This window comes from Rousettus aegyptiacus, unplaced genomic scaffold (genome assembly GCF_014176215.1).
Source record: "Rousettus aegyptiacus isolate mRouAeg1 unplaced genomic scaffold, mRouAeg1.p scaffold_m13_p_8, whole genome shotgun sequence".
NCBI lineage: Eukaryota > Metazoa > Chordata > Mammalia > Chiroptera > Pteropodidae > Rousettus > Rousettus aegyptiacus.
The window spans coordinates 28,489,921-28,777,775 of record NW_023416311.1 but is presented as its reverse complement, the minus strand read 5'-3'; the positions used below and the strand labels follow the sequence as shown (position 1 = coordinate 28,777,775).

Here is a 287,855-nt window from a genome sequence, read left to right as displayed (position 1 = left end):
TGCATGCTTTGGCTGCATGACCCTCAGTCCTAGTCTGCTGTCCCTGAAAAACTCAGCACCCTGTCAAACAGGACCATTTTGAGCTGGCTCTGCAGTTATATTGCCAGTTTTCCAGAAGCACCCCTCCCGTAATTAGGACCCACCACCAATATTACACCCTTCTCTCTCTCCAATAGTGAGCACTATTCTGATTTTTATGTCCACAATTTCTTTTTCTTTCTTTTCTTTCTTTCTTCTTTCTTTCTTTCTTTCTTTCTTTCTTTCTTTCTTTCTTTCTTTCTTCTTTCTTTCTTTCTCTTTCTTTCTTTCTTTCTTTCTTTCTTTCTTTCTTTCTTTCTTTCTTTCTTTCTTTCTTTCTTTCTTTCTTTCTCTTTCTTTCTTTCTTTCTTTCTTTCTTTTTTCCTTCTCTTTATAGTTTTATCACAGCATGCACCCCTAAATACTATAGTTTAGTCTGTTTTTTTTTTTTAATTTTTATTAGTTTCAAGTATACGGTACATTGGTTAGACATCTATGTAGTTAGTAAAATGACCCTCCAATTGCTCCCTCCCTCCCCTGACCTTCCTCGGACCTAGCCAAGGTATTAATGCTAACTATATTCCCTATGCCATGCTTCCCATCCCTGTGACCATCCGTCGGCTACTAATTTGTACTTCTTTAACACTTCACCCCATTCTCCCAGTCCCTCAAACCCCGCTTCCCTCTGTCCATCACCAAATTGTCTACTATATTTGTGAGTCTGTTTTTGACTAGTTTGTTCTTTTTATTCCTTAAAATTGCATATAAGTGGAATCATATAGTGTTTATCTTTCTCTCTCTAACTTAAATACCTTCCAGGTTCATCACAGCAATATCTTTTTCCATTCCCTTCCTTTTCATATGTTGGTCTTGTTTTCTTATCCTTTTAGCCACTCCATCCCTTGGTTGGAGCCCTTAATTCTTTTTCCTTTAAGGTACTTCTTGATAGGAATGTAGTTGTTACCAGTCTTTATTTCTGTTTTTGATACATGCTTTTCTTCTTAAAGAAGTCCCTCCAGCATTTCCTGTAATTCTGGCTTGGTGGTGATAAATTCCTTTAGTTTATTTTTGTCTGGGAAGCTCTTTATCTGTCCTTCTACTCTAAATGATAGCTTTGCTGGATAAATTATTCCTGGTTATAGATGCTGGGTCTTCATTCTTTTGAATACTTTTTGCCAAGCCTTTCTGTCCTGCACAGTCTCTCTTGAGAAATCAGCTTCCAGTTGTATGGGTGCTCCTTTATATGTAATTGTTTGTTTTTCTCTTGCTGCTTTTAAATTTTTCTCTTTATATTAAACCTTTGGCATTTTAATTATGATGTGTCTTGGTGTGGGCTTCTTTGGATCCCTGATTTTTGGAATTCTCTGAGCTTCCTGGGTTTTTATGTCTATTTCCTTCACCAGGTTAGGAACGTTTTTCATTATTATTTCTTCAAACAGCTTTTCAACATCTTGATTTTCTTCACTTACGCTGATCAGATTAATATTTGGAGCCTTAATAGTGTCCCATATGCTCCTTAAATCCTTTATAGTCTTGGCCTCTTTTTTCTTGCCATTCTGTTTGAGTGTCCTGATTTGCTTTCCTGTCCTCTAGATAGGGCATGTGATCCTCTTCTTTATTCACTTTATTTATTCCTTTATTCCATTTAATATACTTCTCATTTCAGATAATGTGTTCTCCATTCCAGATTGGTTCCCTCTTATAATCTCCATTTCCATTTTTATCTCTTTGTTGGAGTTCTCTACTTTTCCCAAAAATTCATTGAGCACCTTTATAACCAGTGTTTTGTACTCTGCATCTGTTAAATTGCTTGACTCAATTATATCTGGATCCCTGTTCTGTTCTGTCATATGGTTTCTGCTTTTTTGTCTTTCCATTTTGGCTGCCTTTCTGTGTGTTTCTATGTACTAAGCAAAGCTCCTAAGTCTCTTGGTCTTATTAGTGTGGATTTGTGATATAAGTGTCCAGTGGCACGGTCCTGAGAGGAGTTCAGCTGCAGGCCAAAGTTAGCCCAAGCCTCTACTCCTCCGGGCCACCTGTCAAGATTCAGCAAGCAATCCACAAATGCTGAACTTATAGTTGCCTCAAAAGGCCACACCAGAGACCAAGGCCAACTGCCTACAGTGCGAGTCTGGGTGCTGCTCAGCAAGGTGCATCTGACTTGCTGAGGATATACCTGGAGGTTGTTTGGGTGGGCCCTGGTTTGGGGTAGCCGGGTTTCAGGGAATCCTCTGGGAAGAGCGACCTCTGTTATCCAGTTTGATGACATCATAGCTACAGCGACTCTGTGTCCCCGCACTGGGAGTGGGGAGAGCTCAACAGAGAATAATGTACCAAGTGAGCCTCACCTCTGGCCCTCACTCCAATAACTCAGTGTCCCCCTATAAGTCCCTGGTCCTCCTGGAGCAGCCAACCCAGTGCTAGTGCTCGGAGCAAGCATGTCCGTCCCTGCGAAAATTCGCTGGCAGATGCGGCCCCTTTAAGGGGCGTCTGCAGCTGCTGCTGCCTCCGCTGTCTCACTCAGCCGCTGAGGACCTACCTGGTCACGGCATCCTGCCTCCTCGCCCCGTCCTACCTTCTGCCGTTGCAGGGAGCTTTCTTGGATTTCTCCCTAGTCATATGGCTTGTTCATCTAGATCCCAGGCAAATTTTCTTTGCTGCTGCTCCTTGTTTCTGTCACAACTTTGATTTGGTCTCTAGAGGGATGAACAGAGCCTCTATCATCTATGCCATTTTGAAGCACCTTCCTGTGTGTGTGTGTGTGTGTGTTTTAAACTTACTTGCACTTTTTAGTGTCTGACTTCTCTCACTGAATGTCATGTTTGTGAGATCCATCCATGTTGGATGTAACTCCATCTTATTTATTTTTCATTGCGGAATCATATTCCATAGTATGGATGGATGTACCAAAACAACTGTACTTTGCATTTTTACATTTAAACAGAGTGCGAAACCAGACAAAAGTCTATATTTTATAAATTTTGGTCATTATTTGAGGGGGCTTCTAGGGTGCTGTTCTATTTTTTTAGTCTGAGTGCCTATGTTCACACTGTAAGAATGAACTGAGCTGTAAATTTATGAAATTTACATCTTTCAATATATATAATTTACTTTGACATTATGTTAAAATACAAAAAACAAAAAAACAAAAATACGTTGATTGGCCTCCTAGCCCAGAAAAAGGCAGCCTTGGAGGCCAGGCTCACGTGCCAGAGCCTCATCCTTTCCTGGACTCTGAGTTGTTAATTCTTCACTCTTTTGTTGGCTATCTGATGCCTTCAAGTGAATGTTTTCCATATTCCGACTGAGCATTTTGGGTGTTTTAGTTTCTTCAGTAGTACAGATGGGCTGAATTACCTAGTCTTCTATTACCAAAAGCAGAAGTTATCACGTAGTTTTTTTCAGAGTTCCAAATTAAATTGAAATCATAGATAAAGGTAGAATCATGGTGGCATTGGTTAACGAATCCAATAAGTTTCAACTGTACACTTTAACAGTAAGGCATATATATTTACACCGTGTGTTCACCTCCCATAGATTCCTTTCTGACACCACATATTTGACCCCCTTTACCCCGTCTACCTCCCCCCACTCCCTACCCTCTGGTAACCACTAGTCTATTGTCCATGTCCATGAGTCTCTGTTTGTCCTGTTCATTTGTTACTTTTAGATTTATATCCAACATATAAGTGATATCATGTGATTTTCAACTTTTTCGGTCTGGTTTATTTCGCTTAGTATGATTATTTCAAGATCTATCCATGTTGTTGCAAATGACAATATTTTATCTCTTCTAATGGCTGAGTAATATTCCATTGTATATACGTATTACAGCTTCTTTAGCCAATCATCTATCATAGGACACTTTACTTGCTTCCATGTCCTAGCCACTATGAATAATGCTGCTATGAACATCGGTGTGCAAATATATTTTCGGATATGGGTTTTCAAGTCTTTGGGGGTAAATACCCAGTAGAGGGATTGCCGGATCAATTCTCAGTTTTTTGTGGAAACTCCATACTGTTTTCTATAGTGGCTATACCAATTTGCAGTCCTATCAGCAGTGTATGAGGGTTCCTTTTTCTCCTCATCCTCTCCAGCATTTGTTATTACTTGTCCTGTTGATTATAGCCATTCTAACAGGTGTGGCATGGTATCTCATTGTGGTTTTGATTTACATTTCCCTAATAGTTAATCGTTGTGAGAAACCCCTGCAGTCCTGGCAGGATGCCTGGTGCTTTGAGCAACAAGGTCATCAGAAGCAGATGTGGACTTGCACACAAGGACACATTGCAGGGAGGGCTCACATGCCTGACTTATTCTGGGACTTCTTGCTCTAGGGAGGAGGATAAGAAAAAGAGAAGAAATAGCTGATAACAAGGTGGTGGCCTGGAGGCTGAATCTGGGAGTTGGCTGTAGTATGTAATTACTAACCTGATAGTAACTAATAATAATAACAAAGCCAGCTTTGTGAGAGAGAATAAAAAGCCATGGAGACAGGGATGGGGGGGTGCTAGCATTGCCAATCATCCCCTCTTCCTTGTCCTTGTGAGTAAAAGCATTTCCAGGCTCCAACTCTTCTTCCTAACCATCTCTGCAACAGTTAATGATGTTGAGCATCTTTTGAAATATTTGTTGGCCATTGTTATATGCTCTAGGGAGAAGTGTCTGTTCAGATCCTTTGCCTTTTTTTGATTGGATCATTTGTTTTTTTGTTGTTATCGAGTTGTATGAGTTCTTTGTATATTTTGGCCCTTATCAGAGATATTGCTTGCAAATATATTTTCCCATTTGGATGATTGTCTCTTTACCTTGTTGATGATTTCTTTTGCTGAGCAGAAGCTTTTTAGTTTGATGTAGTCCCATTCATTTATTTTTGCTTTTACTTTCCTTGTCTTTGAGATCAAATTCATAAAATCCTCTTTAAGTTCAAGGTCCTTGAGTTTAGTTCCTGTTTTCTTCTATGCATTTTATTGTTTCAGGTCTTATATTCAGGTCCTTAATCCATTTTGAGTTAATTTTGGTATGTGGTGATAGACAACAGTCTAATTTCATTCTTTTGCAGATGGCTTTCCTGTTTTCCCAGCACCATTAAAGAGGCTTTCCTTTCTCCCCCGTATGTTTTTGGCTTTTTTTTTTTTTTTTTGGTCAAAAATTCTTTCCCCATATAAATATGGGTGTACTTCTGGACTCTCGATTTTATTCCACTGGTCCACTTGTCTGTTTTGCTGCCAATGCCATGCCGTTTTGATTACTATCGCTTTGTAGTATAATTTGAAGTTGGGCAGAGTGATACCTCCAGCCTCGTTCTTTTTTCTCAGGATGGCTTTGGCAATTCGGGGTCTTTTGTGCTTCCATACAAATCTGATGAATTTTTGTTCTTTTTCTTTAAAAAATGCCGATGGGATTTTGATGGAGATTGCATTAAATCTGTATAATGCTTTAGGTAATTAGGTCATTTTAACTCATTTGATTCTTCCAATCCAAGAAGAAGGAATATCTTTCCATTTCTTTGTATCTTCTTCGATTTCTTTTAATAGGGTCTTGTAGTTTTCATTATATAGGTCTTTCACATGTTTTGCTAAATTTATTCCTAGGTATTTTATTCTTTTTGTTGCAATTGCAAAAGGAATTATCTTTTCCACTTCTTTTTCTGACACTTCGTTATTAGAGTATAGAAACGCTATGGATTTTTGAACGTTGATTTTGTATCCAGAAACTTTACTGTATTTGCTTATTGTTTCTAGTAGTGTTCTTTTCGAGTCTTTAGAGTTTTCTATGTAGAGGGTCATGTCATCCGCAAATAGTGACAGTTTGGCTTCTTTGTTTCCTATTTGGATGCTTTTTATATCTTTCTGTTGCCTAACCGCATTCACTAGGACCTCCAATATTATATTGAATAATAGTGGCGATAGTGGACAGCCTTGCCTTGTTCCTGATCTTACAGGGAAGGTTTTTAGTTTTTCACCATTAAGTGTAATGTTGGCTGAGGGTTTGTCATATATGGCCTTTATTATGTTAAAGTACGTTCCTTCTATGCCGATTTTGTTAAGTGTTTTGATTATAAATGGATACTGTGTCTTGTTGAAGGCTTTTTCTGCATCTATCGATATGATCATATAATTCTTATTTTTTAATTTGTTTATGTGGTATATGACATTAATCGATTTGCATGTGTTGAACCATTCCTGTGCCTCTGGGATGAAGCCCACTTTGATCACCTATCTTACTTAAAGTAGTGAAATTTATTCTATAAATGTAACTGACCATCACATAAACCAATAATAAAATACATCTGTCTGGGCTATGGCAAAATTGGGAAGCTTCCTTAACTTGTACACTGCATTTTAAGGTTTCTCTTTGGAAATTCTTTTTTTTTTCCCCTCGGTGTTTTAATTTGGATATACCTCCAAGAGAGAGAGAGCCAGTGAGTTAATCGTACTATTAGTTCAGATTATTCTAACTACCTTCTTAAAGGAACTTCTTTGGAAAGTTCCTCTTTGGCCAACTCATACACATTTTTCTTTTCTGCTCCAAAGATTTCAAGATCTAAGACTGACCTTAGGTGGCTTTAGCTTCATTTTTCCATCACAAAACATGTCTTCCTACTTCTTTTGCCATCACTAGGACTTCCAGTTAACAAACCTGCTCTGATCTCCCAGCTAGAGCTAGAGCAAGAGGACAGGGGGAACATGAGAGGGTCCCTGACAGGTGAGAGAAAGAGGACAATGCAGATTGGAGAGAAATAAGAAATAAAAGTCCTAAAAACCTGTTGTCAGGCTTGCAAAGTACGGGCTGGAAAAGTCTCCTCAGTGAGGTTCCCTTTCCCACCATGTCTAATAAAATGAAACATCACATTGGTAGCCATACAACTTATTATGCAAACAGAAACATTTTTGAAAGTGAAACAATGGTGATATCAATAGTTACATAAGGACAGCAGGAGTAAACTGGCATTGTCCTGGCAAACCAAATACATGGTTTCCCTAGTCATATAGGTTGGACAGGGCTCCTTTTGTCATCACCTCTGTCCCTAACCTCACCCAAATATTTTTGTTTGCTTCCTTATTTAGACTTGGTTTGAGTTGACACTGAGCCTCAGGTCTTTACTTGAGTTCTAGAACAGCGGTTTTCAAACTTTAGATGCACCAGAATCACCTGGAACACTTATTAAAACACAGAGAGTGGGATCACACCCCCAGAGTTCCTGAATCAGTAGGTCTGGAGTAGGGACCAAACACCTGTCTTTCTAAACAAGTTCCAAGTGATGCCGATATATCTGGGACCACTCTTTGGTTTTCAAGGTTATAGCGGATCGTCATGGAACTCAGGGTCATTCCGTGTTCTGACCGAACCCTAACCAATGTATACTAATCTAATCTAAAGAATGCTGTTACTCCAGACTGCCAATTCATAGCAGATAATTGTGATAATTGTTGAACTTTTATGTCCCCTATAAATAAGTCTTTTCCTATTTATGTAAAATGTTGGTATGGAGATACTTTATATTACATGAAATAGCTTATTAAGACACATTGTTCACATATTCTCACCAGTGGGACTCTTTTTGGTCATCCTAAGGCTTTACTTCATCTATTTCCAAGCTCACTACTGCTACACTTTTTTCTATATAGTAGTTTGCCAGGATTATTTAAAAAGCAGGGAGTGCCATAGGTTGAGTCACATTATGGGACTGAAAACATTTTAAATGTTTAAATCATTAAACATTTTAATCATTAAACCCCTATCTTTATTAAACTTGACCAGCAACATGCCACTGGGCTTACAAGGCTGTAAGGAAAATAAAAAGAGCCACACCTCTCCCAAGATGGGGAACTCCAATCTGGACCCAGGGAACTTATTTTCAAAGAAATCAAGTTTATTTTCAGAGGACCTGTTTGGTAAGCATAAAATTTGTCTTAAAATAATAATGCTTTCATAAAGTTGGTTGAAAAAGAACAATTTCCATTAAACTTTTGAATCACTCTCCACTTACCAAAGAGATATAGTATAACTTCCCGATATATTTTGTCATTTATTTCTTCTGTAAGCCCAGTACCACTCTCACTCCGTGTGTAAAACTCACTTTTCCTCCTTTGTTTTTCTTTTACTTTCTCACTACTACCACATGCACAATACTTCCGACATCAGATATGTGGAGTTTTTCCCCTACAACAAGCAATTCCCTGTAACACCAGCCGGGTATACTACAGTTCAATGAAATTCTGACAGTATCAGGAGTTAGCACAGACCACACAGGTTTAAGGCTCAGTCCCACAAGACTGCCCCTCTTCCATTTCACATGCTAATTGCAAGTAGTAGGTTTCCAGGTTACCCACAATTCCTATTGGACTTGGCTACAAATTGGAGGTTCCCATACCCCCACCCCCACTTCTGGTTTGATTAATTGCTAGAACAGTTCAGAATTAGGGAACCACTTATGTATGTTTACCGGTTTATTATATAATAAAGGACATGATAAAGGGTACATATGAACAGCCAGATGAGGAGATTCAGAACGTGAAGTTCGGAAGGGTCCTGGCCTCAAGAAATTGAGTTGAGGCACATCATCCTCCCAGTATCTGGTTAATTAACCCAAAAGCTCTCTGCCTCCATATTCTTGGGATTTTGTGGAGGTTTTCTCACGTAGGCACGATCCATCACTAACTCCAGTGCCAGCCCAGCTCCCCTCTGTGGAGATTGGGAGGGTGGAGCTGAAAATTTCAAGGTTCTAATCATGACCTGGCTTTTCTGGTGACCAGCTCCCATCCAGGAGCCATCCGGAGGCCAATCCAGAGTTGCATTAGAACAAGAGATGGTCCTAGTGTTCTTATCATTTAGGAAATTACCAGGTTTTATGAAGCTCTGTGCCAGGAGCTGGGAGCAGAAGTCAATACATATTTTCTATTATTTCACATGCTTTTTGAAGAGGAATTTCCCACTTAAATGACCAACATTTCTAATCAGCTCTTTATTCTGCTTCTGTAAACATGCTTGCTGCATAGGCCAAGGACCTTGGGGTCAAAAGATGTATTGCTTTTAGTGTTTTGACAGATATATCCCCTCCCCTTAAGATGAATTGCTTTAGTGCTTGTATTACTTTAGTTTGAAAAGATGTATTATTGCCTTAGTGCCTGTTTGAAAAATCTCATGCTCTGTAACTGCCCGTACGTAGCCCATAGCAATTTCAGGGGTCTGTAAATCAGCCCGTACCAACTGAACAACACGGGTATGAAAGCGAAATTGCCCCTAAATTCACTGCCCAGATTTTCAGAGCACTAGCTCTTCTGGGACCAGTGGCGTAATAAAACTGAGCTCTCTTTCTCTCTGGGTTACTGCTTGGATTTTTCGCTGGTCTGATTGTTAGAGCTTTTGGGATTTTTCCACAACACCTTGAGCAGTACTAGCATGATATTAAAAATAACTCAGATTAGTTAATATTCCAGATTTATTATACCAACTTCTCATTTATGTTGCTCTATTTTCCTGGTTATTTACATTTTAATTTCACACATTTATTCAGACTAATTAGTGTGCGAGGAGAGTAATTTTGAACCAAAACAAAATTAGTATTGTGTCCCCATCACTAAAAATGGGATTCATTTATTTGTTTGTTTGTTTGTTTGTTTTAGGGTCAAAGGGAAAGTTTTTTAGAAAAGGAATGACACTCCATAGAATGTGGTTTCCTCTCAGAAGCAGAGTAAGAGGGACCAAAAGAGACTTACAGAGGTAATGAGTATGGCGCTTGAGTGTTCAGGGAATTCAATTTATATGTCATTCTTTAGTTCCCATTTCCTTTGAAATGAACATACAGTGATGAAGGGGCAAGGGAAGAGTACTCAGTACTAAAAGCCACTCACTGGTTGGCGGTTCCCAGCCTTTAATCCATAGGTTTCCCATTGTTGTAGCCATAATGAACACTTTTATTTTGTGTAGGGCTCCATGTAAGGGCTCGGTTATTACTGTTTCCCCTTCACAGGTGTGAGAAAATTGATTGTTAGTAATCCCAGTAGAAATCTTAATTGTTCTGCAGGTGTCCTCCAGGCCTGACTGCAGGGCTGATCAGCATATTGCAGTCTCTGATTGTGGTTTGATTAACATTTTAATTTCCTTGTCTCCTTCATACCGCCTCTGGCTGGCTGTTGGTGGCCTGGTGCACCTGCCTGCTGTCCAGGGAGAGGCAGAAGTCATCATGTCCCTCCTCCTCCCCCACCCCGGCTCCTCTACAGTCTCCTGAGGGGAGCCCTGAGGGTACACCTTGCTGAAGGACCTGCATTGTATATTGTGAACCCTGAGACAACAGAGTGTGAAAACGCCTTCATTGTTGACCCTCCTGCGGCCACATTCTCTCCAACTCTGGAGACAAGGAAAGCAGCCGCCTATGTTGGCTGTCTCTAGATGTTACTGGAGTCCTCTCCTGGCATATTGTCCAGGTTCTTGATGTCTCAAACAAAAACTTGAGCAAGACACCAAAATACAGCAGAAAAAGAAAGCTTTGTGAAACGGGAAAGTACATTTCCAGATGTAGAAGCGGGCCTGAGCAAGAGAAGCATGGTTCAAAGGCCTAAAATGGGATCATTTTAACCAAACTGAAAACAATTATTAACATTATGAAGGTTGAAGCATGAGAAAAGACCTCATTTTTGTTCTAACTAGCCTGGGAACTTAGATTTTTTTTTTTTTAACTTTCCAGTCCTAATTCAATACTTGGATATACATCTGGACACATAACAAACCTTCAGATAACCCTCAGATTACCCCCTGAAGGACTCATGTATCCATCCAGACCATCTGACATCCACCTGACATCACCACCAGATGTGACCAGACCTTCTGTCACTCACCATCTCTTGGACTGCCTGTCATCCAACAGATAACCATCCTGGACCAATCTTAGGGCTAAGAATGCAGGAGTGATAATTCTCATGAATATACATTTTACTATAAGAACTTTGAACCTTTCTCTCTTCTTTGGACAACTTCTGGATTTTTGCCTAACTATGTTTCCAATTTTCAAACTGTTAGACCCTTGAATAAATCTCTATCACTTCTATACCCAGCAAAGCCTCCGGATTCTTTGAGTTCATTCAGTAGTGTGTAGTTTTCTCATTTTCAAGTCAGTAAATTGACCTAGTTTTGATATGGGAAACGTAAAGAAATCTAAGATGGCTATCCAGTCCCGGAGGAATTTTTCCAACCTCCTCTCCCTGGAACCCTACCTCCCTCCACCACCCACCACGGGGAAACAAAAGTCCTCCAAGTATGCGGAAGTAATCAATGTATAAATCTACCTCACCTGCCTTTGTTAGGGGCTCAGACTCTGGAGAGTGACTCCTCTGAGCCCGCTGGCGTAAATAAACCTCCTTTTTAATTTAGTTCGCTGAGTGCCGCTTGGTTCTTCCTGGTACATGGGCCAAAATCTGCAACAGTTTAGCATTAACTGATTAAAGCCCCAAGGGTCATTTTGTACTAGGCGTTTTCTCTATTAATATTGACTATTTGCAGATAAATCAGTATGAAAAAGGTGCTTGGAAATTGTCAGTTCACTTATATAATTTAATTATTCCCTTGAAATCTGTAGTATAGTGAGAAGGTGCCATCAATTTCTGATTACCCAGTATGATAGGAAGGAGATGAAGTAGGTCATATATACTTTAAGATAGTAATTAAAACAAAACACAATATCAAGTACATTTTTTAATGTAAACCTGCGTAGTTAATATTATACGTATGTACACATTCATTGTTCTATAGACGTTATTCAATTTTAGTATATGTGCTACCAAAGCAAGCACTAGGCATTATTCAAAAATATAAAATACCTTTAAAAACACAAGTACAATAGTTTAAAACCCAAAATAAAAATAAAATCTATAAATTGTTTGACAAGAAATAGCTATGCTTCTAATGGTTAAAATAGTTTGTTGTCTGTTTTTAACTGAGCTCTGTCTTTTTAAGAGTAAAGTGAAGTTGGTCATCCTCTTTTCTCCCTAATAGTTCAGCAGACATCGGGGGTCCTTGACATGGGGAGTAGGGGTGACACGTCTACGGATGAATTTGAAAGAGTTTATGAACTCCAGAAAATGGTATGCAGAACAAAATATGCACACACATATACCTATATATTTTGGAGGAAAGAAGGGGTCCATAGCTTTCATCAGATCCTTACAGTGATAAATATAGGAAAGCAAGGACCTTTGTAAGTCATGGGGGATATGTGTCCATAGACATTGAAGGAGTGTCAAGGCCAAGTCAGAGGACTCTGTTTTGAATAAAATGGGAGGCCCAGTGGCAGAACTGTGGCCGTTGTGCCCTATAGACCTGGTCATTCCCATGACCTGCATTTCTGTGTTGCTAAGGGGTAATCGAGATGCATAACAGTTGGGTAACTATGCTTGAGGGCAGAATTTAATGTAATAATCTCTTTTTAGGGTGAATTAGGAGGATGCCAGTGTGATGAAGCCTGCAAATTTCTGTTATGTTAAACTTTTAGAATGTCATAGCAGGAAGAAATCGAGGGCCTTTAATTCAGCCACTCATTTCAAGCAAAAAAAAAAAAAAAAAAAAGATTAAAGAGGTGAAGTAATTTTCTCAAAGTTTCTGGGTCTCCTGGTTCTTAGTCCAGAGCAATTTTTCTGTGCACGATTATTTCTTTTTATATGTGGTAGATCAATTCTTTAAAAAAGTAATTTTGATGAAAAGTCATCTATTTCTGGTAAAAAGTCAGGTAGCTCAGTCATTCGTGAAGAATGTCTGTGTGAACTAGATTACTTAAAATGTTCCAGTCTAAAAAACCATCCCCTCCCACCACTTGGAAGTATTCAGATGCTAGAAAGGATGTTCCAGAAGGCCAGCTGTGACTAAGAGCTGAATAGAAGCTGCTTCCTCTGAAAAATGAGATCATATCAAGCTGGGCTAATCTAAGAACTAGCTAAGGCATTGAACCTCCCTAAATGTCAAAATTGTTAAGGTAGTTTTAAACTGTTGAGACCTTTATCGATTTAACAGCAGAGATAGGATGAAAGCAGTGGAAAAAGCTGAAGACATTTGTAGTTTAGATATATTTTTATGTACTTAGAAGGTTTTTGTTCAATGTTGAATTGCTTGAGCTTTATATATTATAAACCGAATTGTGGTCCCCCTCCCCCATTCATATGTTGAATTCCTAACCTCCAGTTCCTCAGAATGACAGTATTTGGAGATAGGATCTTTAAAGAGGTGATTAAGTTAAAATGAGGTCATGAGGATGGGCCATCCGATATGGGTCGTGTCCTTATAAAAAGAAGAAATTAGAACACAGATACACACAGAGGGAGAAGACAGTCATGCACACACTAAGAAGAGAGGCCTTAGAAGAAATGAATCCTGCTGACACCTTGATCTTGAACTTCTAGCCTCCAGACTGTGAGAAAATAAATTTCTGTTGTTTAAGACACCCAGTCCATGGAACTTTATAATGGCAGCCCTAATACAACATACAGAAGTCATTTTTCAGGAGAAAAAACTCATTTTAAAAAATAATTCTACAGAACCATTTTCTACAAAGTCTGAGTGAGTGCACAATACCATCCTCTCTTTGGTTCAGGAGGATGCACTGTGCAAGATGTGAGGATTTGAGAGGCATCGGCAGCAGAATGGGAGAAACAGCAGTTGCTCTCCATGGACTGTAGGTGAGAAGGCGGCGAGCTTAGGGAAATACTAGGAAACCCAATTTAAGTAAAGGTTGAAGAAGTAGGAGAGAAAACCAGGAAAATGTATGCTTGAGCCAAGGAAAGAGTATTTTAAGAAGAGAAGGGTCAATATTATTACACGCTGCTGAAAAATCGAGTAAGAAAAGGATTACCTAGATTTAGCAAAAAGAGAAATATGATGCCTTGGCAAGAACTGCAGCAGTGTAGTCAGAAGGGATAGAGGAAGTTGTTTGGAGAAATAAGACAGTGGCAGCTAGAGGAGGACATGTGATTGAAATTATATATATTTATTTGTTATCGTTAGTTGATTATTATAATTAATAATTAATTGAAAGAGGCCTGAGCATGTTTAAGTACCATATAATTAATAATTAATTGAAAGAGGCCTGAGCATGTTTAAGTACCATATAATTAATAATTAATTGAAAGAGGCCTGAGCATGTTTAAGTACCAACGGGGAAAGTGCAGAGGAAGAGAGATCGACACACAGGAGAGAATGGAGAGTGACTTCAGTAGCACTTCTGTTGATCTACTTGCTCTTTGTCTTGGACCCCACCCCTCATGCTGTGGGCAATCACCTTCCCGCCTCCAGATAAATCTTTTAAACTGCAAACCAATTCCTGACACTCTTCAGTTTAAGATTTTCTTGGTTCTATCTCATCTCTCCCATCTCATCACCAACTATTCTTCCCACTGAGAGCAACTAAAAATGCTGGATGAAGTCTAATATAACATTTTAAAAGCACTGAAGACCTAACAAGATAGCCAAGAATTACCAGGCCATAATTTAGGAGATGAAAGGATGCAGAATTAGCAAATAAACTTTTTTAAAATTGAGATATAATTGTCGTACCACCTTATATTAGTTTTAAGACTACAACATAATGATCCAAAATATATTGTAAAATGATCACCATAATAAATCTAGTTAACATTTATCACCACACAGTTACAATTCTTTCCTTGTAATGAGAACTTTCAAGATTTACTCTCTTAGCAGCTTTCAAATATGCAATATAGTATTATAAACTGTAATCACCATGCTGCACATTACACCCCAGAACTTATTTGTTTTATAATTGGAAGTTTGTACCGTTTGACTACCTTCATCCATTTTGCCACCCCAACTCCCCAGCTCTGGCGACCACTGATCTGTTATCTGTATCTATGAGTTTATTTTTTAATTTAGATTCCATATATAAGTGAGATCAAACAGTATTAGTCTTTCTTTCTCTGACTTATTTCACTTTGCATAATTCCCTTGAGGTCCATCATGTTGTCACAAATGGTAGAATTTCCTTCTTTTTATGGCTAAATAACACTTAGGTTGTTTCCACGTCTTGGCTATTGTAAATAATGCTGCAATAAACATGGGGGTACAGATATCTTTTCAAGTTAGTGTTTCTGTTTCCTTCAACAATATACCTAGAAGTGGAATTGCTGGATCATATGGTAGTTTTATTTTGAATTTCTTGAGGAACGTCCATACTGTTTTCCACAGTGGCTGCACCAATTTACAATTCCACCAACAGTGCACAGGGGTTTCCTTTTCTCCACATTCTTGCCAACACTTGTTATCTCTTGTCTTTTTTTGATTATAGCCATTCTAACAGGTATGAAGCAATGTCTCATTATGGTTTCGATTTGCATTTTCCTGATGTTCAGTGATGTTGAGCACTTTTTCATGCGCCTATTGGCTATTTGTATGTCATCTTTGGAAAAAAGTCTGTTCAGGTCCTTGACAATTTTTTAATCATATATACATATATATGTACATATATATACACACACACATACACATATACATATATATTTGCTATTAAGTTGTATGAGTTATTTATATATTTTTAATATTAGCCCCTTATCAGATATATGATTTGCAAATATTTTCTCTTTTTCCATAGGTTGCCCTTTCATTTTGTTAATGGTTTTCTTTGCAGTGCAGAAGCTTTTTGATTTGATGTAGTCCTACTTGTTTATTTGTGATTTGGTTGCATCTGCTTTTGATGTGTAAATAAACTCTTAAAACTGCTTTTGCCTTGAAGGCATTTACCAATCCAGCAGGAAACTGTTAGGAAACTGAGTCGAAGTTTTGCTTACTTGCCTCAAGGCTTGAGAGGTATTGAAGTGAAAATCCAAGGGACACGTAAGGTGAGAGGTCAGAAAAAGCCAACCCTCCAAAAAACACCCTAAACCCATGCACAGGGTAAGGTTAGACCAGATATTAGACCAGATGTAAACCTCCATTCTTTTGGTAAAAGAAAAAAGATTCCTGTGAGATAATAAACCAAACCCAGGCTTTCTGAGCAATAGTAGACTGAACTCGCATCTCAGAGGTGGTACAAAAAAAACTCAAGGAGGAAATTTAGCTGAGAGTGATTCTGCTTTTTTTTTTTTTTTTTAATGATTTAAATTAGTCATATATTAGTGTGATTTTAATTACATTGTTTGGTCTATTACATTAGTACGTTGTGTTGAAAACATTTTATTTTTTTGTTGTATTTTTCTTTATCGAAATATAATAGACAATTAGTTGCTTGAATTTACATTATACAATTCAATGAGTTTTTTTCAATTATAGTTGTCATACTATACCAGTTTCACTTGTATAGCATAGCAATCAAAGATCCACATAACGTGCAATGTGATCACCCCACTAAATCTAGTGTCCCCTTCCCCTTTACATATTACAACATTATTAATCATTTTCCCCATGCTACACTCTATATCTCCATGTCTATTCTGCAAGTAGAGTGATTCTAGTTGGTTTTGATAGTGTCTCAGATTCCTGGAAAAGCCAATGTCCCATTGAAAATGTGTGAGAGATCCAATTTCTCTACATTCTTGCCAGTACTTGCTATTATTAGGATTTTTCATTTTAGCTATTCTAAAAGATGTTTAATGTTATGTCTTTAATTTTCATGTCCTTAAATACTAATGATATTGAACATTTTATATCCTCTTTGGTGAAATGCTTGTTTATATATTTTGCTCATATTCTAATTAGATTATTTGGGGTTTTGTTTGCTTGTTTTTTACTACTGAGTTTTTAAAATATATTCTAGATACAAGTCCTTTGTCAGGTATGTAGTTTACAAATATTTTGTCCCAGTCTTGTAGCTAGTCTTTTCATCTTTTTAACAGGGTTTGAGTAGAGCAAAAGTTTTAATTTTTATGAAGTTAAACTTAATTTTTTTCTTTTATGGATAATGCTTTTATAGTGTCATGTTTAAGAACTACTTGCCTAGAGCAGAGTTCTCAACTTTGGCACTGATGACAGTTGAGACAGATAATTATCTGAAGGGCTATCCTATGTGTCATGGGATGTTTATCATCATCCCTGGCCTCATATTCACTAGATGCCTGTAGCACCCCCTCCTCCAGTCATGAGAATAAAAATTATCTCCAGACTTTGACAAATGTTCTCTCAGGGGCAAAATCATCCTTGGTTGAGAACCACTAGCCTAGTCCTAGGTCTTGAAGATTTTTCTTGTTTTCTTCCAAAAGTTTTATAGTTTTACATTTTACACAGTCTGTGATCAATTTTGAATTAATTTTTGTATAAGGTGTGAGGTTTAGGTTGAGGTTCCTTTTTTTTTTTTTTTTTTGGTCTATGGATGTGTTCAATTGCTCCAGTTCCACATGTGAAAAGACTATTTTTGCTCTATCAAATTGCTTTTGCATCTTTGTCAAAAATCAGTTGGGTGTATCTATATGGGTCTATTTCTAGGTTTTCTATTCTGTTCTATTGAGCTATAATTGCTTCGTGGCCTTTTGGCTAAGATCTGGTGTGAGCGATGTATCTTTCCTCTGCTGATACCATGTTGTCTTGATTACTGTAGCTATATAGTAAGTTTTGACTTTAGATAGTTATACCTCCCACCTTAATCTTTTTCATAATTGTTTTGGCTATTCTAGTTCATTTGCCTTTCAAGATTTTGATAGGAATTGCATCAAACCTATAGATTAATTTGGGAAAAATTGACATCTTCACTATGTTAAGTCTTTGAATACATCTCTCCGTTTATTTAGATTTTTTTATTAGTATTTTGTAGTTTTTAATATATGAATCCTGTTAGATTTATATGTAAGTATTTAATTTTTTGAGTGATTGTGAATGTTATATTTTGAATTTCAGCTTTTAAATATTCATTGCTAGTATGTTGAAATACGATTAATTTTTGTATGTTGGTCTTATATCTCGATACCTTGTTGAATTCACTTATTAGTTCTAGGAGGTTTTTTGATGATGATGTTTATTTCTTGAGGATTGTTTTCTTTTAGATAATCATGTCATCTGAAAATAGGAAAATAGTTTTATTTCTTCCTTTCCTATCTGTATGTCTTTTATTTCCCCTTTTCCTCCTTTTTGTGCTGACTTCCAAGACTATATTGAATAGGGTGGTGAGAGCAGAAATCTTTGCTTTGCTGTCATATTAGGGGGAAAGTACTCAGCCTTTCCTCATTAAGTAAAATGTTAGCTGTAGGGTGTTTTTTTTTTTTTTTTTTTTGTAAGTGCTATCTATTAGGTCGAAGAAGTTCTCTTCTATTCCAAGTTTGCTGAGAGTTTTTATCATGAATGGGAGTTGAATTTTGCCACATGCTTTTCTATGTCAATTGATAGGATCATATAGTTTTTCTTCTTTAGTTTGTTAATACGGTATATTATATTGTTTGATTTTTGAGTATGGAATCCCTTGAATTTTTGGAATTAACCCTACTTCGTTGTAGTGTAAACTTGTTTTTATATAGTGTTAGATTCAATTTGCTAGTATCTTGTTGAGAATTTTGCATCTGTGTTTATGAGGAATATTGGTCTCTAGCATTTGTCTGGTTTTGGTGTCATGGTAATACTGGCCTCATAATATATGTTAGGAAGTATACCCTCTCCTATTTTCTGAAGATTGTATATAATTGGTATTAACATTTCTTTAAATATGGGTAGAATGCTTCAGTGAAACTATCTGGGTCTAGAGATTTATTTTTTGAGAGTGAGAGGTAAGAGTAAACATAGCAGGTCTGTTTCACTCATTTCTCACTTATCTCTGAACCCGTGGTCAAATTCTGAGAACTAAACTCCTGGAATATTCATGTAGCAATGGGTAAGATGTAATTCTATATGCCCAAAGCAGTAGGTCAAGACAAACCAGGTTGTCAGCATGTTTAAAGTAAACATAAAGATTCACGATATGCACGCTGGTGCCTGGTTTGGGGCCAGGCTTTAGTCACCAGCTGGTACGTGACTAGGTAGTATGTGGCCAGCTCCCCTTAAAAACTTTGGACTACAGGGGAGGACAAAAAAAATGGTGTAGATTAATAGAGGTTCTGTTCATCCCTCTGGCAACCAAATCAAAGTTGTGACAGACACAAAGAGCAAATAGCAAGAAAAAATTGCCTGGGATCTAGATGACCAAGCCTTACAATTGGGAAGAAATCTAAGAAATCATCCTCCAATGGCATAAGGTAGGACTAGGCTGCCAGGTCCTGAGTGGCTGAATGGGATGGAGGCTGCAGCAGTGGCAGCTGTAGATGCCTCTTAGAGGGGCTGTGTCTGAGAGCGGACTTTTGCAGTGATGGGCCTGCTCGCTCTGAGCATCAGTGCCAGTTTAGCGATGCAGGAACTTACAGAGGGATACTGAGTTGTTGGAGTGAGGGCCCAGGTGAGACTCGCTCGGTACAGAAGTATCGGCGGTATCCATTGTTCCTCTCTCCCTCTCAGTGCGCAGACTCAGCACTGCCATAGCCATGACATCATTGAACTGGACAATAGAGGTTGCTCTGCTCAGAGGATTCCCTGAAACCCCATCTCCCCCAACTCGTGGCCCCACCCAAGCCACATCCAGGTGTATCCATGGCAAGACAGGTGCTCCTTGCTGAGCAGTGCCTAGATTCACAGCGGCGGCAGCTGGCCTCAGTTTATGGCGTGGCTTTTTGAGGCAACTATAAGCTCAGCATCCGTGGAGTGCTTGCCGAATCTTGACAAGTGGCCCCGGAATGGTAGAGGCTTAGCTAAACTTGGCTTGCTGCTGAACCCCTCTCAGGACTATGCCACTGGATACCTACTACACGAAGCCACACTAATAAGAATGGGAGACTTAGGAACTTTGTTTGGTACACAGAAACAGACACAGAAAGGGAGCAAAAATGGGAAGACAAAGAAGCAGAAAGAACAAAACAGATCCAGAAATAATGGAGTCAAGCAATCTAACAGATGCAGAGTTCAGAACATTGGTTGTAAAGATGCTCAATGAACTTATGAGAAGTGTAGATGAATTCAGTGAGAACTTCAACAAAGAGATAAAAAACATAAAAATGGAAATGGAAATTATAAAAGAGAACTAGTCAGAAATGAAGAACACATTATCTGACATGAGAATTATATTAAACGTAATAAACAAAGTGAATAAAGAAGAGGATCAAATGACCTATATAGAGGATGGAAAAGCCAAGGACACTCAATCAGACTGGCAAGAAAAAGAAGCCTATGGGACATTGTTAAAGGTAAAAATATCAATCTCGTTGGGGTACTGGAAGGAAAACAAGATATTGAACAGCTATTTGAAGAAATAATGATGGAAAACTTCCCTAACCCTGTGAAGGAAATAGACATAAAACCCAGGAAGCTCAGAGAGTCCCAAAATCTAGGAACCCAAAAAGGTCCACACCAAGACACATCATATAAAATGCCAAAGGTTAAATACAAAGAGAGAATATTAAAAGCAGCAAGAGAAAAGCAAGGGAGCATCCATAAGAGTAGCAGCTGATTTCTCAAGAGAAACTATGCAGGACAGAACGGCTTTAGCCGAGTCTCATGAATTCTGATACCTATAGGTAATGCATTGTTTCTTTTGAAACACCATAGCTGTTTTCGAGACTTTTCATCTTCAGTTTTCAGGATTTTGATTATGTGGCTTGGTGTGGATTTCTTTGCATTTATTGAATCTTTAAGTTTCTGCCTTTTGCCTGCTTTAGAGAAATTTCAGTCATTATTTCTTCCAATATTTTTTCAGACCCATACTCTCTTCTCCTTCTGGGACTCCAATGACATTAATGTTAGACCTTTTGTTATTGTCTCACAAGTCTCTAAAACTTCGTTATTTTTTTCAGTCAATTTTCTCTCTGTTGTTCAGTTTGAGTACTTTCTTTCTAGTGATCAATCTTCATCTACTGATTCTTTGTCAACTCCATCCTGTTTTTGAGCCCATTTAGCAAGTTTTTAAGTTTGGTTATTGTATTTTTCAGTTTTAAAATTTCCACTTGATTCTTCTTTATATCCTTTACTTCTTTTCTAAGACTTTTTGTCTCAAGAATGTTCATAATTGCTCACCGAAATATTTTTATGATGACTGCTTGTCAGAGAATTCCAACATCTGTGTCATTTCAGTATCGCTGTCTGTTGTCTTTTCTCACTCTAGTTTTGATTTTTTCCATTCTTCGTATTTTAAGTGATTTTCTATTGTATCCTGAACATTTGGGGAGGGGGTGTTATAAGACCCTGAATTTTACTTAGATCTATTTTAGCAGGTATCTTCTGACAGGGCAAAGTGAATGCTGCCTCAATGTCACAGGGCAGGGATGAAAGTCTAGGCTCCCTGCTTGGTCTCTGATGGCACTGTGGGGATGGGGAGGAGTGCCCCATTACTACCAGGTGAGAGTGAGGATCTAGGCTCACACTCCGTCTTCACTGACTCTGGGATGGGAAAGGGAGTGGGGTGTGGTTTTTTTGTACAATACTTGTCTAAGTAGGGCAGACATTGTTAAAAGTTTGTCCTGATAGGCGGCGGTCCTTTGGCTACAGACAGTAGGTTTTGATTGGAGATTCTTTTGGGTCTGCACATATTGGCCTTCCTAGGTTGTAGGCTTCCTCTGTGCTAGTCCAGGATATACAGAAAGCAAAAAGAAAATTCCTGGGAACTCATCGCTGTGTCATATCTTTGAGTTCCAAGGTCGCTAGATAGTCTCCCTTCTTCTCTCCACCATTCAGAGTCTTCTCATATTTGTGTTGTGCATTATGTCCAGGGTTTTAGCTGCACTTAGTGGAATAGAGGTAACTGCGTTTGTCATTTTGTCTGTAACCATAATCAAAAGCTTCTAATACTTCTATATTTTTTACCTTATTTTTAAACAAAAATTTTATTTTGGAATAATTTTAGGTTTACCAAAAAGTTGCAAAGATAGTGCAGAGAATTCCCATAGACTCTATACCCAGTTTTCCCTAACATTTTATGGTACATTTGTCATAATTGATGAACCGATATTATTATTAAAGTTCATATTTAATGAGAGTTCATTAGTTTTTACCTAATGTCATTTTCTGTTCTAAGATCCCGTCCAGAATACACTATATTTTGTTGTCGTGTCTTCTCAGGCTCTTCTTGGATGTGACAATTTCTCAGATTTTCCTTGTTTTTGATGACCTTGACGATTTTGAGGAATCAGGTTATTTTGTAGAATGTCCCTTATTTGGGATTTGTCTGATGTTTTTCTTATGATTAGACTGGGGTTATGAGTTTTGGGGACAAAGATGGTAAAGTGCCTTTGCCATCACATCAAGGGTACACACTATCATTACTGTCTAATCATTGTTGATGCTGACCTTTGGTACCTGGCTAAGGCAGTGTTTTTCAGGCTTTTCCACTGAAGATAGAAGTGTCTTCCCTCACTATACCCCATTTCATACTGTAGTCTTTGGAAGTCAGTATATGTGGCCAATATAGTACCTTTTTTTACTTACATCAGATCTTGCTTTCCTCTAACAAATTTTGACTTGTTGAAGGCATTAATTTTTACTGGGTCCATGTTTTTCTAAATATTTCATTTTAATGCTCTTTAGACCAATACGAAGAAAAGATGAAAAGGCATTTTTTGAGAGACTAGTTCTCTTAATACTTTCATGCACTCAAAAGTAATATCAAAGCTTTTAAATATTGTAATAGCCATTTTTAGGAAAACCTAATGTTATATGTAGCTATAAGGTCAATGGAATTATTCTAAATGCTTTGTTTCTAAGAAAATTTTCAGAAGAAATATAATCATTTCGGTTTTCATGGGAAAGCTTATTTTCAAAAGAGCCTTAGGATCATGACTCTCCTAAATTACAAAAAGGGAAGCATGATTGTTAATTTTATATTTGTTCTCTCATCATAGGGGACAAGACAGACTAGATAAAATGGCGGAATGGTTTGTGCTTTGTGTGGACTTCATGGTACACTGAGACCTGTAAAAAAATCATCTTGAGTACACTTATGTCTGTATAATAGGACTTGAAGCATTATATTACCCTTTTATATTATTGAAGATCATCAGAAGTTTTATGTTTTCACTTTTATGATGAATTTATTAGGACTATAATTTGTTTGATGCCGAGGTTCTGGATATGAGTAATTATTAAGAGAAAACATGGTTTTACAAAATGGTTCCAGGAATATGCTGTAGAGAGCAAGGATGAATGCTTAAAATATTGTTAAAATGCTATCTATATTAAGGAACCTATGTACAATACCTGACATCATGGTAAACATAACACTGTCTGATGTTATATTATTTTCTTTTCATCCTTTTTCATTTGATTAAATGTCTTGGTCATATATACAACTGATCACATCAACCTAGCACCTTTCAAAGACATCATTCAATCTTTGAGTGACTCTCACCAACTCCAACTAATCCACCTTATTTTCACCATAAGCATTTTGAAAAAGAGGTGTAATGAGGGGAGTAACCTTATTAGATAGTAAAACAACATAAAGAAAAACAGTTAAAATAATTAGGTCTTGGAGAAGGTACAGATAAGTGAAATAGAGATTCAAGAAAAAGACCCAAATTCAAATGGGAATTTAACGCACGATAAAGGTAGTATTTCAAAATTGCTGGAAAAAGATAGTTATTCACTAGATAGTTGTGAGAGGTGATGGAAAGGGGGTAGCTTGATCTTTATCTCATTCTTTACATCACGTTAAATTCTACCAGATCCAAAATTTTAACATTAAAAAAATCAAACCATGAAAATGCTGTTAAAAAGAATGAACATTTTAACTATTGTGGTTAGTAAAAGTATGTTATACAAAATTCAGAAACCATAAAATAAAAAATGTAGTAATCTGTTTGTTTTAAAAAACACATACACACCAAAATAAACCACAGAGAAGTTAACATTTATCTACCAAAAGTAAATACACACACACAAATTCAGAAGAGAAATGACAACTGCGAAAGGCTAAAATCTTTAATGAATTCAGGAGTTTTGCAAAGGAAGATAAACAAAAAGTAAAACATGAGGCAATGAACATAGGAAGAGATGCCTAGCCTCACAATAAAATGTAAATAATTTCTCACCCAGTAGATTATAAAAGTGAAAATTCTATGGGGGAGAAGTTCAAGGCCACCAGGGACTGGCACCTTTCTTCGGCTCACTGTGCCATCTTTTGCATGTGGCCGTCTTCCACATGCTCCCAGGGTGGCTGCTGCACCTTCAGGCATCACGTCCAGGAACACCAGGAAGAAGGGGGACAGGCAGGGAAAAGGCAGAAGGTTCCTGCTCCAGAGTCTATGCCCTTTAACAACTTTCCTTGGAAGCCCAATCTGCTTATATCTTATTTGCCAGAACAGTGCCATGGCTGCATAGCAGGCTGGGAAAGTGATTTAGCTTTCCATCATATAAAGTGCATAAATCCTAAGTATACCACTTACGGACTTTCACAAAGTAAACACCTCCATTTGGCCAGCATCCGGCTGAAGAAACAGAGTGGGAACAGCCTCCTTACAACTCCCCACATCCTCCCTCCCAGTCACTAGAGATAGTATTTTAATGGGTACATTCTTATTGTGACATAAGTTGGGTTCTTTAAGGAAAAAGTGATATAACCAGCAGTCTTTCACACCCATGATTTTATATATTTGTCCAAAGGCACTCTTATTTTTAAATCTTCTCCCCAAATCTTTCATTCTCAGTCCAAGAAATTTTCCTTTAAGAGAGAATCATTGATATTTACATTTTCTGTATTCTACCTACATTTTTGTAATGTGAGACTGGGACCAAGAACAAGCTGACCCTGAGCAGGAACTTCGGCAGCAGTGGACTTGTCAGTGGATGCAATGAGAAGGTCCCTGCGGAATGCTAACCAGGTCCCTGAATTTGCAGAGTTCCACAAATATGGAGATGCCCTAGAGAACCATTAGGGACCCCAACCATGAATGTGCTGAATATGGGAAAACTCTGCAATTCTGTCTACATTTTTTAAAAGTGAGAAAAACCCAAATATAAGTGTTATCATATCTTAGCATTCAAAATTTATTCAGTATTACAGTATTCAGATTGGAGAGAACATCTTTGTTATGAATACAGGCAACTTTCCTTGGCTCCCATTCTACTGAACGTCTTATCCATCTTGGAGGGAATCTGTTTGTGGGAGGCATCCGTCAGCATCCCAGCACCACACAGCATTAGCTGAGTCATATGCAGTAGACACTACAAATGCAATAAATGTGAATGCTTTTACGAAAGTAAAGCTCATTCAACGTCAGAGAATTCACACTGGAGAAAAGCCATATGCACGTAATGAATGTAAAAATGTTTTTACACAGTGTTCAGAGCTAATGAGACATCTGGGATTTCATGGCAGAGAGGAGCCCTAGGAGCATAATGGATGCGGAAGAACCTTCAATCAGAGTTCCATCCTTAGACAATGTCAGCTAATTCACTTGGGAGTTAAAATGGTCACATGTGATGAATATGGAAATCTAGGGGAGGCGTTGAGCACATTGAACATCAGATCATTCATCCTAGAAAGAAGCCTGTAAGCATCATCAATGTGGAAAATCATTTGGGGACAGTGTAGCTCTTTCTCATCATTGGAGAATTCATAGGAAAGACTCTCTCATGTTATAAAGATTGTGGGCAAGTGTTTAGTAATCAGGCAAATTCATACTGGAGAAAAACCTTGATTATGGAGAATGAGGAAAAGCCTTCAATTCTTTTCCTTATTGGATTTCAGAGAATCCTTAGTGATACATGGGCAAACTCTGGGAAGAATTTGGGCTTTATTAAGTATCACATGAAAGTATTAATGGCATTAAGTAGGGGTTTTGACCTTTTGTTTCCTCCACCCCAACCAAAGATTTCATTCCTTTCTCTGATTATCTCATAGGATACTTTCGTCTTTAATGACTTATCTTTCAAATACTATCATTGCTTTTATAAGGCTAACATCTAATTATATTAGATTTGCAGTATATTTCTGCTGAATAAATGAAGTAGTATAATATACAAACATCAGGGTTGTTGGCCTGGTTTTGGCCTTCAGGGGCAGGACCTGAAAAGATATGTGAGGTGCGTAAGGGTGCACTGAGACGGGCAAGGCTTAGTGACAGAATCTGGTGGTTGAAAATTCTATTATTGTTGCAACACGTGTTTGGGCCCCATTAATTTGAAGAGCACCTACGGGCCACATCTCTATACTGTTGCATATTATTTTCAGATGGGAAATGGGTGGGTAACTTTTTCATTCAAGTTTTGAATGAAATGGAGTAATCTGTATTTGTAGGATACATGAGGAAGATGCCAATTTACCTGTTTTATATCCAAAACTAGAAGTTTGAAGAGGAAGGGCTAGAGTTCGAGTTCAACTTTTCATTTGGTAAGGGAAGGGCTAGGCACTTTTTCTTGTGTTGAAAAAACACAAAAAACATACTGCTTTGTAAAAGCTGGATCAGAAGAGAGCTTAATCTAGTCCTTATCAACTGACTGCCTTCTCTCTTCCCAGCCTAACTCCTTATCCTCAGACCAGGATTCTAAGTTTTCCGGAAGATATTGTTGCCTCCCACTATATTCACTCTCCCATTGAGTTAGAAGAGATTTGGGATTTGTGCTTCTCTGGCTCCTGGCTGTGCTTAGAGAGGACAGGAAGGAAAGGTAGAGAAAAAAGGGAGAAGTGGAGAAAAAACAAACAATGGAGAACATGAGGAATGCCCCTATGCAGGGAATGGCTACAGTTCGGGGCACCTTATTCCTAAGGGGATCTAAAATGTTACTAAAGCTGACTGGAGAGTAACTACAAGACCTAGCCTCCCATCAGTTTAGTTCCAGCTGCCACGGGCTACTTGGAGCCCATAAAATCCTGCTGTAGACACTAGTCATTCAATTCACCCACCATTTGCCCATACCAGCTTGCTGTTCCTTCTGTGTGCTTTCCATGGCTTTGTGGCCCCATGCCTGGGCTCTACATCTCAGGCATTAACACCACTTCTCCACACCCACACCCCTCCCGCTGAACTTGGTCTTCTTAAAATTCAACACTGAGACCCATTTTAGAAGACTCATACTCATGCATCTACAAGTTTCCTGCATCTATTTATTTTTCCTTGTCTGTGTTCTATAGGCCCTGGGAATGGGACCACATGCTGAAATTGCTCTGTAGGCTGTGAGAAGTCTTGACTTTTTATTTCCTACCATGTAAGATTTGCGATGTCTAAATTAGGATTGGAGCTTTATCAAGAACCATGGGGCTCTAAGGGTTGAACATGGAGAGGTTTAGAGGAGTGCTCTACTGGTTAAAAGTGCCTAAAGCGTCAAAGAGCAGAAATCTGCTTAGAAAATAAAGACCTTTAACTAACATATCAATAAGAGTAGAAGTAGAAATGAAGGCTCAACAACATTATCAAGAACCCAGGCTCTTTTTGTCTGTCTGATTGGCTAACCTCAGTATGTTGGCTTTTTCTCCTCGGTCTTGTTGCCTCATAGTCTCAAGATGGCTGCTACAGCTCTTAGTATCATGTCCTCAAACATCCATGTTCATAGCAGGAAGAAGAGACACGGCTCTTCACTCTCTCTCCTTTAATCAAAAAGCAAAATTCTTCCCAGAAGGTCCCCTAGCCATTTTCTCATAAGTTTGGGCAGAACCAAGTCACATGCCCATTTCTAAGCCAACTGACAACAAAGAAAATAGGTAACCAGCCTGCTGTAATGACACTCATGGGCAAGCCTGGGCCTGGCAAGCCCAGGGGCACTAGGACACCTCTCTTTGCCTTTCGCAAGTCCCAGCTCTGCTCTGGTCATTCCCTCCTTTATACTCTTGTCAAAATCAGGCTCATTTTTCCCTCATATACTATAAGTGCATTTTCTCTGTGTCATAGCTTTTTTTTTTTTTCAATCTCCAAGTTTCTTCTTCGCTTTAATTCTGGCTAGCACAATGGTCCATCTAGGCCCTTCTTGCCCTCATAACATCTTTGCACACTCTGCCTATACTGTCTGATTTTTTTGGTTCAAATTTCCCTAAAGGAGAATCTGACTGTCCAACTGGCTTTCTTTATATTTTTGTGCCAGGTGACGTAGAAAGTTGTTGGCAGGCCTATACATGGATCCTGGTCTAGTGACCTGTATGTGTGCATGGGGAGGGGCAAAGAGGCAAGGTCATGTGACACAACACAGTCACCTGGCAGCAGGGGCTGTATGAGGCAGTTCCCCACAGAAGGTATTGTGAAGTAGGACAGGCATAGTGGAGTGGAGCAACAATACAAAATCAGGCTACCCTACCAAGAGAGAGGACACATGGAAGAAGACGAAGGCATGAGACACATGAGTGAAAAAGCCATTTTGGACATTTTAGCCCCATTTCAGAAGATATCACATGAAGAAGGGAGGAATCCAGCTGGCTGACTGAACCAAGGCCCCTGACCTATGCCACAGTCCAACCACTGCAGCCAAAACAGCCACCTGGACCACTCCAGCTGAGGCCCAGACACAGTGGAGCAGAAATAAATTGTTCCTGCTTTGTTCTACTTGAATACCTTACAGGATTGAGAGCATAATCACAGATTCTCGAGTCCGCCATAACTCAAGAATCTCCCCGAATTCCCACAGCAGAAATTCCAGTGACTGCTTGGAGAAAGCTGGATGTCTCTCAGGAACATGACTTTAACAGGGATTGGAAGTGGTCAGCACCTGCTGGACTTGATCTCTTAGAAACCATTTTGTGGCTCTGACAGGCTGAAGAAGGGACTGTGGAAGCAGGACTATTTGGATATGGCCATAGAAGAGACAGAAAGGGGACTGATTATTCCAGAAAATGGAATTAAGAATTCTCCAATGAGAAAACTAGAACTTTCAAAAGCATGGGTAATGGGCGGGCCTGGATTTGAATCCTTGCTCCTCTACTTATTAATTCCATGACCTTGGGCAAGTTATTTAACCTCTCTAAGTCTTATTTTCTTCATTTGTAACATGAGGATTAGAAACATCCTATTTCACAGGGTTGTTGGGAGGATTAAATGAGATACTGCATGTGAAGCACTTGGCACAGCTGGCACTAAATGTACATTATTAGTTGCTGCTATTGTTAGAGTCTTACGCACTCTGTGGGTGGGGTCTGAGCCCCACTGAGGAGAGCCAACTTGCCAGTGAACACCAAAAGATGCTGTCCTGGCTGTTCTGGATTGGGAGCTCTCCTGGTGTCCTCCACGGTGGGTAGCAGGGAATAAAGAGTGTTTTTACATGCCTTAAAGCACTTTACAGCTATCTCTCAAGACCAGTTTCTTGAGCAACTTCCTAGAAGCCTTTGGAATAGCCTCAGCCATCTCCCTAGGAGTGCTGAGCTTAGAGTCACCTGTGCCTCCAGTCCTTCCTCCTCCAATAGCCTTTACTTATGAGCAAATCAACCCCCTCTACTGTTTCGGTAATTTCTTATTCGGTTTGGTCTTGGGATAGTCATTAGAGGTATTCTGGATGCTCACTGCAAATGACATTCCAGCCATAAACTTCCAAGACTGGAGTACAAAACCCCAGTCACCTGCTGTCCTCCTGTCCAGAGACAACTTCATGAGCTCGTAAGCCTCTGCTAAGCAGATGAAGAGGCAGCTGGCCAGGCCACCTGCCTTTCTTTCCCTGCTTAAAGTTCCATGACGGGCTTCACTAGGCTCAAGGTTCGGCTATTGGGCAGCAGCCTTGGGTCTCTAGGAAATGCAGTTCTTATGCACAGTGCCAGCACTAGGGACTACTGTGTCCTATCCCACCAAGAACGTTCTGACTGGCTGTTAAGAAAAGGTAGAAGAGCTCTAAGGCTCTATAAAACTCTGGATATAGACACAAAATGTGCCGCCTCCTTTTTTTGTGTAGGAGAGATAAAAATTTTGCAACTAACAAAAGGCAAGAGGCGTTTTCTGCATTTTGTGCTTGGGACCCAGACCTCCTCCACACACCAAAGGGACAATGTACCCTCACAGGCCAGTGGGAGTAATTAACGTGTATTCTTGTTATCTCCATAAACTCCTCACTGCTTGTGGCTGCAGAAGCATCTATCTACTCCGTGCCAGATGAATACCTACTATGTGCCAGGTGCTAAGCTAGGCACTGTGAATATGGAGATGCCTTCGAAGAGCTCTGAGTTCATGCTAAAAATGGTCTCTGAACCAGCCATATTTAATGAAGACAGTCTGATGGACAGTTGTGACACTGATTTCTTGCTTGTTCCTTGTCTCCCCCTCCCTAAGGTCATTCCCAAGATTAGTACAATGCATGGTGGCTAGCAACAGCTCTCAGGCTGAGATGAGGCAATGGGGACGAAAAATCTGCCATGTTATGGATATCAGGGCTAATCGGGCTGGCCTGCCTGGCTGGGGGGGGCGGATGTGAGGTGGAAGAGATCAACTTCCTCTTGTGTGACCTGGAAGAGAACGATCAACACGCAGGCTCCATCTTCGGAGGTAAACGCACCTGCATCCGTGACTGCCCTGAACTTCAAATTCGCTGGGTTCGACTGCAGTGTCCATAGCCATATACAGTGGCCAGTCCACAAACCATCCTGAGTCTCTCAGTGTTCAGAGGTGCCGTGGAGAATACAAAGGACAAGATGTGATTCTTCCTCAAAGAGCTTTAAGTCTGAGAAGAAAAAAGCATAAAAAGTTCTTGAAGGACTAGAACATTATGTCAGTGCTAAATGGGTATTACAAGCAGTGAACTCCCATGGACATGAAGAGCAGAAGCCCAACTGTAGGTCTCCACAATCCCAGGAAGGCTTCAGGGAAGAAGTGGGCTTTGGGTCAGGCTTGGAGCAGATGGGCAGAATTTGGTGGGGGGCTGCATTCCAGGTGGAGTGTGACATCAGCAAATGACCAAGGGTGCTCAGAACATAGGTCATTCTTCATTCCCTTGTGAAGTAAAGGGCTCAACCAGAGCTTTCTTGGCACTGCTAAAAGCCAGAGGCTGTTCGTTTTCTTGCACAGAGGTTTTTCAGATACAGGGGCTTGTGACACTCTCATTCCTATGGTGTCATTACACTGTGAAACCAGGGCCAAGGATGTGCTGTCAATACACTCAGCCTTCCTGCCAAAGTAGAACCATGGGGTCATCCTCGGAGGACTGTTTCTCTTCAGAGGCCAGGACCTGGGGACTTTATGTTGGTAAAGATAGCTCTTTGGGAAACCAGACGCTAAGCCCAAACCTTGCTCCAGTGGCATTATACACATGGCCAAACATCTGGACAGAATCCTGGCAGACTACCAAAGAATTCATAAATTAGAGGAAATCTTTGAATATTATGAATAAAGGAAAATTTCCATTCATCTTCTAATTCATACTATAGAGACATCCTATGAATAATACCAACGTAGGAAAATCCTTAGAGGCAGGCAGGCAGCTGTCAAAAGAGAAAATCACAGGGCACAGCCACAGCAGTGATGAAGCAGAACTCACGTCAGAGCTCAACCTTTACTGTCCCACAAAGGAGAAAACTTACATCTTCAATGCATGGAATGATGCTCTAAGAAATTACTAACCTCGCCCAACAGCAGATTAGTCATTCTAGAACTAAACCTTTCAAATAAAACTGGGGGTGGTAATCGTTTGATGAGAAATCAGCCCTATTCATCACCGGAAGATTCTAACTGGAGAGAGGTCCGCTGCTTGTTGTCATGAATAAGGGAGCTTTTTGGGGTGATCTGACCTCACAAAACATGGGAGACTATGCAGGACCCAAGGAGGGCTGTCAGAGGAACCTTAGAGCACACGTGATATAAAATGTTCACATAAGAGAAGAACACAATAAAAGGGTGAATGCAGATAATGATTTTGTTAGAACTTGTACTTTCAGTACCAGTCACGGACAGACTTTGGCTGTAGGGAATGCTGGCACTCTGTGAGAGAGAGTTTGCTCAGATGACAGTCAGGCACATGTAATCCTTGGGGGCCACTTGCTGGGGTACCTAATGCCGTGAAGAAGAGAGGAACTTGGGCTCCACGGCTCTCCTTTTCCATGGTGGTATGATGTTTCTTTATTGTCCCTCTTCCTTCTTCTTTCTTCAGTAGTCTTGGCCTTGTGTTTTCACATGTGCCAAAGCTGTTACTGGTGTTGCCCAGTGGGCAAGAGGCTACCTGCCCATCAATAGGCTACCATTACATGTTTGACAATTGGGGAATATGCCTCAAGGGATGCTGCTCTGCTGGGCTCGCTCGTTTGGCCATTCATTCATTCATTCATTCAACAAGTATCTTTTTAGCACCTGCTCTACTCTCTCTCTACCTGGCACTATAATCTGTGCTGGGAATAAAGAACAGGGAAGAAGGAGGTATCAGCAACAAGCGGATTTGGGGAATCAGGCAAACAGTAGCACCTTTGAGATTGCAGGGGTGTCTGTGTCTCAAGCCTGTAGAGTGGAGGTGTTAGGAGAGAGCAGTGGGATGGAAAGGAGGAAGAACTCTGATCTAATGACTATCTACCATGTGTCAGGCCAGAATATGATTTCTCAAAGAAATCCTGCAAGCCTGGCACCCATTATCTCCACTTTGTAAATAAAGAAAATGAGGTACACGCACAGCTAGTAAGTGGGAGAGCCTCACTTGAAGTTATGTCTTCCTTACTCCAAATCTCACTATCTCCCAACCATCGCAAGGGAGATAACAGGCCCTTTAGCACCACTGTTCCTTGGGCATGTTTCCAGAGACTAAGGGAACGAGAGGCACCTGGCGAACCGGGAGGGAGAAGGGAATGGAAAGAGTGGACTGGCTTTTGAACACTACTTCAGAGAATAGGGAAAGGCATTCATACCTTCATCCACTTATTCCTTCATCCATTCCGTAAGTCTTTATTGAGCCCTATGAAGTGTCAGGTGCTGTGCTACAGTTCTGGAGATGTGAGTGAATAAGACTGACATGGTCCCTGTCCTCATGGAACTTCCATAGGAGACAAACAATCCAGCATGCAATGCATTTTGAAAGGGCCCCACAAAAGCACAGAGGAGAATCATGTAACCCAGACTTACAGGGTTAAGAGTGACTTCTGGGAAGAAGTAATACGTCAGCTAAGACCTGAAAGAATAAGTATGTGCCTGGTGTGTGCTGGGATGTGCCCTCCAGAGAAAAACATGGTGATTGAGCAGAACGAAAGGAGGTGAAAGGCAGCCAGTGTAGGTGAGGAACACAGAACATGGGGTAGAGGTAATGAGGGATCAAGTTATCCAGGGCCCTTAGAAGGAGCTCAGAATAGACTAAGAACTATGGGAAACCTTGTTAAATTTGGGGGATGACCTGATCAAGTTTGTGGTTAATTCCTTTACTCAGAAGCCCAAGGCTGCAACAGTGAGGAGAGGAGAGAGCTGTCCAAGAATTCAACCAATTCTGGCAGACATGGTGAAAAACTGAACATATGAGTTCTTTTTTTCCTCATGAACCAAGGTTTCTAAGAGATGTAGTGAGCGGCATGAGAAATGTGGTGAGGACTAGCTACGGGTGGCCTTGATGAGAGCTGCCAGTTCCTGGATCCCAAGGAAGGACAGATCTGATGGTTCCCCACGGGAAGCTTTGGGACAAATGTGCATTAGCAAACACCTCCTCCCTCTTGTGGCCGAAAGAGGTATAGCTACTGTGTTCACAAACAGGCCTGTGGAGACCTTGGTTCTCCTGAAAGCCAGGTGAAAAGAAGTCAGGGCTGCATGCAGCTGGGGACCCCAGGAGGATCGCCCTGATTTTTTAAAACAAAAACATGAATAATGGAGAAAATGTAGATATATATAAGTATATATGTGCATAGAAAAAAATGCTAGTAAGACAATGTTATCAGTGATTTGGGAATAGGTGATTTTTTTCATCTCTTTATGTGTACTTAAAAATTTTGTTATGGACATGTATCGCTTTTGTTTGAAAAGAGAAAAAAAGTGTGCCATATTACAAACCTGGCTGGTTACAAAGCCATGCAGAAAAAGTCTGTTTTTGGGGACGAGGCTTCCGGAAGGACACCTTCCCTCCTCTCTCTCTAGCCATGTCCTTAAAGCCCCTTTGGCTCACATACACCCTGGCCTCTCCTGCCTTGGTGGTCCCTGCCCCTCTGCCTTTTCTCATGTGCTCAGCTGTACCTCATCAAAATCACACCCTCCGGACCTGGTCACACAGATTGGCCTGATCACCAGGTTCTGGGAGATCTGGAAGTTGGTTCCACATACTGACACTTGAGGGTTCTGCCCCATGTGGGCTCTGATGCTGAATGAGAGCTGGGTTTGCCACACGTGTTACATCCATGCAGTCTTTGCATGGATGACTTCTGATTTGGAGCAAGGGGCTCACCTGGCTTGCAGGTTTGGTTACTTCTGTCACCTTCATAGCTTCTGTCTCTCCTGCTTGAAACTCTTCTCATGGGCTGCTCGGCCTCCCCTCTGGGAGGTTCCCTGATGCTGGACTAAGGTACTGAAATATTCTGGGCCATCTCCAAGCTCAGCTGCTTGCTCCCCTGGAGTCTGCCTGAGTCACGCGTGGGGCCTTTTTACAGCAAGTTCCTGATGTGAGCTGAACGCCTTGTCCTCAGTCCTGAAATCATATGTAGAAAATCCAAATTTACCTATTTGCTATGCAAAAAAAGCCATCGAAATAAAATTAATGCCTACCACTGGGGTCAATCACACAAACCACTGCATGTGATATAGCAATGAGAAATGAGGTTGCAGAATATCGTACATTAAAAAAGAAAAAAACATTATAAAATTTTATATATGTAGTGAGATTGTTAGTTTTATTTTACTTTTAGGCATATTTGTATTATCTAAATATTCTATAATGAACGTGTATTACTTTTATAATAAGAAAAATATCCCCTATTTTACAAACCTGGGGAGTGGATGAGGAAAAAGCAGGGGATCACAGTCGTAGTGGGGTGACAGGAGGAAGTTTGAGAAATTTGGGAAGAATAACTTGAGCTTTCCTGGCCACATGGGAAGAGGGTATGCTAAGCTGTTGGCTGAGGAAGCTGCTCCAAAGGGCCGAGGTTAGTGATCTCCAAGGAGTGGAGTCCTGGGGCATCCCTTGAAGGGCAGCAGGGGATGAAGGCTTGAGGTAGCTGCAGAAAAGAAAAAGAGGGAGGGGCTCAGGCAGAGGGAAGAAGGTGGGGTTTGAGGGTCCTGTGTTGGACAATGAACTCATACACATAACGAACAATAATTTTAAAGTAACTTTTATATTTAAGCACTTTGTAGTTTGCATATCTCATTTACTTTCTCCTCTCTTATTTTATTTGATGCTCACAGATGAGAAAGGAGGCTCAAAGAAGTTAAAGAACGTGCCCAAGGTCACACAGCTAGTATATGGTGGAGCTGGGACCTGAATCCAGTTGGTTCCAGCGCTCGTTTCACGGGGCTATGCTGCTCAGCCGTCCTTCAGGAGCATGGACAGTGAAGGCGTATAAAGGCTTGAGACCAAGGGGGCTGTTACAAGCACTCAACTGGTAGGGCCCAGATATTGACTGAGAACAGATGCTGGTATCATCTGGAGACCCAGAGGCCTCTTGCAGGACCCAGTGTTAACTATCAGTTGCTGGACCCTGGGGGTCGGCAGGGAGAGTTGCTGGGGTGGCCAAGGTGGCTGTCAGGGCACTTGAAGACACGGCAGCAGCTGCTTACCAACTAGTTCAGACGTATTTTAATGTTTTAACAACCCATCTATCCATTCTGGTGCGCACCAGATGAATATCAGTCCTGCCTCTGACCTCCACTGCTTCTGTGTCTCAGATTCCAACAGGTGACAGGATACTCTAGAAGTTGTCCAATGTATCACTTTTTTCAGTGTAGGAGCTTTTCAGTCAAAGCATACTCCAAGAAGAGACTTGATGGTCCCCCGATGTAGGTGAACAATGGACAAGTCCAAATTTGTGAGGTCAACTCTTGGTTTCTTGTGCTCATGCAAAGATCAGTGGGCACTGCTAATCTAAAGCAGCAACCCCCTAATAGCGTTACTTGACTTTGCAATGCGCATGTATAGTCCTGTTAAAAAGGTGTGTTGAGTTCTGAGAATGTATAGCAAACAGAAACAGTGATGTAATGACTCCTTTCTAAAGGAGGACACAGGAGTGTGGCCAGTCCCTCCACCTCCCCTGCTCCTGGGTGGATGAGGGTGGATGCCTATGGATACCTCATGGAGTCTGTTCTCTTGATTCCCAAGCCCCCTGCCTTTCCCTGGAGCAGGGCCCCTACAAGGTGGTCTGATCTCCCCGGTTCCTTTGAAATGCTAAGTACAGGCTGCATGAAGGGAAGAAGAAAAGATAATGTTATTGTCAAGTAAAGGTCTCCGTGAGCCATACTATTGAGTGAGATTTGGCTAAAAAGCTACCACACCAGAATTCAAAACAGACCAGTACTGTGCATCGTGTAACTCTTCAGGGAATGAAGGACATAGCTGTGGCTGGGGCATCCTGGATGACTGAGATTAGGGTTTTCATTCTCTTTGCTGTCCTCCAATGACCTCAGTACCTCTGAGCTCTGGACTAACGGTCTTATGCTAGTTTCATGATCACATTTGACTCTTAGCACAGATCTTCAACACAAGGGGAGCCCAGGAAAAAGGAGCAAAGACCTTGATCCCCCGCCAGAGGATGCTGCCTCTTACCATTGGCTTGGAGCAGTGTTGCTCCCAAGACCCACATTTGAACTGGGGTTCAAATGGCTGAAGTTGATGATGCATAGGGAGTCTTGTGCTTGTGGTGAAGGTGCCATCTCTCCCCAAAAAATGTCCTGTCCTGGAGACAATTAAGAAAATTGGGAGCTCTGAAGGAAATAAAGGTAATTATTTGCTCTAGTTAGACTTTTTCTCCCACTGTATTTCTTCAAAAATGAATTATTCTTTTCTGATTATAAAGCAACATGTATTCATTGCAAAAATTGTTACATATTTAATAAAAATGTTCAAAGAGAAAGTCCTTCATAATCTTATTTCCGAGAAATAATGTAAATTTTAAGAATTTAAAAATTTTTCCCCAGCTCTGAGGTATGGAATTAAGTTATATATATTTAAGGTATACAACTTGATTTTAAATTTTGATTCAAGTTTTGATAAAATTTATTTTTGAAAATTAATAACTGATTTATATTAAGTATAACTTGGATCTAGTGATATGGCCATATTTCCTGAATTTTTCCCTAAATGTCATAGTTTTGAATATTCTGTCTAGTTGTTCTCAAAAGCCATCAGGAGAGGGCAGAAATTCCAGTTTTTCTGAATCCAGTGTACCTCCCTTAGTTGGCTTGTAAAACCTGGAAATAGTATGCAAATCCTTTGTTAGGACTCTTAGTATTAAGTTTTCTACTGCTGTGTAACAAATTACTCCATAACTCAGCAGCTCAAAACAACAAATGTGAATTTTCTGTCTCTGAGAGTGGGAAATGTGGGAGCACCTAAGGTAGGTGGTTCTAGCTCAGGGTGCCTTATTAGGATGAGGCCAAGATGTCTGGTAAGACTGAGAATTTTTTCAAACTTCGAATTTGTGTTCCCAGAAGTAACAAGTTTGCTAAGAGAATGTGGAAAGATAACACACCTCAGAGTCTTACTGAGAGAAGGTAGACAAAAGGGGCATAGAGTCAAAATCCTTGCTTCTCAAGTATAAGAAGAAGGTGGATAAGAAGCTCCAGGAGTGGGAAACTCAGCCAAAAATGTGAAACCTGCACTTGAGTGTATTGTGAAAGAATATATATTTCAGTTTCTGTAGAGGATGATTTAAAAATTGAGTCGTTTAAATGAAACATAACCAGGTAAGATTGAGAATCAGAATGTCAGAGAAAGGAAAAAACAAAAAACAACAAAACTCTAGGAAATCATCCAAGGTCTAATTTATGTCATAATGGTAAAAGGGAAGAGCTGAGAGGACGAGAGAGAAACAGTATTGGGTCCACATAGTTTTGGCCTTAGTTTTCATTGGAGGAGGATGGACCCCTTCCTATTTGTTTTCTATTCTCATACCTGCTGGCCCGGTTCATTGAATTCTTGCACTCACCCTCCAGTACAAGATCCACCTCCTCTCCATTGCCCAGGTGGCTGGCCTTGCGGCTCCCAGGACAGGATGGCGAGGAACTGCTCCAGTGCCAGCAGCTCCAGGGTCTGCTCCTTCGAGTGCATCACAGGCCTCAGCCACTGGCAGCAGAGTCCCCAGAGGCATTGCAGACCCTCACGGGATCCCAAACCTCCTGTCTTAAGTGTGGACAGGCCAGCTCTCAGCTGAAAGATTCTTTGGCAGTATGGTCTCTTTCCCCCACAAGCGGTCCTCTGCCTCCACCTTCACCATCAGAATCCTGTCTTGTTTTTGAGGGATCTGGGTGAACAAGGACACAGCCCCCCCCCCCCATTGCTGTGGTCAAATTCTTGACTGGAGAAGTCCCCAAGGAGGCTCACTTGTGCTGTGGGAAGGTTAAGTTTCAGAGAAACTTCTCATGAGCTTCTTTATATTTGACACTTTCTGAAACACATAAAATACATTTTTAAAAATTAAGTAAAACCTGATTATGTAAATTTTCAATCTCACTAGAGAAAATATGGTAATACAACGAACTCTCATGTATCCATCACCCAGCTTCCATAGCTATTCACGCTATACTTTTTTTTTCTGACAGACAACTCAGTATTATCTTTAGCAGATAAGAATTCTTATCTTAAAAATTTTTTGAATGATAGTAAAGAGAATAGTCCAGTGACCTCCCTGTACCCATCTCCACCTGTAACAATTATGACACCTAGCCAAGCTCCCTTCATCTGCTTCCTCCCTACTCTGTATAATTTTTAAGCAAATATCAGAAGTCTGCAGCATGCCTCTAAAATGATTTTCCTTTTTAAAACACAACACCAATAGCATTCTCCCAACTAAAAATTTAAAATAATTCCTTAATAGCATCAATGTTCACATTTTAATGTTTTAAAATTTCACAATTGGTTGTTAGACTCATGATCCAAATAAGGTCTACACGGTGCATTTGACTAAGACTCTTCGTCTACAGGTGCACGTCTCTCTGAAATTTTTTTTATTTTGTAACTTGTTGAAGTATTTCAGCTGTTTGTCTTTTAACAAAATGACACTTAAAATGCTTGAGTGCCTGTTTCGTGCCAGGCATTGTGCTTTGTGCTACAAATAAAAGCATGGGCAGACAGCTATGGACACAGACCTAGGTTTGGGAAAACATGTTGGGTCTCTTTGGGCCTGGGTCACTGCTTCTCTAACAGAAGTGGATTGGACTAGATGTTTTCTAAAGTCTCCGCTGTTATTTACGTGGACGTCATCTCATCACTATGATACACTGTGTGTCTACGCAAAACGCCAGCCAAGTAACCCAGGGAACCATCGCCATAACCAAACAAAGCAAGGCAGGGCGGCCACCCACCTTCCTGAGTGCTCAGAAATCGATGTTAACGCCGGAGGAGCTCGCCGGAGACGCTGGAAAATCCTCTATAACTGACGGGCGAGTTGGCAGGCTATGGCTCGCTCTGACCTCGGTGGTGAACGGTAACGGCTGCAGCTGGGACATCTGGGCGCGGGACCGCCCCCGCCCAACTACTATTCCCAGAGTCCTCTGCGGAAAGCCGGTTACTACAAAGATGGGCCGAATTCGTCGGCTCTATGACAGTCAGTGACCTGAACCTGCAGATGATCGTGCGCAGAACTGCCACCATCTCAAGTCTTCCAAACGGGCCAGTTACGGGTCCACGCCACCTAGCCTTTGGTTCTGGGGCCTGAAGAGGCCGAAAAATTCGGCTGGGCGGAGGCCCGAGGCCGGACTACATTTCCCAGGAGGCTCCGGACACACTCCACTTCCGATCGTGGGGCACCGAAACCGTTATGTCTGGTTATTGCCAAGGAGACAAGTCCCGGGGTATTCGAGCTCTTGAAGTGTGGGAATAGGGGAGCGGAGACAGAAAAGAGGGCTGTGGGGGGAAGAGAATGGGAAGTTTTGTTATAAGGAAACGTTAAAGAGCACTACTTTCGTTCACTTATTTTGTTTTCACGGACGCTGAAGGCCCGCGGCGAGCATCGCACAACCATCTGGGAAATGCAGGCGACGTTACCTTAAGGACTATGGGAAATGTAGTCATAAACTCAAGACTTTGAGCGCTTGCGATAAGACAAGCATACTGAGCAAAGGGGATAAAGTGCTCCCTTCTTGTCCAATCGGACACAAATTTTACCTCCCAGATACAGAATATGTCCCTTTCTCTTCATGCTAACCCTCAGAGCTGTATTTTAGACTGCATTTCCCAGGCAGCGTGCTCCCAGTCTCATTTCTCTTTATTCTCCGTGCGACCACCACGCCATTGTCCCTGCTCTGCTTAAAGCTCTTCAGTGGCTAATAGAATCAAGTCCACACTCCTTGGCTGGCATGTATATTTCACCTTACCAATTGTCTCCCATTACTCTCATACATAAGAACCATCCTCTAGATGGTTCTTCATCTCGTTTGTGATTGATGCTTTATAGCTATTGTCACTTTTTTTTTTTTTACATGCAGAGCACATCTTCCTGAAACAGTTGCATCCAAAAAAAGGGCTATAAACTCCAAGTTTAGTTAGATTTGCAAAATATTCTTGAAAAGTACTTGAAATAGGTTTCCATAAGTAGAAACCCAACTTCCTCATACTCTCATGACATGGTTGACTCACACCTAGCTGTTTTCCAGGCCTTGTAAAGTCACACAAAGATTTTAAAAAACGGATAGTTATTGTATATTTATCACAAAGTTCCAGTAAGACTATAAATATATATGAATTATTTTATTTTACACATTTTGAATGTCTTAAGATCTATAATTATGCCTAATCCGAAGAGCAGTAAGTGTGGAGTGAATCTGCACTGAGGCTTTAGAAAAAGGAGGCATACTTTTAAAGGCTATCAAAAAGCTTAGATAGGAATGAACTGTAGAGTGTAGAAAGATAGATGAAGTGTTGCTGACATCAAAGCACTAAGAACTTTCTGTTTGAAGTGGGAATACTTGGCAGACATGCCATCTACATTGGTTTTTAACTTCAGCAGGAAGAATGGCCTGTATCATGAATGTCGAAAATTACTTAACTGATAAAGCAGCATAGAAGCCACATCGAAATTATGTAATCTAAAAATATATGTAATCTATCCCTAACATTCAAAAACAGTTTCCTCCCTCCTCATTTATTTAAAATTTTTTTTGGTTTTGGTTTTTAAAATGTGCAATTGTTCATTTCTTGCCTAAGAAGAGAGTACATTTGTTGAGAAAGCATCAGCCAAGGCCAGAATATTCATGTAATTCTCAACAATCAGGTAGGTGAGGCTGAAATCAAGATCGAGAAGAGCCAGAGTTCAGAGTAATTTTCTTAAGTGGTACAAATTGTTACCTTTTCAATGAGTATCGGGAGTATCGCTTTTGTAATTAACTCATATATATGTCCTCAGTTACCAATAAAGCTCTATTCTTCATTATAGCAATTTAGCCTATTCTATGGACATAATGGTCTTCTGGTGTCCCACACAAAGTATGATGATCTCTAGCTTTCCTGAACAATTTTGAGATATGGACATTGAAGTTACAACGTAAGTAAGTTATGGTTGTCTTTATACAGACAGAGCTTCAGAGTACTACTTGGTCTTTTGATTGGTTTCAAGAAATATGCTAGTTCTATGCAACATACTTGCAAACCATTTTCAACTTCAACAATGGTTACTTGTCCTGTTGTTATCACTGTGATTACGTTGTCTTATTAGGTTTAGTCTCAGAGGGTGATACTCTTAGCCATGTCCACTTGTGGACTCATTTGACTAGTTACCATAGGCAGTGGAAAGATCATGGGTGTAATGTCCAGTTCTGTCCCTGTCCCCATCTTGCTGGGTAATCTCGGATTAGTCACTTGTCATCTTCTTCTCCCAAACCTGCTGTTGCTCTTCCATTAATGCCTCTGTGAATGGCATCTGTGGGAGGCTGAATAATGGCTCCCAAAGATATCAGATCCTAATCCCTGGAACCTGTAGATGTTACTTTTCTTGAAAAAAAAAAAAAACTTTGCAGATATGATTAAGGATGCTTAAATGGAGACATTACCCTGAATTACTGAGTGAGCCCTAAATGCAATTATAAGTGTCCTTATAAGAGTGAAAGAGGGAGATTTGAGTCAGGTACACATATGAGAAGGCAATGTGAAGGGGGTGCAGAGAAAGGTTTGAAGATTCTGGCCTTGAAGATTGAAGTGATACGGCTACAAAAAGGAGTGGCAGCAGCTACCTCTATACTTGTCTTCCTTTCAATCAAGCTTTCAGGCTGTCATTAGAAGGGTTTTTATAAAATGGAAATCTGACTACATGAATCTGCAGTGAAAATCTTTCAATGGCACCTTAATGCCTATAAGATAAAATCCTAACTCCTTGGCCTGACCTGAGAGGCCCTTTACCCTCTGACCCCCATCTTCTCCCACCACTCCCATTCCCTGCACACTAACACCCACTCACCTCCTCACACACAATCTCACTCACTCACACACTCCTCCATACATTCACTTGAGTCATGCTGAACTACTGAATTTCCCATGACTAGGCCATTTTATGCATCTGTGGCTTTCATGTGCATTGTCACATCTGTGATACAAAGAAAGAAATCCTATCTGAACCATATGCTAACACATGTATTACAAAAATCATTGTTCAGTTAGAAAATAGTTCTATGAAATTATAAATCAAAACTAGGATGCCAAGACCAGCAATCTTATTTTATCCTTCCCTGGAAAGGACTGATGGCTGAAAACACCTTCCTAAAATTCCACATTTAAACATATATATATCCCAAATAATTTTTTTCAATACAATTAAAAATGTCTATCAATAAAAACATATTTCAACATAAACGGTAATTTAAAATGTCTAATACTAAATAGTAAATGGTAATTTAAAATGTACAACTACTGTGCTTTTCCATGTGGCTAAAGATAATATAAAAAATAAAATATATCTAATATGAAATGCAAACATAAATGGTTATATGGATATTGTGCAGCTGTAAAAAGGAACACGGCAGCTCTATATGTATTTATACAAATCTCCAAGATAAAAAAGTGAAAAAAGCAAGTTATAGAAAAGTGTGAATAATTTGCATCTGTTTCCCTAAAACACATTCATAAGTGCATAGACTGCTTCTGACAACATGGAAGGGAAGCATGGGGACTTCTGGAGAGGGGAATGGGGCTGAAGGATGGTGAAGACAGGGAGACTTCTTCATTGAATGTTCTTTTGTAACTTGTGCATGTGTGGCCTATTAAAATTGAAAACATTTTTGATTCAAAAACTTATGAGGGTTGCACTCTGGCCATAAATGTAAATGAAAGCTGCCAGATTAATTTTTCTATTGAGCTCTGGGATAATCTTCAAAAGTCAGATAAAAATAATTTATTTTTCTTTTTGAGTTTGTATTCTGCAAGATCAATCATTATTACTGTGGCTATTATGTAAAGATAATTTGCTTCAGTTTGCACTAATGTTATTTTATGTTCCTTGCATTTATATGTCTCAACTGAGAGCTGGTTGGACAGCAGAAAATTAACCTGGACTTGAAATGTGCTCACAGATAATCCAGGCAGTTTTATTAATAAGAGTTAACTGTAGTTCAATCTAAATTTACCAGAGGATAGTCATTTGCTGCAAACACCACTCTTGGATTGCCCACATAGCTACATTTCAGTCCTCCCCACTATAAGAGTGAAATGCTCCCAAGCATATTTATTTATCTCAAGTGCCTCTACTTTTCTCTCACTCACAGTTGAAAAGACTTACATCTAACTTTTAATCTACATAATGTATTTTCAGGTTGGCTATGTTAAAAAATTATGAATGAACAATAGTCCTATGATTATTATTAAATCAAATTATTTGTACAAAAAGTTATAATCTCACCATATTTGGTTATTCTTTAGCATTAAATCTTTTGAGCATTTTCACAAATTAGGTGTTATTACAACATAACATTGTTTTTATGTGTAGTACATGAAGTAATATTTAAGAATTAAATTCCCGTGAAGTCATATATGTATGGAAGATATATATGTATTCCACCTTCCACTTCATACCAGATATCAAAGATATCTAAGTAAAGGTGAAATCTTGGAGAGGTTAATGCTAATATTCTTCAAAAATATCCTCAGTGAACTGTGCACCAATGTTCCTAGCAGATGACAATAGCCAAACACCCCAAATATGCATCAACAAATGAACAGATAAACAAAATATGTTATATACATACAATGGAATATTATTCAGCCTTAAAAGGGAAGTGCATTCTGATATATGCTACAACATGGTTGACCCTCGAGGACATTATGTTAAGTGAAGTAGGCCAGTCACAACAGAAAAATATTGTATGATTCCAGTAATATGAGATAACTGGAGTAGTAAAATACATAGAGACAGAGAGCACAATAGTGGTGGCCAGGGAATGGGGGAGGGGGAATGAAGAGATAGTGCAGAGTTTCAGCTTGAGACGATGAAAAAGTTGTAGAAATGGATGGTGGTGATGGCTGCACAATAATATGAATGTACTTAAATGACATAGAATGTACACTTAAAATGGCTAAAATGGTAAATTTTATGTTATTTATATTTTACAATTAAAAAGGACAACAGTATCGTTAAAATTTAAAAAATATTCTGCATGATCAGTAAACCCTCCTGTCAGTTTATACTGAAAATATAACTGTATTTCTTACTGTTGTAACTAGGATAATATTTTGAAAATATTCATCTGCCATATTCTCAGTTCCTTCCCAAATCATGCTTTTTCCCCAGTAAGCAGAGCATAGAGAATGAACTGGACAGGCCAGCTGTGGCAAAGGGTAAAGTGATCCTGCCATACAGCTACAAAGAAACCTGAGATGGATGAGAGACACAGGTGGCTCTCAGAGATGCGCAGGGCCAGCCCCAGCCAGGATGGGGCCAAGTCAGCCTAGGGATCACTAGTTTCACGGGGAGAGCACATGAGACTCACCAGTCTTACAGTTGGTGGGAGATGGCCAATAAGGTGGCCAGTGGACATCTTGACAGAGGGCAAGTAGGGAGCCAGAGGACCTTCCCTTGGAACAGCTGCCCCAACCCAATGAGGGACACAAACACTGTCCCGACACCATGATACCATGCCATGTTGGGGAGAATGTAGAAGAAGTGGATTGTAATTTTGAATTATATTTATTAGAGGCTGAATTAACCTGAAAACCTTTAAATTGCAAGAGATGGAGATACAGTGAATTCTCATTATTCATGGTCATTATGTTCTATAATGTTACCACAAACAATGGATTAATAAACACCAAAGCATTGCTCCCAGGGAAATACAGGGTTAGGTTCCTGCACGCCTCTGGTCACAATATTTTCAACTATTAATATATAACACTGTTTTCTGTCTGCTTCTGTTTAAGTATATCTTATTTAATATATGTTGGTGATTAACACTGCACTCAAAACTAATAGCATTATAACTCATGCTGGAATGAGGCTTATCTAACACATCTGTTTTCACCATAAGGCACATCACAGCCTTTTTGTGCTTAGGAACCACTAGACAGCACTTCAGCACTATGTCTGTGGGGAGAGGTATTTTTAATAACCAACAAAATAATAACCAATAATCACAAAAATATGAAAAAGTGGCACTAAATACACCACAACGAGGACACTGGTTTACCGTATACCCTTCTTGTTTCGGCCTCATTTGGGAATGTGCGTATCCAGTGATTCAAATTTTTTGCCACTCTGAATAACTGTCAAAGCATTGTGAGTATTGATTTGGGGGTTACAAATAAATTTTAGCAAGTAGGCAAATTCGCGAATACAAAATCCATGAATGAGGACTGACTGTACCTTCCGTTGCATCTTACATACTCCAAGTCTGTTCATTATCTAGGAGGGTAGGTGCATTAGAGTCAGACCAATTATAGAAAAGAAGAATCTATAATTTTTTTTTTTTTGCATATCCAAGGTATAGTACTTTAGTTTTTGACTACCTCACTATTTTTTATAAGAATAGAAGTTCCAAAATAGCAAGGGTTTTTATTTTGTTCATGCTGTATACTGTCTGCAACTAGAACAGTGTAGCCAATAGTAGATGCTCAACAAATTGCTATTTGTTGAGTGAATTAAGAAATGAAAATCACATTCAAACCAATACACATGGATTAGGCTACTATTGTATCATTGGGCCATGACAGTTACAATTCCACAAGTTTTATAACTTGACATATGTGAAGGGGAAAACAAAACACCTCAGTTTTCCAGCTCTTTGGAGCTACCTGGGGCAAAGAAATCAAAATTCAGTAACAGGATTTTCTCACCTGAACTAAGGACAGGGCTTAGATTGTATGATCAACTCCCTGGGCAACTGGTACCTGCAAGCAGGGAAGGAAAATTTCTTCAAGGGCCATTGGGAGAAGAAAACATCAGTAACTGGGTAAGATTTCAGATCTGCACTGGGAAAGAAGCTGACCTCACTTGGGATGCAGAAGAGTACAGATGAAGGCTGGTTAGGTAATAATGGACATCTCCTCTCGGTCTCTGCTCTCAGACACTGAGTTGATTATGCTTTTTAAATACTTTATGAATTCCATCCGGATCTCTTCAGGGTCATCCTCAAGATTTGAGTGTACCAGCTTCAGCTTGTTCAAGGGTGGCGCTTAAAAAAGAAAGTAATGTAAATTAGATATGAACTTTTAATGAGAGCTATTTCTAGTTCTAGCTGACCTGAGTCTTGCAGAAGCCAACTCATTTAACTTTCTAAGGTCCAAAAATAAAGTTTTGTCTTGTTTGACATAACTTAACACAGTTTCTACACACTGCCACATGGCAACAGGATAACAACTCTACAAGCCACTGCCAGGTCTCTTGGTTCTTACACCAGAAAGGAAGAGATTTCTGAATATTGTAAGTCATTTCCTATGATCACACTATCACTTCTGTAATGGTGTGTGTCACATGCAAGTTGGAGTTTTTCTTGAGAAAAGGCCAGCTGGAAAGAGTGTCCCTAATAGTACTGATGAGTGGCTAAAACCAGCTGTTTTCCCCTCTTAGTATCTACCTGCTTTTAAAGTGTCTATATTCTGGCCTGGATGGTACATATGGCAGATCTTCCAATCTGGCAATTCTGATTTACATGGTGAGAAAAATAAATGCCTAGAACACAATAGGTGCTCACTAACTGCTCATAGCTGCTGCTTTCAAAGACACAGAGCAATATACAAATGCCCAGAATACTTGAGACAAAAGCAGAAAGGAGAATTCCGGCCTCCTTACACAAAGACAGGTTTCCTTTACCACTTCCAGAACCTGGTTTGTGGTGTGCAATTAACAGACACTGAGTATCCTGCAGGAACTGCTGCTGGACAAAGCAGGAATACCACATCTCGATTTCCTTCAAGTGGCTTGGGATGTCAGCATTGAAGATGATCACCACTCCGTGAGAGTCCTTCATCAGGGCTGGCCAGCAAGATTCAAATCTGCAAGGCAGTAAAGGATTCAGAGTAAATGTTAGGTAGTTCTGGTTTCTAATTGTGGACTTTAAAAATAATATCTTAATATTGATAATTGATAGATGACTTCTCACTGTATCAAAACCCAATCACTAAAGTTTCAAGAGCAATGCATGTTACCAACCAACTGACCAAGCCCCTAATATATGCTAGGAAGTGTGCTAGGCCAAGGTACTGGGCAAGCAGCTGGTTTTTGAATCATTTGATGAAGCAAACCCTCTTAAAGGAGACGTACTTTGGATCACCGCCACAATCCCAGAGCTCAAATTCACACCCGGTGCCTTTGTTGTTGCTGGTAACATGTGGGTTCTCAAACTCCAGGATCCTAAAAAAAAAAAAAAAAAGCAGCAGCATCTGTACTTTGGAAACATACTTTTGGAATGCGACCAGGACCCAAAGTAGCAGGGGGTGATAAATGGGGACTCTCTTGCACAGATTCATCAGGGCTCACCTCACTCCTTGGGTTGGGTTGTATTCAGTGATGTCAGAAGATTCTGTCAGGAAGTTGGCCAAAACAGTTTTTCCACTCTGCGAAAATGAAGATAATAAAAGATCTTTGCTGAAGAACAGAAAAGTAAATGAGTTCCCCAATAGCTGGCTTGGAACCAGGTGTGTTGGAACACAGGCCAAGAGCACCCCGAGATCACTGGGGCAGAGGGCCCTCTCTGGTTAACTGGATCTCGCTGCTTGCTCTGTGTAGCTGGCAGTCTGCCCTGGGACACAGAGAGCAGGATATTCCAGCACTGGCTCTGCTGCTGGGTGACTTTACCCACGTGGATTTCCCTAACTCTCAGCTAGCTCATCTAAGAACAGAAAAAAATCATTAGTGTGAGTTTTTCCTCATTTACTCCTCTCTACATATTCAAGAAAACCCAGTCTGTCACATATAAGAAGCCACTGAGGCTCAGAAAGAAGAAGGGAGTTCCTCAAGGTCACACAGAAGTTCAAAGTTGGAGCTGGGTCCCAGGTTTGTGCCACACTTCACGAAGGACTGTTTCTCCTTCTAGATAATACAAATAACATACATTCTTATTTAAAAAGTGAACAAAACAGCCCTCTTGATATCTCCACTCAAATCATCTGTCTGTCTACCTGTCCCATTCCCTCCCCAAAGGTAATAACTATGATCTGTTTTTCAGATTTTTTCTGTACATTTGCATCATTCATTTAACAAACATTCTACACGCCTGATTATAAAACAAGTCTTTTTCCTCCACCCAAATTATTCCTCTGAAGAAGGGGAATCTCTTACATTTGAGTCCTTATAAAAGTCTCTCAAATTATGCTCTGCTTTGTCAATTATTTTATTTTGAACAACTGCTTGACTAGAATGACTTCAATCAATGCCAGTTTGGGAGGCTCGTAGAGGTCATGGGTTAGACTCAAGAAAACAAATAAATAAAAGGGACAAGAGGGGCTTAATATTGTTTTAGTAATTTTCCTCGAGGATGTGGCCTCACAAATATCACTTAATAAACAGTAACTGGTTATGCTGTGCAAATCATGAATATTTATCTACAGGATGAATAAGGCAAATGGCCTGATGTTACAGGAACAGTTCTTTAAGTCTGAATACATTTCTAGGGACAGGGTCATACACAGATTCAAAAAGTGCTGTATCCTAAACCACATAGGTAGGTGGTGTGCTTTGTTAGGAGATTCAAAAAGTGGCTCTAGTCTAAAGATGACTCGGGTGTCAAAGATGTAGGTGAGAGGCTTGAACAAAACTGTGTCACGAAATTAGAGAATGAAATAAAACAGCATTTCCAAATTAACATATTGGGTAATGTACCATTAAATGTGTATATAGCTACATTGAAAAAAAAATTATAAAAGTGTATTTGTATATTTCATCTATGCCCTTAAAGTTGATAGATAGATGTACTAGTTGGCTAAAACCAATTTATTGAGGGGGGGGGGGGTTCTTATGGAAAAATGAAGGAACTGCCTCTTCGTCAGAATTTTAAGGTATTTTTAAGTATCTACCTTATGTCAGGTGCTGTTGAATAAATTAGAAAAAGATGAGGTAGTGATAAGTACGAGGATAAAAATAAAGCAGGGTGATATGACAGAGACTTTGAATTGGGTGGTCTGGGAAAGCCTACAGGAAGTTTAAACAGATTTGAATGACAATGAGTCAGCTGAGGCTTCCAATCAGAAGGAATAGCTAGTTCGAAAGCAACAGGACATGAATGGGCATAGCATGTTAAAGGAATAAAAAGTAAGTTTGAATAGTGGAGGAGAGAGAAAAGTATATGCAGAAATATCTTTTGTTTTTGAAGTTGGGTGATGGGTACTAGGAGTTCATAGTTCTTTCTACCTGGTATGTATTTGAGATGTCCATAAAAAAAAAAAAGATATCTATACTTCTTTTGCTTTTCACAATTGTACTTTGTTATTACTTGTCTATTTCACTTAATAATTTATGTCTTAGAGAGTTCTCTGTGTCAGTATTCACAGTCTTCCAAAGTAAGAATGTGCCTTAGTTTATTTAGACATTCTCTTACTGGTGGGCAGCTAGGAAGTTACCAACCATTCAGTATTGTACAACTCATGAAGAACATGGACAAGTACTCAGCTACACTAGATTCAGAGAAATGTAACTGCAGCACTAAAAGTTATGCACATTTTAAATTTTAATAATTCGATTGCCTAAAAAGCTCTCATCAGTTTATAGCTTCAACAGATTCCTAGAGTATTCATTTCCTCACAAGCATCCAAACACCAGGTGTTATCAGTCTTCTAAACTTTTCTCATTCAATCTGATGGGCAAATAAATTTCACCTTTTTGTTTTAATTTGTGTTCCTGTAATTGTGAAGCTGGGCATCTTCTCACGCTTATTGGTCAGTTGTATTTCTTGTGTGCAGAGCTTCTGCTCAATTTTCTACTGAGTTGTTTCCTCTTTTCTTTACCAATTTTTAAACTTTCCTTGTGTTCTACCTATTAATTTTGTCTTTGTAATGTATTTTGCAAATACTTTCCCCAGGCTTTAACTTCTCTGTCATTTCTTTTAAGTCTTCTTCATTTTTGTGTTGTGCTTAAGAAGACCTTCCCTGTCTGAAGATTATAAACGTATCTTGCCATATATTCATCTACTAAAGCAGTCTCAACGTGTGGTCCCTGGGCAAACAGCACCAGCAAATGCAAATTCTCATTCATCTACTACTTCTACGGAGTTTTTTTACACGTTTAGTTTGAGTCTATCTGAATTTCATTTTTGTGGATCGTGTGAAGTACATATGTAGATTTAATCCCCGCTACTACCACCGCACATAAATGGCTAATTGTTCTCAGACCAGATAATATAGTGCAGTCTTCCTCCTTCGGGTTTTCTTGTCCCATAGGCATATTCATTGGGACAACTTTGGGTGCAAAGTGAGACCTCGGTTCTGGTTCCATAACGCCACTCACTATCTTAGGCCTCACTACCGAGTTCCCGTTGAGGCCAGCAGCACACACCCGGGTGGGCACGTCGGGACTGGGCTCCCGCTTCCTGGGGGCTCCCGGCGCAGGACACAGCACCGGGGGCGCCCCCGCTCCCACTCGCCGCCCCCGAAGCCGCGCCTGGCCCCGGCCTCACCTCGCAGGGCCCCACGAAGAGGATCTTGGCCTTCAGCATTGTTGACCGCCGCCCGGAGGCCCACGGGAGCCCACCCCAGCGTAATCAGAGACCCCGCTGTTGTCAGGGCGTAGCGGAAGCCGCCTCATTGATTGGCTGCCTTTGTTTCCATGGAGACGGGAGCGGCGCGCAGGGGCCGACGGGAGTGCTCCGGGCTCCCGGGCCTGGGTGCTTGAAGGCTCTAGGGTGGGGACCGCGACGCGGGCAGGTTGGCGTGTGGTTCATGCTGAAAGTCTGCGTGCAAGGCACAGGGAGAGGGTAGTCAGACTCGCTTCTGAGCGGAGAAGACCGTAGAGCTCGCGAGTCCGGCTTCTCTCTTTGTAGGGAGCGTGTGGATTGCGAGTCTCTGATCTCTTTTAGTCTTCGCAATAACCCCGAGAGCTCAAATAAGCCATATAGCTGGTGAGTTGGGGTTGGAACCAGGCCTCTGACGCCTTTATCACTCTGGCATAATAGTGGCTATATTGAGAACGGATTTATCATATCCCTGGCCAAGACCAGTAGAGGTCAAGGAAAAAAACGAATCTGTAAAAGGGTTCATCACTCACCCTTATTCAGGTGATCTGGAAGAAACCAAAAGGATAATGCCCTGGCGTTGTTTACCTTCAGGGCAGGTTTCTGGAGCACTGCTGCTAAATTCAGCCATTAAGTCCATTTAAATTACAGACCAGTCTAGAATTTCAGGTAAGACCATGAAATTAAGCGTTTATGTGCCAAGAGTGCCAGTATGGAATATGCTTGCCCAAAAAGGTGCTGGCATTACAAAAAATAGCAGAATAAACCCAATTACAAATCTTTACCTTTTGTTAGGCTAGTTATATAGTCTTTATATTACAAGAATTGCTTAGTTAACTGTAAGGAAGAATCTACTTCAATTTCAATATATCATAAATTGATTGATTAAACATCTTTTGAATGCCTACTGTATACCAGGTTCTCTTCTAGGTACTAGGGAGTGTTCTCGTACTTCTTGAATCTGTCATTCATTCCAGTAGATAGATATTATGTAAACAAGAAAATAAATAACATAGTCTCAGGTAGAGACAGTTTTATGTAGTGATAAGTGATAAGTGCTGTGAATAAAAATAAATTACTAAAGAGTTATAGAGTGTGAAGGAGCCAATTTTGAATGGAGTGGGCAAGGCAAGACCTTGGTACAGAAGTGACATTAAAGCAGAAAGCTGAATGAAGATAGGGCTCAGACAAACCATGTAAAAGATCTGGAGGAAGAGCTTTCCAGCAGAACAGCAATGGCTGAGGTGGAAATAAAGTTGGCATGTTCCAAGAACAGCCCAGAAGGCCCATGAGGTGGGTGCAGGAAGAATAAGGGAGGATGAGGTAGGGGATGTTGTTGGAGAGGTCATGTAAGACTTTTGGAAATTTAGTCTAAGGGTGATGGGAAGCCTGTGCCAGGATTGTAGTTGGCTACATGTAATAGAAACTCCACGACAATTTAACTATGTAAGGGGTCAGTTTTTCCCCACATAACAAGGAATCAAAGGATGGGCAAACAAAGGGTGATGCAACTGCTCAAGGAATAAGATCCCTTCACCCTTCCTGTCCTGACATCTTTGGAATGACTGCTCTACCTTTAGGTTTTTGCTTTTTAGCAAAGGAGAAGAACAAATATCACAAGATATATGGCACTACAGTCTTCCCTTTTTCTCAGAGAAACAGTGGCTTTCTTAGAATCTGTCTTTCAACTCTAAATGATAGCTTTACTGTATAAATTATTCTTGGTTGTAGATCCTGGGTCTTCATCCTGTCAAAGATTTTTTTCCAAGCCCTTCTGTTCTGCATAGTTTCTTTTGAGAAATCAGCTGCCAGTCTTATGGGTGTTCCTTTTTATAAGTAACTATCAGTTTTTCTCTTGTTGTTTTTAATATCTTTTTTTTTTTTTTTGTATTTAACCTTTGGCATTTTAATTATGATGTGTCTTGGTGTGGGCCTCTTTGGCTCCCTGATTTTTGGAATTCTCTGAGCTTCCTGGGGTTTTATGTCCATTTCCTTCACTAGGTTAGGGAGGTTTTCCATCATTATTTCTTCAAACAACTGTTCAACATCTTGATTTTCTTCCATTATGCTGATTGGATGGATTTTTGGACCCTTAATAGTGTCCATATTCTTCTTAAATTATTTTTCTAGTCTTGGCCTTTTATCTCTTGCCATTCTGATTGCAAGTCTGTGGCTTTCCTGTCCTTTAGATATGGCATTTGATCTTTTATTTACTTTGTTTATTCCTTTGTTTATTCTGTTTAATATACTTCTCATCTCAGATAATGTGTTCTCCATTTCAGATTAGTTCCCTTTTATAATTTCCATTTCCATTTTTATGTTTTTTATCTTTTTGTTGGAGTTTTCTACACTTCTCAAAATTTCTCTGAGTATCTTTATAACCAGTGTTTTGAACTCTGCATCTGTTACATTGCTTGACTCCATTATATCTGAATCTCTGTTCTGTTCTCTCATATGGTTTCTGTTTCTTTGTCTTCCCATTTTGGCTGCCTTTCCATGTCTATTTCTATGTACTAAGCAAAGCTCCTAAGTCTGCCGGTCTTATTAGTGTAGATTTGTGAAGTAGGTGTCCAGTGGCACAGACCTGAAAGGTGTTCAGCTGCAGGCCAAATTTAGCCCAAGCCTCTACCCCTCTGGGGCCTCCTGTTCAGATATAGCAATTAATCCACAGATGCTGTGCTTATAGTTGCCTAAAAAGGCCACACCAGAAACCGAGACCAGTTGCCTCCTCTAGTGTGAGTCTCAGTAAGGAGCACCTGACTCGCCAAGGATATACCTGAATGTGGCTTGGGTGGGGCCCCAAGTTGAGTGAGGTGGGTTTCAGGGAATCCTCTGGGTGGAGCAACCTCTGTTATCCAGTTCAATGACATCAGGGCTATGGCGGTGCTGTGTCTGGCACATTGGTAGGGGAGAAGGGCTCAACAGGGAAAAATGGATACTGCTGGCACTTCTGTACTGGGGGAGTCTTGCCTTGGCCCTTACTCTGACAATGTCTCCTAATGTCATCTACCAACTAGTCCTATACTTGATATTTTAGGCAGCATCACTAATTAGTGAAATAGTAACATTTTAAACAAGTCACGTCATATTGAGTTTCTAAACTACTTTTAAATATGCTGTTTTCACCTTATAAATTCTACACTCTTTTACAATCCTTTATATCAGTGGTCTCCAATCTTTTTGGCACCAGGGAGCAGTGCTTCTATGAGAATCTAATGCTTGATGGTCTGAGGTGGAGCTGAGGCTTTCAGCCTCTTAGCTGTCCCCTCTGAAACAGGCAAACACATCCAATATGGGGCTCACCTCCTTGGGCCTTCAACATCTTCTGATCCTAATCAGATAATTCTTCACTATTTTTTCTCTGGTGCCTCCAGGCAAATAATTTTATATAGTTTTAGCTTTTTTATTTGTTACATAGTAGAAGGGCTGGTCCAAATTATCTAGACTACTCTTACAGGAAGTACAAACTACTCCTTGTAATCAATAAATACATTTAAAATGGCAGCTTTTTTTTTTTTCTATATGAAAAGCTATTACTAAATTGACGGTGTTTAATAATCAGCATCTTACAATCATCCTGTCTTAGGCACCTTCTAGGATGATCCCAAATGATACACACATCCTGGTATTCATGTCCTTATGTAATCCCTTACAGTTCAGTGTGGGCTGGACCTAGTGACTTGCTTCTGAGAAATATAATACAGCAAATGTGATGGAATGTCACTTCTAAGCTTAGGTTACAAAGAGACTGTGGCTTCCATCTTGCTTATCCTCTCTTGTTCTCTCACTTGCTCACTCTGAAAGAAGCCAGCTATGATATTACAAGCCACCATACAGAGAGGGCCACATAGCAAGGAAGTAAGAGAGGTCTCTGGCCAATAGCCAGCAAGGAACTGAGACCCTCAGGAACTGGATCCTGCCAACAGCCATATGAGTGGTCTTGGAAATGGATCTTCCCCTAGTCAAGTCTTGAGGTGGCCTAGCTGACACCTCAATTGCAGCCTAGTGAGAAAATCTAAGCCAGAGGCACTACTAGGTCTTGCCCAGATTCCTGACCCACAGGAATTGTGAGATATAAATGCTTATTGTTTCAAGTCACAAAGTTCTGGAGTGATTTGTTACATAATAATAGATAACTATTATACCTCCCATTCTCTTTTAAAGCTATAGTCAGATTTTCTTCCACACCACTCCACTGAAATCATTGTCAAGATCACCAACTGTCATGAAAATATATATTATTGACAAAAATTAATGCTGGTGAAATATTGTTAAAACAGCTACTTGGCAAAGTAATCTAGCAATAACTATTAGTACTTAAAATACACATATCCCTTGACCCTGCAATATTCCTGTTCCATAGATTCCAGAGAAGTAAGGGTACCAGTATGGAAAACCATACATTGAAAATCATTATTGCACCGCTGCTTTTAGTGGCCCTAAACCGGAAATATATTGAATGTCTATCATCAAGAAAATGTCTAAATAACTGTGGTATATTGCTGCATCCAGCAAGTGGTAAATCCTGCCACATCCAGCTCTGGAGAATGTACCTGAGTGGAAATGGTGGGGGATTAAGAAAAGAAAGAAGACAGAAAGCTGGGATCAGGAGGTCCACTGTCCACAGATGGTGGAGCAATGGCGAGGTTTTATTGTTGCAAGCTGTTTTCATACAAGAGCATACGATTGCTGGCTAAGATAAGATCATCTTTGCCCAACCCACACTCTGCTATGGTCTTTTGCAGCCCTGTCTGGTCGGCTATGAGCATACTTTCCCATCTCTGAGCAACACCGCGTTGTTCCCTAATCAGTTTGTACTTCCCTATTCTTAGGAGGGTTCGTTGAGGTGAGGCAACCCTTGGTTGACCTCACAGGTTGCAAGGAACTTGTCAACTAACAATCCGCTCTCCACGGTATATTCAGACTATAAATAGAATACAACCTTAAAAAATGTAATAGAACTACAACAAATGACTTGGAGCAAGGTATTATTAAATAAAGAAAACAAAATATAGGATAATACTTAGAACTTGAGCTCGGTTTTGTAAACCAATGACCAAAATAATTGTGTGTGTGTGTGTGTGTGTGTGTGTGTAACCAGTGCATTAAACTGAACTTGATAGACTTATTTATTCTTTCTTCCTATAACTATGGCAACAAAGGAATCTGGAAGTTGATAGTCTGGTAATGGTATGACAGTTCAAAAATGGCCTTAGGCACCAGAGAGTGGAAAATGGTGCTTTCCACATTTTTTCTCTGCTGTCCTTAGGTTAAGTTTTTGTGTGCGTACTTGTTACCTCATAGTCACAAGGTAGCTGCTGTGCCTCCAGGTATCACATCTGCGATTAAGGGGAAAAAAAGAGGAAAAAACAAACACGGCCAGTTGAATCTGTTTTTTTTTTTTTTTAAGAAAGCAACTTATTAAGTCACAAATAACTAAATTTCAACATAAACATATTGAAATATATCTATTTTAAGTGTTCTTTGAGTTTTATTGCTGAGTAGGATTCCAATATAAATATACCATCCATTCACCTGTTGATTGACATTTGGATTGGGTTGTTTCTAGTTTTTGTCTATTTTAAGCACAGCTGCTAGAAATAAAGCTTTTGTGGACATATGTTTTCATTTCTCTTGGGTAAATGCATACTTGCTGGGTCATATTATTCTCATTCTCTCTGTCTCTCTGTCTTTCTTTCTGTGTCCCTGTCTCTGTCTCTGTCTCTGTCTCTCTCCTCCTCCCCCGACCCCTACTTCCTGGTTTCCTATTTTATTCAGTTGACCCTTGAACAACATAGGTTTGAATTGTGTGGGTTCACTTATGTATGATTTTTTTTCCAATAAATACCTATACTCTTTTTAAATCAGTGGTTGGCAGTCCATGAATGCAGAGAGCCAACTGAATGCATTGATCGGCACCATATTATGTAGGGTACTTGAGCATCTCTGGATTTTGGTATCCTGGGGGTCCTGGAACCAGTCTCCTGTGGATGCCAAGGGTGTTAGGTTTTGAGGGAGTCAAAACTTATATGTGAACTTTCAACTGTGTATGGGGACCCCCTAACTCCACATTGTTCAAGGGTCAACTGTAATCTGTTACAATCATTGTTTATTTTGATGCTTACATTGTCCTTGATTTGGCCATTGGGAAAATCTTTAAGCTGGTTTCTGTGTCCTTTTGAAATCAGTTTTTCTATTAACTCTTCCCTACTTTTTGGCACCAATACATGTTCTCAGGTGGTTATTTTATAAATATTACTTCATAACCATCAAATATTATACACATTCTTTTATATCTATTTAAAAAATTAAAAGTTTTAAAAGTCCACGGAACATCAGAAAAGTTGCTCTTTTTCACACCTGGAAAAATTTGGGGAAATTTTACCCCACCCAGTCTTTTTGACATGAAACACTTACTTAGATCTCTGGCTAGAGCTTTGGGAGAAACAGTGCCAAGTGCTCGGTTAGGTGCTAGATTCCAGAGATCGATCTGCACAGTCCCCCAGGGAGCTTCTTATCTAGATGGGGAGACCAAAGTTTATAGTACTTTTCACCTTGTCAAGCTATTACTAAAGGATAAGTGATGTGTACAAGCCCTAAACTGATGTTGGGGAAGAGGCAGGAACCACAAGGGTTTACAACAGTTCCAATTCTTCTTTCTATGTGAAAAAAACGCCATGTCTCCTCTGTGCACAGAAATGGCTTTGCCTCTCTTAGTCTGCCCCAACTGTTGGGTCCAGAGTTAGGGGTTCCTCAGCCCCTGTGTTTACTTTATGGCACTGGGAGGTGCTACATCCTTAACCTGTGACTTCTTGAGTGGTTTCATTTATGTTTGTGCTCACCGGACCTAATTCAAAGCTTTATGTACAGTAGGTGCTCAATAAATGTCAGTTCCTTCTCCTCTCCCAGGATACACACACAGACACACATACACATTCATTTATTCTATAAATATTTAAGTTAATGAATATTCTCTTAGACTTTCCTTTAGTTTTCGTTTCCAGGTGAGAGAAATAAAAAATGTGAACTGCTTTACATTTCTTGGGTATATATACTATATAAATTTGAGATTATTATTATTATAGATTATTGAAATACTTTGCTTTATGACTTTAATTTTAATTAGAGGAGGTTGACTTCAGACAGCTTAATACTCAGGCTTTGGTTCTGAAGGGAGCAATATGATATTGGCAGGGGCCAGGTCTGGATGACCTAAGAGTAATTTTTCTCCTGATTATGTGACTTGATGCAATAAAATCTCTCACTTGAAAACACTTAAAGAAATATGTTTGACATATTTCAAATCCTCTCTATAAATTGTTGAAAAGATTTAATATAACCGCCAGTCATAAAATCTTTAATTTGAGTTGACCTTCCATGGTCTCAATTCTTACACATGCAGTTTTTATTATTAAAGAATAAATGGTAGATTTCCTGTTATTCAAGGGAATAAAAATGTCCTTCAATCACCTCCTCATACAACACAGAGATTTGAACATATTCAGTTCAACTCTCAAAGACAGGAATGATCACAAAATGATTTGCAACCTGGAAATATTTTGTCTTCTATTAATATAAGCATCCCTCATTTTTTTTTTTAAAGCTTTAGCCAGAAATGAAGTCAGCAAGTTTGGTTTAGGGCAAAATCAATAAAGTAAAATTATTTTCCATCAATTTCCATTAGAAAGCCTGAACTATGCTCTCAGTATAAAAAAATATTTCCCAGTGGATTGAAGATAAAACTTTTGGCAAAAACAATGAAACAGGGATGTGGCTTAACCAGGACCTTTTGTCTTTATTTGGCAGTGTCCTGCATGTAGGCTTTGGGGAGGTCATTGTGTAGCAGGAAAAGTACTGATTTTGGAGTGAGGCAGAATTTGAAATTAGCTGAGTGATATTTAAAAAGCTAATTAAACTCTCGGGCTCAGTGGAAGCTAGTATCCAAGATGGCCCCGATTATTTTCACCTCTTGCATTCATGTTTCATGTAGTCCCCTCTCACACTGAATAGGGCTGATCTGTGTAACCAATAGAAAGTTGAGGGACATGTGACTGAGTCATAAAAAGACCTCGTGGTTTCTGCTTCCATTCTCTTCAATCACTCACTCGGGCACACCAGCTGCTGTGTCATCTTAAGGACACAAACACACCTGTAGAGAGCTCCATGTGGTGACAAACTGAGGCCTCCACCCTACCAGCTGGCATCAACCTGCCAGCCATGTGAGTGAACCATCCTGGAAGTGGATCCTCCAGCCCCAGTCAAGCCTTCAGATGATCGCAGCCCTAGACAACATCTTGACGACAACCTCATGAGAAACTTTGAGCTGGAACTGCCCAGTTAAGTTACTCCAAAATTCCTGACCTATAGAGACTGTATGAGATTATAAATATTTATTGTTGTTTTCAATTGGTAAGGTTTGGGGGAATTTGTTATGTAGCAATAGATAACTAACACAGAGCCTTTGTTTCACCTACTGAAATGGGGCTTCTATAGGGTTTTTAGGGGGAATTGAATGAGATGAGGCCTACAAGCAATTTAGCTCAATTCCTGGCACATTAGATGGTTAATATCTGGTAGCTATCATCACCTGTAACACTCTCTGGCCTTTATTACACTTTTGTGATGCTTTCGACTCACTCTTTCTATGGCCTTAATCACAAGACTTTTCTTATTGCATCGATTGTACGTTTTGAGCACTAAAACATTATGGTCTTCCTTCATCTCTCTCTCTCTCTCTCTCTCTCTCTCTCTCTCTCTCTCTCTCTCTCTCTCTCTCTCTCTCTCTCCCCCTCTCCCTCTCCCTCTCCCTCTCTCTCTCTCTCTCTCTCTCTCTCTCTCTCTCTCTCTCTCAGGGAGCATTTATATATTTGACCTATTGCAAATAAATTAATGCCTTTGACTAAGGCATTAATTTAGGTATTCCTGGTAAAATTTCTTTGTATATACCTATTTCACTCTTGCTAAAGTTAGCTAATTTCCTGCTTTTTCAACTTAGTGTGCTCCAAATTCTGTATATTTGCTGAACAAATATACAGAATTTGACTACTGTACATTAAATGGGAGCTGCAAATTCCAACTACACTCATTGCCTTAAGAAGTCATCTTTTACACACCTTCTACACTGTGTTTATGTTTAAGAGCAAATTAGATCGTGTAGTCGTGTGAAGCTGTAGCTGACAACGCCTAGGAATGACTTGGATGTTCTGCATTATGGAGTCTGTGATCTTTATGCATCGTGGAAAGACTTTCCTAATGCAGTTTCACATTTAGTGCATTGTCTCTTCTTGGGCCAGGCTTTAAACTAAAATTTAATCAGGATGATTCTTCTTTTCTGACTAAATTCCACCTTCATATAAAGTTATTTTAAAATGTAGGCTTTATTATTATTAAAGTACAGTGAGGCCAACAAATGAGGATATGACTGCCATTGAAAAGATAGTTTGTTACTCATGGTTCTCAGGAGGAGGTAGTATCGCCCCCTGGGGTGGAATATGGGGACGCTTCAGGGTCATTGACAAGGCAGAGTGATCAAGGGAAAAATGTGGGAAAGAGCCTTTACTGTGGCTTCCTCAGGAAGAAATGGGAAAGGCAGGGTAAACAGCTTTAGAATTGCATAGTTTGAATAATTTTGGTGGGTTCTGGGGCATAGAGACTGTCTCTAACAGTTTGGCATCTGGCCCTGGACTGATTAGAGTAGAGGTATAGTGGTTCAGAGATGATTAGGATTAAGGAGATGATTAGGATAAAAGCTCAAGATTGGTTTATTTGCATATGAAAAGCGTGCTCTGCAGGCTGTTGATCTACTGTCTTTAGGAATTAGCTAGCCCTGGGAGAAGCAGCCTCTCGGAGGTCAACAAGGCCCCAGATATCAAAGCATCAGAAACTCATTTTGTATTAAATACAAAAGCCTATCACTTGATATTAGTTAACATGTTAGAACATGTACCTTTTGACTTTCAAGAAAGGTAATTATTTTTATAAACAGTTTTTACCATTTGGTATGGATTGAAAGTTGTGTTTGAATGACATATATTCAAGTCTTTTGCTAGTGAGCGGTATTCGGAGGCATAATTATTTTGCGATGGAGTGCAGGTAAACTTTCACAGCTGGGAATGCCGTGGTCGAGAAGACCCTGGTTGAAGGGGCGCTGCCTGGCACCCTGCAGGGGGAAGAGGAGTTGTGAACAGCTGTTTCCTTGTGGTGGCGCCTCTACTCCAGGCCAGGCTCAGAGAAGCAAAAAAACCTCCCAGCAGATAGTAATGTTGGGGTCATTGTTTCCCCAGACAAGAGGAGCATATTTTTCCTCCTCTGAGACTAGATCGTATTGTCTCCTGAAACAATTATTATTTGACTTGGAGAGATGTGCTTGCTTCTAAACCATTAGGGAGGACATGTAGCTGCACCTCTGGCTGGTAGAGAAGCTGTAATGGGACCCCCACAACCTTCTTCAGCTTGGGGACCAAAGTCCAGCCTCCCTCAAACTAGTCAGTGCTTCACTAGTCTGTGAACAAAGCCTGAGGTTCTGGAGATTGCAAGACCCAGGAAGAGGGAGAACAGAAGTTCTCTCCCTGTGGGGAAGGACGGAAAATTTCATAGCAGGAGCTCAGCAGTCTAGAAGGGTGAATGGTGGAGGGAGATCCAGGAAAGAAAGCTCAGGAGACCTTGGGATAAGTGGCATACTCTGATATCTGCTCACTAAATTTCTTGCATAAACCGAAGACTAAATTTTATTTTGCTTGTGTTTATTTGGGCATGTGTTTTAAAATAGGTAACAGATTTAAATGATTCAAAATAAGAATGTTAGATAAAGATTAGTCCTGAAGTCTTTCTCATCCTATTCTCATTCACCTCATTTCTGACCTCTTCCCCCAGATAGATTACCACTTTTATTAGTTTCTCATGTGTCTTGCATTGTTTCTTCATATAAGCAAATATAAGCATAATCTTATTTTCCCCTTTATTGCACAAAAGTCACCATACTCCATCTATCTTGTTTAGTACTTTCCTCTTTTTTCACATAGCAGGATAGCTCGTACATAGCAGGATATCAGTACATGGAGAACTTTTGTCTATTTTTTTTTTACTGCTGCATAGTATTTTACTGTGTGTCTGTACCATACTTTAATTAATGAGATCCATTTCAATGTACACTTGGTGTTTTACAGCAAGACATTGTTGCAAATCATGTTGCAATGAATAACACTACATGTATCTCATTTCTGAAGTGTGATGGTGTATATGTAGGATAAATTCCCAGAGATGGGATGCTGGGTCAAAGGGGATATGCACTTTTGAACAAATAGAGCTAAGCTGCCTTCTCTCTAGGCTCTGCCATTTTGTACAGCCACCGGCAATGAATGACAGTTCTTGTTTTCCTACAGTGTCATCAACAGAGTATATTACAGAAGTAACTTCCAAAGTTCCCAAATTAATGATGCCTATGGCTTGGGATAGGGATATTTATGTTGAAAACATCAGCTAACTTCTATGATGTGTTTCTTCTCTTATCAGCTGGTAATTCACATACGACCTGCCCAGTGGGTTACAGGCTGGTGACCACTTGGCCTCAGCAGGAAATTAGTCTGGGAGGGGAGGACTAGACTTGACTATAGATGAGGTTGGACTAAATTTGTTAAGATGTTCTTTCCATCCCTATTATCTGGTTTGATGATAAGTCTCATCTATTAATCTCATTTTCTACTTCCCTTCTGTTAAAACTTATATGTTGGAGTCATGTTCTAAAATGTTTGGTAATTGTTTTTCACGAAAGGCACACTTTGATGTCTAAGTACATGTCAACATTTCATGGACCAGTCTGTGATTGAACTGTCTGTGTTGGTTTCCTTTTTCTTGTGTGACAGCCAAGCTAAGAGAAGACATGCTTGGATATGGAGCAGAGCTGGGTGATTTTGGCAAGCCCTGTAAGGAGACTTGTTTTGGGAAACAGTTTCTTTCTTATACAAAGCAGACCCATTCATTAGCAGTAACCTAGGTCTGAGGTCCCCTGAGAGTCAACCTAAATGCAAACAAAGGGTGTTTCCTCCATCACTTCTCTTCAAAGTACTTTGCTACCATTATCTAATCAATCTCATAGCAGGTTGTGGAAGTGAAAAGGGTTTTCCTCATGTCCTGATGCCTGCAAATCAGGACAGTACAAAGCAATGAGACAAGAAGCAGAAGGCGGATTTCCTGTGGCTAGCTTCCTGTTGGTTGCCTCTGGGATATCCCTGCTCTGATGTGAGCTCACCTTCTCTCTTTGGATCCCTTTGGGGCTGGCAGTTTATGAGCTGAAAGCCCTTGCCAGCTGAGTTGCTGGTAACTCATGCTTTCTAGACTCTGTCTAAACAGTACCAATGTGTCTTCGGGTAGGTAGGTGTAAGTTTTGTGTGAGCCTCTCTAAAAATAGGAATAGTAATCTGTACATTATGGGATTATCGAGAAGTCTTCATGAGATAATGGACATGAAGATGCTTGACACATAGTAGCCAGACATTAATTCATTCAGGTAACCACCCAACCAACCAACATACCAACCAGCCTAACAACCAAACAGTAGTAGCAGCATCAGTATCATCATTATTATCATCATCAACAACAAAATGGTTTGATACAATCAGTTTGGTGGCCATCTAAGAAACATCACAATAAATCAGACTGGAGCATTGCTGTCCCCGGCCATTGTTGGATGGGTAGCTGTGTGAGGCTGTGATGGGTGTGTAGGAGTTTGGGCACTGTAGCTGGATAGACTGAGTTCAAAGCTTGGCCCCACCGTTTCCCAGATGGGTGACCTGGAACTAGTTACCTAAGTGCTTTGTGCCTCAGTTTTCTTGCCCGTAAAATGGTCATAATAATAGCACCTGCTTTTTAGGCCTGTTGTGAGAACAAATATGCTAACCCAAGGAACTCAGCTCAGTTTCTGGCACCTGGGCAGGGTCCCATCACTGTCAGATTTTATAACTGTACATATCTGGCCCAACTCAAGCATAGTGCTGTTTCATGGACCCATATTTATCCATAGACATGAAAAATTGCAAGGATAGGCACTTCAGATTACTACAAATTAAGAGCCAGGAAGCAGCTTGATTGTGTTATGTAGTGCCATCAAATGTAAACTGAAGAGCTAAATACCTGCTCTGAAAGAGCAAGTGTGCCCAAGTGAGGGTTCGTATGTCAGGAAAGGATTCCTTTAAATGTCTCTCATGAGCTTTCAGTGCATGGCACAGCTGTGGTGCAAAGGCTAGACAGGACATCGGGTTGCTAAATGGCAGAGCAGATCATAAATCAAAGGCATGCTTTCTTTTATACGAATGGTGGGAGAACCTGCCCAGTGCCACAGGATGGATGGACATGAGGTCCCTGGGAAAATGAGCCATTGGGGATCAACATCGCATTGCTTCTGTCATCAGCCAGTTATGGAAAGGCTGGAGAAGTTTGGCAAATTCTTATTTGAAAAGAGATCTCTTTAACCCAACTGAAGGCTCTCAAAATGGTGAAGGAGATTAATCAAATTGTTTATGACAAAGACCATGAAAACAAGAGTATTTAATTTGAAAATTAGGAGCATGTGAAAACTCAAAGGCACATTTCTGGCCAAATGACTTGAGGCAATTCTAAGCATTCATATGGGATATATTACGAAGCCAAGGAGAGGCTGAAAAGCAGGAGAAGGAATGTTTTGGCCACCGAGTTGTAGTGGATGGGAAACGAGAGGCATCATGGGGATGTGGGGAGGAACCATCTGTATTCATAGTGATGAAGTCAGCTAACATTTGTTGAGTTCTTACTTGGTGCCACACCCAACTTTAATCACTTTGCATATATCAAGTTATTAAAAACTCTCAACCAACTGATTAGGCAGGTAATAGGGTAGGTACTATTATTACCTTCATTTCTATTTTATAGAAGGTAGAATCAAAGCACAGAGATTAACCAGTTTGAAGCCATCCAGGATTTGAATGAAGGGTGTGTGATGCCAGGACTGAAATCCCTGGCCCTACCCTGTACTGTTACCTTGATAGTGCCATCATTAGGGTGGAAAATATGTCGCTTTATGGCTTGGCAGTGAATCTTGATCAGGGAAACAAAGCAAGATGGTGACCAGACTGTTCCATCTCAGAAGGAAGCCTTTAAACTCCTTAATGGGGAAGTGTGTACACAGACTTCCTTCTCCTTCTCTTCCTTCCTTCTTTCTTCTTCTCCTTCTCTCCCTCTCCCCTTCTTTCTTCCTATTAACTTGTTAATACAGACAATTTAAAATACATACCCATCAATTTCTGGTTCATTTTATCTACCATCATCACTTTTTTTTTTCTGGAGTATTTTAAAGTAAATCTCAGACATCATGTCATTTCAGTAGTATATACATGTGTTTAACAGAAAGGGACTTTTAAAAAAGCATAACCACCATGTTATTATCATACCTAATAAAATGAACAATTTGTTAATATCACTCAATATCCAGTCCATATTCGAATTTTCCAGATTATCTTTAAGATGTTTCTATAATTGATTTGTTCAAACCAGGATCCAAACAAAGGCCACTCATTGTATCTAGCTATTATACTTTTCAAATCTATCTTTTTTTTAAAAAATTGCCTTTTATTTTTGTAATAATTTTAGATTTACATAAAAGTTACAAAGCTAATGCGGTCTCCATAGATGCTTCATCCAGTTTTCCTTAATGCTAATATCTTACACAACAATGGTGCATTTGTCAAAAATAAGAAATTAACACTGGTACACTAATATAAACTAAATTTCAGAGTTTACTTGGATTTTATCAGTTTTTCCACCAAAGTCCTTTTTCTCTTCCAGGATCCAGTCCAGAATACCATAATGTATTTGGTAAGTTTCTTTTAATCTATAACAGTTCACCTTGTTTTTTTCTTTTATGCCATTGATGTTTGAAGAAACCAGGTCAGCTGGCCTGAAGAATGTCCTGTGTTCAGACTTGACTGAATTCTTCTGGTGTTGTTTAACTTGTTCCTCTGTCTCTCATGTTCCTTATATATCCATGGTCAGTTGTAGAGGCTTTATTAGACTCAGGTTCTATTTCTTTTTTAGACACAATTTCTTCGTGAATGGTGCTATGTCCTTATTACATCACATTATGAAGCACATAATGTCTGGAGATCCCACTTGCAGTGATTTTTGGAGGATATTTTTAAACCCACATTACATATTTGTTCCACTTACCATTGCACTTTTTTTCCAAACCCAGTTTTTTCTTTGGATTAGTCTTCTTTTTGCATTAGACAGATTTTATTTATTTATTTATTTTGAGATATCTTGTGAAGATGTTCTTCTAATCAGCTCTTACCAGGGGCAAAATATTGATGCTAATCATTCAATTCTTGAAATAAATACTCTTAAAGGTTCTCATCGTTATCAACGGTAAGAAGTTTGCAAAACAGGACAAAGTTGGGCTACCTTCGTTCCATTCTTCGGAGGGACACTGCAAACATGGACGTGCCAGGGGCTGAGCTGTACCTAGAATGAGAGAGATGAAATGGACTTGGCAGCTTCACCTATTTTGTGGGAGATATGGCAGAGCGGAGAGCCAGCTTGGGGAGGTGTGGCATTTATAGGACATGGATCAGAATTCTGCCACAAGTGCCAAGAGCTGTTTGACCTTGGGTAAATTCAGGTCCATTGGATTCAGCTATGTAAAATATTTGCTGCATAAATCCAGGGTAAATCCCTCCAAGAGATTGCAAAGTGAATGGCAGCCCTTGCCATGTAGGATCTCATTTTAGCTCCTGCCATTTCTCAATCCCGTGGATATGGCTTGCTCTGAGATTTATATATGTAAAAGGAAATGGCAAGAGATGAGTTTAGAAACGTAGTTTGGGACCCGGTACCTGAAGGGCTTTGAATGCCAGGCCAATGAGAGATCAGACTTTTTTCTGTAGGCAACAGAGAGCCATTGAATGTTTTAGAAGAAAAGCAGCCAGGACAAGAGATGAGGCCAAGAGGGCATTTTGGCCTGATTGTCAGGCTCAAAATGAGGTCAAACCTGAATTTTTAGCATCCTCTGCAAAAGCCTGGAGAGGAATGGCATAACACACCTTAAGGTTCTATAGGCCGGGTCTTTTCTGACATAGGTAGAAATGTATGTAAAGATGAATTTTTCCTAGTGAACCTCAGGGGAAACATTCTTTCCGCCTTACACAGAGAGAAGGAAGTTGAAGTTCAGGGAGGTTAAGAAAGTTGCTCGAAGCACCCTGTAGTAAGTACCTAAGCTGGGGTCTTGTTGGGCCTGAATGCTTGCTGAAGGGCCTGGAGGTGGCAGAGGAAAACCAGGGAGAGACTAAGGCAGGACAAGGCTGGCACTGCACCCTGAGCATGGCACCCACACGAGATGGGTAGCAGCCTCTGGGTGGCACCAAGAGGTGTACATTGGACTATAGGGCTGCTTCGCTATGGCCGAGTCCCTCTGGGTGGCCCTGTGAGGGCACACAGACCAGACTGAAAGTGCCTTCGAATGTAATTAAACAGCTGCACAGGGCTTTAAACCAAAAAGGGTTTTCTTTGTCCCCCTCCTCTCCATGAGATTTTGATTAAAATGACAGTCTTCTGGTCTCAACCGACACCTTAGCTTTAATAATGCCTTGATTTTAAAATCCTTGAAATAATTTTTAGCTTTTTTAGCATGAAAAGATTTCCCCCCAAAACCTTTAATTTTGCAGTCCTCTGTTTTTCCAATCAAAGGAAACTCGAGGGGACTTTCATGGTCTTAATTAATGACTCTCTAATCAGAGTTCCACTCCAACTGCTTTATCTTTCTTCTTCTTCTTTTTTTTTTTTGGTTTCTCAATGAAAGGCTTATCTAGAACTTGTTTTGACTTCAAACAGACACTTCATAATAGTAAATCACAATAGGTTTTATCAAGTGGAACAACCTTTTCATTCTCTTTCTTCTGGGTCTTTGTATCAAAGTCACCCCTTAGGGAATATGGCCTGCCTTCCTGTCTGGTTTTCAGCAAAACATGCCTTTTGAGAGGCAAGGGAAGGTGTTTTAGATTATGCACAACAAAGACCTCAATGGTAAATCCTCATAAGAAAATGGTGGGCTGATATTTACAAGGCTATCTGGAGACTTTTGGTTTGAAGATCACACCCGACAACTCTTTCTCAAGTGCTAACTTCAATAATTTTGGATAGAGATGTGAGCAGGGTAGCCACCAGTCCCTCTTGGAACAAATGGCAAGTTCCTTCTTTGGTCTGGTCATCTACAGGACCCACCTGACATTTTCATTTTCTTTTTCTTTGTCGCATACCAAGAAATAAGAACACAGTAAAAATTAAGTTGCTCAGGGCCCAGAAATTTAATGGATGTCCTCCAGATGCTACCTCTCGGAGGGCAGCTTGGCCCTGGCTCTCCTCTTCCTGGGGGTTTAGGAGAATGAACCAAATGATTCACTGATTTACTCAGGTATCCAGCTAATATTTATTAAGTTTTGACTGATTGTGAGCTTTAGACCCAGGGAGTCAGAGATGAGTGGGGAATTACCTTTGGTCTTGCTGTATGCACTGTGTTGTGGGGAGATGACAAACATGTTAAGAATTAAGCATAGCAAGGGGAGGTGGATGTGGACAAAGAAGGTTGTGGAAAGCTGTCTGGGTGCATTAGTCCTGTTGGAGGGGTTGGTGAAGAGCTGGATCCTGAAGAAGGCTCACCCAGGGAGACAGAGTGAGAGTGGAAGATGGTTTTAGTCTTTTCTAGCTGCTATAACACAACACCACAGGCTGGGAGGCTTATAAACAACAGAAATTTATTTCTCACAGTTTCGGAGGCTGAGAAGTCCAAGATCAAGGTGCCAGCAGATTTGGTGTCTGGTGAGCAGCTGCTTCATAGACTGCCATCTCCTTGTTGTGTCTTTACAGAGTGGAAGGGGCAAGAGAGCTCTGTGGAGTCTCTTTTATAAGACCGCTAATCCCATTCATGAGGGCTCCACCTTCATGTCCTAATCACCTCCCAAAGGCCCTGCCTCCAAATACCAACACATTGGGCGTTAGGACGCCAACATATGAATCTTAGCATTGAACAGAAATATTCAGTCTCTAGCAAAGGGCATTCCAGGTAGAGGGAGTAGTCTGTGCAATCATGACGATGGAAAAGATCTTGGCTCACTGAGGGAATGCAAGGGTTCCTCTGTGGCTGGAGCATGGGGAAAGTGTGTGTGTGGAAGTAGGGGATGGCAGAGGAGTGGGGAGGGGCAGGATAGGCAGGGAAGGCAGACCGGGAACAGGTGGCAGAGGACTTAAGTGCTTAGTCAAGGAGATGAGGATGGGGAGCCAGCAGAGTTCTGTTTCCAAGAGTGAAGGGGGCACACTGTGTTTTGGAAGGAGCTTTCTGGCAGTCATTCAGAAGAAAGGGCAGAGAGAAGGGAGACAGGAGGCCAGAGCACCTCTTGAGGAGTTATTCTAAAAGCCTGTAGAGGACCTGATAAAGTCCAGGCAGAACAAGGGCTTTGGCAGTGGTTGGGAGAACTGGCAGGGGTGGGAGTGTACAGGGAAAGAATCTAAGAGTTATCTATAATAGATCAGACTTGGAGACCCCAATAGATATGAGGTAGAAGGGCTGGATTACAGACTGGTAGTAGTACATGGTGGAGAGACCTGGAGGGGTGGAGGTTGGTCCACAAGGCTGTAGATGTTCTGTTTGTCTCTGCAGAGGGGTGAGTGGATGCTGACATCCAGCCTGGGTTCTAATGGGGGCTGTGTCCACTCAGAAATTGGAGGACACTTTTCCTAATTTACAGAGATGTGGGTAGGCAGTAACCCTAGAGTGGAGTACAGTTCCCTCCGTTCTGAGTTTGAAGGTCTCCGGGAAAGAGGATGCAGATGTCCAAGGAGTGGTTCATGGAAGCAGCCTATGGCACTTAGAGCAGAGTTTCCCAACCTCTGGGCTGCAGACCAGGGTACCGATATGTGGTCTGTTAGGAACTGGCCTGCACAGCACGAGGTGAGTGGCAGGCAAGTGAGTAGAGCTTCATCTGTATCTGCAGCTGCGCCCCGGCACAAGCATCACCACCTCAGCTCCACCTCAGACTATCAGGCATTAGATTCTCATAGGAGCACTGGTTTCTGGTGCCACAAAGTTGGAGACTGCCGGCTTAGAGGACGGGGCATTCAGAGCACCAAGGATGAATGGCAGCAGCAATACCCTGAGGTGATTACTCATGTCCAGGGCTGGTGTCCTGCAGTGCCCTGCTTTTGCGCACACCTTTGATTTTGCTCCCTAAATCTGTAATCCCAACCCCATTCAACCTTCCGACCTTAGACCTTGACTCCCTGATGCCACCTTGGCCTGACCCTGGTTCCCAAAGTCCCACAAATAACTACTCGTGGTTTTCTCATGAACCCTGGACTTTCAGGGTGGAGCTGGAGGTGAGGACGAAATCCTAGAGTCAGGGGTTTGGGCAGAGTGATGGTGTCAAGGGACACGCCTCATCATAATGCAGAGCTCTTGCTAACCTGGATAGCTGCCTCTGGGAGACAGCCTCTCTCCAGCTTTTGTCTGTGCCTGCAGGTATGTGCATGTACCTGGTGCATGCATAGGTGTGTTGTGCTGGGCATGCACCTCTGCTCCATCCCAGCCGCTCCACTCCCCAGCCCTTTCAGCACAGCACATAATCCTGCCTTTGCCCCTTTACCATGCTCCTGCTTGGAGCACAATCAGGCCCCCAGCCTCAACTTAATTCTTTGAGCTGCTAACTTTTGATCACATGGCATGAAGGACAATGTTAATGTATTTGCACCCTTCCTGAGGATCCTGAGAGTTCAGCTGAGGGTGAAAGTGATGTCTAACCTGGCTGGGCACCACCAGGGCCTAGCACAGAGCCTCACCTGTGCAGTCTAGTTTTGCATGGATGAGGGTCTGCTCAGTAAGAATAAAGAACATAGCTGGGAAAGTGACAGAGAGAACTGTGACCTAGGTTCTGCAAAAATGCAGATGGACAGGCATCGAAAAGTTCAACCTTGGCTTCGAGAAATCTTTTTCTAACAGCTTCTGCAAGGCAAAAGTTTCCTTTGCACCAAGCCACCAAATTGTGCATATGTCTTTAGTGTATTTAGTCAGGAAAGGCCAGGTGATGCTGCAATGACAATTGACATCTCAATTACTGAACTAAATGAAGAATGAGTGTCTTCTGCATTCTGGGATTCAGGCTGACAAAAGCCCAGCCCAGGGAACACTTGCTGTGACAGGGACAGAGAGGGCTTGGGGAAGCCATACTCCTTCTGTCTTTGGCCCAGAAGTGGCACAGGTCTCTTCTGCTCATAGCCCATTGACTAGAGGTAGTCACGTGGCCCTGCCTAGCTGCAAGAGAAGTGAAGGGTGGTGTTCTCTGTACCCAGAGAGCACAGGGGATCCAGAGACTGGCAAGCATTAGTGAAGCTGATCATACTCAATTCTACAGTTGCTTAGACCTCTTTCTTGCATCTAGGGTCTAGAATCACAGTCTCGGGGCCATAGATAGTGCTTTCTGTTTAATTACAATGTTTCTATGAGGTGTTACAGCACTCTATCCGGATCCTTCTTGTGATGGGGAACTCATGTCTTGCCCCTCCCCTCACCTTTCTGCAGCTAAATCCAACTGTGGACAGCCTGACTATTATAAAGTTCTTCTTTATATTCACCTGACATCTTTCATCCATTGGCCCCCAATTCATCCTTGTGGCTCAGACAAGTTTAATTCTTTTTTTCCTGCATGGCCTGGAAGATCTGGATCAATTCTCCCTAGTCTTTCCTTCTCTAAGTCCAACATCCCTCTTGTATCCCAGCCCCTGCCTTCCCTGGTGGCTTTCCTCTTCACTTAGCATTGGCTTGTTTTACCATTGGCTCTCGTGGTAGGAGCCCCATGTGCTGAACTGGGCAATGGAGGGGGAGCTGGGCAGGGGAGAGCCCTGGGCGGATCCTCCACCACAGACCCTCAGCTCAGGGCACTTTTGAGTGGGATGTCATGATTTGGATTCATTGTGTCGGAACCCCCTACCACCTTCATGCCTGTGATAGGGTAAAGCTTTAGTCCCCTGTAATGGACTGAATGTTTGTGTCCTTCCCCAAATACATGTGTTGAGGTCTTAACCCCCACTTTGTTGGTATTAGGAGGTAGAGACTTTGGTCATGAGGTGAAGCCCTTACATAAAGGACTCCTGAGAGCTCCTTCACCCTTTCTACCCCGTGAGGATACAGTGAAAAGAGAGCCGACTATGAACTGGGAAGTGGGTTCTCCTCTGACCCCAAATCTGCCAGCATTTTGATATTGGACTTCTAGTTTCCAGAATTGTGAGAAATAAATTTCTGTTGTTTATAAGGCTCCCCTTTCCACATACACACAGTGTATGGTATTCTATTATAACAGCCTCAACAGGCTAAGACACCCCCTTTCTTCATTTATCATCAACTAATCTTATTAAGCCCCTAGGGAGGCATTTGTTTATCTCTGGCTCTGTTAGCCAGCAGTCAAACTTCTTATCACCACATCTGAGTTGGGCTTTCAGCATTGGCATGTGGGCAGACTCCTTATTTTTTAGTGTTTTTCGGGTTTTGCTTCACTACTTTTTAAAATTTTTTTGCCTTTCAGACTTTTAAGATCATGGACTAATTTGTGGTAACCATCTGTTTCGCTGTCTTCTGAATGACTATTTCACTAGCAATGTTTGGGCAAACAAGGTAGACTTACACTTGTAGGTATGCTGAGCAAAGAGGTGTTCTCTTTTATAGGGCCTAGGTGGAATTTGGGGGCGGGTTATCCAGGCATAGAAAAAAATCAGGGTGGGCATCTTCCAAAATATCTTCTAAAATATACATGTTCTGTTCATATTTTGCCCTCACCAAGCACAGAGCAAAACAAAGAAGCCCTTTTGTTGTGACCGTCCCTCCACCTTGAGTCAACCCCAGCTCATTTCTGTGCGGTCCTGGGATTGAAACAGCTGGGAACACAGGCTGCTAGAGAAATCAGTATGAAAACCACTCTGTTCCTACATTGCCTCCCTGAACTTCTGGGAGAACTGCAGAATCCATGTCCTATAGGGCAATTGGGGGAGGGGGATTTCTGTTTTAGATTAACAGGAGGATTTATCATGCCAGAAGGTCAATATTTACCTTGGCTCTAGCTTGATGAGTATTTACTTCTCCGTTCAGTGGCTCTCTCTGCTGACTTCAGCAGAAGCGAAGATCTGCTTTTTGTCTGCTAAAGAGGATGCTGACTGATATTTTCTTATCAGAAAGCCCTGGAAACATAGTTGTGGAGGAGCCCACTTCTCTGGTGGTGGTGGGAGGTGGATTTGTCTTTTTCCACCAAGAAATCTGATCCCTCTTTGTATAAACAACCCTGTTTCTAAGGTGCTTTTGAACTTACAGAATGGGGAGAGCACAGGATCTGCAAAATCGGAATTATGAGAATGGCTGAGTGTCTGTGTCAGTGTTGTGGTGAGCAGTTGAGGAAATGAAGGCTCAGTGAAGCCCCCTGGACCCCTATTTGTCCAGTTTCCATTTTATCAAGGTTCTGGGGGTTATGTGATCACCAAAAGTTAGTTACCTAGGAAGTGAGAAGGAAGATGCCAGCTCTGCAACAAGGGTCCCAGCTCCAAGCCTTTAACGCTTGATTTCTCAGGCTCTTGGGAGCAGTGGCTTCTGCCTCTACTGAGATTTTAACATGTATTTAGGGAGCACCATGAGCATAGCTTTTAAATACAGAGATAAGCACTTGTATGGAGAGCTGATCGGAGTCCAGCCAGGGATGCCAACATTTGAAAATGCACTAGATCTTTTGAGGGTGTTGCTGCACCCTTTATTTCAGGGCTGCTCAGACTTTCCCATGTTTGCTGCCCACCACAAGTGTTTTATATTGAGAAATAATATAAACTGCACATTCTACTCAATAATATTCCCACACAGTACTTGTTTTAAAATAAAGTTTTGTTTTAAATTGTTGACCATGGAGTAAGATGTATCAGGGTAATCCTGATGCTCTTAAGTTTTCTGAGAAAGCTCTGAGCACTCCCAGGTGTGAGCCTGCTGGCCATCTCCACGCCGGGGGTTTGAGAAGGGTGGTGGTCTTCAATTCTATCCCTCACCAGAGCCTTGCAAATAATAATAATTAAGCTTAGTGAGCATTATAATGTGTTAGGCACATGATTCCAAGCAGTTTATTTGAATAGTTCATGGAATTCTTTTAGCAAACCTATACATTAAGTGCTTTTATTATGATTTTACAGATGAGGATGCTCGGAGAGTAGGTAACTTGTCTAAGGTTACATAACTGGTAGTTGTTAGAGTTAGACTCTACTAACTGGGTTCTCTGGTGGGACTTTACAGTGTGAAGCCACAGAATCCTTCTCCATTCTTCTTGGCTCCCTTGGCCTGTTGGGGGTGATGCAGCTAAAAATCTTGCCTACAAGAGTGGTAGCTTAATAAGGTTGGGTAAAGCCACAGCTGCCTTGCAGACAGATGTGGAAGATGAAGGGAAAAGTGAATTACAGAAGGCCAGAACTGGAAAGGTCTTTGGAGACAAGCCAATTCATTCTTCATTGTTTACTACAGGTCACTCAGCTAGTTAGTGGGGGAACCAGCAGCTGACCTGGGGTCTCTGGGTCTGGGTGATGTGGGTAATATCACATTTCTTGATTTTATGCATCTTTGTCCTTTTATCCCTAAAATAACCCTGTTTCTAAGGTGCTTTTGAACTGTGGTATACAGAGTATCCCTCACTATATAAATGGAACCTCCTCTTGTTTGCAGACCATTTATTTGTCCATACTGCCTGCTGTCTTTTGAAGGAAATGGGCCATTTTAATGCCTTCCAAAGGAATAGTATAAGCAGCTTGAGGATGAGAACCTTGTTATTTGCTTCTCTAACAGCCTTTGCTGCACCCAGCACAATGCTGGATGCGCAGGGATTTCCTGGTACCTTCATGGGGCCAAAATGAGCTTATTGTCCTCATGGGAAGAGGAGGACCAAACTCAGACAATTGCCTCAGTACTAAAGTTTCTGCGATGTATTCATTCTTTTCCTAAATCTTTTTTTCCCTAAAAGAATCCTGTAGTATACAGAGTAGTGTTATCCCTACTCCTTGGTCCCTCTAGCTTGGGTGCAGCCTGTGGCACTGGAAAAATGAGTTTAAGATAAAAATGAAATTCTTGTTCCCTTACTGTAATGACTGCAGCATAAAGCCAACTTATAGCAACACGGAATTTTCTGGTCTTTAAGATCTCATTATGCAAGTAAAGGAGAAGGAGGAGGACAAATGCTTACAAATTCCTGGGGCGGGGGGAGGTGACCTCATCATTTATTGTGTCTTGGCCAAATGCCCAAGGAGCACAGTTCAGATTCCTTTTGGGGGAGGCACTGAAAATCCCCTGATAACCCAAATTCTCCAAATCTTTTAGGCCTTGATAGAGGGATGGAGGGCAAGATGAAGGAAGTGGTCCTAGGTCCAAATTATGTTTCACATTAGGGGGCTGTCCACTCTGAGATGGACTCTATCCATCTGATTCCTAGATGGAGACTCTAGACCTGTGAAGTGTGGAAGTTCCATTTGAAAGGCCCCAGCAGGATTTGAGGGAATTGAGTGGATATGGATGTGTAGTTTGGGGAGAGAGTGAAGTGGGTTGGATATGATATTTTGGGATGTGTACTCCAAGAGTACACATGGGATATGTATATATGGGTATACTGGAGTATGCAAATAGGAGGGCAAAAGTCACAGGAGGGTTGTAGGCCATTAAGCACTTCCATATTTGATGGCCTCTCTCCAGTCCTACAGGCATTTTACAGACCAAGGTCTCCCCACTGTTAGCAGGGGCAGAGACAGCCTCGGGGCCTCTGCAAGCTCCTAGGATGTTTTTGGGAGAATTAGAAAAAGATCCTTAACTTGGGAAGTGAGGCACAGGATGGATTTCAGATGTTCTTTGGGCAGGATACAGTGCTGTGGGCATCCTGCTGCACAGTGAGAACTTACTTGGGGGTAGGCTAGCCATGGGCTCATGTGTGATCTGGGACTCAGCCTTTTGGTCTGTAAAAGGTGACATAGTATTACATCTTCCCCAGCTCCTTTCCAGATCGGATGCTTCATGATCTGTGATTCTAGGGACAACTTCTCACTCAAATTGAGAGCTTCCCTCATTCCCAGATACTCCTCACCTTGGAGACACAGCTGGCAAGGTAAGGGCTGGAGGTGAAAGGGGAAGGTGATGCTGGGGAAGCCTGGGTGTGCAGTGGTTTGGTCCAAAGAGCCCTTGACAAGAAGCTTATATTTTTCTGGCTTAACTCTTTTGAGCATCAGTTTCCACCTCTGAAAAATGGGAACGGTACTTCCTAATAAAGAGCAATGTTGTGGGGATGAAACAACTTTGCCAGGTGAAATTGCCAGGCACGGAGTAGCGGGCTCCACAAGCGTTTGCGGACCCGGAGAGGGTTTGATAGGGAAGGTTCGAAAGAGTGTGTGTGCGGGAACCCAAAACAAGGTCTGGCTTTCAGGGCACGCGGCTTGTGGGACCTCCCGGCAGAGCTCAAACTCCCGCTCTGTGGCCACAGCTGCTTCTTGGGCCCCGGACTGCCGAGGGTTAATGACAAAGCCCCACGCCCCCTTTGACGGCGCAGAGCCCACCTCGCTGAATTTGAAAAGGCGGCCTTGGAGAGGCGTGCAAGCCCCCCAGACATTTCCAGCTCGGACCCGGGCTCTGCTCGCTCGTGGGCTCGCTCGTTCTGCTCCCGGCGAGGGCCGCGGGTCCGGTCCGGCCGCCAGTGCACCCCTGACTGTCCTCCCGCCCGGGACTCTGGGTCCCCGAGGGCGGCCGCGCAAGATGAAGCTGGCTCTCCTCCTGCCCTGGGCGTGCTGCTGCCTCTGTGGGTCGGCGCTGGCCACCGGCTTCCTCTACCCATTCCCGGCCGCAGCCCTGCAGCAGCACGGCTACCCCGAGCCGGGCGCTGGCTCCCCCGGCAGTGGCTACGGGGGCCGCCGGTGAGTAGCGAGGGGCGGTGGGGCCTGGGGGAGCGGGGCGGTCGAAGACTGGGGGCTGGGGATGTTGGGTGGTCGGGGGGCTGGGGACAAGGACAGCAGGGGCTGGGGGCGCAGAGCGGCGAGGCCTGGGGGGCGCCAGGCTGTCGAGGACTGTGGGCTGGGGACGTGGATGGTTGGGGGTTGGGGACAAGGACAGTGGGGGCTGGCGGACGGGGGCAGAGGGTCTGAAGGTGCGGGGCCCAGCCTTTCTGCTCTTCTCCTTGTTCTCCCAACCTTTGCCCCCTCGGCTCCTAGCTCTGAGCGGAGGTGGCGGAAACCTGCGGCACAGGCGCGGAGGAGGCAACCGTGGCTGGCTAAGGTTGGGTGGCTCAGTCCCTGGATGTTCACCGGCTCACGTGGCTCCAACGCGCTCACCTGCGCGGCGGCGGCTTTGTGTTGGGCAGCAGGTTCCCGGGTTGCCAAAGCCGCGCGTCCAGGTCCCCCGCCTCTCCTGCCCGCTGCCCAGGGACACCAGAGGGACGATTCTGTCCGGTCTTTAGGGCTGGGACCGCGTAGAAGCCTCGGCTGAGGCTCCCCAGCCTCCTGGGGACGTGGGACCAGCTCGGATCGGATGATTCCTTAGTGGGTGTAAGTAGGAGCCGGGTCACCCAGACCACAGTTCCTGGAGCCGCGGCAGCCTCCTCCTCCGCCGGCAGGTGGCGCCCTGGTCACCGCTGAGACGCTTGGGGCAGCGTCTCCTCAACCCCGTGGTTGAATTTCCCCAGAAAACGCGTAAGCACGAACGTAAAAGTCGCCAAAGGCCTCCTTTGCGCCACTCACTCGAATTGAACTTTTCGCCGTTTAATAATAATTACGACTCACATGGCTGTAACAGCTTTCTAGAACACACAATCGGCATTCGTACCATTCTTCTCTTGGTCCTGAAACTACTCCAGAGTTAGCTATTAGAGTATTATCTTACCTTTAACCGAGGAAACTGAAGCCCAGAGAGGAGTCTCCAGTTCCGTGACAATCAGGACTTGACCTCATAATCTTGTGCTTTCTACAGCACCACCCCTCTGCTTATCATAGACAGACCCCAGTTCTTTTCTCTTTGTATTTACCAAATCCAGGAGGGCGACCAAAATGAATTCTGGCAATGTCTTATAGGAAGGAGACGGGATATTTTGTGCTGAGAATGTATACTCAATGGCTGGATAGGGTGAGACACAGCAAAGCTTATGAAAGTGCTTCTGGAACACTTTGCATGCGATTTTATTTCCCTCATTCTGTTTGGAAATATTTACTCAAAGCTTCTATTAGTATTATTCTCCAACCACCCACAGTAGTGTGGCCTCTGCACACTTCCATATGAGAATAGTCTGAAAACCAAGCTTTGAAAGTTGCAGAATGATATGTATAGCATGATCTCACTTATGAAAAAAAAAATTCCGATCTATGTCTAGGTACATAAATGCCTAGGAAAAAAAGTTTGTTGGAAACCATTTTCCACAGCTACCTATATGAAGAGACCTGGGGCTGTGGTGGGGGAGGGGGAGGGGAGAGAGTAAAAGAGAATGTCCATTTTTTTCTTATGTCTGCTTATGTCTTATTTTCATGTTTTACAAGTAGTGTATTTTCAGGCATTACTTTCGTAATTGAAAAGTGTGTGTGTTGGGAGGTGGGGAAGGCGGGGAGCAGTGAAGGCTCCTGCAGCCTTGAATAAGTGCTCTGAGAGGAGCCAGAGGTGACGTCCATGAAGGGAGTGAGTGAATGGGGCAGAAGTTCTGGTGTTTGGTGGGCTGGAACTCAGGGACCTCTGCAGAAACTTGGAAGGGATTGTTTTAGCACAAATAAAAAGAGGCCCAAACAAAGGTGGTAATCTTCCAGAACTCTTTCCATCTAGATGGGAGTGGGGAGAAGGTATAAATAGGTTCAGCGAGGATCTGGATGAATTTATGGAAAATAGATTCCCAAATAGGATATTAGGAGGTGTTAAGGCTTGGGGTAGTGTCCAGATTCTTGAGATTGATGCTGCTGAGCATAACTGAGCCCTTTCATACAAAGCTCAGAGTGGGCATTGCAGGCTTGAGCTGGCCTGGTTGCACATGTTCCTCATTCCATAATGAGTGTCTCATGAGCTATCAGTCACAGGTGGTCTATAGCTTTGAAATTCAAGAGCCCCCCAAAGCAGAAGGCTTGGGGACAGCGTTTAGCATGGTGCACTTCACAACTTTGGCTCCATACATGTGTTTACAGTGGCTTGGTCTCAGTTGATGGGAAAAGTGACAGAGCTGTTTTTGGTAAACAGTCTTCTTTTATTTCATCGTATCGTACTTGTTGGCATCTGGTTTTTGGATGTGGTTTGGAGTGTGTGTGTGTGTGTGTGTGTGTGTGTGTGTGTGTGTGTGTGTATTCCTGTGCCCACCCTTCAGAGCCAGGTGACATGTGCTGGAGGCATCTTGCCTTACCCAGGGGAGCTCTTCTCTGGTCACCTCTGTCAGAAGCCCAGGGTGGGCCCCTTTGTTTAAGCTATTTTGGCAAAAGCAGAGGACTCCAATTCCTCAGCAGCCTTTTTCTAGTAGAATCTTGCAGCCCTGCTATGGGCCACTAATGATTTTTGTCAGTCACATAGCTGAGTTAAGATGCCAAATAAAAGCTGAAGGGCAATGCAACATTAATTGGCTGGAGGGCTGCACTGAGGACTGAGCCCCACAACTCTCTGCCCCAGTTCTTCTATTCTACCCTAGTAAGGATAATAACACTCATCACCCTTTAAAGTATGCAAATCACACTCACTTCTTTCCTCTCCCTCCCACAGATGTATATCAAGGGTCTGGTCTTCTGTCTTCTCCTCACCTCTATATCCAATCCAAAAGGGTCCAAAACAGCAGCTGGTGATCAGAGCTCAGGACATGAGGAGTGAGACCAGAGAAGGGCCTGTACCCCGTCCCTGGTGCATATCTCTCAGCTGGAAGAAGGAGGAGTTTTAATTTCTATAAAAGATAAAGTTTTAATATTAATTCTTGGAGTGAGAGTGTTCTTCTAACTAAGAGAAACCAGAATTGCTGTGAGACCTGCTGGATTTCAGCAGAGGAGGAAAGGAATACATACAAAGAACAGATCTGTGGGCCAGGGGACAAAGGACAACATTGCTTTTTACTTCTTCCCTGAAGAATGGCACTCATTCCATAAACCACATACTCCTGTATCGGTCTGAGGACAAATGGAAGCCATATACTGCAGGGCTAAATATCTACGGGCTATGAATCAAACGAATGATGCTTGAATTAGTAGGTTCTATTCTCCAACTTTGATGAATATATCTTTGCAGTGATCTGGAGAGCCAGGTTCAAATGAAGAATTCTTAGATACATTAGAATTCTGCTGTGAAATATGGCAGCAGGGGGAGAGGTGGGCCTGGCCTACCCTCTAACCTGTATTCCTTCTGCACTGTGAGAGGCCTTATACACAGGCTTATGGACCCCCTCAACCTGAATGTCCAAGTTCAGTTCACACCCTTTGGCCTAGGAATGGGCACACTGGCTGTGGTATCAGCCTGGAAGGATGCCTGGGGAGAAATGGCCCTGGAATTAGGCTTAGGGGCATTTGGGCAGGACACCTGAGCCCCCAGAAGGCAGAGGACTGTGTGGGTACTTCCTCTTGGCCCTCTAGACTTGTCGTCTTACAGGAGGGGCACAGCTAGAGGGGGCCAGAGCAGGGCCCTCTCAAGTGAATGGCCCAGGACAGGGCCTTTCTACAGGTCTAAGGGCTACTGCTCCTCTCACCGGAGTGGGATGAGGCTTCTAGCTCTGCCCCTAATCCATAATGTGGACTTGCACATAGTCCTTAACCTTCTTGAGCCTGTTTTCTGGTCTGCATGATGAGTACCTAATGGAGACCAGGATTTGAGAGGGCATGTGTGCGAGGTACCTAGAGCAGAAAAAGGTGCACAGATTGACTTTGCAAAACGCAATTCTGACCTCATTCCCCTAGCCCATACCCTTCGGCAGTCCCCACTGTGATCAGGAGAGTCCGAGCTGCTTAGCCATGTGTGCAGACCCTTCTCCAGCTGACATGTCACCCACTGGCCCCCTATGCTACAGGCTGCCTCTTACTCTCCAGTCTAGCTGACCAGCTGCTCCCGGCATCATCCAGGTGTGCTGGGTGCTCTCGCTCTGGGTCACACTTTTCATAATGCTAATACAAATGAGGCAGACCTGAACCTGTCATTCTCACCCCTTTAGGATGCTCATTCCCTCCCCATTCCTCCCCCATTCTGCCATTATTCTGGGCACCTAGATATTCAGGTATATGGCTCACCAATGCCCAGTGTCACACTTCTGGGCCTTTCCCTCTCCTTCCCTCCACCTCAGCCACTTTCTTTGGTCTCTCCCTAGTTCTTGCTCTTCTGCAGGAACCTCGTACCTCAATATCTCAATATCTTAAACTCTGAACTCAAGCCTTTTTGCCCTCATCTCTTATTCTCTCACTCACATGGCTGATTCTCTTCTTTGCTCTCTGTCAGCCTGTTCTGTCTTCATGGCCTTTCTAATCTAACTTGCATCTTGTTGACATCTTCAACTTCCTGTCTCCTCAACCTTCTCTCCCCGCTGCCTAGAAAGTACCCCCGCCCCACCACCACCCGAGGGGGTCCTCCTGCTTTCTGTGGTAGGTCAGGAGGGCCGTCAGTCTGTTTTAGGAAAGCCATTGCTTATCGGCAGTGCCAACCTAGCTGCTGTCTGATGGGACCTGTTTTAGTTCTATAATGATCTGTCTTCCTCCTCTACACTGCTGGCTGATGGACCTTTCTCAGCTGCCATAGAGGCCTCTCCCCTGACGTAAGAGATGGCCCGTCATCTCTTACGTCAGCTTGGTAGACAAGTGTCAACTCTTAGGTCAACTCTCAATTGATAGGAGCTACCCACGCCAGTGTGTCAAGAAAAATTCTGAGTTAGAGTCTGGGCTCAGTGAGGAGTGCCTGGACAATCGAGTGATGTCACCGTGAGTGTGGGACAGGGAAGTGGAGGCAAGTGTGATGTGTGTGCAGCCCAGCCTTCATGATACAATCCATCCTTTCCAGCACTACCTATCAAGGCTGCCCTTTTAAAGCCCATCTCTGTCTCTCTATACCAGCTACATGGTATTCTTTATTTCTCTCACACCTGTTTCTTTGCATACGCTATTTCATTTCCTTGGAATGCCGTTCCCTGCTGAGTTAGATGCTCTCCTGTGAGTACCTGAAACAGTCTGTGTATCTCTATTTTAAGGTTTCTCAGCCTTGGTGTTTTTGACATGGTGGACCGGATAGTTCTTTGTTGTGGAGCCGTCTCATGCGTTGCAGAATTTTCAGCAGCAGCCCTGGGCCTCTGCCCACTAAATGCCAGTAGCGCACCCCCACCTCCCAACTGTGACAACCACGAGTACTGCCAGATACTGCCAGATGTCCCCTGAAGGGCAAAATCGCACCCAGTTAAGAACTGCTGTTTTCTCTGAAGCCGAACAGTTTGATTTGTGGGACATTTAAAAATATTGTATTAAAAATTTTTTCAATGGAGGTTTTCAAGCCTACACACAAGTGGAAGGTAAAACGAACCCTCATGGACCCTCACTGGAATTCGCCAACCATTACGTTTTGCTGCACTTATTTCGCTCCCACCCCCAAGTACTCGTGTGTGTGTGTGTGTGTGTGTGTGTGTGTGTGTGTACTATTTTAAAGCAAATCCCAGACTCATGTTCATTTCACTGGTGATATTCAGGACACACCTGATTCCTTACCATCATGCCATCACCACATCTAACAAATTCACAATCCTTCTTTACTACTACTGCTATTATTCCTTGTTCTTTATGCCTTATTATTGGATCTAAAATCCAGTCCACATTCAGATTTCTCCAATTGTCCAAAAAATGTTTTTTGTTGTTAGTTTACTTAAGTATGAATCCAATCAAAGTCCATTTATTGGTTTCTGTGTCTCTTTAGTTTCTTTCAACGTAGAAGCATCCGCTCTCCTTAAAAAGAGTGCTCCCCTCCCCGCAATTCACCCCCATTACACTGACTTGTTAAAGAAGGCCAGTTGTCCTGTAGAATGCCCATGTTCTAGAGTGGACTGATTACTTCCAAGTGGTATAATTAGTTTGATCCTCTACTTTCTGTATCTCTTCTATATTGGAGATTAGATGTAAAGTTATAATTAGATTTAATATCTCTTTTTGGGGGGGCAAGAATGCTTCATAGTAGTTCCAGTTTATCATATTGTATCAAGACGTGTTATGAAGTGAATGTTGTGCTCCCCAAGATTCATAGATTGAAGCCTTACCCCCAATGTGTTGGCATTTGGAGGTAGGGCCTTTGGGAGGTGATTAGGTTTAGATAAAATAATGAAGGTGGGACTCAGTGATGGGATTAATGTCTTTATAAGGAGAGGAAGAAAGACCAGCGTCCTCCTACCCCGACCCTTTTCTGTCTCTGCCATGTGGAGGCACAGAGAGAAGGCAGCTGTCTCCAAGCCAGTAAGAGGGTCCTCACCAGCAATGGAATCTGCCAACACCTTGACCTTGGACTTCCCAGCCTACAGATCTGAGAAAAATAAATGTCTATTGCTTAAGCCATCAAGTCTATGGTATTTTGTTATGGCAGCCTGAAGTGACTAATACCGGAGGACATGATATTTTTATCTATTAAACATTCACCAGAACACCACTGTCTACAGGTTTCTCCCTCTCTCTCTCTCTTTTCCTTGCAATTTATTGGTTGAAGAAGCTAGGCCTAGGAGGGTTTCCCTTGTTCAGGAGTTCGTTAACATGTTCCTCTGTCCTCAGTATTTCCAAGAAACTAGAAATTGGATAGAAAGGCTCGATTAGTTTTTGGTTCCTTCTCCTTTTCCTCCTCCTTCTCATATTTCTTTATTATTATTATTATTATTATTATTATTTTGTCAAAGTGACTTCTTTCTCTGTGTAGTTGTCTTCCATCAAGAATCATCTCAGGAATCCCATAATGTCTCATCATCTCTCCTTCTTGTGATGTGTTGATGATCTTTGCCTGTCATTATTTCATTAAGGGTTGTAGAATGGTCCTTTTTTTTTTGCCGGCTATTTATTTTTTTCTTGATGCAAAGCACACAGTTATGGGTGTCAGGAAAGCTTGTGTGTAGCCAGGACAGTAAAGAGCGAGACTCTCTCAGGCTCGTTTTTGGTGTTTTGTTGTCTTGATATCAAAGAACCCAACTCCTTCTGCTTGCTGCAGCCTGCCTAGTCTATGGGATGGGATGGGGGGAAAGGGGCGCCAAAGAGCCTAGTGCCTCTGAGAGTCTGGTGGCTGGTGGTAGCCACCCAGGATGGGGGCCAGTGTTTGGTTTTGCTGGGCAGGCCACCAGGCTGCTTCCTTGTGGCTTCTGGAGCCAGGTCATAGGTGATCATGCTGCTGGAGGCCTGGGGAGATTGTGAGTGCTCTGGAGACTTCAATACCGGGGCCATGAAGAGGAGAATGGACTTCCTGAAAAAGAAGCTCACCCACCAGTGACCCAACCTTGGGGAGACCAGGGCGGTGGGGGTGGCTTCCTCAGGGTCCTCGGCATTTCCATAGGAGCTGTTACTACAAGCGGAACCCAGGCAGCGCCGGTAGTACTCGTGGGTGGCCACTAGCGAGGTGCCGGAGGGGACGGCTGCCACGCTCTTGTTTGCGGGCTGGTGGAAACCTCGGCGGTGACCCCTCTTGGGCCTCAGTGTGTGATTACTGGTGGCGGAGCCCATTTGCAGAGGAGACTGCAGGAGGCTGCTCTATGACTGTGACGCTCCTGAAGGTCCTATTCTAATTCTGACATTTCTTTTTCATTTAATTGCTGGAATACTTGTATAAATAATTGCCCCATTATTTACTCTATGTAGGTAACCACGTTTTGAATGGGTTTTTACTTTATCTTTCCACTGTTTGGCTTTGCAAATGTAAGCGTGTGCATGCGTGGCTGCGCATGCGCGTTTGTGCATCATCGGCTTCCCGGCTTCTCATAGAGAGGTGGTGTAGCAGTTACACTGCCCTGCAGTTGGCCTTTTTGTTTTGCTTTACAGTGTACTATGGAGATTGCTCTATATTAGGGCATGGATACCTTCTGTATTTATTCCTTTTTTCACAATTTTAAAATTGTGTTTAAAATATATGTAGCAAAATCTACCGTCTTATCCATCTTTGAGTGTACAGTTCAGTGGTATTAAATACATTCATACTGTTGTGAAACCATCGGCACCATCCGTGTCCAGAACTATTCATGTCTCCTGCGTTCATTTTCACAACTCCACCGTTCTGCGTGGTGTGAATGACTGCAGTTTATTTCGCTCATCCCGCTGAGAGACATTGTGTTGTTCCAACCTTTTGTGTTATGTATGATGTCACATTATATGTCATTGTGCATTATTCGTTTCATATTTTTGCAAGTGACTCTTTAGGATACATTTTTTAGAGTGGGTTTTCTGAGTAAAAGGTAAGTGTGTACATACATGATTCTGCTAGTGTAAAATCACCCTTCAGAGGTGTTCTACCATTTGCATTCCCATCAGCACTTTTTCCAGGAGGCGCATTCTGAAGAAGCTGTTTAATGATGCTGGGTCAAAATGACCTTGTGTGGATGAGCACAGACTTCTCTTACCTATATCACCTGCAAGCCTGGGCCACCCCTGACATTTTCGGGGCCTGAGGCTAGGGTACAGATAAAGGCCCACACGCACTATGTCTAAATGTTGAAAAGTCAAACTTACAAACTATTCAATAAAATATATTCTGTCATTGACTTTGACAAGCACACCCTCTTACCGACCCAGGTGGCCAGGCTCACGTTTACAACTCCTAGCATCCTTGAATTTTGTTCTGGACTTAGCGGTTCAGGGAGAGCCACCCTTCACTTCCCTTTTTGTCCCACCTGACACCTTCCCTCTGGTACACAGACACTGTGAACACTCTAGCCCGAGTTCAGGCTCCTCCCCTCACCTAACAACTGTCATTGGCCACACCTTGGTCTCAGCTGTTTGAGAAGGGAATTCTAGGCTCTTTAGTACCTGCACTTGGTCTGTAAATGGGCTGTGGGCTCTGGGGGTCATGTCCCTTGGCCCTACAGTCTCCTTGCCCTTTGGGGAAGGGGGACCTCAAAAGCACAGAGCAGAGGGAGAGACTCCTCTTGCCCAAGTTTAAGGCAGTTCTCTCCTCTAGGGAGATGTGGAGTAAGTCTCAGGATGGAGTGAGGGCATGTATACCTCAAATCCTCGAAAGTTGGATGGACTTTTCCCAAATGCCTTCAGTCATAAAGGCTGCATCACAATGGCTGAGTTAAGGTGTCTGTGTTCAAATGTTCCCTTCTTGTACCTTCCCTGCCTTAACTGCTCTTTATCCCACAGTAGACTGTGAGTGCTTAGGGGAATGTCACCCGCTTGTTTGGGACCAGCCCAGAGCTCATAATAGAGGGCTCTGTTGATTGTGTTGAGTGAACTGAACCAAGCACCCACTGAGACTGTGAATCTAGACGGGTTACGAGTCCTACCAAGGGTCACTTTTCAGTCCCTATGGCATTGGTCATATAGCAGCTCTGGACGTAAAAACGCCTTTCAGAAATGACAAGACAAGGCGCATCAGGAGGGAAGGCTCCAGGGCTGCTCACAGGGACTTGTTTCTGTCCTTTTTGAAACATGGCTATATTCTGGCCTGATGTTCAGGGTTTTTACCCATTTCTAGACAGTTTTCAAAAGTGATGGGATGGAATTCAGAACTTGCGACTGTTTTTTGTTTTCTGTTTAGAAACTCTCTGGCAAGTCGGGTTTGGAAGTGCTCTTATGCCTGATGATGACACTGCTGCATCCCGACTTGTCCCTTCCCCCTCCTTTCACTTCTCCCTCTTCATCTCTCTCCCTCTCCCAGTCTCCTTCCTCCCTTCATGTGTCCCCAGGCATGGCCATTTGACCAGTTCAGAGGCCAGAGCCTGATGCTAAGCAGGGTTCCATGCTTGGGGTTTAGTGCTTAAGTGCTTCCCGTCTTGAAATTTTCAATACTCTCATCTTTAAATGTGTGCTTTGTAAGTAAAGTCTAATAGGACAGCAGGGCATATTCAGGGACTTGATCCTCAGTTCTTACCATGTCCCACTCACTGTCCCCTACCCCTCCTTGGGGGAGGGTTCTCAGCTGCTTGGTCCCCAGCCCCTGACACCCCAGGGCCATCCGGCCTCTCCCTTTCCATACCAACCAATGACCTCTGCCACCCTCTGCCTCTGCCTGGAGCCAGGATGTGGACTCAGGGAGGGTTGGGATTGGATACGAGCACCCGATGACATCCTGGAATGGGGCATGGTGGCCTTAGTCCCTGTGCTGGGTTGGCGGTGCCCCAACCTGTTCAGCAGGTAACTGAGGATGGAGAGCCTCTTACCATTCTGGCTCTTAGTATGTCTTGGGACAGAGATTGCTGCACTGTTGAGGATTGCCTGTCAGCTGTAGGGATAGGGAACCCTTGGGAAGGGGAGGTACCTGACCTGACTTCCCTGCCCCCAGCCGTGGCAAAGTGCTTCAGCCTGGTGGCTGGTAGAAAGGGTTGCGCATGTGTGTGCTTGAACACGATGGAGTTGCAGGGAGGGGTCCAAGGGTGCCTGTGAGAGTCTGCATTTGCCCCACCAGTATCCCCGTGCCCAAGGGAGCACATGTGAAAATACACAAAGGACAGATCAAGACAGGCCTCAGAAAAAGGGAAAAAGCTGTGTCGTTTAATACTTTTAATGGTTGTTTTCTCCAGCTTTTTAAACGAGGGGCCCTGCATTTTTATTTTGCACCCTGCCCCACAAATTATCTAGTAGGTTTTGTTCCCATTCTTTAGGAGCAACATCCCCTAAACAGCAGAGCGCTGATGGACTCATCGGAATCAACTTGGGAGATAAAAGAATTGGATATCCAGTCTTATTCATGATTCAGAAAGTGCAGGGCCTGGAATTGTGTGTTTTAATGGCCTCCCAGGTGCTTTTTTGGTGCAGCCAGGTTTAAGAAGCACTGCATGGAGAACACAGTTTTTTGAGATTCTTTCATCATTACCCATAATAAGAAATACCTTTTATATGGTGACTGAGTATGCCTGCCTGCTCATGCACACATACACATCTGAAATAAGTTTCACAAAATAATGCTTACTGTTACCATATGTGATACTCTCTTTTTTATTGTATTCTATCTAGTTTGTAAAAAAAGTGTTTGCCAAGACTCAGAAAATTGATTCCACAGCCCCTCTGGGTTAAGACCTGCAGTGGGCGACCCCACTTCCTGGGGAACTGCAGGGGTCTCTTTGCCTCCTGTGCTCCCCAGTTCCCATGCCTGGCCCTCCAGACTATCTCTGACTCTGAAGTCACTTTCTTATCGCTTCAGCAGAGCTGAGGTGCTGAGGTGTCTGTCTACTCCTCCCTCCAATGCCTCTCCTATCCCTCGGCTCCACCCTCTTTTGGAGCAGCCACAAACAACCTTCCTTCAGGAGGTCTTCCCAGGCTGAACTCCCTGCTCTGTTTACCTCTCTGTGGGCAGCTCCCTGCACCTCTTGTGTCTGTGATTGTTTGTGGTTTGGGTACTGAGAACTCACTTTCCCCTTCCCTTCCCTGCAGATGGAATCATTTCTCCTGCCGGTTTATGCCCTAGCGTGGCCCTGCCCAGCCCGCCCGGGGCCTTGAGTGCATGAGTCTGTGCTGCCCACCACCCGCCCCTGCCCCTTAGAAATGTGAGCTTATGCAGGCCACGCATTTACCAGCCCAAACTTCACTGAGCCCACAGTAAGCAGGCTGAAGCTGGAGACGCAAACAGGAGGGCAGAGGCATAGCCTCGAGGCCTGCCCAGGGACACTGGTGCCTTACTGGCAAAAAGTTACCCCTGAGCGCCTACAGTGCACTTGGTGCTGGGGGGCAGTGAGATGATTGATGATTCAGACCTCACCTCTGCCTTTGATGAGCTCAGAGACTGGTTGGGGGCAGGCAGATCCATGAGCAAGTGTGGAATTCGCTGTGACACAAACGTGTGCAAAGTGGGGTGTGCAGGCAAGGGGCATGTGAGCAATTACTTGTCTAGGGGAATTAGGGTGTGTGGGAGTTTGGGCATCTCTGTACTCCAGTTTTCTCCTCTGTAAGACGGGGATGATTGTAGTATTTACTTCATAAGGTTGTTCTAGGGCTAAAATAAAGTGCTTGGGAAAACAGGTAGTAAACACTATTAGGGTTTGTGACGTGTTGTGTGCTGATGGGCCTTGCAAAGGTTGGGAGGGTGTAAGCTTTCATAACATAGGAGCCCACAGAATCCTTTTGTGAGGATGGTGTTCCAGACTCCATACTTTGGGAAACGCTAGTTATATGCTGAGGACTTCCCAGAGGAGTCATGTTTTAAGTGGTCTTGTAGGATGAGCAGGGTATTCTCAGAAGTGACTGGAAAGTACATTTTGGGCGGACGGAACAACCGTGTGAGGGCTGGGAGGCGTGATGGTACCTCACATGCGGTTAGTGCAATTGAGTTCAGGATAGCTGGACCGTGGGCTGCGGGCAGGTGGGGGAAGGCTGGGCCTTTGGAGTTTGCATGTAAAGCCCCTTTTCTGCCACGCTAAAGAGCAAGAAGAGGGAGGCAAGCTAACAGTGGCCCTGCCTGAAGTTGGGCAGAGGCAGTGGGGAAGGAGCAGCAGGGAGAGGAGGGCTCAGAGTCTGTGCAGCGGCAGCACCTGGCCGCTCTGGGTGCAGACTGGGGCTCCTGGTCCTCCTCGGGGGGTGCTGGGGGGCAGGCTGCTTTACTCCTGAAAACACGGCAGAGATTCTGCTGTGCTTTGAAAGGCAGCACAGCACGCCATTCACGCAACCTGTGTTTTTTGTAAAAAACTTGTGTTTTTCTTCCACGTGGTTTACTAGCCAAATTTTAGCATCTAGCACCCGGTTTCACATATCAGATATTCCATGGCTGTTTATTGAGTGAATAAATGAACACATGTCTTGATCTCTCACCAAGACTTGGCCTCTGCCCCCATGCAGGTCTGTAGTTCTGAGAGGTCCTGGGAGAGGTCTTTGTCTGCCCTGTGTCCCACCAGGCCAGCTCTGGCAGCCATGCTTAGAGGAGGCATGGAGGCTGCTTCTTCCTTTTAAGTAGGAGTGGGTAGAAAAGGGTGAATTTTCCTGATAATCACACGGAATGGCCTTTTTCTCGGCCCTAGGGTTTTCTGAATCTCCTCTCCCTTCATCTTACGCTTCTCTCTCCCACCCTAGTTTGTCTGTTATTTTAAAATCCATTCCCAGAGAAACAATTCCTATGGCAATAAGAGCACCACCACTCCAGGCTTCTCTTGGCTTGAACTGGTTTGACACTTCATTGCTGCTTCGAGAGTGTGTGAGCTGGACCCCAACCAAGTCTGCCTGGGGCAGGGGAATAGAGTAACAATAACTAACTGTGAGAGGATTTTCGGGAATCTTGTAGCCGATCCTATGAAAGTTGACACACGGCACACTGTTCTCTCCTAGAAGTCAAGGGTCCCTGCCTTTCGTGCCTGGTCTTCTTTTTCATTGCCCCCCAGAAACCTGGGTCTAGATGTTTCTCTTTGGTGGCCTGTATGAGACCACCTTGAAAGGAGCTGGACCCAGTCCAGGTTAATTCTGTAACTCTGGGGTAGAGAGGCAGAGAGTGGGGGGGGGGAGGGGTTTCCCCACCCACGCCTCTCTGTCTGCCTTGCCCCATGTGCCTCCAGAACCATTTGCAAAAGGTCAGAGCTAGCCAGGCTGCCTGCCTCCTGACCTTTGCCAGCTCCCCCTGCCCGGATGTTTCCGGAGCTTGTTCTGTTAGGTGTTAATGGGAGTAATGAGAAGAAGCTTGGAAGTGCTTGTAAACCAAGCTCAAGAGTTTCCTTAATAAAGAAGGAGGGTGTGAAGAGTGGGATCTGGAGCCAGGCTGCTTGAGTCTGAATCTCTACTCTGGGTGGCCCTGGTTGAGTCACTTGACCTCTCTGTGCTTCCGCGTCCCCATCTGTAAAATGAGGGTGATTGAAGTATTTACTTTCTCAGGTCATTTTAGGGCTTAAAATGAATTAATATTAATAAAGCACTTAGAACAATATCTCATAAACACTATGCAGCCTCTTGAAATGATAAAGGCTTTTCCAGAACGGGCAGTTTGCTGACAGGGCCTTGCAAAGCTTGGGAAATGGCGAGTTTCATAGACATCTGAGGCCACCAGATCCTTTTCCAGGGAGTGTTTCATTAAGATGGTGTTTTAGATGATACACTTTGGGAAACTCTGGCCTAGTGGGTCAAGGTCAAATGCCCCAGCAGTTTATAGTGCCCTTCACCCTTCAGGAGCTGATCCTATACTCTCGTCAGGGTCATTTCTGACCTCATCCTGTAGTTGCCTACCCTGGTGCTTCAAGGGAGCTAGAGTAATACAGAATTGAGGGTCCCTTAGGACCCCTGCTCAGGTTTTTAAGGATTTGAGTAAAGGGTGGGGGTCGCTCGAACCACAGCCAGTGGGGGATGAGCACAGAAGGTCACTCCCAGAATGTGACTGGGGAGTAGGTTAGAGGTCTGTGGGCCCCAAGGAGCCCATGGTGAGTTCAGGGGCTGAGGAGTTCTGACGAACTTTATTCCCCAAGAGACGTGACAGCCAAGCTCACCCCAAGCGCTTCTTCTGGCCTGTCTCCTATAGCGGGCCTGTCATGACTCACCGGGGGACCCACAGTCAAGCCAGCACTCCCCTCCTTGACGTGGTGCCTCACAAGTAACATGAAACTAATAGGATTGGGCTGAGATCAAATGAGGAAATGGGTTAAATATGCAGACTAATTATTACTCAGCGGTTCTTGCTCACTGGATGAGGGCCCCACTTAAGAGTTCCTTCACCCTACTTCTACTTCTCTGAAAAAAAGTGGAGAGCACCAACACTTACGGGAGGATTTGTGTGTGTGCACGCACGCGTGTGTAAGTTGTTTGTATCTATAACTGGCTGCGGTTTGCAGCCCAAACAGTTTATATCTTTATTTGAAAGTATCTGGCCCACCTACCCCCTTCCTTGTTCTGGAAGGGGACAGGGACTGTGTGGCATTTGCTGACCCCCCGCCTGACACCCCCCCCCCCCACCCCCGGTTTTTAGCACTGGGAGGCCCAGCAGAGGGTCTTCCCTGCTTGGCCATTGTGAAAGGCTCAGGCTTCTGTCTTCTCTAGGGTGTAGCCTCTGGAATTGGGCTCTGCTGCAGGCTGCGCTCCAACCCTGCCACCCTGCTGGCCCCTGGAGGCGCCAGTACACCCAGTCTCATTCAGGAAGCCTTTGTGAGAAGGTGGCAGTTTCCTTCTGATTTGGCTCCGGCTGTCTGTGCCCTGGCCAGTTGCCTCTGGCATCTGACATTTTTGTCATTCCTGCTCCCCTGGAAGGGCTTATCTAGGAAATCAGCACTTCCCTCTTCCTGCCCCTCTGTGATTGATTTGGCCACCCGGCTGATTATCATCCGGCTCTCAGAGATCTCAGCCTGCCCAGGCACCCTCCATTTCTGGAATTATGGAATCTACAGGGTTTGCTAGGCTCTTCTCTCTTTTGTCCCACAGCTGATGATGACAATTAGCTCAGACCCTGAAACTTCATGCAAGAACTCTGAAGATATGGGCCTCCCTGGAGAGGCAGCTGAGCAGGTGGAAGAGTCTGTTACATCAGGGACCAAGAGAGAACTCTATCCTAAACTTTTGTCTCTCTAGGTGCTCTGCCACTTTCTACCTCAGGGCCTTTGCACTACCTTGACAAGTTTTTGTTTTTTTCTTGGCCTAGCTAACCACTGCTCAAGGCTCAGATATCAGCTTAAATATCACATCTTCAAGGAAACTTTTTCTGTCCCCCAAGATAAGGTCAATTCCCCTTGTTAAATACCTTCAGAGCTTACTCTCTGACTTAGAGGCTCATGATAACTGTGTCAATCCTATAATTGATTGATTGATAATTAGTTAATAGTTGTCTACTCTGAGACTGTAAATTATCTGAGGACAGGGATCCCATCTGTCTCATTTGGCAGCTATATTCTAGGTTCTTGCAGAGTGCCTGGATTACAGAGAGTACCCAGGAAAGGACTAACTACTTTGCAAGTTGTTTTAGTTTCCTATTGCTGCTATAACAAATGACCATAAACTTTATAGCTTAGAAAAACAGAAAATTAATTATTTACAAATCTCCAAGTTAGAAGTCCAAAATGGGTTTTGCTGGGCCAAAAAGTATTCAAAGGATTGATCCTTTTGGAGGCTTCAGGGGAGAATTTGTTTCCTCATTTTTTCCATCTTCTAGAAGTTGCTGACATTTCTTGACTTATAGCTCCTTTCTCCATCTTCAAAGGGCATCTCCAAGCTCTCTTTCCAGCATTTCCTTTCTCTCTGATTCTAAACCTTCCACCCACCATCTTATAAGGACCCTTGTGATTAGGTTGGGCCCACCTGGACAATCCAGGATCATCTATCTACCTCAAGACCCTTGATTTAATTATATCTGCAAAGTCCCTTTTACCATGTAAGAAAACGTAGTCACAGTTTCCAGGGATTAGGATGAGGACATCTTTTGGGGCTATTATTTAGCCTACCACACAAACAGACATGAAAAGAAAATGGTACGTCAGACATTTGGCGCCTTGAAGAGTCAGACTGATTTTAGGTTTCAAACAGTATTAAGGCTAAAAGTGGCTTTGAGCATCAAAAGCTTGTTAAGAGTCAGCTTTGCGTGAAGAATCATGATAAAAGCATGGCCTTCACACCGAGTTTTTACGTAGGCTCTGAGGTACGTATTTAACTTTAGTCCCTCCAATTTCTATGGAACAATCCAATCTTTCTCAATAATTTGAAATACCACTTTAATCACATACTAAATTTCCCTATAGACATGGTTCTTTTTTCTGAACTCAATCTGATCTGGTGCCAAATCCACGCGATTTTAATTACAATAGTGTATGTTGTTAGATGATAAAGCAATTCCTTCTTCATCACCCATCTTTATCAAAATCATCTTAGCTGTTCTTGTACATTTTTTCTTTGTGGTGAGTTTTAGAATCCTCTTTTCTAGTTCTATCATCCTGTCTGTTAGGGTTTTGATCTAGGCTGTGTTGACTTAATGGATTAATAGAATTCAATGTATATAATATTGTGTGTTTTTCAGGAACAAGGTATACTACATTTATCCAGCTTTTGTTAGATTTTCTTAGGCATCTTATAGTTCTTATTGTGAATGAGTTCCTTTTGTTCTTTGATGTTTGTAAATGTTTATGTCTGTCAATAGGAAAGCTGTTTACTTGGAGAATGTCGACCTTATATCCAGCTACTTTCATGCATTAAAAAAATTATTTTAATGGTTTTTCAAGTGGTTCTTAGGATTTTTGAGTTAGAGTATCTTATGGTCTCCCAATGTGTGTGTGTGTGTGTGTGTGTGATTGTGTATGTGTGTTGGTCATTGTGTAAGTCAAAACCATGGTTGAACTGGAAGGAACGACAGAGGTGGAGGGCTCTGAGGAGAGAGAAAGTGGGTCTGGAAAATGGACCGTGGTTTGGTTTGACTCACAGTCATCTCTGCTCTTTCTTCTTTCCTCTTACTCGTTCACTCTGAAGAGAGGCAAATGGTGTGTGTGTCTCCGCTTCCCTAAACTGCAGTTGGCCCAAAGAATTCTTAGAGTGAGAAAACAGTGTTTTGGACTGGCATGATGCACTTTTATAGACCAAAGCTAGCTATATCTGAGTCCAGGTGTTAGCTGTCCTCGTTGCCTTATATGGGCTTGGCCTGGCCGTGCATGTTGCCTCTGTCTTTTTGCACCTGTTGGTGTGCATGTGGCGGAATCACAGGGACAGCTAGGACTGAGTCACAGCTGTGTCTTAAAGAATCTAGGGGCCCAAAATCATGAGTGCTTGGACTCTTGGGACCCCCGAGCAGGGAAGCTTCTCGGGGTTCAGGAATAGTCTGCTTTGGTCATCACTCTATCCCTGGCATCTGCCGATATAGAGCCAGAATTAGGTTCATGCTTGGGGGAAGATGGGGTATCTGCCAGCTGTGCATAGTTGGACATGTGGGTGGGTGGGTCAGCCAAGTTGGGCTGTGGTGGGTGGGCCTGATAGCACAGACTCAGAACTTTAGAGTCAGGCAAATTTATGTCAGAAACTTGGATCCCCTCTAGCTGTGAGGAAGTTACTGTTAACTTACATCAGTTTACACATCTGTGAGATGGGACTAATTGAAGCCAGTTCCTGTGGGAGCATTAGGTGAGCCATTTGAATCAAGGCTGTATGTTGCACTTGAAATCCGGTGTGAACAGTGGTCCCTGGAGTTGGTTGAACAGCCTTCTGGATTATGTAGCACCTGGTTGAATGCCTGCCATGAGCAGCTTCCCCTGGTCCTGTTCTGACTTCCTTTATTCTTGTTTCATGCTGCTTGTTCTGTAACTGGGCTGCATGCCACCTGTGGTCAGGAGCCCCATCCTAGATGGCATTGTCTGCCACGGCAGGTGATCCAGGCTGAGCATAGAGTGTGGGTTAAAACAATTTCTTTTTAATTCGACCACAACGGGACCAATGGGGACACCACTGTGTTTGCTTTCCAGGCAGAGGAGTCCAAGTTGCTCAGGAGCTCATGAGCTCATGAGCCTGGAGTTGCATTCTAACCTGGAATGAACAGGGAGCACAATGGACCCTGATGCGGTGTGAGAGCCCAGACAGTTGCATGAGCAAGGCATTTGGCAGGGAAGTCCAGTTTTCTGCCTGGTCATTGGCAGGGAGGTGGTAATGCTGGAAGTCATCTACTTGCTGGCCTAGAGCAGCTGCACGTGGGGACAGCTGTCTCAGCTTTGGACATAGGATCTGCCCTGAGATTAGTAACAGAGCCCATGGGGAGCAGAGAAGGGCTTGGGTTACCACACCAGGAAATTCGCCTGCCCTGCTGACAGTGGGTGGGTAGCTTGCAGGATGGATGGGCTTTGGAGCCTGGAGGTGTCTGGGCAAGGCAGCTCACCACTGGCTCAGCCAAATCTACCCTCTTAGGATGCAAGCTGACCCTCCCAAGAGCTGCTTTCCTTCCGCTGGACCTGAAACCAGCAGGAGCTGGATTTCTAAGACTTATGTGAAGAGTTGGGAATGGAAACCAAATGTTGGTGTCAGGTAGAAAAAGCCGATGCAAGCCTGCAGCCCAGCAGGCCTGGGACTGGCAGAGGCTTGGGCTGTAATGGCCAGCCCAGATGTTTAGGTAAAAGGGGTCTGACACATTTTCTTTGAAAAAAATTTATTTTTTCCAATTATATTTATTATAGATCATTTGGGAAATATTGAAAAGTGAAATGAAAGAAATCATTTATAATTTTATTTTTTTAATTTAAAATTTAAAATTCTTTTTATTGCGATAAAATATACATAACGAAATTTGCCATCTTAACCACATTTGAGTGTACAGTTTAGCGGTATTAAATACATCACGTTATTGTGTAACCATCACCACCATTCATCTCTAGACTCTTCATCTTGCAAAAGAGCAACTCTATACCCATTAGACACTAACTTTCCACCCCCTCCACCTCCCCCTCAGACCCTGGCAACCACTGTTCTACTCTATGTCTCTATTATGGAGTTTTCCAGAAAATTTCTTGAGACAGCCTCAATGTAAATATCTGGCGAGGTCGCAGGGATTAATTAATTTGACCACTCTAGGAACCTTATATAAGGTATCATACAGTATTTTTCCTTTTGTGACTGGTTTATTTCATTTAGCTCAAAGTCCTCAAATTTCATCCATGGTATGGCATATCTCAGTATTTCTTCCATTTTTAAGGCTGAATAATATTTCATTGTATGGATGTACCATATTTTGTTTATCCATTCATCTGTCGATGGGCACTTGGGTTTCTTTTACCTCTGGCTGTTGTGAATAATGATGCTCTAAAAATGAGTGTACGAATATTTCTTAGAGTTCCTGCTTTCAATTCTTTTGGGTATATATACCTTGAAGTGGAATTGCTAGATCATATGGTAATTCTATTTTTAATTTTTTGAGAAAGTGCCATACTGTTTTTCACAGCAGCCGCGCCATTTAACATTCTCACGAACAGAGCAAAAGGATCCAATTTTTCTACATTCTTGTCAACGCTTGTTATTTTCTGATTTTTTTTTTTTTTTTTTTTTTTTACTAATAGCTTTCCTAAAGGGTGTGAAGTGGTATGCTGCCAGTTTTGATTTGCATTTCTTCAGTGATTCTTGACGTTGAGTATCTTTTCATGTGTTTATATATCATCTTTGGAGAAATGTTTATTCAAGTCTTTTGCCAATTTTTAAATCAGATTTTTTGTTATTATTGTTATAGAGTTGTAAGTGTTGGTTATATATTCTAGATTTTAACTCCTCATCAGATACATAATTTGCAAATATTTTCTCCCATTGAGTGGGTTGCCTTTTCACTGTGTTGGTTGTGTCATTTGATGCACAAAATTTTAAAATTTTGGTGTAGTCCAGTTTATTTATATTTTCTTTTGTCGTTCATGCACTTGGTGTCGTATCCAAGAGATCATTGCCAAATCCGCTGTCATGAAGCTTTTGTCTTATGTTTTCTTCTATGTTTTGCCCTAACAGTTTTATTCTTTTAGGACTTATGTTTAGATTTTTGATCCATTTTGAGTTAATTTTTGTATTTTGTATAAGGTAAAGATTCAATTTTATTGTTTTACGTGTGGATATCTAGTTTTCCCAATACCATTTACACCTTTCCCTGTAATTCCATTTTTGACAGTCATATTTCCTTTTGGTCTTTGCTCTGTGCTTGCTTGTTTATGTATTATCTATCTATCTATCTATCTATCTATCTATCTATCTATCTATCCATCTATCTATCTATCTATCATCTCTCTACTTACCTACCCATTGTTTTGCCAAGTTGAGAGCATGCAGGACATGTTAAGGAGGAAGGTTAGTATATTTAGTTTTGGGTCTTGCCTTTTCTTTTAACGTGTTTTCCCAGAAGCCTCAATGAAGTGGTCTTCATTTATTCTATAGATATTCCAGGTGCCCATGGTATTCTAGAGACTCTCAGTTGTTGAGAGTGCAGAAATGGTTCAGAAGGGGGTCACTGCTTTCAAAGTTCAATAGAGGAGAGTAAATGAACAATTATCTCAGGAGTTCTAGAGTCACAAAGGTCTGAAAAGGTATGTGAGGAAATAGAGGCAGGAGCAGTGTGGTACCCAGGAGAACTGGGGAGGCTTCCCAAAGAGGGTGACATTTGAGGAGGATCTTAGAGGCAGAGAAGGGAAAGGCTGAGAAGAGGGAGTGAGCAAAGGCTCAGCAAGGGGGTGGGAGGGGGTCCTGGCAAGGTGTGGCCCAGGGTTCTGAAAACACAAGGGCAGAAAGCAAGGATGGAGGTGAGCATGAGCCACCTGATGGAGGGCCTGATCTGCCAGGTGGAGGAGCTGTGGTTCATCCTGGGGACCATGAGGAGCGTCTGGAGACCTTGAAGGAGGGGAGGGTCCTGGGTCACCAGATGAGATGCCAGGTCACAGGTGAAAACAACTGAGGACAACAGCAAGGGACAAATAAGTAAATACGTGAGTGAGCATCTGACCCCCTTTCCTCCAGGAAATTGAGGCATTCACCCCTTCCTCCAGAGCAGGTCTGTAATTTCAAGGGATCCTGGAGTATGGCCCTTGTCTGTGCTTTGTTCCCACTGGACCAGCTTTCCAGAAGCCACTTTAAAGAAGCCACTGAGGCCACCAGCTTTAGGGGTCTTGCTTTTTCCTTTGAAGTGGGAGTGGGTGGAGAAAAGGGAGTTTTCCAGAAATTTCTTGAGACAGCCTCAATGTAAATATCTGGTGAGGTCTCAGGGACTGGGAACCACTTCTCTGAGGCCGGGGAGCTGAGGGCCTACCGCAGGGGGCTGTGCTGCAGGCCAGGCTGTGCAGGGAGGGGGCTTTGCTGACTGGCCTCCCACAGACACCCAGAGTTCTGCACCCCTCCTTTCTCCCCATGTGGCTTCAGGGCACCTTCAGGAGAGCATTCCCCCTCCTCAGGCCTCCTCTTTGGCCTGTGCCCTTTGCCCCATCCCTGCTTCTTAGGCCTGACCTGCTAACGAAAGCCTTCTGTGAGGAGGTCAGCGCTGCCTGTCTGTGGTAACAGAGGCCTCATGGGGGACAGGGCAGCGGAAGGAAAGGGGGATGGGGGAGGGCCCTAGCCCTCAGAGCAGGAGCAGATGGCGAAGAAAAACACAAGCTTGTTTGCCTCTCTGGGGGTCCGTTTCTAGTACAAGATGGAAGTTTCTCTGGTCTCTGGAGTTTGCTTACACACAAGTACACGTGGGAATGTGTGTGGGGGGTGCGAGTCACTGCATTTTTGCTGGAAGTGCTGAGGCCTGACAGGGATTCTGGTTGTTCAGTTTCCCAAGTGCCTGACTTAGGGCTGTGGATTCATCCAGGGCAGGGCCATGACCCACCCCCAAGCCCTGGGTGTGTGTCAGTGAAGGGTCTTGGGGATTGATGGTTGGACACGGGAGATTTCAGGAGGAAACCAGAATTTTCAACTTCGTTGTTAGTCCTCGTAAGTCTTCTCCATGACTCTCTGGAGGAGGGGGTGATCTCTGCATTTGGACCCAATTTTAGAGGCCTTTCACATTCTGCAGGCTTTAGGTTGGGGATAAATGATAACCTTTGTAGTTTTGGGCTAATGACACATGCCTGGGTTAGTTCCTCATTTCAGGGGCAAGTGTCCTGCCAAGGGGAAAAGGGCTGGGAGGTGAATAAGGACTTGTCCAAGGTCACAAGGCTGAGGTGTGGCTGAGCCAGGGCTGGAATCTGGGTTTTCTGGCTTCACATCCTGTGTCATCTGCATCACGTAGCTTAGGGTCCATATTTGGATTGATGGGGTGTCCTAAAATGTAGTGTATTTTTATATAGATATAAAAATGTGAGGTATAGATATTTATTACTCAAAGTTTCCAAGAGGAGGGGGCGTGTCGAACCACACAGGGCTACATGAGGACGTACAGAGGTTGGTGGGGAGGTGGAGTGGGCGTGGTGGGACAAGGTCCTTTGTCTCCTTCTTTGGAGGAAGGAACAGGTGAAGGAAGGTGAGCAGGTTCAGGGTCAGCTAGTTTGAATAATTACAGTGGGCTCTGGAGTGTTAGGGCTGTCCCTAGTGGCCTGGTACCTGGTCTTAGGTGATTAGGGCAGGTGGGTGGTTCTGAGTGTGAGAGCCCATAAAGGAGGTGGTTGAGGTGTGGACTCTAGATTGACTAGTTTTGCATTTGAAGAGCATGCCCAGAAGCAGGACTGGGGAGCAGTGATGAAGGAGCAGGAGGCCAGGGCAGGGTGACTCAGGCACATCCCCAGGTTGTCCAGAACAAGGCACGTCCAGCATATGCATTAGGGCAGATGTTAAAGCACCACATCTACAGAGACTAAAAACAAGGCTAATACACAGGGTCTTGTGTGTGCCCACGTTCGAGCGGTGTCAGCTCAGAAGCAAGTGCAGATGCGGCTGTTGGGGGGTTGGAGGAGCCACTATTTTCAGGAGGCAGGGGCATGTGTTACTGCTACACACCATCGTAACTCCGTAATTAATTATTTAACTAATTATTTGTTTAATATCTGTGTTCTCTGTTGGACTATAAGCTTCCTGAGCAGAGAGACCAGGTCTATCCCGTTCTCTCCAGTGCCTGGACTATCCTAAATGCATAATTACAGTGGCACACACTTAATTAGTGGTTACTAAGTGTGTTAGGTACATTCTTAATTCATTTATTTCTCACAATGACCCCACAAGTTAAGTGCTATTATTTTCCCCACTTTATAGGGAAACTAAGGCACGGGGAAGTTAAATAGCTTGTCCCGGGTCACCCAGCTAATAGAAGCAGAGTCAGGATTTCAACCCAAGCTGTCTGAGTCTGTACTTTTAACCACTATGTGGTCTGACCTCTCTCTCAGTGCTTGAGAGTGGAGGATAAGTGCCAGATGAAGGAAATGGTGACAAGGGTGACATGGCCTGCCCGGTTGGGGGAGGGCCATGCGCGCATGTGTCTGCACCGATACTGAACTGTGGGGGTGCATTCTAGGAGTAAAGCAGAGCAGTATGGAAGCACAGAGGTGGGGGTGGGGGCGGTGGGTGGGCCTGAGAGGCAGGAGGGTATAAGCAGCTGGAGAAGGAGGTCATTCTAGGCTGAGGAGTGAGAGGTTGCTGTGGGTTTCACAGCAGAGCCGGGAGCAGGGATGGGAGGGATTCTCCATGTTGGTGGATACAACAGGAGTAGAGATGCCCTGAGGGCAAGCAAGTCTGGCACTTTCGAGCCATGCGCACACACCTCCTGCATCCCACCTGTAAGTACCTTCGCACTGTTTCTTTTTGCATCAGTTGTTTTGGACCACGTGCCCTCTGTATTAACTAGGGTCCAAGTTATTTCTCCAAACCAGGCTTATGGTGACCTCTGGGAACCCTGAAAGGGTGATGATGATTTCTGACCCAGTTCCCACTTGTCCGAACTGTGCCTCCCTCTACAGGCCCAGTGTGGCCACCTTCTGGCTGTGTGGCCTGGGGCCAGCTATGTTGGGAGGCAGAATAGTGGCCCGAAAGATGTCTGCATCCTAATTCCTGGAGCCTGTGACTATGTTACTTTACCTGATAAAATCGCTTTGCAGATGTGATTAAATAAAGACATTGAGATGGGAGATTATACTGAATTATTTTGGTGGATGCAACCTAATCACAGGGTCCTCATGAGAATGAGGCAGGAGGGTCAGAGTGAATAGATCTGACCACAGAAACAAGAGATTGGAGTGATGTGAGGAAGGGTCCTCCAGCCAAGGAATACAGGTGGCTTCCAGAAGCTGGAAAAGACAAGGAACAGGTTCCTAGAGGTAACTGGCCTTGCCAACACTGTGACCTTGGCCCAGGGTGACTGATTTTGGACTTCTGACCTCCAGAACTATAAGATAATAAATATGCGTCATTTACATTGCTAAGTTGGAGGCACTTTGTTACAGCAGCAATAGCTGTTGCTGGACATTTCTGTCACCATAAAGCAGGTTTCTCCCTATCAACAGATGACTGGATAAAGGAATTGTATTTACATGCAATGGAATATTATTCAGCTTTAAAAAAGGAAATCCTGCCATTTGTGACAACACAGATGAAGCTGGAGGACAGTATACTAAGTAAAATTAACCAGACACAGAAGGACAAATACTATATGATCCCAGTCATCTGAGGAATCTAAAACAGCCAAACTCATAGAAGCAGAGAGTGGAACGGCGGTTGCCAGGGGCTGGCGGGACAGAGGAACGAGGGTAGAATTTCAGTTATGCAGATGAATACGTCCTGGGAATTTACTCGACAGCAAGAGCCTATAGTTAATACTGTACTGTATACTTAAACATTTAAGAGGGAAATCTTATGTCGTGTCGCAATCACCGAAAATTAATAACAACAAATAAGAGAGCAGGAGGAAACTTTTGGAAGTGATATATATTTTATAGTGGTAATGGTTTCACATGTGTATATTTATTTCCAAGCTCATCAAGTTGTACCCATTAAATATGTACAGTTTGACGTATGTCAAATGTTCCTTTAGGAAGAAAAGGTTTCCAGGCTTCACTGTCATATGATTCCAAATGTCCCGTTGTGAGGTCTCTTCTGGAGGGGAGAAAATCTTATCCTGAGGAGTTCTAACCAAAGGCTCACCCGCCCCACCGCAGAACTGATTAAAGAAACCTTCCTAGCAGGAAAACTGCAAGTCATTAGTTTTCAGCTTTTTCATGTATGACCATTGGGTGGCCTGGTTCAGAGCATTCTGCAGCTAGCGATGGATTTAATTTTCTGTTTTGATCCTAAGGTGAAACCACAAACAAATAGAAGTGCATTGGCTGGGCCCCCTCCTGAACAGCTGAGCTCCTGAGACCCTGCGAAGTACGGTGGTGCCTCCTCCTCGGTCCTCTTTGGAGTTGCCCTGTCTGCAGGGATTCCTGGGAGGAAAGCTCCTTAGCAGAGCTCCGTAGAAACAACCAAATGGGAAATGGCTCTGTAGAAACAACCAAAGACTTGAAATAGGTGTCTCCGTTGGATGCCAGGGGAGAGCTGTAATTTCTCTCCTGTGATTTCGTCCCTTTCTTGTGGCCAGATGGGATGGGAAAGGTGAGGGGTAGGTGAGCTGCCCAGCCAGAGGGAAATTTGCATTCAATCACAGCAGAGGACAAAGAAGGCCAAGAAAATGCATTGGATTCGGGCAGCCGGGGCTCTCTGGAGCCTGTGACCTTCTGATGGGGTCTCAGCCCTGGAATCATGCATGTAGGGGCTGCTGGAGAAAACCTTTTGGAACTTAGCTCTGTTTACTTCCTGCCTTTGCTTAAAAACTGCTCTGATGGCTCCCCAGGCGTCAGGCCAAGCCTCGAACCCCACATGGTGGCATTCAAGGCCTTTCGTGTCTTGACTCTTCCCAGCCCACTTTCCTCCCTTCCAGCCCCACAAAGCTGCTCCTCTGGCAATTCTGGAGCTTTTAGGTCTCTATGAATGCCTTATGTCCTCAGCCTCGACTTGGAGTCAGGCTAATGCTGGATGCTGGGAGTTCACAGAGTCGAGCAGGATCTCATCCTTTCCATCTTTGCCCTCAGCCAGCATGAGGCCTGGAGGAAGTAGGACTTCGTGTGTCCTGGAAGGGACCCGTGAGGTAGGAGCGAGAAGGGGAGGCAGTGGCCAAGTAGGTGCGAAGGAGGTGGCATGAAACTGTGACGTGGGCTAAAGAGCCAAAAGGAGATGCTGGGAGAATGGTGTCATTTGTCGGGAGAAGGGACATGGGAGGGGAGCCATTTCGGTGTGTGGGACGCTGCCTTTGCGTCCCAGGCCTGGCCGTGGCTCTGAGGCGGCTCCGCGCTGTGCGGTTGGGGGCATTTCTTCCACAGCTCAGGCCTAGGGCACCGCTGGGTGGATAGAACTGCAAGACCGGGAGGCAGGGAAGCAAGGAGTGAAGACGGATGGGAGCCCTTCGTGTCTCGGGGGAGGCCTTGGGCGGGGGGTGAGGTGGGGTCAGAGTCTCTGTTCCGTGGTGGGCAAACCGTCCCATCCTTCCCAGGCAGCGCCTCCTCAGGGCTCCCCTACCACCCCAAGTTGTTGCCTGTTCCTGTCACTCGCCTTCTATTTCTGTGGTTCTTGTGTCACCTGTGTCCTCTCATCAGATTGCAGGTCTCCTTTCCGCCCTGTCAGCGCGTGACTGCATCAGGGTCTGGTGCTTAGAGAGGGCTTAGGAAATGTTAATTGCTAAATGGCTTAGAATTGCCCTATCCTGTTTTTTAATTTTTTGTTCTCCTTGCCAGGGCCTCACTTATATACAGTAAAGGGCACCAGCTTACGCAGACAGCTCGATGAGTTTCTTTGGATGTGCGCTCTCATCTAACCACCATTTAGATCTAGAGCATTTCCAGCACCTGAAGGCTCTTGCATGCCACTGCCCAGGAAGCGCCCGCACAGGTGACCACTATTCTGATTTCTTCGCCATAGAATAGCTCTACCTGTTCTTGAACTTCATGTAAACAGAATCATACAGTATAGACTCTTTTGTCTTCTTTTATCAACACTATGCCTGTGAGATTTACTTATGTTATTGAAGGGAACAAGTTTTTTTTTTTTTTTTTTCTGCTGTGTAGTGTCCCATTATGTGAGTTCAATACTTTATTCATTCTCTTCTTGATGGACATTTGGGTCGTTTCCTGCCTTACCCATTTTACAGTATGTTGGTAAGAACTGGAAAGCCTCAGCTTGAATCTGCCAGTTTCAAATGAGGAAATTGAGGCTCGGAGATTAGGGGTCATCCCAGTCACCTGCAGAGTCAGAGGCAGAGCTAGTGTGAGACCCCTCCTTCCTGACTCACAGGCTGGTGCCTTTTCTACTGAGAACAGAAATACAAAGCTTCCTCAGCAACCGACCGAGTCCAGCTGGTGCCTCTTAATGGGTTCATGGTGGCCAAAACTACATATTACCTGATGCTTGACTACCTAGGGCCCTGTGAAAATCAGCAGGTCACAGAGTCCTGGACACCTAGCCTCCAGGGTGTCTGAGTTCTCCTCTCCTGACCAGCAATAACTGATAATCAGCGGTAGCAGCTGCCTTTCTTCCTGCGTTTACTGTGAGCCAGACCCAGTGCAAGGCCTTATCTGCATGATTTATCCTCTCATTTCCGCTTCTTTTGTTGGTGGTGCCAGGGAAGCCGGTTCTCAATTCCCTCCCTAATTGTCGTCCTCAGGGAGACTCTGCAGGGGAGGGGTGTGGGCTTTGCTGACGAGGTCCTTTATCATTAGATCATAATTGGGTGGCAGACTGATTAGATCAATTGCCTGGCTGTTGAGGATGTGGGAGGAGGGGCCATCAGCCCCAGGGAAGGTGGGCCAGGGCTGCTTGCCCAGGGGTGTAGCGTGCCCCCAGGGTATGGGCAGGGCTCTAACGTGCCGAGTGGGTTGGATTCTTCTAGATTAGAGATGACAATGTGTGCATCGAGTTAACAGAATAAAATGGACATCCAAATGTGTCACCCACCCAGTGCCTAATTACAGCTCCGGGAGGTGGTTGAAGGAGTGTGACTGAAATTAGCTGCCATTTCCCGAGAACTTACCAAGTGCCCGCCATTCTGATGCCTCACTGGATTTAATCGTTTACTCCTCACAACAATCCTGCTGGTGTTGTTATTATCTTAATTTTGTATACAAGGAATGAGACAGGTATAACCAAGGTGCTCAGGTTATACCCGTTTTACAGGTGAGGAGGAAGAGAGAGGAGCCTCTGGTCTTTGTCCCACGTCTCGTGTCTTATTTGCTGTATCCTGGCTGCTGAGGGTGCCCTTGGGATGATGCACGGTCCCACGCGGCCAGGGAAAGGGCGGCCCCTCCCTGTGCGCCTGGCGCATACTGCACTCCGCAGCGTTTCTTCTTTTGTGTATTATAGATGGTCTCTAAATGTGGGCAAATATTTATATAAAGAATCTTGGTTTTAATGGGCTTTCATTCTAATTTTACAGATGCTTTCCTGTGGGAAATAATCTGATGGTAAAATATGTTAGAATTTGAATGTAAGATTCCTAAAATTGCTTCTTCCAATAAAGTTTATGTACATTCAATTCTTCCATTGAACTCGCTCATTCACAAACATTTTGCTTATCACCCCCTTGATGCCAGACACTGCCGCAGAGATACAAGTCCAACCAGTTTCTGCTCTAAGGAACTGGAGAGGTAGAGATGGTGGAATGAGCCCACCTGTGCCCTGGCGGGGGTCGGGGGTGTAGGGTACCGTGGCTATGGATGGGTGGGTAGAGTTGGGGGACCAAAAGGAAAAGGCCAAGCTTGTCTAAAGGAATGGCAAAAATTTGAGAGAGAAGGGGCAGGGTGGGGAGGTTGGGAGGGGGCAATCCCGAAAGAGACTACTGGGGGCCAGAGGCCCAGATGAGGGAGGAGTACAGCTCACCCTGGGTAGAGGATGTCAGGGTTTAGGTTCCAGGGCCTCCTTGGGGAGGGGGTTTCAGAGGGCCAGATAGGGCTTAATTATGGAGACCCTATGGGGATGGTGGCTGGGAGTGCTCTTTGTACCTTTTACAGCTCAGTTCACACCATCTCTGCACCTTCTTTCTTTGTTCATTTGTTCATTCAACACAGGCACCAACATGCATCTTGTGCTACATTTGGGCCAGGAACTGGGGAGACAGGAGCTAAGGGCAGCTGCCTCCAGAAGCCGGTGGCTCAGGCAGGTGGGCGGCAGCACATACCTGCACGCAACGTGCCCCACACAAGTGGCTCGGTTTTGCTAGAAATTCTCACTGAGCCCTGGCTTAGGGACGATATTGCAGGCCCAGCTGTTGACAAACTACCTGCCTGGAGAGGCTGTAGGGTTTAAGCTTTCTCTGACATCTCCAGCCCCATGGGCAGTAGAAATCTGGCCCTGGCTGGCTGGAGGACGTGAAGAGGCCATTTGCTCAGCCAGTGTGACCGCTCAACTGTCTGACTTTTGGGTGAGAGGCAGCGTTGCTCTGGCCCTTCTGAAGCCTATTGCTGCTGTTCCTGCGTTCCTGCTCCATCTGCTGCGGAGGAGGCAGAGGCCCAGAGAGGGATGGGCCTCATGCCAGGTCACTCAGCCATTCCCACAGCTGGACACCTCTCCGCCCCCAGGGCTCTGGAAGCTTCTTGTGAGAAAGAACTCTGGAACCTACTGGCTTATCTCAGAGAGGAAATGCAGGTTCCAGTGGTGTCTAACCCACGTTTCCTCCACCTGCTAGGGGGTTTAATGAGCTGCCAATGATTAGTGCTCTTAGCAGGCACCTCTTAGAGGTAGGAAGAAAAGGCAGGTTTGAGAAGTGTGATCCCAAAGAAAAGGCAAAATTCGTAAACAGGATTGAATTTGGAATGCCGTGATCGATTCCCCTGGAATCGGAGTTGCTTCAGATTCTCTGGGGCCTGCTCTTCTCAGTGGAACTGAGGAATTCCTCAGAGATTCCAACAGCTGTGGATTGTGGGGGGACCGCTGGTCTTTTGGAAATGGACATAGGTCCAGAAGGTGTCCTGCTCACGAGAGACAGGCTAGATTGTAATTGTGTGTGATCCTCTGGTGGGTATCAAATGCCAAATTCCACAGCCAGTCTCTTTCAGCAGTCACATTCCTCAGATTCTTATCAGTTTTTTTTTTTTTTTTTCCTCAAGTGAACACTGAGAACCAGTCCTCCCGTTGATTGCAGGAGGATGGGAGAAAATTAAAAGCAGAGGAGTCCTGGCTTTCCTCCCTGCTCTGCCACCAGCTCGGTTCTGTCGCCAGCTCGCTGTGCCACATTGGGTCCTTCCCAACGTGGGGCCTTGTTTTCTTGCCCGTAAAGAGGGGGTTGGGACAAGATGCTCTTTGAAAGGACCCCTGCAGTGCAAAGCTTTCATAATTCTCCATCCAAGTCCATAGCGAGATACTTTCTGGAAAATAAACAAAATTCTGTGTGCTTCACTGAGTGGGAGGCTCTGACATACCTGCAGTAGCGGCAGCTTAGGAGTGGTGTCCTTTCCACGTGTCCTTCCCTCAAGGGGAAATGCTGCAGCAGATTTTCGGGGACTGGCTGTCTGAGTTCCAAGGGGCCTGACCCTCGGTGAGTCTGTACCTCCCCGCCCACGGTCCACTGCATGGCCTTTGGCTGTACCAAATTGCAATAATAATCATGACAGTAACTACCACTGATGTTCCTTCCAGGTGACAGACTACTTACTTACCCACTCATTTGTTTTTGTTGATGTCAGGTTGCATGTTATTATTCCCATTTTATAGATGAGACAACTGAGGCACAGGCATGGTGAAGCCTGTTTAACTAGGCACAGCAGAACTGGGCCTGGAGGCTGGTTCTCTTGACTTACCCAATTCCTGGGTCTCACACAGTGGTCATACAGCTAGTGTGAGGCCTTGCATGAGGCAGGGGCTCTGTGACCATTTGGGGTAATGGTGACTAATGCCACTTTGGCCCACGCCATCTAGAGCCAGCACCTCAGCAGTGGGAGTCACGAAGCATGTGCTATGATGAAGTTAATAGAAGTGAAACATTTGCATCCCAAGGATTCTAAAACTCTAAATGAAGGGGCTGGTCAAGCCAGAGTAGTCCGACCCTCACTGACTCAGATACAGGCGATGAAATTGTCCACGAAGACGATCTAGTGGGGGAAAAAAAAAATGCAAATACCATATGGGTAAAGAGCATAGTCTCCTCTTGTTTTAGAAGAGATTGAGCTAATTCAGGATTGTGATTATATATCCATTATGAAGTACAATCATTTATAGTTTAATAGTAACCCCTACTATCTACTTAGAGTTTTGCAGTTTATAGATTATGTTCTTGTAGTTGTCATTGATCTCAAGACTTCTGGAAGCCCTTGGAAGGTGGGCTCCCATTTTGCAGATGAGAAAACTAAGGCTCTAAAATTGAGACTTGTTTAAAGCCATGTAGCTGGTGAGTGGTACTAGTAGGACATAAACTAGGCCTCCTGGTCTCACATTCTCATGCCTTGATTCTATTGTTTGACAAAAGGTTGTTTTGATTGGGATGCTTTCAGATGCGAATCACAAAAACCCTACTGATGTGGGCTTAAACGACAAAGTCATTTAATATTTCGCATATTAAGAAATGGGTGGGTCAGGGTTGGCTAATTTGACAGCATCAAATGCTCAAGGACCTTGCTTTTGGCTCTGCCTCCCCCAGGCTATCTTCCCTTATGGTTCTAAGATGGCTGCCACAGCTCCAGGCATCACATCCTCACTCAACTTGCAATCCCCTTACCCCCATAGGGAATAATGTTTTCCAGAAGCCTCTCATCTGACTTTCTCTTACTTGTCATTGACCAGAACTGAGTGGACATGCCCAAACCTCAACCAATGAGATTATGATTTTGCCCATCCTTCTTGAACTTACTGATGTCCAGAGTCAGAAGAAAATTACGAATCTATTAGAAAGGAAGGAGGAGAAGGTGATGACTATTGGGAACCCATGTATCATGCATAAGAAGTCAGTTATGTGCCTGCCTCTCTCACCGGTAGTCTGTTCTAAAGTATCCACGATGCCTGCTGCAGGGGGTCCTAGACTGCCTGTTTTGTACCATGTGACTTCTCTCATAGCTGACTGGATCAGGGATTAGCGTGCGACCTAAAGCAACTAGGCTTGCTTGGGCCTAGTGTGGGTGGAGAAGCTGGGCCCATCAGAGTCTCTGTGTCTCAGGAAATAAAACTAGGAGAGAATGAGGTCATTCAAAGTGTGGTCTATAAGGAAATAAGAAGCTCCCACCAGCATGTTAATCAATTTTGTCACTAAGTACACATTTTTCCTTTTTTGGGGAAGTTATTTAGCCTCTCTGGCTTTTTCTGTAACACTGGCATGGTGATAGTTCTTACTTGGAGGTATTTATAAGGATTATGGGAGGGAGATGTTAGAGGCTTGCCGCAGTGCCTGGCATATCAGTAAGTGCTCAGTGAACATTAGTCGCTCTTATTTCTGTTTTAGTTTCTGACTTCCATCAGGCGGACAGGGTCACTTTCCTTCCTCAGCATCACCGAGAAGCCTATTATATGTGCATATCTGTGGGCCTGTCCCCACAGAATCAGAGTCAGCAGTGGTTTTGAGAAGGACCATTTGGGAAGGACCACTGAGGATACAACTGCTGGGTCCTGTCCTGATCTTGGATACTCAGAAAGCTCTGCTTTCTCAGCGCATAGTCTCCCTGAATGTGCGTGGGAACACTGATCCCATGAAGGCATTTGGCGTTATCTGCTCACAGCTTGTCTACGCTGGCACGCCTACTAATGAGAGGAGATGTGGATCACTATTGAAATGTTCAAAACCACTGGCCTGTTTGGCCAAATCGTGTATTCCCTTAGCTGCCCTCATGCAAAAGGGAAATTCAATTCTAAAGTGGCTGATGTTCCACACGAGGTTCTTTTTAGCCTTTTCTCAGGTGGGGGAGGCCTCAGGAAGTCCCTGTCTGGAAGGTGCTAGAGAATGAGTGCAGAGGATAATGAAGTGGGAGGAAACCAAGAGGCAAGGCTGCCTGCAGCCGCTGTGCTCCCTGGGGGCGCGTTGGCTCCCCATCTCCCACAGACTCGAATCCACACACCCCTGGAGTCCATGTTATCACTCCTGTTTTCGCAGAAAGATTGGGTCAGCTGCTGTGGGCTTTCAGATCAGCATACTTTCCCTCTAAAAGTGAGCGACCTTAAATTTACTTTACTTCCTCCCCAGTTCTGCCTCAAAACAGACGGTTCCAGTAAAAACTATTTTGAGAAAATGCAGGCAAATCTATCTACTTATGCAAACACACCAACTGGTTTTCGTGCCCTAAAAACTGAGCAGGACTTAGTGTAACATACAGTCAGTTATCCTTACATAAACAAAACCGTTAACTCTGGATAGTGGTTTAGGCAGATGAGAGGGAGAGAAGCATCAGCCATAGAGATACTTTGTTAGGAGAGATTGTGTGGCAGTCCAAAGGTTGGCCCAGTTCGGACCCAGTTTGCCCAAATAGGGGCAGATGATGGATACCATGTAGGGGGACAGCAGCCATGAGCACCTTTGTGGACTGTGTCTTTTTATTTTAACTGGGCTCAGCTTCCAGCCTCTGCCCACCTTCCCCCACCTGCCCACCACTAGAGAGTCCTCCTAGAACCCCATCCTCCCTTTAGTTAAAACCCAGCCTCCCTTTAGTTAAAAAAACTTCCATGTATTCACCTCCTCTTTTCCAATAAGGTGTGTCTCCAAGCTCTTCACAGCTTGATCCTGTATCTTCACTGTCTACTCACTGAGTGGCTGTGCTGCCTCTGCTCCCAGGACGGGGCACCCATTACAACCATGGCGGGTAGCTTGCTGCACCTGTAGCTGGCTCTCCTGGAAGGAGGCACCTCCTTAGCCTTTAGGTTCTGACCTGATTCTGGATCCTCTGGGGCCAAGTAGGCAGGTCTCATTTGGTTGCCCTGCAGGTATCTAGGGCGGAGAGCTGGACTTCCAGAGCTGCCCTCTCTTACCATGGCCCTCAGCTTATTTCTGCTCAGTGTAGCCACCAGTCCTCACCTGCTAAAGACGGTCGATATGATTCCGAGGGCACGGGGCCTTCCCCTCCAATTCTACAAATCTTGAGCTTCTGACCTGTCCTTTTCCCATGGACACTCACTGCTCTGCAGGTCAGCTTCCTCCTCTTCCCACGGAGCCCTGTCATCTGCTCATAGGACAGCAGCCACAGCCCTCTCCCCACAGTGCACTGGATGTCAATTTGTCTTTTTTCCAGATGTGACTCACAGCAGATATCAGGTTGACTCTCTAGAAAACAGACACTGAGATGGGCTCCAATACAGATGATGTGCATTTGGAATAGCTTTTAGGAGTGATGCCTGTGGAAAGGAGGGGGCAGAAGCAAGGGGGTGCAGAAGGAGCAGTTAAGTTGTGATGCAGGCCCATGACAGCTACTGATGACCTCCCAGGAAGCTCTCCAGCTAGAATGGCCCTTCAGAGTTGTCCTGACAACCAGGCACTGCATGAGGACTGCCCTGGGAAGAACCAAGCCTTGGGTGAGGCAGCTCTGGGTATTTGAGGCCACATTGAGAGGGGTGGCTGCTGTTAGATGCCTGCTAATAGCACTTCTGGAAGCTGAGGCTAAAGCTTTCATTGAAGGGGATCTGGGTGGCACAGCGCAGTGTCCTCCACACGTGGCTGGCTGGTGGGGAGGGAGGGGAGCAGGGCTATTCTTGATGTTATTCTGTTAAGACAGCCTGAGATTGCCTTTGTGTTTTGGAGGCTACAGCACACACCACTGACTCACACTGAACTTATTGTTGGCGAGAACCTCTTCACTCCATCTGGGGCTTGTCCACTGGGTTTTGGGGCTTCGGTGCCGGACTTCACTTTCGCCTGGTCATGTTTCATGTTGTTAGATTTGGCTCCTTGCTCTGGGCTGGAGAGATCTAGTTTGGATCTCGACTCTCTCCCAAGACCCAGGGCCCTCCCTGTGTCTGCCAGCTCCTGGTCTTCCGCAGTTTCCGTCAGCAAGGCTGTCTCTATCAAGGTCTGCTGCACGGCCCTGTCCTGGTGGCATAGCCCCACATGGAGATCCAGACACTTCTTGAGTGGACTTCAAGTCAATCTTGTAGTGTAGCAAAGTGGCCAAGGGCTGGGCTTGAATCTTGGTTGCCTGTTGACTTCTTGGGTGCCCTTGGATGTGTTATTTATACTTGTCCTGTGCCTCAGTTTCCTTATCTATAAAAGTGGAATAATAACAGTCCTTACTGCCCAGGGTCATGTGAGGATGAGTGGAGGTCTGACTTAGGTAGCTGCAGTGAGGAGGAGGCAGGGAGCAGGACCAGCTCCGAGCCCACCCCATGAGCCTTGCTGTGGCCTGAACTGCCCTCAACGGTGTCTCAGTGGGAAACCTCAGTTTCCCACATGGGGTGGGGGTAGTTCCTCATGCTTGCTGTTTGGCATGTGAGATGGTCTCCTGAGAGACTTGGCTGATAAGGGCTTGCCAGGGGCTATTGTATTTGCCAGGACATATCGTATTTGCTCTTTGACACTTGCTGTCCTCACTGGTAAGGTGGATGTGGCACATGACTGGTGTTTGGAATTAGAAGTCTGAGCTTCATGACCCAAACAGATCACTTACTGTGACCTTGAGGCTCCTCTATAGTCTCAGGGTCCTTCTCCATAAAATTCCTACCTGAAACTGTTGAGAAGATTAAATGAGGTCACATACGTGTGTTAGTTTACTGGGGATGCCATAATAAAGCTCCATAGAGGGGGTGGCTTAAATAGCAGAAATCAATTTCCTCATAGTTCTGGAGGCTGAAAGTCTAAGATCAAGGTGTAGTCAGGTTTGGTTTCTCCAGGCCTCTCTTCTTGGTTTGCAGATGGCCTCCTGCCCCCTGTGTCTTCACATCGTTTGTAGGTATTTGTATCCAAATTTCTTATTTTTACGACACCTGTCGTATTGAATTAGAACCCACCCTAATAACCTCATTTTAACTTAATTATCTCTTTGAGACCCTATCTCCAAATACAGTCACATTCTAAAGAACTTGGAATTAGAGCTTCAACTGTGGGGGTATACAATCCAACCCTTAACAGTATGTGAAAGTGTTTTGCCAACCATAATACAGGTGTTGGGGTGCTGGGCCTGACTGTCTGCAGGAGAGAGTCTCTGTGTGGTCAGACTTGCTCTCTTTCCCTGGTAGGGGCTGGGAGCTGGGTCCTCTGCCTGCATTTCTCTGGGGACCAGCCAAGGCTCATGGGCTCTGCTTCATGGGTGTGGCCTCAGTCATCTAGATTGCCCATCCGTTTGGCCATCGCCTTCAGGCTGCAAGCCTCAGTTTTCATAATGCTTCTTGAGCTCAGCTGGGAGACAGATCTCTTGAAATTGACCTCTCTAGGGGTCAGGCAGGATGGCCAGGTAATTAGAATGAAGGCCAGGTGGAAAGGTGCCTGAAACTGGACCGGACACCCCTAGCCTTGTGATGGGTGATAGCCATGGGAGCAGAATCTGCTGGGACCCTGGGCCTGGCACAGCAGAACCCAAGAAACAGTTTTTAGTGAGTGGGCGTGGATGGGAGAAGGTCCTTCTGGGACTTTGGGGTCAGATCAGCCTGCTGTCCTCAGGAACCTGTTGGAAATCTTCTGGTAAGGTAAGGACCAGGACAGTGTCTGCGGAGCATGAGGTGGGAGTGCTTTACTGGCCAGGGGGTCAGGGAGGGCTTCTAGGAGGGGTTGGAGCCTGAATGGAGAATGGTGGGGTAAGAGTTGGCTGAATGAAAGAAGGCGGGATGGCATGTCAGGAAGGACAATATGAAAGTGTAAATGACAAGATGGAGTACGGTGGCAGGTGGACCCTGGGAGGTGGGTGGTAGCTATGGGATATGGGATGCTAAGAAAGGAGTTTCAAGAGAGGTGACAGGGCCAGATTTGTGTTTGAAGGAGTGCCCTCTGGTGGCAAATAGAGGAGACTGTAGGGAGGTGAGTAGTGGCTGAGGATGTTGGTGAAAGATGAGTGAGCATGCCTGACATCAGGACGTTGGGAGGAGGGAGAGGAGGGAAGGTACAGGAGGTTGACTTTCCTGGCATGGAGGCTAATTTGCCATGGGGAGTGAGGGAGAAGAAGGTGGAATCTGGGGTGAATTGTCCCTGGGAGTTCTGGGTAAGGAGGCCTGGAGCTTAGTGGCTATGGTCACCAAGACGGAGCAAGTGGATGGTGATAGGCTCAGTACTGGACAGACTGAAATGCTGTGTCTTGAGGTGTCCGATGAGCTATGATGACGTGTGACCACTGTCCAGCAAGTGGGCACACATGTTGGTGTTCGAGAGGGAGCACCGAGGTGACTCCAATGGGGATGGAACAGAGTGTGGGACAGGGAGATGGGGACAGAATGGGGTGGTTTTCGTGGTGGGGAAGGGCACCGTCAAAGACCTGGGGCTTGGTTTAGGTTCAGAGCTCAGGACCCTGAGGATGGAGAGTAAGCATAAGATCAGAGGTCCCAAAGCACAAATAGGAAAACTGGGGTTCAGGACCGATTTGGGGGAGGGGCGAACCAAGGCTATGGGGAGGAGGGGCTGCTGCAATGGCCTCTCCCTGAGTGGCAGGCAGCATCAGAGACAATTTGGTTAGTTATGTTCAGAGGTGGGCATGGCCCAGGGGTGTCCGGAAGGCCCCTCCATTCCATCGTGACATAATTTGCTGAAGCCACTTAGCGCTTGTTTTCTCAAAGGACTCTAAATTAAGGATTTCACTGCTGGGCCAAGCCATAGAGCCAAACACTTAGTGAGAGCTGCCGTGGAAGCAGTCCGTGAGCCTGGCGGAGTGGGGCCATGTCAGCTGGCCTCCCCATCAGGGAGTGGGCCTCTTCTCATAAGAAAGGAGAGGAGCAGATCCGGCCCCAAGGCTGAGAGTGAGCTTTCCATCCTGGGCCCTGCATGACAGCACAGCTGGAAATGGGGAGGGGAGAAAACGAGGAGACATCGCTGAGATGATGCCCAAAGATAACTCCAGGCCCCTCGCATCCTGAAGAAGGCTACTGACGGCATCCTTACTTCCCAGGCAGTCGAGGACTAGCTCTGCCACTCCCATATTTTGTGCTCCTGGGCCATTCCTTCCAGGGGGGTTGTGAAAGGATGGACATCTCCTGCCAAGCTAAGTTATCCGTAGCCCATACAACCCTGTTCACCTACCACTCTGCACCCACAATGAACAAGGGTGGGGGATGGAGGTAGACTGTGGCATGATGTCACCTGCCAAACAAAAGATGTAGACATAACACTCAGGACTCGGGGGTCCTAAGAGGTAGCAGATTTCCCAGAACCTCGGGTGCCTGCAGATGAACAGGGTTTTGAATTCCATCTGAAAAGCCCCGAAGCCCTCTTTCCATGTCTCTGCCTGCCTTCTTCGTTGTTTTTGGCCAGATTTTGATTTGGGAAGCCATTTACAGCCCATTAAAAGCTCGAATGTCTGGATATGATGAATCGAGGCATTTGAAAATGTTTTTCAATTGACTGCTCATTTCCCTATAGAAAGCCCTGACCCACTGTGATTCAGAGGTGGCTGGACAGTCTGTCTGTTCTGGACCACCAGGAACAGATCTTGGGGTGGAACTTTGTCCCTGGATTGGACAGTAGTTCATCCTGAAGAGAATCACACTGCGATGACACTGATGCTCGTTGGCAGAAATGAAGAAAGAGCTCATGGTGCTGACAACTTGAACAAGTTTCAAACTCGGTTTCCCTGAGTAATTGGCAGAGGCAGGAGTCTCAATTTGTAGGTGGGACCCTGCTGGTCCCTTGGAAAGAAAGCTGGATTCCCTTCCCAGCTCAACAGCCTGAACATTATGGAGTTTCCATAGTCAGCTAATCAATAATGATATCTTGGGTTATGTAGTGACACACAGTTTACACGCCACTAACCTGGATGTGCTCATTTAGTCCTCACAATATCCTTCAGAGGTAGAAATTTTCATTTAACTGAGGCTCGGAGAGGAGACATAACTTTGCTCAAGTCACACAGTAGGTTGGTGGCAGAACCAGATTTTGAACTAGGTCTCCTGGTGCCTTTGGGGAGAGGGATTGACTTTTGATTACCTTTTCATTTTCTTCTATGGTGTTTTTGACTATGCTGATATTGGTAATATATATTTTTCTAGAAAACTGTGAAGATTTTGAAACATTTTGATGTAAGATCATACATATTTACTTTGTTTTACTTTTTCCTTTCAGAGTAAGTCAGTTTTGTGTCCTCTTTCTATCCTTGCTAGTATTTATCCTCAAATTCAACTATATATATATTTGTACCTTTTCATACTACACCTAAAGTTACACAGCTTCTATATTCTTTCCTTAAACAAGACAAAAATCTTAGCAGTTTTAGTTCTTTCAGTCCCCCATACAACTTTCCCTCTTTGCCATCTTCCATCTTGCAGTCATCTTGGATTTTAGATCTAGGCTATTATTAAGTCTTATTGCTTCTTTGTTTATTACTGCTTCTCACAGTTAATACATTCTAACTATGTTCTCTATCTTATTTTGCTGGAATACGTCCCCTAGTAATTCTTTCAGAAAAGGCGACTGGTAAACTCTCTAATTTATTATGCATCTGACACTGTCTTTATCTTGCCTTTGCCTTTAAAGAAAAGTTTGCCTGGGTATAGAATTCTGGGTTCTAAATATTTCCTCTACGAACTTTGAAGTAATTGTGTCACTATATTCTTGATTTTGATGTTGCCAATAAGAAATCTAATTTCGATTGATTGTAGGTAATCTGTTTTTCTTTTTTCTCTACAGCATTTAGTAGTTTCTCTTCATTAATCCTGAGTGTTCTGAAATAATACCACAATCTGTCTGTCTTTTTTTGTTCACCTGACTCAGCATTCAGTGGGCCCGTTCAAATTAAGAACGCATGTCTTTCTTCAGCTCTCAGAAATTTTCTTTATTATTTCTTCAGCTACATACTCCCTTTGGCTCTCTCTGATCTTCATTTCCAGAGTTACTAATAGATATAAATTGGAACGTAAGTCTGCCTTCTAGGTCCTTTACCCTTTCTCCTACATTTTCCATCTATTTTTTCCTTTGTAGTGCATCCTTGGAAAGTTCATGGCTCAAACTTCCAATTTTTCAGCTTACTCTTTAGATGCATCTATTCCACTTTTCAGACCATTTATTGAGATTTTTATTTTCATAGCCATACATTTCATTTCCAAGGTACCAAATTTTTTCACTTTGTATATATATATTTTTTTAATGAGTGAAAAATTTTTGTATCTTTGAGTGCATAAATGATGCTTTAAAAATTATCTCCATCTATTTGCTTTATTAATTTTCTTTTCTGAGATGTGATTTAACCTCTGTTGAGTTGGCACCTTTCTTGCAAGATGTTGGCCTTTTTCCTCAAATAATTTGAAATTCCTGGTATTTGGGATTTTCCATTAGCTTGTCTCTATTTCTTCGTTTATTGCTGTTTTGCCTCTTGGAAGGTCAGTGGCATAAGTGAAGGGTACAGAGTGTGCAAAAATTAAGTTGTTTGACCTTAAGAGGGTCCCAGTTTCTCCTGGAGGCCATCAGCTTTTTAGGAGGCACTCTGACCACATCTGCCTCAAAACAGGTGAGTCCCATTTCTGATTCTTGACACCAGCAGGAGATCTGGGTATCCTACCTGTCTGGCTCCTTCTACTGTGGTCCTCTGACGGTCACCTCAGACTCACCCATCAGAGTCCCTCAGTGGCTTCCCATTGACTTCATGATAAGACCACATCTAGCCTGGCGGGTACCATGCCTCTTTCTCTCTCCCGACTTCTCCCCTTCCTCCAAAGTTTGGGCCCTGTCTAATTACACACAGGTCCCTGTGAGACAGACGCATGCCCTGGACTATCTTACTTCCATGTCTCTGATCTCTCCTCTGCTAACGCCACCCCCTCTCACTGCCCCTACACTTTTGGCCAGCTGATTCTTATCTTTCTGTACTCAGGTGGTTGGCTTTCTTAGGACCTGAGCTCTATTCCCTGCTCTATCCTCATGGCTTCCTTGCTCATGATGTGGTTGCACATATGGCTCCGTGTTCCCATGGGTTGTAATCATCTCCTAGTCTGTCTTCCCCACCAAAGCAGGACTTCCTGGCAAGCAGGGGTACAGTTTTTTTCATCGAATCCACATGGAGTGTTTGATGACCTTAATAATGTTCGGCGGCTAAGGTGGGTGGGTTCTCTCTCTTGCCCTTAGAACTGGCAGAGAGTTTTCAGTGGGCCCCTTACCCAAGAGGACGAGCCCCCTCGGGCTTGTGGGTGAAGCCTTTAGACCTGCAGTCAGCACCTCAGGGACAAGCAGTGCTAATGTGACTGTTGTTCTCCCCACAGGCACTGGTGCCATCACACGGTGACACGGACTGTGTCCTGCCAGGTGCAGAACGGCTCGGAGACAGTGGTCCAGCGCGTGTACCAGAGCTGCCGGTGGCCCGGGCCCTGCGCCAACCTTGTGAGGTAAAGGCTGCAGGGCTGGCCCGCTCTGCCCTTCCTTTCTATTCCCTTGGATGAATCCAACCCTAGCACAACTGCCAGGGGAGGCAGGTTGATGCTCAGAAACAAGTGTCGAGCATGCATTTATGGAGCACCTTCTGTATACAGGGTACGGGGGGACATGTGTGTGCAAAGATGAAAGGGACTTGCTCCCCGCTCTGACAGAAACTCACAGTCCAATGGTCAAAAAGTAGGGTGAGGAGATGGAGGAGGTGGGAAGGGGGCAGGCAAGGCTGAAGAGGAAACCAGTGTGCCTTGGGACTCCAGACCAGAATGTGGACCTATGATGCCCTTGGAAGTCCAGCCTGCCTCCAGCCCTGCCCCTCACCAGCACTCCTGGGGTTGCAGCTTTCAGTGGCCCTCGGCATTCACAGGGAGAGATTTCTTTTCCTTTTTCATTAAAAATTAAAAAAAAATTTTTTTCAATTACAGTTGACACAGTGATTAGACATTTATATAACTTACAGATAATCACCTTGATAAGTCTAGTACCCATCTGACACCATAGTTACTATAATAGTATTGACTACATTCCCCAATCCTGTACTTTACATCCTCGTGACTGTTTTTATAACTGGCAATCTGTACCTGTCACCTTTTTCACACCCCCCCCCAATGCCCTCCTACCTGGCAACCATCAGTTTATTCTCTGTTCTATGAGTTTGTTCTGTTTTACTTGTTCATTTATTTTGTGTTTTAGATTCCACATATAAGTGAAATCATATGGTATTTGTCTTTCTCTGTCTGACTTATTTTACTTAGCATAATGCCCTTTAAGTCCATCCATGTTGTCACAAATAGCAAGGTTTATAGCTGAGTAATATTTCATTGTACATATGTACCACATCTTCTTTATCCATTCATTTATCAGTGGACATTTAAGCTGCTTCCATATCTTGGTTATTGCAAATAATGTTGCAGTGAACATAGGGGTGCATATATCTTTCGAATTGGGATAAATACCCAGAAGTGGGATTGCTGGTCATATGCCAGCTCTATTTTTAAAACTTTGAGGAACCTCCATCCTATTTCGCACTGTGGCTGCATAAATTTACAATCCCACCAATGATGTACAAGGGTTGCCTTTTCTTTTCCTCCACATTCTTGTCAGCACTTGTTATCTCTTGACTTTTTGATAACAGCCATTCTGACAGGTATGAGGTGATATCTCATTGTGGTTTTAATTTGTATTTCTCTGATGATTAGTGATGATTAGTGATGTTGAGCATCTATTCATATGTCTATTGGCCATGTGTACGTACTCTTGGGAGATGTCTATTCAGGTTGTCTGCCAATTTTTAAATCGGATTTTTGTTGTTGTTGTTGTTGTTGTTAAGTTCTATGAGTTTCTTATATATTTTGGATATTAACCCCTTATCGGATGTATCATTGGCAAGTATCTTCTCCCATGCAGTAGGTTGTCTTTTTGTTTCGTTGATGGTTTCCTTCGTTGTGCAAAAACTCTTTAGTTTGATATAGTTCCATTTATTTCTTTTTTCTTTTTTTCCCCTCTTGCCTGAGACATATCCAAAAAAATATATTGCTAAGAGTGATGTCAAAGAATTCACTGCCTATGTTTTCTTCTAAGAGTTTTGCAGTTGTGGGTCATATTTAAGCCTTTAATCCATTTGTTTATTCTTGTATATGGTGTAAGAAGGTGGTCCAGTTTCATTCTTTTGCATGTATTATTAGCCTACTTTCCCCAACGCCATTTATTGAATTGACTATCTTTACCCTATTTTACATTCTTGCCTAATTTTTAATAGATTAAATTACTATATGGGTGTGGATTCATTTCTAGGCTCTCTATTCTGTTCCATTGATCTATGTGTCTGTTTTTATGCCAGTACCATGCTGTTTTGATTACTCTAGCCCTGTAGTGTAGTTTGATATCCAGGAGCATGATAGTTCCGACTTGGTTTTTCTTTCTCAGGAGTGGTTTAGCTCTTTGGGATCTTTTGTGGTTCCATATAATGTTTAGGATTATTTTTCTGGTTTTGTGAAAAATGCCATTGATATTTTGATAGGGATTGTATTGAATCTGTAGATTCCTTTGGGTAGTATGGACTTTTTTTTTTTTTTTTTAGACATCGAATATACTTTATTTTGTGTATTTGACTTTGGAAACCTATATGTTTTACATGAGTGTACAATAACAATTTAAAAAAATTTTCTTTTTATGGTGACATTGGTTAACAAAATCCAATACATTTCAGCTGTACACTTTAATAAGGCTACATATTTACACTGTGTGTTCACCTCCCATAGTTAGAGTTCTTTTGTCGCCACATATTTGACCCTCTTTACTCCATCTACCTCCCCCTTTCCCCGACTGCTACTCCCTGGTAACCACTAGTCTATAGTGGTTGGTAGGTTGTTTGTCCTGTTCATTTGTTGCTTTTAGGTTTACATCCCACATATAAGTGATATCATGTGGTTTTCAACTTTTTCTATCTGGCTTATTTTGCTTAGCATGATTATCTCGAGGTCCATCCATGTTGTTGCAAATGGCAGTATTTCATCTCTTCTTATGGCTAATATTCCATTGTATATATGTAGCACTCAGCTTCTTTAGCCAATCATCTATCGTAGGACACTTTGGTTGCTTCCATGTCCTGGCTACCATGAATAATGCTGCTATGAACGTCGGTGTGCAAATATCTTTTCGGATATAGGTTTTCAAATCTTTAGGGTAAATACCCAGTAGAGGGATTGCTGGACCCTGCAGTAGATCAATTCTTAGTTTTTGAGGAAACTTCATACCGTTTTCCATAGTGGCTGTGCAAATTTGCAGTCCCACCAGCAGTGAATGAGGGGTCCTTTTTCTCCTCATCCTCTCCAGCATTTATTATTACTTATTATTACTTGTCCTGTTGATTATAGCTATTCTAACAGGTGTGAGATGGTATCTCATTGTGGTTTTGATTTGCATTTTCCTAATAGCTAGCAATGTTGAGCATCTTTTCATATATTTGTTGGCCATTTTTATGTCCTCTATAGAGAAGTGTCTGTTCAGGTCCTCTGCCCATTTTTTGATTGGATTGTTTGTTTTTTTGTTGTTGTTATTGAGTTGTCTGAGTTCTTTGTATATTTTGGATATTAGGCCCTTATCAGAGGCATTGTCTGCAAATATATTTTCCCATTCGGATGGTTGTCTCTTTACCTTGTTGACGTGTTTTGTTTTTTTTTTGCTGAGCAGAAGCTTTTTAGTTTGATGTAGTCCCATTCATTTATTTTAGCTTTTACTTCCCTTGCTTTTGAGGTCAAATTCATAAAATCTTCTTTAAGTTCAAGGTCCTTGAGTTTAGTTCCTATGTTTTCTTCTATGCATTTTATTGTTTTGGGTCTTATATTCAGGTCCTTAATCCATTTTGAGTTAATTTTGGTGTGTGGTGATGGACAACAGTCTAATTTCATTCTTTTGTAGGTTGCTTTCCCATTTTCCCAGCACCGTTTATTGAAGAGGCTTTCCTTTCTTCACTGTATGTTTTGGCTTTTTTTTTGTTGTTGTTGAAATTTTTTTCCACATATAAATATGGGTTTACTTCTGGACTCTCGATTCTGTTCCACTGGTCCAAGTGTCTGTTTTTCTGCCAACACAATGCTGTTTTGATTACTGTCGTTTTGTAGTATAATTTGAAGATGGGCAGAGTGATATCTCCAGCCTTATTCTTGTTTTTCAGGATGGCTTTGGCAATTCGGGTCTTTTGTGCTTCCATACAAATCTGATGAATTTTTGTTCTATTTCTTTAAAAAATGCCAATGGGTTTTGATGGGAATTACATTAAATCTGCATAGTGCTTTAGATAATTATGTTGAGTCTTCTAGTCCAAGGACATGGAATATCTTTCCATTTCTTTGTATCTTCTTCGATTTCTTTTAATAGAGTCTTATAGTTTTCATTATATAGGTTCTTCACATGTTTTGCTAGATTTATCCCTTGGTGTTTTATTCTTTTTGTTGCAATTGCAAAAGGGATTATTTTTTCCACTTCTTTTTTGATGCTTCATTATTAGAGTATAGGAATGCTATGGATTTTTGAATGTTGATTTTGTATCCAGAAACTTTACTGTATTTGTTTATTGTTTCTAGTAGTGTTCTTATGGAGTCTTTAAGGTTTTCTATATAGATGGTCATGTCATCCACAAATAGTGACAGTTTGACTTCCTCATTTCCTATTTGGATGCCTTTTATATTGTTCTCTTGTTTGATTGCACTTGCTAGGACCTCCAATGTTATATTGAATAACAGTGGCGATAATGGACAGCCTTGCCTTGTTCTTGATCTTAGAGGGAAGGTTTTTAGTTTTTCACCATTAAGTTTAATGTTGGCTGAGGGTTTGTCATATATGGCCTTTATTATGTTAAGGTACTTTCCTTCTATACCAGTTTTGTTAAGTGTTTTGATCATAAATGGATGCTGTATCTTGTCAAAGGCTTTTTCTGCATCTATTGATATGATCATATGATTCTTATTTTTTAATTTGTTTATGTGGTGTATCACATTAATCGATTTGTGTATGTTGAACCATCCCTGTGCCTTTGGGATGAAGCCCACTTGATTGTGGTGTATAATCTTTTTAATATGTTGCTGTATTTGATTTGCTAGTATCTTATGTAGCATTTTTTCATCTGTGTTCACGAGAGATATTGGTCTGTAGTTTTTTTTATGTATGTGTTACCTTTACTAGATTTTGGTATCAAAGTAATATTGACCTCATAAAATAAGTTGGGAAGTATTGCCATCTCTTTGTTTCCTTGGACGAGTTTGAGGAGAATAGGTATTAAGTCTTCTCTGAATGTTTGGTAAAATTCACTGGTGAAGTCATCTGATTCTGGACTTTTACTTTTTGGTAGGTTTTTGATAATTGTTTTAATTTTCATACTGCTCATCAGTCTATTTAGATTTTCCAGTTCTTCTTGATTCGGTCTAGGAAGGTTGTATTTTTCTAAGTACTGGTCCATTTCTTCCGGGTTATTAAATTTGGTGTTATATACTTTTTCATAGTGTTCTTATATGATCCTTTGCATTTCTGCGGTGTCTGTTGTAATTTCCCCTATTTCATCTGTGATTTTGTTTATTTGTGTGCTTTCTCTTTTTTCTTTAGTGAGTCTAGCCAGGGGTTTGTAAATTTTATTAACCTCAAAGAACCAGCTCTTCGTTGCATTTATTTTTTCTATTGTTTTTGTTTGTTTGTTTTGTTTTCAATTTCATTTATTTCTGCTCTAATTATAATTATTTCTTTTATTCTGCTGACTTTAGGCTTCATTTGTTCTTCCTTTACTAGTTTTTTAAGATGAAGTGTTAGGTTGTTATTTTGGGCTCATTCTTGTTTTTGGACATAGGCCTGTAAAGATATGAACTTTCCTCTTATGACCACTTTTGCTGTGTCTCAAAAGTTTTGACATGTTGTACTATCATTATTTTTCATTTCTATATATCTCATGATCTTTCTTTTTATTTCTCCTCTGACCCAGCTATTCTTCAGTAGCATGTTGTTTAATCTCCATGTGTTTGTGATTCCTCCTGTTTTCTTTTTGCAGTTGATCTCTCATTTCACGGCATTATGATCAGAGAATATGGTTGGTATGATTTAAACCCTCTTATGTTTATTGAGGCTATTTCTGTGTCCCAGTATGTGGTCAATTCTTGAGAATGTTCCATGTGCACTAGAGAAGAATGTATAAGCAGCTGTTTTAGGATAGAAGGCTCTGTAAATGTCAATTATGTCCAGTTGGTCTAATGTGTCATTTAAGGATATTATTTCCTTATTGATTTTATGTTTGAATGATCTGCATACCCAACAGTGGGGTATTTAGGTCCCCAACTACGATAGTGTTTTAGTCTGTTTTTCCCTTTAGCTCTGTTAGTAATTGCTTTACATATTTCAGAGATCCTTGATTGGGAGCATAGATATTAATAAGTATTATGTCTTCTTGGTGCATGATTCCCTTTATCATTATAAAATGTCCCTCAGTATCTTTCTTTACCTTTTTTATTTTGAAGTCTATTTCATCTGATATTAGTACCACTACTTCTGCTTTTCTCTGAATACCATTTGTTTGAAATATCATTTTTCACCCTTTTGCTTTGAGTCTACATTTGTCTTTGGAGCTGAGATGTATTTCCTGGAGGCAGCATATGGTTGGGTTTTGTTTTTTGATCCAATCTTCAACTCTGTGCCTTTTTATTGGTGAGTTCAGTCTATTTACATTTAGAGTTATTATTGAAATATGAGGTCTTCTTATAGCCATTTTATCTTTTGCTTTCTGGTAGGTTGGTGTTTCCATTGCTTGCTTGTTGTTGTGTTTGTTTTCTTTATTTTGGTTGGCTTTTGTGGATTTTCTCTCTGGTTCTTCTTGTTTTATGTTATACACTTCAGTTCTAAATCTTTGGTGTGTGGTTACCATTATGAATATGTAAAGGGTAGTTACATATATACGGTCGTTCATTTTCTTCTGTGCTTGCCTTATCTCCATTCCCTTTTTTGAATTTGGAACTTTGTATCCTCCCCTTTTTAGTCATTGTTATCTCAATTTGTCCCTATGTATACTGAACATTCATTACTATCTTGTAATAGCAATTCTCTTCTTATCGTTTAAGCTTATAATGCCCTGTTCTTAGTAAGGGTTGCACTCCTCTGCTTCTGTTTGTCTGATAGTCACCTTACTCCTAACTGTGTATTTTTTTTGGTCATTTTGTTTTAGGTGAGCTGACCCCTTTCAGTATTTCCTGTAGTGTAGGCCTCGTAGTGGAAAATTCCCTCAATTTTTGTATGTCTGGAAAGGTCTTTATTTTCCCTTCATACCCAAACGAGAGCTTAGCTGGATACATTATTCTAGGCTGGTAGTTTCTTTCACTTAATAGTTTAAATATTTGATTCTGCTCTTTTCTAACTTGTAAGGTTTGTGCTGAGAAGTCTAATGATAATCTAATGGGTTTTCCTTTATAAGTTACAGTTTTCTTTTCCCTGGCTGCTCTGAGAATTTTGTCTTTGTCGTTGATCTTTGATAATTTTAATACAATGTGTCTTGGTGAAGGCCTTTTTGGGTTGAGATACTTGGGTGTTCTGTTGACTTCTTGAATTCCAAGCTCCACCTCATTTCTTAGATTTGAGAAATTCTTATCCACTACTTGTCTGAAAATACTGTCTAGTCCCTGCTCCTTTTCCTTGCCTTTGAGAATGCCCATTATTCTTATGTTTCCTCTCCTGATGATATCAGCTAGTTCTTGTATTTCTCTTTCATTATTTTTCATTCTTCGTTTTCTCTCTTCTTTCTGATTTATTTATAGATTTCTGCCTTCAATATCACTGATATTTTCCTCCATTTGGTTGACTCTATTTCCCAAGCTTGCTATTTCATTTTTTGACTCTTGCTGTGTGTTTTTAATCTCCAGAAGTTCTATTTGGTTCTTTTTGAGAGTTTCAGTCTCCTGGCTCTGTTCATCTAGTTGTTTTTTCAATTCCTGAAATTGTTGATATGACTCATTTCGGAACTCACCTAATTTTTTCAGAAGTATCATCCTGAATTCTCTGTCATTTAAGTCACATATTTCTTGTCTATAAGCTTATTTTCTGGAGATTTTTCTCTTTCATTCTGAGATGCCTTGTCACCTTAGTTGTTCATGGTGTTTAATGGACTATTTCTCTGCCTGGACATTAATGAAAATGTGTTCTGCTTTTTTTCCAGAAAGAATATTTATTATATAAATTTCTCTCTTTAGCCTGTTGTAAAGAAGGTACTTTTCTTTTGGTTTCCAGTAGGTGGTATCTAAGCCTCTTGGATCCCTGCTTTATATAAAGCCTTAATAATGCCTTTTTTTCCTTATAGATATTTAATCGCGCTCACTATTCTCAGTCTCAGTCCTTGTCAGTGTTAGTGACAATTATGGTAGCATTTTCTCAGATGCCCCTGGGCTCTGTGGATTTGGTTTCAGAGGATATGGGGGCAGAGACCCTCTGGATTGGGGTTTGAGAGCTGTGGCTATACAGCTCGGTTTTACAAACAGGGTTGGTAAAAACCCACTGTTTCTCTGCCATCCTACTTCTCTGCCATCCCCATTTTTCTGCCTTCTGCCCAAATGACTAGGCCCTACCAATGGCTGTGGGGAGCTCACGGCACTCCCAAACAGGGATGTTCAGGGAAGTCGCCACACTTTCTCCCCTCCGCCTCTTCCTTACAGGGAGCTCTAGCTGTGAGAGGCAGCTTCTTTGTTTCTCCCAGTCCACCCCCTGACACCTGGGGTTCTGACCTGCGGTAGCTCTTATGCGCAGATCCTATGCTCATGTGTGCTGGTACGCAGTTTGGGCATTTTTTTGTTGAGTTTTAGATGTTCAGTTTATTGTTGTTTCAAGGGGAGAGATATGGGGACATCTCTCACTCTTCCATGTTTCTCCCAACCAGTATAGACACTTTTTTTTAAATGAAGAAAATAAATGCACTTTTAAAATTTAGTTTCATGCATACAGCACAGGCATTTATATAATTTATGAAGTGATCCCCCTGATTATTCTAGTATTCGTCTGGTACTATACATAGCCATTACAATTTTAATGATGTTAATTCTTCCTATCCATGAGCATGGTATAGCCTTCCATTTTTTTTGTATCTTCTTCAATTTCTATCTTTAATGTCTTATAGTTTTCCAAGTATAGGTCTTTTACCTCCTTGGTTAAATTTATTTCTAGGTATTTTATTATTTTTTGATACAATTGTAAATTAAATTGTTTTCTTAATTTCTCTCTCTGATAGTTTGTTATTCATGTATAAAAGTACAACAAATGTCCAAATATTAATTTTTAATCCTTATTTTCATTATTTTTAATCATAGAGATTCTTAATTTGGAGTCTCCTTTGTATGCAAGTGTTTTTATATAGTTTGTTTTGCAAGGGGAATGGCTAAGTAAATGGTTACATCTGTCCATTTCAAATTTTAAGACAAAGGACCGCTTTTAAATGCTGTACTAGATAAATGGCCACTAGATTTATAGTGATGAAAAAGATTCTGCCCCCTTCCTTTTCAACAGAGAGCACATTAGACCCTCTCTCTATCCTGCTCCCATGTCCCTGGGAGCTGAATTCCAAGGCGCTCCTGCCTTTTGCAACAGCAGGAAGCTTCAGATGACTAGATAGCTACCTCTTGATTTCAGAGCATCTTCTGAGAAGAAGGGTCTTTGGAGTCTGGTCTATAAATGACCCCGACAGGAAAGACTTCAGCTCCCAGATCTGTTTGGCTTTCCTGCTCTTCAAATAGGGAAGCTGGCTAACCCTGGAATTCGGGCCACTTTGACATGAGGCCACACTTGTATCTCACAGTTCCAACTCCCTCCAGTCTTGCTCTTTGCGTGGTAACAGCCCCTCTTGCAAACAGCCCCTCTTGGGAACATCTCTTTTTAAGACATAGAACTTGACTTCAGCAAACTAATACTGTCTTCAGAGTTGAGGCAAAAACACTAAGAGTTGTGTGTTTCTATTTTTTTCGCTACAGATTTTAGCTGAATTGAATGTTAGCTACAGTCCTATGTGTTGGGCATACCCCATAGTTGGCTACCAAGGTGGAAGCAAAAAATGCGCGCGCGCGCATGCGCGCGCGCACACACACACACACACACACACACACACCCCATTGTATTTTATTTGGGTTTAGAAATGAACGGTTAGGATTTTCTTCACTGAAAACCCTTGGAAGGAAGGAAATAGGGGGCTGGCTTTCTTAATGTCAAAATTACAAGTTGAGGTTTTCATACTTTCTAAATACAGTAATGCACCTTTAAGAAAAGCTGAACAAGCTAACTACTGAATCGCTGACCTCGACTTAAAAAATTTCCAGTGATCATTAATTTTCACAACCGCCCTTTGCTTTATGACTTAAGCAATTATCCGAACACTGTTTCAGAAGCCTCGGGGTCTGGTCTTCAGTGTGGGGGTTTACGGGCCTTTTAGAGAATTCTCTCCCTCTCCTTGGCGTCAGGAACTGAGAACAGAATGTTCAATCAGAGCAGACATGCATTTGTCACAAGTCTTCCCTATGCCTTAAAACTTAGCAGGAACTTTGTTAAGTAGAACTTAATTTTCATTCTTTTCGAAGAATTCCATACTTCTGGTTTTAATTATTGTTACTTTCATTATTATTATTTGTTAAGAGAGGAAGGGTTAATACAACTTTTTTTTCTCACCAGTAACTCATATTTGAGTTAGAATTGGGGTACACCCCCTCTGTGGTCTTGGGACTGTTGGCTGGGCAGGTAGAGGAAGAATGACAGATTGCAACACTGTCAGAGAGGCAAAGTGACTTGTCGAAGGTAACAGAAATAGTCACAGTAGATTGGGTTGGGTTTGACTCTGGCCCATCAAACAGTCCCCATAAGGATGCTCCCGAGTTTTCAAGGCCCAGATCCCTTCCTATCACAAATAAACATTTGTTGACCTCCTCCTGTATATAGGACCCAGGGAGAGCATCGTGTGAAAACACAGACCAGTCCTTGATTCCGGGAGTTGACAGTCCATTGATGGGGGGATATTAGTCAAACCATCAAAGAAACAGGTGTGTCTGTCATTGATGTTGTGTGAAAGCAAGGTGCCCTGAGAGTGCAGACCAAGACGGGGTAGGGGTCCTGACCTGTGGGGAGGGCCTTTCTGATCATGGGCTGTTTTGCGGAGGGAACGTTTATCAAGATAAGAAAAAGCTCAGGATGGTCCAGCCCTGTCCCAGTACAGTTATTATGCTTCTTAGTATAGTTTTGTTTTGTTTTGTTTTTTTAAAAAGAATAATTTTACAGTTTTCTAGTTTGCCTGCTCTGAGAGTGTGTGCTGGGCTTAATGTCCATGAGAAGAGCCTGGGGGTGAGGAGCTTGGGAGAAGCAGGTTCCTGGGAGTACTTTAAGGCAGGGACCATGTCTTTTGCGCCTGTTTTCCTATGTGTCGCAGTTCTTTGGGCTGAAAGCAATAGATGACATTACCAAAAGAGGCTTCAATAGTGGGAGCCTGTTAATCTCAACATAAATCTGGAAGAGGTACTTTGTAAGAAGTGCTCTGGAAATGTGAGCTGAGGCCAGGCCATGGCTGAGCCGTGAAGCAGACCCCAGGCCAGTTGTCCCTAGGCAGATCCCAGTGCATTTTCAGGTCTGGGCAGCCCTGAGCTTGCATTTCTCATCGTGATGTTAGGATGGCAAACCCTGACTGAGCCCAGTGGCTGCCTTGTGTTGCTTATAATTCTGGCCACTCTCTTGCCACATTTCAACTTCAGCATTTACATAGGTGATTCTTGTTTGTTTTCCCCTCAGCATTTTCTGAAGTAGTGTGGGGCCCAATTTGTGGTCCCTTCATCCTTTGAAACATTTTGGATGCTTTTGTTTGTATTCACACTGAACTTTTGCTGGGAGAATGAGATGGAGTATGATCATGGTGTGATTAATTGCAAACTGCCTCTCCTGGTTCTCCTCTTCTTGTGACCCATTTCTCCCTCTAGTTTAACCATTGCTGCAATGTCTAGGTCATGGATATATCCCAGGTTTCTTTTGTTTGTTTGTTTGTTTGTTTAAAATTGAGATATAATTGACTTATTGTAAAAATTTGAGGTGTACAACACATTAGTTTGATACATTTACATATTGCAATATGATGGCTACAGTAGTGTTAGCTGTCAACTTTGTCACATAATTATCTAGACTTCTTGTCATGACAACACAAGAAAAAGAAAGAGGAAAGATGACTTATTCTCATGAGAGCTGGTCCAAATTTGTCAGGATCCCTGTGATAGGTTTTGTTGGGGCTGCTACAGTTTAGCTCGTGCACAAGGGTCCACCAAATTCGTCATCTGAGATGAAGATAGGTTGTGTTTGAATGGATACTAGTCAACATCTCACTGGGAAAGGAAGAGGCTGTTCCATCATTGCACACTAAAGAAACCCAGACTCCCCCTCACTCCCTTTATGCCTCTCCTCTTTCCTTCTTCATTTCTGACTCTTGAGGAAGTTTTCCTCTTGTGCCTGGAAACAATTCGCCTACCCTCTCTTTCTGTGGTATTTTGTTCATGTTTGTTCTATGCATTTCATGTCTCCTTGCTGTCCTCACTGTTTTTCCAACCTGTTATGGGGGTCAGGTGGGCTTTGGAGTTGTTAAAAAAATAAATAAATAAAAGAGAGCCACTTTAAAACGGAGCCAGAGCTGCCATGCCAGAGAAATTGCCTAGCACGTCTTATGTCTCAAATCTTTGGAATGTTAAAACAGGACAAAATAACCTTGAGATTTGGCCTAAGCAAACTGTGTCCAAAAAAACTGTTTGCAAATATACTAAGAAAGCAGTTATTATGACTACCGGAATATAGCAAGAAAATAGTTATTATGACTACCGGACTAATAACTACTGGACTAAAAATTAAAAACATTGGTTAGAATTAACATCATTATGTTACGTTATCTGCACTAATAGAAATGCCTTTTTTAAAATTGATATAATGGTTCCCCTTCCCTTTCTCATGAATATCCATTGCCTTTGTCTCCTATTCAGAACACTATTTGGGCTTCTGCCTGAATCAGTGTGTCTGGAATAGTTATTCTTTTTGACTTTAATAAATGCTCGTTTTCTCTCACCTTGAAAGTCTTTTTATTTTTAGATTAGTAGAGTCAAAAAGACCAGCTGTGTGACTTTGACCAAGTTAGTTACCCTTTCTGAGCCTTGAAAACAGACAATACCTGTCCCATAGTTGGTTATTAGTATTTCAGGAAAGTGCTAGCTAGTGCTGTGTTCCTGGTGTGTTTTGGGACATGGCAATGACTGTCATTTATTAACTGTTATTTCTCCTTGGCGAGTGAATTCTTTCTTCACCGTGGAGGTCCAGCTGCAGGCTCCCCTTTGTGAAGCTATTGCCTGCACCCTGCCAAGCAGAATTGATCAGTCCTTCAGTTACGTTCTCCAGAATCTTATTTGGCCTCTCATAGAGCACAGCTGGGCTTGTTTCTATTAATTGTCTGTTTGTCTGTCTCTCCTGCTGAAGTCCGTCCCTTGAGGGCAGGGGGTGCCTGTTGTTCATCTTTAGATCCCATTGGTGCTTTTCGTGTCTGGAGAAAATTATCCGAACTTGGTAAAGTCTCACCCACCTTTCCCCTCCTTTCTGTCTTCTGTCCTTGTTCCCCTACTGCCTGGGATGCTCCCACCCTGTAGGGGAGGGCTTCCTTCAACTCGGTCCTTTAGCCAGAAGTATGCCACAGCTCAAGGTAATTCATATTTAACTGAGGGCTCCTGGACAGGGCCTCCCCGAGTCACGTGTAGAATTGTGGGCATTCTGACAAGAAAAGAGTAAATATGACAAGGAAGCTTTGAGAGCCCTACCGGGCATTTCTGTCTTCCTTTTTCTAGCTGTGTTTGGAAATTGGGCTGAAAGGTGAGGGGTGGCTCCATCCCAGTTCCCTCATATGGCCATGACAATGTGATCAGAAGAGAGGACATAGGGCCTCAGCCTAGTTGTCAGGAGAGAGCAGCTGAGCCTGGAGGAAGGAGGGCTGGAAGAGTTTCAGCAGTAAAGAATAAATAAGCCAAGTCGGAATGGGCATGATAGTGGCCCTGACTCCAAAATGGGGGGCAGCTATGGGCGTGAGCTTGTGGAGACAGTCCCTGGAAGGCAGCGTTTACTAGTTTCTCCTGATTTAACCTGGCTGCGTTCAAAGGCAGAGAGCCTGCTGGTGGGGAAGAGCTGGTCAGTGGATGGGGACAGGGAGTGTGAGCCGAGGGCCTCTGGGTAACATGTGATTGGATGCTGCGTGGGGAGGGGCTCTTCTCTGGCCTGCACGTCCATGTGTTGGAGCCTTCCGTGGTTTAATCAGGGGCGCTGCCCTCATCCTTGGGTGTCTGCTGCCCTCCTGCCTTCTCCCCAGTTTAGATATCTGAGTTTAGGCTCAACCCCTAGTTCTTCCCTCTCCCCAAGTCCATTCATTCACCATGAGCCGCACCAGGGAAGTGGCCTGGCGTGGAGTCGTGGAACTTAATAAATGGTTGTCGATGAACCAGCCCAGTCACCTGGACATGGGTGTCCCCGCTTTGGAGTTGTGAGGATGTTCTCCTGGGGCACAGGGCTGTGCCACATTTCCACCACACAGAATAGGCAATGGCTGTGTCATACCTCTTTTTCCTAGAAATGAACTTAGCTTTGCTTAAAAATAGGTGATATGATTTTGAGGTGCTAGGAAAATGTCTTATTTGTTACTCACTCACAATTCACTTGTTCATTCATTCATTAACGTTCGCTTGGAGGCTTGTTGCCATGACAGATCCTGGCTAAATGAGATTACACTGCTCTCTGTCTGTCTGTCCTCGAGGATATGGCCCTTCAGGAACAAGTAAAGGATGGTTTCTAAATGGTGGCTGGGGTCTAGGGTAAGCCAGTCTGCTGAGGGAGGGTTATCTCATCCTAATGGGGGCTCAGAAAAGGCTCCTATGAGGAGGCAACATCTGAGCTGAGGCAGGGCCTCACAGCAAAGGGAGGGAACAGCTGGAGCCCGGCACAGAGGTGGCCATGGTAGGAGGGGCTCAGGGGCTCCAGACCTATGCATGGGGCTGGGCAATGATAGGTGTGGGTGTATGTGAATTAGGAGGGGCCACAGGCCCCTGTCACATAGGCCCATTGCACTTAGCTGAGGCGTTGAGGCTCAACTGGTCATTCCTTTGAATTCTATATCACCTAGTCCAAGAGCCTCCAATTAAATAAGATTATCTCCCCATCCTTTCTGCTGGCTGATGGACTCCCTTCTCCCCATGATGGGAGCACCTTGGGCAGTGAGGGCCCAAGGAGTAGGAGGCAGAAAGGAAGGTGAGATGGGTGAGGGCTCTCCAACCCATCATACTCGTGCTTATTTGCTCAGAGCTCTAGGTTTTCTGATAGGACAGCATTGCCAGGCTTTGCCACCTGTGGAGCCTGGGAGATGGAATGGTACTTGGGCATGGCCAGGAGGCTGCCTGCTCCCTGGGCCACAGAACAGAGTTCCTCAGGCATATGGCCCTTCTACCCAGGAAAGGGTAACTCCTGTCCTGGGCCCTGTCTTTTAGAGAGGCCCTCCTCCAGCCATGTTCATCCTCAAGTCTGCTGAAGGAGGATCACCTCATCCTAATGGGGGCTCAGGAGAGGGTCCTGTGAGGAAGTGACTTCTGAGCTGAGGCAGGGCCTGAGGAGTCCACGAGGCCATGGGGACACGTCAATCTGGAGCCTGTGCCCCTCTGATAGACCATTCTCTGGGTACCTGCTAAACAGCCCTGAGTGGCTTCCAGGCCTGCACTGGCCTCTCCTCTGAATCTGAGGGATTGAGCCTGTGGTGGGCACACCCAGAGCCCCAAGGGGCAGACGAGGAATAGCTATTCGTGGGAGTGGAGGACATGGATGGAGCTGGGATATGTGGGCTGGGTCCACACACAGTGTGTGGGTTAAAACTGGGGGTAGGAAAAGAGGGAGTGGGTTTGTTTTGGTTTTAAAATGATGACAGGGCCCACCTTATAAGGTTTCTGGGGGAGATTCTGCCTGTGCTACAGTGTGTCTAGACCAGAGTCCAGCTTGTGATAAGCCTTCGGTAAGCTGGCCGTGATTCTGAGAAGATGTACAAATATCGGGTGAGCAAGCAGTGGCTGGTGAGAGAATGCAAGAGCTAGTTTGTTGCCTGAGTGCTTGGGACACATGCATCAGTGTCCTCCGGCAGCCCATTGCCACTCAATGCAAAGCCTGGGCAAGGGCAGGAAGGAGGAATTTCTGCACTTCCGCATACTTAGACTTGGGAATCAGTATGGCCAAAATCCTTGGTGGAGCCTCTCTTCATAGCAGAGGGCTATGAAGTCAGCACATTATCTCATTACATCCTGATGACATTTTTATGACAAAGTGTGCAGGTGGGGGAAGGGAGGGTGTGGTTGTGAAAACGTGAGTGTAACAGTATCTGGGCACATTGAAGCCTATTTGGAATGCACTAGGGGACTGGAATGTGCTCCAAATCCCTCCCTGCGTCCCCACCCTTCCCTAGGAGCCCCGTGTATATACTTCCCGTGGATTTGTTCATTCACTCAACATTTTTGACAAATATTTATTGATGGTGTACTATGTGCTGGGAGCAGGGAGAAATGGGATGGAGAATAAGACCAAATCCTCTCGTGGAGTTTATATTTACCCAAACTTGAAAATAGAAGAAATACCCCCTCACGAAGAGTACAGGAAATTTAGACAGGGTGATTTGGCTGAGCAGGAATTGGGGGCTACATCAGAGAAGGTGGGAGAGAGACTTGGAAGAGATGACATTGATGCTGAGCAATGAGTGATGAGAAAGAGCCTCCGTGTGAAGACTGGGTGGAGATCATTGGTGCAGAGGCCCTGAGGCAGGAGCTCCTGGATGAAGGAACAGAGAAGAGGCCGGTTTCCAGAAGCAGAGCAGGAGAGGAGGAGAATTTAGGCAGAGCTTAAGTTTGATTTTTATTGTAAGTATATTGAGAAGCCATTGAGGGTTTTAAGTAGAGATGAGGAATTACCTTATTTAGTTTTTTTTTTTTGTAAATTAACCTTTTTATTTTGAGATAATTGTAAATTCACATGTAATTGTAAGTAATAATACAGAGAGATCCCATGTCTTTTTTACCCATTCCTCTCAATGGTAACATCTTACAAAACTATAGTACAACATCACGACCAGGATTAAAATTGATGCAGTCAAGATACAGAGTACTTCCTTCGCCATGAGGACCCTTCATGATGCGCTTTCATAGCCTCATCTACTTTCCTTCTACCCTGACCCACTGCTTAACCTCTGGCAGCCACTAATCTGCTCTCTATTTCTATAATTTTTGCCGTTTCAAGAATGGAATCAGACAATATATAACCTTTTGGGGATGGCTCTCTTCACTCATAATTTTATGGAGATTCATCCAGGCTGTTAGGTGTATCAATAGTTATTCTGTTTTGTTGTTGAGTAGTATTCTATGGTATGGATATGCCACAGTTAGTTTAACCATTCACCTGTCGAAAGACATCTGTGTTGTTTCTGATTTGGAGCTTTTGTGAATAAAGCTACTATAAACATTTGTGTACATTCAGGATTTTGTGTGAACATAAATTTTCATTTCTCTGGGTAAATGCCCAGGAGCGCGATTGTTGGGTCATATGGTAGTTGCATGTTTAGTTTTTTAAGAAACTGCCGAACTGTTTCCAAAGTGTGCCATTTTACATTCCACCTGCGATCCAGTTCCTATGTATTCCTGCCAGCAGTTGGTGTTATCATGGTATTTTATTTTAGCCATTCTGTGTAGTCAATTTCATTGTGGTTTTAATTTGCATTTCCCTAATGGTTAATAACATTGAATATCTTTTCATGTGTTTATTTGCCAGCTGTATATCTTCTTCAATGAAATGTCTTTTCATGTCTATTGCCCATTAAATGGGCCATCTTTTGAGCATTTATTTGGATTATTTTTTTACTGTTGAGTTTTGAGATTTCTTTTTATATATATTCTAGATACTAGCTCACTGTTGGTTATGTGGTCTACAGATATTTTCTCCCACTCTGTGGCTTGTCTTTTCATCCTCTTAACAATCTTTTGCACAGCAAAAGGCTTTAATTTTAATGAAGTCCAATTTATTAGTTTTTCCTTTTCTGGATCGTACTTTTGGTGTTGAGTCAAAGAACTCTGACTAGTCTTAGATCCTAAAGATTTTCTCATGTGTTTTTTTCTAAAACTTTTATAGCTTTATGTTTGACATTTAAGGCCATGATTCATTTAGAGTTAATTTTTACGTAAGCTGTTATGTTTAGAGTAAAGTATTTTTTATTCTTTTTTTCTTTTTTATCTGTGCATGTTCCAGTTGCTCCAGCACCATTCGTTGAAAAGGGCATCCTTTCTCCATTGAATTGCTTTTGCATGTTTGTCAAAAATCATTTGGGCATATTTGTGTTGATCTATTTGTACATTCTCTGTTCTATTCTGTTCATATGCATGTCTGCAGTTCTGCCATTAGCACCCAGTCTTGATTGCTGGAGCTATATAGTAAATCTTTTTTTCCAAAATTGTTTTAGCTATTATAGTTTCTTTCTTTCTTTATATAAGCTTTAGTATAATCTTGTCCATATCTACCAAAATCTTGATAAGATTTTTACAAGAATTGCATTAAACTTGTATATCAACTTGGAGAGAATGGATATCTTTACTATGCTGAGTCTTCCAATTCAGGAATATGATATGTCTCTCCACTTATTTAGATTTGTTTTGATTTCTTTGATCTTTTTTCATTGATTCCTTTGATTTCTTATAGTTTCCAGCATACAAATTCTGTTCATTTTTTGAATAATTATAAATTGTTTTTTTTTTTAGGTAAAAACATGCACTTTAAATTTTGATGTTTATGTGTTCATTGCTAGTATATAGAAATATAGTTTTTTTTTGTTTGTTTTTGTTTTTGTATATTTATCTTGTATCCTCTGACCTTGCTAAATTCATATATTAGTTCTGGGAGTTTTTTTGGTAGATTCCTTGAGATTTTCAATGAACACAATTGTGTCCTCTGTAAATGGAGATAGTCTTGTTCCCTCCTTTTTGATCTATATGTCTGTTATTTCCTTTCCTTGCCTTTTCGCTGGCCAGAATTTCCAGCACTTGTTGAATAAGACTGGAGAGAGTAGAGAAGATACTTTGTTCCCAATTGTAGGGGGAAAACATTTCACCATTAAGCATAATGTTAACTGTAAGGTTTTTCTAGATGTTCTCTATCAAGTTGAGCAAATTCTCTTTATTACTGTTTTTCCATAAGTTTTTTATCATGAGTACTGAATTTTGTCAATTTTTTTCTTTTGCATTGATTAACATCATCCCGTGATTTTTCTTCTTTATCTTGTTAATATGGTGGTTACATTAACTGATTTTGAAATATTGAAACAGTATTACATCCCTGGAATAAACTCCACTTGGTCATGGTGTATAATTTTTTTCTATATTGCTGAATTCTACTTGTTAATATTTTATTAAGGATTTTTGTGTCTATATTCATGACAGGTATCAGTCTGTAGTTTTCTTGTTTTGAGCTGCCTTTGTCTGATTTTGGTGTCAAGGTCTCATAAAATGAATTAAGGAGTGCTCCCTCTTCTATTTTGTGGAAGAGATTGTGTAGAATTGGTATTAATTCTTTTTAAAGAATTAATCGGGTAGAATTCTCCAGTGAAACTGTCTGGATCTGGATATTTCTTTTGGGGGGAGTTTTTAAGCTACAAATTCAATTTCTTTAATAGTTATAGAGCTATTCAAATGATCTATTTCATATTGAGTGAGTTGTGGTAATTTGCATTTTTTGATGAATTGGCCCATTTCCTCTAAGTTTTTAAAATTTACGTGTACAGTGTTATTCCATATTTTGTTCCTGATGTCGATAATTTGTGTTATCTCTGCTTTTTATTTTCTCAGTCTTACTAGAGTTTTCATTGCTTTTCCTCTAATTGTTTTTGCTGTTTTCCATTTCATTGATTTCTGCTGTTATATGCACTGTTTCCTTCCTTCCGCTTGTTTTGGGTCTATTTTCCTTTCCTTTTTGGAGGTTCCTTAGATGAGCTGATCTAGGCTTTGAATAGACCACTGTTCGCCATGGAGAAAACAGACACAGGTGCATGATGATGGTGGCGCTTGCTAGGACAAAAAATGGAAAGAAGTAGGTGGAGTCAGGAGGTGTTTTGAAAGCTGAGATGATGGGAGTATCTGATCATTTAAGGGCAGAGAGCAATCAGAAATAACCCTAAATTTTTGGTTTGGGCGTCCAGCTGGCCAGACGTGCCATTTCAGTGAGTCAAGGACATTGGCAGGACGTCATCCCTGGGAGGTGGAAACTAACAGTTCTGAGTTGACCAAGTGAAGTTTGAGATGCCTGTGGGGCCTCCATGGGGGGAGGGGTGCAGGTAGGAGGTCGAGTATAAAAGTTTGGAGTACAAGGAAGGTTCTGGGGCTAGGGCCATATTGTATTTCTTGGATTCTAAGATGTCATTGGCAGGAAGAAGTGCCTTATCTTATGATCACTAAGAATGATGCTAATTAAATATAGTACACCATCTACTGTAATATGAATCTTAATGTCAGAGATGTTAAAATATAGCTGTTACACTTGCATGTTAGAATTGAGAACCATGAGCACATAGATAGTATTTAAAGCTGTGGGGCTGGAGATGAATGTGAAGCTGAATAGATGGAGAAGAGGTGCTAAACCTGGAACAGTCCTGGTACCCCAACCCTAGAGGTGGGGCTAAGGAGGAGGGGCCAGCTAAGGAGGTGAGAAGGAGCAGCCAGGGCAGGAGGAGCATCAAGAGAACGTTGTATTCTGGGAGGTGAGTTTTGGGAGGGATGGAGGGAGGGAGAGTAGGATGGAGGGAGGGAGAAAGGGAGGGCAGGAAGGAGGGAAGGAGATCGTGAGTTTCCCAATGCTGACAGGATGAGGGTCAAAGATTGACCATTGGCAATGTGGGGTTACTGGGACCCTAGCAAACACAGTTTTGGGGAGTGGAGGAGATGAAGGTAGAGATGGCATGGGTAGAGGAGAAAAATAAGAAGTGAAGAGATGAAGACTGGGAGACTAGAAAACTCTTTTAAGAAGTTTTGCTGTGAAGGAAGCATGAATGAAATGGGGCTTGGAAGCTGAGGGCAGCATGAGGTTAATGGAGGTTTTTGTTTAGATGGTTGTTTTTAAGACAGGAGATATAGAAGCATGTTTTTAAACTGCCAGGAATGATCCACGATAGAGAGGAGAAGAGTTGGTGCAGCTGGGCACAGGCTGACTATAGGAGCGAAGTGTGAAGAAGCCCAGAGTGGGTAGACGCAGAGCAGCAGCAGCTGAGATCAGGGGCTCCCGTCACCCATGCAGGTCCACCCACAAGACACTGAGATGGTCTGATTTGGGGGCCGACTCTTTCTACCAACTCATGAGTGCCTGGAAGGCGGGACCATGATGCCTTATCCCATTACTCCCAGGGCTTACAATAGGACCCGGCACATTAAGGTGCTCAACAATGTTCATTAAAGGAATGCATCCATCTGCTTGTTAAATGAAAAGAAAAAAAAAGTAATGCAACTGTGTCCTGTGTGGACTTTCCCAGTCTGTGATTTTTTTTTTTTGTATTGGATTTTCGTAGTGTTTGTTCGTGAGTGTGTGTGGGGAGGGAGGTAGGGATGAGGATAGCACCCATAACTAATGTTTACAGACAAACACGAAGCCCATAGGACTATGCCAGATGTCCAGTCAGTAGACAGCTGGTGGAGAGAGGGTGAGCGGGTCCCGCTGAGCCTGGTCTTGCCTCTGGGAACCCTGGTCTTGCCTAAGGTTTCTCAGATCATGTATTTGGTCTGTTTAGTCATTTGTTCAGTCCTTATTGAGCACCCAAGTGCTAAGCACTTGTGTGCAAAAATAACACGGCCCCTCTCTCACAGAGCTTGGGAGGGCATATCAGTCCAATGCACAGCAATGGGGGGGGGGCGTGCCCCCTCTTTGAGAACTGGTCCTGGTTTCCCTGGGGTAGCCACAGTGGAGCAGAGATCTAGGTGATGAGGGGATTTCACAAGGAAGAAAGTTCTGGTGGGGGATGGGAAACAGCCTGTAGGGCCAGGCAGGGGTCCCAAGAAGGAGTCCCTATGGTGCCCTGGGCCAGTCCCTTCCCCGCTGGCTTTTCTAGCCAGCACCTTAGTGAGGGGCCTGGACCTGGGGACTTCCCTATGAAGGGCCCTCAGACCCAGCTCAAGACCGAAGGAAGGCTGCAAGGACAAGTCACGCTTCCCCTCTCTGAGCCTTAGTTTCCCTTTCGGGAAACAGAGATAAGCCCCCTTGCTCTGGAGTGGAAAGAACACAGCTGCTATGTCTCCTTCGCTGCAGTGGGATGACAGGCGTTGTTGACATGCCCTCCCTTCCTCCTGAGCCCCTGTTCTGCTGTGGAAGGGGGTGGGCCAGGCTGCAGGGCCTGACAGATTCAGAAGGACCAGCCCCAGAGCCTCCAGGGTTAAGTTTCCCTCACCCGCTTCCCCTGCCCTCAACTGCCTCCTGGCCCCTCAGAGCTCTTTGATGGCGTTAGAGCCAACCTTTTCCAGATGTGCTGAGCAGAGGGGTTTGCCGGAACTCTCCTGGGCTTAATCGGCCTCCTTCATTCCTCTCTGCCAGACGGCCCCCTGCCAGCCGCACCCCCTCCCTTGCCTCTTGTTGGGTTGCCTGCTGCCTGAAAGGCCACATAAAGTCCCGGACTTAGTACTTTCTCAAAATGTGGCCTTCTTTCCTGCCCCTCCTCCTTAGCTGGCCTGTATGGGTCAAGCTTTCCAGGGCTGCCTGCCCCGGCGCTGGGAGCTTGTCTGGGCTGCGACCACCTCCTCCCACCTGGCCCTCCAAGTGGACTGCAGTCCTGGGCCTGAGTGAAAGGGGAGGCCCTGGCAGAAGACACTACCCACTGTTGCACTTTCCCCCTGGCATTTAGGGATAACTTGCGGGGATTCTGGGAAGTCAGAGGCTGGATACCCCTGCCTACGGCCTCAGAACTGCAAGGAGACAGCCCCTTCCCCTCCTGCTGGCCCACTGCTATTAATCAAGAGATTAATAATCTACTGCCTCCCTCTCTGAAACCCCAACTCCCATTTCCTGTTGAGTCTCCAGTCTGTCTCGGAACCTTCCAGTCTGGTCCTCCTAATGGTGGTCCCTGGCGAGGAAGTGGGGCCAGGGTAGGAGCAGAGGCCTGTGCGTTGAAGTGCCCAGGGAGGGAGGGGGTACCTGCTGCCCTACGTAAAGTCTCTGGGCTGGCAGGGTTGTCCCCTGTCCTAGTGCCCACCAAAGTACTTCATGATGCTTTAGGAACATTACCTTTGAAAGCCAAAGAGCCATAGACGCTGCTTACAAACCTCCAGTGATGGGCGCCTCACCCCTCCTGGGATCCCTTCTTTCAAATTTCCTCTCATGTGACTTTTGAGCCCAGGGGCACCTTTGCAGAGACACGGGACGTATCTGTGCCTGTTCTAGGACAGTTACTGAGCAGCCGTGGGACTTCAGTTGGGCCTCTTGGCGAAACTCATGACCTCATGGAGGGTCCCAAGGGCCTCCTTCGACCTCTCAGGGTCAAGGGGCAGCTTCTGTGCATTGTTTAGAAGATGAGAACGTGCTGGCCCCATAAAGAGGCCTGGTCCCATTGAACCTCTGCCACTTTATAAACTATAGTCTGACCTAGAGCTCCTCCTTGGCCTCAGTTTCCCCCTTGCAAAGTGAGGCCATTCTTCCCTGCCCTGACCCCCTTTTTTGACCAGCAGCCGCCTGGCTCACTTCCTGATTCCCGTCTCTCCCTTCCCATCTGACCACCACACAGCCACAAATGAGGGTCTTTCTTAAAAGCCAATCTGATCATGATGTTCGCCTGGGTAGCCTCACCATGGTCGGGAGAGGTGGGATCACAGTGGGTCCACAAGGCTGTCTGTTGAGGATGGAAAAACCACATGAAGTCTTCTGTTTATTTTTTAATCTGTGAAATGAGAGTGAAATTAAGCTCTACTGATTTTTATTATATGTGAAGACAATAAATAATACATGTATGTATACATGTATAAATTAATTTGCATATATTGTGGCTGCAAAATAGTTTTCTGATCTGGAGCATGCTTCAGAAAGCCTGGAGCACACTGGCCGGTGCAGTGTCCACAGACCTAGCCCACCCTCTGCCTGCATTCGAGCCTTTCCCAGACTAGCCCTTGTCTGTGCCCTGGCTGCTTGTCAAAACGCTCTGTTCCCCAAACCCAACAAATTTCATCCCAAATGGGCTCCTGGTGCTGGCTGCCTCTTCATCCCAAGGACCCCCTCCGAGGTGGGAAGCTTCTCCTGGTCCCTCCTGGTGGAAGCGGCCATGCCCTGCCCCCTTCCCTGCAGCCATCGGTTTCCGTGGATGTCCCTCAGCCAGACACCCTGAGCTGCTCTAGGGAGCCACCGTGTCTTGGTTAGCATTGCGGTTCCCAGCCTGGGACTCCATCTGGCACACACTATTCATTGATCGTTTCACTCATTCCACCAATCTTTATTGAGTGCATATGATATGCCCCACCCTGAGCTAGGCCTGGGGTGCAGCCAGCAGCTTAGTGGAGGAGACAGACATCCGATAAATGGTTGTCTGATGCGTGTGTAATTATAAGGGTGATAAGTGTTTGGATGAGAAGTCACAGTACTATGACATTGTAAATAGAGGGGACCGAGCCTACAGTGGGGTGGGTAGAACCAAGAGTGGGCTGGCTGTTCAAGGAGGGCCTGTCAGGAAAGGTGGCACTTCTGGAGAGCCCTGGGGGCTGCGCTGGAGTTAGTGGGTGTCTCCGGCAGAGGGAATAGCAAATGACAGGCCCTAACACGGGAAGGAGCTCTGCTCGAGTTCTCAGTGGTGTGGGGGGCGGGGCGAGCTGGGCGGCAGCCAAGGTGGACAGCTGCTGGATCTTAGAAGTCCACGGGGGCATACTAAGGATTTGGGTTTTGTCTTAAGATTGGAGAGAAGCTAGGCAGGGTTCTGGAGGAAATTTGTGCTTTGAAAACATCGCTGGAGCTTCTGTGTGGAGTCTGAACACTGCGGGTGGGAGTGGAAGCTGAGGCGCCAGCTAGGGGCCATTTTTGCTGTCTGGGGAGGAGGTGATGGGGGCTGGCCAGGGTGGGAGGAGAGCAGCGGGCAGGGCAGGCAGGATCATTGCGGAGGAAGAACTCCCTGGACACGGAGATGGGAGGGGCTAGAGAGTGGGCCGGTCAAGATTTTGAGGCTATTTGTTGAGTGAAGAACAATGCCCAGGAGAAAATATGTCCTTGAATTTGCCAAATGACAGTGAGGGAAGCCCCAGGATCTGTTGGTCAGAGGCAACAGATGCAGAGGGCAGAAGTCCTTATAATTAGGCCGCCTTGGAAAAAATCCCAGGGCTGGTGAGGTGCGAAACACCAGGTGGAGACTCCAAATTGCACTTGGATACTTTCAGGGTAGGAAGGGACCTTTGGGTTGTTGCAGCCCAGACTTTACAGGGGGCTCAGAGAAGGGGGACTCGCTCAACATTCACAGATGGGCAGAGATGCTTTGGAATCAACAAGTAATACAGCAGCTATAAAGCCCCGTGTTTGTCTCGAATGCCTGTATTGCTTCTTTCACGTCTTGAGTCAGCCTGGGCTGTCCTCGGGGTAGCGGAGTCACCCTGCACACACTTCCCAGTGTCTTACTCGCTGTGTCCTGATCTTGGCTGGGCCAGTGGAACCAGAGAAGCCTCGTCTGACCTCTTAGACCGGACTAGGCTTGGGGGCAGGTGGCAGCCGATGGAAACATGGGGGTCTGGGGATATGGAGCCTAGGGTGGGGAGCTGGTCATGGCTAGGTCCTCCATTTCCCAGTTGGGGCTCTGCTGCCCACCAGCAACACAGTTCAGGCAAGGGCTCAGTGTCCAAATCCACAGTGAGTGGGCTGAGCGCCCAGGTGTTCAGCAGATACAGCTTCCTTACATTCCTCTTCCTTTTCTGAGTTCATTTTTCCATTTGTGAAATGGGCACATATAGCAATTTTCATGGACCAGTGAGGGGCTCCCCCATCTTCTGCCATTTCCCACAATTGTGTGGCCTTGGATGCTGGTGGGCCAGCAGGCTCTAGGAGAACTGCGATGTCACAAGAGTCAGATCCCCAGTCAGTCAGTGGATCCATACTATTGCCTACCCGCTGTGAGCCAGGCCAAAACAAGGTCCCTGCCATTCTAGAGCTTGTAGTGTGGCAGAGATATGGGCATCAATTAATAGCTACATGTGAGAATAGTTTGCAACCTGAAGTAAGTGCTATGAAGACAGGGGAAAGGGAACCAGCTGGAAATGCTGATCTGGTAGTGGCCTCAGGAGGGCTTCCTGGAGGAGAGGGCCTTTGAGGTTGGAGTGGAGGTGACTGGGCCTTAACAAGGTGAGAGAGAGGTAGGGGCAAATAGAGAGGGAGAGAGACAGGCCCTCAGAGGGTCAGGGTTATGGTATGCCGGAAATCTTGGAGAAGGCCAGTGTGGCTGGAAAATGCTAGTGAAGGACACAGGGGGCCCTCGGGAGGCCTGGTGGATGCTGGGCCAGAGCTCGTCGGCTTCGGTTGCCATGTGGAGTTTGCTCTCCATCTCACATGGATACCGTAGCACCACAGAATCAGGAGAAAGTTGGGATGGTGGGGTATCTCCACCTTGGGGCGATTTCAAGGCTCAGAGGCAAATCTTGTTTTTCTCTCCAATATCCTGAGGTCATTAAAGCCTTGGTGGTGGGGAGATGCTCCCGGTTCTGTGTGGCCCCTGCCCAGGACTTTGTCCTTGGCCCTTGATGTTGCTGTTGAGGAACGAGGCTAACACTACCATGTCAATGATGAGGTGAGCCCTGTGCAGGGGTCATAGTCTCTCTGGGGAGCCTCAGTGAAGCTGGCTTCTTCCCTGAGCTCAGTGTCCTCAGCTGAGGACAGTTTCAAGGCTATTAGAGGTTAGATGAAGTCTGTAGACCCTGAGATTACTGCCGTTTGTCTTATTGTGGGGGTGGTCTGGGGGCTGTTCTGACCTGAAAGGGATTGTTCCTTGAGATGAGGGGTGGGAGTGGGGCAGACTTCTTTGCCCCTTGGGAACAGCCTTGACCTCTTATCTCTCACACAGGCCCTTAAGACTGTGTGTGTGTGTGTGTGTGTGTGTACTTTATTTCTGACAGATAAAAATTGTGTATATTTAAAGTATACAATGCAAAGTTTATATATATATATATATATATATATATATATATATATAGTGAAATGATTACCATAATCAGGCTAATTAACATATCTATCGCCCCCATAGTCACCATTTTTTTGTGTTGTGAGAACACTTGGGATTAACTCTCAGCAAATTTCAAGTATGTGCTACATTATTATTACCTACAGCTGCCACACAGTACTTTAGGTTTCCAGAACTTATTCCTCTTATAACTGAAAGTTTGTGTCCTTTGATCAATATCTCCCTCATTCTGCCACATTTTAGCCTCTGGTAACCACCATTCTACTTTTTGTTACTATGAGCTTTACTTTTTTTTTTTTTTTTTTAGCAGAGGTTGGGGGGTGGAGTTCCATATAAGAGGTCATGAGATATTTGTGTTTCTGTGTTTGGCTTATTACAGGCGAATCCACATTATCTCAAATGGCAGGATTTCCTTTTTTTTTTTATGATGAAATAATATTCCGTTGTGTATATATGTATCTAGAGCACATTTTCTTTCTTCTTTTTTATTGAAATTTTAAAATTAAATTAATTGGGGTCACATTTTCTTTATCCATTCATCCGTCGTTGGACACCCAGGTTGTTTCCACATCTATTGACTATTGTGAATAATACAGCAAGGAACACTGGGTGCAGATCTTTTCAAGATAACTGATTTGGTTTCCTTTGGATATGTACCCAGAAGTGGGATTGCTGGGTCATATAATAATTCTATTTTTAATTTTTAAAGGAACTCTTTATACTATTTTGCATAGTGGCTACACCAATTTACATTCTCACCAACGATGATCTTCTTTACTCAGTCCATCAATTCAAATGCTAACCTTTCTGAAAACACCCTCACAGACACACCCAGAAATGTTTTACCAGCTATCTGGGCATCCCTCAGCATGGTCAAGTTGACATATGAAACTAACCATCACAATAGCTAACATTTATTAGCATTTGCATCTCCTACCTGAAAATTGTGTTAAACACTTGGTGTAAATATGTATTAGTCCACTTGAGCTGCTGTAACAAAATGCTATAGACTGGGTGGCTTAAGCAGCAGACATTTATTTTTCACAATTCTTGAGTCTGGGTAGTACAAGATCAAGGTACTGGCAGATTCAGTTCCCGGAGAAGTCCCTCTTCCTGGCTTATAGACAGCTGCCTCTGTATGCTCACATGGAGAGGTGGGGAGGGAGAAAGGGAGGTGGGGGGAGAGAGAGAGAGAGATAGAGAGAGAGAGAGAGAGAGAGAGAAGGGTTTGACCTTTCTTCCTTTTGTTATAAGGACATTAATCCCATCACAGGGCCCCAGCCACATGACCTCATCTAAACCTAATACTTCCCAAAGGCCCCGCCTCCAAATACCAACACTTTGAGGGTTAGGGTTTCAACGTATGAATTTGGGGGAAGGGGGACACAAACATTCAATCCATAACGACATCATCTGTTTTTTATTTAGCATTTACATTTTATTCCTTTTTGAGTGATTTAAAAGGCACAGAATTCAAAATCCAAGAAGACTAAAAGAGTATACAGTGAAAACTAAGGTCCCCACCCCCACTGGAGGTGTTTCCTGTTATCAGTTTCTTGTGTTTTTTTTTTCTTCAAGTGATAAAGAATTCCAACTATATCTCTCGTGAATATAGATGTAAAAATTTTAAATGAAATATTAGAAAATAGAATTCAGTGAGATATAAAAAAGATAATCCATCATGACCAAGTGGGACTTACCCCAGGAATGCTAGGTTAGTTTAACATTTGAATGTTAATTAATATAGTTCATCAAAATAGCAGATCAAAGGAGAAAAACCACATGATCATCTCAATAGATGTAAAAAAATCATTTGATAAAATTCAGAGCCCATTCATGGTAAAAAATAAAAATTTCTCAGCAAACTAGGTATAGAAGGGAATGTCCTCAATATAATAAAGAGTATCTACAAAAAATGTCTAACTAATGTCACACTTAATTGATAAAATATTGTGCACATTCTCCCTTAGTATGGGAACAAGAAAAGGATCATCATTATTATTACTTCTATTTAACATTGTATTGTAGGCAATAACACCAGGAGAAGAAATAAAAGGCATACAGATCAGAAACAAAGGGGATATAAACTACTCTTTATTTACAGATGACATTATTGTGTACATAGAAGATCCAAAGAAACAGGCAAATATATATAGTATTAGAACTAATAAATGAAGTTATCAAGGTCGCTGGATACAAGTGTTTACAGCCCCCCCCCCCCCGCATTTATATGTTGAAATCTTAACCCCCAAGGTGATGATATTTGTAGGTGGGGGCCTTTGAAAGGTAATTAGATCATGAGAGTAGAGCCTTTTATGAATGGAATTAGTGTTCTTACAAAAGAAACCCCATAGAGCTCGCTTGCCCCTTCCATCATGTGAGGATACAGCAAGAAGACTGTTAATCTATGAACAAGAATGTGGGCCCTCACTAGATACAGAATCTGCCAGCACCTTGGTCTTGGGCTTCCCAGCTTCCAGAACTATGAGAAATAAATTTCTGTTATCTAGGAGCCACCCAGTCATTGGTAATCTGTTATAGTATCCAGGACAGACAAAGATACAAGGTTAATATACAAATAAATGAATAGCAATATACCAGTGGAAGAAGTAAATAATGAAATGAAAAAAAAAACCCTCCTCATGTATACTAAAATTAAAAAAAAAAACATTAAATACTGCTTTGAAATGAATGTTTGTATCCCTTCAAATTCATGTGTTGAAGCCCTTACTCCACAATGGCACTGTATTTGGAGATGGATCCGTAAGGATGTAATTAAGGTTAAAAGAGGTCATGAAGGTGGGGCCCTGATCCAATAGGATTAGTGTCCTTATAAGGAGAGACATCAGAGCTCACTGGTGCGCTCTCTATCTCTCTCTCTCTTCCCACCCCTCACCTCTCTACACAGACACACACACACACACACACACACACACACACACAGACACACACACACACGAAAGGCCATGTAAGAGGACACAGTGAGAAAGTGTCTGTCTGCTAGTCAGGAAGAAAGGCCTCACCAGAAACTGAACCAGCTGGAATCTTCATCTCAGATTTCTGAGCCTCCAGAACTTTGCAAAAATAAAGTTCCGTTGTTCAAGCCATCCAGTTTATTATATTTTGTGATGGCGGCCTGAGCAGGCAAAGACAAATACTTAGGAGTAAATTTAACAAAAGATATTCATATAAATAAATGGAAAGTTCTGCCATACTCATGGATAGGAAGACTCGATATTATTAAGATATCAATTCTCTAGAAATCGATCTATAAATTCCATGTAATCTTTATCAAAATCATGGTGGGCTTTCTCTTTTCTTTCTTTCTTTCTTTCTTTCTTTCTTTCTTTCTTTCTTTCTTTCTTTCTTTCTTTCTTTCTTTCTTTCTGAAATTGATAAGCCAATTAAAAAATCTATGGGAATGCAAAAGACCTAGATAATCTTGAAGGAGAACAAAATTGGAAGACTTACATTACCAGATTTTAAGACTTACTATGAAGCTACATTATTAAAGCAATGTGGTTTTGGTGCAAGGATAGAAAAACAGATCAATGGAACAGAATTGAGTCCAGACACAGACTGACATTTAAACAATCATTTGGTTGTGAACAAAGCACTAAAATAAGTCAAACAGGGAAAAGAAGGTCTTTTCAATAAATGGTACTGGAACAAATGTGTGTCCAAATGGAAAACAATGAACTTTGTCTCCTACTTAACAAAAAATAACATTTTAAAAATTGGTAAATTCGACTTCATTAAAGTTAAAAACCGATTATTATAAATACGTCTTTAAGAAAATAGAAAGGCAAGCTATTTTTCAAGTGGGAAAAAATACTCGAAATACATATATGTGACAAAGGTCTTCTATAAATATATATATCTTATAAATCAATAAGAAAAAGACATAAAACCCAATGTAAAAGTGGGCAAAAGTCTTGAACAGGCTCTTCACAAAAGAAGATATGCAAATGACAAACACGAGAAGGGGTTACTTCATTTAGTCAACAGGAATTGCAGATTAAAACCATAATGAAAGAGTACCACATACACCCTGACTAAAATGACTAAAATGAAAATGACTGACAATAGCAAATGCTGGCAAGGTCATAGAGCACCTGGAACTCAAACACTGCTGCTAGGCATGTGAACTGGTTTATCCAAACAAGTCACAGAAACCTGTTTGTACCATCTACTAAAGTTAATACATCCAGCCTATATCCCATCTATTCTATTTCTAGGTATATACTTTAGAGAAATGAAAACGTCTGTTTATAAAGACTTACGTGAGAATACTCACAGCATCTTTGTCCATCAGAGCTCATGACTGGAAACAATCCGAATGCCAACCAATCGTAAAGGGACAAATTATAGTATATTTATATACTGGAATACTATTCAGCAATGAAAAGTAACAGAATACGACTATACTTAACATGGATGAACCTCACAGATATAATGGATGTGTGAAAGAAGGCAGTCACAAATGAGTGCGTGCTGTAAGATTCCATTTGTATGAAATTTTACAACAGGCAAAACCAGTCTCTGGTGAGAGAGACTTTAGAGCAATGAGAATGTTGGTGTGCCCGTAGGTAAAAGTTCAAAGAGCTAAACATTAGGTTTGTCTATTTTACTCCATGTAAATTATATTTTTATAATGCAAGGAAAAAATTCATTATATGTGAGAGGTGAACTCAGTGCTGTCCTTCATAGCATTTATCACAGTGTATGGTTATATATTCATGTGCAATGTATGGTTAGTGCCGTAAGCTCTAACAGAGCGAAGCTGGTGCCTGCCTTCTTCATTCTTGTATTCTGTGCCTGGCACACAGCAGGCTCTTGGTATGTATCCGCTGAGTGCACGGATGAGTGTTGGGTTAAAACCAAGCTCAGTATAAGGTGTTGTGGGAAGGCTGAGGAGGGAGCCTGTGAACTCTGGCCAGGGGATAGGAGTGCTTCACTATAAGGAGGGGACATTTGAGTCACACTCTGAAAGCTCCTGAGGATTTTTCTCAGGTTGAGTAAAAGAGAAGGACAGGTAGGCAGAGAAGCCTGCACATGCAGAGGCCCCAGGGGCAGGAAGAACAGCTTGTTGTGCGCTGGTGGTAGGAGCCTTGGCTGGTGCTGGCAGAAGGAGGGTTGGTGGAAGGGTAGGCAGGGTCTTATTTACTGGCCTAAAGAGTTTGGTCTTTAGTCCATGGGAGTCATGGAAGGTTTTAAGAGAAGGCAGTCATAAAACTAGATCTGCATTTCAGAAAGATCACTGGGTTTGCAGATTGGACCCCAGTGGAAGGGCTGGGAGTTCTTCATGGATGTAGTAGAATGAAGCTCCTCAGGTTCTTGCCCAGACAGAGGGACAGGACACAACACTGAGCCTGCCTTGGGCATTCAGGTGAGACTCGAGGGGTCAGCCATGCTGAGCCCTGGTCCTTTGGGCTGATGAGGCAGCGCCACCTACTGGTGTGCCCTGTTCCAGGACTTCACAGGCCATCTGGTTGCTTCTGATCCCTGAGTTGATCAGGCAAGCCTATGACCTCAGAATGAGGGGCAGAAAGACCTTCTCTAGGGGCCGAGCTCTCCCTCTGGTTCAAGGGCTCAAGATCAATACCTTATGCACATGTAGGAAGGAAAACTGTTTCCCCGTACCAAATGGACACAAACTAGTATTACTAGGCCCTGCCAATTCTGCTTGCATTTGGATCCTAGTTCTACTACCTTCTAGCAGTGCAACCTTGAGAAAGTTACTTGACTTCTTTGTGCCTCGGTTTTTCTCATCTGTAAATTAAGAATAGTAAGAGTGTCCAACTGTTAGGGCTGTTATGAATCAGCAAATGTAAAACACTCAGAACCATGCCTGGTACATGGTGAGCACTCGATCAAAGCTCATCTTATATGTATTATTATCATTATTGTCATTCAAGATGTGGACCGAAGAACGCCTGGTGCATTTGGAGGGCTCATGGGCTGGAAGCTGAGGGGCAGCTTGTGGCTCAGACTCTCCTGATCACAGTGGGGACACTGAAGGGTACAGCCTGGGAAGAATGAGATCAGATATGCATTTTGCAAACACAACATCTGTGCACCCCTTTCTGCTTTTGGTGCCTTGCACACTTGCCCTCCCAGTGAGCTTCACACCCCAAATCCTGGTCTCCATCATGCAGACTAGGAAACAGGCTCAGGGAGGTTAAGGAATGTGTGCAAGTCCACTTCATGAGCTAGGGGCAGAACTCAAAGCCCAGGGCTTGTGCCTTGCAGCCCAGGGCTTCATCTATCCCAATAGTCTCCACCCTTTTTGGCACCAGAGACTGGTGCTCTATGAGAATCTAATGCCTGATGATCTGAGGTGGAGCTGAGGTGATGGTGCTAGCTCTGGGGAGCGGCTGCAGATACAGATGAAGCTTTGCTGGCTTGCCTGCTGTTCACCTCCTGCTGTGCGATCTGGTTCCTAACAAGTCATGGACAGGTACTGGTCGGTGGCCCAGGACTTGGGGGCTCCTGTTCTACCCCGTGGTGCTGAGGTTATGAGAGGGACTTGTTCATGGCATCAGATGCTTTGGACAGGACACAAGCAACAAGCTACTTGACCTGCTTCTGCCCTGCATGTTAGTCCTGAGTGGATTCCGAAGCTTTTTAGGTTCTCTCAGCTGGAGCAGTAATCTTATTCCAGAAATTAATTTTAGAACTGAGATCTTTTTTTTCTAGACAATTTATTTTTGTTTTTGTTTTGTTGTTGTTGTTTTTACCCACTTTTATTGAGAAATAATTGATGTACATCACTGTATAAGTTTAAGGTATACAACATGATGGTTTGACTTACACATATTGTGAAAAGCTGACCACGATAAAACTGGAATTTTAAATCTAAATTAAAGCGTCTTCCCTCTCCCAGCTAGGCCTGTTTCAGGCTGGGGACATCTGCACCAGGAAGGGTATGAGCCTATGAATGGGAGCATGTGAGTGTTGAGTGTGTGAACGTGTGAAGGGTGAGAGAGTGTAGGAGTGTGTGAAAGCACGTGAGCGTGTGTGTGTGTGTGTGTGAGTGTGTATGTATGTGACTTTGTGAATGTGTGAGCATGTGAGTGTGTGAATGAATGCGTGCGCCAGTATGAAAGTGTAGGAGTTGTGTGTTTGTTCTGCAGTCTATTCGTATTCCTCGGGCCCAAGCTCATCAACGCGCCTATGTCCCACCAGGCCGACTGCTTAAGGAGAGGTGAGGATGACACTGCTGCCACTCCCCAACCTCATGGGCCTACGCCAGCCGTTTCCTGGGCGCAGGCGACTCTGAGAGTCCACAGGCCTGGGTTTGCTCCGCAGGCCCCAGCCGTGGGCACCCCTCCATGCACACTCCTGGCTCCTCACTCAAAGGGTTCTGCCCCTGGCTGCACACAGCCACACACCCCCTTAGATCTCCAGAGGGAAGCTGGTTTGCTGGAATGTTTACAAAAGATGAGTGAGAGGATTTTTTTTTAAAGGAGAAATTAGTGTGACAGGATTTTTCAGATTTAGTGCAGCATTCTGACATTCAAGATGTGACTCGTATGTTTTCCTGTCAACAGGGCATCTTGAAACGTCACGCCTGCTGCTATCGATTAATTTATAATTTTTCTATTAACCGATTAAGTTGCTCAGTGTCAGCAGATTCAAATTTTGTGAAGTCATGTACTTTTGTTTTCAAGAGGAAATTGTGCCAACTTGATCAAGCAGCAAAGTTATAATGATGCACGTAAAGCTGATAATGAGGCTGAATTTTTCCCTCTTGTGAAATTTGGTCATTGATGTTATATTCACTATTCTTGGAGTCTTACAAAATCCCCAAAGAATTCGATACAAAAGAATCATACAACTTATTTTTAAGAAAAATTTGAAACTGTAGGACTGTGAAATTTTACCATGGAGTCCGCAGCAGTTGCAGAACATTTTATTACCGCTAAGTTCCCACTACTAGATTCTAAAATTTCATTGAAGGCTGTGATTTGCTTGAGGATGGAGACTCAGTTTTATCAGTCTGTGACCACGTTATAGAATGTAGTTGGTGCTCAGTAAGTATGAATCAACCAGAAGAAATAAGACTGGGGAAAAGGTTGGAGTTCGGTGACCTGCATGTGGTTGGAAGTTGCAAAGGTTCTCATGATATTTTTTTTTCCTTATTCATTATTTTGGTCAATGTCTTCACTCAGGCCGCCATAACAAAATAGCACAGACTGAGTGGCTTAAACAATACAAATTAATTTTTTCAGGTGGCTGTCTTCTGCTGCACCCCACATGGCCTTTTCATAATGTGTGTGTGCGAGCGACTCTCTTTTCCTCTGCTTATAAGGTCACCAGTCCTATTGAATTAGGGTCCCACCCTTAGGTCCTTATTTAACTTTAAATACTTCCTGAAGACCCTATGTTCAAATAAGTCACACTGAGGGGTTAGGGCTTCAACATATGAATTCTGGGGGACACAATTCATTCCATAGCAGTCAGTGTGCAGGACATTTCTCCACCATAGATGGCCACACTTGGAGACTTCCAGGAAGACAGATCTGGATCAGTCTTGCATGGAGGGCTGGTCACTTGCCCAGGGCCACATAGCCAGTGGCACAAAGCTGTGGTGACGGGCTATACTGGCTGGGTGGCTCTCAGAACCCTGGGCTGGCTGCAGGGGTGGGGTCTGGGGGGTCTGTGGGATGCTCACATTGTCCTGATGCTACCCTTGTGTTAGTTACAGGACTCTGATCAGACCCACATACAGAGTGTCCTACCGAACGGTAACGGCGCTGGAGTGGAGATGCTGTCCTGGCTTTACTGGGAGCAACTGTGATGAGGGTGAGTCCACTGGAGAATGGGGTCAGGGGACTTGGCGCTGGCCAGGCTGGGCTGCAGCGTCCTGAGGGCTTCTCCCCCCACCACCTACTGTGAGCAGGTCTCTGTCCCTCCATGTTATGTTCTTCCTTTTCCAAAGCAACTCATGACCAAATGCTCTGGACTGGCTAAACTGGAGTGAGGCTGCCACCCTGCCCATGGCACTGAGGTGGGGTCCTTGTATGCAGAGGTTGGTGGGGGATGGAGGAAACCCATGTGTCCTGGCCTGGGAGAGGGGATTTGACTTATAGCTTATTTCTTTTTCTCTGGCTCTGACTTACCCAGAAATTACAGCAGGCAGAGCTGGAAGTTTGGGCTTTGAGCAAGTGCAGACGAGGGTCCACCAGCCTGGGAGCTATGTCTGTTCTAGAATGAGGCAGGTGCACCTGGTGGGCCGCAGCAGAAGGAAGGCCTCACCTGGCTGGTCCTGCCCTTCTGCTGGGCTGATGTGTAGAGGGAGGACAAGAGAATGGGGCCCAGAGCCAGGCGTTCCTTCTGAGCCCTGCACTGGGCTCACCTTGGCTCTGGAGCCCGATGGGACCAAACAGCCACAGTGGAAGTAAGAGATCGCTAGCAACAAATCTCTGCCATCACAGCCAGGGAAACCAGGTCCTCCCTAATGAACAGGTTTGGGGCACATCTCGTTCCCAGCGTACCTGGCTGGTCCGAAGGCTCAGTGGCCAATTTCGTATTCTGAAACAGTAATTCTCCTTAACCTTGACTTTCTAACAAAATTATTCTCTCTCATCTTTTTTATTACCGAATTTACTGATTTTGATCTATCTATCTATCTATCTATCTATCTATCTATCTATCTATCTATCTATCTATGCTTTTATAATACAAGCAAGAGGATAATTAAGTATTATAAATTATAAGTTAAATATGTGCTTTTATTGTAAACAGACTAAAATGCTTTAGGATACAATAAATATAACAATAGAAATAGTAGTCGTAGTAATGATGATGATGATGCTTCAGTGGACCTGTGGCCCAAAGCTGAGCCGAAGGAAGGGGTTGGGTATAAAAGGTCCATTGGTATCACCCTTCCTGATTTACAAGATGCCTGATCCTGGGAGTGAAGGGTGGCCCACACTTGGGAACACAGGACTTCCCTGGGCCTTTCCTTGGGGAGGAGCAGGAAGGAGCTTAAGGGTGAGGGGTAAGGGGAGGCTGGGCTTCCCCAGGTGGATGTATGGGTGGCAGGACTCTGTACTTTATGTAATGAATGACCGCAGCTTACACCAGTCCCCTCACTGAGGTCTAAGGTTCTCAGAGTCCAGATATGGACCTGTCAGTGCCATGGCCATGGAGAGAGACATCTGGTCCCTGCAGCAGAACAGAACAGCCCTACTGTCTAGATTCTGACATGGGCTGGAGCGGCAAGGATTTCGAGGGAAATGATTGAATTACCCTTAAGTAACTGACTGGGTGCTTTTCGACCATGAATAAAATGAGCAGCACCCAATGGAGTACTGGCCTACTATCAAGGCCTCACTTTCAGAAGCACTGCTTTGGCATTAGGAAGACTTCCAGGCCCTTCTTTCAGCAACCAGAGCCTCCGGGCTCCCTTTGCTGCTCTCCCCATCCTTGCTTCAGCTGACTATCGTCATATGTTTTAATATCTGCCTCCCCAACTGCCCCTTGCCACCCGTGGGACTGTCTGGTTCTTCTGAGGTAACTGTCCCAGCCTGAATGGCAGGAATCCCTCCCTCTCCTGAAAACCACTGCAGTGCTAGAGCACATATTTTTCATTTCTCTTCATAGTCTCTTTATCAGAGAAATGAATGAACTACTAAATGAAGTACATGTTTCAAAGTGTTTAAGTTGTAATTCTCATGCAAGTGGACAGTGAGCATGTCTTATTGAACTCGTTTAATGAGGGAATCAGCAGAATGGCAAAGCTGATTCAAAAGAGGATTAGAGAAATATATATGTGTTTATATATACACACACACAGCATACATATACACACATACATATATAATGTTAATACACATGCATACATATGTATATATATGCTATGAACTATATTTCATATATATATGAAATAAGAACCCAAAATAAGACCACTAAGTTAGATCCTACGAGACAACAAAAAGCAAAACCTTTGGGGCCATCCTCTCTACCGAGCAGCAATCACTTGCATCTTACCAGTTTTGTACACATTAACATCCAATGTTGCAGAACTTGGGCTGTAGTCCATAGTACATGATACATAAACAAAGTGACTTTCTTCCAGGGAGTTAGTGGCACTTAGGCAGGCTCGTTAGAGAGTGCTCTAGCATGACATGAAAAGGTTAGGCCATCACCTTTTTGCTCTATTTCTGTGTTTTGGGTAAGCCTTCTTGCAGATGAGTAGACGAAGCTCAGAGGAGGCATGTCTACTGCAGGGTGAGGGACGAGGTATGCTTCTTTCAGAGATCCTGAAGGTCGAGTGGCCTCTTCCCACCTGTGAGCATGAGAGTCCTGCACGATTGAGGATTCCTGGGAGTGCGGGGGCCTGTACTGTCTGTGACTGGCTCCTGGAAGCCTTTGTAAATATTTTGCATTACTGAAAATGAAACAATAAAGACAGAAGGTGAAATCAAGGTGGCGTTTGTGACTTTAAGCACATTCCTAAGATGGTTGTGGGGGGTCCTTGGCCGTTAAGTCTCACTCATTCCCACTGCTGCTTCTCTGGAGAGCCTGCAGGTTAGAGGTGCTCTCAGTGGATTTCGCTTTGGTTCAGATGAGATTTGCCAGGAGAGGTGTCTTTTTCTTTGGCTGTTTCTGGTCTTCCTTCCAAGTGCCCAGGTCTCTCTGGTCTCCTGACTTGGGCCTTGGGCCTTCCTAGGGGTAGGTGGCTCATGTTTCCCAAGTGGCCTCTTTATGGGCCTGCCTCCTCCTTGCTGTGTCTCCCCAGGTTTTCCTTCCTATGGACCTCCTCTCCTTCCTCTTTGGATGCCCCAGGAGTGCAGGCCAAAGGCTTGGGACTATTATCCTTCAGAGAGATGTCTATATATAGTTGATCTTAATTTTTTGTAGGTTCTGTATTTGTGAATTGTTTTACTAGCTAAAGTTTTTTGTAACCCCCAAAACAATACTAACAGCACTTTTGTGGTCATTCGCAGACATGCACAGAGAGACAAAAAATTTGAGTTGCCCAACTTGCATGTTCCTGGCTGAAGTTGAACAAGGCGAAATTTTGCCTTCTTGTTTAAACTCTTATATTGCAAACAAATGTCCTTTTTATGGTCTGTTTAATGCTATGGTTTTCACATTTTTGTGCTTTTCTAGGTGATCCCATTATTTGAAATATTCCCAAGTTTATTGCTGTCTAGTGTTCTAAAGTGCGAAAAGGTTATGATGTGCCTCTTGGAGAAAATGGATGTGTCAGATAAGCTTTATTTGGGCATTGGTTATAGCACTGTTGACTGTGAGTTCAATGTTAATGAATCAACAGTATATATTTAATAAGAAGTCTTCAAATAGAAGCACAAATAAAACAAGATTACGTATTGATCAGTTATTGAAAACATTGTGACTTGATGCTCATATCTCACCTGTATCTCCCTTAGGAGTAGTGGTTCAGTATTTACAAATTCAGTTTCCAGTATCTTTATAGACCCTATCAACCATAAATATGAAAATTAACCAAATCTATGAATCTATATCTATAACTATATTCATTTATCTAGAAATATTTCTTCTTATTACAAAAGCAAGTATATGTTCAGTGTAGAAAAAGTGAAAACACCCACTTAAGGTAACCCCCAAGTCTCACTTCAGTGAAATGCCCCCAGCCCTTTTTCTGTACTCACATGTCAGTTGTAATGTGCATGTCGTTTAATAACTTTCTTTTTCACAAAAGTTGTCATGGACATCTCTCCTTGTCAATTGATAGTTTTCCGTAGTATCATTTTTAGTGGCTGTGGAATGTGGTTACATGCTTTATTAACTACATCCCTATTACAAGATATTTAGGTTGCTTCCAGTTGTTAAATTATTAATAACATTGTTGTAAACATTTTTTTACTGAGGTAAAATTTACATATACTGAAATGCACCAATTTTAAATGTATAATTTGATGTTTGATAAATGCATAAACATTTCTATCGCCTCCCAGATAATTCCTACCCCTAAGCAGTCACTATTCTAATTTCTGTTGTCATAGATCAGTTTGACCTATATTTGACCTTCGCATAAATGGAGTCATATAGTATGATTTCCTTTTATATATAGTTTCTTTTGCTTAACATAATTTTTGACATGTGTTCATGTTGTTATGTGTGTATCAGTAGTTTATTCATTTTCATTACTGGGTATTATTTCATTATATATGTTCTGTGAACATTCTGACATATGTCTTTCTGTGGCCATGTGTTTTTATTTCCCTTGAATAATCCCTAGGAGTGGAATTTCTAGGTCGTGGTGTATGTTTAACTTTATAAGAAAGAGCCAAACTCTTTTCATATGGTTTTACCATTTTATACTGCCACAAGGAAAGTATGTTCCAAATGCTCCACATCCTTGCCAACATTTGGTGTTTTCAGCCTTTTTTCTTTTAGCTATTGTAGTGGGTGTGAAATGCTCTCATTGTGATTTTAATTTGCACTTCCCTGTTAACTGATGATGTTGAGCGTTTTTTTGTATGCCTATCTGATGTGCTTACCAGTCATTCTTATATCTTTTTTTGTGTGTGTGAAACTGTCTGACCAAGACTTTTGCTCATTTTTAATTGGGTCGTTTAATTTCATAAGAAACAGCCAAACTGTTTTCCAAAGAGGTTTTAACAGTTTACAATCTCACAAGCAAAGTATGTTCCAATTGTTCTCCATTTTTGCCAACATTTGGTGATATTAGTCTTTTTAATTTTAGATTAAAATTAGGGAATGAAATGGAAAGTAATTGTTATATTTCCTTTTTAATGACTGTTTTGACCACCCTAGTTCCTATACATTTCCATAAAAATTTCACAATCAACTTATCAAAAAGCTGACTGTTGGGACTGAGATGAGGATTGTGATGAATTTATAGGCCAATTTGGGGAGAATGGAAATATTGATAATGAGTGTGTAGATTCATGAACATGGTATAGCTCTCCATTTTTTTAGGCCCTCTTTGATTTTTCTCAGCCATGTTTTGTAGTTTTCAGTGTAGAGGGCTTGCTTGTCTTTTATTAAACTTAGTTCTAAATATTTTGTATTTTTGGTGCTTTTTTAAAAATGGAATTGCTTTTTAAAATTTCATTTTCTATTTTTTTTTTTTACTGCTAGTATATAGAAATATATATTTTGAATATTTACCTTGTATACAAAAACAATGCTAAATTTCTTTATTAGTTCTAGTAGTTTATTTATTGATTTCTTTGAATTTTCTTCAAAAACTATCACGTCCTCTGTGAATAAATATTATTTGCTTCTTTCTTTCAAATCTTTATGACTTTTATTTTTTTTTAATATCTTATTGAGCTGGCTAGAACTTCTAGTAAAATGTTTAATAGAAGTGGTAAGAACAGATATATTTACCTTGTTTCTGGTCATAGGGGGAAGTTCTCCATATTTCAATATTAAATAAGTGGTTAGCAATTGATTTTTCATATATGCCCATTATTAGAGGAAGATAATCACTTCTATTCTTAGTTTGTTGAGAATACAACATATAAATTTCATCAAATGTTTTTTCTGCATATATACTGAAGTGATCATTTTTTATTCTTTATTATGTTAATGTAACAAATTACATTTATTTAGAATATTAAACTAACTTTTTTTTTCTGGGAATAACCTTATTATTACTGGGATAAACCTCATTTGGATGTATTATTTTTTTTATATTTTCATATTTGATATTTATCTGTAATTTTCTTTCCTTATAATGTCTGTCAGTTTTTCGTTGTGAGGGTTATGTTGTTTTCATACAACAAGTTAGTAGATTTTTCCTCCTCTATTTTCTGAAAGGATTTTTTTTTTTTTGTATTGTGGGTGTTATGTTTTTCTTAAATGTTTAATAGAATTCACAGTGAGACCATCTGGATCTGTATTTTCTTTATGGGGCAGTTTTTGATAACATATTCATTGTTATCGAATGAGTTTAATAACATAGATTTTACAAACATAGGGCTATACATAGATATAGGGCTATATATGTTCTGTATTTTTAATTTTAATAATTATGCCTTTTTAAATTAACCCTATTTATATGTATAATTTACATATAACTTATTATATACATATAATTTACACACACCAGAAGTATACTGTTCAATAAGTTTTGATTCCTGACTCTCATTTCTTTCTCTTCAAGTCAGAGATATTGCCATATTCTACTTAGTTACCCCTCCACATGCTCTGGTCCAGAAGATACCTCCAGGAACCACTTTGTTTTTTTTTTTCTTCTCTTGGGAATCATTGTTTCACGTCATTCAATGTCCGTGAACATTTGTTTCATAAATTTTGTCTAATTTTTAATTTTTTAAATAAATTTATTTATTTGAATTTGTTTCAAGTATATAGTACATTGGTTAGACATCTATATGGTTCATAAAACAATTCCCCCAATTGCTCTGTACCTCTCCTGGCCCTCCACTTAGCCATCATATTAATGCTAACTGCATTCCCTGTGCCATGCTCCCCCTTGTGCCCAACTATCAACTACTAATTTGTACTTTTTAATCCTTCACCCCATTCTCCCAGCCCACCATCCCCCTCCCCTCTGTCTGTCACCAAATTGTCCACTATATTTGTGAGTCTGTTTTTGATTAGTTTGTTCTTTCTCTTCCCTAGATTCCACATGTGAGTGAAATTATATGGTATTTATCTTTCTCTGTCTGACTTATTTTGCTCAGCATAGTAACCTCTAGGTCCATCCATGTTGTTGCAAATGGTGGGATTTCATTTTTTTAATGACTAAGTAATATTCCATTGTGTGTGTGTGTGTATGTATGCATATATGTATATACACACACACACATATATATATGAACCATAATTTCCTTATCCAATTGTCTGTTGATGGGCATTTAGGTTGCTTTCATATCTTGGCTATTGTATATTGTGCTGCCATAAATATTGGAGTGCATAGATCTTTATGAGCTGTTTTGATTTTCTTTGGATAAATATCCAGAAGTGCAATTTCTGGGTCAAAAGGTATTTGAATTGTTTATGGTGAGAGGGCAAGTTAAGTACAAGTTAGTATGACTGGAAACAGAAATTTCGTATTTTTCTTTATTGGATCTTTAATTATACTTCTGTATTATTTCTTAATTGTTCTTCTGAGGATTACAGTCTACTTCCTTAATTTCTCATAGTAAACAGAGTAAATATGGGGCTATTCCATGTAAGTTGAAAGAGACTATTAATAGTACAATTCCATTTATTCACCCCTACCATCTTTTGTGCTATTGTCATATGTTTTGAATCTAAATATTCTATAAAATTTACAATTCAATATTATAATTTTGCATTAACCAGTCAGATAATCTTTTTGAAAAGTGAAAGGAGGAAAAAAATAGTCTTCTATTTATCTCGTAGTTATGATTTCCGGTGCTCCTTAATTTCTCCCTGGAGCTCTGAGCCTCCATCTGGTATCCTCTCTCCTCAACCCCAAGAAATTATTTCAGCATTTCTTATAGTGCAGATCTGCATGCAGTGAATTCTCTCACTAAAAAGAGCTTTTTAGTATTTACGTTGCCTTAATTTTAGTTACTTAATTCATTAAATTGTGGTAAAATACACATAACATAAAATTGACTATTTTAACCATTCTAAAGTGTATAATTCAGTGGCATTAAATACATTCACAATGTTTTGCAACCATCACCACTATCTAGTTCCAAAAATTTTTTTCCACCCCAAAGAGATACCCTATTCCCATTTAGCAGTAATTCTCCATTCTCCCTTACCTTAGCCTTTGGCAACCATAAATCTGCTTTCTGTCTCTATTGATTTGCCTATTCTGGATATTTTATATAAATAGAACCATACATTTTGTGTCTGGCTTCTTTTACTTAGCATAATGTTTTAAAGCTTCATCCAAGTTGTGGCATATTTCTGAATAATGAATAAAATTCCATTATGTGGATATACCACATTTTGTTTTTTCATTCACCCACTGATGGACATTTGGATCGTTTCCACCTTTCAGCTATTGTGAATAGTGCTGCTATGAACATTCACATCTAAGTTTTTGTTTGAACACCTGCTTTCTATTTTTTTATATATACACATAAGATTGGAGTTTTCTGCATCATATGGTAATTCTATGTTTAACTTGCTGAGGAACTGCAAAACTGTTTTTATAGTGGCTGCACCATTTTACATTCCCACCAGCAACATACAAGGGCTCCACTTTTTCCAATCATCATCTCCAATACTTTATTTTCCATTACGTTTTGAGTAATATTTTCATTGAGTTCATAATTCTGGATTGATGATTTTTGTCTTTCAGTACTTTAAACATATTGGTTGTTCCATTGTCTTTTGGCATTTATTGTTTCTGAAGAAAAGTCTGCCGTACTCATTTGTTGTTTTCCCTCTGTGAATGTTGCCCCCCCCCACCTCTTGCTCTCACTGGTTGTTTTCAAGATTTTTCTTTATTTTCACCTTTAAGCAGTTTGCCTATGATGTTACCAAATAGGATTTTCTTAATACTGCTTTGGGTTCTTTGCACTTTGGATCTATAAGTTCCAATTTTTAAAAACCAAATTAGGAAAATTTTGTTCATTATTTCTTTAAATATTTTTCTGCCCTATGCTCTCCTCTCCTCTCGAGATTCCAGTTGTGCATGTTAGATAGCTTGATATTGTCATTAGGTTCTGTTTTTTCCCTCTCCATTCCTCAGATTGGATAATTTCTATTGAACCATCTTCAAGTCCATCGACTCTTTCTTCTGACATCTGTGATCTTCTGTTAAGCCCATCCAGTGAGATTTTTATTTCAGATATTGTGCTTTTCAGTTCTAGAATTTCCATTTTATTTATTTACTTTTTGTTTATATTTCCCTGTTAAGATTTTCTCATCTGTTCACTCATTATGGCTGTAATTTATTTTATGTCCTAGAAGTTATATACAATAGCTTCTTTTAAGTCCTCATTTTCTATTTCCAACATTTGGGTTGTCCTAAGGTTTGTTTGTATTGACACTTTTCTCTTGACTTGGGTGACAATTATTTATTTTTTTCTTCCCTCTTTCTTTTCTTTCTTTTTTCTTTCCTGCCTTCCTTCTTTTCCATGTTAATAATTTTGGTTATATACTGAACATTTGGGTATGCTGTAGAGATTCTGGTTTCCTTGAAGAGTGTTGATTTTTGTTCTAGCAAGCATTTAAGTTACTGTAAATTTGTTAAGGCTTGGTTTTTATGTTTTATTGGGGTGGATATGTAAATCCCTTAGATCTGGGATATAGTTTTTACTCCTAAAGCATAGTATTTCTGTGGGTTCAAAGGCAGGTCCTAGGTGTTAACCCCCTAACTTGGAGAGATTCAAGTTCTAAATCATCTTCCTTCTATCGGGTAGCAGCTGATACCTCTACTCACTTTTGTAGCCTTTCCATTGTTGTCCTTTACTGAACTCATTGGATCTTCCCTATACATGCACAGTTTAGGGATTAGCCAAATACTTTTATATAGAATTTGGGGCTCTCTGCTTTGTGTCCCTACTTCTTTATTAGATTTCTTCCCTTAGTTCCCATGTTCTCTGGCAGCCCTAAGCCTAAACAATTGCAGTTTTTAACTTAAGTTCTGGCCACCCTTCGCTGAATGAATTGAAGTATACCCTCAGGGGGAAAATCATATCATGTAGAATTTACTCAGTGCTATTATTCTTTTGCAAGGGTTGAGTTCCTTCTAGTTTCTGCTGGCTTTATGTTGGTCTCTAGTGTCTTCAAATAGTTGTTTTAATTTTTTTTTTTATCTAGAGTTAATAATTTTTATCTAAAGCAGAGTTAGTCTGATACAAGTTACTCCATTATTACTGGAACTGGAACTCATGAACATCTTTTAGCTAAATCTTTGTCCACATATTTAATAATTTCCTTTAGTATAAATTCCTGTGCAGAATTATTGGGTTAAGGCCAATTGTACTGGTATAGACAAACTAAGAGGCTCTGGTGATCAGAAGGCGTTTGTCATCATCCTTTTCCTTTTGTGGTACCTGAAAGAGTTCCTGACACTTAGAGTTCTCTCAAGGGTGTACCTGGAACATGATTTCTGCCAGTACATAGTACTTAAGCACTATGTTTAATTTTAAAAGTAGCTCCTTAAGCCACGTTCTACCAATAGATGTCCCTCTGATTAGTTCATTTGGCTGGCAACAGAGCTAACATCATCACCTTTATCAATATTCATATCACCATGTCATTATTTATTACTTTTGAAATGGTACTTTACACTTTAGAAAGGGCTTTCAGTCATATTCTATATTTCCGTAATATAGATACTGCTATAGGCTGAATATTTGTGTGTCCTCCTCACCAACCCTGGCCATTCATATATTGAAACCTATTATCCAACGTGATAATGTTAGGAGGAGAAGCCTTTGTGAGGTGTAACCTTTATGAATGGGATTAATGCCCTGTGAAAGAGACCCGAGAGAGCTCTCTCTCCACTTCTTCCTTCCATGTGAGGACACATGAAGATGACAAGGCTTATGAACCAGGAACTTGGTCAAAGTTATCCAGCTGAGAAGTAGCCTGTGCAGGACTGGAACCTGGGTCTTTTGCTTCTGACTGAGTGCTTTTTACTCTAAGCCACTTGGGACCTTTGAGTTCTTGAGAAATCCCACCTAAGTTGTCCCAGCACAAGGGACAATTCATCTGAACGGTGGGCTTGTCCTTTCCTGCAGTACCTGAGATGGTCTGGTTCATTGTGTTTTAGAGGCTAGGTCTCATGTTGCTTTGGTATTGTGGGGGAGATCTGCCACGAATTCATCAGGAGATGATAAATGATAACTTTAACCCAAGTAGGGGATTTTTCCTCTTTTTTTTTTTTTTTTTAAAAAAAATTCAGCTGGAGTCCTGGCCATGACAAGACTAAACCCCCTGGGCCCCCATATAGGCAAGGGCAGGCCTGGGGCGAGGTAGCTTAGTTAGTGCATCCAAGCATGGAACTGATTGATTTGAGTCCAAGATGATGTTGACATTTCATCTCTGGCTAGAGCTCTGTGTATGAGTATGTTTGTGTTTTGAATGGCTGAGGGTTCAAAGCCAGAGTTGTTCTCTTGGGAAGAGCCTGCAACCTCCTGGCCAATCTGCAGAGCTCAGCATTTCAGAGAAATGATTCTCAGTGAGTCTGATGATGTTTCCGGGACTTGCCTACCATGGTTGTCATTAAAGGGAGGGACAAGCAAGTAGCACCATTTATTTAAAGTAGCTGAGGTTCTAGTCACTGTGCTAGATGCTTGGGTCATATTGATGAAAAGGGGGCCTCTGGAGCAACCAGGTGGGTTATGAATGGGAGAAGGGGCGCTGGGGCCAGAGGAGTGAGCAAATAACCCTAATACCGTGAAATAAAGGCATTGCTAGAGGTATGTTTGAGGTGCTGTGAGACCCACAGTAGGTAGGGACTCAAGGAGTCTTCTAGTACCTCAAGATCTAGCCTTCTGGATCTAGCTTCGCTCACTTTCTCAGGACTCCACTCCACTGGGCATCCCCTCTCTCCTGTATTTTCTATATTTTTTACTTGCTGGTTCCCTCCAATCAGCATATGAACACACCAAGCATCCCTCATCTATGAGAAGACAATCTTATTGAACTTTGCATTGCCCTTAAGCCACTGCCCTGATTTGAGCTTCCTTTCTCAGCCAAGCTTCTTGGAAGAACTGCCCACCTTCTCCTCCTCAGCTTCCTTGCTTTCAGGGTCTTCTCCAACCTGTGAAGCTGGGCCTCTGCCCCTCTTACCATACAAGGAGTCTTCTCACTGACTGACCTCCATGCAGGTTATATCCTCATCATATTTATTCCTACGTCCCCAGCCACTGGCAAAGAGCTGGAACCTGGAATGTTTCCTAAGTGAATGAATGAATACAAAGGCACTTTTTATGTGTGTTATATATGAGGTTCAACTGGCAGATGGCAGGATTATCCCCATTGTATAGATGAGTAACAGGCTTAGAGAAATTGATAATACTTGTGTGAGGCCCTGCAGGGCCGATGGGGGAGGTGGAGGCTGAGTGTTGGGAAAAGGAAAGTCTATGCTTGCTGCTGGCTCTCTGTCTGGCTGAGCTGAAGAGGACGCTTCATAGGATCTGACTCGGTCACTTCTAACACATGCCTCTTTCCTGGTATCTTCAGTAAACTTTGGGCCCTGATCTGGTAGGGAGGATGAGCTGAGGACCTGTTTTGTTCAGCATCTGCTCTTGCTCTCAGCTTCAACAGGCATCGTGGCCTCGCTGATGAGATTCTGGGCCCTTTGATACTCCATCCCAGCCTGGAGTGGTTCCAGCTGTTGGGATGGGTTTTGTTGTCAGACAAACATCTTTCAGCACCTCCCATCATGCTGTGTAAGGCTGTAAATATCCGCAGATGTCACCTGCCTTTACTTTTTCTGGGAAAAGCTTGCACAGGGGCTGGCCCATGTCGCAAGCGCATTGCTCAGCTGCTGGGCTGTCTGCACATTTAGAGGGCTCTCAGCACTCCCCATGGTGGCTCCTTCTTCTCCCATGGGCAATTTACAGGGGGTTGTAGGGGCCAGAGTGATGCCATGGAGATGATTGCTAATCTCATGAATTTTCTGAGACCCTTCTGGGCCAGGGTTAGGCCACCCGGGGGAAACCTGGGCATTTCCCTGTTGGCCAGAGGGGTCCTGCATCTCTCCAGGGCAGATGCTTCAGGTATAAGACAAAGCTCTCCTGTCACTCACTCCAACATGCTGAACGTAGGAAAGGGAGTTAGGGCCTCTGGTGAGGTGTGGGAAAGAGCAGGGCAGAGCCTAGGGAAGTCAGTCTCTCTTGCTCCAGTTAACCACTTCTTTGAGACGTGAGTAGAGGCTAGACTAGAGACAGGGAGCTGGAGCACACGAACCCTGGAATGGTGCAAATGCTCTTGAAGTGAGATGTCTGGGTGTGGGGAGGGGGAGGCTGTGGATGGGAGAGAAAGAGGGGCCAGGCAAATGGCAGCAGATATGCGTTCCACCCAGCTAAGTGGCTGGGCCAAGGCTACCTTTAGGGAGACTGGGGTCCCCTGATAAGCTCTAGGGGGAACATGTTTATCCCCCAAGTGGTCTGTTAAATGCCAGTAGGCTTTTCTCTAGGACACTCAGGAGGGGAGTGGAGAACTTTATAGAACATGGCCTACATGTGGGGGTTACATTAGGAAAATAGGAGAAAACATAAAGAAAGCGATAGTCATTCGATTCAGTAGATCAGGGAGTTGTTTTTTTACCTTCTTCTTCCCCTTACCATTATGATCCTCTCTGGGGCCAAGGTCACATACTGGGGTTCATACACTTTGGCTTTGGGTAGCCGGAATGCTCAACCTGTCACATTACTGCAGGGAAGCATTCCCAGTACCTTCTGGCTGGGGCTGGTGTGCAAGGCAGTGAGCACATGTCACCAATACTGTGGCCAGGAAAGGGGAAGGGCCTTGGCCAATATCTTCAGCCATAAGCTCATCCATCTATACTCTCCCAGCCCGGGCAGATCCAATGGTCAGCAGAGGCCGTTGGTTCACCCTAGTCCCACTCTTGGGGGTCTATAGTGTTGCTTGTTTGGGGCCTGCCTGTGCTTAGAAGAACCCTTGGTCTGTTATGGTGGATAACAGGGAGCACTTGTAACTCGACAACTCCATCTTCTAAGTATTTTTGCTTATTTTTCTGGGGTATCCAGGGCTGCAGCATCACCAACAGCTCCCCACATGGCTTACTGAGACCCACATGCCTCAAGCTCCCAGTGACACATGTAGGAGTAGAGAGAGAACTCAATAGCCAGCAGACTGGACTCATCATGAGAATCCTAGAATTGGGATGCACACAGGTATCTGCAGGATGAGTCTGAGCAGAGCAAATCAGGAGCCCACACCTGAGCTGAGGAGGGGCTTGTGAGGAGGACTTCCATGGTGAGTCATGATCTTAAGGAGTGATGTGGCCAGAAAACACTCTCTCTCTTCCCAGAAGAGGGGTCTGTACCTCTTAGAAAGCAAGAACAGGCTACAACTGACAAGCAGAAGTAGGTCATTGAACTTGACATTCTCTGTGAAAGCCTGCTGCCATCCTGACCCTAAGCTCAGTCTTTTCTAGAAAGAGGAGGGAGGTGGATGGGACTCCAGCTCTCCCAGAGGTTGGACATGACATTTTTCTTACAGTTGATCCCACTGTGGGGCAGAGAGGGCTCAGCTCTCAGGACTTGGGACTGAGAACTTCCAGTAGAAAACAGAGCCTGGGCCTTCCTGGTGAGGAGAGGGGTACGTGGGAGCTGGCGTTTCCTGAAACTGCAGAATCAGTCGCCCTTTGCAAAGCTCTTTAAGCCAGAGCTGGGCAAATCTGCATTCTTGGTGCCTGACCATAATTCTCATGAGCTACATGGGAGCTGGGGGATGTAGGCTTGGAGCAGGGAGCTGATTTGTGCAGAACCTTGAGCAGGAGGTGGTGGGATTGCTGGAGCCCTGCCTGGACATCACCAAGCTCACCCCTCCCACCTCTGTAGGCTGTGTCCATATGCCCCAAGGAGGCACAATGCAGCCCCACCAGGCTCTGTTTTTGTGAGAGATGGTGGAGCTGTCCTTCCCCAAGGGAAGATGGAGAGCCACCCTCTAGGCTGCACAAGTGCCCTGTGAGGAAGCTTGACCCAGTTTATTTTGATGAGATGACAGCATAGTTTGTATTCACATAGTCTCAATGATGAGCTCTTTTCCAAACCACTTATCTTAGCTCAGGCTGTTATAACAGAATACCATAGACTAGGTAGCTTAAATAGACAATTTGGCACGCTGTGAAGTCGAGATCAAGATATGGGCAGATTCAGTTCCTGGTGAGATCTCTCTTCCTTGCCACTTTCTCACTGCATCTTCACATGATAGGTTGCGGGGAGGGAGAGAGCTCTCTTTGGTGTCTTTTCTTAAAAGGACATTAATCCCATCATGAGGCCCCACCCTCATGACCTCATCAAAACCCAATCACCTCCCCAGGATTCCATCTCCAAATACTATTACATTGGGGGTAAGGGCTTCAACATGAGTTTTGGGGAGACACAATTCAGTCCATAGCTCCCCTTTTTTCTTGAATTCTGAACAGCTGGAGGTGGGAGGGGGACCTTTGGCCACTTGGCACCCCCCTTTGCTTATGTGTAGATGTGGCCTATCTGTGGTGTTCTCAGTGATACCAAGAGAACCCTGCAATTTGGAGCTTCTGTCCCCTCAAAGTTTATTGAGGGCCTGGGCCATGGACGACAGCTCCCCAGGGAGCCGCATGGTCTAAGCAATCACTCTGGTAAGATTCTGGCTTTCAACAGGCCCCTGAGATCCTGCCTCAGACACTGTTTTCAAATCCACCCTTTGCATGACCATCAGGCGGATCCCCTAAGGGGCAGATTGAACCTTGCTGATGTCCCGCTGAAAACCCTCCATCACTCCCCTTCCTCCACAGGAAGATGTATGGGCTCCTTAAGCTTCTGTCTCTCCCAGGCCTCAGCTCCATGTCTCTTCTTCTCACACTTTAAGCTCCAGCAGAATTGAGCAGCTTTTAATAATCTGAACACGTCAGACGGCTTCCCGCCTCTGTACCTTTGCACTAGCTATTCCCAGGCCGCCAGTGCTCTTCCCCATTTGCCTGCTGCGGAACTCTTCTGTCATCCTTTAAACACTCGCGTGGCTACCGCTTCCTTCTGTTAGCCTTCTTCATCCTATCACCATCGAGAGAGGTGTGATCATTGTCTGTGCAGCTTCTGCACCCCAAGCACACACTCATGGCAAGTAGCACATTGGATGATGCGTTATTGAACTCCTTGTTAGACAGCCCTCCCGACCAACCAGCTCCTGGATGATAGGGCATAAATCTGACTCCTCTGTGTCTTTGTGCCCACCAGAGAGATTTAGTAGGAGTGTTCATTAAATCTCAAAAGTGTAGCTTCTGGGTCTCCATGCAGGGAGAGAGCTCCTGCTCAGAAGACCGGACCCAGGCTTAGAGGATTCTGTTTCTGCATAGTTGTGCAGGTGTTCGTCTGAATATGAGCCAGGTCCTTGATCTGTGTCCTCATTGTAAAATGGGGGCTGAGTAGGTTCAGCCTGGTTTAAGGTGTCTCTGGCCCAGACCTTCTCCAGGTGGCAGGATTCTGGGCCAGGACTGTTCTGTACCAACAGCTGACACTGAACTTGAACCTCTTATTTCTCCAGACTTAAAAAATATATATGATTAAGAAATTAACATAAAATGTATCATCTTAACCATTTTTAAGTGTACAGTTCTGTAGCATTAAGTACACTCATTCTGTTGTGTGACAGATCTCCAACTCTTTTTATTTTGCAAAACTAAAACTCTATAGCCAATAACCAGCATCTTCCCATTTCCCACTACTTTTTGTTTTTATGAATTTGACTAATATACTCATATAAGTGGAATTGTGCAGTATTTGTCTTTCTGTGACTGGCTTATTTCACTTAGCACTCAAGTTTATCTATGTTGTACCATATGACAGAATTACCTTCCTTTTTAAGACTGAATAGTATTCCATTGCCTGTATATACCACTTTTGTTTATCCATTCATCTCTCGATGGCCATTTGGGTTGCTTCTGTGTCTTGGCTATTGTTAATACTGCTTTTATGAACATGGGTGTGCAAATATTTCTTCATGATTCTGCGTTCAAGTCTTTTGAATGTATACCTAGAACTGGAATTTCTGGGTCATGTGGTAGTTCTATTTTTAACTTTTTTGAGGAACTGTCATACCATTTTCCACAGCAGCTGCACCTTTTTACATTCCCACCAACGATGCACAAGGGTTTCAATTTTTTCGCATCCTCACTAACACTTGCTGTTTTCTTTCTCCCTTCCCTTCCCTTCCCTTCCCTTCCCTTCCCTTCCCTTCCCTTCCCTTCCCTTCCCTTCCCTTCCCTTCCCTTCCCTTCCCTTCCTTTCCCTTCCCTTCCCTTTCTCTCCTTTCCTCTTGATAGTAGCCACCCTAATGGGTATGAGGTGGTATCTCATTATGCTTTTGATTTGCATTTCCCTAATGATTAGAATGTTGAGCATCCTTACATATGCTGTTGGCTATTTGTATATCATCTTTAAAGAAATGTCTATTCAAGTCCTTTGCCCATTTTTGAATCAAGTCATTTTTTTGTTGTTGTTGAGTTATGGGAGTTCTTTATATATTATAGATATTAACCTTTTGTCAGGTATACAATTTGTGAATGTTTTCCCTCATTCCCTTGGCTGATCTTTCACTCTGTTGTTTGTCTTTTAATGTGCAAAAGCTTTAAGCTTGATATAATCCTATTTGTCTATTTTTCTTTTTTACCTGTGTTTTTGGTGTCATACTCAAGAAATCATTGCTAAAGTCAATGTCATGAAGTTTTTCTTGTTTTAGTCTAGGAGTTTTATAGTTTTAGGTCTTACATTTAGGTCTTTAAATCCAATTTAAGGTACCTTTTATATATGGTGTTAGTTAAGGATTCATTCTGTTACATGTGGATATCCAATTTTGGCAACATTATTGTTGAAAAGATTATTCTTCCCCTCCCCCCAATTTTTTAATGGAAAATTTCAAACATACAGAGAAGTTAAAATAATTTTATAGTGAACGCCCCACCCCATGGCCATTATTTAGATTTTACCATTTTACTATATTCGCTTTGTGAGATATCTATCCATCTCTCCATCCCTCTCTTTATCTTATTTTTGGCACATTCCAAAGCAAACTGCAGACATCAGCTCACCTCTTGTCTGGGCTTCTCATACACATCCAGCAGGTGTTTAATGCTAGGGGTCCTGGCCTTTTATGGACATGAGCCATATGCCTCAGGACCGCCCTGTGAGGAAGACATGGGCCAACCATCTCATCCCTGAGCCCAGCCAGATGAGTGAAGATAAAGTGACCTGGCTGGGAGGTGAGTTGCAGAGCTGTGACATGAACCTCACACTCTCACTGAACCCCAAACCGTGTGCTCTCTAATTCACCATGCTGCCTCTCTGTTTTTTTCTGTAAATAGTTTATACCCAGCCATGGCACATCTGAATGAGAAGTCTACCCTGCCAGGCTGCCCCGCTGCCTCTCTGATTTGGAGGTTTCCAGATCCCACCCTGCTCTGCGCAAACTAGGTCCCCTAGTCAGAGCTGCGAGCTTTTCTTCCCCCAAGAGTATTGCTTGTACACCTGGCTTGGTCCGTGCCTAGGAGGATTTATACACCCACAGCCACCCTCACATTGTGGGGGAATTAAATAGCTAAGGAGAGAGTGAGAGACCTGGGCTGCCGGGGCTGTGAAGACAGCATTTCCAGGCTCAGAGCCCCCACGTTCGCCCCATTGAGAAGGGAGAATGGCTTGAGGAGAGGGGAGAATCATTTGCATATTTTCGAGTCAGCTTTCCAGCTGTCCTTACCTAGGGTGGCCCTTGGTAACTTACGTAACTTACGTATGGGGCAACAGCATGTTGGCTGCAAATGTGGGGCCTGGAGGCGGGAAAGAGCTGCTTCAGCTTTCACATCAGTGAGAAAAGCACCAGCGAGAGTCAAACATGCATTCTCACATGATCTTTATTTTCCAGACAGGTGCCGAGGTGTGGGGGAAGGGCAGGGGTTCATTTGGGTTTAGTGCTGTAGGATCAATTTCCTCATTTCCACCCCCCCTCCCCCGCCCAAATACACATAGCCCCTGACCTACCTCATCTTTTGGGGTTGTTTGGAAGATTTTATGAGGTAATATAAAAGAAAAAACTTTGTAAAGTAAAACTGGGGGAAAATGTTATTTACTGTTATCAGTGACTTTGATTTTTATTAAAAGAAATAAATAACATCGAGTCTTTTAATAGTGGAGTTTAATTAGATGATGTTAATCAAGTTGTAATAGGCAGCTCTGTTTTGGACATTTGAAGCCATCTGGGCTTTACTGGACATTTGTTTTTAGGTACAGAGCGGGCAGTGCCCATCGGAAGCCTGGTTAATATACTACCTTTCATTTCCTCATTATGGGGCGGAAGTCTTAGCTGTTGATGAGGAAGCTGGAGTGCGCCTCATGGTCCCTGGCTCCCTGGCTTACCAGGTTAAACACAGGGCAGACCTAGGTGTCTGTGTGTTTAACAATCTCCCCAGGTAAGGTCTCTCATGCAGGTGGTCCAGGTCAGGGATGTGAGAAACCTCGCTGTAGCCCTGCCCTGTGGGCCACGCTGGCCCCTCTGGGGCCACTGATAGTAGCTATGAAGAGAAAGTCCCCAGGCATTTTGTTGTCTTAATTAAAAGAAAAAAAAATTGCCAACTTAAGCTTCTGCCAATGTATTAATTAGTCGGTATTCTCCAGCGGAGCAGAACCAGTCGGATATATATAGATACATAGAAAGAGACTTATTATGAGGAACTGACTCACACAATTATGGATACTTAGAAGTCTCACAATCTGCTATCTGCAAGCTGGGGACCAGGAAAGCCCGTGGTGTAGTCCCGATCCAAACTGGAAGGCCCAAGAACCAGGAATATTGGGATCTGAGGGCAAGAGATGGTGGATATCTCAGCTCTAGCAGAGAGAGTAAGTTTGTCCTTCCTCCACCTTTTTGTTCTATTCAGGCCCTCAAAGGATTGGTTGATGCTTACATGCATTGGAGAGGGTTATCTTCTTTACTCAGTCCACTAAGTCAAATGCTAATCTCTTCTGGGAGCACCCCCACAGACACACCCAGAAATAACGTCTTACCAGCTATCTGGGTGTTCCTTAGCCCAGACAAGTTGACATGTAAAATTAACCATCACAGCCTCTGAGGAAGGGCTGCCACCCCTACTTATTGTGGCCTGAGAAGGTCAAGTCAGTTCACAGCACCAAAGACAGAGAAGGTCAAGTCAGTTCACAGCACCGAAGACAGAGAAGGTCAAGTCAGTTCACAGCACCGAAGACAGAGAAGGTCAAGTTAGTTCACAGCACCAAAGACACATGAATCGAGAAAGTGGGAGGCCGGAGCTGTAGTGGGTTGGGTTCCCCGGGACGTAGACTCTGAGAGGGACTGGTGCAGAAAGGTTATTGCGGGACGGGGTGCTCTGAGAAACAACATCTGTTATGGGAAGGGAAGCAGGATGGATGGAGAAACGTGAGAAGCTGGGCCCTAGTGCAGCCTCAGTGAAGGCTCGGCCTGCCCCAGGGGAGCTGTGATATGGAAAGGCCCTTCAGAACCTTCCTGAGCTAAACTAAGGCCAAATAGTTAGGCCTTTAATCTTTCAAGTTGCTCTATGATTGGATATGGCTATCTGTCTTTGCTGAGATAAATCCCGAAGGGGCTGGCCAAGGTGAGCTGCCAGCCCGCAGGAGCTGGGGAGTGAACTCCACATCCTGAAGGGGGGGATCCAAGTGGTACAGCATTCACAAAGAAGGCCTTGGCTGCTGCTCGAGGTCCATCCAAATGTTCCAGGTCCCGAAAAGCCAGATCTTGTGTCGTTCTCCATATAAGAGGTCACAGAATTCATGACTGAGTAGATGGGCAGCACTGAGTTCAAATCTTGGTTCCTTTGCTTTCTTTTGGCATCAGATAACCCTTGGAAAGTCGCTTGAAACTTGAGCTTTAGCTTTCATACTTTTAAAACAGGCTAAAGGCTGCTACTTCACAGGGGTGCAGTGAAAACAGATATAGCACCCCCTTCCTATTGTCATCCAATGTGCTGAGGGGAAGATATGGATCAGGACGTGAGGATGGAAGTTTCAGCTGAAGCACAGAGACAGCTCATTCTTGCAATCTGAAGTGAGATAGCAAAAAGCCAGGGAGGGCCTCTTGGAAAAAATCTGAGAGCTGTGGGTGCTCTCCCCCGACCCCGCGTGCTCCCTTCACTAGGAATTATGAGAAAGGAGATTTCACCTTCCCAAGGCCTCCTGCAGCTCTGCCCACCCAGTGGCCTGTTTCTGCCTTCCACTTGGAAATTTGGAGCCTGGGCGGGCAGCAGCTGGGATGGAAGGACAGGGCCGGGAGCCCTGGAGGGAGGCCTGCGCCTGGGTTAGGAAGGCAAAGGTGGTTCAGGGGCGCCTGTGGACCTGACGTGATTGCAGCAGAGTAAGCCAGGACAGGGAGGCCCTAGATCCTCTACAGGCTGGCTCTCTCACCTTGCGCTGGGAGCTTCTCTCAGCTCAGATGCACACAGAGGAGTGTTTCTACCTGCAGAGAGTCTGAGCCTCCAGAGCAGATGTAGTGCCTATTCTGTTTCAGAGGGGGTTCAGCCCAAGGAGCCTCTTGGTCTATGACTTCTGGTGCTTTTCCAGCCCCAAACTCGCTGGCAGGTGGTGGAGGGATAGCTGGCTCCTGGTTCCCAGCCCTTGACCACCAAAGTGACATTTCAAGGCTGACGGTGAAAGTTGGGCAGGGCCTGGATGGTCTGGGGAGTCTGCTGTGGTCCTGGCCCCACTCACTCAGATACCTGAGTCCTCATATCTGGAGTGGAAGGGCACTTGCCTCGAGAGAGACTACTTCTTTTATGTCTCATCTGAGTCCCACGCCCTAGTCTCATGCCTGTGTGTAAGCCCTGCTGTGTATTTGTAGTTCTCTATCATGTAGTATCTTTGCCTCTCTCCTGCTGAAATGACTCAGTTTCCCCAATCCTTTTCCAGACCAGACAGGTCTCCACGGCCTCTACCTTTGCTGCCCTAACTGGTTCTTCTGCTCCTGAGGTACGTGGTTGATGAACTATGTCTTCCTGGCTCCATTTAAACATTTTTCTTTTAATGGCATGAGATTGACTAAGACTAGCTCGAGGTCCACTGTGAACCCAGAACATTCTCTCTGCACTGTTTTAACAGAGACCTCAGCCCTGGGCTGGGGTTGGAGGGGAGTTTCAGCTTTGTAGCCAGGCAAGAACGTTGACCCTCTTACACCCCTGTGCAAGACATACGGGTGGTGGTGACATAAAGCACCAGGCCCCTTCCTCTGTCACTAGAAACCCATGGACAGAGTATGGGAGGGTTACAAACAGGACAAGTGTTCTCTGGAGGTCCACACACGACCACCCCTGAGCGTGAGAATGAGCCAGGCCAGCTGGCTCAGGTCGACATGCCCTGTAGCACCACTTGGTGGTGGGGGGGAGGAGGGGGCAGAGGCTTCCACCCAGCCTGGAGGAAAGAAAGGCTGACCACCTCCACCTTCCTATTGTCCTGTAGCTGACTAACTGCTTTGCTCCTGGTGGCTCACTTTCCTAGCTAGAGCTCCAAGATGGGGTTCTGTGCTTGGCTGGTGTGTCATTCACACTCCCAGCACAGTTGGTCCTGGCCAAAAGATTCTGTTATCCCTCGCCTGCTTGGACAGTGGAAAGACCAGAGGCTTCAACCCAGACCAAGGGCTGAAATAGTGTCTCCACATACTCTGTGAGCAAGTCACTTCCTCTCTCTGAACCTCAGTTTCCTTGTCTGTAAACTGGGCACAATGATGCCTATCTTGCCGGTTTAATTCTATTGTATATCAAATAAGGGGAATAAAAAGTACTTGATGTGCACAAACTGTGGTATATAGCAGGGCCATAATAAATGGTTCTTGTTACTGTTATGATTTTCCCAACTTGCCCGGTGCTATGCACAGTGGTATTAGAAACATATTGACTGATTTGGGTGTCTTCCCCTTCAGAATACAGGTGCTTAGAACTGAGGTAGAACTGAAAATGTGTGTGTGTGTGTGTGTGTGTGTGTGAGAAAGAGAGAGAGAGAGAGAGAGAGAGAGAGAGAGAGAGAGAGAGAGATTGATTCAGTCTCTGCTTTTTTTAGATGATGGATATCTGAGTACGACATGGTTTTAGGCCCACAGATCCCTGGGCGCTGGGGGCACCAGGGGCACCAAGGGGCACAAAAGTGGGGTTCACTCAGCTGCCAGTGACCTTGAGAAGTCTGACAGATGGAGGCCATTAGGATCCCTGGCCCTGCTGCCAGGGCTGGGAGACCTGGGCTGAGAGCCCTGGGCTGAGGGATTGGTGAGTGACCTCACCTGCAAAGGTATTGTTTAGGGAACAGAGGTTTGCACCCTGGATCTGAGGTCCAACCCAATTCCCTTTCAAGGCAGCAGATGCTGTGAATGGAACTTGGGAGGCAGCAGGTGTGTGGATGGAGTTTAGGGTTTGAGATCAGAAGTTATGACTGTTCCTGGCCAAATGACCTTGTAAGTCACCTGCTGTCGGTTTCTCCTCTGGGAATGAGTTCTTAGTAGTTGTTCTGCTGGGGAGGGGTTGGGTACCTTTGAGGTCTCTGAGCCTGTGACTCTTTACTCCCCTTGGTGGGGCTCCCCGCTGCCGGAGAGCAAGGCCGTTGTAACTATGGCTCTGGTTATTGTAAACTTCCCGCAGAACGCAGAACGAGGCATACCTTACCATGATGTCATGTCTAGACACCCAGGTCAGGTATAAATTATGGAGACAAAGTAACATGTTCAGTGGTTAAACTGTAAAACTTTAATGAGTGGTTTCTGTGACTTGAACATGTGCTGGCGAAGACTGTTCTGGGAGGGAGGAGGAGAGGGGCTCACTTCCCTTTTCACTTCCTCTCCAGCCATCTGTAGGCATAGGCACCGTCTTTGAGGTAAGGTCCTTAGGACTCAGCAGAGACTCTGGTCCCAGATGGTGGCTTCCTCCAAAGCAGGAAGTGCCCGGTGCTGGTTTTCATAGACCTGGTTGCTGGAGGTCTGCTCTACTGAGCTGGGTGGACATCGGGCAAGTCACAGCCTTTAGGGCCTCAGTTTCCTTGTCTGTAAAGTGGGGGCAGGAGAGAGAATCTTCTAGCACAAACGTTTCCATCGGCTGGTCCTCTACAACCTGGCAGACAGAATGAGTAGACACGCATGTTGAGCAGAAGGAATGCCTTTTCGAGTTTAAGACCTACCTCCTGGGGCTATGGTGATGAGAAATTTGGCAAGACAGAGGAACGACTTTGTAGGCTGTAAAGAGCAGTGCAGACATGAGGAGGCCTATCCTGAAAATGCAGGGTCTCCTTTGAAAAGGGCTGAAAACTATGCTCATAGCCATTTAGGGGATATCTTTGTGGGGAAGACGGACGCTGTTGTATGTATGTGTGTGTTCTCTCCTGACACCAAATTCATCATCCCAACACCAGTTCTCAAATTCTCTGACATCAACTGGGTGTTGAACACTTCAATTTATCTCTGACATTAACGACCTGGAGTTACACAGACCCTATGAATTAAGGACTGAGTCTCACAAGACTGCCCGCACTTCTGTGCCAGGACAAATGAGATCCCCAGGCTACCTGCAGCTCTGTCGCTGTGCTCACTACAAATTCGTGGGTTCCCACAACACTCTCCTCAGGTTAGGCAATCCTTTAGAATTACTCCCAGAACTCAGGCTATGTTCTGAAAAATGTGTTCTTAGGAGATTATGTTCTTGTACAAACATCATAGAGTGCACTTACACACACCTAGGTAGTATAACATACTACACACGTAGGCTATATGGTATAGTCTGTTGCTCCTACAAGCCTGTACAGCAAGTTACTGTACAAAACAACAAAAGATTAAATTCAAGCACGAGAGGAAATAATGCAATCAAGAGACGAGGTAAACGTGAGATGTATGAGGCTGCTGCCGGCGTAACACAACATACTGTTTTACAGCAGTTTTTTTTATGAGTAGAAAGTACACTTTAAAATAATGATGATAAAAAGTATAGTACAGTAAATACATAAACTAATGACAGTCACTTATTATTATTGTCAAGTGTTATGCACTGTTCATGATTGCGTGTGTTGTCCTTTTATATGACTGGCAGTGCAGCAGGTTTGTTCACACTGGCCTCTCCACAAACCTGTGAGCAATGCTTTGCACCACAATGTTATGATGGCTACGACGTCACTAGACGATAGGAATTTTTCAGCTCCATTACAATCTTTTGGGACCACCATCATGTAGGTGGTCCATCGTTGTCAGCAACATCATTATGCAGTGTATGGCTGTAGTTATGATTTTAATTTTGTTATAAATGATACAACTCAGGAACAGCCAAATGTGACAGATGCATAGGCCTTCCTACGTCCTTGCCAGAGGCACCACCTTCCCAGCATCTTAGAAGCTCCGGAAGCTCTCCATGTCCCATTTGCTTAGGGTTTTTATATGGGATTCTGTTATGTAGGCACAATTGATTAAATCATCGGCCATTGGTGATTTTACTCAGTCTGCAGCTCCTCTTTACCCCCAGGAGGTGGAGGTTGGAGGGTGGGGCTGAACCCTCTAATCATAGGGTTGGTTTGTCTGGCACCCAGCCCCAACTTGAAGCTATGTAGGGGGTCCACCTAGAGTCACCTCATTAGCATGAACTCAGTCAGGTATGATGGAAAGGAGCTTGATATATGAAGGCCTTCTGAGCTGGGATTGCTACTGAGTGTGCTGAAGACGCTGTCCTTGGGGTCTTGGTGTCTGGCAAGGACATTCCATAGTACCAGCAGCCACGGGGCATAACACAGGGGCTCGCTGCCAGACATCACATACATCATAGCATGAAGTCACAAAATGGCTGAGGGACAGCAGAGCGTTTCAACAGGGTGGTTAGTGTTTTGTGATGCTCATGCCTTTGCTGTGTAGGTGGACCCATTCGATCATAAATGGCATTGGTGCCACACGACAGTAAACCACATGTGCTGAGGACATGGAGCTCTGCAATCCTAGTATCATGGACCAGCACACCACAGGAAAATGCCCCCCAGGAGACCACAGCGCAGCTGGGATGAGGAAAGCCCTTCCCTCAGCCAACTGTTCCACCATCAAATCGCATTTACAAAATGCCCGCATGCTCTTAGAAGCCCGTAAACACTGGTGCAAACCCTCACTTCTTCCATATGAAGTGTTGCAGGGACCCAGGGGACCCTTGGGCTCTGTGGAGGAAGTGCATTTGGCCCTGGGTCCCCTGTTCCTACAAGAACCTCCTAAATGTTCTTCGCGGTCAAACATTGCCTGGAGTTTCCCTCAGGAAGGGCCGTGTTTCCTGAAGTGGGGTTGGAATGTTCCAGAATCCCCGTGCCTCACTCTGCTTTGTATAGTTTTTTTATTGCCTGAGACTCTCTTTCAGTGCTTCTCTCACATGTTTGGTTTTCTTCTTTTTCTCTCAAGAGCCTATGTGTTCATCTTCCCAACTAGTCTGTGAGCTGCTGGAAGGTTGGATCTTTCTCCGCTGCTTTTGGTCTGTAAGAACGCTCCCTACTCAGAGGAGGAAAAAAATTGAGTTTCACGCCTCCAGGCTTACAGTCAAACCTGGCCCGCCACCTCCTAGCTATGAAGTTTTGGACAAGTGAAGGATTTCCCTGAGCCTCATTTTCTCCATCAGTGAAATGGGAAAATTAAGGCTTACCTTGCAGGAATGTTAGGGGGTCTAGAGGCTTCTGGAAAGTGCCCAGCTGAGTGCTGAGTGCCTAGTGAGTGCGCAGGGAACGGGCCCAGCAGCCGACACGTGGGAGGCAGGTGCTGCCTCACAGCCGGTGGGGCATCGACTCTACAGTCTGGTTTCCTTTTACCTTTTCAGTAATGGCATGGAGCAGTTAGGCATCACCATAGTCCCATTTTACAGGTGAAAAAGATGGGGTTAAGTGGTTAAGTGATTAGATAAAGGCCATGTGGTAGTAAATGATTCATCCTGGACCAGAAACCAGTTCTCGCTTTTGAACCGCACTACACTTACTAAGGAGGAAACGAATGAATAAATGATTAAAACATGACACGGGGTTGTGCTACTGCTGCTGCTGGCACTGGGACCCGAGGCTGAGGGGAAAAGGCCTGGGCATGAAGAAGAGAAGCAGGTCGTCAGGTATTCGATTTGGCAACAGAGTAGGTCTTCAGAGGCCTTATTCAGAAACCAAGGCAAGAAGGGTGGGTGTCAGGGCCCCTCAGACCCAGGGTGGACTCATGGAACAGGGGTGTGTTTGCATATATTGTGGGCATTGTGAGTATCGTGTTTAGGATGGATGTGTGCACCTAATGTGTATAGGATGAGTGTGGTGATTGTGCATATTGTCCATATATGTATAACGTTAGTGCCAGTGAATGCATGTGTAGGGGGTGGTTGTACTGTCTGTGCCTGGTGGGTGTGTGTGATACATGTGTGAGCACAGAGGAGAGGATATATGTTAGTATATGGTTTGTGAGGTACTGTGTGCCCACGTGGTATATATGTACTGTGTGTGTGGTGAATGTGAAATATGTGTGTAATTTTGTGCATGTGTGTGCTTTAGTGGGTGGTGTGTGAGGTTTATATGTGTGTTGTATGTGCAGTAATAAGTGTGTAGTAAGCCCTCAGTGATGTTCTCTTGGACTGGTTAGAGTCCCCCGAGAAAACGTGTCTGACTTGGAGGGTGTCTGGCTACCCGCGTTCTGGAGGTTGAGTTAGGGAAGCTGGCTTGGTGGAGAGTGTCTCGACATTCAGTATATAAACTTGCCCTTAACCTGCTGGTCTTCAGCATGGCGCTCTCACGCGCAGTCCTTCCTGGGATTCTTCGATGATGAGATCCTCCTCTTTTTTCTCTCCAGAAAAAGTCTCCAATTTTCTGCATGAGTGGACACGAGGACCTACAGACTTCCTCGTCCTTACTGACATTGAACCTATCCTGTTTTTATCACCTCCATATATCTTCACTCTTCTAAGTACCATTTTGGGGAGAGGCGTACTGCAGTATAGATGAGCTTTGCCAAGCTCTCCCCTCTTCTGGCTTAGGACTTGACATTCTTGGGTCAGCAGAGTCAGTTACCATTTGCTCATTTATTTGTTTTGTAGTTTTCACATTTCTGCTGCTGTTGACTCCTCTCCTAGTTTCTTTATTCTTGTCCATTTATATCTTTTTAAACAAAGAACTCTTTGTCACTTTAGTTGTTGAGGAGGGGGTTTTGGTTAGGAGAGTGTGGTGGTAAATGTATATCTGCCATCTGTTCCAAAAGCAGGTGAGCTGAGCAGCATGGCATGTCCCTTTGTGGAGGTAGGCCACAGCATAGGGCACCCCGTAGTACGTCTTGGCACCCTAATGATAAAATTCAACTCTGAATTTTTAAAATTTACATAAGAAATATTTCAAACAAATGAAAATGTGTATAAAACACTCCATAAGGTATTCATGATAATAAACAGTTGCTAACATTATGTCATAGTTACTTCAAAACAGTTTGTTCTTTTTTTTTAGTCTTTATAAATTCTATACATTTATTCTTCCATCAAAAGGTATGAAAATATTGATTTCTTTTTTTTTTATGTATTAAGTTCATTGGGGTAACATTGATTAATACAATTATATAATTTTCAGGTGTATATTATAATTTGACATCTATATATTCTATTGTGTGTTTATCACCCAAAGTCCAGTTCAGTTTGTTCTTTTTAACTTATTTTAAATTAATTCTGAACAGTGTGTTTTAAAGACGTGAAATGTTACAGGTATGGATGGCTAAAGTCAGGTGAGGCAAAAGCCCCACCCTCCGTGCCTTTCCTCTTTTCCTTTCCCACATATAACACTAATCTCAAGTTGGTGTGTAGCATTCTCAGGCAAATTTCTGTACGTACTTATGTATGTATGTATGTATGTACGTATGTATGTGTATAGTGACTATGTGTTTTAAATTTTTCATAGATGGTGTTCTGCTGATTTCATCCTTTTGCAGCTTGCTTTTTCACTTAAGATATTTGTGAGATCTATTCATATTGACTTTTAAAACTTATAGTTAATCTATTTTAACTTCTTTATATTATTCCATTGAATGACTTTACTACAGCTTATTTACCATTCTCCTATTTAAAGACATATTTCTTTCACTTTTTTACAATTGCAAGCGGGACCGTAGGTAATATCTATATCTTTGGTCCCTTGTGCATATGAGCAAAGGCCTGCTCAGACTGAAAATGCTTATCTTTAACTCTTCTAGATAGTGTCAAATTGCTGTCCAAACTCATTGTTCCAATTATCACTCCAGCAGTCTATGAAAGTTCCCCATTGCTCCATATAGTAGCCAATATTTGTTGTTACCAGACATGATTTTTTAAAAAAATTATTTATTTTAATTAGTTTCAAATATACATTACATTGGTTAGACATCTATATAGTTCATAAAACAATCTCCCAAATTGCTCCCTCCCTCCCCAGACCCTCCACCTAGCCAACATATTAATGCTAACTGTATTTCCTATAACATGCTCCCCATCCCCATGACCATCCATCAGCTACTAATTTGTACTACTTTAATCCTCACCCCATTCTCCCATCCTTCAAACCTCCTAACCTCTGTCCATCATCAAATTGTCCACTATATTTGTGAGTCTGTTTTTGATTAATTTGTTCTTTTTATTCCTTAGATTCTGCAAATAAGTGAAACCATATAGTGTTTATCTTTCTCTGTCTGATTGAATACCTTCTAGGTCAATCAAAGCAATATCTTTTAGTCTGTGTGTGTCTTTTAATCTGAAGTGAGTCTCTTATAAGCAACATGTAGGGGTCTTGTTTTCCTTTCCATTCATCTACTCTATATTTTAGTTGGAGCACTTAATTCTTTTCCATTTAAGGTACTTATTGATAGGAATGTAGTTGTTACCATTCTTTATTCCTGTTTTTGATACAAGTTTTTTCTTCTTAAAGAAGTCCCTCCAACATTTCCTGTAATACAGGCTTGGTGGTGATAAATTTATTTAGCTTATTTTTGTCTGGGAAGCTCTTTACCTGTCCTTCAACTCTAAATGATAGCTTTGCTGGATAAAATATCCTTGGTTGCAGATCCTGGGTCTTCATCATGTCAAATATTTTGTGCCAAGCCTTTCTGCCCTGCATAGTTTCTTTTGAGAAATCAGCTACCAAACTTATGAGTGTTCCCTTATAGGTAACTATCTGTTTTTCTCTTGCTGCTTTCAATATTCTTTCTTTGTATTTAACCTCTGGCATTTTAATTATGATGGGTCTTGGTGTGGACCTTTTTAGATCCCATTTTTTTTTTTTTTTAGGATTCTCTGAGCTTCATGGGGTTTTATGCCCATTTCCTTCACTAGGTTAAGGAAGTTTTCTATCATTATTTCTTCAAACAGCTGTTCAACATCTTGATTTTCTTCATTTATGCCAATTGGACGGATATTTGGACCCTTAATAGTGTCCCATGTTCTCCTTAAATTATTTTTCTAGTCTTGGCATTTTATCTCTTGCCATTCTGATTGCATGTCCTTAGTTTTCCTGTCCTTTAGATAAAGAATTCGATCCTTTTTTAAAAATTCACTTTGTTTATTCCTTTGCTTATTCCATTTAATATACTTCTCATCTCAGATAATGTGTTCTTCATTTCAGACTGGTTTCCTTTTATAATTATCATTTCCATTTTTATATTTTTTATCTCTTTGTTGGAGTTCTCTATACTTCCCAAAAGTTCATTGAGCATCTTTATAACCAGTGGTTTGAACTCTGCATCTGTTAGACTGCTTGACTCCATTATATCTGGATCTCTGTTCTGTTCTCTCATATGTTTTCTGCTTCTTTTTCTTCCCATTTTGGCTTCCTTTCCATGTCTGTTTCTATGTACTAAGCAAAGCTCCTAAGTCTCTCGGTCTTACTGTGGATTTATGAAGTAGGTGTCCAGTGGCACAGTCCTGAGAGGGGGTCAGCTGCAGGCCAAACTTAGCCCAAACTTCTTCCCCTCTGGGACCACCTGTTAAGATTCAGCTAGCAATCCACAGATGCTGTGCTTAAAAGGCCACACCAAAAACCGAGGCCAGTGGCCTCCAGTGTGAGTCTAGGCTCTGCTCAGCAAGGAGCACCTGACTCACTGAAGATATACCTGGATGTGGCATGGGTATGGCCGTGAGTTGAGGGAGGCAGGGTTTCAAGGAGTCCTCTGTTATTCAGTTTGATGACGTTACAGCTATGGCAGCACTGTGTCCGTGCACTTAGAGGAGGGAGGGCTCAACAGGAACAATGGATACTGCTGGCACTTCTATACAGAGCGAGTCTCCCCTCGGTCCTCACTCAGACAATGTCTCCCTGTAAGTCCCTGGTGCCCCTTGCGCTCAGCCCAGTTGGCACTGGTGCTCAGAACGAGTAGGTCTGTCACTGTGAAAATCCACTCGCGGACGGGGCCCCTTTAAGGGGTTTCTGCTGCTGCCTCAGCCTCCATCTCATTCAGCAGCTCATGACTGGGCAGCCTGCGTTCTCACTCTCTCCTACCTTTTGCCATTGCAGGGTGATTTCTTGGATTTCTCCCTAGTTGTATGGCTTGCTCATTTAGATTCTAGGTGATTTTTCCTTGCTACTTGCTCCTTGTTTCCATCACAACTTTGATTTTGTTGCTAGAGGGGTGAACAGAGCCTCTATCATCTACGCCATTTTAACCCCCTCCAGACATGACTTTTTTTTGAACTCTGATGGATGAGAAATTATATATGATTTGAAAGATTTACATTCCTTTAGTGCATCTGAGTTTTAGCTTCTTTAAGTTTTGTTTGTCCAAAAATAATTGTATTAAGTCATTACTCTTGAATGATACTTTAGCTGGGCATAAAATTCTAGGTTGATAATTATTTTTCCTCTGCACTTTGGAACTATCATACCATTATCTTCTGGTCTCTTTTGTTGCTGTTTAGATGTCTACTGAAGTTGTCTTTGGAGATAATTTGATTTTTCTCATTAGCTGAATGTAAGATTCACTTGTTCTGCAGATTCACTTATTTGTCTAAATATAGGTCAATTTTGATAGTTTTCTGTTAGGGATTCATTGAAATCTTTGAATTCTTGATATATGAGGATTCACATATTTTAAAATCATTTCCAGAAAAACCCAAGCCACTTTGCCTTTTTACCATTTTTTCTTTGCTTTCCTTCTGGAACTTCTATTTTTATTTATTCATTTACTTATTAATTTATATTTTTACAACATAAGGATTTATATTTAATAGAGTATTTCTCACCATGGGAGTGTTGCTCAGTTAATAGACAGGTTTTTTCAAAAAACATTAAATCTCTTCTCCATTTCAACGTCAATATAAAATATTTTTTTTACATTAAATCTTTTCTCCATTTCAGTGTTAGATACATTGAATATATTTTTCTAAACTTTTTTTCCCCCCAAAGAAATAAAAGTTTTCATTTTGAATGTCTGTATTTGATATCTAAGTACAATATTAACTTGGGAGATAACAAAACAAAAATCTAATAAAAATATGAAGAAAAAACTCCTGAGCAATACAACTGAACAGTGGCAACTTCCTAGGATTCTGGGCAAGAGTTTCCTTCTTCCAATTTAATGTGCTTTGAGAATTCTGAGATTATGAAATTATTACTTATGTAAATTTCAGCCATCCCACTTCTCTGACCCTCTTTCTAACTAGCAAATATAAATTATAGACTTCATTTTTCAGTGCATTACTTCTTGTGAAAAAACATTTTTATTCCATTTAACATGTATGAATTTATTCCCATTTATAGAGAAACAACTAAGAATGTAAAATTACCTTATTTACTGTTTCTTCCAAACACCAAAGCTCAGTTTTTAACCTAAATAGCACGAATGTTTTGAAGGCGAGGTTTGATTCAGAAGGCCCTTCGGTCACATCTATCCATTTCTCTTTCATGCACATATCCCCCCCCAAAAGCACAAGTGCCTGTGTAACGCTGAGAATCACACCTAACAAGAGAGCAATTGCATCTCCAACTTTTACTGCTTCGACAACAGGCAGCACCAAAAACAGTGAAATGAGGATTATGAACCATTGTGCTAAGACTGAGGTCATGATGTTGGAACCTTGAGGTGGCTAGATTTTGGGCCCTAAAGGTTTCAAAGAAACGATAAATGTATAATTTTAAAATACTCTCTTCTTGGAGCTCCGAATGCTGAGGCAAAAAGGTTCCACATGACTATACCTTCCAAGAAGCAATCATCATGGGAATGGTGAGCTGGAACTCCTCTTAGACAGATAGAATCCTCCATGTCTCTTAACCACTCATTGTCTCGATTTCTTTGTTTCTCCTTTGCCTTTTGGGCAATTTCCTCACAGATAGCTTTCATTTATTAATCTTATCGTCAGCAGTCCAATATGCCTTTTACCTATTCATTTAATTTTTATCTTTAATTATTATATTTTTAATTTCTACAAGTTATGTATAGTTATTTTTTATTTCTGTTCTATTTCAACTCTTCCTTATAACCCTAATATTTTTAAATATCTTTATTTTATATATATATTATATTTTCTTTCATATTGGAGTATATTTTCTCATGTTGTCGGGGTTTAATCTTTTCTATTGTCTTATTTACTCATGGTATCTCACTTGTGGTAGCTTATTTCCTTATTTGTTTTGTAATTTTTTTATGGTGAGCTCATCTTTGTTACAGCTTGTTTTCCTGTGAGAATCCCTTGTTGCCTGGATTGTGGAACCATTCTTCCACAAAGTTTTATAAGGCATTCCAGAGTATTGCTGTGCAGGAATAGATTTTTATGTTAATTTCTTGGTTTGTGGGTTTCTGGATAAATTCTTGTGAGTTTCTAAGATTAATTCAAACCCCAGATCCACACAAGGTACAGACTTGAGGTTTGGATGTACCAGGGGAGACTTTCTTTTTAAACCTAGGTAAAAGGGAGAACCTTCTATTATCCCCTCTCAATGACTGGCAGATAATCCTCTAGCAAAACTTTCATGGAGGATGCTCCCCTTCCTCATTTCATGGACTCCCAAAGCACATGGGTGTGAAAACCCCACATTGAAGCAGCTGGGTTACTCTGGTGATACCTCTTCCCCTGCCCCCCGCCCTTCCCACTCCAAGGTTAGTTACAACATCTGCTATAGTAGCTACTCTAATTTCAATTTCCTCTTTATTTTTATAAGTGCCTCCTTTCTTTCTTGAGAACTCAGCTATGCATTTAAAATAATTGTTGTTATATTTACCTAGCATTTCTAAGTGTTTGTAGCAAGAGTTTTTTCTGATTTTCTTTATACACCATCATGTTAGAACTGGAGATCTCTACTTAACTTCCTTGATTTCAATTTCTTCATTTATTAAGTGGGAATAATGTCTTCTACCAAGTGTTATCAGGATTAGGTAAAGATTTACATAAACAATCTAGCCACATGGTAAGTGCTTGATAAATGCTAACAATAATGATTATTACATTGATATCATATCTGTTTTTTCTCTCTATTGATACAGTCATATGCTTAATGTTGGGGAGACGTTCAGAGAAATGTATTGTTAGGTGATTTCGTCCTTGCACAAACATCATAGAGCGCACTTTCATAAACCAGGGTGACGTAGCTTAATACAGAGAGCTAGTCACGTAACCGTGATAGCATCCTGGTGCAACATATTATGCACATTCGTGGAGATGCTGGTGTAAACAAACCTGCTGCACTGCCAGTCGTATAAAAGGAGAACACATGCAATCATGCACAGTACATAATGCTTGACAGAAAATAAAGAACAATGTTACTGGTTTTTGTATTTATTATATTATACTTTTCATTGTTATTTTAAATTATACTCTTTCTACTTATTAAAATAAATAAAAATTTGCAGTAAAATAGCATGCCATGTTATACCAGCAGCAGCCTCATACATCTCGTATGTGCCTTGTCTCTTAATTGCCTCATTTTCTGTTGTGTTTCATTTAATCTTTTGTTGTTTTGTACAATAACATGCTGTACAAGCTCGCAGGAGCAATAGGTGATAGGAATTTTTCAGCCCCATTAAAATCTCACAGGATCACCATCTCATATGCAGTCCATTGTCGACTGAAACATCATTATATGGCACATGTCTATTTTTTTGTGTCGCCAAGACGGAGGCCTTTGAAAATAGCTGATTTTCTCCCAATGCAAGCGTGATCTTTAACTGTGCCAAAGTTATCCTGAGAAGAAGGTGGGGAGAAAGCAATGAAACTAAAAGTTAGTGTTTCCATGTCATGCTAGTTACATTAATACATACAAATCTCATACCATCCCTGTAATAACCCCATGATGTAGGATGTCGTAACTGTCTGGATAGACTGGGTTACACTTTGGTAACAAACAGCTCCAAGATGTCAGGGGGTTAACCCCAACAAAAGTTTCTTTTTTGGTCAAGCTACATGGTCAGTGGAGGGCCCAACATTATAGAACTCCTTAGGGCTTCAGGTTGACAGAAGTGCTACCATCTTGTGGCTGTACTCTCTGAAACTGGTGGGAAATCGGAACATTGCACTTGGACGTTTCATTGCCTCAACCTCTTATAACTTATCAGCCTAAACTAGTCATATGACCCTGGTCAACGCTAAGTTTTTGAGGAAATGCAGAGAAGAAAATGGGATCTTGGGTGACTACATCTGTTTCTGCCACAGGCAGAATAGAAGGAAGTGAACTTTTCTCAAACACCTTCTACGTATCCAGCACTATGTACACATCCTCTGTCAACCCTCAGCAGTGCTTCAAGGTCGTTTTGCTTATAAAGAAACCAAAGCTCAGAGAGGTTAAAGAACTCGTGCAAAAATGCCATACTTAATTAGTGGTAGAGCCAAAATTTTGCTTCTACCTTCTGACTCCATATTATGTATTTCCACTTGGTCAGAGAAAGAGCCAGAGAGAGAGGGACAAGCAGAAATGCAGGTAGGCGAGAGTGGCCCAGAGGTCAGCTCCGGACATGTCACCAAGAGGTGTTGGTATCTCTCAATGGAACCCAGGAGTGGGGGGGCCTGATCAACCTTCCAGCTCACCTGCATGAGGTGTTCATCCCATGGCTTCAGTGGCTACTCCTGCCATGCCAGACATCTGTGTAGTTGGAGACATGTTCCATAGTGGGGCATGAATGCCATGTGATATGGGAGTTTAGGTTGTTTGTATGATAGGTCATTGTGCTGTAGGGGCCACCAAGGCTCCCATGGGCCACACACTTTGGGAGGTAATGGACCTGAAAGGATGTGGTCCTCATCACTTCCTTCTCTATGCTGCTCTGGAGCTTGTACCGGCTTCTGTCCTGATCTGCAGCTACCTTTGTTTATATGGCTGCTGGGCAAGACGCTGAGGTCTTCCTCTGATTCATTTGTGTCCCTAGTGTTCGGGACGGGGCCTGGCCCTGAAGAGGCCTCAGGAAAGGCTCTTTGGTGGGACAGAACTGACTCTAGGAGTAAGTTCCCATAAACCTGTAGGTACTTAGGCTGGCCACAGCATCCATGTGACTTTGGGATGGCTAGATCCTCTCCCCCAGCCTCCAGTTCTCATCCCAGATAGTGGTGTGGGGTGAACAAAGTAATCTCAGTGGGTCTGAGATTCTCTGGGATTCCAGGATCTGTCTTCACCCTCCAGGCATGGCTGAACCTTGGGAAATGAATGACCAGAGACTGTCAGCTCCATGGAAGAACCAGCTGAATCCTTGGTACCACATCCCCTCCAGAGCCCAAGGCTCTCTGTGTCCTACCCCATGAGGACTCTTCAAACTGAGTCTTAGGGTTCACAGGCCAGGCTCAGCAAAGAACTTGAGAGGGAAGGGACTGGGGCTCTGAGACCCCAGAGCCGGGGTTCCCTCACAGGCGGCTCTGTGGGGGCAGGCCGGAGACAACTCCCACCAGCCAGCCAGCCTCGGCCTCTGCCTCTGCCACCAGCAGCTGTGGGGAACAGAACCGGGCTGCATTGATGGAATTCCTGTCTGCAAAGGCCACGCAGTTGTTTTAAATTAGCATACAAATCGACATTAGTGTAGTACATCTGTTGTTAATCCGCGGCCCGGTGGAAGGGGGATGCCAACACGTCGTTTATTAGGCACGTCGATCCCATAATGTCCTTTTTTGCTGCCTTTGTCTTCTATCGAGTCCATAATGGGTTCCAGGATGTCTTTTATTTTGCTACAGACCACGTTTCCTCCTGCCTAACAGATCAGAACGTAATGGATTCCAGGATGTAATTTATGCTATTTTGGAATCAGACTGTACTATTAATTCTGAAGCCTTTGGGCAATCTCCAGGGAGGCCAGAGCCTTACGTTTGCCCCCATGGTCATCAGACAGGCACCGGGAACCCAAGCACAATCCCAGGCTGAAGGGGGAGGAGGGGAACCCAGTTGACAGTTCCAAATTAAAGGAATTCCAGGCAGGCCTGGGAGAAGAGGCCAGAGGGTGCTGGGGGTGGGGGTGGGGGTGGGGGAACTGACCAAAGAATCTGAGAGGATGGGGGCTGGGGGGAGGAGCACAGGTGTTCTAACAACCCAGCCATGAACAAACCTGGTGGGACTGGTGTTAGACACTGGATCATGGTTGTTGAGCTCCGGGAGAGAAGAACCGGGACTCTGGGTATTCAGACAGGACAAAGCTTCAGGGAGGTGCCTCTTGGAGGAGGACAAGGCCATGTGAGTAAGGACACTGCCCTTGGAGCCACCAGGCCTGGACCTGAGGCTCACAGCTGAGCCTGGGAGGGTCACTGCCCCTCGCTGAAGCTGGCATTCTCTGCCCAGAGCCATCGCTAAGCTGAGAGAGAGGGATCAAGTGTTGTGGACACGTGCAAGTTCCAGAGAAGTCTGAAAATTGTGTTGCTGAGGGCAGAGCATGTCCAATACTGGCCTAGCGTGCCCCCAGCTGCAGTGGGTCTATTACACCTGTTTTTTGAGCAGGTGGTCAGGGTTGCTGCCAGCCCGCAGAGTGCCTTCATATGAATTAGAGAAAAGCACCCACGCCTCTTGGAGCCCAGGTCCCTGGGAGTCCTCTCTGATCAGGCCATGAGGGCAGGGGAGACGCTAGAGTCTCTTATGTGTCCTGTGCCTTGGGCCACAGACCTGGCACACACACCTTAGGCTCTGAGCCCATGGGTGCATTGTCTAGGCAGATCTCAGGGGGCCTCCTGCCTCCAGGGCAGTTGATACCGGGGGGCTGAAGAGAAGGTGTGAGCTTCTGGATGGCTTCCACTCTGCTTGTGTTCTATCAGGCTGTGACTACTTACTGCTGTCCTGGTTGGGCTCTCTCTGCCCTCGGTGAGGCAGCCCCTTCCTCACCAGGCAGCCCGTGCTGGAGCCTGAAGCCCCGAAGGGCTCCTCAGCCATGTCTGCACTCTCTGCCTCCTGCCAGGCCTTGGGAGCTAGGGGCTGACTTGGTCCTTCGGGTGTTCCCTGCATATTCCCTAAACAGTTTCCCTTATGATGTGGTGTTCAGTGCTCTCTCCTCACCTTCTCTGGAGGGAGGGGCTCAGGACCAGCTATTCTGTTGGGGGTGTGTCTAGAGGGCTCTGGGGAGGATAGAGTTGAGGCCTCCCTTCCCTCCCCTGAGATGACGTGCTCAAGTGCAGACCTGAGGCCTTCCGTCATTTCAGCCACCACTCTGTCCCCAGGGCCTCTGGCCTGCTTGCCATACCTATGATTGGCCACTCCATGTGAGAGAAATCTACCTCATGAAGCTGGGTCTGGAGGGGTTCTGGGCAGAAAAGACCACTTTCGGGGGGCGGGGTGGGGGGAGATGAGAGCCCTTTATAACACCGGTCTTCGGGACCACAAAACGAACCTACAGTGTCACCGTTGAGGCTATTGCAGTATCTTTTACACTGCAGACTTTTAAAAAATTGTGATAAAATATACATAAGATAAAATTTACCATTTTAGCCAGTTTTAAGTGCACGATGCAGTGGCATTAAGTACATCCACATTGCTACCATCCATCTCCAGATCTTTTTCGTCATCCCAATTAAATTGCAGACTTTATATGGGGTTGGGGGGGGTGGAGTAGCACTTTTCTGTGTATCCCATTCAGCACAGAGTTATCTCCACCTTTCATAGGCTTTGAGGTTTTTACGACTCTGTAAAGTTGTACAAAATAGGGATAATGTGAATGATTCTTGTCCATATTAATATAAATGAATGGAGGAGTCCAGTGGAATGCCGTTCATTATTGCCCTAGGATGGGCCTGGTTTGCATTCATTTGTAAGTTTATTGCAGCATTCCTTATTTGTTACATGTTCTCGTGGTTCTATGAGTTTTCTTTTGAATTGTTTGCAGCATCTTACTGGTTTGTTCCCTCTTTAATTAATGCATTAAATAAAATCTTCGATGCGTGTTCATTTGATATTTGTACGACAGCCATGTTTTTTTCCTTTGGTCAGAATTGGTCTTTTAACAACAACATTTTAGTCTGTGGAGTTGGGGGAGCTGTGGTTTAGCCCCTGAAAGTCCTCAGGCAAAGTCACATTTCCACATAGGATCAGAATATGTGGACATGGCTGGGCTGGAGATGCCCTGCTCATCCCTCACAGATTCACCCTCATTCTTCACAGGGACCTATGGGTGTTTATATCTGGCAGATGAGAAAGTCATATGGAGGCCCCAGGGAGCCTGGATCTGAGTGGGGGCTTAGGTCTGGGCTCTTACTCAGCTGTAGAAGGGGCAAGACCCTGGGGTCTTTTCAGCTGTTATAACCCAGCTGGGCAAAGAGGTGTGAGATATATTTTATCCTTTGTTACCCTGGGAGCAAATGACACGGTCAGTCAGCCAGAGCCAGAAGGGGCCCTGAGACCATCTTGCTAACTCGCTCATGTTACTGCTGAGCTCCTGAGGCCAGGTTAGGACCGGCAGGCACTTTCCATGTGCCACAGTCCACAATGGGCTCATCATGCCGGTCCACTATGGTTGGCCCTTGGATATCCCTGTGAGGTGTGGGTGTGGGTGAGGACACTGCCTCCCACTCGGAGATGAACCTACTGAGCCACAGGAAGGTCAAATGACTGGCTTAATGTCACACTGCAGCCAGGTGGGCAGCATCGATGGGTCCCTGACCTCCCACTGATGTGGGGGGCGGAGGGCGGTGGCCAAGAGGCAGAGGGAACCGAGTGGTCCACAGTGGAACAAACAACATTGTGGGCACCTGGAACTGCTCAGACAATGAGCTTTTGTTTGGTTCAGAAGAGAGTTGTTGAAGAAAAAAATCAAAACAGTAAAAAGCATTTGCAGGGGAAATGTAAATACCGCCTGCTGGGTGGCTGTTCATTTGGTTGGAAAAATGCATCTGTCACTGGGGGGAATTGCAGGCTCAGTTTCTTTCTCCACAGCTGTCTCTGAGCAGGCAGGTTACCTTGGGCCCAAGGCTGCTCCGGGGCTAGGCCCCTTCCTGGGGTCTGTGGATGGCAGAGCTCCCCTTGCAACTGGCTCCCAGCAATCATAGCATCCCCACATCTCTCTGTCCGTTTGTCCTTCTGCCAGCTCCCCAGAGCCATTCTGGAAACAGTGCACTTTTATGAGAGGCCTCCTGGTAAAGCAGAGAGACAGAGATTCAGAGTCTCTGAGTACATAGACTTAAGCCCCCTGAACCTCATTTTCCTCACCTGTAAAATGGGGACGGTCATGCTCTCACCTGCAGGGCGCAGTCGGCTCTTCATTGAAACAGCCTGCTACTCGCTCATGAGAGCTAATTTTGTACAGAGGGTATATTCAGTGATGTCAGATCGGCAGCTTGAAGTTGGTGGGAGTATTTATGCAAGCACTACAAACGAAGGATTATCCCCACCGAGAACTGGTTGTTAACCATTTGCCAGCACACCACCGGTGGTTGTGTGACTGTGTAGCAGGTGTTCGGTGTGCAGCACTTGTCCTCTCTGGGATGTGAGGACTGTGTTGTAATAGGTCAGTGCAGACACCGAATTTAAGAGGATGAGAGTTGAACTCTTGTGGAAGTGACATTTCCTACTCTTTCCTCTTACCCAGACAATGGGATCCTATGGGCAAAGGCTTTTTCTTTTTTCTTTTTTTTTAAGAAAAAAAAAAAACAGTAGATAGAAGTAAATTGACCCTTGAACAACATGAGTTTGAGCTGTGTGGTCTACTTATAGTCATGTGCCAAATGACGACGTTTTGGTCAATGGCAGACCACATATATGATGGTGATCCCATAACATTATAAAGGAGCTGACTAATTCCTATTGCCTAGTGACATCGTAGCCTTTATAAGATGATAGTGCAGTGTATTACTCATGTGTTTGTGGAGAGGCTGGTGTAAACAAACCTACTACACTGCCAGTTGTATAAAAGAATAGCACATACAATCATGTACAGTACATAATACTTGAAAATGATAATAAATGTAACTGGTTTATGTACTTATTATACTATACTTTTATCATTATTTTAGATAATGTACTCTTTCTACTTATAAAAAACAAGTTTTTTAAGATAATTTTTTATTTTTCAATTACAGTTGACATACAATATTATATTAGTTTCAGATGTACAACATAGTGATTAGACATTTATACAACTTACAAAGCGATCACCCCAGTAAGTTGTTCTAGTTGAGCTGTTCTAGGTCAACTGCTGTGGTAAAAAATAATATGGATAATGATGATGATTTGTCACCAATTCTGGGGAAGCCTCCAGGTACCAGGTGTGGTTAGCAGACTACAGCCTCGTTATATTTAATCCTCTAACAAGGTGGGCATTGATGTTGCCCTTTCATGGAAGAGAAAATAAGACTCCAGGAGGGGTGGTCACTTTTCACAGGGACATCCATGCAGTAAATACCAGAGCTGGGGTTGAACGGGATGTGTCTGAGCCCAAAGCACATCCTTTCCCGTCCTCACTGCACTAGAGAATGAGAAGCTGGTACAGACCAGGCTGCCCCTCACCTTCACTCTGGCCACCTCTAGAGCAGCCCGCCTCCCTTCCTCAGCCCTCTGTACCCCACCCCATCCCACCCCGCCAAACTCGCCACTCTTCTTCCTGCCTACAACCAAGCTTAGGGAGAAATGCTCCCACCCCATGCCCTCCATGTTTGCCCAACAGGCTCTACTTGTCTGCAAAGGCTCAGCTCACAAGTCACCTTCTGTGAATTCTCCCGGACCTCCCAGGAGTCCTACAGTGGCGGCTTTGCTGCATCAGCCAAAGTCCTCACCACATGGTGTGAAAACTACTGTGCACCTCAGCCAGCGGTTCTTCACTTGTGGTGCCACAAACCCCTTTGGCTGTCTGCGGAAGCCTGCAGATCCTTTCTCAGAAAAATGTTTTAATATGCATGAAATAAAATGTCGGGATTACAAATTACGGCAGAATACAATCATTAAAATTAAAAACAAATTTTATACAGAATAATGCATGTACTTCTTTACTAACACACAAATAGCAAGATGTAACAGAGGGCTTAATGACTCCCAGACTTTCAAGGTAGTAATGAGTGTAGACGATATTTTGAGATAGCTGCAACTCCCTGCATTCTGTAGGGAACAAAGCTATAGCTACTTCTGCTTTGCATTGTTGTCAATATTGTCCTTGGTACGTTCAAAATGGAAAGAAATGTAAAAATGTTAGTTAGAGGTTGGTGAAAATAAAGACATCTTTCTATCTCCCATCACAGTTCACAAGTTCCTGATTTCTATCCTGGGCCCCTGGCTAATAACCTCTGCTCCAGAGTTAGAGTTCTTTGTGGGCTGTGGTTGGGTTTTGTCCACATTTCTAGTACTTCAACTCATGTCTGGTTTGGACCATGTAGATAAGTGAATATAGTAAGCAGACAGTTTGTTGAATGAATGAGTGAGTGAGTGAATTAAGTAGCAAGGTGTGGTGGGGGTTAGGGTTCACTCCTCCTCCGGCTCTAGTTCTCCAGCTGCTCTAGTTTAATAGCGAATGTGACTTGGCTTGGCCCAGCACTGTGATAGGGAGCACACGCTGTCCGGAGCTCTGCAGGTTGAGACCCCCTCTCTGAATCAGTGCTTGTCACGCACTGCCCAAACTGGCTGTGATTCATCTCATCTCTTGGGGAGAGGGGCTGTGCTCGTCACGCCCAGACTTCCCCACTGCTTCCAAACCTTCTTTCTGGCAAACGCAGCCTGAAGGAGCTGCTGTGGTTTTAGAAATTAATTGCCCCGATACTATTCTGGCCCGGAGGAAAAAAAAAGATATCGAGTATTGTCTTCAAAAGGCATTACACTATCTGCTGAGAATGTCAGGCTATCAGGGAGCCGCCCGTGAAGAGGAGCCATTAGCCCAGCTGTCACCGGCACGCAGTGCTGTAACATTATCTACCCAACACAGCCCAGTGTCAGTCAGAACCAGCACTGGAGGCTCTGGTAGTTAGGGCTATGTAAAGCATGTGGCCTCAATCTCCCTTTCTTCCCAAGAGAACCTGTCAAGTTTCCGGGGGCCCTCCGACAGTGGGATTTGGTGCAAGGGGAAGCCAGGCACTATGGGCAGCCTGGGGTGCTGTACCATCAAATTCAGACACTCTGGGCCCTTCAAAGTCCTTCCACACCACTAGAAAATGAATATTTGGTGTGATCTGGCTTCTGACAGCTCCACATCTTCTGGTAAACTTGACACTACACTTCCCAAGACCATTTGCCACAACCTAGAATAGGGCACTACTGTTGGGCAGGGTCTCAAACCAGCCGAACCCTGGACCAGTGGCTGACAGCAGGCCGTACCCAGCAGGAGCCATCAGGGCTCGGGAGCCAGGAGTGGCTTGGGTACTGGCCCCCAACATGGGCGGAGAGGAACATGAACCTGCCAGGTGTCAGCGGTCCCATGGCTTCATCAGAGCAAGACCTAGCAAAAGGGCATCCTTGGTGCTTCTGTTCCCAAGGGGTGGACATTTATGGGTCACGGCATGCAGGTGGGAAACCTTGCACCATTCTAAGACTTCATTTCTTCCTTCCTCTGGATCTCATTTGTTACTAAACTGGGTCTGCAACATTTGGGAAGCAAAGTAAAGGCTTGGCCAGTGTGGTTGCTAGCAGGAGAGACAGGTGCTTGGGGTAGAGGGCAGTGACTTGTGGCTGGACACGGTGATGCCACCTGCCCAAGCTGACTTGAACTTGGTCCTGTTGACAATGGAGAGCCATTCGAGGTTAGTGAGTAGAGCTCAGATTCTCATTTCGGAAAGATTCTGCTGGTGTTTCAGGAGGAAGACTCTAGATGGGGGAGACAGGGTAGGCAGTGCAGGGATAGTGGGGTCACTGCTCTGCTGTTTCCCACTCAGCACATCTTAGAAGAGCCATGTACTGGTGGGAAGGAAGACCCGGGGCTTCTGGTTCAGGAATTTCCCTATTCTAAAGGCCCTTAGTTTGCCTCATAAGAAAACTAAACCCAGGACTGCTTCCTGCACTGAGTTCTTTGGTATTTCTCTAGGCATCCTGCCCCGGGGACCATTAGAGTCGCATCAGAATGATTGAGAGAGGCGATCCAGGTGTGAACACAATGGCTTGGGGTTGTGGTGTGAGCACTGGGCATGGCTGGGAGCCCTGGGTTCTCCTTACCTCTGAGTACCCTGGTGAGCCTTGCATCTCATTCATACAAGCCCTGTTCCCTTTTCTGGAACACACGTGGCATACTTGTGATGCTGCATGCCCTCGAGTTGCTTCATGATGCTGGTTTGAGTTCAGGAACGGCTCTTGGAAACAAGTACGCAGTGGTGTGTTTTCCTTGATATGTCGGTCACTGGTTTTGGTGAAATCTGAGTGGACGTGTTCCTAAGACAAAGGCTATTGCCTTTTGAAGACAAAGGCTAAAGACAGATTTTGGGGGTTTGCAAACTGGAGGTGGGCAGAGAGGCCAGGGCTGGCTCCCTATGCGTGGCACCCCCGAGAATCTGGTCTCCATTGAGCGCTTGCAGGCACGGGTGTAAGCCGATCCCCGCACAGCAACGGCACATTAATGAAAGTTTTGACAGAGAGATTTCATTTTGGAACTCACATTCCCTGAAGGGTTTGTAATAATTGCGCTTGAAATGGAGCCATTCAGCCTCAATGCTTTCCAGATTGGGGGAGCAGAGGTATGCTCCTTCCCAGGAAGGTTGGGCTGCAGAGGGAGGCCCCCATGGGAGGGGGCCTCCGTGGGAGGTGCTGTGCCGTGGGAGCCCCAAGCTCTCTGTGTGGACACAGGGCCCCTGGCTGACACTTATGCCCATAGCTGTGATCTCCGTGTCTTCCCAGCCATCCCGGGAGGTGGGCATTAGGACTCTCAGTTTACAATTGAGCAATAGTGGTGATGAGACTTGCTGGGGTCTGAGTCACAGACAAAATGGGGGCAAATTTGGACTACTGACTCTTCCCCAGGCCCCTTCTTCCTTGCCTCAGAATATTTGCCTTCTATAGCCGAACTCTTCTGTGATCTGTTCTCAGATGTGTGGAGCCTTTCTTCAACTTGACTTCTGCCCCGAATGGGGCAACTTAGGGTCTGTGCACTTACTGTTTCCTTCGGCTGGGACACTCTCCCATCGTGCACACCCCAGACTCAACCTGTTTCTTTACTCTGCTTTCTTTCTTTCCGTGACACTCATCACTCCCTGCGTTCCAGTACTACATAATTGACAATATTATCTTCTTCACTGGAATGTAGATTCCTTTAGGACTTTGTCTACTGTGTTTCCTGCTGTATCTTGTTGCTCCAAAAATACTTGGGGAATGAATGAATGAATGAGTGGGTGAGTGAGTGAGTGAGTGAATGAATGAATGACTATAACAGGACCAGACATTCTGGAAGGTAACCTTCTGCCACATATGGCTAAGGGACTCGTGGAGTGGGGAGTGGAGAGGTCATCAAGGTGGCCACACCTAGATTCAAGGAAGCTTGTTTCATGTGTCAGTTTGGACCAGTTTTGTGTGAAGTTTGTTCTTTGCTAGAGTTGACACGTGGGCTTTATGTATCTCTGTCATCCTTGCCCCAAAGTGGCAAGGACTGAGGCCGGGCTCCATAGTTCTCCATGTGCCTGTATATGCGCCCCTTGGCTTGTAAGAAGGCAAGGCCAGATAATCGTCTCTTTAGTAGATGGGAAAGCTGAGGTTCAGAGATTTTCCCTTAGGTGACAGCAGAAATCATTGAGTCTGCCCTCCATTATAGCCCCTGACATTATCCCAGAAATGAAGGAAAGGTACCCACTGAGGCAGCTCTGGGGAATAAGGAAGCCAAGGATTCAGGCAGACCTGGGTTCAAGTCCCCGTGACGACGGTTCTCAATGGGCAACTCACTTCACCATCCCATTTGTGAAATGGAGAAAATCATGCTTTTCTTACAGAGTTGTTGGAAGGATAAAGTGACATCATATTTATGAAACAACTATATAAGCTAATGAACCCTACTCCCAATGGGATTTTGATGAGGGTCATTGGCACAGTGTGATTGTCATGATAAGGAGGTGACCTTGGCTCCCAGCAGCAAGGAGGATTCTGCAGATAGCCAGTCTCCTGTAGGAGGGAAGCCCCTCTCTGTTATTCTGGGGATGGCTGGGTTCATCTGCATGCCTTCAGCTGTAAGAGACAGGATAACACACACCATAGAATCCCACAACCGGACTGCACAGGGGGGTCTTGGAGCTGGCCTCAGGATGGATGGCAACCAGGGAGTTGCCCCTCCTCCCAGATCTCTTTCTCTGTCTCTTGTCTTTGGGTCTTTCCCTGGAGTATGTCTCCCTCATTTCATTAGAGGAGTCTCTCCCCCGTATGGCATAAGCATGAGTGATGCAAATTCATACCCTTATTGGTTGAGGCCTGAGAACAAAGGTGGTTCTTCATGATACTGGAGAAGGAAAAAATCCGAGGGAAGGATTCTGATTGGTCCAACCAGGTCACATGCCTACATGGCCTCTCTGCGAAACCATGTAGTATTAAAAAAGATGGCAGCTCACACTTTCAGAGTCGGGGGGATAAAGGACTGTCCCTGAAATAAGGGAGACTGTTACCTGAAGATGAGAAAAGGGGCTGGAAAGCCCCAGGGGCAGATGTCAGCTGGTATGTAGAAAGTGGGACTTGTGGATGTGTCTCCTATGTTCTCTTTGAACTTCATTTAAGGCAGGAAGTTCTATACCCATTCTTGAATAGAAATTGGTTTCCTCATGACTTTTCTGGTACCTTAGTAGGTAACAGAACGTTTGACAGTGTAAGTCGCACAGCCACTCTCAATTTATTAACCAGAAATGTCTGTTTCCATGTCATAATCAAAACTCCAAACCTGCTCTGAGTGAGGCGGGCATTCTCAGCTTCTCCGTCTTATTGCCACTCTGGCACCTGCCCCCCAACCCGACACTGCTGCCATCTCTCCAGGTTGGAGCAAAGGTATGGGGCCAAGGCCAAAAAGTAAGAGAGTTGCTACTTGTCTGACACTCATGAATAGCTTCTCCTCTAGAGCTTCCATGCTTACAACTGCCTTTTTCTTTGGGGGGATACCTCCCCACCCCAGTCACCTGGGAAAATGCATTTATTTTTCTGGCAGCTTATGCCTTTTTTCATTGTCTAGGAATTCCAAGGCTACCTCCAACTTCTACTGAGTCCTGTTCATTGAAATTAGGAGGAACTGGGACGATGCCCTGGCCAGCTCACTGTGTGCATGGCCTATATCTGGTCCAGGGGAGAAGACACAGAGTCTCTGCTCAGAGAAGCTAAGAGTGCAGGCCGATCCTGTAATTCTTATTTGTTTTGACATCAAAGCAGCCAGCTAGCCAACCTCTCAGCATCTTGACTTCCACGGCAAAAGTCACCTCAGTATCCTATAGTTGCAGGGAACTTCTGTTAAGCTCTATGAGTGACCCGACCAGCTGTCCCATTGAAACCTGCACCTCTGAGTTGTACAGCACACCCCCTCCTCTCCAAATGATGCTTCAAAAATCCTCTCCATCCTTTTATATTTTCACGGGGGCGAGTTGTCTAACAGGCTATTGGCCACCTGCTTTGAGCTTTCTGCATGATGGTTTGTTTTTGAATTCGCTTTGGTATTTGACAGCTTGGTGCTTCCGTGGAAGCTTCCAGTCGAACACCTGATTCATAATGGAAACAATACCACAATTAGCGAACGCTTTCTCCCCGCCAGGCACTGTGCAAAGCACTCTGCAAGTGTTCTCATGGCGTCCTTCCAGTGCCACGAATCAGACGTTATCATTATATTATATTATTTTTCATATTGATGTAATGTGTAATTATATGGTATATAATATAATAATAAATAATGTCATATAATATTATTACTATTGTCATTCCCATTTACTGATGACAAAACTGAGGCTCAGATTAATTTGCTTAAGGCTGCTGAGCTAGGAAGTGGCCACTTGCAGCGAGGCCCTTGTTTACGATCAAGATTTTCTGGTTTTATCCTAGTCAGAGGGTGAGAACAAGGCGTGCCTCTTTCCAAAGTTCATTTTGCAAGAAGCCTTCCTGCCTGTGGGGGCAAGGCAACCTTCAGGCCCTAGCGCAGCCTGGACTACTGATCTGCATGTTGCTAGAAGGAGTGGAGTTACTTTTATAAACCACTCCCTTCCCTCCTGGATCCCCTCAGATCTTGGGGCTCCGTTGGGAGTTGGCATGTTTGGGGAGGGGTGTGCAAAAATGCTCAGGGTGGGGGGGTCTCCCTTTCCACTGGCTGACATGCCCAGAGCTAGGGTGCCATGAATGAGCCCAGGAACCACATGGAAGGGTGGCCCAGGAGTCATGGACCCGGACCTAGAGGGCTGGCAGCATGTCTTTCAGGTCATGATGAGGCCTGAGAGTATGTTGCACCTGGCCTTATGCAGAGACCTCTGATCTGGGGAGAAAGGGAGTTCTTTTGACAGCAAAACTCATGAGCACAGACTTCCAGGGTATTCCTTTGGGGTGTTAGTCTTTGGTCCCTTTCTAAGCTGCATTTGCCTCTAATATTCCTTGTATAAGCTGACCACCTCCACACATTGATCTGGGAGCATCACTATAGGATGGAACCTGGCTTCTGGGGCAGGGCCATCTACTTCATTAGAACCAGATTCTTGTTGCAGGACTCTGGAGTTAGGCCTCATATCCGGAGGTGTTTTATTTTTATTCTTATTAAAAAGAAAATTGCCCTGATTATCTAAATGAGGCTGTTAAGTATCACTTAGGAATCTGCCAACTGAAATAAGTCTGTGGGATTAGGGAGGAAATGAGTTGGTGGCCATGAAAGCTGTTGGCAGAGAGACCTGCACACATCCCCACCCCCACCCTACTCCACCTCCCACTTCTGCCTTGTTGGGTCTGCAGTGGCTCCCTCCCTTTGGGGTGGTGGCCAGGCAGCCTAGGAGGGGCTGTGAACTCAAAGGTGACACCCCTTGGAGATGGCCCATCTTTTCAGGTCTAAAATTTCTACCGTTCTTCCAGATTTACCAGGCACCTCTTCTCTCCCTGGTCTATCTAGAAGGAAGCCAGGTCTGTTATGAGCCACCCCTCTTTTTTGGCCCTAGTGTCCCTGCCTGTTGTTTCGGCCCCAGGCCTGGATCCCCTGCTCAGCCATATGCTCCATTGGGCATGATGGTCATTGGGTTCATCCCCACAATGCCCAGAACAGGGCTTTGTCTACAATGATGTTCAGACTCTTGGTGTCATATGTTCATGGAGTGTGTGTGTGTGTGTGTGTGTCAGTGTGTGCATGGGCCGGGTGTGTATATGTGCCTTGTGTGTAAGCACAGGCTGTGTACATAGTGTGAGTATAGATGAACATAGGATATGTGTTCATGGGCTTGTATACACGATGGGCCATAGATGTATTTGGGCTGTGTATGTGCATAGTGTGTGTCTGTGCATAGTGTACATGATTCTGCAATCTTAGTTTAAAAGCAGTTGTCTAGAAAAACACACCCAGGATATATTACCTCTGCCAAAGCCTTTGAGGTCCTTGGCCCAATCCCCTTTTTGTTCAAGTAGAGAAACTGAGGTTCAGAGGGAGGATTGGGCATCCCACACCAACTGGTCCTTGCTCAGAAACGCCTTCAAAGCTTGAGGCTGAGTCTTCTAAGGAGCTGCCAGCTGCCAGGGAGGAGACAGGGCTTGGGAGGGAGTTGGGCTGGAGCCCCGCCATCCCCAGGGACCCATGAACAGGGCCTAACAGCTGCAGCCTGGGAGGGGTGGCTTGACCGGGAGTCCTCTTCCCTGGCTCCATGTGGGTGGGCAGCTCAGCCCTTGGGGGCCTCAGCCCATGTATTCTTGTGGGACCAGCCCTCTCCTTGGCACACCCACAAAGTGGCTGTCCACCCTCTTCTTGAGTATGTTTAAAGAGAGCATGCCCTGCTCCCTGCAGCAGCCCTACTGCTCTGGAGGGAGCTCTCCCTCCCAGGGTCTGGCACCTGTGTGGTTATTTGCGGCCTGACCTTGTTTGTCCCCACTGAAGTCCACCTGACCACTCCACCCTCCACCCCACACTGCCGCCTGCCACCTCAGCCCCTGCCACCTTCTCACCAGGGTGAGCTGTCCCACCCTAATAGCTGGAAAATAGGTGTAAACTAGTGCTTCTCAAACTGCCGCACATGAGTCTCCTGAAGTCCTGGTAAAATGCATGTTGAGATTGGGTGGGTCTGGGGCCAGGCCTGAGAGTTGGCATTTCCAACAAGCTCCCAGGAGATTTCATGCCTGCTGGTCCGTGAACTCCTCCTGGAGTAGTAGAGGTGCTCATGAAACACAGAGCCAAAAGAAGGGAGCCTCAAGGCCAGATATGGGGACTCTCTTCGTCAGAAATTGTAGGTGCAGCTCATGTTTGAGGGCAGTGTGGGCGCCACCTATTCAAGGAGCTGGGCCAAGGGCTGAGTGGACAGGGGTCGCTCTTCTTCTAAGAGAGCCCATTGCTGCAACTTTTTTTGGGTTATTGAATATAGCTCCAAAGCTGTTGTAGAAACCTGTTTGAGCTACTGTGGGTCTGCCGCTTCCTATTTTATAGTTGTTCAGTATTTACAGTGACTATGTGTAAGACACCAGCTGACCCTTTCTGCAGCAGGCCCATGACGTGGGGAGGTAACCCTGCACCAAACTGCTGTCTCTGTCTCCTGCAGGCCCCAACTTCCCAGTCTCGCTGGGCTTACTGCCCCGTATGAGCCTCAAGCTGACCCCTCTTCACAGTTTGAGATTTAGGAATCAAGGCTCTGCGCCCTCCCCACTCCATGCTATTCCTGATTCGGGGGTTTCCACCACCCTCCTCTGCATGCCAGACACTCCAGCCTCTCTATTTGTTGGGGTGTCTCCAGGACTGCTGCTGAAAACTGACATGCGTGCTGGGGTATATGATTCACAAACATCTGCCCTCTGCTGCCTCTTTGGTCCTTCTCCAGGGCCCCAGACACCAGAAGGGCAGAGGGTTTTTATGACTTTAGTACTTACTCATTACACACATAAAGCCCTTGAGCTCAGAGATCATTCATTTGCCCACAGTCTCCAGTCACCAAGTGCCAGAGCCTAGGTTCTTGATTGTCTAGATTCTCTAACTCCAGCAGGGACTCAAGCCATTGTCAGCCCTGCCCACAGTGTGTGTCATGTTTGTGTGTGCGCGCATGAGTGTACGCAACGTGTATATGTGCTTGTCCTTCCCTTGTCATTCAGAAATGGCCCAAGACTGTGATGATTATAGGAAACCACACACTGGTGTGCCCCACCTTGAAATCTTTTTGGAACCAGGCCCCAGAAAGTTCTGGTAAGCTGGGACAGGGCATGCTATAGAATGGAAGGAAGGTGGACAGAAAGGAGGGGCAGTGTCTGTGATCGGGGCTTGCATGCCCAGGCCCGGGCCTCTCCCGCAGGTTGCGTGAGGCCAGGCTGCCAGCTCTGGAGAGCAGGGGCTTAGAGTCTTTGGTCCTTGGTGAAGTCTTGTAGAGGTCACAAAGTTTCGTCGTCTCTCAAAGAAGCAGATGTGACCCTCGGCCTCCCCCTTTTGCGCTGTGGCTGCTCATCTCCCAGCACTCTGGTAGAGTCCAGTGGAGCCAGGTCACATGGTGCCCCAACACTGCACTGTGACTCTCTGTGTCCGGCACTGTGCCAGGTGCTAGACATTAACTAGATCCCACCACAGCCCTAGGAAGTGGGCGCTATTATTATCTCCATTTGCATGTGAGGAAACTGAGGCTTGGAGAAGTTAAGTTACTTGTCCAGGATCGCGAAGCTGAATAGGGGTGAGGCTGGACTTGGATTCAGGTCCTGACCACAGGGTTTACTGCCTCCTGATACTTCTGAGTGCTATGTGCGAATTATACAACTTCGAGCAAGTTAAACGACTATAAATGAAATGACAGAACGTAGGAGAGAAGTATGCCTGGCACATCTTAGGTGCTCACGAAATGTTTCTCCTCTGCCCTTTCTCCTCTTTCATCTCTGTTAGGGGGGTGGTTAGCAGAACTGGCTCTTGTCCGTAGGAGTCTGCCCAAGATGGCCAGGCCTGGACACCAGGACCCGTGGGTGGAGGCTGCAGAGTGGGGATATTGAGCCAAGGGCGCGGATCCAGGGGAGACTTGTCCATGCTCCCCAGACATCTAGAGAGCTGTCATGGGTGGGAAGTGGTACCAGAGGGCACACCTGGGACCAAAAGATTAAGGAGAGATGACCTGGAGGCAGATTCCCAGAGAGGCAGCGGACTTATTGTTGGTGGGGGATGTTGACGTGAAGAGTCAAATAGCAAGGACCCGACAAGATCCAGTTGGGGCTCAGACCATTCTACCAGCCCTGCCCCACTGCTCCCGCCCAGAGAAATGAGAGAATGTTGGAGATAGAAGTCACCTTTTGACATCTAGGCCAAATACCTTCTTTTTTAGATGGGGAAACTGAGGCCCAGCAGCCCAGAGATGAACAGGCTCTTGTGGAAGGTAACACAGAGTGTTGTTACAGGCGAGACTCAGTCTCCTGATTGCCTACTGGAGAACTCTTCCCTTCATACCGTGTTCCACTTCTGAGGATCCTAAGGCAGGAGAAGCCATACCTTGGGCTGTCCCCCCAGCCCTCCCTACCTTGTCCTCCCCCTTCCCCTCCGTCAGGCTGAAGGAAGCTTTGGTTTTATAGAGGGAAAGAACAAGGTAAAAGCAGACCCATTCAGAGCCTGTAGGACAGATATTTGAGAGTCACCAATTACCTGATCCTCAAAGACTTGCCTTTAACTTCCTTCCTGCTTGTCTTGATTGCTGAAGCCGAAGCCAGCGAAGCCGGGCGGCTTCCTGGAATCCCGACTGTGACAGGCATATTGCAAGCACATGTTTTCTGCGAGCAGGGCTGCTCACAATAAACCAATGCTGAAAACCACATTAAAATGAGCTGGAGGAGAGGGAATCACTTTGTAACATGCTTTATTTTATTTTATTTTTGACTTGGAAAGAAGCATGTCTTGGCTGCTAATCAAAGAGCTGGTGGGGGCCTCAGCAGAAACCAAACCAGTCCCCAGCCAGACCTGCCCTCCTGGCCCCTTCGGACAGCCGCTCCAGTTCGAGGGAGCTGAGCAGGGGCCCCGGTCCATGGGTGGGCCGTGTGGCTGGTCTGGAAGTTGGAGGTGGGTCCTCAGTGTCAGCCTGGGTCCACTGCATCCAGGCTGTGAGACTCTGGATCTCTTTCTTCCCGTTGCTCAGCTGCAATGTTCCGGGGGCATCAGAACTCCATTTGTTCCCAGAAACACTAACTTCTTCTCATTAGTAAGTGGCATCTGCAGCCCCCATGGAGAGAATATATTTAAGGATCTTGGCACAGGATGGGAACAGTGACTCAGGGTCCCACTGTAGTGGGATGGGAGCTCATTCTAACTTCATCTCGACTTGCTCTAAGACCACAGGAAGATCCTGCTCCTTCTAGATAACCCTGCAAAATGGTTTGGACACTGGGGGTGGGGGTGGGGGTGGGGGCAGGGGTGGCGTTCCCAGCCAGAGAGCTTAGCACCGCAAATCAATGGCTCATATACTCAGATTCATTCCTTTACTTCTAATCGCCCTCCAGATATTCCTCTTAGATTCCCATGGTCCCCTCACCCTCTGTGTGTCGAAAAGTCAGCTTGTCACCGTTCCCTAGAGGTCATGATTCTCTTTGCTCAGTGATGAGCGTCACTCTGTCAGCTGTTGAATTCAGAAACCTTAGAGTCCCAACTCTCTCTTCTCCTTGCAGCCCCAGTTGTAAGTATCCCCAAGTCCTGTGGATTCTTCCCTCTATGTATGTAGCCCTGGAACCTATCTCCTCTCTCTGGTGCCTGCCCATTTCTTGGGTTAGACCTCATCCACCTATCACCCGAACTGCCCCAGCTGCTTCTAGTCCAAGATGGAAATTAAACATCCTCGTTCCCTGTTTGAGACCCTTCTGGATATAAGCCGAACAGCACAGCCACTAGTGCAACAGTGTCTGTGCAGATTAAGAAAAGAAGCCCCTTCCTCAAGGTGCTTGACTGCCATCTGCTGGAAAACAGTTGTAATAAATCTACAAATCAATGATAACTGTGCAGTGATGGTGCCCCCTAGGGTTGTGCATGCACAGTGTCCTGAATCTAAGCATCTCGTGTGCCACATGCGAGATCCTAAGGGCCCTCATATCTCCTGCCCCTTTCATCCACTCACATCTTATCCTCCAATGATATCGAGCTGTTTGAGGCTCTAAACACACCCTAGCATGTGGTTAAGAGTATGGACTTGGGAGACAGAATCCCAGCTCTATCACATACCTGCTGAAAAATTCTTTAACCTCTGTGTCCAATGGTATTGAGCATTTTGCTTTTTAATATAATAGTCATTATATAAGGGTCTCGGTGCAAAATGGTAAAATAAATGAAATATTTCTTAATAAATGTCATTTAGTTAGGTAAGCCTTTTTACAAAAGGTGGCTACAGGGGAAAAGTGAATAATAACAACTAACATTAAGCGACCCCCATGGTGAGCTCCTTATGTGTCTTCTCATAAGATCAACAACCACCCTGTTTATTGTCCATTTTACAGAAGAGGACACTGAGGCCCCTAGACCAAAAAGGGTGGGTTGGAGCTCGGGTCTGATTGCAGGCGTAGAGTCAGACCTCTGAGGGAAGAGGTGGGGAAGCGTGCTGGTCTGGGGGCCGCTGGCTTGGGTCCTAAAGTCCTAGAACAGAGGACATTTTGGGGGTGTTGGTGGGGCCTGGAGCCGCAGGGGCAGAGAAAGCGAAAGGGCAGAGCAGGTGCAGTGGGAAGAGTGGTGCCTGGGGTTGTCTTGACATCGTGGCTGTTCCCGTGAGAGCAGTGGGATTGTGCTCTGAGAGACAGAAGTAAAATGGGCATCAAGCGTCACACCAGCCTGGGGATCAGGAGCCTGGGCTCAAGTTCCAGCTCTGCTACACACTCTGTGGCCCTGGGAGAGTTGCTAACCTCTCAGCTTTCTCATGCTAATATCGCATCTGCCTTGGGCTTGCAGGCAGCTGGTGAGAAAAGTGAGCCCTATGTAAATCGCCCCAGAAAGAAGTAGTGCCTGTGGGAAAGAAAATCTCTAGTGAGGTTGGCAGTTACCTTATTGAAAGGAGAAAGAAGCCTGGGATTGAAGACTTGACATTTCAAACCAGCAGTGGCACCATTTGAAACCAAAACCATTTCTTATTGGGGCATAGCTTCATCCGTCATTCCTGAGGCGGGGTCTGTGCAGCAGAGCAAAGCCCAAGTTGTTATTGGGTTGGACATGTCCTTTGGTGGCTCAGTTCTGGGGAAAGGCTGGCATGAGCTCTCTGTGGGGAAGACTTACTGGTTCAGGGGCCCGAGAAAGAATGGGGTCCTGTCCAGCCTAGGGAAACGAATCCTGTGGTTTATAGTACATTTTCTGGTTATTCATTTATTTCTTAAATACTTTATTGGGGGTAAAAGTCACATAACATAAAGTTAACCATTTAAAAATAAATAGTCCAGTGGTGTTTAGTACATTTACGATGTTGTGCAACCACCACCTCTCTGATTCTGAAATATTTCCATCACTTCAAAGTAAAACCCCATAATCTATTAAGGAGTTTCTCCCTATTTCCCCCTCTCCTCAGCCTCTGGCAACCACCGGTCTACATTTTGTCTCTATAGATATATCTGTTCTGATTTGTCATATAAATAGGATCACAATGTGTGATCTTTTGTGTCTGGCTTCTTTCACTTAGCATAATGTTTTAGAGGTTCGTCCACATTGTAGCATGTGTCAGTACTTTGTTCCTTTATGGCTGAATAATATTCCAGTTTGTTTATCCATTCATCTGTCCATGGGCATTTGGGCCGTTTCCATCTTTTGGCTAGTGTGAATAGTGCTGCTGTGAACGGCGAGCACGTGTGTATATGTTTTTTGAGTACCTGCTTTAGAGTTAAGTCATATGACACTTCTATGTTTAACTTTTTGAATAACCACCAGTTTTTCATTGTAACTGAATCTTTTTTCATTCCTACCAGCAATGGACAAGCGTTCCACTTTCTTTACAGCCTCACCAACACTTGTTATTTTCTGCTTAAAAATTTTTAAAATTATTAATCCCTCTAGTGGGTGTGAAGTGGTAGCTCATTGTGTTTTTGATTTACATTTCCTTATTAACTAATGATTTTGAGCATCTTCCGTGTGCTTTTTAGCCATTTGTATATCTTCTTAGGAGAACTTACGTTTGCTCCTTTTCAAAATGAGTTATTTCTCTTTTCGTTGTTGAGCTGTAAAAGTCCTTTATATATTCTGAGCACTAGATCCTTTTCAGATATATGATTTGAAAATTATTTCTCCCATTCCGTAGGATGTCGTTTCACTTCCTTGATAATGTCCTCTGATGCACAGAATTTTCAATTTTGATACAGTCCAATTAATCTATTTTTTCTTTTATTGCTTGCTCTTTGGGTGTCACATCTAAGAATTTATTGCCAAACCTGAGGCCAAAAAGACTTACCTTGTGTTTTTTTCTAAGAGATTTATGGTTTTAGCTCTTATATTTAGGTTGTTGATCCATTTCAAGTTAATTTGTGTATATAGTATGAGGTCAGGGGTCTAGTGTCATTCTTTTGCACGTAGATATCCAGTGTTCCCAGAACCACTTGTCGAAGAGACTTTTCTGTTCTTATTGAATAATAAGACACCCTTGGTTTATTTTTAAATCCTGGTTCTTTCCTTGGCTCTGCCACTTTGCTGCGTGTGCTGTGGTGAGGGCTATACTCCCTCTGAGCCTCCATTTCCTTGTTTGTGAAATGAAAGCCTTGAGTTTACTCACTGCTGAGACTGTGTAGCAGCCGCAAAGGCTCTGTGTTCTGAGTTGTAATTGCCTTGGGTGGGCCACTTCTAAGTTAGCTTTGCTAGTGTAGAGTGGGGATTGCTCCTTCCTTGTCCCCACTTCCTCCTGATCCCTCTGGCTTCTGCAGAAAATACATTTCTCTTTCCCTTTGGTTTAGTTAGTGATCATCTTTAGGGTCTGCACAGCCTCCAGCAGCTCATTCTCCTGGAGACCTTGTGTTGAAGTTGGACTTTCAACCTGCTGTTTCGGGAGACATGCTAGTCTTCTCATCCACCTCCCTGTTTATTTATCCTGCAACTCTGAAAGAATTTGCCTGGAAAGTTGGAAATGAAATGCAAAATTCAAACCCAAGTCTCTGTTGTGTTGCCAAGATTATAGTTCTGTTGGGAGTGTGGGGGTGCAGGTGTACGGGGAACACTGCGGTGCTAAAGAGATCCAAAAATTCAAGCCCTAACCGATGTCCTCCCTGCACCTCCCTCCTTCTCCTCAGCGCTTTACGGTGATCTGTCCTGTTCCTCTCTTTCAAGGAAGAAAATTCACATCTGTAAAGAGCACCTGCTAACTGGGTCTGACTCAGTGTGGGGGTGGGGCTGGGATTCATGCCAGCTCGCTCCTGTAATTCTCACCATAACCATGTGGGGGTGGTAGAATGGCCCACAGGACAGGTACTGGTGCTGCCTTACCCAGGCTTGCCCTGTGAGGCCTTCGGAAGCCCTGGGAGAGGTTCCTTAGTGTTGATTAGATCTTGGCCAGGCAGGTTTGGGGACTTTTTTGCCTTTCCACCTACTCTCCTTTTGTGGAGGCCCCAGAAGGAACTCCTCAGACCTTTGCCAGAAGTGCAAGTTCATTCTCCAGTAGCTGGTCCTAGACGTGTGATTCTTTGCTTCACTTTCTAGAAAGCCTAGAGCCCCATTTGTATCTGCTGGTTGACAGTTGTGGCAGTTCTCCTAGTTCCATTTTTAATACCCTCACTTACTCCTGCTTCATTTGACTTTTCTGCCCTGCTGTTTCCTCCCCTCCATCTTTCTACCTGTTCTCGACTTGTTGCACGGTATGAGTGTGTCGGCATCTCTAACCATTCCTCCCTCAGCCCTTCATCTGTAATAGGAGGGATTGAACTGGACAATCGGGGCAATGGTTTTAACATATGGGGGGCCATGGACCCCCCCACTCTGAGAATTGAAGCTTTGAACAGATTGTCCTGAAACATGCCGAGGCTCAGATAGCCTTGCTTACAGTTTCCCAGTGTTTAGAGACTGTGAACACCTGGCGGATAGCCTGATCACTCATTAAGAAGCCGGCACCTAAGGGTTTCAGCTGTAGAGATAAAACAAGGAGAGACCCCACAGCCTTGCTGAGCCTCATTTCACGTGGCTAGTGGTCACTTTTCAAATTCTCAGGCACTTGCCTGCCCAGCAGACTGCCCCAGACCATTTTCAGCTTAGGGATAAACACACTTAATCCTTCAGGACTACCTCACCCCTCACAAGCGGGGAAGAAACCAAATGTTCTTGGGAGAGCAGAGCAGTGTACTAAGGAGGTGGGCTCAAGATAAAGTTTGGCCAGCTTCCAGTTGACCTTGGACAAGACCTGGCATCTCTCTGGTCTGTCCATAAAATGGGGCTGAACCGGAAAACCCCTAATGGCAGCATGTTAGCACAGGGAGCTTGGGTCTCTCTTTATAGTGAGGGAATAAAAGATTCCTCAGTCTCTTCTCATGAGTGGACCTCATGCCTGTTTTCCCTAACTGGGACTGAGTCACAAAAATTCTTTTATGATCCATTTTCTGGCCCTCACCCCTGTTTTTTTTGGAACTCTGAGGCAACATCCTAAATTTTCTCTGCCTAATTTTAGTCTCTGGGAACTGCAGCCAAATGATGTCAGACTGAATATTAGATACCACTGGTAGTCCCAGGCCGGGCTCTGTCACCAGCTCCCTGCAGCTGCCCCATCCCATGGGGTCAGGTGTGGGCCTGGGAGAAGGCACAGTGGTCAGCCAAGAGCTGCACGGAGGTTGGGAGTGATGGGAATCTTTCTTCTCTTCTGTAGGAAATGCCCTCGGCATTCAGTGTCCACCTCAGTGAGGGGCTGGGAAAAAGCTTTTCCAGAATGCCCAGTGCAGGCCAAGAACCTGGGTGTCTGAAGAAGTGGGCAAGACCCTCCTCTCTGAAAGTGGACCCCGCCCACCTCCCTCACTCAGCCCCACAGCACCTTCCAACTACAATTTTTTAAAGGCTATTTTCTGGTTCACAGCAAACTGAGAGGAAACTACAGAGACTTTACTGCCCCCACCCAGAGTAGCCTCCCTTATTACCTTCCCTTGTAAGAGCGGTGCATTTGTGACGACCGATGAAGCTGCACTGACGCATCATAACCCCCTGAATTCCAGAGTTTACGTTAGGGTTCTTTGTTGGTGCTGTGCATCCCATGCTTGGAGCACCTTCTAACAACCAAATCTGACCTCATCATCCGCAGGCAGATCGAGATTTGTGGGCTCTGACGCTTACGCAATTTGAGGGACTTTTAAGTAAAAAGAATACATAGAAAACTCTTGTTTGTTGAATTTTACAAAATCATATGAGTATGTGAACACATTGCTCGAGTTTCTCTTGGGGCCTTGAAGGAGCCCTTGCAAGCGAAGTTTCCAGAAGCATAAGCTTCATGGTAAAGCCTCCTCTGCTTCTCATTCTCTTCAGAATTGTTCATCAGCTTCTGCCTTTCCGAGGGTAAGTTCCAGGCCCCTTAGCTGGCTTTCAGGGCCTTATGTGGCCAGACTGGAGCTCGTGTTCTAGTTATCCTGGCCTGGACCACGCTGCGCTCATTCTCAGCTCAGGGCCTCTGCATGTGCTGCCCCTCCTCCTGAGCAGCTTCCCTGCCATCTTCACCTGCTCGCTCCCACCCTGGGGGCCTCCACCGATAAGTCATGTCTGGATTTGAGTCTCCTCTCCCCGTTTTCCAAATGGCCATCACTACCACCACCACAGCACATGAGACACTGCAGTAGCTGTCTGGTGTCCTTGTATCTCCTATGGCAGACTCAAAGTTCCCTGAGGGCAAGGGGCACGTTGAACGGATTGGCCACTGTGTGCTGTAGCCCTGCCCGCAGCTGGGCACAGTAAGCATCCGCTGAATAAAAGGTTGACCATGGAAAAGTAGAAGGAGAAACTGTGTTCTTGTCCTGTTTTGAGCCCCCCACTGGCCTTAACACAGCTGCCAAGCCCCCTCTGAGTCAGGGCTGTTGGGCTTAGCATTCTTGTACCTGCTGAGTGTGGCTGGGTCATACATTTGGGAGAATTATCTCCTGTCTTTCCCATGAAATGGATTCTCCTGAGTACTCCTCCATTCCTGGCCTTTAGGGTGTGGTCCTTTCCTCCTCAACTCCCAATAGCTTTAGTGACACAGCACCCTCGGCCCCTGGTTGGAGGGAAAAGTATGGATGTGGGCTCCCCTGACCCCCATTCCTTCGTTCCCTGCTCCCAACCAGCCCCAGATGCTCCAGATTCATGGCTATGGAGGCTGTGATGCTGGACTGTTGCCCGGCCTTGTGCACCTCCCAGGAGAGATCAGACCGATGCCCTCTCCCATGGCAGGCCCCCAAAGGCTCCTGCTGCTGAGCTTCTGTATCTCTTGGAGCTACCTGGAGTCCCAGCTGGGTTCAGGTTGCTGGGCCTTCAAGAACTCACCAGGCTGGTGGCAGCCCTTCTGGGACAGATGCTGGAGGTGAAAGCCTCTTTCATTTGCTATGCATCCTAAGGCTTTCTCCGTCATTGAGTCATAAAGCTTAGAGGTGCCATCCCTCGTCAGGTTTGTGGAGGTTCCATATTCTGCACCGAGATGGCTGGTCCAGGTAGCGATGCTGACTCTCTATCTGAGGACCTCAGCCCAAGCCTTCTGACCTAGGGAAGCAATGTGGGTGGAGGAACAAGCATTGGACGTGGAGTCAGGCAGACCAGGCTCAAAGAGGTGAGGGCTTATCTTGGGTAATCTTGGCTAACTCCCATCTCCTGAGTCTCTATTTCTTTATCTTTATTCGAGGTAAGCAGCTTCCCTTCTTTTTCACATAGAAAATGAAGGATGCCTTGGTCCCTCCTTTAATATGCACTTGGCCTGGGTTCTGCAGCCTTCATCAAGCCCACAGCCCCATGTCTTGTCCCAGGGGTGGGGTTGCAGTCTGTTTATAAATAGATGATGCTAAATGTGGGCCCAGCCAGCCCTGTCTGGAGTATCCAGGGGAAGAAGCCCCCCAGGACCCCTGACCTCCCGTCCTGGGTCCCTGGTCCTTCCATGTCCATTGCTTAGCCATGACTGAGGTGAGTGGGAGGATGGCATACAGACAACAGCCTCTTCCCTTTCCCTCACACGCTTGTACACAAGCTCACACGACATGACCCACACTCTTGCCTACAAGACAGACTTGGACAAAACACATTTAAAAAAATGCACAGGCTCACACAAACAAACACAGCTGGTGTGAGTACGTGCACATGGGTACGTGTGTACATGGCCCAACAGGAATGTGTTGTATTTGTGCGCACATGCACAAGCACACACATGCAGACATGCTCACCCACAGGCATACATGCTGTAGGCTTCTGTATCTTCCCTCTTGAGGCTTCTGGCAGCTTCTTCTGCTTATAGAGGGAATGGCATGCAGAAGCCAAGAACCAGGGAAGAGCAAGGTCTTTAGGAAACTATAGGGAAAATGTGGGGGAGAGTAAGAGATGGGGAGATGGGCTGGGGAGGCTCAGAGGCCACACTGAGGGCCTCAAAGGGCAAGCTGAGGAGTTTGTACTTTATACCACAGGTGATGGAAGCCTGTTGTCTGGAGAATATAAAGCCCTTCCCTTAAGAGAGCTGTACCAGCCTAAGGAACCCCAACAGGGCCGAGACGGCTGCAGGATTGAGAACTTGCAGAGGCCTGAGCACTGCTGGAACTGGCATGTGAGCCCTGGGCTCTGGCCTGGCTTTGGCCCTGACTAGCCAGGTGTTCTTGAACAGATCCTTATTCTCTCTGGGACATTGTTCCTATCTGGATAAGATGGGGTTTGGCCTCAATGTTCGCTGAGTGACTACCTATGGATACAGTCTGGTGGGCCTCTGGGGAATACAGGGCCTATCAGACCAGCCCCAGTCGTTGGGGGAAAAGGCCCGATGGTTGGGGACAGACTCGGCTGCTTCAGACTAGCAGACAACCGGCAGGGCCCTGGGCAGACCAGAGCTGGAACCTCGGACTCCCAGCACCATCTGCGGAATTATCAGCTGAATTAGGTTTGGAGACTACCTAATACCACTTTCGCTTTCCAGTAATTTCTATATGTTCTTTATCTTCTGGTGCTGCCACCCTCAGGAAGCCCTACCTGAATACCCTGCCCAACCCCTTGGCTTCCTTGGCTTGCTGTTATAATTGTCTGCTTGGCTTTCTCTCCCAAGACATGGAGATCTCAAGGGCTGGGTCTGTGTTTTCATGCCCTGAATCCCAAATGCCCAAGACAGTGTTTCCTGGCCAGGGTGTTGGGCAGCGTTTATCAAATTAATATTTGTGTTGTCATTTACTATCTATTGCTGCAAATGTTGAGCTGTAATAAGGGCCTTACTTTCCTTAGACAGGATTTTGTGTTCCAGAACTTTCCAGGGTGATTTTCATCTGAGGAATACTCTAGGTGCTGATGCCGAAAGCCTGTCCTCCCCTTCACAAACAGCCTCAAGCCTGCATGCAGGGGCTCGCTGCTGTTCCTGCCCACTCTCTTAGACCCTCACTTTCCACAGGCCTTGGGGACTGAGAGGGGTGTCTCACCCTCTGGCTTTTGTGTCAAGTCTCATCTTGGAATTACCTATAGGGAAGGCTTAAGAGACTACCATGAAGCATATGTGTATGTGGATGCACATGTATACATGTGCTGTACCTCTATGCGTGTGTGTATATGTAGGTGTGAGATCCCAGCATTGGAGTCTTCATGCCTATACAGAATTTGGATACCAGAACCAGAAAAGTCCTTAGGGACACACACACACACACACACACACACACACACACACACACACACACCATATTTTGTAAATATATGTATGTATATATATGCATATGTAGCTACACGAAGAACTTTGAGCCTAAGGTATTTGGCTATGGCCAAGGAGTAGGAGCCTTTGTTCATGTTCCGTTAAGGTGCGAACCCGGAACTGAGCATCGCACACTGAGACTCTTCATAATCTAGGCAGAGAACATCTCTTAACACAAGAAATCAGGGTGTGAAATTCTGTGAACTTCTATCAACACTTAAGTACTATATGTTACTCCGAACTTTGATAGGCTGGCCAACTAATAGGAAGAGAGCACTGTATTCTTTTGCTTCATTCATCAACATTTGCAAGGACCATTTCCCTTACATTTTAAATAAAACTCCAGCTTGGAGAATAAAAAAAGCAGGATGAAGCTTCTGGCTCCTTCTCTGCCTCCCCTTCATGGCAGGAACCAAGAGTTGGAGTCTGAGGACTCATCTATGTACTATGGCCTCCTTAAGCTCCAGGTGCCCAGGTGACCTAAGAGAATGGAAAATTCTGCTGCTGATGCTGTGCTTACCTGTGGTGAGTGGTCATGGGTGGAGGTGTGGGTCTAGAGAACTTGGGACCAAAATCAGAGCAAGGAGTGGAGGTGGGAGGGCTCCAGTGTTGCAAGGAGAGGTCAGACTTGGTGAAAGAGGTGACAGGAAAAGTCTACTCCTAGCTTACAGAGGCAACGAGGACGCGTGTCCATCTGGACTCTGCATGGGAGAAATAAGCCTGAGAAATCAAAGCCTTGGACCTCTACTTCCCATAGGTTCAGCACTCAAATTATCCCTACTTCTGTGGCCACAAAGTTGGTTCCAGGCTGAAGCTATAAATGATTCAAGTGAGACTTCTAAAATAAAATATTAACAACAAAAAACCAAATAATCCCAATAAAAATGGGCAGAGGACATGAATAGATGAGTTTCCAAGGAAGACATACAGTTGGCCAACAGATATACGAAAAGATGCTCAACATTACTAGAATGTAAGTTATAAAGAAAATGCAAATCAAAACCACAATGAGATACCACCTCACACCTGTTAGAATGACTATTATCAATAAGACAAGAAACAGCAAGTGCTGGAGAAGACGTGCAGAAAAGGAAACACTCGCACACGGCTGGTGGGAATGTAAATTGGTACAGCCACTGTGGAACACAGCGTGGAGGTTCCTTTAAAAATTAAGAATGAAGCTACATATGACCCAGCGATCTCTCTTCTGGGAATCTACTTCAAAGTTTGAAAACATTTGTTTGTAACAATATATGAACCTCTATGTTCACTGCAGTATTTTTCACAGTATTCGAGACATGGAAACAATCTGAGTGTCCATCAGTGGGTGATTGGCTAAAGAAGATGTGATACACACACACTCACACACACACAATGGAACACTACTTAGCCATAAAAAAGATGAAATATTGCCATTTGTGACAACATGGATGGATCTTGAGAGTATCATGCTGAGTGGAATAAGTCAGATGGAAAAGGACAAGAACCATATGATTTTACTTATGTGAGATAGAAAACAGAGAGCAACAAAAGAACAAACAAAACAAACAAACAAATTCATAGAAACAGACACAGAAGGGTGGTGACCAGAGGGGAAAGGGGTGGAGAGAAGACAAAGAGGGGAAAAGAGGTAAAAAATAGGGCGATGGAAGGACACTAGACTTCAGGTGGTGAGCACACCCTGGAGTGTATAGATGTGGTATTATAAAGTTGTAATCTGAAATTTATGTAATGTTTTTAACCAACGTTACCTCAACGAATCTGATAAAAAAAAAATAAGATATTAGCTATTCAAATCTGGCAACACACAAAAAAAGTAATAGATCATGGCCAGAGTTTAGAGAATTGATTCACATAATTCAGCTCATTTACAGTTTAAGAGATAAAAGTCAACACTGTTGATGATGAAAATGCAAATTTGGTAGAGAAAGGAACCTCTGGCTGCTTAGATCCCAGCTACTAATTCCGCAGCCATTATTGCATTAGCCCGAGTGAGAAGTTAGAAGTGTCCCTTTAAAGTCATGAATGAGATTCAGAGATAGCTATTATGACTTCACGAAATATCTCAAGTTAAAGGAATAAAAGGTAAATATGTTGAAAAACTTCTGTAGTGACCAGAGGCAGTGTTAACAAGCCAAAAACATAAGCCACGGACTGGGAGGAGATAGTTGCAATGCGTAAAATTGACAGCAAGTTGGTATTGGAAATACAGAAAGAGCATCTGTGAATTCATATGAGAAAGAACAATCCAATAGAAAAATGGGTCAAGAACAGGCATTTCATGGGGTGGGGCCGAAGTGGAGGGAGAAATGGTTCAAATACCTATGAAAAGATAGATGTTCAGTCTCATTAACAATGTGGAAAATGCAAGTTCAAACCACAATGAGATAGCATTTCATACCCACCAGATTGGCTAATTTTGTAGTCTTTGATGGCTACCTTGGGTTCTGGGATGCTCCCCAGTAATATCTAGGGGTGGTTTTGTTGGAGGATGCAAGGGACCAGATGTTCCTCCATTAGGAAGGCTCATTCCTGACTCTTGTCCTTCAGAACGTGGCTACAGCTGGGACAGCAAGCAGTCCTACCCCAGTCCCTCCCACCCCACCTTGTGCCCCACCCCAGGCCCTTGAGATCTGCCAGACTGCTTCCTTGGATCTGATGGTATCAGGGTCCCCATTCCAAGCCTCTGGCTGCAATGTGCCTGGGTCTAGTATGCACAGCTGGGGGATAGGAGAGGAGTAGGGAACTGAGGGTAATGGGATCAGAGCCCCTCTCCACTACACTTGGACAGATCTCACCTGCATGAGAATCTGCACCCCCAACCTCCCTACCACCATATCCCTAAAGTTCAGAGAGGCTGAAGGGAGAATACTGGGGCTCTCCAACCCACGCATGCTCCAACCCGGCTGTGAGCAGGGAGCAGGCACCAGATACTGAAGCCAGGCTGTGGCTGTCCTCCACCTCCTCTGCGAGGGCTTTTCTTCTAGCCTGAGTTTTTTCTCATCTGCCATTTGGTGAGTCCAGTTAGGTTCTCAGAAGCCTAGAACAGGACCACTGCGGACATCAGCCCCGTTCATGGAGCAGAAGCTTCTGCTGCTCCAGACCAGTGTCTGGGTGCTGGAAAACATGGCCAACAGCAGCCTCAACCCAGTAAACTGCACCTAGTGCCTGGGCAGAGGGCTTCCTGTCCCTTTCATTGAGCCTGCACAGAGATGGAGCTGCTGACAAAGGACTGGAATTTCTGGTTCCCAGACCACCTTTCACCATTCTGGGCTAGGTTATCTCTCACGCCTCCGTACTTGTGGGGATAATATTGTCTTCTTAGGTTCTTCTACAGGAGAGGGAGATGGGAGAGTCCTTTGTAAAAGTTGTGCCCTCAGTGGTAGTGCATGAACTCATTCTCACTATGGCGTAAATGACTGAGGGGGTGTAATGAAGTGTCCACTCCAGGAGGGTGAAAAGGCTGCTGGATGCATGCCCAGAACTGGGTTTTAGCCCTGACTCAGCCACTCCTCAAATGTGTGACTGTGGCCATGAGCCACTTACCACCCCAGAACTGTTTTCTAATCTGCAAAAAGAAAGGGCTGATGAGAGAGCTCTAAGAGCCTTCCAGTCTCTACGATTGTATGGGAGATTCGCTTTCTAATATGAGAGCACAAAGAACAGCTGCCCTGTCTCAGACATACACTCCATGCTAATCCTGCTTTCTCTCTAACCAGTTTAGGGCCAGAGAAGGTGGCCTTGATATCCTTGTCTTCTGGGCAAGGCAACTGAAGTTTAGGAAGTTAAGTAACTTCCCCAAGGTCACACTGCTTGTCGTGGGGGAAGAGCCCAGGAGGTGATTAAGCCTTAAGCTATTAGGCAACTGCTGTAAATCCTGTACAAATACCTTCATGTTGTTCAAATTGTTTTAAACTGTTCTAGGGGGTGAGTGGAAGTGTCTCTAAGAAAGAACCAGATTTTGTTTGAGTGATCCTCCTGGCTGGAAAATGCAGTCAATTAATAGAAAGAGCCATCCTCAGTGAGAGTCTGTGCCTGGTAAGAGGAAGGATCCCATAAAGTGGCCCTTTAGTTGACCTAGCAACCTCCTCCTGCTGGGAAAGGTGAGTTCCAGATTTGCACCTGAGAGTCAGGAGTCTCTTCACCTTACCCACTCTTCCCTGGCCTCCTCACACTGTGTCTCACAGGCAACCAGGGGCCTGGGCTCCAGCTAGAGCTACTCTGGCTACAAGGAGTCGAGAGGGCAGCTAACCAGTGCATGGCGACTCCTAAGGGGAGGGTGTACAGGCACAGGGGCAGGCCATGGCCAGAAGTATGTAAGTGCCAGACACTGCCAGACTGTCCAATGCCACGAAGCAGGTAGCTTCTGTGTGGGCACCACACCCGCTCTAGATGTGGGACAGGCCTCATCACATGGCACTCCCATGGGTGTCTGAGAACTGGGGGTGGAGGCACTGAGACCTGCCCACCTCTTGCCCACCTTGAGCTCAGGGGCAGGAGGTAGTTGAGTGGTGCCTCTGGTTTCTTTCTTATTGATCTGGGTCCCAGAAGCAATCGTGTATGAGAAAAAGACTTCTTCCTCTTAAAAATAACATTTAAGAACTGCTCCTCCTAGCCCTTCTCCAGCGTGAGGTCAGGTCAGTAGTTCCTGCAGCCTGGGATTTGGTCTCTGATAGAGAACTTGAGAGGTCCAGTGTCAAAGGAAGCACCCTACACTCACCTCCCACCTCCCCTAAACAACCATTATGAGGCGTATGGCCCCATGAGGAGACGAAGGCCTTTTCTGGAGCCCAGCTGAACCATGAATTAAAGTTGAAGCCACCTTTGGCCTTCATCTTGCCTTGGGAGAAGTAAGGGACCCCGAGAAGGGAAGGGACTTACCCAGGTACCTGCAGAGAAAGGTGCAGAGCGGCTCCCCAGACCTCTTTCCTTTTTCTCTGGGGCTCCTCTGCTGCCCCATCCAGTCCTACCACAAGGCGTGGGCCCAGCGACTTTGTCTTTAGTTCTTAAAATTCTGCTACCATTTCTTTCTGAAAGCCCAATGACCAAAGAGACATTCCCTCCTACTTGCTCTTTTTGAGCACCTCATCTGTTTCCCCAAGAGAGCTCACTGCTCCCTCCTGGCCCTTGACCAGCACTGCGGGGGGAGGGGAGGGGGTACCCTAGACCTAGAACTGTGGATGCTCCTCACAGACCCCTGGGGTCTGGAAGGCCCCAGCAGAGTCAGCAGCCCCCTCCATGGTCTGGAGGCCTCCTAGTGGGCCAGCTTTGCTTTATTGTCCTTGAACTTTGACCTTGGGCTTGGAGTCCTATTAAAAGAGATTCTTTCCCAGTGACACAGAGCAATGGCGGTACCAACTCCACATGTCCAAGTGGGTCAAGAATCACAGTGCTCATCTTCCTTGGCTGGGCTTGGTGTCATCTTTCAGGCCTAGTGAAGGCTGCCTGCCAGCTTCGTGGGATCCTGGAGATATCTATGATTTCTCTTTGGATGAGGAAAAAAGAGTAAGAGTGCTTCAAACAATAATTTCAGATTAACAACATGGACCTCAGAAATCTACCCAAGAGAAGCAGCTGAATCACTGAACCTTGAAAGATAAAACGTACACAGAGATGATACCCCAGATTCTCGCCCCCCACAAATGGCTTCAGAGACTGGATCACTTCTTTTTGTTGTGATAAAATCCCCTTCAAGTCCTGAGGGACATTCGGAAAACTCGAAATCCTCCCCTGAGCAAATTGTAGCAGAGCTGCCTTTATTCATGCTCCCGCCAGCCACGGGGATTCCACTCTGTCCCCAGCTAAGGGCCCTGAAGTACTTTATCCTGCAGGGGTGGGAGCCCAGAGGTGCCACTCAGCTACCTCCTGCCCCTGGGCTCGAGGTGGGCAAGAGGTGGGCAGGGCTCAGGGCCTCCACCCCTGGTTCTCAGACACCCACAAGAGTGGCATATGATGAGGCCTGTCCCACATTTAGAGGGGGTGTGGCACCCACACAGAAGCCACTTGCTTCGTGGCATTGACAGTCTGGCAACATCTGGCTCTTGTATACTTCTGGGCATGGCCTGCCCCCTTGCGTGTACACCCTCCCCTCAGGGGTCACCATATACCAGTCACCACTCTAAACTCATGACATTGATTTCTGGGGACTTCCCCCACCCACGCCAGTCTGAAGGAAAATCACTCCGCACACCATCTGGAATAGTGCCAATGAGAAATATATTAATTGAGATAAACTCTCCTGCCATAACTGGCTATAACTTACCTGTCCAGAGGTGAGTTATACTTACATTCAGGCAACCTAACCTGTCAGGCAGGTGATGCAGCCTTTTTAGACATATTAGGATGGTACTTTTTAGATAAATTTCTCTCCAAAATGGTCCAAATACAGAAGAATCTCCTGGACAGAGGGCCTGCTTTTTGTCGCCTGGAGCCCTGGAGAATCCTGAGGGTCTTATGTTCTCCTTGCCTGTGCTGTCCAGCTTGCCCCAGCCAGGCGTCTTGTTGGGCTTGCCCCAGGAGCATGGCCCGAGACCCTCAGACCCTCCTGAGGGCTCCTGGATGCTGCAGCAGGTTCCTCGCCCAGCACAGACACAGGGAGAGCTTGTCCCATCCCCACGCATTCTTCCTGGGCAAACAGCAGGGACTGAAGGCTAGGGCCTACTTTTCAAAGGCCAGTGGCAAAAGCCTGGACCGTGCCACTTGGCTCACAGGGCAGAGACCATCGTTCCATTTTATCATGGAAGAAAGCTGAGAGCCCACTGATAGAGAGCAGATAAACTGAGATGGAACCAGGGTCTCTATTCCTCACCTGGACATTGCCAGAGGGCAGGCAGACCATGGGATGCTTCACTGGGGACCACACTTCACCACAGAATCCTAAGAACGAGCTGCTGTGATATGATCTGTCTGCTTGCAGGAAGCAAAGGCCTGCTACTTTTCCCACAGGAGACAGAAGGGGAAAGGTGGATGCCCAGCTGATATACCTTCGGGCCTCCGTTATGGTTACTGACTCAGAGAACGATGGGCTTATAGGGTCATGAGACAGCATCAAGTCCATCCCTGAATCTGATGGATGGAAAATTAAGGCCCAGAGAGGGCTGCGACATGGTTGAGGGCACACAGCACTGTCCCCAGTGTCCAGCCTCACTCCCAGTCCATCAGAAGGTAGATGCTCACGGAGCAGGGGATTGGTCCTCTAGCCTCGGCAGCTGGTGGTGCCACCAATAGGGGCCGGCAGCCCCTCCTTCCTTAGCCTCTTATGGCTCCCTTGGGTTCCTTTTTTATCCCCTTAAAAAAAGATTCATTGTAATTTCACATTTATAAGCATTACATAAATAACTTTTTCTTTTCTTTAATTTTTTAAATTAATTAATTATTATTTTATAATGGGTTAACGAAATCCGGTAAGTTTCAGCTGTACACTTTAACAGTAAGGCATGTATATATTTACACCGTGTGTTCACCTCCCATAGTTAGATTTCTTTCTGTCACCACATATTTGACCCCCCTTACTCCGTCTACTTCCCTCTCCCCCTTTCCCTCTGGTAACCACTGGTCTACAGTCCATGACCATGAGTCTCTGTTTGTTTATCCTGTTCATTTGTTGCTTTAAGGTTTATATCCCACATATAAGTGATATCATGTGATTCACTTGGGTTCCTTTTGATGGAGATGCCATGGGAGGGCACAGTAGGTGGGATGGGAGGACCTCTGGCATTCCGCAGAAGACGACATGGATTTTTGTCAAAGCTCTGTGTAAACTGGGAAAGTCCCCTGCCCTCTGAGTTGCCTTTTGCACACTTATAAATTGAGACCGTGGATTGTGGGGGGGGTCTCACCAGCCATACAGGCATCAAATGAGGTGAGAGGTATGAAAGGGCTTTGTAAAACCATGGGGCTCATGTAAATGAAGAATGTGCCCATGTATCAGGACTAGGACCAGACACACACACAAGCGCGTGCGCACACGTGCGCATGTACATGTCCACACATATTCTTGCATGTCTGCACTCTGCCACGTGGACGTGTGGTCTGACCCCTCCTGTGCCCCCTACCCTTCAGTCATGCCCTGACCCTCTAGGAGCCACCGATGCTGCCCCTCTGTCCTTATAGCCTCTACCCCATGCCACTGCCAGCCTGGGTCTTTTCTTAGTTGGGCCCAGCTGCTCTTTGTGGGAGAGGGGCAAAGGGAGTATGTCAGCCCAATACATCAAAGGGACACAGCTAACTTTGAGGAGGGGTCTCATTTCCTAAAGAAATGCATTTATTCATTGTTACTGTTTCCCCACAGAAGTCAAGAGCCTTGTGTTTCAGAAAGGTAATGCCACGGTGCCCTTAGCTGGGGCGAGGGGCCAGGATAGCATCTGAAGAAAGGTTGTAGGGCCCTACCCTAGAGTTCACTGTGTTGGAGTAGGAATTCCAGAGGACAGCAGGGTGGGGACCAGGGCCAGGAGGAAACCATCAGGGCAGGACCCCTAGGAGACCTCTGGGACTTCAGGACTTTCTGGCAGGCCAGTTCTTAAGGCTGGCTGGGGTGCTAGTCGAAAGCCAGGTGCCACCCACTGACTACCTCAGTTTAAATCCAGGCTCTGTCACTTATTAGCTGTGTGACTCTGGGCAAGCTACCCAACCTCTCTGTGCATCAGTTTCCTCATCTATGAAGTGGAGATAATAGTCCCTACCACATCGGGTTATTGTAGGAATAGATGCATTTACATGAAAAGTGGTGCGTTAGCAAAGGTCTAGCCCTCCCAACAGTGTCTGGCACATAGTAAGCGCTCCATGAATGTGAGTTGGTGTCTTCTTTTTTTGATCATTATTATGACCTGCATTGCTCCACATGGGCCAGACTCTCTGTTCTTGTGCAATCGGAAGAGGATGTTTCCTCCCTCCTCTCCCATGGTGTCACAAGCCAGAATATAATAAACTTCGACATCAAAACGTCTTCCTTATCTCTACCTTAAGCCCCTTCCACTTTTTCTGGCCTTGGTGGAAATGGAAAACAGCTGCTCTGCTCAGGGGCTGCAGTACTTCCCATGCACAGTGAGGAAGCTCCCAGCGCAGAGCTGCTGGGGTGTGCAGAGACAGACATCCTGGGGCACACACCTCCCCTGGAAGAGGAGAGCAGCCCCCTCCCTCCTTCCTGGTCCCCTAAGGTCGGTCCTCCGGGGCAGGCCACCTGCACAGTGAGCTGGGGGTCCCCTTCCTGTTCTGCTCATCATCCCAAGGGCAGCACTGCCACCTTTTGAGAGGACTCACAAGCATCTTTGCTGCCCCACGTGACAGGGGAAAGAGCCTCCCCACTCAACATTTTTAGAATACAAGAATGGATAAGACATAACCCCAGCTCTCAAGGGGTTCACAGCCCACAAGGAAGAGGGGTACCCAGAAAACCATCCCATCCAGGGTGCCGAGTGCCTTAAGCTAGGTGTGGGTGCATGGCAATTGATGGGAAGGTGGGTGCCTAAGCCCACCTGGAGGATTCCTGGAGGCAGTAGTGCTTAAGAAGGAGTTAGCTGATCAATGAGGTAGGGTGGAAGCCATTTCTAAGTGAGATAAGATAGTCAAAGGGCAAAGGCCTAGAGGAGTGAGAGACGCTCAGAGCACGGCCAGCAGCCCACACTGCTGGGGTTCAGCCTCAGGGCAACGGGGAACATTGGAGGGTGATATGTCAGATTTGGGGTTCAGAATGAGCAGTTTTTGATGTTTGCCACAAACTAACTGCATCTGGGTACCAGCACCCACATCAAGAAAACATTTTCATCATCCGAGAAGCCCTCCTCCTTCCCCTTCCAGGAATCGCCCTCCCTGCTATGAATGCCAGCACCGGAGAGCTGTTTTGCCTGGGCTGGAGCTTTTGATAAGTGGAATCACACAGTGCATGCTCTTTGGTTCTGTCATCTCTCACCCAGCGTTATCTCTATGAGGTTCATTCACATGGCTGTGTGTGGTGTGTGTATACTTATTACTGTATATTAGTTTATTTTGTGAATATCAATTTATTTATCCTGTATGCAATTGACGGGAATTTGGGTTGTTTATAATTTTTGGCTATTCTGAGCAATGCTGCTTGAACATTCTTGTGCATGGCTTTTGGTGAACGTATTTATTCATTTTTTCAGATGTATATCTTGGGATGGAATTGCTGGGTCACAGAATGGCCTAATCGACCTTATTAGAAACTGCCAGACGATTTTTTTAAGCAGTTATTACCATTGACAGTGTATGAGAGTTCCAGTGGCTCCCATCCTCTCTAGTACTTGGTATTACTAGTCTTTTTAATTTAAGCCATTCTGGTAGGTGTGTGGGAGTATTGCATTGTGGTTTAATTTGCATTTCCTCATATGGCTGAGTTGAGCCCCTCTGCGTATGACTGTTGGCCAATTGGACATCTTATTTTGTGGATATATGTTTTCCGGGAATCTACTTCTACTTGGTGATAGGCCTCTTCATTGTCTTCATGGTGTCTTCTGATGAAAAGAAATTCTTACTTTTAATGCAATCCACTTTACCAAAGTTTTCTTTAATGTTAGTGTTTGTGTGTGTGTGTGTGTGTATGTTGTTAAAAAAATATTTATTCTGAGGTCACCTATTTTTCTTCTAAAAGCTGTATTATTTTACCCTCTATATTTAGATCTATAGTCCATCTGGAATTGACTTTCATGCATGATGTGGGTTAAGGGTAAAGTTATTTTACTTTTCCATTTGGATATTTAATTGATCTAGCACCATTTATTGAAAAGCCTGTCCTTTCTCTACTGTACTGCATTTGTGCCTTTTTTATACACTGAGTGATTATATAAGTGTGAGTCTATTTGTCTTTCTTTGTAGCAACAATACAGTGTCTTAATTACTATACTTTTATAATAAGTCTCAATTCTGATAGTATAAGCCTTCCATATTGTTTTCTATTTCTTCTGGATTGCCTTGGGTTTTCTTAGACCTTTGCATTTTCATATGCATTTTAGAATCGACCCTCCAACACACACGCCCACGCATGCGTGCACACATGCACACGCTCACACACACACACACACACACACACACACACACTTCTGAAAGTTTGAATGGGGCTGCATTTACTCTGTAGAAAAACCAGGGGTAACATCTTTACAATACTGGGTTTTCCAATCCATGAACATAGTATACCTTTTCCATTTATTTAGATCTTGAATTTGTCTCAGTGATGTTTTATAGTTTTCAGTAGGTTTATTTCCATATAATGATGCTTTTGTGAATGGTATTTTAAATTTTCATTTTCTATTTGTTTATAACCAGTATATAGGAATATGGTTGATTTTGGGGTGGGGGGTAAATTGTCAGTATTCTAGTGTCCTTGCTAAATTAATTTAATAATTCTAATAATTCCTCTTTAGATTTTGTTGAGGGAAAGATGCTTTGGGCTATGGTCCAGCCATGATGCAAGATCCATTGACTTTGAACTCTGGGCTGGATATGGAGGTAGAGAGGGAGGAAGACAGACTTGGCTAGCCAGGTTAGCGGAACCCCTAGGGCCATGATGGGATGCAGAATTCAGAGACTTAGTCCATGTGCAGCCATGGTCCAGGCACTTGTCTTCATGTCACATTTAAAGTTGCTGCCCCGGCCAGGGCACCTAGCTCAGCCCACCACGACCTCATGGAAGGGAATCCTGGCTTCTGATTCTGGCCTTTAATCAACAAGCTGTGTGACCCTGAGTACATTGCTGAACCTCTCTGAATCATCCTCCTCACTTACAAGGAAGGGCAATATGCCAGAGTATACCAGTAAGTTCTTGATAAACACTGGTGAATTGATTTCACTCACCAGTGTTGCTTTTTTCCCCTATGGGGTATTTCTGAACATTGCCAGAAAGTTCCATTGTCCGGGGGCTGCTGATGTGGGTGCCAGCTATGGGGATAGAGGTAGCTAGCTACCATCATGTTCTGAGGAGCTTTGGTGTAGTCGATCCTTTGGGGATTTGCATTTTTACAGTGAAGACCTCCACGCTAGGCTACTCCTCTCCAAGTAGGAACTCAAATTACTCTTCAATAAAAGTCTTGGCAGAAGTTCCTGAGAAGTATTGCCTTCTCTGTGATTCCTGATATAGAAAAAGATGGAATTTAATTATTCTGTCCTGTCCACGAGCCCTATGGTTCAGCCTGGCAGGCAGCCACAGATCTATCTGACCAGCAGAGCAATGGGGTTCATTGCTCTGGCATGTGTTGGGGAGCATAGGGGAGGCACATGACAGCGTTCCCAGCCTGACCTTGCCTTCTCCACACTTTCTTTTGGGATATGTGGCTTAGAGAAATCCAACCTGTGTGTGATTATCTGGACAAGTTGCTCTCTAGAAGTTAACCGGACACGTGGCTTCCCAGGCACAGTGCATCTCTGCTGCCTGTGGGGCTGGGCTCAGGGCACCAGAGGAGACCTTAGAGCTGCAGGCTGAAGTGGAGACACCTGGACTGGAGAAATCTATAATTATCATGCCTTGGTTACTCCAAGGGCCTGAAGACCCCTGTAGACTTTGGAAATCCAGCCTGTAGCAGGCTTTCTTTTCTTCCAACCATCACCGATCCTCAGGGCTAAATGGATTCCTACCTTTTACAGAAGCTTAAGCAGGGACCTGAGTGAGGTCTGTTTGGGCAGGTTGTCAAGGCAAGGTCAGGCAGAATCTCTTCAAGGTGAGGAGTGGGAGCCAAGAGCAGACACTCTGGTACCTGTCCAAGCTGTGTGGCCTTGGGCTCGAGGATCATTACCATTGGTATGCTTCTTCCTCTGTAGGTGGGAGGGAAAGCAGGGTCCCTCGTGGGCTGATGCAAGAATTCCAAGTACATGCTGAACCCTCGCACTGGGTCTGAGTGGGACAGGTTTATGGTGAACACCAACAATGTTATGTCAAACCTTAAATAGTTTAGTGATTAAGAGCTAAGAGTGTGTGCTTCCGGATCAGTTTCTGGCTAGGAAACATTCAACGGATTTGTCTGATCTCACTGTGCCTCACTTTTTCCATTTTCAAAGTGGGGATAGCAATCTAGTGCCTGCCTCAGGGTTGCCAAGTGGCTTACACAGAAAGAATGGGTGTAAAGGGCTTAGGTGAGGGCCAGACCCAGAGCAAGTGCTCAGCAAATGTTTCACTGGCAGTTGTCAAGGCTCCGGTCTCCCTCCTCAGGAAGCCCTCTATCTCCCCTAACTGGGGTTGGCCCCACCCTGCACAGGAGAGTCACACGGATAGGCACTGCCCCTCGGCATGGTCACTTACAGAGGCCCTTAAGGATGAAACCTCTTGTCCCTGGGTCCCTGTCACAGAGAAAGTGTTTCTGTAGAAGGCAGGAAGTACTAAGTAGGGCTGCTAAAATTTTGTGTTTTTATTGCTAAATCTGACAGCACTATCTTTAAGGTAGCTGGAGCTGAATCATGGAACCCTCAGGAGACCCTGCTCTGGTTCATAAGTCTAGTTAGGGCCTATTTGTAGGTAGGGCCTTGTTTTAGTCAGGTTCTCCAAAGAAGCATCAATAAAGGGTGAGTGTGTGTGTGTGTGTGTGTGTGTCTATCTAGCTAGATATCATCTCTCATCTATCTGATCTATCTCTATCTATCTATCTATCTATCTATCTATCTATCTATCTATCTACCTACCTATCATCTATCTATCATCTATCTATCATCATCTACCTACCTACCTACCTACCTATCTACCTCTATGGATATGTATTAAGGAATTGGCTTATGTAATTGTGGAAGCTGACAAGTCTTAAATCTTTAGGGCAGACCAACGGACTGGAAACTCAAGCAGGATTTGCCCCTGCAGTCTTGAGGCAGAATTCCTACTTCTCTGGGGAACCTCAGTTTTGGCTCTTAAGGCCTTCCATTGGTTGGAAGTATCCAGGTTAACCTTTACTTAACGTCAACTGACTGTAGATGTTAACCACATCTACAAAATACCTTCACAGCAACATCTAGACTAGTGTTTGATCAAACAATGGCATAGGCCATGGCTAGGTTGACATAAAATTAACCTTCATAGGCTTTCAGCCTCCTTTCAGCCAATGAGTCTCAAGGCTGCTAATCCTGGGGGCTTATGGGTGTGAGGGACTGGTTCCTCTGGCTCCAGACCAGAAACGTGAGCTTCAGAGCCATTCCCCTCATGTGCTTTGTGCCATGTGTTCACATCGATCTCTTCTGACAGTGTTACAGTTCTCAGGGGTGGGTCAGGGAGAGAGTGTCAGGCCCATTTTACAGATAAAGAAATTGAGGCTCAGTGTTCAATGACTTTGCAAAGATGATGGCTTGTTAGTGGAACCATGTCTCTAGATTCTTCTTCACCTTCAGGACACATGCAAATGTTGCCTTGCAATGCAGGAAATCCCTCAGTGAACCAAGAATGGGCCTTACTGCCTGTGGTGGATGGTTAGGTCCTGGACTGAGGGAGGAGACCTGAGGTTGCTCATCTGCCATGAGGCCATGAATTTGGCCAACTCCCTTTCCCTCTCTGGGCCTTGGTTTCCCTACCTTGAAAATGATTTTCAAGGTCTTCGCCTGCTCTGTTCAGAAGACAAAGAACTATGAACAAAAGACCCTCAAGTGATGCCTGTTTCTTTCATCTGTGGATATTTATCAAGAGCCTACCGTGTGCCTGCTAACATGTAGAACCAGAGCCGGGTTCATGCAGAGGGAAACAGAGGCAACCAGCTTCACATGAGCAGGGAGCCACCCTCAGCATGGTAGTGGCTCCAAGGGGAGGGATTACTGAGCCAGGAGCTCAGAGCTGGAGAGGGTGAAAAGCCAGGGACCCAGGTGCTGGTCACTCCCTGAGAGCCAATGTTAGAAGATGGGAAAAGGGACCAGGCAGGCAGATACCACACCCCCTCTGTTCTGCCACCCTACACAGCAACCCTAATAAGGTAGAGATGATCGGCTCCATTTTTAGATTAGAAAACTGAGCCAAAAGAATAGAACATCACACAGAAATTTAAGAAAAACAAGGACAAAATACCCATAATTTTATCGTTGCAACTATTTCCTTGTCTCCCCATCGTGGCTGCCTCCCTGTGTTTGTTTCTATGTATTAGGTAGGGCTGCTTTGTCTCCTGGTCTTAGCAGAGTGGCCTTATGTAGTAGATGTCCTGCAGTGCCCAGCAGCACAGTCTGCCTGGTCACCTGAGCTGGGTGCTCCAAGTGTGTCCCTTGTGTGGGTTGCTGTAGTTGAGCCTCAGGTGGTGTTTGCACGTCAGTGGGAAGGAGTGACCTTTGGGCCAATTGGTTGTGACGACTGGCCATGACTGCAGTGGAGGGGCTGATGTTCAGGGGCTGACCCTATGGAGCAGGATTCACTTTGGCAGGGCTCTGGTGTCTGCCCAGTCTGCCCTTTGGGTGTAGCCTAAACTTGAGTGGCCTCAGTTTCTTCAGTGGGACAAGAGATGGGCTCAGCTAAGAAACTGAGACCACTCCAGATCTTCTTGTTCCTGTGGTTCCCTGTGAACATTCACGACTAACCCATCTGCCCTGTTCCCTGTCCCCACAGCATCTGACCCCATTGACCTCCTTGAAACTTTCTTCTCCTAACAGGGCCTAGGAGTCTTGGCTAGGGTCAAAGTTCTCGGTGGGATTTTAGGGCTCTCCTCTAGCCAGATCTCGTTGGGTTGGCCTTCTGGCAACATCTATTCTGCCTGCGGATCCATTTCTAAGACCTCTTACAGAGAGAGCTGGGTCTTCTGGGGACAGGACCACCCATCTGCCTGACTCCCCCTGTTGGGGCCTTGTGGCCCAAGCCTCAGAGTGGACTCACTCTGCCTCTTTGGATGCCTCTTCAGGAGCCAACTCCTACCCTATGGACGAAGTTCCTCTCAGGAGCCAGGCTTTAGGGTTCCAGCCTCGTTTTGGAGGCAGGTCCTGCATTCTGGGTGCAGAGCCATCGCTAGTCGCAGTGCTGGCTAAAGGCAAATGGCAAGTGGCTTGGCAACTACCATCTTGCTATGGGTGGACAGAACTCAGCAGTGGGAGCCCAAGGGTGAGGGTACAGGTGGCGGGAGAAAAGAGTTCAGGACCCTGAGGCCCTTGGAGCTGATCCAATGTAAACCCCTTTTACCGATGGAAAAATTGAGGTACAGAGAGGTAAAGTGGTGGCCTCTCAAGCCACACAGTGAATTAGGGGCCTCTATAGTTCTCTTTCTTTTGACTACACCAAGCAGTAAGTAAATCTCTCTCTCTCTCTCTCTCTCTCTCTCTCTCTCTCTCTCTCATGCACACATACACGCACACACACCGGTTTGTCTGGCACACCTACATTTCTGATATATACATATTTGCAAAGATTTCCCGACACAGCTTTCTGCATCTGTGTCCTGGATGCTAGGAAATGTGCTGTGGCCAGGCACTTGTGGGCCTGTGTGTGCCAGGGAAGAGTGGCGGGAACGTGGGAATCCATAGGAACCCAGAAAGTTAGAGTTCTCATCTTAGTGAGGGAGAGCCGAGGCCCAGAGCTGGGCGGGCATTGTCCAGTCTTCGAGCCAGTCAAACCCGTCAGCACCGTTTCCATGTTTCCACTGCTCTATGAATAATTAGGGAAAGTTAAACAAACATAATTTAATTGCCTGTTGATGAAAGAATGCCAGGGGAACCATAAAACCTGCCTGGTCTTAGAGTGCCTGCCAGGGCAGGTGGCATGAGGAGGCCAAGCTGGCGCTGGCGGCTTTGCTTCTGCCCACTGGCTGGGCCTCCCAGGCCTCTCCTCGGCTGGGGAGCTGGACCCCCTGTGCCTGCTGACAGCCAAGCCACTCCTCACCTGCCAAACAGGGTGCCCGGTGCCAGAGCAAACTAGGCCCGGGCCCAGCACACTTTCCAGAAATAGTTTTCTGTGAGAGCCCCAGGCTCCCCTCCTTCCACTGACCTTCCCCCTGCATGGGGTCTTGTAAGTTGCCTCAGACCCTGGAAACACTCTGCTCAAGGCCCCTAAATGCCACTAGAATGTTCCCTGGGTGGGGCCGGGACTCTAATTTAAACTCACTCAGTTCATCCTCCCCCTGTCCTTTCTGCTGCCCTCAGGGTGGGGTGGTGAACTAACTCTTAGTGTGGCCAGGGTAGGGGAGCTGAGTTCAGCAGGCCGGTCCTCCTCCGGACTCAGCCTGTTCCCATAAGACATGGTTGCTCAGGAGGGTTCAAGGTCTTTTGCTTCAAGGGCAGGCACACTCATTCATAGTCCTGCTGCTCACCCAGTCAGTAAGAGCACAGGGTCACTAAGGAACCCATGAGCAACCTCCTTGGCTTCAGGTGGATGAGAGGGTGGTGGGTGGGGGATGGATGGAAGGAGGGGGTTAGTGTGTGGGTAGATGGAGGGGGCGGGGTGGATGGACAAAGGGAACTCTGTTGGATCTCTGCCTTCCCCTACTTTCAAAGGCCCAGGAATCCTGAAACCCTGGGCTGTCTATATTTAAGAGGTAGTCGCTAAAGCCTCCTCTGGCTCTTTCTTTGTGTTTGGCTTTGTTTGCTGGGGGACTTTGGAGACCCAGCTATTTCACCAGGGGGCCGTCCCCCAATGTCAGTGCCTGTGGGCCTTTCCCCTCAAGTGAGTCCCCTGTCCAAGGAGGACTCGTCCCCTCTCCTGCCTGGGGCTGTCCCAGCTGGAGGAAGCAGGAAGCCTGGAAGCTCTGATCTCCCTTGCTTTGAAGAGTCTGCACCTTGGTCCAAGGGTTTCCATTCACTGGCAGCTCTCATCTGCTGAGAATTCTCCTCTGTCCTTCTCTTTGCTCTGTGGTTTGCATGTTTACATTTCTTTACCATCTCTTTCCTAGGAGAAACTAGAGGGAACCGAGTGTGTTCGGTCCCTCATGCTTAACCAGAAAACCACCCCCTCCCCGGCTGGTCTTTGTGAGGTCCTGCCCCAAGCCAGAGTTAGACAACTGTATACATTCTTCTAGTTGTTTTATTTAAAGTTTCAGTGTTTATACCTCAGTCTTTAATCTGTTTTATGTGTTGAGGTTACTGACAAGGTTTATTGGGGTGGGGGGAGTTCTATTCCTAAAAAAATGCTTATAAACTTCTGACTGGGCCCAGCCCAGGGGAGTAGAGAGGGAGGTGAGGGTGAACGGGGCCTCTGCCGCCCATGTAGTAGGCCTTTTAAACCCAGGTAGGGCTGGTAAGCAGGAAAAAGTGGATTTCAGGCACCCTGGCCCTGAGCCTGGGCATCCCTGGGAAGACACAGTCTGAAACACCTAGTCCCACAGCCCGGAGATCCCTGGCTGTTCTTCTCACCCCTTCCCCACCAACTCCACTCCCAGCTGCATATCTCACAGAGCAATTGCCATTTTCGAAGAGGGGCATTAGCAAGCTGATTTGCATTCAGTGACAAAGATGGGGTACTTTTCCAAAGACGAGAGGGGTTGATGGTGTGAGGCCTGTGGAACCCGCTGGTGGGCAGGCGGACTTCACCGAGGCCAAGGGGCCTCTGCACACCAAGTGGAACCTACTGAGTTATTCAGACTCCTCTCGAGCGTCTGTGTCTGTTTAACTGGAATGGGGTTACTGTAGGGTTAGGCTTTGAACTGAGTGAGGGATTTAAGCTTCCCTTGACTTCTAGAGCAATAAAAGCTCTTTGGAACAGCTTTGAACCATCTAGTTCCTCATTAAAGAGCTCCGGTTCTCTGGGGGAGACAGATGCAAACAGATAATGACAGCCCAGGGAGAAGTGTGCCTGGGGTTAACCATCACTGGTCTCCTGTGGGCTTCTGGCTTCCAGGCCCTCCTACTCCCTCCCACTGTACACTTTGCTGCCTGAGTGAGCTTTTAAAAATGCAGATCTGATCTGGACTTCCACCTCCTCCAGCAGCTGCACACTGGCCTCAGGAGAGATTCTCTGACCAGAACCTATGTTAAGGCCCAGTATACATCTCCAGAATTGGTGGCCCAAGGGCTGCTGTGATTTGGCCAGGCTGTTGGCAGATCCCTATTCTCATCCTTGTTCTTCCCTCTGCTAACCCTGCCTCTCTCTGCTTCCTTATCCAGACAATCACTGTGTATCCCTCAGGCTTCACCTTAGATGCCTCTGCCTCCAGGATGTCCTCCCTGACCACACCTCGCACACTAGGCTACCTTTGGCATCCCCCATGACCTTCTGTTCTTATAGACCTAGCATAGACCTTACCAGCTAGTGCCTATTTCCCCATCTCCTTGCCCAGACTATAGTTCTCAAAGTCAGGGACCACATTTCACTTACTATCCACTCATAACTATCAGATATCTTTGAGCCCATACTTTTGCCAGGTGCTGAGATTCATAGACAAACAAAATAGACACAGACTCCTGCCCTCATGAAACAGGCTGACAAGGCATCCAGGGGCTGGCTCTTTGGTGAACAAATGGATGGTACAATGTGTGTGTATGTTCAAAAAGAAGGTGCGGAGGTTAGGGAGGCTGCATGGAAGATGGGATGCTGAGGATAAGGCCCTGAAGGATGGGTAGGAGTTTTCCAGGCATACCATCAGAGATTTCCCTGCCTGATAACCAGAGGCTGTCCTAGAGGCTGGGCTGCTCTCTCCCCAGGATCTACAGTCCACCCTCATCTGGGCTCTTCTCTTTCAGAATGCATGAACTGTACCCGGCTCAGCGACATGAGTGAGCGGCTGATCACGCTGGAGGCCAAGGTCAGATAGCCTGGGGAGCCTGGGCTTGGGGAGCTGGCTCGGGGGAGGGTGCATCAGGTATCTATCTGCAAGCCTGAGCATTCTGGTCCCAGGGGTTGGGTGCTGCTGGGGCCTAGGTAGCTCTGGATGGCCTCCTCTAGGCTGTGTCAGCCTCCTGGGGTCGGGGAGGGGTTTGGGGAGAGCAAGAAACCTGAAGATCTGGGTAGCAGTCTAGTCTTGGTGCAGGGAAGCTGGATGCCCAGAAGTTGACTCCTCAGTAGAAAGGGAAAGGAGTTGCTGTTCTCCTGGGGCTGCTGCCACCCACTCCGGCTCCTCCGCCCACTGTCTGGTGCTGGGCTGGGCACAGAGGAGCAGCTGGAGGAGGAACCTCCCAGCACCAGCCAGCCCTCGGTATGACTGCATCAGGAAAAGGAGCAGGTCACCACAGAGTCAGAAGGACTTGATAAAGGATAAGTATTTGAGAATGGCCCTAGGTGGGTGCTGGGCAAGGAGAGGTGAAGTAAGTCAGGGAAGGGAAGGATGAGCAAGGTGCAGGTATATTGCCATGTCAGGTTATCCATGAGGGCCCCTCGGGGAGCCAGCACAGGGCATGCTGCAGAGCGGGCCTTCAAGGTATGAAGATGCCCCCTTCCTTCACTGAGTGAGGCATCTGCTCCGTGGTGTTATCTGTCGCTCTGGCCTGCCCTCAAGCTCATTCATGTGGCCATAGAAAGCCCTTGCCAGATACAAGTAAGGAGAAAGCAAGGCAGTGGGGGCCATAGCTATGCCCCAGCTGGGCCCGTTCTCCTTAGTACCCCATAGGGTCTGAGAGCAGGTGCTGGGTGACTGGCTAAGAGGGGCTGGGCCTAGGGAGAATAGGCCTCTAGCTCTCCACTGAGCAGCTTGGGGCAGCCCCGGGGGTGAGGAGCAGAGGTGGATGTCGCCTGGCTCCAGGGCACAGCCAGCACTGGGAGGCTGGATTTACCTGAGCCTGAGTTAGGGCTCCCAGCTGGGGCGGTCAGTGCAGCCTGGGAGGGGGCATCCTGGCCTTAGGAAGCAGGGCAAGGGTGGCCAGCTGGCAGGGAGGCCAGAGTGAGGGCAGAGCACTGAGGTGAGCTGCGACCCACACAGCAAGAGCCCTGAGAGCAGGCCCAGAGGTCGGACCCTCAGCCCAGGGAAGCCTGCCAGGCAGGTCCCACCTGCAGATACACACACACACACACACACTCACTCAAATGGACACCACAGAGACACACACACATGAACACACACATACATAAAAACACATGCGGACGCAGATACACATGGACAGGCACACATACATAGACACAACATACACACAGATACCACACACAGACACACAGATATACACACATAGACACACAAAAACGCACAGACACACATAGACACACACACACATTCAGCCCTTGCTAACCCTACATTGTCTTTGGCCCTGCCCCCTGCCTTGAAAGCCTGACCATGAGGACACCTGCCCAGTTTGACGGGGCTTGTAGGTGATTGTCACTCAGAGCCAGACATACATGTGACCACCCCCCGCCAGCTGGATGACTCTCGCCAAACTCCCACCTCCTAATCTGTGGAATGGATCCAAGTGCCAGCCCCGGGGGACTGCTGGGCCCCTTGGGGAACTTGGTGGTAAAACCTGGCTTTGGAAACAGTTAGGCGCTAGACAGGTGTGAGGGTCTGTGCTATCACCTATTCCACGTCTCTGACCCCACCTGACATGAAGCCACAGCTGCATAGGAGACATCCATGCAGAGCACATGACATGAAAGCCCCAGGGCCTCCCTCGTTCCTGACCCTTTCTGCAGGCAGAGGTTCCTCCAACAACCTAGGCTCCTTTGCACAGGCTGGGGGTGGGGACCTTGTGTCCTCCTGGGGTTCAGTGGCTCTGCGGGGTTGGGGATAGAAGGCATCAGGGAGCAGAGGCTGCCATGTGGGCCAAGCTATGGGTGGGGCAGCCTTAGGAGGGATTGGGGCATCCCGGGGAAGATGCTGGGGTGAACTCTGGCACCCGTGATTTTAGAAAAGACAGGATCCCAGGCCAGCTGCCTGACGAACATTTTCCAGGCACCTGAAGCCTCCACGTGGTTTGGCAGAGAAGTGGCCCACAGCCTGCCCTGGCCCCAGCCCAGCACCTTGGGGTGTTAAAAGTCACAGCTCTGGGGGAGGACTGGCACAGTGCCAACTGTCCCCACCCACCTGGCCCTCAGCTATGCCCTCCTGCCGTGAGCAATTCCTTCCCCAACCCTCCTGTCTCTGATAACTCCCTCCAACTCTGCCCCACAGCACAGCCCCATGTAGCAGGCTGGGGCCAGGCTTGCCCGCTGGTCCTGAGCTTGAGGATTGTGATGCCTTTGTAGACCTCGGGAGATGGGGTAGGAACAGCAGGAGGTGATGGAGGATCCAGGGCTAGAATCCCTATCATAGCAATAACCCTGCCTCGGCTGGTCCCTTCTCAGCTCTGGGCCTCAATCTGCTGTCCTATAAACTGGAAATTGAAGGAGTCACTCTTCTGCCCCTCCCTGGGTCATTCAGAGGTTGATATGCAAGGGGGAGCTCAGATGGCTCTAGGATGGGGCGTTGGGGAAGGCGGCTTGACTATGGGATACGCAGAGAGGTGGCCACACCACCCTCCTTCCAGATCCGCAGGTAGGGCCTGAGAGACTCCTATTTTAGTTCCTGTGTCTTGTCTGCACCACTTTCCAGCTACCTACCTGCCTGCTGCATGCCCAAGTGTCTCTTAGAGAGACAGAGCCACTAGGAGGAATGGCCTGGGTTAGAGGGCCTTGAGAGGCAATGGCCTAGAGAAAGAGGGGGCACAATTTGGGTGAGTTGTCAGATCAGCAAAGCAGCCCCAGGGTCTTTGCCATGGACAAATGAACCTGCAGGGGTCAGAGAACATGGAGCTGGGGTCAGCCGGACCACGCCTGGGGTCTGATGGCTAACAGCAGGGCCAGGTGGGCAGACCCCAGACGGGAGCCAAACCAAGCAGTTGACATAAGAGAGCAGCGACCCGAGGCCTGGAAGCTAAGGCTTCTGCTCCCTCAGACAAGAAGCCTGTTTGGTGTGTCAGGAGGAATGCATTCAAGTGCCAGTAATAGAAACCTAGCTAATGGTAGCGTATTCTTGAAGGAGTAGGTGGTCCTGAGATTTGTTTGGTGGCTCAAGAACCCAGACTCTTCACAGCCTTCCCCTCCCTCTTTAGTGAATTGTCTTTTGGCCTCATGGTCCATGCCTCATGGTTACAAAGTGACTGCTGCAGCTCAGGGCATCACATCCTAACACCTTGTTCAAAGGCAGGAGGTAGGATGTGAGGTAAAATACCCCAACAGACTCATTATGTCTCAATGGCTAGCACTGGGCTGTATGCCCACCTTCCAGTTGCTACAGAGTTGGGAAAATGAGTACCTGGCCGATCACAATTCTTCCTCTGTGGCATACCCACAGGTATACAATAGGGGTGTGGTGGGGTCCACCCACTTTGTGTGGGTGCCTGAGTTGCCGAAGGACCCAGACCTAGCAGCTGATCTGGGATTCCGGCCACCTTCTTTTCCAGGGACAGCTGGAATGGCTGTTGGAGAGAAATCTTCCTGCCTTTCTTATTCTCATCCCCCTCGGATTACACTCGGATTGTATGGACCACAGGCATGGGAGGGAGCCTGGGGGGACTTCCCCGTGTGAGGGTCACAGAAGCCTCAGAGTTCGGCTGGTGTCTGGTGCTAATCAGCCAGGCCACAGTGACGTCATTAGGGCCACTGCCCTCGAAGGCCATGGTCTGGTTTTCTTGGGCTGAGTCCCTACGCCTACTATTGCCCACCCTGGTGAGCTCATGCCCGGCTGGGCTGGGATCAGTTTCTCCAGGCGGCTGGCCACAGCCAGGCCGGGAGGGCTTGGACTCCGGCCAGGGCTGATGCTAACTTGGCTGTGGCCAGCGCTCTTCTGCCCAAGTCCATAGGCTCTGCGGGCCTTGGTGTCTGTGTGGGAAGTGCCCTAGGAAGAAGTGAGCCAGGCTTTTTGTGTGTGGACAAGGCTGCATGCGGCAGGTCAAGGGAGCCCGGAGCCCAGCTATGAAAGGAGAGCACCAGGGCCTGCCCCCAGGACCCCAGAGCAGGCACCCCACCTTCAATCCCTCTCAGCTGCCCCTACCCCCTACTGCTTGTGACTACTCCCTGTTAAATGTGTCCATATGGAGTTCTGCCTGAGACACTGCAACTCAATCTACCTCCTATACTAGTCACTTTCACCCCCAATTTTGCCCTCTCCCATGACTCTATTTGACTGGAGGCAATCCTGCTGTCCCCAGAGCCAGGCTAAAATTGGGGGAGCCACTCCCACCTTCATTCACGCCCCAACCCAAGCCTCGGGCACGAGGACCTACCAGTTCTCCCATCTTTGGTCTCGCTCTCCTGGTTCCCCCCATCACCCACCACCCACAGCCAAGGGTCTTGCCCCTCCTCCCCAGCTCCTCCGCTGCCCCAGAGCCCGTGACCGTGAACTTCCCAGTGAACACTGCGATTGAGGTAGGAACTGTAACCCTCCCCTCCTCGCGGGGTTTCAGGGCCAGGAAACCAGGTTCTACCCCCACGCTGCTGCATGGTCTGAGGCAGCCGCTCCCCATGGCCGCGAAGCTCCGCCAAGGCCAAGGCTGTGGCTGTGCTATGGGGAGTTGGACAAGGCAAGACATGGGGCCTTGGCCCCACCCTCTGCTCGCTGGGTGACCTTAGGCGAGTCGCTTGTGGTTTCTGGACCTCTACTTTCACATTGTCTGTCATGTGGCCGCAATGGCCCCTCCTGCCTCATGGGTCCTTGTGAGGACCAGAGAGGGGAGGGGCTCAGAACTTCCCAGAGCCTCATGGGGCAGGAGCCCACCTGCCCAATACAGATAGAAACCCTGAGACACATGGTTCTCAAGGATCCTCAGAGGCTCTGTCACCCAGGCCCAGGAACACTGCAGAACTGGTGGGGCTGGGGGTGGGGTGCTCTTTGCCGCTCACCCGGGAAACTTCAGCCTAGCTGAAGCCTGAGCGCTGCGAAGGCAGCTGTTAGTCCCTGTCAGCCACCAGCACCCTCAGGAGTAACCAGAGCACCTGTGTGCTGCACGCTCCCATTCTCTCATGGGCCTACGTGGTCAGTGTTATCACCCCCATTTTGCTGATGGGAAAACCGAGGCTCACAGAGGTCATGACGCTTGCACAAGATCACACAGCGGCCACCTAGTGGGAGAGCTGGGTGGGATTCAGACTGGTCTGCATGGCAGCAGGGCCTGAGCCTTCCCCAGGGGGCAGCACTTAACCTGTGCTAGGCTCTGGTGACCGGGAACAGCAGGGTGCCAATCCAGGCAGTCCTGGTTCCCGAAGGCCCAGCCGGTGGCATTGCTCCTACCACCCCAGCTGTTGGCATAAAGCAAGTGTACAGAGGCTAAGAGGAGGACCCCTTTCTGCCCAGAGAGCGAGACAGACTGTAGGGAGGACAGACCCACTGGAGTCTTAGGATCTTCCTCAGCAGCAAAAGACAGGGCTGGCAGGGGGCCTTGCAGGAGCAAGGGGCTGGAGGTGGGGATCTTTGGGGCATGAGGGGCTCTGGGGGTCGTGCAGGGTGCCTGGGACAGAGCAGAGTGGAGGAGCTGCAGGTGAGGCCCAGGAGGGGCAGGGCAGGCCGAGATGGGCACCTGTGAGGGACACTGGAGGTTTGGGGGTGGGGGTGGGGTCTGGGTTCACTTGGCATGAGATCCTCACTCCACTGCTGCAGAGTAGAAGCTCCAGGAGGGAGGAGACAGGTGAAAGTAGGGATGGCAAAGGGCTGCTGGGAAGTCCGGGGCCATAGACCTGGGGAGACGGGCTGTGGGCAGACCAGATGGAAGGGCACTAGGGCAGGGCCTAGGGAGGGCCTGATGCGCAGGCCCCGACCTCCCAGAAGTGGGCAGGGCGGGGGTGGCTCACTGGAAGCCTCAGGACTCTGTGGTGTTGCAGCAGGCGCAGGAGGGGACGAGGCGGGGCTTTAGGCCTGGGGGTGGGGTTGGATGCCTTTGGGGTAGCGGTGCCAATGGAATTAGACATCAGTGATTGTGATAATAGCAGGCCTCCCAACAGGCCCACTCTCAGCCCTGGCCTCAGACACCCTTAATCGCAGGGTGGGGGTGGGGGTGTCTACGACTCTGGAAGGATGTGGGGTCCTGGCTCCCAGTATCTGAAGGGAACCTGAGACACCAGACTTCTTTCTCACAATCAGGTAGATGACACTAACACCAGGGACACACGGGGTGGGAGCAGGAAGCCAAGCCTCATTTAATACAGCTGAGGGACCCCAGCACCTGCTCCAACCCCCAACCCAGCCATGGGCTTACCTAGGTTCTCTGCTCCTGCCAGCCTGTCCTGTGCCAATCCTAGGCGTGCAGCGCCCCCTGCTGGCCTCTTTGGGCTCAGCAGGGCTTCGGTGGGATCACTGAGGCCTGGATCCCCACTTGACTGGAATTAGGGAGTCTCTTTGCCCAGGCCCTCAGTCTTTGCAGTCCTTGACCCCTGCCTCCTTCAAGGGGAGAGGACAGGCTACTTCCTAGGCTTGCCCTGAGTGATCACGGCCTCCTTTTGTTTTCCTGGAGCTCCTACTAAAAATCATGCACCAAGCCAGGCCCATTTTTTTTTTCTTCCTCCCTCCTTTCCTTTCCTTTCCTTTCCTTTCCTTTCCTTTCCTTTCCTTTCCTTTCCTTTCCTTTCCTTTCCTTTCCTTTCCTTTCCTTTCCTTTCCTTTCCTTTCCTTTCCTTTCCTTTCTTCCTTCCTTCCTTCCTTCCTTCCTCCTATTCCCTCCTTCCTCCTTCCCTCCCTTCTCTCCCCTTCTCTCTTTCTCTTTTTTTCTTTCCTTTTGTTCTTTCTCTTTCACTCTCTCTCTTTTTCTTTTTTCTCTTCTTATTTTCCTCGATCTCTCCCTCCCGCCTACCATCCATCCGTCTGTCCTTTCCTCCACAAACACTCCCTGACCATGTCATTTGTGCCCTGAACCAGGCAGTGTGGAAAACAAGCATGCTGCTACTCCTTGGAGGGGCCACGTAGATCGTCATTCCCAGTGACGGCTGTTCTAGAAGAAGTGTACAGGGCCTCTGAAAGCATCTAATGGGGACTTGCTTGAGCCCGAAGGTCCAGGAGAGTGCTCCTGAAATGGGAAGGCGAGTTGAGCAGGGGTGAGAGGGCATTCTGGCAGGGGTGTGGCGGTCTCACTGAGGAGCGTGGCAGCCCAACCCAGCAGTGGGCAGCTGCAGGCCTCATGGGACACTGTCGCTGTCCACATGTGTCCCTGGCTTGGCCTGATCCTGACCCTCTTCCCTTCTCCGGCCCAGGTTCTCCTGCTGGAAGCAGCAGAGCGACCCTCAAGTCCAGACAATGACCTGCCAGCCCCCCAGAGCACCCCGCCACCCTGGAATGAAGACTTCCTCCCTGATGCTATTCCTCTCGCCCACCCAGGGCCCCGAAGAAGACCCACAGGCCCGGCTGGTGAGTGAGGCCTACAGGGGAAGGCTCGGGCCAGCCACAGAGACCTTAGGCGTGGCCTCCCAGAGCGTCCACAAGTAGGTTACATACTAGGCCTCTGGGTCAAATATGCCCATATGGCATTTTGAAAAATTGAGCTAACATTTAAAAAGTGGGAGCAGCATGGGGAGGGGCACCCCAGCAGTGGGCGAGTTGGTCTCCGGTGATTAGTTGAGGTGGAGGGAGAAGCAGGTATTCTGCTGTCTTTTGAAGGGGCTGAGGCTGTGGGAGTGGGCTCCCTGGCCCATTTCTCTAGCCTCTGTTCCCAAAGTCTCACCTCAGGGGGCTGCCTCATGACCATGATTTTCAAATCCTTCTTCTGAGACTGTAAAAGAAGGGAGCTTTCCATCCAGGGGAGGACTCGGGCCCCAAACCCCCTGGGGGGTGGGCAGGGAGGTTGGGTCTTCTGGGCCAGATCTTTCTCCTTCCCAGGGAAAGTGCAGTTCCAAGAAATGACCACCAGATGGGGCACAAGCCCTACAAATGGTAACACCTGGGATCTCCCTGGAATCCCAGAGATTGGGTGGCATCTCCTCAAACCAGCAGCCCCTGTTAAGCCCCTTCTCCTGGACCACAGTTATGGGCAGTCAGGGCTGGAGGGACTCGAAGAGCCAGCACAGGTTTCTCCGTAAGTCCAGCAAACATCTCTGAGAACCATCTCCAGCATTCCAGAGGGACGAAGGGGCTGTTCCCAGGGCACAGAGCAAGCTCTTTATCTCTCTATCTCCTCTCGCTCACCCTTGGGGACTGGAGACACTGGTGCTGGGCAGGTGTGTCCTTTGGGGCTTTCTGAGATCTCCAAAGAGGCCTTATTGGGGAGCTCGTTACCACAAGCCCAGTTTCCAACTCTGTGCAGGGAGACAGAAGGATGTAGAAAGACTTGACTCATCAATAGCCTTGCTCCACGACCTTGAGCAAGGGACCACACCTTTATGAGCCTCGGTTTCCCTCCCTATCAAATGGGAACAAAAGCAGCTCTTGAGATCATAGAGGTTAATAGGTACAAAAATGATGTGTAAACTGTGATACCGACTCAAGCCGACGAGGGTCTTTGTCCATCTGGGGAAGTCTCAGGTAGAAGGGGCTCTCAGCTGTGGGTCGGCCCAGATAGCACAGGTGGTCAGGCCTTGAGCCACCAGCTCAGCCCTGATGTTCTCGGGCCTCGTCTCATTCTCTCCCCAGGGCCCCCAGGGCAGACGGGACCACCAGGGCCTGCAGGTCCCCCAGGCTCCAAAGGTGACCGGGGCCAGGCAGGAGAGAAAGGCCCAGCAGGGCCTCCCGGTAAGGACACTGACTTTGTCCTTTGTCCACTGGTGGACAGGGGCTGGGGTTTCTCCCTTATCGGAGCAAGCAAGACACCCCGTACACCCTGGTCTTGCTGGGGTGGATGACTGCCATCTTGGGTGGCTCCGAGTTCACTTACTTTTACCAGCATCCTAACTGCCACCCATCCCAGGCACTTAAGGCCTGGTGTCACCCTGGGCTGCAGGAAGAAGAGAAGGCTCCAGGAGCTGTGGGTGCCAGTGTCAGGGTGGGGCTGCTAGGGGCTGGGTGTTGTTTTCAGCCATTTGAACAACAGCCCCAGCGAGCCCCCGAATCCTCCTGGGTTCTGCAGGGGAGTGACCCCTGGTCAGCCTGGCCACCCGTTTGGTGCTCCTGCCCCAGGGCTGAGGTCCCTGGAGGGGGAAGAGGGCATCAGGCCAGAGCGGTCCCTGCCTCCCTCCCCTGCCACCCAGCTGTCTCAGGGTTCCCTCTGCATGGCCAGGAAGGGGAAGCCATTTCACTTACATTCTAGGACAGCCCTCCAGGGAGCCTGTGGTCTAGAGGCCACCACCAACCCTTGCCAACCCTGTGCCTTTTAAGGCCTGTTTCCTGTCAGTAATGTTGCCTGCCAGACCCAGCCTTCACGTAACTCCTCTTCTCCCTGTTGCAGGCCTCTTGGGGCCACCAGGGCCCCGCGGGCTTCCTGGAGAGATGGGGCGCCCTGGACCCCCTGGCCCCCCCGGCCCAGCAGGCAGCCCGGGCCTCCCTCCAAATGGCCCCCAAGGCGTCCTCTACTCCCTGCAGCCACCTACCGACAAGGACAGTGAGTGTCAACCTGAGGGTGGGGGCGGGGCAGGCCTCAGAGGACCCAGAGGACCCAGGGAAGGGACCCGTCAGTGAGTGGAGCATCGGCTTGGGAGTGGGCTCCACCAGGCGGGGGAGAACCAGTACCGTCCTCCTAACTCCACTTTGGCACCAACATGACTTTGGTGCTCAGCTCCTGCGCCTGAGGTCCTAACCCCCCAAGATCACTCTGCTCTTCGACCTGGCCTCGGTTTCTCCTCCTGGTGATGGCAGCGCCATCGAGGTCATCCACTATTGCGTCTCCTTGTTGCCAATCCTCTCACTGCAGATTATCCAGCAAATGTCTATTGAGTGCCTACTGTGTGTCATCACTGGGGATACTGCAGTGAGCAAAATAAACTTATACCCTTAGGGGCCACTGGCTAGCGCAAGAGGGCACCTCTGAGTACTTAGATACACTCGCGTGCGCGTGGGGAAGCCCAGAGAGTCTGAGAAACAGTGAGGAGGACCAGCCAGGCAGACGGAGCCTCCGTCCTGTGGGGACCGTCGTTTTTGTTAGTTGCATTGGGCAACCTGGGAAGGGTTTATAAGAAGCGAGTAACAGGATTGACTTAAAAGTCTGAGGAGAGGGCATGGGTGGGTGACGTCCTGGGTACCGTCGGGAAGTGGGACCTCTTGGACCGCCGTTGGAGAAACCCCGGCCCCTGCCCTGCTGGTGCTTCTGTCTCCCCAGGCAGCACAGCCCTTACCTGAGCAGTAAGGCCTGGACCTGAGTTCCACCGCCCTCTCTGAGCCTGCTTTTCCATTTGTAAAGTAGAGGTGGTAAAATTCCTTGATGGAGTTGCTCTGGGCTTATAAAACACAGCCCCCAGCCAGTGCCTACACCAGGAGGGAGGATTCATTCTCAAGGGATTTGGAGGTCCTGGGGTGCCCTCAGTGGGTACAGGGGCCAGGCCAGCAGGCCGGGGCTTCGGGAGGGGCCTGGCTCTCATAGGGCGTCTGGCGTGAGTGTTAACTCACTGAACACTTAGCTTTCTCGCCTGCGGTGGGCTCAGCGATGCCCCGCTGGGCAAGGAGAGAACACAGGTGGTGCTTGTAATGAACTTGGGGGTTTCAGGGCCCAGCAGCCCGTACCCCTGATCCACGAGGAGCCATCCAAAGGCTGTAGGCTGCTCTGGCCCGGGCACGATGTCCTGTGTCTGACACAGCCTGCCACCACCAGTGCCCAGACAGGACGCCAGCCCTGAGGTCTCCAAGGGAGCGCAGCCTTTTGGGGGGTGAACATTTGGAAAGAGTGGGGATGCTCCAGCTGGGACAGCTGGTGGGGACCAAGCACCTGCAGGGGGCCTACTTGCTGCGAACCTACAGAAGGGCAGTCCAGGCTTCCTTGTGTGGAGGGAGAGACAGAGGTAGCCACCCTCACCCTGGACATTTCCTGGGCTGGCTGCCCTGGGCCTGGCTCTTGGAAAGAGCAGGGCACAGTCACATGGGGCTTGCCCTGGAGGAACCCAGGCCACAGGACAGACCAGTAGACAGACCAGGCCCTGATGGAGGAAGCTCAGACCGTGAGGAGGAAGGGTTTCCTGGAGGAGACCCTAAAGGGGTGAGCCAGCTGGGGACATCAGGACAGGCATGTGGGGTGGAGCCTGGAAGAGAATGCCAGCCTGGGACATGGGGGAAGTAAGCAGGGTGGGGCCAGAGTCTTAAGGGCCTGGAATGTTCAGGAAGGAATTTATCTTTATATGAAACCCCCTGGGCTTTTGCAGCCCTTTGATCTGGCCTCTGCGTGGGAACAGTAGCATCTATTTGCCAGGGGTGTCGTGAGGCCCAGCAGGAACCTGGGTGCCTATTCTGGCTCTGAGGGGTCTTAGGTCCAGCCTCCCAGCTCTACTGGCTCCACCTTGCTGGGTCACAGGCCATCTGCTCTTCCCACAGATGGAGACTCACAGCTGGCTTCTGCCGTGGACACAGTGCTGGCAGGCGTCCCAGGGCCGCGGGGTCCCCCCGGGCCTCCAGGTAAGAGCAGAGGGCAGCAGCACAGGCTGACCTGGACTGGGTACCCCCTCTGGAGCTTGGCCTGGGCCAAGGGTCTTCCAAGGGGCCATTAGGGGGCCCACAGCCTTGGCAAGGTGCTAGGGACTTAGTCTGCCCTGACCTGCTATGTGACCCGAGGTAAGGTTCATGGCTTCCAAGTGGCAGCTCGCCTATGGGACTGGACACAGAACCCCAAGTTCCTGACCCTTTTGGGTGGGGGATGCCCTGGAGTGCATGGAGGTCCAGGCCCAAGGGAAGCATGGGCTCAGCACAGGGGCAGCTCAGGTGGGGCAGGTGCCTCTGAAAGTTAGGAGGCGCACAGCCTCTAGGCAGAAGCCAGGGGCCCTGGGAAAGGGGTTGGCCCTGGGGCCCAATGGGCTGAGTCTGGGTCTGGCTTGACTCTCACCCTCCACAGACCCTTACCGGGTGAAGTCCCACTCACCCCGCTGTGTGGTTGTCCCTAGGCCCAGACCACTCACTCCTGCCATTTATTTACTCTCATACACAAATAACAAATATTCACTGAGCATGGTCCTACCTGTTAGGCAGTGTTCCAGGTCCCTGGGACACTTTAATAAACAAACAAAACAAAGGTTCCTGTCCTGGCGGTACTTACATTCTAGTGAAGGAAGGCAAATTGTGCATAAACACCACACATAGAGTACATAGATTTGAAAGAGTGATGGATAGAACGCAGAGCTGAGTGACGGCCAGACCAGGGCAGGCCCCATTTCAAAGGTGGCATTTGAGCAAATGCTTGGACAAAGTGAGGGAGTGAGCTTGAGAGTATATGGGGCCCTCAGGTGACTTGCTCTGACTGAAGAGAGGAGAATTGTTTTTTAACTAAATTGAGTCCAGGTATGCACCCCAGCTGGGGTACACTTTCCTACAGGTCCTCCCCAAGCATGGGGTTACATTGGTACAGCCCAGCAGGGAGCTCCCTGGGAGGAACAGGCCTATGCAGACCACAAGGGACAGAGGCCTCACTCTTCTAATCGTGCTGGAGGTTCAGTCATGAACACTGCTCCTGTTCTGGGCACATGTGGCCCAACCTAACCTTTCAGACATTCCCTGACCCATGGGGGAAACAGACATGTAAACTGATAGGGGTATTGGCTGTTCCATATCAGGGGTTTGTCTAGAAGAGAGGTGGGGGGTAGGTGCTGGGGAGACTTCCTGGAGGAGGTGATGCTCAGTCTGAGACTAGTAGGAAAGCCCAGTAGGAAAGAATTTGGCAGGGACGTGGAGGGAATAGAGAAGCTCTAGGAAGAAATATCATTGGCAAAGGCACGTAGAAGCATGAGAGCTTTCTGAGTGGGTATGTGGGGAATGGTGGCAGAGAGACCAGGCGAAGAGAGACCTTCCTGAAAGGTCACTCTGGGTGGCTTCGTGAAGGGTGGATGGTCAGGAAGCAGTTGTAGTAACCTAGGTGAGAAGGATGACCTCAGAGGGGTCGGGTCCAAGGTCCCAAGAAGGGGCAGATGAGGGAGAGAGATTTGCCAGGGGTTTGGCTGGCTGGGGATGGAGTGCAGAACAGCCCCATGGCTGAGGCCCTGGGAGGAGCGGCAGGTTGGGGAACAAGGGTCATTTATTTACTCTCATACACAAATAACAAATATTCACTGAGCATGGTCCTACCTGTTAAGCAATGTTCCAGGTCCCTGGGACACTTTAACAAACAAACCAAACACCCCTGTCTGAACTGAAAATGGGCAAGGAAGGCCAGGGGAGTACGTGTTCCCCCACCGTTCATTCACTGACCCTCTGTTTGCTGCCCATGGAGACAGCCCCAGGGCAGGGGCTAGGGTGGGAGGGTGGGAATTTCTTTCTCCAAAGCCCGTGGGGGTTGGGGGCTGCTCTGGCCCCAGGTGACCATCTGTGACTCTGCCTACAGGTCCCCCTGGACCACATGGTCCCCCAGGACCTCCAGGTGCTCCTGGATCCCAGGTATGGTCTCTCCCATTTCTGACAGGGGAGGGGGCATTGGCTCCCTAGGAAAGGAGGAGCCAGGCTTTCTCCCTGCAGGAGTTGCTCAGGAAGGTAACCAGCCCGGGGCAGCTAAGCGTGGGATTCTGGTTTGATTAGCAGCAGAGTCTTTTGCTGCTCATTTCCTCTATGCCAGGGAGGTGTTAGCATCTTTCCCGTTTCATAGATGAGCTGAGCCCCAGAGAGGCCAGCATCAATGAATGTCCACCCTATCCTATCACTCCTTTTCCCCGAGAATTGCCTATGTGGGAGGGGGCCCCCCAACCCCTGACTGGGTGGCCCCAACCCTAGCTTGTTTTGCCTTTCCAGTTGTATTACCTTGAGCTAAAAAAAAAAAAGGCAGCCTCTCTGGGTTCTGGCTTCCTCGGCAGCTGAGGCCGGGAGTTCAGGGCCTCCCTTTTAGATTGTTACAGGGAGCAAAAGAGAAATGAAATGCCAGGCAGAAGTGCCTTGTGTTGCCTGAACCCAGGGGCCTGGGAGGAAAGTCACACAGAGGAGGAGGAAGGACCCAGGATGTCCAATGCGGGCAGGAAAGGTGATGTTTGGGGATGTCCTACTGCGCAGAGCTTCCTGCAGCCCCCGCCCCAGGCTTCGTCCAGGCCAAGGGCTCTGCTTTCCTGGAGCTCCGGCTCTGGGGCTGGAGGCTTGCTGAGAGGTGGCCCCACAGTGTGAGGGGCATGGATCTGGGCCTTGGTCCTGTGGGCACTGGGACCTGGGGAGTCTCACACGTTCTTTCATCACTGGACAAATATTGCCCAAGCTCTGGGAGGGCACTAGCCCTCCATCTGACAAAAGCAGGCCCTGGGGCTACACCCTAGACCCCTAAGGATACATTCTAGACCTCAAAGAACCGGTGTCGCATGACTCTGATTTGCTTTTGCCCCCACTGTGTATTTTCAGACCAGGAGGACACAGCTCCTCCTGGAGGGGAAGGGCTGGCTGGTGCATGGCCCGTGGGGAGGGATGGACAGGAGCTCTAACTGGGGTTTGCTGCACAGAGCATAGGGCAGGGCAAGAGTGAATGCAGATGGGATGGTGGGCAGAGCCTGGTGTGGGGTGGGGGCTGCAGAAGGGCTGGGAGGTCCCCAGGCCTGATTTGCTCTCAAGTCAGGTGGGGTGGGCCAGGTAAGCTGAAAGTCTGGTCCTCCAGAGCCAGGCACCCCAGGGTACCCTCCTGGCCTGTTGGGCCCCCAGCCACACATAGGCCCTGGAGAGAGAGATTGGGGACAGGTGAGGGAATGACAGTGACCAAGAGGCCCAGGGACCCATAGGGGCGGCTGGGGGAGAGAAGCCCAGCTGAGCTGCACGCACACCGCAGGGGCTCTGTGCAGCGGGGCCCTCCTGCCGCTCCAGCTCCCAGCAACAGGTGGGGTCAGGGACGCGGTATTCCCAGGCCCGCTCCCCACCTGCTCATGCCAACTGCTTCCAAGGGTCCCATCATTTAACCCCAGCAGCGATGGGGAAGTGGAGGCTCAGAGAAGTTATTACTTGCCAGAGTCACGCGGCAGGGGAGCAGAGCTGGAACCCCAGGTCCCTCAGGCCTTCTCCAGCTGCCTCCGGCCCTTGCCAGGAATGCAGTGGGTGCTTGGGGGTAGCCTTATCCTGCCAGTCTGTTTTTAGGGTCTTCCGGGCCCTTGTGGGCTGGGCTGCCTCAGGTGGCTGTGCAGACCGTGTCCTCATGGGGACCCGTGTCGGCAAGATTCCAAGGAGGTTCAAAGGAACCAAGTCTAAACTGCTTATTCAGCCCCCCTCGAGAGGGTATGACCAGGCATCTGCGTCATACTTACATCACTACTGTGGTCCTTTTCTAAGTCTGGGGACCTATGGCCAGGGATGGGATGCCAGAGGACACCAGGCCTGTCCCTGGCTCTCCAGGGCCCTAGCGGATAAGACCCAAAGAGCCCCTTCCCAGACCTACTGCCAGGGCCTGTCCAGGCCCCCACATGGCAGGTGCAGACAAAGGTTCCATGGTTAACCCAAATATTGACAGTGTCGGAAGGGCCACCAGCCTCCTCTGCTCACCACAGAGGGGCCGGACTATGGCTTCACTGTGGACGGTGGGGCCAGCCTGGTGACCCAGCCATTGTTTCCTTCCCTTGTCAAGGAGTCAAGGCCACTGAGGGTTGGGGGTGGGGGTCCTCCTAGAGCAGGGTCAGATAGGAGTGAGAAGGGACAACGATGGAGGACCAGGTGGCTCCTACTCTCTCCTCTGATAGGGACAGATAGGCTAGGGTTAGAAGCCCAGCTCTGCCTATTTCTAGCTGGTGACCCTGAGCAAGTCACTGACCCCTCCGATCCTCAGTTTCTCCATTTATGAAATGAGGATAAAAATCCCTCCTAGGCAGGTTCTTTGTGAGGGATGGAGGGCATAATAGATAGGAAAGGCCAGGCCCTGAGGGGCCCCTTATTAGTAAATGCTATTTATGAACCAAACATCTCCTGGGGCCTCAGTTGCATCAGACAGAGTACTGGACACAGGAATAGGGACATCGGGACCTGCCTGGTGGTAGCTGACAGTCTAATGGGGGAGGCGGACAATGAAAAGTGAGTAAGCGTCATGAAAGAACTCAATGAAGCAATGTGACAGAGTAACCGGGAAAGGGCCTACTGCGACAGAAGAGAGATGACGTAAGCAGGTCATACCCTGGTTCCTCAGGTCTCAGACGTTTTGGAACCAGAGGAGCAGCCATGCAAAGATGCCCAGAAAAAGCAGTCCAGGTAGAAGGAAGAGTGAGTGCGAAGGCCCCGAGGCAGGGAAAAGGCTGGGACAAACCAAGCCAAGGAGACTGTGCTATGAGATGAAGCGGAGAAATGGGCAGGGCCTCACCTATAGAGCTGAAGCGAGGGTTTTTGTCACCGTGGGATGGGAACTCTGAGTGTCAGGAAAGGAGAGTCCATCATCTGATTTATATCTTTAAAAGGCTCCTTGGCCATTGTGGGGCCAATGAAAGATGGGGTGGGGGCTAGAGCAAGAAGATTAGGGAGCGGGGCCACAGCAGCAGGCAGGGGACTTGAAGGTGACTTACATTAAGGCGGTCACAGTGAAAATGGCCGAGTGAATGAACATATTTAGAAAGTAGACCTGACAGGTCTCGCTGATGGGATGGATTTGGCGAGTGAGGGAAAGGGCAGGTAAGTTCCCAGGTGTGTGCTAGAGCAGCTGGGAGGACCATGGAGTCATGTCCCAAGAAGAGTGACTGTGGGGCGAGGGCAGATATGAAGTGCAGGAGCTCCACTTTGCAGAGGTGCAGTGCGGTGCCTCCCGGTGGACCTGGAAGGGCTGTCGGAAGACGGCTGAACGCAGGGGTCTGGGCCTCTGGGTCTGGGGCTCCAGGGGCCTTCCCCTGGGCACCAGCACTGATGGGGGCCCACCCATGGAACCCTCGCTGTCACGCAGTCTCTGAGCACCGTTCTCTCACGTGTGGGGAGGATGTGTGCGTTGCCATCTGTTCCCCTTCTCCAGGCGATGGGGTGTTGCCCCATTCCACAAGAAAGAAGACCAAGGGCTCAGCTGAGGAGCCAGAGGAGGGTGGCTCCAGGACCTGGGAGGTCGCCAAGTGTGGCCTTTCCCTTTCCTCCACGCCATTGCTTCCCTTCCTATGTTTCAGATTCAGAGCCCAGTGAAAGGGGAAGGTGAGGGAAAGACTGAGGGGTTGGTGGGGACAGGCAAGGCCCAATCTACCTCGTTTGGTTCTCTACAGGGCCTGGCTGGAGAACGGGGCACGACGGGGCCATCCGTAAGTGCGGGGCTGTGTAGATCGGCCACTTCTAGGGCGGTGGGCTCTGATTTGGGCCCAGGGTATCGGGAGGAGCGGGCGGGGTCCGTCCCGGGTGGGCTTACCTGACCGAGCTCAGCCCCACAGCCTCCCCGAATGTGGGAGCACAGAGCAGAGGAGAGAAAGGGGCATCCTGAGTACTGTCCCAACTGCCCATGTTGGGAAGGGGTGGCTTTGAGAACTAGGGAGCCCCCTTACTGGGAATGTGAGCAAGGACTGAAAAACTTCCTGTTAGGGAGGGTTGGATGAGAATCCCGAGGTGTCTTCCACGGACCCCAGACCCCTGGGTTAACATGCTGTGTGACCTGGATGGAGTGTCCTTTCCCTTCGCTGACCTCCAGAAGTAGGAGGCTTAGACCAATGACCTCTAATTTCCCTTCTTAGAAACAAGAATTCATGAGTCTGAACTCCTGCGTCTAGGCGGGGAAACCTTCGGGCCTAAGCCTTACCAAGGGTAGGGGGGCGGAGGAAGGTGATGAACTTTGCCGAGCATCTATTCTGCGTTGCATACAGTGGAGGTGCTGCTCTTCATAGTGTATTTAAGTTTCACAGTAACCCAGTGAGACCACGTTTTTTATTCCTGTTTGCCAGAACTGGCAGCTCAGAGAGGGTAAGTAGGTTTTGCAAGGTCACACAGCAAGGCAATGATAGAGTCAAGATTTAAACCCAGGAGCGTTAGCTTCCAAAGCCATGGCTCCTCCGGGGCTTCTGTCTAGTAATGTATGACAACTTCATCAGAGAAAAGACTTCCACAGCACTTCTAGGTGCCAGGCTCCAGTCTAAGCTCTTTATCTATGTTGATTTACGTAATCCTTCTAACAGCCCTATGAGGTAGATACAATTATTACCCCATTTTGGGGATGAGAACACCAAGGCGCAGAAGTAAAGTGCCTTGCTCAATCAAGGTCGCACAGGAGGAGTAAGCGGCAGCAGGTGTCATCGTGAGGCTGGCCCCGTTTTAAAGGCAGGGAAGCAGAGTCCAGAGATCCCTGAAAGAGCAAAAACAGGAGCCTGCGGGGTCCCACTCCAGACCGCCCCCTGCCCCAGAAGCAGAGAAGCCCCTAAAGCCAGCTCGAGACACCTCCCATGCCAGATTGTGTAGGGGACCAGGGTCTTGGCCCTCTCCCGCTCTGCTCACCCCAGCCCCCACCTCACCCCGCACCCTTTGTTGACCGCATGACTTTCTTCTAGGGTGAGCCTGGCGGGAAGGGGGAAGCAGAAGAGAAAGCTGCCGCAGAGGTAACCATGCCGTCGGCCGTGCTTACTCCCGCCCCCTTGGCTATGTCTGAGTGGGAGAGCGCGTACCCAACAGATCTGTACTGACACCCCTCGGTCCTGAACCTGGGTGGACAGGGATCCCAACCCAGCACGAGAGACAAATGAGTGAAATAGTGACTGATTGTAGCATAGTGTGAAGATTCTGCTGTGGGGGCGGCACAGATAGGGAGACTGGCTCACAGCTAGACCCTGCTGGAGAAGGCAGGAGGCGCCGTGGACCTGCGGAAGAGGCTTCAGGCTGCAGGGCTCCTCTCCAGGGACGAGACTCTCCCATGAACAACAGCATCTGGCCGGCCCATGGATGTGCCCATAGGGTCACGGGTTGGTGGACTGAAGGATACGTGGGCAGATGGACAAACGGCTGATGGATGTGGGACAGAACAATAAGGGAGTGCTGATGAGAGCGTGCGGGGGCCTGGGCAGGGCGGGAGGGACACAGGCCAGGCGAGGGCATGGCCACGTGGACCCACTGCCTTCTGGGAGGAGCAGGAGCACTAGGGACTGGGATGATGGATACAGGGGGTGAAGGCAGTGGGGCCGGTAGGGAAGGCCTTGCGAGCTGAGAATAAGAATCCCTGAGTGGGCACGTGGCTCCGCTTAAGTGAGAGAATTTGGGGAGGTTGCAAGCATAAGGGTATCAGGCGAGGTCCTCGTGGGACTGGAGAAGGGGGAAGATGCTGGATGCAGGAGGCAGTGGGAGGAAGATGTGGGGCCTGGGACAAAAGCACAGATTCACAGGGCACTCGCGATGCCAGAGTGAGAGGGTACCTGTGACTTCCCCCTCCCATTTTATAAGAATAAAACCTGTGGCCCAGGAACATGGATGGGGCTTAGCCTGGCCCGCGTGGACCCCTGCTCTCCCCGGGACACCTCCATCCCAGATACTGCCCGCAGCACAGCTTCTGCTGGACTTTGGTTCCCCTGTGGGAAGACCTCGCCTCTGTAACCCAGTGGAATGCTTTTTGGTTTCCTTTTGTTTTGTTTTAAGCTAAATTAATCTGAATGTCATGACAGCCGTCATGTTATACCAGCAAAAGGTGCCTGTTTTGTCACTGACTCCAGGCAGGGACTCGTCCCTCCACCATCACTTTTCTTTCCAAAGTGGCCTTGCACCTGGCACACAAGGTCCTTTGCCTAAGTGTAGGCCAGGTCTCAGATATGCAGACTTGCCTTCGTCGAGCCCTCCTGCTGGCACCCCGGAAGCCATGGCTCTCCCTTCCCTTTCACTAGCCCGGGTGGCCACACAGGGAGGCTTTCAGGTGGGCAGTGCTAGGAAGAAAACCAGCAAAGTTCCCCACTTTTGGGCCCTGCTAGGTGCTCTGCCCAAGGCAGGGTATTTTCTGAAAAGTCAGTCACACAGAGGAAGCAGTCGGGCAGGTGCAGAGCAGGAAGAGCCCAGGCTCAAGGGGACAGGTCTGGGTATGAAGTGTCAGTTGGCCACTTCCAGGTCATGTGGCCACAGGAAGCTGTGGTTACCCTCTCTGTGCTTCAGGTTCTTTGTCTTCAAACAAGAATTTGAATGCCATCCCTGGTACGAAGTGGATGATGGCTGTTAATGATGGGGACAGGAGGGGAGAGGTAGGAATGGGGACGGCTGGGACAACACATACACTGAAGCAGAATGGCCTTGACCCTGGCCGCTTGCTCTCCGCCAGGGCGAGGGGGTGCAGCAGCTGCGGGAAGCCCTGAAGATCCTGGCAGAGAGGGTCCTCATCCTGGAGCACATGATTGGGATCCATGGTGAGTAGAGACCAGGGCCTGGGGACGGGTGGGCCCACAGCTGGCCACCAAGCTGGGAATCGGCCTCTGCGCCCACTCCGCAGTCCCTGTGCCCTCATGGCAGCTGCAGCTGTCTCTGATCTCCCTGCCTCCATGACCCCTCCACTTGGCTGCCAGAGAGCTTTCCCCAAACCGCAGTCTGACCCTGTCCTTTCCCTGTTCAAGGACCCTCAGTGGCTCCCTGCTGCCTATGACTGACATCCAGGTGCATCAAGTCCCAAGTCCCTCTCCAGCATAGCCCGGTGCCCAGTGACACAGAGCCACCACCCAGTCTGCCCAGGCCCCATCCCGCCCCACCACCACGCCTTTGCTCACGGCAGCCCCTCTGCCTAGTAAACACCAATTCTCACTTCAGGACCTGTTCCGAGTTCTCTTCCTCTGTGAGGCCGACCTCCTCTCTCCTCGCAGTGCTCTGAGAGCCTTCTATTCCTTCATGGGATGGAGTTTCCATATCTCTCCCTGGCACACTGGCAGGCCCTGGTGGCGAGGTGGTGACTGGAGCCTCTGCAGGGCCTACAGTTCAGTCTTGGTCAGCATTTGTTGAAGAATAAATGAATGAATGAGTGGGTGAATGAATGGATAAATGCATGAGTGAATGAATGAATGAATGTGTGAATGAATGCATGAGGAATAGGAAGCCCTGTCCTTGCTGGGCATAGTGCATCCTTTGCTGACTGGGAGCCTTTGAGTGCTCCCAAGGCCCACCCTCCTGCTCTCCTTCCAGATCCCCTGGCCTCCCCAGAGGGAGGCTCTGGCCATGACGCTGCCCTGAGAGCCAACCTCAAGATGAAGCGTGGTGGGGCTCCACCTGATGGCTCCCTTGCTGCCCTGCTCGGCCCCAACCCTGTGCAGAAGAGCACTGGCCGGGCCAGCGGCGGGAAGTAAGGGCCCAGCTCTCCAGGACATGCCCGGCCCCACCAGAGACCCAGCCCTGAAGCCTGTGCCTCCACTGGTTCCCGAAAGCACCCCTAGTGGGACTGGGCTCCAGGCATGGATCATCATCAGGGACATTGGCTCGCAGGGCTTGGGGGCCTTGGGGACAGATGGAATTTCCAGAGGCAAGGTCCAGAGGGGCCTTGTCTTTGTCCCTGTAAAAGACAGAGTCTGGGTGGGCTGGGCGGGATGTGAGAATAATCATAATACTCATCATTTACTGAGTCCCTGTGACACCTCAGCCTGTCCAAGGAGCTCTCCCTACATTGTCTTATTTAACCCTTAGGAGGTAGGCTTGTTATCCCCACTTTACATGGGGAACAGAGGCTTGGAGAGGATAAATAACCTACAACACCACCGGACCATGGAGGGCTGGGGCAGAATTTGAACCCTAGCTTTTCAGTTTCTGAGCTCTCTACCTGGCCATCTTCCCCTCGTCACAGGAAACTCAGACAGGGTGGGCACAAGGCTGCGAGGAGGCTGGACTGGCCAGCAGGAAGAAGGGCAGAGCCCTGGGCCTCCTTCCTTGACTCCCTTCCCCTGGCTTGGGGCCAAGGGGAACCTGAATAAACCTGTGACGGCCATGCGGACCCCAGGCTGAGAGGGCCATTGGAGGTGCAAGGGCCCTCCAGCCAGGTTGGCATAGCCCACAGCCACTTCCTAAGCTCTCTGAGACCACCCATCCCCACCAGGGTGCTCCCACCCCTGAGGCAGGAGGAGGAAGGATTTAATGGGGGTTGCACATCCTCAAGGGGCTATCACATGCAGCCCTACCCTTCTCCGGGAATCTGTAAGGATGGCCAATCCTGTGTTACATGGCAAGTCTAATGTCTCCTTGATGAAGCAGAAAAAAGAGGGCTGCCAGAGTCCCAGGCCCTGCTGCGGGGAGATGTGCCCACCCGCAGGGCCGTGGGCCCTCGCAGCTCCACAGCAGACCCCCGGGTCCCCAGTGCCCCAGAGTAGCTCAGACCATAGCCCTCAAGGCCACGCAAAGCCTCTCAGGCCATGGGTCCCCTGTGATCCAAACCATCCTAGTGCTCCTCTCTCACTGGGCCGGGACCCAGACTCGGCGAGCACAGCAAACTCAGAGATTCATAGGTGCTGGCACCACCCCAGGCATGTCTCCCCGGGCAGCAGGAGCGGCCCATCCCCAGAGCTCTCGGTGCTCCTGGGAGGTTGTGCCTGTTCCCACCAGGCCCGGTAACCTCTCCTTGCCCTCAAAGGCCTGACTATGCCTCATGGGGCAGGGCTGTCCCAGGGGCCAAAGAGGGGCCTCCCGCAGGCCTGTCTTCTTGGAGGGGCGGTCAGAGGCGGGCAGGAAATCTGTAATGCTCTGACAATAAAGGTGCTCTCCCTACTAGGGGTCTGGTGTGCTGTGGCAGCGGCTTTGGGGAGGCCTGGCAAGCCCGGCCACAGTGACCCTCAGCCACTGAGAGAGGCTGTCCCTAGTGACACTGTGGCTGGATATGAGACATACATGGCAGGTGGTGACCATGGGGCCACACCAACACAGCGGAGGGGGCAGCTAACCTTCTAGGGGCATGAGGAGGGGCCATGGAGGAGAATGGTCTTCAGGGCTCAGCAGGAGTCAGCTGAACAGGAAAGAGGTCTGAAGCCAGGGCGGACAGCATCGGCAAAGGCTTGGAGTGGGAAGGAGGGGGGCCCATTGCTGACTCCTTGGACAAGGTGTACACAGAGCGTGCATGCAGGGGTGCAGGAGGGAGAGGATGGTCCTGCTAGAGGCACGAGTGCTTCTCCCAGATGGCTGAATCCCTTTTTCTTTCTCCAAGCCACCCTCGCAGCTCACTGGGGCCCCCCATCTTGCCCAGAGCACCCGCTGGGGCACCCATGAGACTGAATGTCATCTGACAAGCTAAGTCCTCTAATCCTTAGTGAAGCAGGCTAGGAAACACTTCACTCTCCCAGACCCAGTGGCAGAATGGGACCCTAAGAGAGACTGTCCTGCTTACCCAAGACACCAAATGTGCTGCCCTGGTGGCCCCAGCCCAGGCTCTGTATGGGCCTCTCCCCTGAATGTCTTAAGGGTAGGCCATGTCACCAGTGACAGCTACATCCTTAGACCAGGGGGGCTCCTGCTTTGGGAGGGTGTGGACTAAGCATAGACATGCGGGGGTTGGGTGGTGTGGGGGTGGTCCACACTTGCGCATAAAGCCCCTCAATACAGGACAGAAGCAAGCCGGTCCGGGGAGGTAGGGGTTCAAAGGGCCAAGGGCTGGCTCTCCCCTGGCCATCAAGTTCCAGTGAAGAGCTCTGCGAGTTCACAATGTGATGTCAACCTGGTTTTCCAGATCCTTATAAAGCATAGAGCATATTTTAAGTTGGCTAGCTCAATGTATAGGAAGATGTATAGGAAACCTCCATTTGTCCCCCTTGAATCCTGCACGTGGTCTGGGAAAGGCCTGGGTGGGGGCTCGCAGAGTCTGGAGTGAGCCCTCCCCGAGACGGAAGCAGGATGTCCAGAATCTCCGGGGCCCAACCAGAGCTGCTGGAGGCAGAAGGGGGTGCAGGAAGGAACCATCTTCCAAGGGGAGACCAAGGGCAGGCCAAATCTGCAGCGTGTCGGATGGGTCAGGACAGCAGGTATGGACTCCAGAGGAGGCCCCATCTCCCAAGGGCTGGGGCTGTGGGACAGGGTCTCCCTGAGGAGGTAGACCTTCATAGGATTGAGACCATGTGCTAAACACATGGCAGGTGCCCCCTCCCTTCAGCTTCACAGCTGCCTTCCCCATTTTGTGGAGGGTCAGGGGGGTCGGCTCAGCCCCAGAGAGACTGAGTGACTTGTCCAAGGTCACACAGCTAGTCAGTGATGAAGCTGAGCTTCTGGATAGGTCTTTGGGACTTGGGGAGCCTGTGTTCTCAGCCGCTGAGTTCTGGAAGGATGAGTGGAGTTCGCATAGACCAAGAGTCCAAGGGAGGGCACCGCAAGGAGGGCACGTGTGCGCAGAGGCCGGAGATGGGTGATGAGCAGAGCAGATTAGGGTGGGGAGGAATTCTCGCAGGAGACCGAAGCAGCTGCCTGGCGCTAGGTCTTGGAGGACACTGAATGCCAGGGGAGGGGGAGGAAATCGAAAAGGGAGGAAACTGGCCTGAAGGAGAAGGGCAGGCTCTTACGTTAGTCTGGCCTCTCTCCTCCATCTGGCCCCAATGACCTTTTTGACATGCAAGCGTGACAGCGTTCCCCGCTTATTCACGGATCTTCAGTTCCTGGTCCCCAGCCTGGGCTCCACAACCTGGGGCTGTTATCCAGTGACAGCGGTACCAGTCCAGTCGTTGTCCAGAGCTTCTCTCATTGGCTGGCCTCATCTTTGTCCAGCTTGTGGGTACAGGTTGGAGTGGGGTTCGGCACTTATAGCCTCAGCGGAAGCACGGTTCTTAGCTTTGGGCAAAATGCTCAGACGCATCAGCATCACCTCCTCTGACCCCTGCACCCTGACCGAGTTGGTTTGGGCCTTCTTTGGTCTTTGATTCTGTCCTAGGCCATGATCAACTTCGTGCCCATACGTGGAAACCTTGACCCGCACTTGACACTCAGCTTGCAGGTCCCAGTGGTGACTTATAATGATGATGCAAGTCACCCAGTGCCCCCACCTAGGATGCCATTCTGGGCCTCCAGGGCCCAGTCACCCTCCAATGCCCAAAACTGCCCCTCTCCCCCTCTCCTCTGGGGATGAGGCTCATGGGGATCAGCCTAGGGTAGGGGGAGAGTGAGGAGAGGGCTGTGGGGCCTCCTGCTGCCTCAGGCATTCCTAAGTTCCCACCCCTGCACCTGCCTGTATGGGCTGCCCATGGGTTCAATAAAGAAGAATTAGCATTGGCCACCCCCTCACCCCCCTCCTCCTTGAGTCTGCTCTGCTCTCCATCCGCTGCTCCCCACAGGGTGTACCCCAGCCTCTCTCCACACTTCTCTGCGCACAATTCTTTCCTGTACCCTAGTATCCAGATAAACCTGGCGTTTCTTAAATACTGATGGGCTCCAGCCCCTGGTATGTGTGTGTGCATGCATGTGTGTGTGCGCGTGTGCGCATGTGCGTGTGATGGGACAGGAGCTGACTTGTCCTTCACTAACATCTTCCGGGCCCCCTCACTCAGGGGTCCAGAGCAGCCATAGTCCTTGTTTCCCCCAAGGTCCTAGCCTGTGACTATGCCGTCCAGCTCCGTGAGACCCTCCACTCCTCACTCCCCTGCCCAGCAGAGCCTGAGGAGAGCAAGGCACTGGGAGAGCCCAGGCTCAGGCAGGGCCCTGACTCAAATCCTCCCCTCTCTGTGGGTGGGGTTGGGGGATGGGCTTCTGGTCCCCTTGGCCCACCAATTCAGCCAGCAGCTAAAACAGAAATTCAGGATCGCCTCAGTCAAATGGTGACTTCTGGCAAGTGCCCCAGCATGGCAGCCACAGTGTGGAGGGGACTCGGTCTGGGCTGACTTTTAGTAGCTTTCACTGGGTCAGCTGAACCTGTTAAAATATTGAAACAACCTGTAGTGACCGACCCTATTTCCTAGGTCCCTCCCAATCTAGGATCCTGCTCCAGTACCAGGAGCAGGATCTGTTCTGAGTGGTAGGTCCTGTGTTCTGGGCCTAATATATTTTTAATGGCACTCCCAACACAGGCAATGAGAAACCTATGAAAGGGCTGGAGTCAGGGGTTATGCTTTGCTTCTGCCTGGGGACACATCATGGCCTCAGGCAGAAATTCACAGCTGATGTGCTGCCTTGGGATGGGAGATCTCCCAATGGAGGGGTTGGATGGCCTTGGTCAAAAACTCAGAAGTGGGCCAGAAGCACTGGTCAGCCCAGGCTAGGTCCCTCTTGGACTTTCTAACAGGACCCCACATTTTCTGCTGTACTCCCTTGGGACTGGGACTCAAGAAAATACGGTATGACCTATTTCCAGGGATCAGGAGGGAATCAGGATGTGGCTGGAAGTTAATCGGACACTCACCTGGCCCCCAGGGGCTCAGGGGCCACCTCTGAACATTTCCCTTCCCAGAATGCCCTGGGTGAGGTTGGCCCACTCCAGGCTGAGAAGGGCCCTTGGGGGCACATTCTTCTTACCTGAGTTTAGCTTTTCTTCTGCATGGGGAGGAACTACCTGACATCTGGCCCTGGGCCCCAGTCAGAGGTGGTCTGGGTGTCACTGGGGTGCCCCAGTCCTCATCTCCCTGCATTAAAAAGGTGCCCTCGCAGCTCCGTTTTCTCCACGCTAGGCTATGATCTGCTCGTGTCCATGGCACTAAGCTCTGATCACTGCCGTGAGTCACACGACATTCTCAGTGGGGAAGTGCTCTTTCCCAGACTGTAAAGGGTGGTGGGCAGGGGCAGGCGAGCATCCAAAGCGTACCTAGGTCAAAACAGAAGCCCCTCCCCACCTCACATCTACAATCTCAACCACACTGAGGTTTCTGGAATACCTCTTTTCCAGACCTGTTTTATGGATTATAAAAAAAAAGGATTTTACAAGATTTTCAATTACTTGAATTCCAGGGAGATTTATTTCCAATGTTATTAATAAATTCTAATGCCCCCTTTAACTTTCTTCAATTGCCAGTTAATGGACTTTGCAATTGGTACATTGTAAAAGATAAATTAAATACTGTTTCAAGCAGGGGGTGGTAAATCTAATGAGCCCATGTGGCCACAGCAGACAGCCAGGCTCATGTCCTAGACTGCCCCACCCCACATTGATGGATGTGTGACATGGACAAGTGACAACGGGCCTCAGTGTCCTTGTCTGTAAAAGTGGATCACAGACCCCACCTCCAGAACCCTCATGGTATCTGGGGTTGAAGCTACTTTTTATTCACAGATAAATGCAATGGAGGGGTCCCAAGTAATCACTGGAGTCGAGAGTCCTGGCTTTGGTACTATGGGCTGAGTGACTGTACGGGTTTCCTGAAGCTGCTGTAAGAATTGCCAGAAACACACCCTCTCACAACTCTGGAGGCTAGAGTCTGATATCCAGGTGCCAGCAGGGCCACACTCCCTCCGAGGGCTCCAGGGAAGAATCCCTCTTTGCCTTTTCCAGCTTCTAATGGCTGCAGGTGTCCCTTTGGCTTGTGGCTGCGTCACTCCAACCTTTGCCTCCGTATTCACATGGCCTAAGGACACTTGTTGGCTTTCAGGCCCAGCCAGATAATCCAGGATGATCTCTTCTTTTCAAGAACCTTAACTTAATCACGTCTGCCATGGCATGCTTTCTAAATAAGGTCACATGCAGAGGTTCTCGGTGTTAGGACTTGGACATGCACTTGGGGGCTGCTGTTCATCTACAGTAGTAACCTCAGGCTTCCATTTTCCACCTCGACCAGCAAAGGTTTGTTTCGCTGAGCTCCTAAGAACAGGACATCCTCAGTGGGAGAGTGTGCCAGGCGCTGTTTTGAGCCCATCACGTGTACCGACTTCCATTTCAAGTGTTTAATTCCCATGCTAACCTGATGAAACAGATGCTTTCTTGTCCTCATTTTGCAGATGAGCAAATTCACTCATAAGGAAGTCAAGCAGCTGGCTCAAAGTTGTCCACCTAGAAAGTGGTAGGGCCAGGATTTGAACCCGGGCTATCTAACTCTGCAGCCTATGTCCCCTTTTTGATAATTGAACTTTTTAAAATCGAGACGTAATTCACATATTGTTCAACTCTTCCATTTCAAGTGTACAATTCAGTAAGTTTTAGTATGTCCAGAGCTGTACAGTCATCACCACAATCAATTTTAGAACACTTTCATCACTCCCAAAAGAAACCCTGTATCATCTACCAGTACCCCATAATCCTCCCACTCCCTCTCCCAAGGCAACCAGTAATTCACTCCCTGTCCCTGTGGACTTACCTATTATGGCCATTTCACAGACATAGAATCATACACAGTACGGCTTTTTGTGTCCAGCTTCTTCCACTGCACATAATGATTTCAAGGTCCATCCATGTTGTGGTAGATATTGATATTCATTACTCTTTATGACCAAACAGGAGCCTGCACTCTTAAGCACTCTTATCTTAACTGATAACTTGTAAAGTCCCTAGCAGCTCTATAGAATCAGCATATTCCAGAAATCTCAGCCAAACCCCGAAGCTTGATCTGTGAGGATTCTGTAGGACGTGGGGAACAGGATTCTCACTCCTCTCCACAGCACTGTCCTCTCTACAAGATTCCCGGCACAGCAAGAACCCCAGCAATGCTGGGCAACTTAGAATGCCAGCTATAAGGCTTGGTCACCCTTGAAGGCAGGCGGTCTGCCCTCACCTGGGGTGGAGCTTCCTGACTTTCTCACATTACTGCCCACAGAGAACAGGATATTTGCATAGGATTTGGGGTAAATAACCAGGGCTGCACCCAGTAGACATGCCCAGCCAGGGTCTCATGGCTGTCCTAGCACCACCCTGATAGCCTCCAAGGACCAACACCTGAGCCCAACTGCAGCACAGGGCTGGGAAACTCTGACCTCAGGTGTCAGGGCCTGCACCCAAAGGATGCTTCTATTAGATGTGAAGAGGGAAGAGCACTGTTGGTTCTTCACTGCCCAGGCCCTCAGACTGTTCTCTGTCATCAATTGAACAGGTGAAAGGAGAGCATGAGAGGAAAATCACCTGGACCAGGACTTTAGCAGGCCCTGGTACCTGGCTCCTCATGGAGAAGTAGGGAGGGGTGGGTGGTTAAGGCCAGAGATCCAGGGCCAACAGCAATGCCTGAAGACATGCCAAGTGGAAGGCCAAGAGTGCCACCCCCAGGCCTCTCATGCTGGCTGGGATATGGGTTGCTTTGATTATAAGCAAGAGAAACCTATTCTAAGTGCCTCAAGTATAGGGGCTCATGGCAGGCTCCAGGGATCTCAGGGGACCCCAAAGATAGGGATGAGCATAGGGGCAAGTCTCAAGGGAAGAGTGCCAGCTCTGATTCAGCCCTGGGGCCTTGGCAGCAGGTGGTTTGGGGGGACGTTTCTGATTAACCACAGTTCTGCTGTGCATTCGTCCTCTCTCTCACTGCAATCCGGCGTTCTGTCTCCAGCCTCGGAGCTTCTGCTTGCTCACGGCTTCTGCATCTTCCTATGGCTTGCCATGACCTCTCGCTTGCTCTCCATTATCAACAGGTGGATTTGACGTCCTCCAATATTCAGAGTGATTGTCAAGTATCTTCATTGTCTCCCCTCCAGCTTTCAGGCTCCCTGGGACTTTCCCCAAAGTAAGGAGGTTTCCTCCTTCTTGGCAGATGAGCACAGGCCCAGATCTTGTCCCACCCAGGCTGATACAGATACCCTATAAGGAAAGTGGGCTCCAGGGACCTAAGGCCAGAAGCTCCAGAGAGCAGAAAGTGTGAACTTTGCTGCCTGTTGGTGTCAGAAGCTGCCATCCCAGGAAGGGAAGGGGTGCTTAAGGCCCCAAGCTGGGCTCTTGTTGGACCACAGCACAGTTTTTGCTTCGTTTCACATTAGATCCACATTCTTTTAACTCTTTGTTTTTTGTTTTGTTTGGGGTAGATTTTCATTTGTTTAATGAGTACTTATGCATTGATATGCACAGAAACCTTAACAAAAGGAATGTAAAAAAGAAGGCTTCATAATAAAATAAAGTAAAATCAGAAACTGGATGGACTCACTTGCTACTCCTTCCTGACACACATCTTGGCAATGAGTCTTTGGCTAAAAAATAGGTCACTTTTCCCAGCGTCATTTACTCTGGATGACTAAGGTTTTTGTGGTGTCATCCAATCCTCACAACATCCTTGGGAGGTGGGCATGCTTCGCTTCAGTTCACAAATAAGGAAACTGAGTAGAGCCACATTCTTGAACATGAACCTCCTACCCTCGCCCTTCCTACCCTCCACCCTCCAGCTATTCGAGGACCTTGACGATGTCCCTCTAGATTCTCAGGACGTAACAGGAGCAAATCATTGTCCATATTTGCACCTCGCTGCCCATTTCCCCCCCATGTCCCAACCACCCTGGCCGGCCCAGCTGATAACAGATTGGACATGAAAGGGCCTTGGCCTTAGTTTTTATTCTGCAACATGGTTATAAAGAAAATTTTTTTAAAAGACAAAACCGAAAGGTGTACCTTAATTAGGGAATACTTGCAGTGAGGCCAAACCGAGGCCTGCTGGGTACCAGACCTCCACTTTGTGAGAACAAATGCTTTTAAGGTGGCACCGTTACCATGGTGATCACCAACTCTCAGCTTACTGAGGTAGCATTGCAAATCTGTAGGAAAAGAATAGATTATTCAATAAATGATGCCGGGACATTTGCTTAGCTATTTGAAAGAAATAAAATTAGTTCTTTTCTTCACACCAGACTCCAATATAACTAACTTCTAAACGATTTAAAGAATTAAATGTAAAAAGGGAAATTATTTAAAAATGAGAAGAAACTGTAGACAAATATTTGATATTGGAGTAAGTATAGCCTTTCTAAGCATAAAAGCAGTAGGAAAAAATAACAAAGAATAAGATAGAATTTAACACATAAAGATTTAAAAATCTTTATATTTTAAAGAACCATTAATTAAATTTATTGGGGGACTATAAACAAGACTAAAATAGTAGCAACAAATATGACAAAGGGTTAACACCCGTAACATATAAAAAGCAATTACAAATCAATAGACATGAACATTCCAAAAGAAAAACTGTTAACAAAAAACATACAAAAGAAGAAATAAAAATATGCAATAAACATTTTAAAATATTCAGCTTCACAGATAATCAAAGAAATGCCCATTAAAACACAAATTAGATTTCCCCCCAGAAAATGATCAGAGATTGTTTAAAGTTATATTACCCAATCTTGTTGAGTGGAGTGAAATTGAGCATTCTTACCAGTGCAGGTAAAATAGGCTATGAACCAGTATAAAATTTCTCAAAAAAAAAAATGGCTTTATGGCACAAGAGCTTATACAATGTTCATACCATTACCTTCACGCTCTCACTCTTAAGACAACCTAAGGAGATGGCCAGAATGAAGCTAAAATGTGAATTCAATAATATTCATTATTAATATTTAACATAAATTCATAATTTACTCAACTACTAAGGCATGGTTAAATAAATTTTGGTACATAAATATGATGAAATATTATGCAACCATTAAAATAATATTTTCAACAATATTTAATGACATGGAAATATGTCTGTGATATAATGTTAAGTGTAAAATAATATATCAATTGGGGTTCTTAGCTGCGGGCTGTTGAAACCCACTCTGACTGGCTAGGTGAAGCAGAAAGGGAATTTAATGTGAGAATGTTGGAGGGCTCAGAATCAGTGGGAACAAGGAGGCTGAGAAAACAGTCAGTAAGACAACCACAAACACAGCCCAAATCAGGAATCTGCTGGTGAGGAAACTGTTCGAGTGCTGCTCTGCATGGAATTTGGCTTCCTGTGGCCACCACGGCTGTCCGGCTGTCCGTGGAGGTCTGATTGGTCAAGTGGAAGGGAGGCACTGCTTCCCTCAGAATCATGGAGAAGGGAATTCAGCACAGTAAGAAGGGAGTTCAGTGAATCAAGTGCCGTTCGCACAAAGCAAGCTGAGTCAGGTCAAATAGAGACAATCCTTGAGAATGGAGCTTTTTCAGAAGCTGTCAGACAGATCGAATAGTGACAATTCTCTGAGGGTGGGGCTTTTGGGGAAACTCCAAACATGTTATTTCCTTTCTATTGGCTGCTGGGCTGCTGGCTCTCAGAGTCACTGGACTATCACATGGAGCTGTGGAGAGGGGCATGGGAAGAAGGCAAGTTAAAACTTCACAAAGCTTACTGTTCTCACTGTGTTTTGGCCGTGTTTTTGGAAAAAAAAAAATCAACTCTTCAGATTGTTGCAAACCTGTAGTTAACTTCTAGAGTCATGAAAAAGTTGATTTTGACAGTTTTTGCCAGCATTATTTTTGCATTTATGAAGGAGCATATTTTTGGAAGTCCTTACTCTGTCATTCCAGAAGTGCTTCCTCCTACCTGTTTGTATACAAAAAAACTTGACTGGAACACAGCTCTGCCCATTCATTTAAATATTGTAATACTGCTTTCATACTATAATTGAAGAGCTGAGTAGTTGTAACAGAAACCATACGGCCTACAAAACCTAAAATATGTATTATCTGACCTTTACAAAAAAAGTTTTCCAACCCCTACAGTAAAACAAGAAAATGAAATAAAGATTAGAAAGGAGGAAGTAGATTGCCATTATTCCCAGATGAACTCATTTCGCATTTAGAAAATTTCTAAATCTGTGAACAACTTATTAGAATTAAGAAGTGAGTTTAGCAAGTTCAGTGTACGATGCTCCATCACAGGACTTCTGGGTCCAGCGAAGCATAGTTCACCTTCGCCTTCTCACTGATTACAGCTAAAAAGCTTGGACAGAATACATAAAGCAACTGTGAGGGCTCTGAAAAGTAAATCATAGGAAGTAGGTCAGAGAGGGAAATCAAAACTCAAGGAATAATTGAAATAGCTGTGAATTCCCTGATTTGTTGGTTTGTTGATTTTTCTCCACATTTCCAGGTTAAACTCTAGCAGAGACTACATATTGGAGCTCTGAAATGGATGAAAACAGAATAAGCTCTAAGAAAACCCTATCTTTCTGGCGAGAGAACCGGGACTAGAGTATCTTGCAGAACAGAGAACATGAGTGGACATTCCAATTTTTTCCTTTCACTCTTAACTGTCCTTTTCTTGAGACAAGCCCCAGTCAGGAATCTGCAGTACCGGGGTGGCAGCAGTCCTACACACACCTGAAACTCTGAGAGAAAAAATTTCCCTGGTCACCTGGGCAAGTGACCTCTGTAATTTGAAGAGGGTGGGGTATCCCTATAATTTTCTCTCTTTTCTCTTCCCACTCTCCCTAAGGCGAACCTGGTTGTAGCAAGTGCATGATAGCATGGAGAGACTAAAACCCTGGCTTTCTAGTGAGAGCTCCAGGAAAAGGGGCCTTGGAGAATAGCAGTGTAGGGAGAAGATTTGCAGAGGAGGGAGTGAGGAAAAAGGACCTTCTAAATGTGTGGAAAAATCCCAAGGCTTGAGTTGTGCCTGTGTGGGACTGACCTGAAACAGCATAGCAAAGGTGCTGAGACTGAGGTCAGAAAACTCTCTATATGGAGCCAGATAGTAAATATTTTAGGCTTTGCGGGTAACGTATGTTCTCTGTCACATGTACTTTCTTTCCTTCTTGCTTTGTTCCTTCCTTCCTTCCTTCCTTCCTTCCTTCCTTCCTTCCTTCCTTCCTTCCTTTCTTCCTTCCTCCATCCCTCCTTCCTTCCATCCCTCCCTCTCTCTCTCTCTCCCTTTTTTACAACCCATTGAAATATTGAAAAACAGTTTAATCTCACAGGCCTTTACACAACAATTCACAGGTTGGGCCAAAATTTATTGTCCCCTACTGTAGCCCACTATCAAAGTCATAGACCAGCTTCTGGGGAGTGAACACATGAGACGGACCACAATAGCACTGAAAAAATTTTTAAAATATGACTTGCACTGAAATCACAGCTCAAAGGAGAATTGATACTTGGGATCCAAACCCAGCCACAATAATTTCTTTAAAAAAATATTTATCAGAATATTTTAATAGGACCTAGAATTTCCTACCATAGTATGTAACATCCAAAGTTACTCAATAAACAGAAAAACAGGAAAATTTCAATAATTCTTAAGGGAAAAGATAATCAATGGATGCTGTATATCCAGGGTTCCCTAGGGAAACAACACAATAGGATATATAGTATAGATATAGATAAGAGGGGATTTGTTATAGAAATTGGCTCATGCAGCTGTGGAGCCAAGAAGTCCCACAATCTGCCATCTGCAAGCTGGAGAATGAGGAAAGCCAGTGGTATAATTCAGTTTGGGTCTAAAGGCTTGAGAACCAGGAGCTCTGATGTCCAGGGACAGGGAAGATGAATGTCCATTTACTCCAGACATGTGTTTGCTGTCTCTGCCTGCATACCCTCCTAGGCTTATAAAGTGACTGATTTCTTAACCTGTAATCCTGCACAACCATGCCTTGGACTAAGAGGCCTATTTTTATAGCAAAAGAAAGACAATGGATGCATAACAATGGGATCCATGTTCCTACCAATTACCACAATACCTGAAAGCAGCCAGCCTGGTTGACCATTAGAATTATCTAGTTAAGGCTCAGCTAAAGAGTTAGTTTGAGGAAAATGCCTTGCATGATTGGGAACTTGTACTAAAATGTACTTTGGCTTTGTTTTAATCAGGTATGGTGAGGCCAATGGATCAAGAGAAGCCTCTTATGAAAGAAGTTTTTTACTCATAGTTCCTTAGAAACACGAGCTATGGCACACCACGCAGGACTGCCTGGGGAAGCACATGGGTCATTCAGGAGGCAGAAAGAGCAAGTGGAATGCATGGACAAAAGACTTTAGTGCAGATTTCAAGAGAAGGAATAAGTGAAGCAGGAGGCATGGGCTGACTAGCTTAGAGATCGTCTAGCTTGAATAGTTTTAATAAGGTCTAGGGTGTAGGGATTGCCCCTACTTGCCTGATGCCTGGCCCTGGGATGATTTGGGCACAGAAATATTATCTCCTAGAGTGTAAATGCCAGATATAGGAGGTGGTTCAGAATATAGGCTCTGGATTTGTTGGTTTGCATATCAAAGGCATGCACGAAGGCAAACTATTTACTATCTACAGGGATTAACTTTCCATGTTTTCACTCACAACCTGTCTGTGTCTTCAGATCTAAAGTGAGTCTCTTGTAGACAGTATATAGTTGGATTATGTATTTTGATGCATTCTGCCAATCTCTGTCATTTGGTTCGAGAGTTTAACCCATTTACATTTAAAGTAATTACTGGTAAGGAAAGACTTACTTCTGTTATTTTGCTATTTGTTTTCTATATACCTTATAGCTTTCTTGTCCCTCATTTCCCACTTTACTTGTTTGTGTTCACTTGATTTTTTGTAGTAAAATAATTAAATCCCTTTCTCATTTCTTTTTGCTTTTATTCTATACCTATTTTCTTTGTGTTTACCACGGGGATTGCATTTAATGACCTAAAGTTATAGCACTCTAATTTGAATTGTACCAGCTTAACTTCAACAACATACAAAAACTTCTTCTTTACAGCTCTGTCCTGACCTTTTCCAGTTGTTGATGTCAGCAAATTACATCTTTATACTTATGTGGTCAAAAACATGGACTTGTGATTCTTTTAAGTGCATTAGTTTTCTGAATTATGTAGAAAACAAGATTTGGAGTACAAACCAAAGTTATAGTAACACTAGCTTTTATACAAATACAATTGTTTGATGCATTAGTCTCTTAAATCATGTAGAAAACAAAGTACAGTTACAAACCATTATTACAAAAATACTAGCTTTGCTAATTTCCCATGTGTTTATCTTTACTGAGATCTTTATTTCTCCATACAGCTTAAAGTTATTGTCTAGTATCTTTCCATTTTCCCTCTCAGGATTCCCTTGAGTATTTATTGAAGGGCAGGTTTGGTGATCACAAACTTCCCTGACTTCTTATCTGGGAGGTTTTAATTTCTTCCTCACTTTTGAAGGACAGCGTTGCTAGACTTAAGATCCTTGGTTGACAGCTTTGTTCTTCTAGTTCCTTGAATATACCAGCCTACTGCCTTCTGGTCTCCAAAATTTCTGATGAGAAATCTGCTGATAGTCTTTTCGAGGATCCCTTGTGTATAGATGCTCTTCTCTCTTGCTGCTTCCTTTCTTTGTCTTTTGAAAGTTTGATTATATTGTGTCTTGGTGTGGGGCTCTTTGAGTTCACCTTATTGGAATTTGTTGAGTTTCTTGAATGTTTATATTCATGTCTTTCATTAAATTTGGAAAGTTTTCAGCCTTTATTCAAGGAGTCTTTCTTCTTCCCCTTTCTCTATCTCTTTCTAAGCCACCACAATGTGTATGTTGGCCTGCTTAATTATATTCCACAAGTTCCATAGACTCTGTTCACTTTTCTTCAATCTTCTTTCTTTCTGTTCCTCAGCCTTAGCATTGTCTTAACTTTAAGTTCATTGGTTCTTTCTGCTATATGTCCAAATCTGTCTTTGAATCCCTCTAGTGAGTTTTTTTAAAAATTTAAGTTATTATACTTTTGTGTCTAGAATTTAATTTTGGTTTGTTTTTAGGTTTTCTATCTCTTTACTGATATTTCCAATTTTTGTTCACATATCATTTTCCTGACTTTCTTCACATCCTCCTTCTTTTGAATGTCTTTATGTCAGTTGTTTTAAAGTCTTTGTCTAATATATCTGCCATCTGGTCTTCTTCAAGGACAGTTTCTATTGATTTATTTTTTTCCTTTGAATGGGCCATACTCTTCTGTTTTTTGTATGCTTTTTTCATTAAAAATTTTCATTCGTTTTCCAATTACAGTTAACATATAACATTATATTTTTATGCTTTTTTTGTAACCTTATTTATTGAAAACTGGGCATCTGAATCCAGTTTGAATCTAATTGAATACCAAATTATGGGGTAATTCTGGAAGTCAGATTCTCCTCTTTTCCAGGGTTTGCTGGTTTTTTAAAAAAATTATTTAATGATTTTTAAAATTGTATCTGGAATGTCTCTGTGCCAAGGATCAGCCTGGGAAGTAAACATAAGGTCTTCTCAGATTCTTATTGCGCCTTTCCCTGGGCATACATGGTCACTTTCTAATTTTCCCTGTATATGTGGTTGTTTTTAATGTCATAGTCTTCAATGTTTGTCCCTGAAAGAAAAAGTGAAAAAGGAAATGGGGGGATGAAATTCCCTGTAAGTCACTTTAGCTGAAAGGGGAGAGGCTGTGACAATGAGGGATGAGTAACAATAATGGCTGCCTGCCTCCTTGTCTAAAACTCTGTGATCAGAAGTCATAATCAAGAATCAGAGCACAGATTTTTAATCAATGGGTCCTGGTGGAGGGTGGCCAGGACAGGTACTGCCAGTATTTAGGGCAGCTGTTATTTACTGATACATATGGAAGAGACAGTTATACCAGTGTGTACCAGCAGAATATCAGCTCTTATGTCAAACTGTGAAAAATTTAAAGTTTAGTAAGGTAACTACAGGTCTGAGACTTAAGCAGGTTAAGTCATTCATAACCAGTTCTTTCATGTATTTATAAAGTTCCAATATAAAAATACTTTTTAGTGGTTATCTGACTGCCTGGGCCTACCTCACAGGTGTCCAGCATATATCAAGCAGGTAAGTGATCATTCTACTAAGTGGAGCTTCTGCTAGAAATTTGCCTTATTTTGTTTGGTTTGATGATCAGATTCCACCAGACATTACAGTATGATGCTTAGAGTAATAATAATAATGATAGCAGAAATATAACATCTATGGGCACTTACTGAATGCCCGGCACTGGGATAAGCACTTTATATGCAGTATCTTGTGTGTTTCCTAATTACTCCCTGGGGTAATTGTTACTTTCATTTTCTTGATGAGGAAACCGAGGCTCAGATAGGTTAAGTAGTTTGCCCAGGGACACTCAGCAGTTAAATGATAGAGCTATTCTTTTCATCCTTCTTCTGAGCTGCTCCTTAAGTGATCCATGTGATCCAGGCCCTAGCTCAGTACCTGGCACAGTGGGGTGGAGGCAGGGTCCTGTAATATGTGATATCTCTGCATGCTGGCTCCAATGCAGGGCCTAGCTCAGAGTGTCTATTGGCTTATGCCTACTTCCTGAATCTGTGCATACACCAATGAGATCAGCTCCTGGTGTCTCTGGATGACTAGGAGAGGCCTTGAATTTCACTCTGGATCAGCTTGATGAACTGCTGTTGATATTCCTCGAACATAATTTTCAGTGAGACGAGATCATTTGAAAAGCCATAAATACACATTCAGATGCATTCGATGGATAATAAGCTTGGCTCTAACGAGTCATTCGAGCCCCCATAAATTTTAGTTTCATTTTCTTCTCTGGTGCCTATAAATTAGGCCCTATTGCCGCCTTTTTTCCCCATCACCCTGGCGGCCCCTACCTGTCATCCTTGGTGCTGCAGGTAGAGGGGTCTGACAGCTGACCCCACAAGCTGCCTTCTCACCCATTCACAGTCCTGGGGGGCCCAGGCTTTTGCCCTGTTTTAACTCTCCTTTGTGCCTTTCTGAACAGCAGTTGCCTCGCATATTGTAGTTTACATGAACCTAATGGAGTTTTAACAACATGCAAGTTTTTAAAATCAGGCTATAACTGCTCCTTGCCTCTCCCATCTCCTGGGCCTGTGTCCTGTGGCTGTTTTCAACACACTGATAATGCAAGGGGTAGGGAATATCTCTCCGGATCTGCAATCAGACACAGCAGGATGAAAAGGTTCTGTAACTAGAAATTGTAGCCAAGTCCCTTCTCTGGGCCTCAGTGTTCTCATCTGCAGGACAGAAATCTGAATCTCAATTTCCTGGGATTGTGTTACTCATGATAATAATACTCAGGTAATCAACACTGGAGAAAGCCTCAAACCTCAGTTGTTTAACCCAACACAAAGGTTTAATTTTTGCCCCTGTAAGGTTTGATGAAGAGAGCCCTCCAACTTTTAGCTTTATCATCTGGAACATGTGTCCCTCCCAGATTGCTGCAAGAAAAGAGAAACAAAGATAGCAGATCAGCTTCTAACTGCTTCAGCCCAGAAGTGATGCAGGTCACTGTCACTCACTCCCATTGCCCAGAACTGGTTATATGGCCCAGATTAACTGCAAAGGATGCTGGGAAATAGAGAGGTACATGGCTAGTTGGTGAGCATTTACATTCTTGCCAGAGTGGTTGTGAATGTTTAAGTACAAGTCACGAGAGAAGGTAAGGATGGACTCTAGTGGAGACTTGAGATGTAGAGATGAATATAGATTGGGATTGGCTGATGGAGCATTTACAGCCAGCCCTCCTTCAAAAATAGCATATGGGTAGAGTGTTCTCCATCATGCCTTCCTTAGGGTCTAGTTATAAAAGGCCCAAAGCCAGGTTTCATTTTCTTTTCTTTTTTTTTCTTAATTAGGCACATAACCCATTTTTATTAAAGAAATATACATACAAGTTAAAAGATCATTTCACTGAGCTCCAACATTCACAGTTGAACAGTTCACACCCAATGTGTATCTTTCCAGGTTTATTTCTGTACACATACATGTGCACAAATATTTTTACAAAAATATGATCATATTATGAATATCATCTATAATGGTATAATGGTGTCAATTTATACCTATATCTTATTTGGTGTGCACATAGGTCTGTACCATTAAAACTGCACAGCCTTCCACTGAATAGATACACAAAAATTTACATAATACCCTGTCACTGGATATTTTATATTTCACAAATATTTAGATATTAAACAATGCTTAAAACAACATCTTCGTACCTCTATCTCTGGTATAATTATTTCTTTAAGATAAAGTCCTAAAAATGAAATTGCAAGGACTAAGAGATTATGAGCATTTTTAAGGCTTTACGAAGTTGTCTTTAAGGTGTATCTGTTATAACTTGCTTCCAAATTCCTTTGTGTAGCCAGTACCCAGTCTACAGCTTTCGGCACAGGTGAAGATGGGCAGGACGCCCCCAATGGATATTCCTGAGCAGTCTGTCTACCTTTAGGTAGTTGAGCAGCTGAGACATGACCTGGAATTCAAACATTATCTTGGCACCACTGGAGCAATCTGGAATATCTTTTTCTTGAGGGATATTTTCACCAAAGATCCAGATGGGGGCAATCTCTCTCCCACATCTGAGAATCTGTTCTGGTTCCAAGGCTATTTTAGTTTTAAACTTGTAGAAAAAATTATCTTCCCTGTATTCTTGTTTTGCCATGGAATCCAATTCTTCCCCAGGTGGTTCCTATACTCCCTATAATATAATCTCTGATTCATCTTTTCCTGCAACTTCAGGTGTAATCACCTCTTCTGTTTCTATTATGATTTCAAATTCTGGAAAAAGGACGTTGTGGTCTGGAGCGGTATTGTCCAAATTATCTGATTGTGTATAAGCCGACTTATGTGTCAATCTCGTCTAGAGTCTGATGTTTCTTACTGTAGTAATGTGCCTTGTGACACCTAGCACATGTTTGGGGGCCACAAATCCTGCAGAGATGAGCGCCAGACTTGAGCGGGAGGCACACGGATCCTCAGAACGCGGCCGACATGAGTAAAAGTCATTTCTCCTGGGTAGCTAATTTTTAAAAATATGTGCAGGCGGCACACAGCACAGCAGCGCCTGGTAGCAGAAGAGGAACAGGCCACGATGGACGGCGTAGGCTCTGTGGTAGCCCTTATGCACAGATCCCATGCTCAAACGTGCTGGTGTGCAGTTTGGGTGTTTTTTGTCGAGTTTTAGATGTTCAGCTTATTGTTGTTTCAAGGGGAGAGATCTGGGACATCTCTCACTCTGTCACATTTCTGACGTCACTCCTGAGCCAGGTTTCTAATAGATGCTTAGGAAGTGAGGTTTATTCAAAGCCTTGCCATTTTCCATTGCACAATGCATGCTCTCTTAGAGTCAGACTTTCTTTCCTTCACATTCCCACCACTTGCCCTTTCCTTGGGTTGGCACCTAGTGGCACCCATGGCCTTTCCCAGCCTCTGACTCCTCTCAGCTTCCATTGTGGCTTCAGTCTCCTATTACTCAGAAGGACAAGGGGAAGGCTCCCACCTACAGCTGGGCCTTGCCTGCAGGAAGCCCTCTGTGATTTCCACACTTCTTATGAGCCTGGGGAGAAGGTGGGTTGCTTTTAGTCCTCTGGACTGTGGCTGGGTAGGGAGGAGACAACTTGGCATATGAGGCTCTCCCCGGTCTCCAGGCCAACTGCCCATTAAACAGCCTCCCAAAGCAGGACCATGTGGTTTCACAGCTTGAGCTTTTCATGCATAGTCTGCCTCCTTTCTTCAAGCATAGAAGCAGGTCATGGTAAGATGGAGAAGCAGGAAGTCCAGGATGGCAAGGCCTTGGGTGGCTGTTGGAAACAGACTGATTTGGTGCCCTCTGCTACCAGGGCAGGAGGTTGGAGCCCTCTGGGACCACCTCTCCCATGACTAAAGACAGCTAGGCTAGACCAAACCAACAGATGCCCCAAGTCCTAATCCTTCCCTGGATACTAATTTCACATGTGGCCTTAAGCCAGCCCTTTCATGCCTGGGCCTCAGCTTGCTCATCTATAAAATGGGAATTGTATTCATCCTACCCATCTTACAAGGTTAGCTACAAAGCACTTGAAAAGGGGTTCAGGGTGGGGCTGGGTGTCAGGGTGGAGGGTGAGTGAGCCAGAACGACCCTCTGCTGGGATATAAAATCCTGCTTGTGACCAGCTCTGGCCTGGGCAGCCACTCTGTCTCCTCTGGAATCTAGGCTGTGCACAGAGGTCAGCACTGGACCATAGGGCTGTTCTGCCTTTCTCCTTCCTCCCACTTCAAGAGTGAAATAGGCTGCTTGTCCCTGGTATAACTCTCTTTTTCCACCTCCCATCCTCAAAAGCACCCCATAAAATACCAAAAATAAACACTGTGTATGGCTTTCATTTGAGGAGGATTTGTCTTTCCCCTTTTATTACTTTTTACCATGACATGCCAGCCTTTCATCTTTGCATGCCTGGGTCAGTGGCCCCAGGAAGCAGGCCAAAGGCAGTGTGTCCAGGCCTCTTTGGTCAAATGAGGACTCGCTTCTTGAAATGTTGGGGTAATCATGGGGTGCTGCCTGGGGGAGGTGGCAAATGCTGAACAGATGAGGAAACTTGGGCCTGGGTTTTTGAAGGGTGAGTAGAAGTTTGTCAGGTGAAAGCATTCCCAGAAGAAGGAACAGTGTGTGCAAAAGGGCAGAGAGAGGAACGACCAGCGTGTTCTAGGAGCAAGCAGAAGTTCAGCAAGGCTAAGTATTAGGGTGCCTGAGGAAGGAAATGGGGGTTCTGGAGGGCAGGGGAGCTGGATTGTGGAGGCCTTGAATGAAGCCCAATCTTTATCCTGCGGTCTGTGGAGAGCCAAGGAAGAGTGTAAGTGAGGTAGGGACACCCTGGGGCACCTGCCTGCAGCGTAGCTTCTTGCTGTGTTGATGGGAGGCTGTGGGTGGCAAGCTGACTGTTCTCCTCCTCAAACTCACTTCCTGGGCAAAGGAAGTCTTGAAAGAATCTGAAAAGAGGCTTCACATAAAATGACTCTTAAAAAGTCAACATTTCCGTGATTTGGTAAAAATTAATCAGGAACACATGCGTTCTATTTTTCATAAATTGCAAGGGATCAAAAGGAAAGGAAAAATCTCTTAGGGTAAAAGACAATGTGAGTTCCATCATCAGCTGAAACACCCCACACACTGCCTTGGAGCATGGGGCCTTCCTTCCATCTGGTGTCCCCTGTGCACCCCAATGGATGTGGACCCTAGGCTGGGTGTGGGACACGGAGGGGGCTCAGATACAGCCCAGGTCCTGAAGTTCGCCCAGGTGGGAGGGAGTGCCAGCCAGTGAGGGGCGATGGCAGTGTGATCAATGCTGCGAGAGAAAGCAGAGGAGCTGGAGGAACCCAGACGAGGCCTCTAGCCCAGCCAATGGATGGAACAGGACAAGGGACAATTGGAGAAAAGATGAACGAGCTAGGGACAGATTAAGACTGTCTTGAATGCACTGCTAAAGAATTTGGATTTTCCTCTGCACTTTTCGACACAGTTCTCTGAGGACCAGGGCCTGGAGACAGACCTCAGTTCAACCTCCGCCTTACAGTGGGACCTATCCTCTACCTCGAGCCTCAGTGCCACATTAAATGGGGAAAATAATGAGGCCTGCTTCCCCTAGGGGAGCTGTGAGGAGCTGTGTGCAGGCGGACACCACTTGGACCTCTGTCGCTTTGGCTTCACCTTCATTTCCCTCACCTGGTTCTGCCCACCTGGGGGCTCCAGACAGGAGTGGGAGACGTGGGGAAGCAGTCGGTCCCCTAGGCCTCTGCCAACCAACACATTATGTGTCTGAAGGCCCAGTGGTTCCACAGAACAGAAGAGGGACCCGGGCCTCCAGGGTCTCTACATTCCTGCGTCCATTGCAGGGTGGTCAGGAGGCCTGCCCGCAATAGGCCTCTGCATGTCATATTGGGGTTCTCTCCTCCCTCCCTTCCCACACCCGGCCTGAGTACCCCCAGCCTGAGCTGAGCAGCACCCAGCCTGCCTGGCCCGCCTCTGAGGAGGGCATCGTGCCAGCTCTGCGGGCGGTGGTGAGATAATCTGGCTAGACGGGCTGCCACCTTGGCACGGCCCGAGGCGCCCCGGGCCGCGGGAGCTTCAAAAGGAAAATTAATGTCTCCTACCAGCAATTAGAGGAAATTATTTAGATAGAAATCTTGTTTTATATCTCCTCATCCTTGTTTTCCAATCCCCAGTCTTTGATTTCTTTCTTTTTCAGGGATTCTCAGAAAGACACTGAAAGCCCAGCCGCACACCAGGACCTAATGAGCGCCTGGCGCACCTGGCCCAGAACCTCGCCCGTGAGGCAGCTTCTGAGGTGCTGTGCTCCTAAACCCGGCCTTGGGGTCTTCCAATACGGCGGGAAGCCTTTTGGAGGTGAGGGCCACTCTCTCGGGGTGGGCAGTCGTGGGTGGGCCTCTGCCCTGGCTGGCTTTTTTGCTGCCAGAAGGAGTGGCACTGAGGCCCATACCTGGCTGAGGTCACTGTTTCTGGGGGTGGTATGGTACTGAGGGCAGGCTTGGGAGTGGGGTGCTGGGAGACAGCTTGAGTGAAGGCCAACATGTTCTCTCTCAGCATGGAGACCTCCTAATACCCCTGTCCTCCAGCATCAACTCGTTGCCTCAGGTGAGGTCCCACCCCCACAGCCTGGAGCTCGAAGCTCTATCCGCACCACTTTCCTTGCTTGGCCTTGCCCCTGCCCCCTCCACCACTCGTCCTCCACTTCTGCTGCCCAGGACACTAGGCTTATCTCAGAGGGAAGCTGAGCTGCTGTGACTTGGGGTCTTACACAGCCTTGGCCTGAAATCAAAGGCCTTGTCTTTCTCTACCTGGCCAACCCCTGCTTCTCCTTTTTAGGCTCAGCCCTGCCTCACCTCCTCAGAAACGCCAACTAGTTCACCTCCCCAAATATTTGGTGTCTTAGCATTTAGTCCAGGCCTCTGCCCTGATCCCATTCAACTATTCATGGATTTGCTCCCCCAGCAGGGAGGTCTGCTTCATCTCTGAGTCCCCAGCATGGGGTAGCCCAAAGCTGGCATTAGCAAACTTCTTGAATGAACGACACCCAGGGACAATGACTGCCTGAATAAATGAATAGATGAGAAAATGAAGAGAGCTTATTGAAAAAGTCACCAAGAATAAAGTGTCAAGAGACTAATCCTGACACATGCCTCAATCATATCCTCCCTGTGTGACATGCAACAAGTTGCTTTATCAGTTTTTTACTCAGTGTTCAATTTTGTGGATGGAATTAGTAGTTCTAGCCCTGCCTTCGAAACATAGCTGTGAGGATAAAACAAAATAAAGGAGTAGAGAAAACTTTGCGTTACCTCTCCTTCCTTCCTCCTTCTACTCATCCAACCATTCACTCATCCATCCATCCATCCATCCATCCATCCATCCATCCATCCATCCATCCTCTTGTCCATTCATTTAACACCCATTCACTGAGGCCTCCTCTGTGCCTGGTGTGTTTCGAGGTCCGGGGGACAGAGAAGGATCAGAAGCAGAGCCTGCCACCAGGGACCCCCTCTCCCAGGGAGAGGTCATCGGTAGCAGCAGAAAGGGACAGGCAGGGTCTGAGGGGAAGGCTGAGCACATAGTAAGACTGTGCAGCCCCAGATCACTGCCGCTTTGACCACCACTAATGCACTTGCTTCTCTCAAGCTCAGCTTGTTTGGGAAGCCTAGGAGACCAGGAAAATTTCGCCAGGAGTCCAGTTAGGAGGGTATCTGGAGGGTATAGAGCTGGAAGTGGAGAAGAGGAGGCAGGGAAACTCAGGCACAGAGAGGTTAGGAAATTTGACTACATAACTAGGAAGCTGCTGAAGTGAGACATGGGCCCAGAGCCACATACTTAACCTCTGCCTTGTACTGAGTGGTCAACAGCCTGCACTATGGGAACTCAAGTCAAGCCTCAGAAAGCTTCCACTTAGTGGATGTCCAGCATCGGCTTACACAATTCCTCTTATAAGAAGCTCACTACCTTCCAAGGCAGCGAGGCTCTTCTATGAACAGCTCTGACTGTGAACTGCTTTTGCTTACATGGAGGTCCATTTTGGCCCTAGTTCTGCCCTCTGGCCTCTGTATATTCCAGCTGTCACAGAATGTTCCTACAGAAACCTGAAGATAGTGATAATGTCCCTGAGCCTTCTCTTCCCCAGCCTAGGGCCCCCTCTCTGCTCCCCCAGACTCTCTCACCTCCCAGCTGTCAGTCTGGGGCAGAGATCCAAATGCATTATCAAGACGATGGGAAGAGAGGCAACCCAGGAGACAGATGAAGGAAAGTACCCTGTGGCATTAATTTGGAGTCTTAACCTCACTCCTGGCCTTGTTCTATTCCCTCCAAACACTTTCATCAGCCTCCAAATCCTTCTTTATTCACTCCATCTTATTGCATTGTCTTCATTGTTATAAGATGCCTTGAATCTATTTTGGGTAGAGAGTAGAGATGAATAAATAAAGCAATTGGCCAATTTTCCTGAGTTTCAGGGGATGGCCACATCTGGATCCTTTCTCCATGGCTGCTAGCCCACTCCTCCCATTATATACACCATGGATGTCCATGTGCACCCAACGGATTCCATCCTGCTCTATGGAGTAGTAGAATGGGGGTAAAAACTTACTCGGGGTGCTGGAACCTGCTCATGCCCACCCTGAGAACTGATTGTTAATTTCTCAGTAAGATGCAGGCCAGTTAATGTCATGATGACATCTTTTTTTTAATTTTTATTTTCAATTAGAGTTGACATTCCATATTATTTTACATTAGCTTCAAGTATACAGTATAGTGGTTAGACATTTATATAATTTACAAAGTGATCCCCCAATTAGTCTAGTACCCACCTGGCACTATACAGTTATTACAATATTATTTACTATATTCCCTATGCTGTACTTCACATCCCCATGACTAGTTCATAACTACCAATTTGTACTTCTTAATCCCTTCAACTTTTTTGCCCAGCCCCCAACCCCTACTCCATCCGGCAAATCACCGGTTTGTTCTCTGTATCTATGAGTCTGTTTCTGTTTTTTTGGTTTATTTTGTTCTTTAGTTTCCACATATAAGTGAGATCATATGGCATTTGTCTTTCTCTGTCTGACTTATTTCACTTATCATAGCACCCTCTAGGCCCATCCACGTTGTAACATGTAGCAAGATTTCATTCTTTTTTATAGCTGAGTAATATTCCATCATATACAAATGTACCACTTCTTTATACACTCACCTATTTATGGACACCTAGGTTGCTTCCATATCTTAGCTATTGTAAATAGCACTGTAGTGAACATAGGCGTGCTTATATCTTTTCGAATTAGTGTTTTGGATTTCTTCAGATAAATACCCAGAAGTAGGATTACTGGGTCATAAGGTAGTTCTGTTTTTAATTTTGTAAGGAACTTCTAAACTGTTTTTTCCATTGTGGCTGTAACAATTTGCATCTTACCAGACGTGCACAAGGGTTCATGATGATATCTTGAAATCAGCTGTGGTTGAGAGTATTTATACTATGGGAATTGGCAAATGCTAGAAATGGGGGCTTTTCTCTATATTTTGTAGCACACCCCTGAATCTGCCCTCATCTTTCCTCTTCCTGGGAACTTTTAGCTATCAGGTGGGGAGAACCTTGGGTCTACCTAATCCCAGAGACCCCAGTCCTCCCAAGAGGCAGACGGGGGTCCTCAGGGGACTTTTCCATTGCCAGCCCCTCCTCTGTGCACACAGTGCCCTCCTCTGAATTCTCCTAAGAGCTACAGGGGTTCAGGAGTGCACCTATTCTTATACACATTCAATATATTGTGAGTGCTACCTCCTGTCAGGCACTGGGCTAGAGACCTAGGAATTGTTACAAAGCTGTCGTCCTCTGCCCACTCATGGGAGCAGGCTGTTTTGCACCCCACACATCACACACATTATCTCGCTTAATCTCACAACACCTGGGTCCATACTATAGATGAGAAAACCAGAGTCTGCAATATCAAGTGAGTCATTCCCATCTGTCCAGTGTCGAAGACCCAGCCTAAACACTGCGAAATGATGGTGGTGGTGGGTTTTTTGTTTGACCTTCACCACAGCTCTGAAAGTAAGACATTATTGGCTCTATTTGTCAATGAGGAACTGGAAGCTCTGAGAGGATGACTAATCCACATTGCAAATTTTAATGAAAATGCAGAGCTCTCTCCTCCTAGTCCAGGGAGTGATGCAGAGTAAGCCCCTCCTGGGGTGGGGCCTTGAGTCAATAGCACTGAGTTCTCTCAGCTCCACTCATGATGCTGGGGTGACCTTGGACAAGTAACTTCTCACCATCTAAGCCATTCTGCTCCCTAGCCCTGATCTACCTCTGAGCCCCAGACCCCAGCACACACTGACACCTGGGTTTCATCATGGGGTGTCCCATGAACACTGCTACTTATATGCCCAGATGGAACTCTCTGAGTCTCTATTTCTCATCTGTGAAACTGGAATAACAAGTTTCTACTTCACAGGATATTATGAGATACAACAATATTGTACTTTCAATGAGCCCATTAGAAGTGCTCAATAAATGTTAGCCACTAATCGGCTGGGAATATATCTCCACACCCGCCTGACTATGGTACTCATATGTGTAGTCCATGAGCATTTGAGCATCCAGTGGTCACATGAAATCTACACCAGTTCATCCATTTACCTGTTGATCCTGACAGGTGGAATTACGAATTAAAGATGGCCACAGATTATTCGTTACTACCTTCAAGGGATCTATTTCCTCTCACTGCCTGTCAGGATCAGCCTTGTGACGGCTTAATGCATAGAATGCCATGGAAGGGAAGCAGTGCCAGTCCCAGTCCTAGGCTTTAAGAACACCGGCAGCTTCCGCTTCCGCTCCCTCCCTCTGGAACACTCTCTTTCAGAATCCAGCCATCATGTTCCAAATATGTGGAGAAGCCACATTCAGGCACTCTGGTTGAGCCCCAGCTATGGATTCTGCCAATATCCAGCAAGAGCTGCTAGTCACTTGCATGATCCATCTGGGATGTTCCAGTCCAGCCAAGCCGCCAGATGGCTGCAGCCCCAACTAACATCACATGAAGAAAAAGAACCTTCCAGCTGAGCACAGTCAACTCACAGCATCACGAGGTTTTTAAGGTGGCTATTGCTTAAAACCACTAAGTTTGCGGGGTAGTTTCTTGTGGCCATGGGTAATCACAACATATGGTGTACCCACCTATGAGATGTAAATGCATTTTAAAGTATTTATTTGCTGTTTTTAAAAAGATTAACCATTCTACACTATACAACAGGAGTCAGAAAACTATGGATAACTGTCGGCTGCCTGTTTTGGGACAGCCTGCAAGGTAAGAACGATCTTCACATTTTTAAATGGGTAGAAAAAAATCAGAAGGACATTATTTGGTGACCACTGCATGAAAATTATATGAAATTCAAATTTTGCTCTCTATAAATAACGTGTGATTGGAACACAGGCTCATTCATCTACATACAGTCCGCGGCTGCTTCTGCACAAGGACAGACCTGTGTGGTTACAGCAGAGACCGTATGGCTGCCGGGCCTAAAAGATTTACTGTCTGGGCCTTTACAGGGAGCTACCAACCCCTAATTTAGAACATTAAATATGTATCACCATTCTGAACTTAAGACACTACATAAAAGGATTTGTATGTGTTTCTGAACATTTATTTACTTAATCCACTAAGTTAAAAAAAAAAAAAACTCCACTGTAGTCATTTTTGCTGACTTATTTGTTTGCTTGGTATTTAGGTTTGAAGCTTTAAGAAGTGTAAAAATGGTCAAACAATGTGCAAACATTTAACAAATTATTGGAGGAATGTTAAGAAAGCATTCGAGGAGAGATCAGTATGAAACTTTCCGATTTTGGAGAGGGATTGAGGATTTTTAAAAAAAGAGAATAAAGACTGGGAAGTGGGTCCAGCTGGACAAAGATGTTCCCCTAAGGCCCACACAACATCCCTAGAGTCTGCCTCCTTCTGCTCCCTTCCCCGGCTCCCTATCATTCCCACTAGCCTGCTCTGATCGGGCCTCATGACTCTTGCTGAGAGGTTACAACTGTCCCCTCCTTGTCCCCTGCCTGCCTCTGTCTTCCCCCAGTACCCCGAGGGTCTGTGAGTTGGCCAGGCCCCATCCTGCACAGATTCCTGCACATACCATGTTCTCACCCCTCTCTTTGCCCTTCCAACCCCCTTGTCCTATCTAGGAGTATAGGCCGAACTTACGGCCCCTACTCTCACACATGGACCAGCTTTCATTCCCTTTTCTGTGCTCATCCCTCTAAGGACTCACCTGCCAGGTCATATTGTTCAGACTCACTGACTTGTCCTTCTATTTTCTGGGCTGGAAGTGCCTCAAGAACAATGGGTGGGCCCCAGGGGAGGCATCAGAGCCCAGCTGCTGAATGAAGGAGCCCCAAATCCCTTATTCAGTGTTTGGTTATCAGCAATCCAAAGCATGCTGAGTGGAACAAACAGTGCAGGCCTTTAGGATGCGGCACCCCACTTTCCACGGCCCACCTGTGGGACCAGGGGTGCAGAGAGATCAGGGCCCACCAGACATGTTCAGGGCTAGGCCTGAGCTGCCCCACTCTCGCCACCCTCGCCTGGCCTCTGGCAGGGCCTCTGGCCTGGCAGGAGCAGCCAACAGAGCCGCCTCCCACTAAGCCGGGCACTGACAACTGGGTTCTGGAGAACAAGAGGCCCATTCAGGCCACAGAGCTGGGCAGACTCTGCTGCTTTCAGGTGCATGATCTCACCTTGTGGAAACCTAGTGGGCCTGCCAGAGGGCCTCGTAAAGCCTTCGATGACCCATTGGGGAGGACACGAATCACAGGCCCCCAGGCCTCCCGGGCCTGGCCAACAAACGCCCTGCTTCATGGACAAACATTGAAATCCAGAAAGGGTGCAGATAGGTGGGACTACAGGGTACACAAGCAGATGGCAGGATGTCCACCCTGGCCCCAGCCCAGGTACAACTGGGGCCGATCTGCCAAATGCCCTGCACTTTGGAACAAAATAGCCCATTTGCTCTTGTCAGTTGGCTCTGGCAAAGCTGACTGGTGACATCAGGTAGACACATACCACCCCAGACTCATGGTGCTGATGACTCTGGGCCCAGCTAGGGGCTGGAGCCAAATGGA

At 45.4% G+C, this 287,855-nt stretch overlaps 2 protein-coding genes and 4 pseudogenes across 2 annotated transcripts; 1 reads left to right on the top strand and 5 right to left on the bottom strand.

The window, feature by feature from the left end:
• Positions 1-35,026: 35,026 nt before the first annotated feature.
• On the bottom strand, positions 35,027-39,697 carry LOC107511781 (annotated as a pseudogene).
• Positions 39,698-45,102: 5,405 nt separating this feature from the next.
• Positions 45,103-51,176, bottom strand: IFT22 (intraflagellar transport 22). Its single transcript, XM_016146505.2, has 5 exons — positions 51,036-51,176; positions 47,906-47,982; positions 47,690-47,779; positions 47,219-47,421; positions 45,103-46,601 (listed from the first exon to the last, which is right to left on the bottom strand). The coding sequence occupies exons 1-5, from the start codon at positions 51,072-51,074 to the stop codon at positions 46,453-46,455; spliced, it is 558 nt and encodes a 185-aa protein (XP_016001991.1). The 5' UTR covers positions 51,075-51,176; the 3' UTR covers positions 45,103-46,452.
• A 25,556-nt stretch (positions 51,177-76,732) lies between these two features.
• On the top strand, positions 76,733-264,088 carry COL26A1 (collagen type XXVI alpha 1 chain). The gene is made up of 13 exons (XM_016146508.2): positions 76,733-77,060; positions 118,881-119,003; positions 154,488-154,585; positions 237,144-237,205; positions 244,540-244,693; positions 245,912-246,010; positions 246,663-246,815; positions 248,732-248,812; positions 250,725-250,777; positions 254,518-254,553; positions 255,784-255,831; positions 257,526-257,610; positions 258,374-264,088. The coding sequence occupies exons 1-13, from the start codon at positions 76,903-76,905 to the stop codon at positions 258,532-258,534; spliced, it is 1,311 nt and encodes a 436-aa protein (XP_016001994.1). The 5' UTR covers positions 76,733-76,902; the 3' UTR covers positions 258,535-264,088.
• Positions 84,458-84,794, bottom strand: LOC118606660 (annotated as a pseudogene).
• Positions 187,253-187,430, bottom strand: LOC118606647 (annotated as a pseudogene).
• Positions 264,089-277,015: 12,927 nt separating the features above from the next.
• Positions 277,016-277,834, bottom strand: LOC107511756 (annotated as a pseudogene).
• Between the last annotated feature and the right edge of the window lie 10,021 nt (positions 277,835-287,855).

Coding starts and splice junctions, on each gene's coding strand:
- IFT22 (XM_016146505.2), bottom strand. CDS start 51,074: ATGCTGAAGGCCAAGATCCTCTTCGTGGGGCCCTGCGAG. Junction 47,780..47,905: donor AACCCAACCCAAGGAGTGAG/GTGAGCCCTGAT, acceptor TTTTTTTTTTAG/GATCCTGGAGTTTGAGAACC. Junction 46,602..47,218: donor TAAAGGAAACCTGTCTTTGT/GTAAGGAGGCCG, acceptor TTCTTTTTTAAG/CGCCACCCTTGAACAAGCTG.
- COL26A1 (XM_016146508.2), top strand. CDS start 76,903: ATGAAGCTGGCTCTCCTCCTGCCCTGGGCGTGCTGCTGCCTCTGTGGG. Junction 119,004..154,487: donor CCCTGCGCCAACCTTGTGAG/GTAAAGGCTGCA, acceptor TGTTAGTTACAG/GACTCTGATCAGACCCACAT. Junction 250,778..254,517: donor CAGGTGCTCCTGGATCCCAG/GTATGGTCTCTC, acceptor GGTTCTCTACAG/GGCCTGGCTGGAGAACGGGG.